The sequence below is a fragment of the Neovison vison genome, chromosome 7 (genome assembly GCF_020171115.1).
Source record: "Neovison vison isolate M4711 chromosome 7, ASM_NN_V1, whole genome shotgun sequence".
NCBI classification, from domain to species: Eukaryota; Metazoa; Chordata; class Mammalia; order Carnivora; family Mustelidae; genus Neogale; species Neogale vison.
This window is the reverse complement of record NC_058097.1, coordinates 25,623,164-25,905,769: the sequence shown is the minus strand read 5'-3', so window position 1 is coordinate 25,905,769 and position 282,606 is coordinate 25,623,164. Positions and strand designations below refer to the sequence as shown.

The 282,606-nt window shown below is 43.9% G+C and overlaps 4 protein-coding genes, 1 long non-coding RNA gene, 2 other non-coding genes and 1 pseudogene across 16 annotated transcripts; 3 read left to right on the top strand and 5 right to left on the bottom strand.

Annotated features, from left to right (window-relative positions):
• The first annotated feature begins 60,838 nt into the window (after positions 1-60,838).
• GINS3 (GINS complex subunit 3) lies at positions 60,839-71,908 on the top strand. The gene is made up of 3 exons (XM_044256043.1): positions 60,839-61,169; positions 68,157-68,390; positions 70,423-71,908. The coding sequence occupies exons 1-3, from the start codon at positions 60,984-60,986 to the stop codon at positions 70,651-70,653; spliced, it is 651 nt and encodes a 216-aa protein (XP_044111978.1). The 5' UTR covers positions 60,839-60,983; the 3' UTR covers positions 70,654-71,908.
• Positions 71,909-109,167: 37,259 nt separating this feature from the next.
• LOC122911396 lies at positions 109,168-111,385 on the bottom strand. Its single transcript, XR_006385460.1, has 3 exons — positions 111,359-111,385; positions 110,437-110,562; positions 109,168-109,212 (listed from the first exon to the last, which is right to left on the bottom strand). It is a non-coding gene; the product is annotated as an uncharacterized LOC122911396 (long non-coding RNA).
• Positions 111,386-112,449: 1,064 nt separating this feature from the next.
• Positions 112,450-153,110, top strand: NDRG4 (NDRG family member 4). Of its 5 annotated transcripts, none has more exons than XM_044256042.1 (17): positions 112,450-112,506; positions 131,751-131,845; positions 136,101-136,145; positions 143,166-143,271; positions 143,492-143,612; positions 143,702-143,764; positions 143,905-143,965; positions 145,509-145,595; positions 145,705-145,761; positions 146,130-146,233; positions 147,078-147,134; positions 147,219-147,270; positions 148,226-148,273; positions 148,464-148,499; positions 148,607-148,658; positions 150,046-150,084; positions 150,939-153,110. In XM_044256042.1, exons 2-17 carry the CDS (start codon positions 131,774-131,776, stop codon positions 151,091-151,093), a joined length of 1,155 nt encoding a protein of 384 aa, XP_044111977.1. In that variant the 5' UTR covers positions 112,450-112,506; positions 131,751-131,773; the 3' UTR covers positions 151,094-153,110. The 5 variants fall into 5 exon arrangements, with proteins under 5 accessions (XP_044111977.1, XP_044111972.1, XP_044111973.1 ...); XM_044256037.1 differs by lacking the exon at positions 112,450-112,506 and adding an exon at positions 112,992-113,097; XM_044256038.1 differs by lacking the exons at positions 112,450-112,506; positions 150,046-150,084 and adding an exon at positions 112,996-113,097.
• A 1,307-nt stretch (positions 153,111-154,417) lies between these two features.
• Positions 154,418-158,254, top strand: SETD6 (SET domain containing 6, protein lysine methyltransferase). The gene is made up of 9 exons (XM_044256036.1): positions 154,418-154,467; positions 154,663-154,776; positions 154,862-155,006; positions 155,084-155,225; positions 155,356-155,550; positions 155,676-155,796; positions 157,065-157,245; positions 157,409-157,551; positions 157,699-158,254. Exons 1-9 carry the CDS (start codon positions 154,441-154,443, stop codon positions 158,002-158,004), a joined length of 1,374 nt encoding a protein of 457 aa, XP_044111971.1. The 5' UTR covers positions 154,418-154,440; the 3' UTR covers positions 158,005-158,254.
• Positions 158,255-158,869: 615 nt separating this feature from the next.
• On the bottom strand, positions 158,870-270,539 carry CNOT1 (CCR4-NOT transcription complex subunit 1). 6 transcript variants are annotated; one of them, XM_044256030.1, is made up of 49 exons: positions 270,401-270,539; positions 242,705-242,980; positions 227,955-228,062; positions 227,274-227,372; positions 226,801-226,869; positions 226,660-226,714; positions 226,204-226,407; positions 224,420-224,588; positions 222,116-222,242; positions 221,857-221,967; positions 218,491-218,661; positions 217,766-217,893; positions 215,238-215,478; positions 212,931-213,050; positions 211,347-211,469; positions 210,998-211,149; positions 197,800-197,950; positions 196,406-196,607; positions 194,974-195,120; positions 193,513-193,637; positions 192,769-193,055; positions 191,591-191,669; positions 188,471-188,701; positions 188,001-188,141; positions 186,922-187,101; positions 185,361-185,477; positions 184,724-184,834; positions 183,868-183,945; positions 183,519-183,696; positions 182,592-182,722; positions 180,726-181,022; positions 179,912-180,052; positions 179,711-179,815; positions 178,536-178,655; positions 177,010-177,201; positions 176,242-176,384; positions 175,637-175,745; positions 175,364-175,533; positions 174,476-174,728; positions 171,850-172,098; positions 170,501-170,664; positions 170,193-170,310; positions 168,724-168,825; positions 165,762-165,935; positions 164,369-164,518; positions 163,196-163,376; positions 161,046-161,178; positions 160,087-160,221; positions 158,870-159,928 (listed from the first exon to the last, which is right to left on the bottom strand). In XM_044256030.1, exons 2-49 carry the CDS (start codon positions 242,804-242,806, stop codon positions 159,850-159,852), a joined length of 7,152 nt encoding a protein of 2,383 aa, XP_044111965.1. In that variant the 5' UTR covers positions 242,807-242,980; positions 270,401-270,539; the 3' UTR covers positions 158,870-159,849. The 6 variants fall into 6 exon arrangements, with proteins under 6 accessions (XP_044111965.1, XP_044111968.1, XP_044111967.1 ...); XM_044256033.1 differs by having other exon boundaries at positions 174,497-174,728; XM_044256032.1 differs by having other exon boundaries at positions 194,989-195,120.
• LOC122914877 lies at positions 186,222-186,359 on the bottom strand. Its single transcript, XR_006385941.1, has one exon. It is a non-coding gene; the product is annotated as a small nucleolar RNA SNORA46 (small nucleolar RNA).
• Positions 197,364-197,499, bottom strand: LOC122914878. Its single transcript, XR_006385942.1, has one exon. It is a non-coding gene; the product is annotated as a small nucleolar RNA SNORA50 (small nucleolar RNA).
• Positions 206,202-207,189, bottom strand: LOC122911393 (annotated as a pseudogene).
• Positions 270,540-282,606: the final 12,067 nt, after the last annotated feature.

Sequence of the window (282,606 nt, the reverse complement as noted above, 5' to 3'; positions counted from 1 at the left end):
GTACTGCTTTATTACTTTGGTCATTGTTTTCTAGTTTGTTATTCTCTGCCTTTGTATTTATTATCTTTTTCTTCTAGCTTTCTTTGAGTCTATCTTGTGTTCTTTTTCTAAAATTCAAGCTGGACATTTAGCTCGTTAATTTTTCCCCTTTTCTGAAATAAAACTTTAAAGTTATCTAATTCCTATTAAGTCCCACTTTCCTGGAATCTCTTAAGTATTGATACATCGCTCCTTCCTTATCATTCAGTTCTAAGTATTTTTGCATCTCATTATATGTGTTACTCTTGAACTATTTAGACATATGTTTTCAAATTTCTAAATGTGTGGCTAGCTTTATTTAACTTTATTTAACTTATTTAACTTTCAATATCCCCTTCTAACCCAACTAGTTGGAGAACATCTGTGTAATACTGATTTTTCAAATTCTCTGATAATTGCTTTGTGGCCTAGGATGTGATAAAAAACTGTTCCATGTTTGCTTCTGGAAAACGTGTAATGTCCATACTCATCAATTAGCCTTAGGTTTGTTAATGTTCTTTTCAAATCTTCTGTATCTTTCTTGATTTTTTTTTTGTCTGCTTAACCTAGCAATAGCAAAAGAAAGGTGTCTCCTGTTATGATGGTGAATTTAGCAATGTCTTTCTATAGTTATAGCAATTTTTGCTTTATATGTTTTGAGTTTTTTTTCCAATTTATTTATTTTCAGAAAAACATTATTCATTATTTTTTCACCACACCCAGTGCTCCATGCAAACCGTGCCCTCTATAATACCCACCACCTGGTACCCCAACCTCCCACACCCCCGCCACTTTAAACCCCTCAGACTGTTTTTTTTAAATATATACAAATTAAGAATTGCCATATCTTTGTGAATTGAACTACAATTGATTCTCATTTTTCTCTGTAACTATGCTCTGTAGAGTATGGCAAAAACAAAGTTAATGAATACTGAACCATTGCTCTTAGGGAAAATATAGTTAGGTTTCTATGAGTCTGTGGTCATAACATTTTCATTAGTCAGTCAATACATAACCTTGTTTTATGTGTGCTTCTGTTTAAAGGCATCTCATTTGTTGTGGTGGTTGTTTTAAGATTTTGTTTATTTATTTGATACAGAGAGAACAAGGTAGAGAGACAGAGAACATGCACAAGCAGGGGGAACGGCAAACAGGGGAGAAGCAGGCTCCCTGTGGAGCAGTGAGCTCTACGTGGGGCTTGATCCCTGGACCCTGGGATCATGACCCAAGCCGAAGGCAGCCTCTTAACCAACTGAGCCATCCAGGCACCCCTAAAGGCATCTCATTTAATGTGTGTTGTTGATTCATGAACATTGAACTCATGGCCAACAGCACGGTAACTCATGCCTGAATGAAGCTTATATAATGCATGTATGTATTTTCTCCATAAAGCATCTCACAGCCTTCTTGTGCGTGGTATCAATAGGCCCCTCTTCAGCAATATGCTTGGGGGACATTGTGAACTGCAAAATCACCAATGAAAAACACAAAAATGCCCAAAATGTGGCATCATATAGATGCAAAAAGGAAACTTGCTTGCAGGATGTGCTGCCACAAGAATGCAAAATGTCACCTTGTTCAACCTCGATTGTGAATGTGTGCATTGAGTGACTCAAATTTTTTGGCACTCTCTGCCTGTCTACAGATGACTGCAAAGCTCTGCAAGTATTGATTTTGGAGTTAAAATAAATTTTAATGAGTAGACAAATTTGCATTATGGAATCCATGAATAATATGGACCAACTATATTTATGATTTCTATCCCTTTTAAGACTTATTTACTTTATTTTTAAAGATTTTATTTATTTATTTGTCAGAGAGAGAGAAAGTGCACAAGTAAGGGAAGCAGCAGGCAGAGGGAGAAGCAGGCTCCCCCACTGAGCAAGGAGCCTGATGTAGGACTTGATCTCAGGACCCTGGGATCATGACCTGAACTTAAGGCAGATGCTGGTCCAACTGAGCCACAGGCATCCCTGATTTCTATCCTTAATAATACCTTTTTTCTTAAAGTTTATCTGATATGAAAATAACTATGCCTGCATTTTATTTGTTGCTATTTCTTTTCCCATGCTTTTACCTTTTTACTTTCAAACTTTCTGTATCCTTATGCTTCGGATAAATCTCTTATAAACAATACACAGGTAGATTTTTTTAAAAAAGAAGTTAAATTGACAATATGCTTTTTTAACTGGCAAATATACGATTATATTTTAGGGGAATTATTGATATATTTAGAATTGCTTTATTATCTTCCTTTTTTTCCCAATTTATTTATTTTCAGAAAAACATTATTCATTATTTTTTCACCACACCCAGTGCTCCATGCAAGCCGTGCCCTCTATAATACCCACAACCTGGTACCCCTACCTCCCACCCCCCCGCCACTTCAAACCCCTCAGACTGTTTTTCAGAGTCCATAGTCTCTCATGGTTCACCTCCCCTTCCAATTTACCCAAATTCCCTACTCCTCTCTAATGCCCCTTGTCCTCCATGCTATTTGTTATGCTCCACAAATAAGTGAAACCATATGATAATTGACTCTCTCTGCTTGACTTATTTCACTCAGCATAATCTCTTCCAGTCCCGTCCATGTTGCTACAAAAGTTGGGTATTCATCCTTTCTGATGGAGGCATAATACTCCATAGTGTATATGGACCACATCTTCCTTATCCATTCCCTTATTATCTTCCTTTAAAAAATTATTTGTTCTGCTTTTTCTGTACCGCCCTCCGTTCTTTCTTGCCTTTCTTGTTTTTGTTTTGTTTTGCTTATTCCAAATTTTCTTGCTACACATTTGGAATTCATACACTCTATTCCTATTCTTGTAGAGGGTATCATTGAAATTTTACCATGTACACATAATTTAATCACCCCTAACATCAATTACTGTCTTAACTCCTCCTTGATAAAACTACAACCTTGGTATGCTTTAACTCCAGTCTACCTGTCATGCTATTACATGCTGTTCTCATCCCATATTTTAGCTCTTTTTTTTTAACCCCATACATTATACTATTATTATTTTATTCAATGTTTGGTTTTAAATAGTATTTACATGCCATTTGTTTTGTTTTCTATTCCAGTTGTATTCTAGAGCTTGTATCTATGGCTTATATCTCTTCCCTAAAGAACACCCTTTAGAAGTGTCTTTAGTACAGATTTCTTGATGGTAAATGTTCTCAGTCTTTGCTAGCCTGTAAATGTCTTTTTCTGGTACCATTTTTCTTGAAAAGTTGCTTTGGTGGTACACAGTTCTAGGTTGGGAATTCTCTCCTCTCAGTTCTCTGAAGATGTTCTTTCCCTTCTTCTGGATTCCGTTGTTTTGAAAAACTCCACTCTCAGTCTAATTGTATTTTTTTATAAAAAAGATTCTTCCTCTCTCGGCCTTTTTAAGAACGTCTTGTTTCTGGCGTACTATGGTTTCATGAAAGTGAACTGGAGTATAAATTTATTTTTATTTATTCTGTTTAAGACAGGTTATGCTCCCTGGTTTTGTGTATTTATAGTTTCTTAAAGATTCTGGAACTCTCTCAGACATTATCTTTTCAAATGTTGCTGCTTCTTCAGGCTCTTTATTCTTTATCTTTGGGATTCCAAACAGATGTGTTAGACTTCCTCATTCTATCTTTCATATCTTATTATCACTTCAATTTTTTATCACTTCTATTGTTTTCATTACTTGAACATAGACTTTATTTATTTAAATAAATTAAATTACAGTTGACATACAATATTATATTAGTTTCAGTGTGCAACATAGTGATTCAACAATTCTGTGCATTACCTAGTGCTCATCACTCTAAGTGTACTCTTAATCCCCTTTACCTGTTTCACCTAAGTCTGTTTGGGGTTTTTTTGTTTTTGTTCATATATTTTGTTTTTAAGATTCTACATACAAGTGAAACCTTATAGTATTTGTCTTATCTGACTTATTTCACTTAGCATAATACCCTTTAAGTCCACTCATTTGTCACAAATGGCAAGATTTCATTCTTTTTTAAGGCTGAGTAATATTCCATTATATATATATATATATATATATATATATATATATATATATATATTCCTATATATACCATATCTTCTTTATCCACTCATCTACCAGTGTTTTAGGTTGCTTCTGTATATTGACTATTGTAAATGATGCTACAATGAACATAGGAGTGCATATACCTTCTTAAATTAATGTTTTTCAATTTCTTCAGGGAAATACTCACCAGTGGAATTACTGGATTGTATGGTATTTCTATTTTTAGTTAGTTGATCAGACTCTGAACTGTTTTCCACAGTGGCTGCACCACTTTACCATGTACCAACAATGCCCAGGTGTTCCCTTTTCTCCACATCCTCACCAACACCTGTCTTTTTTATTCTCGCCCTTCTGACTGGTGTGGGATGATATCTCAGTGATTTTGATTTGCATTTCCCTGATTATTAGTGATGTTGAGCATGTTTTCATGTGTCTTTTGGCCACCTGTATGTTTTCTTTGAAAAGATGCCCAGGTCCATTGCCCATTTTTAAATTGGATTAAGGTTTTTTGGTATTGAGTTGCATCAGTTCTTCATGTATCAGATACATAATTTGCAAACATCTCCCATTCATTTGTCTTTTCATTTGTTTGATGATCTCCTTTGGTTTTTTTTGAAGATTTTATTTATTTGACAGAGTGAGAGAGATCACAAGTAGGCAGAAAGGCAGGCAGAGAGAGAGGGGAAAGCAGGCTCCCTGCCAAGCAAAGAGCTCGATGTGGGGCTTGATCCCAGGACCCTGAGACCATGACCTGAGCTGAAGGCAGAGGCTCAACCCACTGAAGCACCCAGGTACCCCATGATCTCCTTTGTTTTGCAAATGCTTGAAAAGTTTGAAGTAGTCCCAGTTGTTCATTTTTCCTTCTGTTGCACTTGTCAGATGAGACAGAGCCAAAAAAATATTGCTGAGACCAATGCCCAAGATTTTTTTGCCTATCTTTTCTTCTAGGAGTTTTATTATTTCAGGTCTTACATTTTAGGTCTTTGGTTCATTCCGATTTTAGTTTCGTATATGGTATAAGAATGTAGTCCAGTTTCATGCTTTTGCATGCAGCTTTCCAGTTTTCCTACCACCATTTATTGAAGAGACTATCTTTTTCTCATTGTATACTTTTGCTTCCTTTGTTGTAGATTAATTGACCATATAAGCATGGGTTTATTTCTGGATTCTGTATTCTCTTCCGTCGATCCATGTGTCCATTTTTGTGCAAATACCATACTGTTTTGATTACTATAGCTTTGTAGTATAGTTTGAAATCTGGGATTGTGATACCTTCACCTTTGTTCTTATTTCTCAGGATTGCTTTGGCTTTTTGGAGCCTTTTGTAGTTCCATGCAAATTTTAGGATTATTTGTTCTTGTTCTGTGAAAAATACTATGGGTATTTTGATGGGAATTGCATTTAATCTGTAGCTTGCTTTGGATAATATGGACATTTTTTACAATATTAACTCTTCCAGTCCATGATTCTATCTTTCCATTTATCTGTATAATCTTCAATTTCCTTCATCAATGTCTTATAGTTTTTAAAGTACAAATCCTTCACCTCCTTGGTTAAGCTTATTCCAAGGTATTTTGTTCTTTTAGATGTAATTTTAAATGGGGCTATTTTGTTCCTTTCTTTCTGGTAGCTTGTCATTCATGTATAGAAATGCAACCAATTTCTGTGTATTAATTTTGTATCCTGTAACTTTACTTAATTCATTTATTAGTTCTAATAGTTTTTTTGGTGGAGTCTTTAGGGTTTTCTTTTTTTAAGATTTTATTTATTTACTTGTCAGTGAGAGAAAACACAAGCATGGGGAGTGGCAGGCAGAGAGAAGCAGGCTCCCCGCTGAGCAGGGAGTCCAATATGGGACTTGATCCCAGAACTCTGGGATCATGACTTCAGCTGAAGGCACATGCTTAACCAACTGAACCACCCAGGCATCCCAGGGCTTGCTTGCTTGCTTTTTTTTTTTTTTAAAAGATTTTGTTTGTTTGTTTGTTTGTTTTAGAAAGAGAGAGAGAGAGCATGAGCAAGGGGAGGAACAGTGGGAGAAAGAGGGAGAAAGAAAATCTTAAGCAGACTCTTCACTGAGCATGGAGCCTGATGCTGGGCTCAATCTCATGACCCTGAGATCATGGCCTGAGTTGAAACCAAGAGTCAGATGCTTTACTGACTGAGCCACGCAGGGGCCCCTGGAGTCTTTAGGGTTTTCTATATGTAATGTCATGTCATAAGCAAATAGTGATGGTTTTACTTCTTCCTTACTGATTGGGATGTCTTTATTTTTTTTTTCTTGTCTGATTGCTGTGGCCAGGAATTTCAGTTTGATGTTGAATAAAAGTGGCAAGACTGGACATCCTTGTCTTGTTCCTGATTTTAGAGTGAAAGTTCTCAACTTTTCACCGTTGAGTATGTTAGCTGTGGGTTTGTCATATATGACCTTTATTGTGTTGAGGCATGTTACCTCTATACTCACTTTGTTGAGAGTTTATATCATGAATGGATTTTGAACTTTGTCAAATGCTTCTCTGCATCTATTGAGATAATCATACGATTTTTATCCTTCATTTTATTGATTGATGTGTTGATCTTGAACTCTTGTATCCCTGGAATAAATCCCAGTTCATTATGGTTAGTGATCCTTTCAATGTATTGTTGGATTCAGTTTGATAATATTTTGTTGAGGATTTTTGCATCTATGTTCATTAGGGATATTTGCCTGTAATTTTTTTGTAGTATTTTGTTTGTTTTTGGTATTAAAGTAATGCTGGCCTCATAGAATGAATTTGGAACTATTCCTGCCTTTTTAAATGTTTAGAATAGCTTGAGAAGGATAGGTATTAACTCTTCTTTATTTTGGTTTATTTTTTATTTTATTTATTTATTTGAGAGACAACACAAGTAGGAGGGACAGAGGGAGAGGGAGAGAGAATCTCAAGCAGTCTTCATGCCCAGTACAGAGCCTAATGTGGGGCCTAATTTCAGAACCCTGAGATCATGACTTGATCTGAAACCAAGAGTTAAAATGCCTAACCAACTGAGCCAGCCAGGCATCCCAGGTATTAACTCTTTTTTTTTTTTAAGATTTATTTATTTATTTATTTGGCAGACAGAGACTACAAGTAGGCAGAGAGGCAGGCAGAGAGAGAGGAAGAAGCAGGCTTCCCGCTGAGCAGAGAGTCCTATGTGGGGCTCAATCCCAGGACCCTGGGATCGTGACCTGAGCTGAAGGCAGAGGCTTTAACCCACTGAGCCACCCAGGCTCCCCACCAGGTATTAACTCTTCTTTAAAAGTTTGGCAGAATTCACCAGTGAAACCATCTGGTCCTTGACTTTTGTTTGTTGGGAGTTTTTTATTACTGTGTCAATTTCATTGTATTTGATATGTTCACATTTTCTATTTCTTTCTGATTCAGTCTTAGAAGATTTTATGTTTCTAGGAATGTATCCATTTCTTCCAAGTTGTCCAGTCTGTTGGTGTATAATTTTTCATAGTAGTCCTTTATAATTTTTTGTATTTCTGTGATGTCAGTTGTAACTTCAGTTGCATATCTGATTTTGTTTGAGTCTTCTTTCTTTTTTTCTTGATGAGTTTGGCTAAAGATTTATCAATTTTTTTTATCTTTTCAAAGAACCAACTCTTAGTTTCATTGATCTTTTCTTTTGCTTTTTTAGTTTTTATTTCATCTATTTCCACTCTAATCTTCATTATTTCCTTCCTTCTATTAACCTTGGGTTTTGTTTGTTCTTTTTCTAGTTTCTTTAGGTATAAGGTTAATCACTTGTTTGAAGTTTTTCTTATTTCTTGATGTAGGCCTGTATTGCTATAATCTTTTTCTTATAACAATTTTTTCTGCATCCCAAAGATTTTGAGCCATTGTGTTTCCAACTTCATTTGTCCCAGGTATTTTTTTATTATGTTCAATTAGCCAACATATAGTACATTATTAGTTTTTTTTTTAAACATTTTATTTATTTATTTGACAGCGAGATCACAAGCAGGCAGAGAGGCAGGCAGAGAGAGAGAGGAGGAAGCAGGCTCCCTGCTGAGCAGAGAGGCCGATGCGGGCCTCGATCCCAGGACCCTGAGATCATGACCTGAGCCGAAGGCAGCGGCTTAACCCACTGAGCCACCCAGGCACCCACATCATTAGTTTTTGAGGTAGTGTTCAAAGATTCATTAGTTGCGTATAACATCCCCTCCCAGGTATTTTTCTATTTCTTCTTTGATTTCTTCATTGACCCATTCATTGTTGAGGAGCATGTGGTTTAGTCTCCATGTGTCTGTTTTTTTGTTTGTTTGTTTGTTTTTCTTATAATTGATTTCTAGTTTCACACTGTTGGTGTCAAAAAAGATGCTTGATATGATTTCAGTCTTCTCAGATTTACTGAGACTTGTTTTGTGGTCTAACATGTGACTTCTCCCTGATGATGTTCCATGTGCACTTGGAAAGAATATATATCTTGCTGGTTTTGGATGAAATGTTCTGTGTATGTCAGGGCTATCTGGTGTAATGTATCATTCCAAGCCACCATTTTCTTGCTGATTTTCTCTCTGGATGATCTATCTATTGATGTTAAGTTGTGTGTTAAAGTGTCCTGTTAACGTATTACTGTCAATTTCTCTCTTTATGTCATTTATATTTACTTTATATATTTAGATGCCCCTATGTTGGGTCACGTATATATTTATAATTGTTATAGCCTCTTATTGAACTGATTCCTCTTATTGAATTGATTCCTCTTGTTAATCTTTGCTTTAAAGTCTATTTTGTCTGATGTACGTATTGTTACCCCAACTTTCTTTCTGCTTCCATTTGCATGGGATATGTTTTTTCATCCCTTCACTTTCAGTCTATATGTGTCTTTTTAGGTGAAGTGAGTTTTTTGTAGGCAGCATACAGATGGATCTTGGTTTTTTTTAATCCATTCAGTCACGCTGTGTCTTTTGATTGGAGCGTTTAGTCTATTCACATTTAAAATAATTATTGATAGGTGTGTACTTATTGCCATTTTGTTCATTGGTTCGCCGCTCGTTTTCGTAGTTCTCCTATGTTCCTTTCTTTCTCTCTTTCTCTTTCTGGGATTCCTATAACACGAATGACGGTACACTTGATGTTATTCCAGAGGTCTCTCAACCTCTCCACTAGCTCAGAATTTAAACAGCTGTGCTACTGAAGCCCCTGCCCTAAGGCCACCCTTCCTTTCCCAGCCCTTAGCGCTCTGGCCTCAGCCCACTCTTCCCGGAATCTTCTCCTGTAGTTTATTACGAGCAAAGATAACTCAAAGGGTGTGTCTTCTGCCCTGTCTCTCAGCAAGAAGGCTCTTCAGACCACCTAGTCTGCAGCTCAAAGCCAAAAGGGACTGAGCTTTACAACAAACCACACATTTAGAGATCAGACAAATAGATTCCCAGTAGAGGAAAATATGATTTTCAGGTAGTCATTTGTTGTGCATCCTATTTCACCTTTGGATTTTTTTGTTGCTGTTGTTTGGTTACTTACTTGAACTCATCATTCACTCAGAATCATTTATCCCAGAATGAGTCAATCAGATTTGAGTCCTAGCCTCTCTCTGTCTGAGTTACAGCATTGATGCTCCTATTTTTAACCAGTATCTTTCTACTTCACGGAACCTCCTCACTATCCCCTCGTTTTGTGAATTGGAGCTATTAACACTGCACAGGCCTGCTATTCCTGCGGGCCCAGGGGTGGATCTGTAACCTCAGCCAGGCCCTGCAGGTCCTGGAATCTGAGTCTTGAGCCAAGGGACTGAGAAACCAAAACAGCTGGAGCCGCCAAGCTAGGCCAACAGCAGGTCATGCTGGCCCTTCCTTCCTGTCCACTAGCTCATATGCCTCCTGCAAGGCTCTCTACTGCCTAAGAGTCAGGCGCAGTTTCTGTTGCTTTCTGACCCAGGAAAACTTGACCACTCCATTGGCCGAGGTCTCAGACTTACCTTTTATGCCCGAGAATTGTCATCGCAGGTTTGATGAGTGACTATTGTCTAGTAAGGTCTCTTCAACAATAAGAACAACTGCACTTACTGAAAAGCAGTGATCTGTCCCCACAGAAATCCGTGGGGTAGCATGTGCTAGATCAGTTCTATGGCAATATCACTTACAGACTTTCAAAGACAAACCTTTCTGAAATTTTATTTTATTTTTTTAGATTTTATTTATTTATTTGAGAGAGAGAGAGAGAGAAAAAGCATGAGTGGGAGGAGGGTACAGGCAGAGGGAGAGGGAGAAACAGGCTCCCCGCTGAGAAGGGAGCCCCATGCAGAACTCAATCCCAGGACGCCAGGATCACGACCTGAGCCTAAGGCAGATGCTGAGCCACCCAGGCTTCCCTAAAATTTTAATCCTCTTTATTTTCATTAATTCTCCAGCACTCATCTTTTATAGATGCTCATCATAGTTCTTACTGTGATCTTTTTGATAATGAAGTCTTAAAGTATAGAGACACTTTATTTACTTATTAAAGATAAAGGGATATTCTTTACTCCCAGAAAGAAATGTGACCTCGTATTTCTTTTTTTTTTAATTTTTTAATTTTTTTATTTTTTATAAACATATAATATACTTTTATCCCCAGGGGTACAGAGACCTCGTATTTCTTATGAAATACACAACCTTGTCCTCTAATCTTCCATTCCCTAATTTTTGATAGAAACTTGGGTACAAAAATGACTTCATGCTCCTCTTACTACCCTGAGACAACAGCAAGACTGGTATGATGACAAAATGCCGCTGACGCTTGTCAGCATTGTAGGGGACGTGGATCCACAGCAGTAGGGTCTGGGGCAGGTGGGGAGCAGAGACCCTGTTTAAAGGAGGCATTAGGGAAAAGCACATCAAAACCACCCTGAGTTAGCACCTGGCGCCCATTTAGGAGGGCTGCTGTGAACAATAGCAACAACAATAAACAGAAACTCTCAAGTGTGGGCGAGGTTGTGGAGCAACAGTGCCTTGTGCACTGTTGAGAATGTGAAATGGAGCAGCTGCCATGGAAAACAGTATGCGTGCTCCTCAAAAAACTAAAAATGGAACTGCCATGTGATCCAGTAATCCCATTTCTGGGTATCCATCCAGAAGGAGTGAAAGCAAGGTCTTGAAGACGTATTTGCCCACCAATGTTCCTAGCAGCACTGTTCGTAACAGCCAAGAGGTAGAAGCAGCCCCAGATCCATCAAGAGATAAAGGCATAAAGGATATGTGGTGTATATATTAACAAGGGAATATTATTCAGCCTTAAAATCCAAGAAATTCTGACACATGCTACCACATGTATGGATCCTGAGTACAAGATGTTAAATGATATAAGCCAGACACAAAAAGGTAATTATAGTATGAGTCCATGTATATGAGGTGCTTAGAGTAGTCAAATCCATAGAAGTTAATGGAATGGCAGTGACGAGGGTGGGGTGGGGTGAGGTAGGGTGGGGAGGGGTGGGGAGTTATTGGCCAATGGGGAAATTGTAAATTTGTAAAATGAAAAAGTTCTGGGGATCTGTTGTTTCACGACCATGTGAGTATACTTATCACTACTGAACTATATGCTTAGAAATTGTTAAGAAGGGGGGCATCTGGGTGGCTCAGTCGGGTAAGCATCTGGCCCTTGGTTTTGGCTCAGGTCATGTTCTCACAGTCGTGGGATCAAGCCCCATGTCGGGCTCTGAGCTCAGTGCGGAGTCAGCTTCAGATTCTCTCTCCCTCTCCCACCCACTAGCTCTTTCAAATAAATAAAATATTTAAAAAGAGTCAGAGAAATGGCTAAGATGGTAAAGTTTGTTATGTGTTTCTTATAATAAAGTGGCGGGGGGGTGGGAGGTTGGGGTACCAGGTGGTGGGTATTATAGAGGGCACGGCTTGCATGGAGCACTGGGTGTGGTGAAAAAATAATGAATAATGTTTTTCTGAAAATAAATAAATTGGAAAAAAAAATTAACATCATAGGTGTGGGCAAAGTATGAGATGTGGTCCAGGCAGGCAATCCCTTTTGTATCTTCCTCCCCACGGTGAACACTATGACCTCTGGTCTTTTTTTTACATTTTTACTACAAATCACACATCTGTAAACAATATGCCATATTCTGTGGTTTTTTTAAATATTTTATTTATTTATTTGACAGAGAGAGAGGATCACAAGTAGACAGAGAAGCAGGCAGAGAGAGGGGGGAAGCAGGCTCCCTGCTGAGCAGAGATCATGACCCAAGACGAAGGCAGAGGATTAACCCACTGAGCCACCCAGGCGCCCCCATATTCTGTGTTTTTAAAACAGTCTTACACCATACCTGACAGTCTGCTGCTTGCCCTTTCACTCAACATGATTTCAAGATATAATCCATTCATTTTAATTGCTGTCAAGTGTTTTAGCCTATGAATATGCCTCAATTTATTTATTCATTCACTTGGTGATGGACGTTTGAATTGTGCCCAATTTTTAAAATACTAACAAACAACCCAGCAGGCACTGCTTTCATACAGGCCTCCATATGCAAGCATAAAGGATTAGAAAATCCTTTACATGTTTCATAGAACTAACCCATTACACTAAAGAAACATCGTTGCTTGACTGTGCTGAGTGAAAGCTACAATTTGTTTTCCTAGGAGGAACTTTTCCTCCACATCCAATAAATCAACTCATCATATTTCTTATGGTCAATGACCGAAGCCCCAGAGGAAGTGGAAAATGTGACCAAACATGCTTTGTTGGGATCCCCTACAGCAAGGCTCAGGTCCAGCAGCACAGCTCTATCTTGCCCCCGCCTTCTGCTTTCAGGCAGGTCCAATTCCGCCCAGGGCCCTCTTGCTGCCAGGGGACTATTTACAACTTCTATGAGTCTGAGACACATGGCATCCAGCCACAGGCTGGCGCTTTACAGAGGGCAAAAACCCTTTTTCCAAAGATCCCCTTGCAAATTGTATTAATGTCTTTGAGGTCTGCTTTTTCTAACATAGACGGCTGTGCTCAAGGCCACCTGTGCCTTTAACAACAAATTCTGCATGGACAGGACTCTTCAGCAAGTACATAGGAGAGGGTGCGACTCAATGCCAGGACCCTAAAAGGCCTGGCTGTCTATTGTTGAAGGAGAAAGGCAAGTTAAAACCAAGGTGTAGTATATGAGCTCATTTCTGGTTTTGGTGGTTTTTTTTAAGTGCATTAAAGAAAATGTCTGAAGGACCACATCCATACCCCTGAGGAGTAGATTAGGAAGCTGGAGGTAGTGGAGGGAAGATAAGAATCTTTTGCTTTGGGCCTCATTTAATTATGTACTTTCTCTTGAATAAGCACGAGTTACCTTTAGAGGGTAAGGGACATTTACCAAACACAGGCTGCAGTCCATCCAGTGGAGCTCAAAGGAGCAGAGTTGATTTTAAAAACATTCTATTATAAATAATTAACAAAGACGGTTGTACTTCAAAAACTACATCATATCTTTAACATTTATCAGCCAGTAAGCACTTACTGCATAAGAGTTAGAACAAGAAGATCTTTTTTCTTTGGAACAAAATGTGATGTATCTCAATCAGCCAATTAACTAATTAAGGAAGGACTCCAAATGTCCCTCACTATAAAGTAAAACAACTTAAAAGACTGTCAGACTGGCTCTTAAGATATTCTGCCTCTTTGCCAAAACTGACATCCTGGATTCATCCACATTACCTTACCGAAACAGGAGGGACAGGAAATTTGGGACAACCAGTACCTCCACAGACAGTTCATGCGATGGGACAAAAGAAGAGTGTTATAATCAAGGCCTAAGTCCTACGCATGCCCCTCAAGGTCCACCCCAGAGCAGCTTACCCCCAGCCTCCTAGTTTGCCCCCAGCCCCTCCACTCTCTCCCATGGGCCCTGCCCCTCACTGGGCTCCCTCCCTTCTCCGTCCATCCTGCACCATGCTGTCCATCATCTTACTCACTGCTTTGCCTCGCTCTCCCTTCTCTGCCCATAGATAAGAAGCCCCCAGCATGGTCACAAACTCCTTTGCCATTAAGCTCCTGCCAACTTCTCTAGCCTCATCACCTCACCAAATGTCAGCCGTGCCCCAGGCAATGTCCCACCCACCCTCCTCCAGGAAGGCCCCCTTATTCTGCAGCCACACTGGTGAATTCTGGATCTATTTCTAATATATAGTCCTTAAGACTCAAATTCCACCTTCACTTAACACATCTACATTAATAATATGTGAGACACGTCATTATATTATTATTAACTCATTTGATTCTCACAACCAGTCAGAACAGCAGATCCAATGGTTATTGCCATTTTAGAGTTGAAGAAACAGGCTCAAAAGGCTGAAGACCAAGGGTCTGAACTCCGGTCTCCGCCCCTCCGAGTCCTGGGCTCCTCTCCACTGAGCTGCGTGAGAAACCCTTGTGGAGGTGTGTGTGCTCTGCATGGAAACTGGAGATTCCAGAAGGGAGAGACTGTCTTGTTTGCCTTTCTCTTCCCAAGGTGGAACACAGGGCCTGATCCAAAAACACAAGGCAGGGAGGGAGAGAGGAGGAGAGGGAACACGTCTTTGGGGGACTGCGTTAGGCAGAACTGGGCACTGGCATCTCTGAGCGTTCACTCCCTCATGCATCCCACACATGTTAGTTGAGCAGCTGCTCTCTGCTGGACACAGCCATAGAAGCATGAACCAAATAAAGTCCCTACCTGCTGAGCTCGCCTTTTGGTAGTAAAAAATAAATAAATAAAACCACATACCAAAAAAATAGAATGTCATCGGTAAGTGCTAGGAAGAAAACACGAGGCAGGTACAACGGGGGTGCTGTTCTGGAGAGAGCAGTCAGGGAAGGAGGCTGTTGTGGGAGGGTGTCGGGGGTAGGGCTGCCCTAGCCACCCAGCATACCTCCAGCGTGGCAATTGCCTCGAGGTTGCTGCTGGGGCAACCTGAGGGGATTGGCCAAGGCTCAGAAAGGGGAGGGAAATGTGGGTTCAAGAGAGAGAAATGGTGGTATTGGAGATAGATTTCAAAGGCAACACAGTAAAAGAGATCTAAACACAAACCTGGCCTCATTCTCCACTGTCTCACACTCATAGCGGTGGGGGTGGAGGGGCACCATTTTCATTAATATCTTCGATGAAGCCATTTAAATTATTTTATTAAATCTTGGTCTTGGGGCACCTGGGTGGCTCAGTTGGTTAAGCAACTGTCTTAGGCTCGGTTCAGGATCCCGGAGTCCCGGGATTGAGTCCTGCATTGGACTCCCAGCTCATGGGGAGTCTGCTTCTCCCTCTGACTTTCTCACCTCTCATGCTCTCTCTCACTGTCTCTCTCTCAAATAAATAAATAAAAATCTTAAAAAAAAAAGACTATTAAAAAAATCTTCGCCTTGAAGTACATGGATTTTTAAAGACTGCATGCTGAACTATGAAGTAAGCATAAAACATTTTCTTCCGCAAACCAAAGGACAGTGGTTGTGTAGAGGAAAAGGACTCTAAACTGCCAGCCAATTAGCCCCTTTAATTCCTATGTAGCATCAGTTTCACTGGAAAGAATGATTTTCAAACTGGGATTATTCAGACGAGTATTTGACAGACATTTTCTTGAAAACGAATGAAGGGAGGCTGTCAAGTCGAGGAAAACACAGAAATATTTTGTGAACAATGATAAAATTTGAGCTTCCAGGTGAATTTATTTATTTATTTTTTTTAAAAGATTTTATTTATTTATTTGACAGACAGATCACAAGTAGGCAGAGAGGCAGACAGAGAGAGGGGGAAGCAGGCTCCCCGCTGAGCAGAGAGCCCGATGTGGGGCTCGATCCCAGGACCCTGGGATCATGACCTGAGCCGAAGGCAGAGGCTTTAACCCACTGAGCCACCCAGGTGCCCCTTCCAGGTGAATTTAACATTTGGAAAACTTGTATCGATTACTGTGAGGTAGACAGCCTTCCAGTACTTAAATGACATCGGCAGTGATGTTAACAAACATGATTTTTAAAATTTGTATAATGAAAACATTTGGAAAATCTGTACAACTTGATGAATGAGTATTTTCTAAATGACCCAAACATGATGTTACAAAATCATGCATGAGTAAAAGATCCATTCAAAGAGCAAGTTGGACCAGAAGATTTTAATATAACAGAGTAAAAAAAATTGTTGATATGGTTTCAGGTTCCATCCTGCAATTTACTTTTAAGGAAAAATTATCAGTTACTGAGTTTCAGTGTAATAACCTTTAGTGAAGGATAACTACAATTCCCTAAAAAGGCCATTAAAATATCCTTTTCCTAACTACCTATATGTGGGGTCCAATTGTTCTTCATACACTTCAATTAAAATAACAGTGCAACAGACTGAATGCAGATGCAGATATAAGAATTCAGTTTTCTATTGAGCTAGATAGTAAAGATATTTACCAAAAAATGTACAACAATGTCACTCTTTCCCCAACTATTTCTTGTTCTGGGAAAAATTTTTTTTTCAAATAATGTGCTATATCAATATGTAATTGGTTTATTATTTTTTAAATTAAAATTTAAAAGTTTTTGTATTTTGTTTTGATTTCTAATAGGTAGTTTATTTTTGGTAGGTATACTCTGTAAAAACAAAAGCTCTTTGGAGTCCTGAGTAATTGTCACAGAGTAAAAAGGTTCTGAGACCAAAAAGTTTGAAAACCACTTGTTTACAATAATAATTTGTGTTTAGATCTTTAATGGGAATACCTCCACTTAGAAGACTGACCTCAGGACCTTTGCACCTGCTGCCTTTGACTATGTCAATTATCACGTCGGTGTTGGTGAAAAAGAGATGTTTGGAGAAGCCTTCTCTCATCATCTCCCCTTCTCTGACATAAGCAATTAGCACTTTCTCTAACCTGAATACTGTCCTGAATCACATTTACAGAAAATCTGGATGGCCATTGTTCAGATCTTTGTTTAAATGTCACTTCTTTAGGGAGACTTTGCCTGAACTTACCCCTCCCCTACTCCATTCATTTCCGCATCCCCCATTCAAAGTGGCTCAAGGAGGCTAGTTACCTTATCTTTTTGTTCATGGCCAGATCCGGAATTTCTGGGGCATTTGTTCAAAGAATGAATAAATGAAAATGGGTATTCATCTATCTACGTGTGGACCAGCTAAAGCTAGGGGTTGTGGGCTTTTCAGCTGTACATAGGGGCATGCAGCGTGGAAGCGGTGAACCATGAGAGACTATGGACTCTGATACTTCCAAAAAAATAATAATGATGATCAGATCACAGCAAGCTTCATTATAGAATTTATTTTCCAGAGCATCTGTAGACAAGATATTGTGGTGTCGGATGCAAGAGACAGGAAGAGATGGGGTGTGCCTTAGATGATCTCACTTTCCCCTTCTTCCCTTCTTTTGCTCCTGACCAATGACCCCATTGAAGGGGAGAGTAGAAGGAAGAAATAAAGAACTAGGCCGCCTTCTTCGTGGATCTCCGTTCAGGCCCTCCTCTCCAGGGAGAAGGCTGAGTACAAACAAGGATTTTTGTCTTCTATGGATTAGGAAAATGTGCGATTCAGAGAGGCTTAGCGTGGATTCCATGGCAGACCCAGAAAATAAGTTTTAATAATGAGGAAAGAAGGAAATGATTGTCAAAATATGAATTCATTAAAGCATATTCCCTAGGGGCCTACTTTGGCAGCAAGGGTAATTAAGCTTAACTTTTAAAGGTCAGTTTTAACCAGCTCAGGAGGCAAATGGCAACAGTGACATCAGACATCATCCTGGTCCTCTGTATCTATGGCAACTGAATTTCTGAGCCATGATTAAACATAACACTTGAACTACTGCATGAGTCCCAGCACCAGCCCCAAATAAGTGTAGGAGCAAGAGGCAAACTTGACGCATCTCTTGAGATGTTCTGGGCATTGACTGGGAAAATAAGCAATAGAATCTGCTATTAAAACTGTCTACTAATGGAGCACCTGGGTGGCTTAGTCATGAAGCATCTGCCTGCAGCTCAGGTCATGATCCCAGGGTCCTGGGATCGAGCCTTGGACTCCCTGTTCAGCGGGAAGCCTGCTTCCCCCTCTCCCACTCCCACTTCCTCTGCTTGTGTTCCCTCTCTTGTTGTGTCTCTCTCTGTCAAATTCTTCAAAAACAAAACAAAACAAAACCTGCCTGCTAATGAAACAAGGTCATTGGTCCCTGCCCTCCTCTGAGACCTTTGATAAGAGGAAGATCACCCCCTAATCCATGGCTCTTCATTCATATATTTATCTTAAGTTGGGGAGTAAAGGTAGCACAGGAAGCTGATTACTTAGGCATTTTCATTATTTTTTTTTAAATAAAACTTTTTTTGGGGGTTCCTGGGTGGCTCAGTGGGTTAAAGCCTCTGCCTTCGGCTCAGGTCATGATCTCAGGGTCCTGAGATCTCAGGGGTCCTCAGAGTCCATGATCTCAGGGTCCTCAGGTCCTCCCTGCATCAGGCTCTCTGCCTGCCTCTCTGCCTACTTGTGATCTCTCTCTCTCTCTCTCTGCCAAATAAATAAAATAATCATATATATATATATATATATACCCTCTTTTTTCCTAAACATAAAAATGACTTAAAAGAAACCAATCCATATTTATTGTAGGAAATTTTTTTTAAGATTTTATTTATTTGACAGAGAGAGATCACAAGTAAGCAGAGAGGCAGGCTGGGGAGAGGGAAAGCCGAGATCCTGATGCAGGGCTTGATCCCAGGACCCTGAGATCATGATCTGAGCTGAAGGCCGAGGCTTAACCCATTGAGGCATCCAGACACCCCAATTGTAGGAAATTTCTAAGAGCCGCCTGAATGTTGAGAAGAAAAAGTATCTGGAATCTCAATTAGGGTATTTATTTCCTCTTTTCTGCATGTGCATTTATTTCATAAAATTAGAATTAATACGTTATGATCTTGTCCACATGTCCTTATTCACCAAAATATTTCAAATATGTTAATATTAACAGTGGTATAAAATTCTGTCACATAAAGCAACTATAAGTTATTTTTAAGCTTTGCCTCATTTTTTCCTAACTGTAAGATTAATTGAAGTGTAATTCTTATACTTTACATTTTTTACAGCCTCTTCTCATGTCCTGTGCAGGCAATCTTGCCCCTTGCTTAGGAGGGGGGTTCCTGGCATTTGCTGCATTGGCCTCACCCCACTCTGGGTCCTCAGAGGAAGCTGGAATGAGGCAGTCCCAGTTTAATCTCCTATGTCTTACATAACAACAAAGTGCAGGAATAACCAAGCAAAATGGACGGAAATACAACAGTGGGGGTAGATTTTCACCCACTTATGTCAGTCCTTGTTGGACTAGATCATGGGGAAAAGGTAAGAAAATTATAGATGATGATAATATAATTAATATGATTATTTAAATATCATATTTTATATCATAAAATTACATATACTATATATTAGTAATAATGTGTTTATTAATAATCTGAAAGAATAATGTAATGAGTAGCTAAATATTCCAAACTGCATCTCTTGAAAAGAGTAGATCTATTTTCGAGTATGAACAGAAAAATTTTATAAAAATGAACCCAAGGAAAACTTATGGTACATAATGAATTAGAAACAGGACAAATCACATTCTCTGATCATAACACCATAAACCTAGAAATAAGTTAAAAACTAGAAGCAAAGCATCAACCATTCAAGAATGTCAGGACTTTCTATCAAACTAGCATTGGACAAAAAGTAAAGTCATAGACTCTGGGAAATAATGCTGACGAAAGCATCACCTTCAAAACTCACGGATAGAGCTGCACTCTGAGGAAAATGGGTAGTCTTCCCCGCACTCCTTACTGAATAAGAAAGAAATCTAAAATACAGCAGGCAACCCCATTTGCCCAAGAAGCAGGGATGAGAAACGTGGTTTTTCTTTTGAGGGCTCCCTGAACAAGGTGCCCCTTTGATTAACCTCCCCAGAGTCAAAGCTCTAGTCCAGCAAAACACGCAAAGAGGCAAACCTACGAATATCACAACTCCGAGCTTATTCAGAGCTCAGTAAATTAGACATTAGTGTTCTGTTGGTTTTTTCTGAAGTATATTGAGATATAATTCATATTCCATCCAATTCACCCACCCAAAGTTTAAAATTCTGTGGCTTTTAGGATATTCATGGATTTGTGCACCCACCACCACAATCAATTTTAGAACATTTTCATTACCATTAAAAAAACCTGTACACTTCAGTAGTCACTCTCTGTTTCTCCCCAACAACCCCACCCGAGTGCCTGGAAGCCACTATGTCTCTGGGTTTGAGGATTCTGGACAGTTCGTATAAATAGAACCATTCAAAATGTGGGGAGAGAAGGAAGGGGGAGGGATCGCTTAATGAGTACAGGATGTTAAGAAAGCTCTGGAATGCAATAGGTGGTTGCATGATACTGTGAATCTACTGACTGCCACTGAGTCATACTTTTTTGTTTTTTAAGATTTTATTTATTATTAGACAGAGAGAGAGCATGAGCAGGGGGAGGGATGGGGAGAGAGACAAGCAGACGCCCCGCTGAGTGGGGAGTCCGGTGCAGGTCTTGAGATGGGGCTCCATCCCAGAACCCTGAAATCATGACCTGAGCTGAAGGCAGATGCTTAACAACTGAGCCACCCAGGTGCCCCCTGATTCCTACTTTAAAATGGTTAAAATGGTCAAGTTTATGTGTGCTTTACTCCAATCGTAATTTTAAAAATCCAAATTGGTATTTGTGAAGTCCTTGGACGGGATCATATCTATTCTAAGAACGAGTCATGAATATTTAAGTGAATTATTGTGGGTTTTTTTTGTCACATTGTATTAAGAGAAATAACAAAACACTACCAGCAAATTATCACCCGAAACGGCAAATATGGAAGCGTATTTAACTAAAACAAGTTTAGGCATTTTGTTTCTTCAACAGCAAGGTACAATAATTTTAACAAAACAAACATATGGAGTCAAAAACTGTTTTCACTGTAAACATGAAACGTGCTGCTGTTGTATTTCCATAGACGAAGCTATCTGAGTGATTGGGAAAGGCATGGAAGTCAGGGTAGGAGGCTGGCTTCCCCCTGCTCCTTCTTTTTATTTACAGATTAGGGAAGGAAGATTATCCTCCAGCTTCTTCAAGTCCTGGGAGAGTTCTCACTTCCAGAGCTGCTGCCCCATCTCTTCCCTCACCCCGGGACTGGGGGGGGGCTCAGCCAGGGCCCAGGGGGCAAGTCAACTCCCCCCAGAGTCCATCCCATCCTGCAGGTGACTGTAGAGCAAATTCGGGGCTTCTATCATGGTTGTGCCAAACGTCCTTCTGGTTCCAGGTGCGAGGACACGACCGTCAGTTTCTGAATGCTTTGGGATTTTAGGAATAAAATTATTCAAGAATACTGCAACCAAGTACGAGGGGTTTGTGGGGTTGGCTGCACATTAGAATCATCTGGGGGCTTCCCCAAACCTCCATGCCCTCCCTGGTCCCACTGCAGACCACCTGAGTCAGTGGCTTGGGGGGGGGTGCTTGGCTCCCCAGGTGGTCCCAATGTGCAGAGAAGACTGATGTAAGGGCCCGCCGGAGAAGCCCGACAAGAAGTGGCAAACACCTCCAGCTGCCAGCACTGAGGCCGCTAGACTTTGCAGGAAAAAACCTGTAGGAGGAACAGAAGACCCGCTCCCGAAGGAGCCCTTCAGCGGTGCGGCTGGGAAAATTCCAGGCGGGCTCAGTTGGTGGAGGAGACACAGGGGAGCCAGGCTTCCTCTCCCTCCCTCACCCGCTCAGCATTCATTTGCTCACTCATACAGGCACTCAACGTTTCTAAGTCCCCCCCACCCCGTGGGCTGGCCCTGGGGAAACCAAGTCAGAAAGAAGGCCTGGTGTCCCTCTCAGAAAGCTTGGAATGTGGCAACTGAGTACGAAAAGTGCTCTAGGAGAAGCGCTGGGCATCCTGGAGCACGTGGCGGGAGGAGCACGTCACCTGTGTCGCCGTCGCAGGGAGCAGCCCCGAAGACAGCTTTCTCAAGGAGGGGACACCGGACTGGGACCAGGTAGGAGCCAAGTGCTATACTTCAGAGACACAGCGGCAAACCCTCGTGAATGTGGTTCTCAGCCTGGGCTGCTTCCTGAACCCTCGGGGTGGGAGGGGGGCGTTGTTTCTAAGCACATTCATCTCTGGCCCCACCTCCAGAAGCTGTGGTTTCAGTAGTCTGCAGTGGGGGCTGGGCATTTGTGTATTTTATAAATGTCATCTATTTTTATTGAGGTGACAGTCACACACAAAATTAACCATTTCAAGGCGAACGATTCCGTGGCATTTAGGACATTCACGGTGCCCTGCAGCCACCACCTCTATTTGGTTCCAAGACATTTTCATTGCCCTAAAATAAAAGCCTGTATCCGTTAAACAGTCACTCCCCATTTCACCCTCCCCCCAGGCCCCGGCAACCATAAATCTGCTTTCCATTTTTATGGATTTTAACTATTCAGGATAGCTCCCATAAAAGGAATCCTACAAATGGGACATTTTATATCCGCCTTCTGTTACCTAGGTTCATCCATGTTGTAGCAGGTGTCAACACGTCATTCCTTTCTATGACTGAGTAATAGTCCATCTTACGGATATTCCAAAATTTGTTTATCCACTCACCCGTCCGTGGTCATGTGGCTTCCTGCCACCATGTGGCTATTGTGACCAGTGCTGCGGACATTGGGCACACGAATGTTTGACATCTCTTTGCAGTCCTTTTGGGTATATACTGGACATCTGTAGTTTTTAAAAGCTTGCCAAATATGCTAACATGGAGTCAAGGCTGCAAACGGCTGATTTGGGACAGTGGTCCCCAAACTGTTGTTTTGATTTAAAGATTTTATTTATGTACGTATTTATGTATGTATTTGAGAGAGAGGGTGCACAAGTGAGCAAGAGCCGAGGGGAGGAAGAGGAGCAGAGGGGGAGCGAGAGGGAGGGGGAAAGAACCTCCAGCAGATTCCTCACTGAGCCTAGAGCCCAACAAGGGGCTGGATCTTATGACCCTGAGATCATGACCTGAGCTGAAACCAAGAGTCAGATGCTTAGCTGACTGAGCGACCCAGGCGCCCCTGGTTCTGGTTTAATAGATTTCCGGGCCTTGCTCTGGACAGTATAATTTAGTGGCTCAAGGAATCTCCTTCCAGTTCCTTCTCCACCGTGGCATCTCCTTTCTCCGTGTTGACAGACCGGCATACCTATCAGCCTCAGGAGAGCTTCTGACAATGCACAGCTTATCAACTGCAGGAACAACCCCTTCCCCTCCAAGAGAGGACCCTCTCTTTCCCCAGCTCAGCGCCCCCAGTCTGGTGCTTCTGGGGCCCACTCCAGGTGAGGCAGAGATCTGCTCATCCTTCCTGCCCAGGCCAGCCCTTGCTCCTGATCTCCTGTGGGAGCTTCTTGGACACTCTCATCTCCCCGAGAACAAATGCTCACTTTCAGAGATGATGCAGTCAGGGTTGATCCTGATGCCCCAGAGCCCTCTGACTCTGTAAGGACAGACCTGGGCTATAGATGTTCCCACCAGTCACCTGTCTCATTCCTGGGATATCCTAGCCCCCAACATTGGTATTTTGGTCACAGATGACCACTCAGTTGTCACCAAGAATCTTTTACTTTTGTCACTAAAAGGCCCATCCTGGAGATTTTCTCTAAGCAAAGGAGGCTGCTCCAAAAGTGATCACAGCATTCTGAGACAGAAAACTGACCACTTTCAAAAACTACATCTCCAGCTTAAAAAACAACAACAACAACATTGAAGTCCATGAGTACTGGTTATTTAGATCAACCAAAATTTTAGAGGTTCTGGCATGAGTGTCCAATCCAAGGACATCATGGAGCCTCTGTGAGTCTTCACAGACATACCTGGTGTGACCTCTTGCAGGACAAGGCACCCCCTTTCCTCCTCTGAGAACTGAAAAACCAGGGAAGCCAACTTGTTTGCCTCAATATGGGGGTCAAAGCAGCTCTAAAGGGCTAGAGCATTAGAAGATAAAAGTTTGAAAATGCTCCCCTGTCAACCAAGTCCTATAAGTCACAGAGCAGAACCAGCTTAATATATCTAATCTACATGTCAAAATATTTATAACATTTATTTGTACCATGGGCCAAACTCTGCTCAGTGCATTAACACATATTATCTCATTTAATCCTCACAATTCCCATGTGAGGTGGAGTTTATTATCTACATTTTAAAGATGAGGCAATTAAGGCCCAGAGAAGTTAATCAACTTGCCCAAGGTCACACAGCTATTAAGGAATGGAGCTAGGATACAAACCCAGATCTGTCTGACTTCAAAGTATGTGCTCTAAATACAAATATTCTCTTTAAAAATGTATTTTGAGAAAAGAATGACCTACTGATCTGCACAGATGCTGCGCCCACTCAGAGCGGTAAAAAGGATCTAAAAAGGATATCTACTGGGCGTATTTAAAAAATAGAACATGATGTAAGCTAAGTGCTAGACTGTGCCGTCTGTGGGAGGCAAAGGACCCAAGGAACATCCCTCGTTGCCAGCACCTGGCCCCGCAGCAGGTGCGAGCTGTGCTGGGAGAGATCTGGTCACTGGTGACGTCCCACCTGATCTTTGATTGCTCTTTCAGATTTAATAGCTCATAAATCCATAAAGTGACCTCTCTTCAGAGATTCTATTCCACAGGGTGAGTTTGTAAAACGTTATTCATCTTGGACCACACCAGTTGTTCCAGAGACTAAGAGAATTCCCAGAGAGTGGCAGCAGAAATAGTGGGAAAGTTATGGGCTGTCATTCTTTCCCGAGGTGACCACATACCTATCATCACCCATCCCTGGTCCTAGCAGGTCCAGCCAGGGAACTTTCGTAGGTAAAGGTTTCCACCCGCAAGCTGCCAGGCCAACTGCAGGGCACCCTGGCACTTGCGTGCGGTGGTCACTTCAGCCAGCAGGCGGCGACCTTGCCCGCGACATTCCACCTTCCAGGTTTCTCCGAAGGGCAGCCAGGTGCAGCCTGAGGCAAGTGAACCAAAAAGGTTTCCGCCCGTGCACTCCTTGGCAGAGAAGCTGGTATTTCGATAGCAATAAGAGTGTCAGAAGCAGATGCACCTTCTCCGGTCTCCAATCACTGTTTTTAGAAGGAACTGCTTTTTAAAAAAGGAAACAGAATGGCTTGATTTGGTCGACGTATTGAAAATGTATTATTACATTCAACTAATTAAAACTTGAACTACAATTTCAGCGGGTTGGGGATTTTTTTCACTGATGTCAGGTAGTGGAATTTCCCTCATTTTCCAAGGTGACTTAGCATCTGGGTTTTTCTTTTAAATGAATTTCAAAGTAGAGACTGGACAGGCACACTGGTCTTGCAGGAAAATGAGTGTCTGCGGCTGTTACCCCTCACTGGGTGGCAACGTTTAGAACATTCTATCTGCTTCACTGAAGATGGGGTTCCAGCTGCTACTCATTTCCCCCCTCCCCACAATCTCACGGACAGCCTGTGAATCCAGGAGACTGAGGAGGGCGCCTGCCTTTGTAATGGAGATTGAAGGCAAGGCTCTATGGGATAGAAATTCTCTGTTGCTGTCAAAACAAGCAAAACACCTTTAAAAACTAGTAATGGCACAAAGACCCAGGGCATCGAGTGGCACAGAGAGGCTGGGGGGGAGGAGGGGATTACACTTCAAGATTGGCAAAGATGAAGCTCTTTACAAAAATGGTGTTTAGGGGCGCCTGGGTGGCTCAGTGGGTTAAGCCGCTGCCTTCGGCTCAGGTCATGATCTCAGGGTCCTGGGATCGAGTCCCACATCGGGCTCTCTGCTCAGCAGGGAGCCTGCTTCCTCCTCTCTCTCTCTGCCTGCCTCTCTGCCTACTTGTAATCTCTCTCTGTCAAATAAATAAATAAAATCTTTTAAAAAAAAAATGGTGTTTAAACCACATTGTGGTCAGTTTGAATATGTTGACAAGTTAGCCTTTGTAAGCTTGAATTGTAAATGAAAGCTCAAAAAACCCAAGCTTCAGAGGAGAAAATGGTCATCTAAATTATTTTTGAAAAGATGATCAACCCACAGGAAGAGATTCCTGGATGGAGCGAGCGTCTGCTTGTCTCACTCAGACCCTGATCCTGGGAGAGAATTCTGTCCTCCCCTAGCGGTCCTCCCCTCCCTGCTTCACTGCCCGCTGGGAGCCTTCTCTCTTGCCTTTGCCTTTCCCCTGAATCTGACTGAGCTCCATGTTTTCATCTCACAGAAAACCATAGTGGCTATCCTTTTGTTCTGGCCGTGACAAGAAGTAAAGAACCACCATGGATAATTTTGGAGTTGGGAAGGACAGGACTCAGATGGTCCAACTCCCTCGTTGACAGAAGCGGGGGCCAGTGACTTGCCTGGGTCACCCTGGGTCACACAGCTGGGCTAGACGCAGCAGATCTGATGTCTAGTTAGGAGTTTTTTCCATTGCGTCCCCAAGTGCCTAAGCCCAGCTCAGTGGGACTGTGCACATTGAAAATTGCCTTGGAATGAACATCTCATGACTAAGTTCCCCAGAGAGTTCTTTCTGGGCCACTGACCGAATTTAGTTCCCATTATGGGAAAACAAAAGAAATGGTGAAGTTGTAGAATATTTTGTGGGTTTTTTTTTCTCATGACCATAATCTAATGAATAAAAGAGATTTTTAGGAAATTATTCTTTGTACATATATATTGGCTCCTTTACAAGAGTGTAAAGCTCTTTGAGGGCAGAGAAAGCGTTATATTTATTCCTATAAATTCGATAATATCCTCCTGTTCTTAGTTGATGTCCAAGAAGTATTCGTTGTTTGAACTGAGATGGCTCTGAAATAAAGACTGGATTCAAAAATTGAAAACAATGGCAGGATCTTTCAGACTTCTCAATTTTAGGACTTCTTCTCCCTGTGACCAGGCCTCCTGCAGGTAGGTTCTCCTCTTCCGTCTTTCACTTTTTCTCTGTGACACCCAGTAGAAGTATTGTCACCTACAGCCACTTCCTACTGTTTCATGTACCACGTCTTCTTTCCCCACCAAGGTTGTCCTCGAAGGCTAGGCTAATGTTTCCCGTGTTCCAGCGTCCACGTCAGTGGTGGTGTGCTAGGCCCGTGGAGAAATTCTAAAGGCTACTGAGAAGAGCAGTCACAGAACTGGTAAGGATTGACGTGATGCTTTTAGATAGCATTTTACTTTGTAAGTTCTCTCTCAGATGATACTCCTTTTTCAATAACAGAACAAGTTTTTAATTTTCAAATTTTATTCCAAATAATATTTTTTAGTTTATACATTTTTAATGGTGGTGAAATTTTCAGAATCTAGAATTTACCATCTTAACCATGTTTAAATGTATAGTTCGGTGGTAGCGGTACACTCATATTGTCATACAACCATCTCCAGGACTTTTCTCATCCTCCAAACCTCGAACTCTGTAGGCATCACACAGTAACTCCCTCTTCTCTCCACCCCCCAGCTCCTCCCATGCTATTTTCTGTCAAATTCTGTAAATCTGATAACTCTAGTGCTTCATGTTGGTGGAATTGTACAGTATTTGTATTTTTTGTAACTGGCTCATTTCACCTCGTATTAATGTTCTCAAGTATCATTCATGTTGTAGCATGTGTCAGAATTTCTTTCTTTTTAAGGCTGAATAATATTCTATTGTGTATCTATATCTCACATTTTGTTTATCCATTCATCTGTCAAAGGACACGTAGGTTGCTTCCACCTCTTGGCTACTGTGATTAGTGCTGGTATGAATATGTGTGTGCAAATATCTGTTCTAGTCCCTGGATTTTTTTTTAGATTTTATATATTTATTTTACAGAGAGAGAGATCACAAGTATGCAGAGAGGCAGGCAGACAGAGAGGAAGAAGCAGCCTCTGGCTGAGTAGAGAGCCCGACATGGGGCTCAATCCCAGGACCCCGAGATCATGACCTGAGCCGAAAACAGAGGCTCAACTCACTAAGCCACCCAGGCGCCTCCTAGTCCCTGTTTTTAATTTATTTGGGTATATACCCAGAAATGTGATTGCTGGATTATTTGGCAATTCCATTTTTAATTTTTTGAGGAAACTCCATAGTAGCTATGCCAGTCCACACTTTTTAAAGATTTTATTTATTTATTTGACAGAGATTCCAAGTAGGCAGAGAGGCAGTCAGAGAGAGGAGGAAGCAGGCTCCCTGTTGAGCAGAGAGCTAGATGTGGGGCTTCATCCCAGGATCCTGGGATCATGACCTGAGTTGAAGGCAGAGGCTTTAACCCACTGAGCCACCCAGCGCCCCAACACTTGTGATTTTCTGCTGTTTTGTTTCTGTCTTGGTTTATGATGGTCATCCTAACAAGGTGAAGAGGTATTTCATTGTGGTTTTGCTTTGCATTTCCCTAATGATTAGTGATATTGAGCATCTTTTCATAAACTAAATGGCCATTTTCATCTTCTTTGGAGAAATGTCTGTTCATTCTTTGCCCACTTTAAAATCAAGTTATTGGGGTTTTTTTGTATTGAGTTATAGGAGTTGTTTAAATAATCTGGAAATGTATGATTTACAAATATTTTCTCCTATTTCATGGGTTGCCTTTTTACTTGTGATGGCATCCTCTGATGCAAAAAAAGTTTTTAATTTTGCTATTGTCCAATTTATCTATTTTTCTTTCACTATCTGTGCTTTTAATGTCTTATCCAAGAATAAGCTAACAGTTTGGTAGTACAGTGTAGTCCCCCAAAATGGTTTCTAGCCCTACAATATAAGAAATTTGACATCAATTTAAGAAGGGAATGTTATTTTGTTTTAACATTCATGGTATTTTATTTTGTCACTCATTTATGGTATCCATAATGTTGCCTACCCTAGGAGGGTGGGGGAAAGAGGCAAGGGGGAGAGAGAGAATCTCAAGCAGAATCCAATGCTGAGTGCAGAGCCCCATGCGGGGCTCTATCCCATGACCCTGAGATCACAACCTGAGCTGAAATCAAGGGCTGGACGCCCAACCAACTGAGCCACCCAGGTACTCCTCCACCAAAGGATTTTTAAGTTTCTCCTACATTTTCCCCAAATTTGAAAACAAGAACTTTTCTTTTTTGTGAACTCACATGAAAATACCAAGCTTACATGAATATGAGGACTTAAAATACAGACTCATTCTCAAGTCACCAAAAACATGAGAAGTGTGAAAAATACATTCTTAATTATATTCTGGTTTGAGATTTTCAAACGTTTAAAAATCATCATGAGTCTTTATATTAAAATGTGAGCTGACCTTTTTCAAACACTAGACTTACTCATATATAAAAGAGAGATTGTCATAAAGTAAAATGTATGTGAGTTGTATCTAGCAATTCATGTGAACAGAGACTTTTAGGAAAATAATAATAATGGCAGTGTGCCTGGGTGGTTCAGTCAGTTAAGCATGTGCCTTTGGTTCAGGTCATAGTCCCAGGGTCCTGGGATCGAGTCCCGTATTGGGCTCCCTGCTCAGCTGGGAGGCTGCTTTTCCCTCTCCTCCCAAGTTGAGCTCTCTCTCTGTCTCTCTTTCTCAAATAAATAAACAAAATCTTTTAAAAAAGAAAAAAAATAATAATGGCAGTAGCATTTTAGAGTTATTACTTATTAAGTTGGAAATGAAGATTATAATACATTTTTCCTGTCTCTTTGATGTTGTCACCTACCTGAGTCAAAGAAAAATGTAATATATTTTCCACATATAGGTGGCAATCTTTATACTATTAACATGGTCTTTATTAAAAGGCAGATGATTAGAAATAATTAGAAATCCTCTTTTTGCAAAAATTTTATAGAACTTTTTTATTATGAAAATGTCAGGCATACATAAAAGTATAGCAAGTACTATAATGAACTACCCTGTTCTCACCAGCCACTTCAAAACTTACAATGGCCAGTCTTATTTTATTGGGCCATAGCCCCTTCTCCAATATCTGAATTTTTTTAGAGTTTTTCTATTTATTTATGTATTTATGTATATATGTATGTGTGTATGTAATCTCTATGCGCAATGTGGGGCTAAACTCAGTACTCCGAGACCAAGAGTCCCATGCTCTTCTGACTAAACCAGCCAGGTGCCCACACCATCTGGGTTATTCTGTAGCAAATCTCAGATATCGCAAAATTAAAATAGAAAAATAAATTTATGGTCCCACCTTTAAAACACCTCCACGGAATTCCAGGGGCACACATGGTATCCTAATGGACACAAAAACAAACCAAAAACAACCTCCGTACTATGAAGATGAAGAAGCATTGAATGCCATACCCTATAAAACATGGGGTGGAAAAACCTCCATCTATGAAGTCATATGAGAATGTTCTTATTATATATATGAGTACGCAGGTGAAATACAGGTGATACTTTGGGTCTGAAGGAGAGAAATTTCTTTTTTTAAGCAGTGACTAAGTTACAGAAATACCAAGTGACAGGATATATGACATCCATATCCTTCCTTGGGGCTAAAAAAGTGATAAGACCAAGTTAGAAGTTTTTGCAAAATGAATGACGGGATATATAAAGGGGATACGAGTAAGCAAGGGGAATGGAAAATTACCAACTTGTTAGAACAAAGCAGTGACAGCTGCTAGCTCTAAAATTAGGAACAGAGAAGACGTTTTCAGAGCACCACCAAACAAAGGCGCAATCCATCCAGCACCTTTGCAGAGTTCAACCCCTTAAACAATAAAAGGCCAACAGCTACTGCAGAGATGACCACTTGGTGGCTGTTCTCTTGCCCAAATCTTGATGCTGTCTGGGACCAGGACCACCTGTCTACAGAGGGCTGCCCCTGAAGGACGGCTCACACGGAAACCAAGGGCAGGGAGCGAGCATCTCTTGAAAGACTTTAGCGCATCGATGATTTACTGAGACATTTAGGACTTCACAGACAATCTGAAAGTCAAATATATTTTGCTCACATCTTCATCACGCGCTCTGAGCTCTTCAAGCTCAGACTTGGGAAATAAAATGATTCCCAAAAGAACTCTAAGCATCTGGGTTGTAGACTCCTTTGTCTACCTGAAGTATAAACTTAGCCACTGCTACTGAAAAGGCTTTTTTTTTTTTTTTTTAAGATTTATTTATTTGAGAGAGAGAGAGAGAAGGAGAGAGGGAGAGCATGAGAGGGGAGAAGTCAGGGGGAGAAGCAGACTCCCCACTGAGCAGGGAGCCTGAAGCAGGACTCGATCCTGGGACTCCAGGATCATGACCTGAGCTGAAGGCAGTTGCTTAACCAGCTGAGCCACTCACGCTCCCCGAAAAGTTTTTTAACCACAAAAAATCCCACATGAAAATCTATAAACAGAGCACCTCCAAACGAATAGAAAGAAATATTAGGGTCGCCAGACCTGCTTTCTAGTCAGGCCACTGCCCTGAGGTGACCAAGGACATCACACAAGCCAGGTGGGGCTTGAGATCCCTCCCCCAGGAAGAGGGAGTAGCTGTGCTTGCTGTCACTGAGTCACGGGAATATTGCTGAGGACAACTAGGAAAACTGCCATAAATACACTTCAAAATTTTTGAAACACAGAAAAGTTAGGTGGCTCAAGGGTTTCTTTCGCTCTGTCTTATGATTTATTATAAATGTTTTTACACTAGTGGCCATTTGCTCTCTTGATGGCCGAGTATCATTACCTTCTCCTCTCCTGATAACAGTCAGCAAATTTGCCTCTAGGGCAGCCCTCAGCACTCTCTGTCCTGTGCTTGGGTACACTTGACCTCAGCCTCCGCCCCGGAGCAGGGGCCAGTCTGTCGGCGGGGTAGCTGGTGTCCAGTGAGGGCCTTGTGGCTTGGGGTGCAGTTATAGGGGAGTAATCAGAGTCCTTTCTTCTCTTTTCCTGCTGGACTTGAACCTGGAAGGATGGGAGGGTAGAGCCCTGCCGCCTTGCCTCAACCTGAAGCCTGGGAAGGAAGCCAACACCCAGAGAGAACAGAGCCAACAGACCAAGAGGTGGGGGCCTGAGCATATCACTTTAAGATCCGTAACTCAGCTGCCCCAGGACTGCTGGGTTATGTCAGTATATTCTCAGTTAGGGTTGGGTCTTCTAAAACTTGCAATAACAAGAATCCTAACTGACAATACAGTCCCTCCGTAACTTGCTACAAAGTACTCAGAGCATCATACGGTGAAGCTCACTTAATCACAAAGGATCTCACTCAGAAACAGAGATTCCTTTGACACTGACTATCCCGTGGTTTCTGGGGGTGACTCTTGATTACCTCCAAATTAGAACTCTTCAAAAAAGTCTGAAGTTTCACTTCCTTCTTTGCTCTCAAGAAATCAGGGAAATACCACTACTTGGAATGTTGAGGATTTCTATCCTGTGATGGTGGCCAACAGCTATTACCTGGGTCCTGTATATTTCAGATTAATTGCTACATGGTGCTGCTAATGTGGAGATATTTGCTGTAAACAAACAAATCTGTGGATTATATCTATTTTCCAGATCACCAGATGGTCAAAAACTTGAAAATGTTCTTGCTCAATAGCTAAAGGGAAGAATTCTGACCGTCACCTCCCCAAGAAGCTAGAATATTGGTACAACTTATGGTTTCCACAACAAAATGCCTACAAAGTAAGATGTCAGAAAAGGTTGTAAAAGCGTCGGGGAAGGTCAAGTTTTGGACCCATTAAATAGGAGAACTTTTTTTTTTTTAGATTTTATTTATTTATTTGACAGACAGAGATCATAAGTAGGCAAAGAGGCAGGCAGGGTGGCGGGGGGGGTGGCGTGGAGCAGGCTCCTTTAGGGAAAAAGAAGGCCCTTTTCAATTCCATTATGTTCGCTGTGAGTCCTTCCCTGAGAAGGTGTGGTCCATGTGGTGGAGGGAAATGCTGCCACTGTGCAGATCAGGATTTCTTAAGTCCAGTACTATGGACATTTGGGGCCAGATGATTTCTTGTCATGGATGGCTGACCTGTACACGGTAGCCTCTACCCACCAGACACCAGGAGCACCCCGCCCCAATTGTGACAACCAAAAATGTGTCCAGACATTGCCAAATGTCCCTTGAGGGAGAAAAGTACCCCTAGTGGAGGACCACTGGTGTATGATTTCAGCCACTGAAGCAGAACTGTCACCAAGTTGAAACCGAGCCCGTTACATACCCGCAAGGCTTGGGCTCCCATCTGGTGTGGTCATTACGAAGATTAATGAGGAAGCTGTCTACTGTGGCTCGCTTGGGAAATTCCAAAAAGTAAAATATGAGCTGATAATCTTAACAGTGGTTAAATAATCAGACTGTAATATATTTAGAGTGCTTATAAACTGTAAGAAATCTCATCTCAGTAAAGTTCCTTTTCTTTAAGTCGTTATTTTAGTGTGAACAACAACAACAAAACTGTAGCATTTGTGTGATTCCACACATCCGAGGTACCTAGAGTAGTCAAACACATTGAGACAGAGAGGACAAGGGTGGTTGCCAGGAGTGGAGGGAAAGGGGAAGTGGGAATTATTGTTGAATGGGCACAAGACTTTCCATTTTGCAAACTGGAAAGGGTTCTGGAGATGAGTTACACAGCAATGTGTGCATTTAAATCTACTGAACTGTACACTTAAGATGGGTAAGATGGTAAATTTTATATTATGTGTATTTTACCACAATAAATTATAGAGTTCACCTCATTTGTGGTGGAGAGAGAGTAAACCTTTTCCACACATTTAAACATCCCTCTTAGTTGATCTCAGACTGATAAACCCAGAGAAGGGCTCTGATTGGCAGGGCTTTGGAAATGCCCATGTGTGAGTCAATCAGAGGTGAACAGGATGGGGGCAGTATGATTTTCCCAGGCTTCAGGAGAGAAGGAAAGATCACATACCCATCCCTGACCCAATTAACTCTAGCCAAGGGTGGCGAATCTGTCATGGCCAGCTTTCATCCAAAACATATGGCTGGAGTGAGGGGAGACAGTTCCAGGAAAGAGAGGGAAAAGAGGTTCAGGGCAGACAAAGCAGTAACTGAATATTCCAATCTTCAACAACCATAATTATGATCTAGTGTTCTTTTTCCTAGTTCCCTCCTGTTATCACCATTACCAAATTGAAACTGAGCTGGTTACATACCCACGGAGCTTGGGACACCATCTGGTACAGTCATCATGAGGATTAATGAAGAGCTGCAGGTTTTTGCAAAGAGAAACATATGACTTATAAAAGCTAAGCCTGTGTTGAGTAAGAGTCTGCATTGCATAGCCTGGGAAGAGACTGGAGTTGACTCTGCTTTATTCATTGCCTTGTCAATGAAGGCATTAGACAATAGAATGCCTGGATAGAGCTGTGCCACCATGAACTTTGCAGTTAGGGAACCTGAGTTCATAGCCCAGATCCACCACTTTGGGGTAGGGGGTCCCTCTTGGACCCTCCATGTTCTGATAAAAATGAACCCAAGCGGCATCCCTACCAGACAGTCTGCAGAAGAACACGGCTGGAGGCAGGTAATGGGGCTTATCATGAAGGTCTCAGCCTCAGAGAGGATGGGACGCTCACCCAGGCACTGCCCCCTACAGGAGCTCACAGAAAGAGCCACTAACTGGCCTGATGGACACTGACATCCTTTGTGGTAGGGGGACTGCAGCCCAGATGGAGTTCCTATGAGAGAATCTCATAGCACAGCTAATTGCCCCCTACACTTGATTGGGTAGGGAATTTTCAGCTGGGCCCTTCATAGGGTGCTCTCCTCTCTGAGTGGACTGGTCTGAGCCAGCTTCTCCTCCCTGGGTTGGGTATCTATGGCACAGGAGTAGGGTTTCATGATGCAGAAAGTGGACACCTGTGGCTATTCCCTCTGAATGCCTAGGACAGAGTTGGTTTTTTTGTTTGTTTTTGTTTTTTAATATAGGAGGACTGAGGAGAATTGGTACTATCTTAACCTAGTTCAAAGCCCACATATACAGTAGGCACTCAACACGTCTGCTCTTACCCTTAGAACATCCATGTATTGTGTTCCAGTGACTGTGTTGGGCACCAAGGAGATGTGGACAGGATAGATTAAATCCCTGACTCCCTGAGCTCCCCTACTGAGTGAGGGAAGCATGTAGAAGTTTCATGTGGGTGATATAGATGTTGGGAGGAGATGTCCCGAGTGCCTGGCATAATGGCAGCATGGGCTAAAGTTCAGTGGAGAAGGGCAAGACCAAGGGGACCACTGAATGTCACAAGTATTCTCCTGTGTCCACTGGAGGGCTTTAAGGTGGAGAGCAATACTTTGGCATAACCAGAGCAGAATGTTCATGAAGGAATGTCCCCATTTCCCTTCCTGATTCCTTCATCCCATTCTGCCACTGATGCTCCAGTGGTGGGGTCTACAGGTGTGCGGTTTTCCTATGAAGACCAAAAGAGTAGAGGCAGAAGTAGAAAAGGGTGTGTATGTTGGGAGGGGGGTGGAGAACTATACAAATGGTACACAGGGATTTTTTTTTTCAATTCATTTTTTAGAACAGTTTTAGGTTTGGGGCACCTGGCTGCTGTAGTCAATTGAGCATCTGACTCCTGGTTTCAACTGGGGTCATGGTCTCAGGGTCATGGGATCAGCCCCACATCAGGTTCCATGCTCAGTGCAGAGTCTGCTGGGGATTGTCTCTCCCTCTGTCTCTGCCCCTCCTGCTTTTGTGCTTGCTCTCTCTCTCTTGCTCTCTCTCTCTCAAATAAATAAATCTTAAAAAAAAAAAACAGTTTTATGTTCATAGCAAAATCAAGTGGAAAGTACAGAATATTTCCCATACCACTTGTCCTGACACATGCACAGCCTCCCCAACTACCAAAGTTCCCCAGTAGAGTGGTACATTTATTACCACTGATGCACCTATGGTGACACATCGTTATCACCCAAAGCCTGTAGTTTACATTAGGATTCATTCTTGACGTGGGTTCATTCTTATGGGTTCAGACAAATGTATAATAATATGTATTAATTATTATAGTATCATACAGAGTAGTTTCACTGCCCTAAAAATCCTCTGTGCTCCACTTACTCATCCTCCCCTTCCTTGAACCCCTGGCACCCATGGTGGTTATTGTCTCCATAGTCTTGCCTTTTCTAGAATGCCATGCAGTCAGAATCATACAACCTTTCAGATTGGCTTCTGACACTTAGTAATGTGCATTTAAATTTCCTCGGTGTCTTTTTATGGCTTCGATAGCCCCCCCCCTTTTAGCACTGAATAATATTCCATTCTCTGGATGTACCGCAGTTTATCCATTCCCTACTGAAAGATGTGTTGGTTGCTACCATGCTTTTAGCAGTTATGAATAAAGCTGCTATAAAGACTTGTGTGCAGGTTTTTGTGTGGACACAAGTTTTTCAGCTCTTTTGGGTAAATACCATAGAGTGTGATGGCTGAATCATATGGTAAGAGTATTTTAAGTCCTGTAAGAAAATGCTGAACTGTTGTCCAAAGTAGCTGCACCATTTTGCATTCCCACCAGCGATGAATGAGAGTTCCTGTTGTTCCACATCTTTGCCAGCATTTGATGGTCTTTGTTTTTTTTTTTTTATTGTCATTCTAAGAGACGTGGCACCTCATTGTTATTTTGTTTTATTTTGCATTTTTTGATGTGGTGTGATGGGGAGCATCTTTTCATTTGCCTCTTTGCCATTTGTATATTTTTCTTTGGTGAGCTGTCAGGTCTTTGGCCCACGTTTAAGTTGGATAACTTGTTTTCTCACTGTTTAGTTTTAAGAGTTCTTTATGTATTTTGGATACCAGTCTTTGTCTTTTGAAAATATTTTCTCCCAGTCTGTGGCTTGTCTTCTAATTCTCATGTCTTTTACAGAGCAGAAGTTTGTTTTGTTTTTTTTTTTTCCCATTGAGTCCAATTTATCAATTCTTTCTTTCATGGAATGCCTTCATTGTTTGTTGTTGTATCCCAAAACATCATCACCATACCCAAGGTCATCTAGGTTTGCTTCTCTCCTATCTCCTAGGAGTTTTAAGGTTGTGCACTTACATTTAGGTCTATGATCCATTTTGAGTTAATTTTTATAAAGAATGTAAGGTCTGTGTCTCAAATCACATATTTTTGCATGTGCATGTCTGCTTGTTCCAGAACCGTTCATTGAAAAGACTGTCTTTGCCCCATGGTATTGTCTTTGCTCCTTTGTCAAAGATTAGTTGAATTATGTAGGCCTACTTCTGGGCTCCCTATTCTGTTCCACTGATCGGACTATTCTTTTGCCAATACCAAACTGGCCAAATTCTTTATGCCAAATCTGTAGCTTTATGGTAGGTCTTGAAATGAGGTAGCGTCAGTCCTCTGACTTTGTTCCTCTCCTTCAACATTGTGTTTGCCCATTCTGGGTCCTTGCCTCACTATAAAAACTTTAAAACCAATTTGTCAAAACGTAAAAAACATTTTTCTTGGATTTCTAATTAGGATTACATTACATCTGTAGGTCAGGTTGGGAAAAATTGGTATCTTGACAATATTGGGTCTTCTTATCCACAAATGTGGAATTTCTCTCCATTGATTTAGTTCTTCTATTCCTTTCATCAGAGTTGTGTAGTTTTTCTTATACTGATCTTGTACATATTTTGTTTGATTTACACCTAAATATTTAATTTTTGGAATTGGTCATGTAAATGGTATTGTGTTTTTAGTTTTGAATTCCATTTGTCCATTGCTCATATGAATGGAAAGCAACTTTTGTATATTAGCCCAGTATCCTGTAACCTTGTGATAATTGCTGATTAGTTCCAGGAGGATTTTTCTGGGGACTCTTTCAGATTTTCTACATAAACAATCATGTCATCTGCAAATGGAGACACTTTTATTTCTTTCTTCCTTTTTATTTATTTTTCTGGTCTTATTGCATTATCTAGGATATCCAATATAATACTGAGACGTGATGAGGGTAGACATCCTTCCCTTGTTCTGGATCTTAGTGGGAGAGCTTCTAGTCTCTCAGAGAATTAAAAAAATTATTAAACAACACAAAATAGTTTAAATGATCCATAATACATTGTGTGTGTGTGTGTGTATAAAACCCTCAAGTCTTCTATCTCCCTCCCTCCCTCTATCATCACCTTGCCCTAAAGTCACTACCTATTAATTGTTTTGTGAATTTCATGCTGAGCTGTCCCTATATATACTCACACAAACCTTTTGAAAACATAGATGGAAATGTAGTCTCCATTTTTGTTTGTAACTTGTGAGTTTTTTCTTTAATTTAAGAGTATGCTAATCATTTTAGCTTTCCAGGCTAGTGCATATCAATTTACCTTATTCTTTATTTACCTTATTCTTTAAATGTCTGCATAATAGGGAAAGAAGATTTGGGGAGGCAATGTTTGGGATTAAAAATAAGACCTCTTTTGATGTCCTCTAAGATTTAGAAGAGAACATTTGAAGGGTTTTTCATTTCCTTTGCTCACTGAGGTGTGTTTCTTTGAATGCCACACCAAGCTGAGATGGACAGTAGAGACCCCAAGTTTATTCAAGTTACCTTAGAAAGATTTCTAGGCCAGTGGGGTGGGGGTTATAATCCTAGAAGATGGTGGTTAGACTAGAAAGGAAAAGGAGAATAAGGACTATAGAAAGGCGACGGGTAGGGGATGAAGCCTCCGAGAGAGACTAAAAATTATCGCTAAAAGGCAAGAGCCATATCAAGGGAGCATACTATCTTGAAATGCAAGAGGAGAGAAAATGTCAAGAAGAGTGGGGTGGCAAATAGTATTCTGCAGAGAAGCCAAACCAGGTAAGATCTGAAAAGGTTCATTGGGTGTAGGAGATCTAGAATATAAGTTCAATGACATGGAGGGAACAAAAACCAGAGAGCCAGGCTGTGGAGCGTAGAGAAATGACTGGGTGGAATTTAAGAAACAAAATAGATGAAATAAGGGAAGGGAAGGAAAAATAAAATAAGATCAAAACAGAGAGGAAGGCAAACCATAGGAGACTCTTAAGTATGGGAAACAAACTGAGGGTTGCTGGAGGGGGTTTGGGTGACTGGGTATGTGATGGAATGAGCCCTGGGTGTTCTATTCAACCGATGAATCACTAAATTCTACCCCTGAAACTAATAATGCACTATATGTTAACTAAATTGAATTTAAATTAGAAAAATTTTAAGAAATATTTGAAAAACTAAAAAAAAAAAGTGACTGGGGAGCAAATGGTAGGCACAGCGAAGATGTGCTGCACTTTGAGAAGTTTCACTCAAGATGAAGGAGAGCAATTAAGCAATGACTAAACTGAAGTCACATGAGGCTACAGGGATAATTTTGAGTTCCTATTATTGTTATATATAAACATGAAAAAAAATCAAAGTTTGGACAGTCCCTTTCAATTTTATAAACTCAAACTCTGTTGAGTTAATGAGCTTACAGAAGTGAGTCAGACCCCATTAGAGCTTATGTCACTTGGCTGTTCTGGGTACCTGGCTGTGACTCAGAAACACAGACAAGCAGCCACGTGACACCGTGGATTACTAAGCATCGCCTATACATTGTCAAACAGTGATTTAAAAGTTCGCATAGTGGTATACGGCTGGCAGACCAGACCAGAACTATGGAAGCTCCATTTCCTTCTGTGGAAACTTTGGGAGCCTGTATTTGATTTAAAAATGCTTGCAATTATGAACCCCAATCCAGAGAGACACAAAAGTTGTATATTTCTTTATATCTAAGCCTCTGTAGGACAAAATGTCCCAGAAATATATTGGTTTAATCCCATAGAATATTTTTCCCCCCTGGCTTGAGTAATTACTCTTTCTAAATAACTAGATGGCAGTGTGGGGTACTGGTTAAGACCACAAGCAGTAGGACGCACCTGGCTTAGAGTTTAAATCCCAAGTCAACCTCTTATGAGCTGTGAGGTCTTGAGTAAATTCCCAACATGTGGAGTGAAAAGAGTAATAGTACCGATGCAGAAGGTTTTTATGCACATCAGATGAGGCCATGTATATGCAGAGCTTAGCCCTGAGAGTGGTACCAAGCAGGTTTTCAGAAAGTATGAGCTGAACATCCGGTTCACTGACCCGGCAGGTAAACACTGGTACAAAGGTCACAGCAGGCACGAAGGGCTGAAGACAGTAAAGACGGTGATGCAGCTGTGAGAGGAGATGAAATTGGGAGGAAGCCAACAGGAAATAAAATAGGTAGGGGTGGAATCAAAGTATATGGATCTTCTGTTGGGAAAAACAGTAAAGCAAGATTCCAAACAGTATCTATATTATATATAATTGTGTCTATACACACGCTCTTCTCTCTCTCTCTCTCTCTCTCTCCATATTACCATGAAAGTCTTCCCTATGCTTTGGTAAACCTATGACTGAGATGTTATCTGAGCCACGCTGTGTCTCCATATTAAGTGACAGAAACCCAACTTCCAGTAGCACAAGTCAAAATTGTAACGTACCAGCTCATGGCACTGAAAACTGCGGGGGAGGGGGCCTCTGGCAGAGCAAGATCTAATGCCTTCAAGAGATCCCAGCCTCACCTTATCGCTTGTCTCCGTGGGCTCCCAGGCTAGGCAGGCGCTCCCTTCCAGGTGGCCAAGAACTCAGTTACCTTCCCAGCAGGCCTCACTGGAGGATTATGCTCCTGGTGCCAGGATTGCTCTGGTTTAGTCACAAACCCATCCCTTTTGAAGATGGTGGTGGGAAGAAGGTATTGCTATTCTGATTGGCCAGCCCGAGACTCATGACCATTTGGGTGAACCTCACAGAATCCACATGGACTGAGTGTGGCAAGTGGGAACAGAAGGTGGGGAGGGGGTCCTGCAAGTGAATGGATCTTGAGCAACAAAGACAGCTCGTGTCCTCCATCACCTTCATCTTGGAGGTTGGAAATAGTTTTAAATTATTTAAATTTAGGAAATTAGGATCTGAATAAGTTCTTGTGCATCTTTTTTAAAGGTTCCAATCCTCCACAGCAGAGTTTTCAAACTCATCACTATTGACATTTTTAAAAAAGATTTATTTTTATTTATTTGACAGAGAGAGAAAGAGAGAGCAAGAACACAAATGAGGGAGTGGGAGAGGGAGAAGTAGGTTTCCCTACCAGCAGGGAGCTGAATGCGGGGCTCGATCGCAGGACCTGTGATCAAGACCTGACCCAAAGGCAGATGCTCAACAACTGAGCCACCCAAGCGCCCCGTTATCGACATTTTGAGACAGATAATTCCTTGCTTGGTTCACTGTCCTGTGCATTGTAGTATCTTCAGCAAATCCCCAGCCTGAGCCCACTAGAAGCCAGTAACACCTACCTACCTTCTCCCTTCTGTTCTGGCAACCAGAAATAACTTTCGAGATGAGCAAATATCCCCTGGGAAGCCAAATCACCCCCTGTTGAAAACCACTGCTCTAGGCTATGTGATTTTTCCCAGGCTTATTTTTATTGTAATTATGCAGCTAAAACCCAATTTTATCAAGTGATTCTAACTCCAGAAGGTTTCTCAGTGAGTACAACTGACTTTTGGGGAGTTGGGGGAAGAAATCCTGTCCAAGTAGCTCAAGTTACAGGAGGATATCATGAGAATAAGGACAAATCTTTTCAAGCCACACCATGAGTCATGCTCTGTTTGGACCAACGGTCAGCCCATCCAATCCGCTATATCCAGGGCTGGAGGGAACATGGGATCTGGTGCTTCAGAACCTGCCCTTTCGAACAACAGGGGCTGAGACCAGGGAATCCTCCACCTGTGGGCTAACGGTTTGCGTGAGCAGCAGGTGAATCAAAATACATTTACTGTATGATAGAGGTGCGGAGGGGGAAAAGAAAAAAGTACAAGACAGGGGTGGCCCACTGTCCCAGTTTGTCTAGCACTGGCTTGGTTTTCTTTTTTTAACTAAGAAAAATTTTATGATGGTAAAATATACATAAAAGAACTTACCATTTTAACCAGTTTAAGTGTACAGTGGCATTCAGTACATTCTGTATAGAATATGTATACTAAGTGACACATTGGAATTAAGTACATTCACATGGTTGTACTATCCCTACATCCATATCCAGAATGTTTCCATCATCCCTAACAGAAGCTCTGCACCCATTTAAGAACTCCTCAGTCCCCAAGCCCCTGAAAATCCCATTCTACTTTCCATCTCTAGAAATCTGACCCATGTAAGTACTGCACAAAAATGGATCATCCCATATATGTCCTTTTCTGTCTGGCTTCTCTCATTCAGCATCATGTCCTCAAGGTTCGTCCATGCTGTAACAGGTTTCAGAATTTCATTTCTTTTGAAGGCTAAATCATGGTCCATTTTATGGACATACTACATTTTGTTTATCCATGTATTTGGATGTATTCAGTGGATATTTGCATTGCTTCCCCCTTTTGGCTACTGTGAATGGGAATGTTTTTCAAAGAAACTCTAACATTTTAATCTTAAGACAGGGACTGAAGATTTCATAAAGCAGATTTCTGTATCAAAAGCATCAAGATTATACACATCGGCTGTAGGGCACTGACTGACCAAAGAGCTTACATAAAATTATATATCTTATCTCCTTTTTATAGCTTTTTTAAAAAGTTTCATTTAGTTAAATAATCTCTCAACCCCAGTGGGGCTCAAACTCATGACCCTGAGATCAAGAGTCACATGATTCTCTGACTGAGCCAGCCAGACGCCCCCTTCTTTATGGCCTTATTGAGGTATAATTGACATTTAAAAAAATCATATGTAGTTAATGTATACATTTTGGTGAATTGGGATATATGTATACATCTATGATATTGTTACTACCACAATCAAGAAAATAAGTGTATTTGTCACCTCCAAAATTTTCCTTGTGTCACTTTGCTTTTCTGTGTGTGTGTGTATGTGTTTGTGTGTATGTGTGATGTGTGAATAATATTCAACATGAGATCTATGCTCTAGACTTTGTAAGTGCATAACACCACGTTATTAACTATAGGCACTATGCTATAGTGTGTCTCTAGAACTTACTCATCTTGTATAACTGTAACATCATACCCCCTTGAACAACAACTTCTCGGAGCCCCATCCCCCATTCCCTGACAACCACCATTCTATTTTCTGCTTCTGTAAGTCTGACTATTTTATCGACTTATGTAAGTGGGAATCACTAAGTCTTCACTAAGTCTTCATCACTAAGTAAGTGATGACTTACTTCACGTAGCATAAGGTCTTCCAGGCCCATCCGTGTTGTTCCAAATCATAGGATTTTCTTCCTTTTTAAAGGCTGAATAATATTCCATTGCATGTATATACCTCACTTTCTTTGCACATTTATCTGTTGTTGAATATTTGGGTTGTTCCCACATCTTGGCTATTATGAATAAGGCTGCAATGTACATGGATTGCAGAGTCTTTCTTCAAGATCCTGATTTAAATTATTTTAGATATAGACCCAGAAATGGAATTGTTGGATCATCTGGTAGTCCTATTTTTAATTTTTTGAGGAACCTCCGTACCGTTCTCCATAGCAGCTGCACTATTTTGCACTCCAGCCAACAGTGTACGAGGTTCCAATTTTTCTGCATCCTTGCCAACATTTATTTCCTTTTTGGTGTTTTGGTAACAGCCATTCTAACAGGGGTGAGGTGATATCCCATTGCGGTCCTCATGTGGTTTGCAGATATTTTCTCCCATTCCACGGGTTGCCATTTCTTTCTTTGATTGTTTTCTTTGCTGTGCAGAAGCCTTTTAGTTTGATGTAGTCCCACTTGTCTATTTTTGCTTTTGTTGCCTGAGTTTTTGGTGTCCTATCATGAAATCATTGCCAAGACCATTGTCATGAAGCTTTCCCTCATGTTTTCTTCTAGGAGTTTTACAGTTTCCTGTCTTATGTTTAAGTCTTTAATCCTCAGTGCTTAGTTTTCCCATGGAAAGTCCTGTGTCCCAAGAAACCCCTCAGTCCCAGACAAACCGGGACAGGAACCCACCCTGGACAGGAACCCAGCTAACACACTGGAAGCTGGGACCTCAGCCCAAGCAGGTGAGTTGGAGCTCTGTCCACTCAGAGCACAATTTCTGGGTTCCAGGAAAGGTAGCCTCTCCCACACAGCTTCAGAAGACCGAGCAGGCTAAAGGGAGGTGACTCTCAGAGGCCTCCAATGGACTGTCCAGTTCTCAGTGACAGAATCCATGTCCAAAGGGGACACCAAGGTTGCCTGAGTGGCTTAGTTGGTTAACTTCTGCCTTCGGCTCAGGTCAGGATCCCAAGGCCCCGGGATCGGGTCCTGCATTGGGCTCTTGGCTTAGTGGGAGCCTCCTTCTTCCCCTGCCTCTCCTTCTGTCTGCTTGTGTGCTCCTCCCCCTCAAATAAATAAATAAATGAATAAATCTTTTAAACAAAACAACGGGAACACCAAAGAACGCTCTCACACATTCACGCCACAGGAGGCAGTTTTGCCTAAACTCGACCTTACTGACAAACACGGTGCATCAAAGACCTAACTCATGAAGCTAAGAGTGTTTTCCATTAATTAAAAACTTTATCACAATCATGCATTTTCAGTAAATCTGTGATCACTTTCTTCCTTTGTGTTTTTATGCATTATTTCTTAAACATGTAGCTGCCAAAGGTATCACTTTTCTATGCATGGTTTTCACCGTGGTTGTGTAGTCCAGAAACCGAATGCTCACTTTCTGGCAGTAAACATGTTCTTTGGTACGACTGTTAGCATACCCAACAGGGGCTTCTGTTTTTCATGGTCTGTAATGTGGCCTGTTGTGTGGTCGGAAGAGGAACAGTAGGATTTGGGGAAGTGTAACGTTCTATTCACATCATCCTCCCAACTGTTGGACACTGACAGATTTGAGCATCTTTCAGGTCTGAAATATTTTCAGTCTTTGATGGCACTGGAGATGGGGGGAGGGAAAGAAAAGTTCTAAAGAAATAAGTACTTTTGTTCTTTGAATCCCACATTTTAAATTTCAACCATGTGATACTGGCTTTTGTCTACTGGTAGTGTGGGATGCGGGAGGTTTTTTTAGTGTATTTTTATAGACTGCTCGGCTAATTTTTCTATTTTTGTTTAAACAAAAATCTTTACTCCTAAAAAAAGGCCTTACCAACAAATATTAGGTGAACATGATCAGGGTTAAAAAAATAAAAAGTCAAGATGATGTGGTATTGATCATTGTAAACTGAGTAAAAAGGTCTATTTCTAAAGCTCAAACAGCCCTAAGGAGCTTCACTATGAGGATCAGAGTCGTCAAGGTGGTGTTCCTGGTTCCCCCTGGGAGCGGGGGCCTTCCTCACCTTCAGCATACGTTCCAACTCAACATGTTAATACATAAGAACACCTACATAGCGGGGATGGATGATGGATTTTAAATGTTAAATTATGTGTAATGATATTTCGGAAGATGAAAGTTTCCCCTGGGACTGAACCAGGGGGGCTTAAACGTGGAGTCACGGGATTGTCTGTTCAGCCCGCAGCAGAATGTCTGCAATGTTCTTGTCAGTACAAGGAGTGCCGGGAAAGCCCTCCTGCCCGGAACTTACAAAGTAGGAGACACCAGTGGCCTTCCGGCAGGGGTGCGTGCTGCTGGAGCTTGCCCAGAAGTCCTTTCCCTTCCTCCCAATGAAAGTCCTGATTTCCCCTATTATGAGGGGCATAGGATCCTCGTGACGTGTAAAATGATGGCTCATAAGTGCTCATCTTTGCTTTCACTACAAAAATATATATTTGATATTCAAACTTACTTCATTTTAAAATTTCTTAGAGTTTTTAAAAAAGATATTGTATTTATTTGTTTGGCAGAGAGAGAAGAAGCAAGGGGAACAGCCGGGGGAGAGGGAGAAGCAGACTCATCACTGAGCTGGGAGCCTGATGCAGGGCTCGATCGCAGGACCCTGGGATCACGACCTGAGCAGAAGACAGATGCTTAACTGACTGAGCTACCCAGGCCCCTAGATTTCTTAGAGTTTTTAATGTAAAAGTTAAGTCATGCACAGTTTTAAAATATCAAACTGTGCAGATTATGCCATGAAAATTGAGTGTCCCTTCTCCCCTGACCCTCAGTCCCCATTTCTCCTTCCTAGAGGAGACCAGTTACCATTTTTAATGAATACCTTTCCAGAAATAGTCTATGCAAAGACAATCAGATCTGTAAATTGACAGCCCCCAGTTCAGCAAAAATGGTAGCATGCTATATACATTGTTCTGCATTTTGCTTTTTTTAAAAAGTGAGATTTTAAAAAGAACTGTAGGTGTACATGCAATTATAAGAAATAATGCAGAGAGATCCATGTACCCTCTACCGAGTTCTCTCCCATGGTAGCATCTTGCAAAACTGTTCGACACTATAGCAACTAGGATATGGACATCGATACCTTCCATCCACATGATTCAGATTTCCTCACTTTTCTTTATGCTTCTTTATGTGCTATCAGCCCTGCACATATATTCACCACCACAGTGAGGACAGAACAGCTCCATCACCACAAACATCTCTTTTGGGGATGCTTTTATAACCATACCTGACTCCCTCCCAGCCCCTTCTTCATCCTGAACCCCTGGCAAACACAAATCTCTATTTCTAAAATGTTGTCTTCTCTCTATATTTTAGTTTAAATTTTAATTTTTAAATCAATCTCTGCACCCCATGTGGGGCTTGAGCTCACAACCCCAAGATCAAGAGTCACACGCTCTACCAACTGATCCAGCCAGGCGCCAGGCAACCCCAGAATTTTGTCTTTTCAAAAATGTTACATAAGTGGAACCATATGGTAAGTAACCTTTGGTATTAGTTCTCTTTCTCTTGTCATAATTTCCTGGAGATTCATCTAAACTGTTGCATGTCTGAGCAGTTTATTCCTTTTTTTTTTTTTTTAAGATTTTCTTTCTTTCTTTGAAAAAGAGAAAGAGCACATGGGTGGGGGACAGGGGAGGGGCAGAGAGAGAAGGACAAGCAGACTCCTCACTGAGTGTTGAGCCCTATGTAAGACTTGACCTTCCGACCCTGATATCATGACCTGAGCAGAAATCTTAACCTGACTGAGCCACCCAGGTGCCCCAGTTTGTTCCTTTTTATTGCTGAGCAGCAATAAAATGTTGGAAGATGTTGCAATAAGCAATAAGATGTTGGAAGACATCTGGGTGGTTTTCAGCGTGGGGCTCTTATGAATCAAGCTGCTATGAACATTCACGCACAAGTTTTTGTGTCAACGTAAGTTTTCATTTCTTTTGGGTAAATGCCCGAGAGTATAATTGCTGGGCCATATGGTAATTTTATGTTTAATTTTATAAGAAATTGCCAAACTTCTATTTTAACCACTTTGCTTTTCCACCCGCAATCCAGTTTCTTTGCACCCTCGCAGGATTTGGTGTTTGTCATTACTTTTTCTGCATAAAAGGAGTTTTATTTCTTCCTTCCTAAGTTGTATGTCTTCTATGTCTTTTTCTTGCCTTCTCACAGTGTTATTGCTGTTGCTTTTGCTTCACTTAAGAACATAACTTTTATGGGGCATCTGGATGGCTCAGCCAGTTAAGCATCTGACCCTTGATTTCGGCTCAGGTCATGATCTCAGGGTCATGAGATTGAGACCCATGCTGGGCTCTACAGGAAGGAAGGGGGAGTCTGCTTGAGGATTCTCTCTCTCTCCTCCCTTCTGCCCCTATTCTTTTTCTCTCTCCTTCACTCTAAAATAAGTAAATAAATCTTTAAAAATTTGTTTAAAAAGAACATAGGGGGCCCCTGGGTGGCTCAGTGGGTTAAAGCCTCTGCCTTCGGCTCAGGTCATGATCCTGGGGTCCTGGGATAGAGCCCTGCTCACTGGGATCCTGCTTCCTCCTCTCTCTCTGCCTGCCTCTCTGCCTACTTTTGATCTCTGTCAAATAAATAATTAAAATCTTAAAAAAAAAAGAACATAAACTTTCAGTCATGAGATTTTTCAGCTGAGGATTTCCCTCCCTTTTTTTTTTTTAAATGGGGAAAGCTGGTGTCAAAATCAAGAGGGCCTGCAATTTGTCTAGCATCAGTGATCACTGTTTGATAAACATTCTCACTGGTTTTCTTCAAAGAAATTCTTAATTCCATTGAAGCTGTGAAGAGCATTATGCACACTGAATTTGATTCCTACATCATTTGGCTTATATCACTAATTATACTTAATCTCTCACCTAGAAGTAGTACTAAGTAAATAATATTTAAAGTTAATTGCTTCAGAAGTATACTTTTGGCTTGCATTCTTTATCAGTTAGTGTTATCTTTGTCCATAAAATCACCAATGGGTTTTTTTTTTGTTTGTTTTAAGATTTTATTTATTTACTTAAGAGAGAGAGAGAGAGAGCGCTTGAGTGGGGGAGAGCCAGAGGGAGAAGCAAACCTCCTTGCTGAGCAGGGAGTCTAATGCGAGACTCCAGGATCATGACCTGAGCCGAAGGCAGTCGCTTAACCAACTGAGCCACCCAGGTGCCTTCATCAATGGTTTTTTAAAAAGAATATAACTTGGATATCCTACCAATCACTAATAGGATCTGCCTTATTCTTTTTAATGGTTTTGTAGTATTCTATAGTAAAATTTCCTTAATTTATTTTACTAGTGTCCTATCAGTAGGCTTTTACTTGATTCTGATTTTTTGCTATTATTAGGAACAACGCTTCAATAAATGTCCTTGTACATATCTTTTCACACATGCACAGGAAACTATAGGAAAAAAATCCTAGACATAGAATTACTGCATTAAAAATATGTTCACTTTAGGGGCACGTGGGTGGTTCAGTCATTAAGCGCCTGCCTTTGGCTCAGGTCATGGGTCTGAGTCTCATCCCAGAGTCTTGGGATAAAGCCCCACATCAGGCTCCCTGCTCAGCGGGAAGCCTGCTTCTCCCTCTCCCACTCCCCCTCCTTGTGTTCCCTTTCTCACTGTGTCTCTCTCTGTCAAATAAATAAGTAAAATCTTTAAAAAATATATATGTTCACTTTATATCTTGATAGCGACTGAATTATCCTCCAAAGAGGTTGGACCAATTTATAGTCACATTCAGCAGTGTCTTCTCAAATTTTTAAAATCTTTGCCAAACTGATAGATAAAAAAAGGATTTTGTGGTCATAGTTGCTGAGTTTTAAGATGAGTTTAAAATTTGCTTGAAATGAAATCAAATTTAGGGGTGCCTGGTTGGCTCAGTTGGTTAGGCATCTGCCTTTGATTCAGGTCATGATCCCAAGGTCCTGGGATCAAGCCCCATGTGTCCTGTGGACACTCTCTCTATAGTAAAGATAAGAAAGAAAGAGAGAGAGAGAGAAAGGGAGAGAAAGAGAGAGAGAAAGAAAGAAAGAAAGAAAGAAAGAAAGAAAGAAAGAAAGAAAGAAAAGAAAAGAAGCTAAGTTGCACCTGGAGGTTAGAGAAGGCTTTGAGCTGAGTTGATCAGTACAGAAGGAATGAACGTTAGCTGGGTGCACCACGGAGGGAATGGCAATCTAAGCAGAGGGAACAGCATAGGCAAAGACACTGAGGCATGAGCAAACAAGCTTGGGGAATGAAAATACCAGAAATTTAGCATTTCTAGAGGGCCAGGCCAAGGATTAGGCCAAAATTCAAGCAGGAGCCCAGTTAGAAGCAAAGATTTAAGCTCTTCTACAGTCTGTAGGAACCACTGATGGCTGTAAGGAGAAAATGATCACATTTCCACTTCCGTTGCTTACTCTTTCCATGTTGCGCAAGCCTGGATATGCAGGTACTCAGGTGGTTATGCCTTTTTGGCGTGCCTAAAATATTTCATAGTGATAGAGGCCAAATGTTGTTATGCATTAACATTTTTCCTAACATTTTCCTTTTTGCCCTTTGTATTAATAACTGCTACAAACTTAGTGGCTTACAACTATGCCAAGTCTGTTATGTTTCAGTTCTGGATGTCACAAGTCTGAAATGGGTTCCATGGGGTTAAAGTCAAGATGTCGGCTGGGCCCTGTTCCTTCAGAAGGCTCTAAGGGAGAATCCTTGTGTTTCCTGTTTCTGCATCCCTTAGCTCATCACCCCTTCTCCTTCTTTAGAGCCAACAGAGCTACATCTTAAAATCCCTGGCTCCTTCTGTGGCCTCACTGCGTCCCTTACAAAGATCCGTATGTCTACACTGGGTTGGACTGAATCATCCAGCATAATCTCCCTATCTCAAGGTCAGTTGATTGACAACCTTAATTCCCCCTTGTCATGGAACATATTTCCAGTTTCCAGGTATTAGGTCTTGATGTGTTTGGGGTGGGGGGCAGTATTCTGTTTACTACACCAGTCATCCGACATTAAACCTTTTTACTCAAAATGTGGTAAATGAGACAGGACATAAAATTTAGCACTTTTCAACTCAGTGCCATTAAGTACGTTCACGTTGTACAACCATCGCCACCGTCCAGCTCCAGAACTCTTATCTTTCTAGACTGAGTCTCCATACCCATTAAACATTAGCTTCCCATTCTCCCCTCCTGGTAGCTCCTGGCCACCACCATTTGACTTGCTTTCTCTATGAATTTGACTATCCTAAGTACTTTATTTTTTATTTATTTTTGTTAAGATTTTCTCTATTTATTATTTAGACAGAGCGGGGGAGAACACAGAGGGAGAGTGAGAGGGAGAAGCAGACTCTCCACTGACCAGAGACCCTGATGGCAGGACTCGATCCCAGGACCCTGAGATCACGACCTGAGCCAAAGGCAGACGACCTCAGGCCAAAGGCCTGAGCCACCTGGCACCCCACCCTAAGTACTTTAAACAACATTTATTGAACACCTACCATGTATTCTGCCACATACTCTTATTCATAAGTTAATTTGCCCTGATAATTTTTTCTCAGCTTTTTATTATAAAATTTTCACGTGCAGAAAAGTTAAAAGAGCTGTATGATGAACAACCAACCATATACCTAGTACCTGGAATCCAGCAATTGTTAACCTTTTGCTGTATTTGCTTTGTGTGTATGTCTGATTATTTTGCTGATGCATTATATTGTAAATCACAATCATAATGACATTTTTTAAAAATTTTATTTATTTATTTGACAGACAGAGATCACAAGTAGGCAGAGAAGCTGGCAGAGAGAGAGGGGGGAGCAGGTTCCCCGCTGAGCAGAGAGCCTGATGCGGGGCTCCATCCCAGGACCCTGGGATCATGACCTGAGCCAAAGGCAGAGGCTTTAACCCACTGAGCCACCCAGGCGCCCCTCATAATGACATTTGATCCATAATTACTTCAGGAAGTATCTCTTAGAAATCGAGACATTTTTCTACATAACTGCAAAACCATGATTGTATCTAGAAAATAAACAATAATTTTTAAATGCTATCAAATAGTCCATGTTCAAGTCTCCCCCGTTTTTCCCAAAGTATTTGCAATTTAATTTTTGAACCAGTAGCCGATCAGGGCTGACTTACTGCATTTGGCTGCTGTAGTCCTTTAAACCGACCCATCTTTTCCCCCACATGACTTTGACTTTCTGAAGAGCCACATTCTGTTCTGGCTGTCTATAGAAAGAAATTTTAAAGTATTTTATAACTTTAGATGCTTAAAACAACTATTTTTTTATTTTAATTTTTTTAAGATTTATTTTTAAGTAATCTCTACATCCAACGTGGGGCTTGAATTCACAACCCTGAGATCAAGAATTACATGTTCTACTGACTGAGCCAGCCAGGTGTCCCTTAAAACAACTGTTTCTATCTCACAATTTTGTGAATCATGAATCCAGGCAGGGCCCCGTCATCTATTACCTATAACATTGATAGAAATTGCTGGCTGGTATTTGTTTGGAAGATGGACTGGGCCAGAGGGTCCAAGTTGGCTTTGTGTGTCTGTGGAGGACCTGGGTTGGGGTGGCTGGAAGGCTGAGCTCAGCTGGGAATGCCCACCAGAGCATATCCATGGAGTCTCTCTCTACCACAGTGGCCTCACTGTGGTCAGTGTTCTGATAGAATAGCTCTTCATCTGGGAACAATGTAATCAGGACAGAAGCTGCATTATTTTTATTATTATTATTATTATTTTAATTTATTAGCTTCAGAGTCACGTAGCATCACTTCCATCACACTGCATTGCTAGAACTAGTCACAGAACCCAAAAAGATTTGAAGAATTTGAAACTATGTCTTAAAAATTGCCACGAGATGGGTGCGTGGGTGGCTCAGTGGGTTAAAGCCTCTGCCTTCGGCTCAGGTCATGATCTCAGGGTCCTGGGATCGAGTCCTGCTTCCCTTCCTGTCTCTCTGCCTGTCTCTCTGCCTACTTGTGATCTCTGTCTATCAAATAAATAAATAAAATCTTTTTTTAAAAATTGCCATGAGACCATTGTGCTCTCCAGCCATAAATTATTTGCTTTTCTTTCACTTGCAAAAGACATACACCTTTTCCAAGGACTTCTGCAGAATCTTATCCCATTATGACAACAGGATCAGGTTCTTTGAGAGATGCTATTCCTTATCCTGGGCTCCCTGTGAAGATTCAGTTGGACCACATCCTTAGGAGAACAAGCATACCTCTGAGATATTACAGGTTCAATTCCGACTATCTCAACAGAGTGAGTCAAATGAATTTTTTGGTTTCCCAGTGCATACAACACTTATATTTACTCTACTATTTATTCAATGTGTAATAGCTATCTAAAGAATGTACTACTTTAATTAAAACACACTTCATTGCTAAAAGAAATATGATCACAGACACTGTAACAAATATAATAACAATGAAGCATTTTTAAATATTGTGATAATTACCAGTAGGTGACACAGAGACAGGAAGTGAACAAATGCTGTTGGGAACATGGCACCAACAGACTTGCTCAATACAGGGTTACCATAAATCTTCAATTTGAAAAAAAAAAGATTAGTAATAATATTAGTGACGCAGTCTCTGCAAAGCACAATAAAATGAAGCATACCTGTATTAGAAGCACAGCTATTGAGTTGAGAGTAGCTACAAAGCACACCCTTAAGACTCTCAGAGAGCTGCTTGTACCGTCCCACTGTTCGTGTGTTAGATTTGAGCACTTCATGTGGTAGTGACTAGCCAATTTCTCCACTGTAGAAATTCATTTCCCTCCCTGTGATTAGTGTGCAACCTGTGGGTCATACTATGAAGAATACGGGATGCTTCACAAAGTCACGTGGTCCTTGCAAGGGCCCATGCTAATCTTTCAGACCTCCTCCCAGTTTTGTTCTGTCTTCTGCAAGTAAGCCTAGGCCCTTAATGATAAATGAGGTCATAAAGGTGGGGCCCTAATCCAACAGTACTGGTGTCTGTATAAGAAGAGGAAGAGAGGGGTGTCTGTGTGGCCCAGCCAGTTAAGCATCCAACTCTTCATTTCGGCTCAGGTCATGATCTCAGAATTGTGAGCTCAAGCCCCATGTTGGGCTCTGTGCTGAGCATGGAGTCTGCTTGTCCCTCTCCCTCTCTTCTTCTTCTCTCTCTCTCAAGTAAATAAATAAAATTTTTTTAAAAAAAAAAAAGAAGAAGAAGAGGAAGAGTCAGCAAGGATGTGCATGTACAGAGGAAAGGCCATGTGAGGACACAGCAAGGTGGTGACCATCTGCAAACCAAGGAGAAGAGCCCCGGAAGAAACCAACCCTACTGACACCTTGAACTTGGGCTTGCAGCCTCTAGGCCTGTGAGAGAGATTGCTGTTGGTGAAGCCACCCAGGCTGCAGTATTTCGTGATGGTGGCCCTCACAAACTAATACACGGCTCTTAGAAGACACCTAAGACTTACTGAGGAGTTTTGAATGTACTCTGTAATCAGTAGGGGGTGATTTGGGTTGTAAGCTGGGAGTAACAGGATCAAATCTTTTGGACAGATCCCTGCCAGAGAAGTACAAAGGGACTTTGGAGGAAGGAGAGAGTAGAGACAGAGGAAAAAAAAACCAGTCAAGAGGGATTTTAAGAGTATGGGTAAGAAATAATGAGGACTCAAACAAGAGCAACTGGACAGACAAAAGAATGTAAGACAGTAGAACCAGTAGACTGTACTGACCAGCTGGATATGGGGAAGCGAGAAAGGAAGCGGTAGTGAATTCTACCAGGTTCCTGACTGGGTGGTGATTGTAGTGCACATTTATTTGTTTCCTACCCAGCTTCCCCCATCCGAAGAACACTCCAGAATTGACCCCAGATTTCCCTATTGTGTAGCCCCTGTGCTTTGGGGAAGCTCACCTTGTCCCAGCATTAATGGTGGGCTTTGGCTGACTTACACTAATTAGTATATTGCATTGGTCTGGCTATAGTTTTTGGTTCAGGAGTGAGCATGTGGTCTAAACATTGTCAGTGAAGGGGAATGTCAGAGCCCTTGACTGGAAGGCTAGGACTGAATGCTTTTCCCCACTGAACAAGATCAAGGAAGCTTGTAGGCCCAACTTAACTGGCAAACATTTGGTGACTCCAGGGAAAGGAGCCATAGACTAGAGCTGAACATAGGCAGAGCAAAGCAAAGATAGATCCCCAGGGACACGTTTGGATCAACTGACCATGAAGTCCTGGGCTCTCCAGTTATGGAGTCTAGAAATCTGCTGACGTTTAAGCCGGTTTGAATTGAGTTTTCCTGTGACTTGCCAGATAGATAACGCGTAATCAGGTGAATGGTGGAGCCATTAACTCACATATGCAAGGCAAGAGGAGGGGCTCCTTTGAAAGGAAAGAAGGTTCATCTTGAACTATCACAGTCCCACCCCTTTGCTCAGAATTGATCTTTGGGTCCGGAATGACCACCCCCCCACGTCTGTGGGTGTGCTACAAAAGTCCTCCTCACACCCAGAGGCCCCATTCTTATGCACCTTCCTTTGTAAAGCCTTCGTGAACCCCTCTTCTGCATAGGTCAGAATTCACCACTCTTTCTGAGCTTCCACAATATTTTGGACACGGTTCTATCATAGCTTTTATCACCTCATGTTACTAGCTTCTCCACTGGACACCAGTCTCCTGTACAGTCCAGAACACATTGTATCTTTTTCCATGTCCACATGAGGAGGACCTGTAGCCGCTGATCCTCTCGACAAATAAATGATGGCTATTCTTCCCCCATATTCTTCTCATACTAATGAATTTACTCGCCACTCCACCCACTTTGGACTGAGGGAAACTCTGGCTATCAGATCATGGTTTAAATTACATAAAGATTACCAAAAAAAAAGATGAAAATATAGGAACGCGAAGAAGGGGTATTTTTATGGAGCTGAGAATACAGAAAAAGAAAAGTTGGATCAAGTAAGCACCTTGATTATAACGATGTGATCGCTGCTCCTTTGCCAAGTTAGGAGGGTGACACACACACTGAGTCTCTCTGGATGTAAGAGACGGGTTTACAGTGTCTCCTCATACTGCTAAAGACTGTGGGAAGAATCCAAAATCGGCACTACCCACACATAAGGTCGCATCATGCCTATCAATTTATTTTGATCTCATTGAAGGCGTGTGGAGCAGTGCTCAAGAAATAGCTCAACCAAAAGAACATTTAGATTATGCAAAAATGAACTCCAGTGATTTAAATCCATTAACCTTACATAATAACATTTCAAACATAGTACTGTAATTGCAAAAAAATGAAAAAAAAACACCTTTAATAATTTGAACTCAGGAGAGATAAGTTCTATATGATCTCTGCAGGAAGAAGTTGAAGAATACTGATCTGTCCTCTTCAAGTCCTTTTGGAAATGTGAATTGACGGGGAGGCAAGCGTAGCCATGCCTAGATCAATGACAATAGGAATGAACGATGATAGCCTTGAGCCTCAGAGTGTGTGCTATGTGCCAGGTATCGTCTGAGGTGCGGAGGACATAGCACCTGAATAATGACAGTAAGAAGGACACTTACCAGCCCTTGCCATGTATGGGCCAGGCCCTGAGCTAAGTGCTCTGTGTATATTGGCTCATTCATTCCACTCCTACCATCATTGTCCTCATTTTACAGGTGCAAAAACCATGGTTCAGATGGGTAACTACTCCAAGGTCACAAAGCCAACAGAAGCGGACTCTATCCAGGCCTGTTGGATCCCAGAAGTCACACAGCAGTTGAGTATAAACAGCTGCTGTGTTCCGTGGGTAGGGGGTTAAACCATTTTAAATCCCGTTGACTCCTTTTGCTTACGCATTCATTATTTAGAGTTGGCGTGAAGGTGAAATTCAGTATAGTTCTACTAAAACTTCAACAACTTTGAATCAGGGAAGCTCAACTAATGAGTTTTCTTCAAGGCATTTAGCAGTGACTTAAGTCCACAAATCTAGAAGATTATGTAACTAATCTGTACCTTGGCAAACTATTTTTTTTTTAAGATTTTAAGATACTACTTTTTTAAAAAGTTTATTTATTTATTTATTTATTTCAGAGAGAAAGTGTATGTAAGTGAGGGGGGAGAGGGATGGAGGGAGAAGGAGAAAGAGGATCTCAAGCAGACTCCCCACTGAGCATGGAACCTAATGTGGGGCTCGATCTCACAACTCTGAGATCATGAGCTGAGCCAAAATTAAGAGTCAGATGCTTAGCTGACTGAGCCATCCAGGCACCTCACTTTTCTTGCCGCTTTAATTCAGTGCTCTCTGTGTTTCACTACTACGCTTTGGGACTGTGGTAATAGGTGCTCACCACTTGTACTATTATTTGCTTATAATTGATTCATTGTTTTTTGCCTAATGTTTTAGAGGAAAATATCACCCCTATAAATAAAGAACCACTAATTAATTCAATGAATATTTATGAAGTGCCTAATATGCATGAGGAAGTGGGGATATAGTAATGAAAAATACACCTCAAGAATCCTTGCCCTCATGGAGCTAATGTTCAAGTAGGGGTGACAGACAAGCAACAAGGAAAAGGGTAAAATATAGGGAGGCCTGGGGGCTCCGTCGGCTCAGCATCTGCCTTCAGCTCAGGTCATGATCCCAGGGTCCTGGAATGGAGTTCCGCATCAGGGTCCCTGCTCAGCGGCGAGTCTACTTCTCCCTCTCCCACTGCATACTGCTCCCCTGCTGTGCTCTCTCTCTTTCTCCCTCTCTTGGACAAACAAATAAAAATAATTTAAAAAGGAAAATATATAGTACATAAGAAAGCGATCGTCCTAAAGGAAAAAGAGCAAGAGAGAGAGAGACTCAGTAAGGGAAGGCTAAAATTTTAGATACAGTGATGAGGGAGGCCTCATTGACAGGATGACTTTGAATACAAAGACCTGAAAGGGACCACCCATGTGGAAATTCAATAGAGAAAAAAAAAGGCAATTCAGGGAGTAGGAACAGACAGAGCCAAGGCCAGAGAAATGAGCATGCTTGGAGCTTTCAACCATAAGGAGGTCATGGGCAAAAGCAAGACTAGACAGGTAGCTGTTGCAAAAATCCAAGCAAGAGATTATGTTGGTGTGGACCACAGTGATGAGAAATAACCGGATTCTAGAAATATTTTGAAGACAAAGCCAACATTTGCTGCTGGACCAGTTACAGAGTACAAGACAAGATGAATCAAGAAACACCCTAGAACTTTTGATCTAGGAAGCAAATGGAAGGATGGAGTCCAATATATTTCTTCTTCTTTTTTTTAATCCCTCCATAGATCCTCCCCCATCCCCTTGATCTGGATCTCTGTCACTTGCATCACAGCCTCCCCACTCAGTGGAAGAAATTTAGAAAGCACCAGCATTCAAAAGAACAGATTTAAAGCTGCTTGTGGTTTTGCTGATCTAGAGTCTGTGTGTGTCCCATGGTTCTAGGATTCTGCAGTCTTGAAATGACGACACTGAGAGAATTAGTGGGTTTTTTTCCCAGGGATCCAACAGACACCTTTGGAATACTGAAATTTTGTATATGGTAAATATATTGAACACACTCTGAATATCATAAATGTGTTGAAATTCTGTCTAGTGCAATTCTGGTACATAGATTGATTGGCTGGGTAGTAAGGAACACAAGCTTTCAGAGGGAAAAGGAACATTCCTGGCTCTTAAAATATAGGCTATAAACAGATCCATGCTTGATAAACTATGTACCGCTTGTGTCAAGTGAATTAATGTAACTATTTAGCATCCCAAGCTCAAACTTTAATTTCACTCTTTCTGACTTACTCAGTAGTTCAAAAAGAGGACAGATTAAATAGATAAAAAATACACAAGCAGTGAATGAGTTTCATTGTGAGCCAAGACATCACAGAAGAAAAACAAGATAATTAGATTTTATCTTAAACATTGGCCTGTTACTTTAATATTAAAATAGTGGTGGTATTTGAGTTTAGAGCCAATGGTCTCTGTACAAAAATAATGCCTTTCTTGGCACTGATAAATCATTAATCATCCATCTTAACAGTTTCAACATCAAAAATAGTTTACTGGCCTTATCTGTAAATAACCTGCATTGCCTTCAATTAGACAAATTAACGCACTCACTGTATCGGCCCTACAGTCACTTCATCAAATTATAAATTCTGACTATGAATTATGTTTACTTTTACATTGGACAGTGTAGCGAACTGAACATTTAAAATATGATCAAGTTCAAAGCTGTCCTGTAACTGCCTCTGAACAGAGGCCAAACTAAAGGTTCACTGCTGGTGAGTGAACACCACCACTCCGCAGAGCTGCAGACCTACCCTCTAGAGGTTCCTGGACTCCACTGTAAGTGCCATCCCAAACTCATCTGTGGTCCCACATTGCCCATATTCCTGTGCTCTGTATGTGTTAGTGACATCTCCATCCACCTGGTCAGCCAGGTTAAAAAATCGAATTACCTTTGACCCCTCTCTGCCCTTCTCTTCCTATATCCCATTAGTTGCAAGGTGCTGCCCCCTGAACTTCCAAACTGACTTCCCTGTATCAAATCACACTCTTCTTCACCCCACTGTCAGATTTATGTTGACACTTGATCAAAAATCTTACTGTTTTCTATTTCCTATGGAATAGCCTAAACGCCTTAGTGCTGAAGTCTTTCCACAGTTTGGCCCCGACTCCCCCACCACCTCTTGTTTCAGTTACACCAGGATTTAATTCATAAGGGGACTGAGTAATGACAGAGTGGTCAGTGCCATTGAAACAACTTTTATTGCTCACCATTCCCAAGGAAAGGGGCACATCGTGCCATTCAGAGCCACACAGGAAGTACCAGGGTCAGGAAGGAAGCAAAAGGAGTGAGAGGGAGAACATGATCCAGAGCCTCTATTGTGATTTTTGTAGGAAGAAATGGATGAGACAGAGTAGGCAAATTTGAGCAAGCTTAGTATGGGATACATTGAATAATGTCTGTGGACTCTGGGCTATAAAAGGTGTCTCTCATTGTCCAGTACTCAGCCCTGGAATGATTTTAGGACAGGGTAACTGTTGGCTTGGTGAGAGTTAAAGGAAGTGGTTGGGATTTAGGCTCTCAACCATTTGGTTAATGGAAGGTGTGTCCACAGGTAAATTGTTTGTTACTCTAGACATTAGCTCATCCAAAGAGGGAAAGCTCCTGGGGTGGAGGGGGTCAAAGGCCCCACGATGTCACGGCGCCTTAAAATGCAGCAAATTAAGAAACATGACTAATACATATCTTCCTTCCATGAGCCCCTTGCTCATAGCTCTCCTAACCCCAGAAAATGCCTTTCTGTATGAAGTTCTACAGTGCATTTCTCAACACTGCCACTGTCCACAGGGGCGACTGTGGTCAAGTCTGGTGGCATATAACTGTCAACCTTAAAAATAAAACTGCCAGTTATTTTACCAGCAAAAATAGGTTTATTCAGGAATAGCAGAGAATGCCCATCCAGGGCAAGCAAGCTATGGCAAAACCAAAGACAAGACCAGAGAACACATGAGAGTTGCCTCATTTGTGGAGGAGAGGGGCACTTGGGGAAGCTGTGATAAACAATAAATCCACTGGAATAAAATGGGAGTTCAAATACAGTGGCTTCTCATTGGCTGAGTTGGGACTGTTTTTCATTGCCTGGGCCTTTGGAGGAAAGCCTTTCTTTCTCTTGCTAAGGTAGTAAAATGGTATCCATGTGCAAGGTTCCTCTCTCCCTGTTGGATTTGCAATAGGCAAAGAGTGGTAGGGCAGGAGAGCTCCCCCTGCTGAATCTCCTGACTCCATTTTATTGAGGTTTCTCTTTAATTTTCACATAACTATGATCCCTTCCCTACCCCTTTCCCCCCAACAAGGGACTGCACCTGACACAGATACTCATCCAGTCTATAGGGTGGCTGGCAACATATGCCTCTTACGATCTTTTTCAAAAAGACAAACTGGGCCAATCAGCTTTCCTCTTTTAATGGTAAGGTGAACTGGGAGGCTCTGAAGTAAACTCAGTACCTTCGTGAGCCAGACATAGCCCAGTGCTTTCTCCCATCTCCTCCGACTCCATCCCTTACCCAAGCCCAAATATTACAAACAGTCCATGACTATCTGGGGCTAGTGCTGGAGGTTTTGTTTTATTTTTTTTATTTTTATTTTTGTTTTTTTAATGTTTCTTTGAAGTACGAAGATTAACAGATTCAGTAACAAAACTGTTGTAAATAGGTCTGACTTGATCAGACCTAGGAGAGGCCACAATGATGCCCACTTATAAGCCCCCAAACGTGTTGCTAAGTGTTTTTAACTTCATGTAAACATTTAAAGGACCACATAAAATCTAGTACAAATCATCCAGACACTTCAATGGGCATTTCCAGCTCCTTTTTAAAGTTTCCACACTGTGGAGCACCCGGGTACTTCCGTGCGTTCCGCCAGGCTTCTAGGATCAAGCCCCATATCAGGCTCCCCACTCAGCGGAAAGTCTGCTTCTCCCTCTGCCTACTGTTACTCCTGCGGTGCTCTCCCTCTTTCTGTCAAATAAAATCTTTCCAAAAAAAATAAATAAGTTCTCACACTGAGCTCACACTCTGCAGGGTACAACTCTTCCCCGGCGTTGGTAGGGACTGCGCCCCGCCCCTGATCACGTGGGACCAAGTCCGCAGGCTGTCGATTGTTTCTGCCTGGGCAGGCCCACCGGGATCGATTGCTCCAGTCTGGCCCGTCCGCAGAGCGGGAAAATTTTCAATCAGCCTGCCGGCCACAGCAAACTTCCACACTCTTCCCGACCTTGACCAGCATCCGCTTTTTCAGGCTTTTACATCTCGGACTCCCGGGTGGAAGCGAAGACGTTCAAGCTGCCGCCGCCGCCGCCGCCATGTCTGAGGCTTATTTCCGCGTGGAGTCGGGGGCGCTGGGGCCTGAGGAAAACTTTCTATCCTTGGACGACATCCTGATGTCGCACGAGAAGCTCCCGGTGCGCACCGAGACCCCCATGCCTCGCCTCGGCGCTTTCTTCCTGGAGCGGAGCGGAGGGCCCGAGACTGACCACGCGATCCCTCAGGTAAGCCTGCCCACGCGCGTTCCCCGGGAAAGACCACAGTTCCCGTTGGGCGTGGCCGCGGCGCGGAAACCGTGACACACACCCCCACCTTGGGATTTGTCGTTTTGGCTGGGGGAAGGCGGGTCGTATGCACAAACAAGCTGTAACCGCCGGTCTCGGCGCGCTGAAGCGCTTTCTTAGCGGTGGCCTCCTGTGTGAAACCGAATTTATCCTGGGTGGTCTGATACCGTTTTTGAAGCTGTCCAAATTGAGCAGTGCCCCCACTCGCCCCGTCTTGTGTCTAAGGCTTAAAGGACCGGCTGTTACTGACGACTTCAGGATCGGGGGTTCTGATCCCGTCTGTCTTAAAACAACAGCTTTGGGTTCTGTGAGAGGATGTGATACGTGTGGGAACCGCAAATTGCTAGATTCATTCCTGCGCAGCGACGACGGTATCCGCAACCGTCTACCGAGGGCTTCAGTGCCGGCGTGGATGGTGTGGGGGAGGGAATCTTCCCATCTGTGACTCCTTTAATCCTTCCCTGACCCTATAGTTGGATCTGGTTACACACCAGGAATCTGAAGCCCAAAAAGGTTGTGTAACTTGCTCAGGGTCCCACTGCCCGTGGTGAGCTTGGGATTGGAGCCTGGCGCTGTGGGACTTCACGAGCTAGTTCGCCCCAGGAACGGGCTCGAGATGATTATTTTGTTATTTCCTCTTTAACCTACATTTTGCTTGGAAGGGTGTGTGAGTTTGGCGTGTTTGTTTCCATTTTTATCAAAGTAATCCATATACAAAGGTCAAATGGGGACGACAAAATTTCTAACAAAAATTAGGGGACCCCTGCTTTGCTCCCCCCCCCCAGTTTTCCTTGCCAGGTCCACCCGGTCTGTCGACTTGTTAAAGAGTTTCTTCAGGATTTGCCTCTGTGTTTTTAAATAATAATCGTGAGCTTGTTTTTTTGATTTGTAGGAAAATTAAGACGTTATTTCTTAGCGTTGTGTTATAGTCAGAAGGATTGTGTTCTCGTACACACTTGTAAACAGAGATGTGCTGCCCATATGGTATTCATATTGCCTTTGTTTTACCAAATGGCCTTTTTTGTGTTCCAGGATTCCATCCAGGTCACCCCCGTTGCATTTAGTATCCCGCATCCTTGGGCTGCTCTTGGCTGTGATAGTTGATCAGATTTTCCTTGTTTTTAATGATCATGACAGTTTTGTGGCCAGCCGGTCAGGTAATTTGTGGAATGTTCCTCAGCTGGGATTTGTCTGATGATTCCCTCATGGTTAGACTGATTTGAGGAGGAAGATCACAGAGGTGAAGTGCTATTTTCATGGTGGCATATCAAGGGCATATAGTGGCAGTGTGGTTTATCACTGATAGGAACCTCCATCACCTGGCTAAGATACTGTTTGTCAGGATTCTTCACCATAAAGTTAACTTTTTCCAGGGCTCCTGGATGACTCAGCTGCTTAAGCATCCAACTCTTGATTTCGGCTCAGATCCTGATCTCAGAGTCATGGGATTGAGTCCCGAGTTAGGCTCTGTTCTGGGAGTGGAGCCTGCTTGGGATTCTCTCCCTCTCCCTCTGCCCCTCCCCACCTCTCTCCCTGTCTCTCTCTCTCACACACACTCTTTCTCCCTCCCTCTCTCTCTCTCCCCCACCCTCCCCACCAAAAAAAGTTAACTTTTTTCCACCTTTCCATACTGTTCTCTTTGGGAGGGAGTCATTATACACAGCCTCACGTAAGGAGTGGGGCATTGTGCTCTACCTTTTTGAGGGCAGTGTCTACATAAATTATTTGGAATTCTTCTGTTTGGGAGATTTGTGTAGGAAGGCTTTTAATGACATATTTAATTTCATTCATAGATACAGGACTATTTAGATTTTCTCTTTCTTCCTGTGTTTTTCTTGGTACATTGTTTTCTCCCCTAGGAATTTGGACAATTTCATACAGATTTCCAAATGTAGTGGTATAATCTTCAAAATATCCTTTTACTATCTTTCTGACATCTGTAGGATTATATTGGTGTCTTGGTTTTTATTATTTGGGTTTTTTTTTTTTTAAGATTTTATTTATTTAGGGGCACCTGGGTGGCTCAGTGGGTTAAGCCTCTGCCTTCAACTCAGGTCATGATCTCAGGGTCCTGGGATCAAGTCTCACATGGGACTCAGTGCTCAGCAGGGAGCCTGCTTCCCTCTCTCTCTCTGCCTTCCTCTCTGCTTACTTGTGATCTCTATCCATCAAATAAATAAAATCTTTTAAAACAAACAAATATAAGATTATATTTATTTATTTGACAGAGAGAGAGAGCGATATGAGAGAGAACACAAGCAGGGGTTGTGGGAGAGGGAGAGGCAGGCTTCCTGCTGAACAGGGAGCTGATGCAGGGCTCAATCCCAGTGTCCCTGGACCCTGGGATCATGACCTGAGCTGAAGGCAGATGCTTAATGACTGAGCCACACAGGTGCCCCAGTTTTTATTTTTGATATGGAGAAATTATGCTCCTCTTGTTAGTCTTCCTAGGAGTTTATCAATTGCATTAGTCTTTTATTTTCTTCAAATTTTTATTTAAATTCTTGTTAGTTAACATACAGTGCAATATTAGTTTCAGGAGTAGAATTAAGTGATTCATCACTTGCATACAATACCCAGTGTCATCACAAGTGCCCTCCTTAATGCCTATCACCCCTCTAGCCCATCCCCCACCTCCCTCCCTCCATCAACCCTGTTTATTCTCTATTGTTGAATCTCCTATGGTTTGTTACCTTCTCTCTTTCTCTCCCTCATTCTCCCCCCTCTCATGTGTTCATCTGTTTTATTAGTCTTTTAAAAGAACTAACTTATAACTCTCTCAGTTTTCTTCTTTGTACCCTTGTTTTTAGGTTATTAAGTTCTTAATTAGTTCTTTACTGCTACTTTCTTTGGATTTAATTTTCTTTTCTCCCATCCAAGTACTAACCAGGCCCGACCCTGCTTAGCTTCCGAGATCAGACGAGATCGGGCGCGTTCAGGGTGGTACGGCCGTAGACTAATTTTCTTTTCTTTTTTTTTTTTTTTTTAAGATTTTATTTATTTATTTGACAGACAGAGATTACGTAGGCAGAGAGGCAGTCAGAGAGAGGAGGAAGCAGGCTCCCTGCTGAGCAGAGAGCCCGATGTGGGGCTCGATCCCAGGACTCTGGGATCATGACCTGAGCTGAAGGCAGAGGCTTTAACCCACTGAGCCACCCAGGCGCCCCTGGATTTAATTTTCTGTTGTTTCCTACCCGCCACAACCCTGCCCATGCATTTTGAGATGGGTCCCCAGGTGATTGATTTTTCAGCTTTCCTTTATGCATTTTTTAGCTCTGCATTTCCTTTAATTGCATTCCACAAATTTTGATTTGTTGTATTTTATTTTCATATCAAAATACGAAAAAATAATTTCTAATTTCCATTGTGATTTCTTCATTTACTCATAGTTATTTAGAAGACCAGTGCTTAATTCCAAACATGTTGGGATTTTGCTTTTCATCTTTTCTGTTTTTGATTTCTAGTTTAATTCATTACACTGTGGCTAGAGAATGTAGTCTGAAAGATTTCAGTCTTTTGAAAGAAAGCTTGCTTTATACTGCAGCATAAAATCCACTTAAACATTCTATATGCACTTGAATAGATATATATTATGAAGTCATGATGTGTGATAAATAATGTAAGTCAGGTCAAGTTTACTATTTTGTTGAGAACTTCTCAATCCTTATTGGGGTTTTTGGCTATTACTTATCTAAAGATATATGCCAAAATCTCCCACTATAATTATGAATTTGTCTATTTCTCCTTTAACTTCTGTCAGTTTAGACAGATGCCTCTCTTTTTCTTGTGGATATGATGACCCTTTTATCATTGTATCTCTAGTCTTCTTTCTTTTTATTACTATCTACATGACATTTTTTTTTTCCAAATTTTCTGTGTCTTTTTAATTAAGATATATCTCTTTTGGGGCGCCCAGGTGGCTCAGTGGGTTAAAGCCTCTGCCTTCGGCTCAGGTCATGATCTCAGGGTCCTGGGATCAAGTCCCGCTTTGGGCTCTCTGCTCCACGGGGAGCCTGCTTCCCCCTCTCTCTCTGCCTGCCTCTCTGCCTACTTGTGATCTTCCTCTCTCTGTCAAATAAATAAATAAAATCTAAAAAAAAAAAAGGTACATCTCTTTTAAGCAGCATATAGTGGGGTTTTGTTTTTATTTGGTTAGACAATTTTCCAACTGGTGTATTTAACTTGTTTACATTTAATTTAATTACTGATATATTTGTGTTTATTTTTGCCTTCCTACTATTAACTGTCTGTCCTGTATTTCCATATTTATTTCTGGGGTCATTTGCATTCTTCAAGATTTACTTCTGTTGATAAATTCTTCATTTCTGTCTGTACAAGGGGGTCCCCAAGACCAATCTGCGGTTTGATGATTCACTAAGAGAACACAAAGGACTCCGTATACAGTCATTCTTTTGTTTACATTTTAATACAATAAAAGGATATAGAGTAAAACCAGCAAAAGGGAAAGGGTGTGGAGAATGAAGTTTGCAGAAAGCCGGATACAAGCTTTCAAGTCCCAGCAGAGTCACAGAGGATGCACTGAATTTCTCCAGTAATGCATTGTGACATGTGTGAAATATTTGTATACCAGGAAAGCTCATTAGAGACTCAGTACCCAAGGTCTAGAGGGCTAGTTACACAGGCACTCTACCTAACATATACAAAGATTCCAGGCTCCCAGAAGGAAAGCAGGTATTCAGCATAAACCACAATGTGCAAACTAAGAACAGTGAAGCACATGTATCCATTCTGAGAATAGTGGGAACCCTCCTGAAACCCAGATTCAAGGACACCCACCAAGGATCAACCTTGCAAGCAGTCCTTTCTAAGGAGGGCATTCTGAGGCTTGCTTTGTTAAATTTCTGCACACTTCCTGTGTGAAAATACCTTTGTTTTCCTATTATTTTTTAAAGGATATTTCCACCGGGTATAGAATTTTAGATTTGCCGTTATTTCAGGCCTTTTTAAAAGATGTCATTCCAGGGGCACCTGGTTGACTATTTCAGTTAAATTTCGGCCTTCGGTTCAGTTGATGATCATGGAGCCCTACATCAGGCTCCCTGCTAAGTGGGGAGCCTGCTTTTCCCTCTGGCCCTACCCCTTCTTGTGCTCTCTCTCTCAAATAAATAAAATCTTTTAAAAAAATAAATAAAAATAAAAGACATTCCATTTTCATTGTTTTGCGTCTTCATTTCCGTTGAGAGTTGGCTTTGACTCTTCTAGCCCCTTTTGTAAAAGATGTATTCTTACCCCCACCAGCAATGCCTTCTAAGATTTTCTCTAGGTCTTCCTTTTACAGCAATTTGAGTAAGATGTGCCAAGTTGTGGTTTTATTAATATTTATTCTACTTCGGGGGCACCTGGGTGGCTCAGTGGGTTAAGCCTCTGCCTTCAGCTCAGGTCATGATCTCAGGGTCCTAGGATCGAGCCCCACATTGGGCTCTCTGCTCAGTGGGGAGCCTGCTTCTCCCTCTCTCTCTCTGCGTGCCTCTCTGCCTACTTGTGATACCTGTCTGTCAAATAAATAAATAAAATCTTTAAAAAAAATTTATCCTGCTTCATAATGTTCCTAGAATCTGTGATTTGATATCTCTCTTAAATTTTGGAAATTCCACGACTATTTTCTTCTCAGATACTTCCTTTCCTTCAATCTATTCCTCTTCTCTTTCTCGGCTTCAAATTACATGCAGGTTAGACTTACTTCCTTTCTACCATGTTCTACATCTCTCATGCTGTTTCCTGTATTTTCTTTCTATGCTTCAGTTGGATATTTTCTATTCACCCTTTTTAAAATTCATGACCCTCTATCTGTGTCAAATCTGGAAGGTCAGTCAAATGTAATTTAATCTATTGAGTTGGAGTTTTTTTTTGTTTGTTTTTTAAGTGGGGAGGGGGAAAGGGAGAATCCCAATAGGGGGCTCAGTCTCGGGACCCTGAGATCATGACCTGAGCTGAAATCAAGAATCGGATGCTTACCCGACTGAGTCATCCAGGCGCTCCCCCCTGTTGAGTTCTTAAAGTTCAATTCTTGCATTTTTCAGATCTGGAATTTCTATTTGATTTTTTAAAATTTGTTTTAAAGCCATTGCCTAATTACTCTTGATATTTGGTACAGAAATTGGACTTCATTCTCTCTCTATCCTTTTCTTCTCAAATCTTGATCCCTTACGTTCTGGCTTCTTTGGAAGCCTTGAACTCAGCATTTGCCTCCCCGGCCCTGGGAGGTTGGCAAAAAGCTCTGCTCATACACACTGCAAAGCCTCTCCTGCCTTTCGCAGCAGTTCTGCTCCATGAGAGTTCTATGCTATTGTACCTCCTTCGACTTAGTTAGGTTTGACTTTTATATTTTGGATATTTATCTCAATTTCTGGTCTGTTGTAGCCCCTTCACTGTATTTTCCAATTCTGATAAGGCTTTAAAAATATAGATTTATCTTTTCTGTCATCTCTGAAACTATGAAGTGGGATACAGAGAGCCTGTGGTCTGAGGTCAGGCTGATACTGTTTTTCCATCTAGCCCTTGGCACCCAGGGTGTGCTTCTTAGCACATAGCAGCACCCCCCCCAGTCAGTGTATATGAGGAACAGATATGGAATATTCAGAGAAAGCAGAAATGTTTATTAAATTTCTGAAGTGTCTGCAATTGGGAGTTTTTATTTCTGAGTTAGAAAACTTTCCCTTAATACCATGGTTTTGTTCTGTACTTTGCTTTCGTTGAATGAATCCATTTCTTGCCGTTCCATCATGACCTTGAACTTGAGCACCTGCGGTTCAGTTTTTCAGGACAACCAGACTTCTGCACGTGGTAGCCCTGCCACCAAGGAGAACAGCCAACACTGATATTTGCCAATGGTGTATGTATTTCTTTTCTAGCACACATGCTTACTATGTGATTTGTTGTTAAAATCTGTGTTCTTGTCTGATGCAGGGCTCAAAGCTTGAACTCCCCTTGTGGCTGGCAAAGGGACTTTTTGACAACAAGCGGCGGATCATTTCCGTGGAACTTCCCAAGATCTACCAACAAGGTTGGAGGACAGTGTTCAGTGCCGATGCCAATGTGGTGGACCTCCACAAGCTGGGGCCACATTTCTATGGGTTTGGCTCCCAGCTCCTGCATTTCGACAGTCCCGAGAATGCAGATATTTCCCAGTCTCTCCTGCAGGCAAGTGATTGATGTGAAAACCTAAGGCACTGCATGGGCCCTGGGAGCTGGCGTGGTCACCAGCAGACTTCACTGATCCTCGGGGAAGTGTACTATTTACATGGTTCGTTCGTTATTCCATGTCAGCGGACAGTTAGACTGTGTTTGCCAATTATATACCTACTTCAAAATGATTGGTCTGCAGCTTTTCATATTTGCTTGTTAAGACTTGGGACCAACAGAAAGTCCTGGAAATAAGAAAGGGATGATGGTTGACCACAAGGGACAGGCTCCCAAATGTACCAGCCCAGCTCCGGGACTGGCCAGAGGGCGCCTGTCAGGAATGTACCTGTTACTTGTTCCCTTCCCTTGCTCTGGGGCTAAGATGTGGCTCTGCATCTGCACTGTGTCCTCACGGTGTGATCTGGTCAAGCTACTTGTTCTCTCTAGGCTTCTCAATTTTTTGCCTGTTAAGTGGAGGTACAATAATGCCAAAATTACCACATCACAGTGAGATTATATTGTGGTATTTAATAATGGTACCTATTATTGTTATGTTCCATGGACAAGACAATGTTATGCACATAGTACCATCCTTTAGGTATGACCTTATTTTAACTTTTTATTCTGCTAATATTAGAAGAAACCTCCTTTTCTACCTCTTGTTTTACTCCTTCATTTCTAGCTTTATAAGAACCGGTGGCTAAAGACACATTTCTTTTTTTTTTTTTTTAAAGATTTTATTTATTTATTTGACAGAGAGAAATCACAAGTAGGCAGAGAGGCAGGCAGAGAGAGAGAGAGAAGCAGGCTCCCTGCTGAACAGAGAGCCCGATGCGGGGCTCGATCCCAGGACTCTGAGATCATGACCTGAGCCGAAGGCAGCGGCTTAACCCACTGAGCCACCCAGCTGCCCCTAAAGACACATTTCTGCCTGGTGTTGGGCTAATGTGTCCTTGTGCAGTTTTTAAAGTGGATAGTAAAGAAACACTTCATTGCTCTCCCTTCAGATAAAGAAGCCAATACACAGACTGTAGACCATTGGAGCTTAGGAAACTCTTATGAGCAGGAAGCTAAAAGTGAGGAAAACTCATTTGTCTTACAGTGTCTCCAGGACATGTTCTTGAACTGGAACACTGCCTTTGGCTAGTGATTTCTTTGTTTTCTTTTCCCATTATTGCTTTGAAATCCTGTAAAGTTGCTGACTTATAAGGTGACATCGCCACAAGGCTGTGGAAGAAACTGAAGCCAGGGCTCGTGGCTTGGTCTCGGAGCCCTAGGGTGGAGTGACACTCCTAGATCACACATGTCTCTGTCCTGCTCTCAGACTGAAAAAAGTAGAAAATGCGTTCAGTTAGATCAGGAATCTTCTTTGGTTGAAATCTGTCTGCACGTGTCACTGTGCATTATTATGGCCTTTGTCCCTAGTAACAATAACAGGTAATGCTTTTTGAGGAGCTTCTTCTTCCCAGTCATTTGCGAGATGCTTTACAGATGTTCCTTCACTGGTTTTCATAACAACCCATTGGATTTTCCTAACAGTCTGTTTCGCAGATGGGGAAATTGAGATGTGGCAACGTGATACAACTTGAGTGGTAGTGGCCTCAGACCTCCTTCCGACTGAGTCCAAACTTTCCCTTCGTGACATTTAATGTTCAGGGATGGGCAACCTGGCAGCCTCCGTCAATGGACCGCGTGACTCTTGATCTCAGGGTTGTGAGATCAAGCCCTTCTTGAAAAGGGTGAAGAGATAACTTAGAAATAAAATCTTTAGGGGCGCCTGGGTGGCTCAGTGGGTTAAGCCGCTGCCTTCAGCTCAGGTCATGATCTCAGGGTCCTGGGATAGAGTCCCGCATCGGTCTCTCTGCTCAGCAGGGAGCCTGCTTCCTCCTCTCTCTCTCTGCCTGCCTCTCTGCCTGCTTGTAATCTCTCTCTGTCAAATAAATAAATAAATAAATCTTTAAAAAAAAAAAAAGAAAGAAATAAAATCTTTAAAACAAAAATGTATAAGGGTAAAAATGGATCTGATTTCTCTCATTCGCTTCTCCTTCAGACATTCATTGGACGTTTTCGCCGCATCATGGACTCCTCCCAGAACGCTTACAATGAAGACACTTCAGCATTGGTAGCCAGGCTGGACGAGATGGAGAGGGGCTTATTTCAAACAGGACAGAAAGGACTGAATGACTTCCAGTGCTGGGAGAAGGGGCAGGCTTCTCAGATCACAGCCTCCAGCCTCGTTCAGAACTATAAGAAGAGAAAACTGACTGACATGGACGACTGAAGGCCAGAAGAACACAGAAATGCTCCTGGTGGAGGGAACCACCCTGTGTGTCCTTGATAGGAGCCTTGCTGACCTTCTATAGGACGAGAACAGTGTCCTATGTCATGGCTTATTTCCTGCAGCAGTCCGTGTGGGAAAGGATGTGCTGTAGGAAGTCCTTGACCTATGAGGCATATGAGACTATCCCAACCTGCTGATCCACAGCCCAGGCATACTTAACCCATGAACCCCCAGCTGGAGAGAAACCAAAGTCCCTTATAAAGAAGGATGGTTAATACATGCATCGTGGTGCAGTTGGAACTGGGAACCCTTGTGCCTGGGAATGTAATAGTCTCCAATGTCCAGTTTCACTAGCTCCAAAGGACAGGTACAAATGGGCCGTCTTTGCCTGCTCACAAATGTTCACGTGAGCGTAACTGCTCCATCTTCCTCATGGGTGCTCAGAGGACAGCAGGCAGCCCTAGGATGTCGGCCTTCCTTGCGTCTCCTGCCTATGGGGAGTTACCCCAAGCCAAGAATAAAGAAGATAAAGGAACAGGCAGATGAATGGTGGGGCTTTTACTGAAGGGGCTTTTACACATTGCCTTCCTCCTCTGTAGCCAGGGCTTTGGGGTCTAGGTGCACAAAGCTCTGCAGGCAGCCTGGAGGGGAAATGGTTAACCCAAGCCTGGCTTTTGTCTTGAGATCTTCAGAGCCACCAGCACAGCAGTTCCTTCCCTCCACAGAGCAGCTGTCAGGGAGTCATTTGGAATCGCAAAGTAATTATTAAAGGGTGTGTACCAGCTTTTCTTATATTGAAAACCAGACTTTAGGGTGACTGGTTAGGAAGGTCCCCATTTGAGAAGCTTCACGGGGCAAATGTAAGTAGGCGGGAGACCTTGACAATGTTTTCCCCCTTCAGTAAATTCGGCAGCATCGTTACCTAGAGGATTCCTGACCATTTACCGAGGATCTGTTTCAGCAAGCACAGAGCTCTTCCCCGGAGTTCAAGGCAGAAACCTTGGCCTGAGTAAGAAGCTTTGTTCCCTGAAGGCCACCCCATTTGAAGGATAGTGGTCTCTACGCCGACTTCCCACGAGTGACAACTGTCTTTGTCATTAGAAATTATAGAGGGATTTGGGGATCCAAATTGTGCAGATGTCTCCCTGCAAACTTAGAATGCCAGAATGGCTTTTTAAATGCATGTTTCAAGATGGAAACAGTGTTTTTATAATTTGATTTTGGTGCTAAATAAATGATCCATTTTGCACATGAATACATTCTGTACAAGTACTATTTCTGTAACTCGAGTACTACAGATGATCAGACAAAGCAATCAGAGAATTTTGTCTTTGATCATATATGACAATAATGCCCAACTAAATCCATGCTTCCGTGGCTGCTCTTGTTTGCACCAGACTCGTGAATTTGAGGGACGTTCTCTGTAGCAACGATTTGTGTCCCAGAAAGGTGGGCCTTTCTTTGCTAGCACGGTGTTTGCATAGAGCCAGGGCCCAGAGACAAGGCATAGTCAGAGGGAGAAAAGTGTATTGTTTCATTTTTGGATTCACTGTTTTCACAGATAGCTTTGTATTTAAAGTCTGTCCTAAGGCAGACTCTCCTTTTTTCTCTTATTGGGAAAAAAAATTATGCTGGAGTCACATGCTGCAAGTAAGTGGGTATGCATGTGCAGAATTTATTCCCTGTTTTACATTTTGAACGGATTATTATAAGTAGCTTTTGAAACCTATTTCCAGTTACAAGATTGACTTCAAGCCTTTCAATTACTACCCCTCTCCCCTGCAGTCCTCCCCAAATCAGGCTTATAGATCACTATTTGTTCCCTTCAAAGAGGTGAGTTTTTCAAAATGAGTCCACAAATGACTCAAACAGCAAATTGCTCTTAAAATCAATAGTGGGAAAATGTGTGTCCCTTCCCCTTAAGGCTCTGTTCCCAGGTAACTGAGGCCTTAATTATATGCAAACACCTCACCACATTCAGGTTTTTCCCTGGGACCATCTGGGCTGCCAGGGGAGTGGGCCAAGTCTAGACTCCTGGGTTCGTCCCTCCTGCTCTCCTTGACCTCTGAACTTTGGATGGCCCCAGTCTCAGTCCTTGGGTCTCTCCTAGCCTAGCCGTTCTCCCTCGTGAGGGCATCTTATCCTATCTCAATCTTTTTAAATACCATCTATGTGCTACCCAAAATTTGATCTGCAGCTCAGACCCTCCCTCCAACTCCAGACTTGGGTCCCACCACCTACTTGACATTCTACTTCAACGTCTGACCTCACTTGGCTGAAATGGAACTAATCTGCCTCAGTCTGCGCCTCCTATAATTTCTGTCTTCTCTGTTTCAGACAACACAATCCTTCCCTTTTGCACAGGACAAAAACCTGGGTGCCTCCTTGGCCCTGCCCTTCCTCTCCATATCTTTTGGGTCTATCTTCAAATCACCTGTATGATCTGACACGTCTTCCTCCACTGCCAGTCTCGCACTAGATGGTTGTGGTCACCTCCCAATGGCCCCCTGCACCCACTCTCCACCCCACCTTGAGACTTCTCACCATAGCAGCCACAGTGGTCTTGTTCAAAAATAAGTCAGATCTTATTTATTCTCAGCTCAAAGCCCTTCCAAATCCAAGAAAAAGACCATTCCACCATCCCAGCCCCTTTTATTAAAAAAGTTCACTTAACCCCAGTGATTTGGCATAGAAATTTTTTTTAATCTGTTTTTTTTAAAAGATTTATCTATTTAAGGGTGCCTGGGTGGCTCAGTGGGTTAAGCTGCTGCCTTCGGCTCAGGTCATGATCTCAGGTCCTGGGATCGAGTCCCGCATCGGGCTCTCTGCTCAGCAGGGAGCCTGCTTCCCTCTCTCTCTCTCTCTCTCTCTCTCTGCCTGCCTCTCCGTCTACTTGTGATCTCTCTCTGTCAAATTTAAAAAAAAAAAAAAAACAAAGAAAAGGTTTATCTATTTAATTTAGAGAGAGAGTGAGTGAGCAGGAGGAGGGGCAGAGGGAGGGAATCTCCAGCAGACTTCCCACTGACCATGGAGCCTGCGGCGGGGCTCAATCTCAAAACCCTGAGATTATGACCTGAGCCAAAATCAAGAATCGGATACTTAACTGACTGAGCCACACAGGCACCCATGGTGTAAAATTTTTTAATGCTTCTGTAGCCGAATTAATTTGTTTCTTATTTTAAATATAAATTGCATGTTCTGCCTAAAAGAGTTCTCAGTATCTTACAGAGTTTCTCATTAATCTCTCAGCACCACTGGACCTGAGAAGTTTCCGGAACACTGCTTCTGAAGTAGTGCAGTCAGAATGCAGAAGTATTGAGTGACTTACTCAGGTCAGCCCCACTGTGAGTCTATCTGTTCTGTTCCCCCATCCTTCAAGAAACCCCAAAAGAGCTGTTCATCTTTATGCTTGAAATAGTTGTGCTTAAATGAAAATATTTTACACATCTTAGCAAAGGAAAATAACTGTGCAGAGGCCGTATGTGTGTTTCTGAAAGCAGATATCTTTGTGTTTAAAAGAAAAATCTATACTTGAAATAACTTGAACAAAATATAGGATAAATGCTTAACAATAAGAAACTTAATCTTACAATCCTTACCTCATATGGGTAGGCTGAAATTTTTTAATTCAAATACACACAAATAATTTCTAAAAGATAATTAAATACCCTAAAACCTAAAGAAATTGTCTGAATTTGGAATTCTGTTGCTCACTCTTGATATCACTATTTTGAGTGAGCAGTAAATTCCCCTCCTTAATGAATAGTGAATAAAATCACTAAAATAGTGAATCAAGGGGAATCCTGAGACCATGTATAACCACACTCTCCTACTGAGAGCAAATGATTAACAAAGGTGACAGGCCCAGCCTGCTTTTGTTTGAGCTCATTTTGTTGATTTTTCCAGGCCTGTGCATTTTTGTCTAGCACAGAGACACCGTAACCCAGCCCACTCGGCTGGCAGCCTTCCTTGGGACATAAACATTCTCGTTTCAGGGTACCCTCTCCCATTGCCTGTATGCTGTGGTTTAGGGGAAGGTACAAATGGGGCTACTCCCCAAAGCCAGAGGTCTCCTTTGTCTGCTCTTCAGAGATCAGAGTCAGGTCAACTGTTGGGGCACCATTCCACTGAAGACAGTACAGAGAGGCAGCTTATATCCTCCAGCCAGCGTTCCCCCTCATCTTATATAACCGTGTGCATTTATTGAACTCTGTTAACTAAGCCACGGTCTTTGTTCACATTTCACCAGTTTTTCCACTAATGTCCTTTTCCTATTCAGAATGCAATTTAAAATCCTCCGTTGGATTTAGGGGACAATCGGTTTTGAAAGCAAAAAAGAACATCGGACTCTTCTGAACTATGTTAATTTCAGGAGTTCAGCTTATTGGAAACATTTCATTGCATTGATCTAGGTCAGGGCGGCCAATTAGGGGCTTGTTGGGCCTTGCCCAGGAACGAGCTGCAGGTCAGCTCATCAAAAAGGGAGAATATTAGCTTTTCACCTGAAAATGTCACTCACTGATATTTGGATCTGTTGGGAAAAGGTCTCTTTAATTTTACTTAAAGCTTTCGCATTCTCTGACAGCAATAACTTGATTTTCTCCCCTTTCCCTTCTGGCACATACTAGCTAATTTTCTTTGTGTCTAAATGAGTTTAAAAAGAACACAGCTTTATACACCAATATTATTAACAAGTGTCAGGACAGCTCTGAAAATAGTCCTGGGAACTGCTAGTGTTTCAGAATCCATAAAGGGAGCACACAGAACCAGCTAATCCTTGCAAACATCTCCCACCTATGCCTAATTAAAAAAGAAAAAAAAAAAAAACTCAGAGTATTTAATCTTTATGTCATTCTCTGTTCTTGTATCACCCTTGAAAGTTTATTTGATTCCCACACAATTTCCATGTCTCCCTTTCTGCAATGAACATTCTTCCCTGTGAGGAGAGTTTCTTTTCTTTGAAAAGCAAATGAGTGACTAAGGAATATAGATTCAAGGGCAACCAATGAGACAGGTCAGAGAAAAGGAGTGTGATTTATTGAAGGGAATGTGTAGGAATGATGCATGTTGACGCTTGAAGACTGGGGACAGAAACCAGTAATAAGACTTGGCATTTGCCAGAACCATCGGTTGGGAGAGGTGACAACAGTTGTTCCCAGAGAGTGGCCTTATCTTAATGCGAACAAGAGGGCTTGGCACTCCGCTATCTTGTAGGCTCAGGAGCAAAACACTTAACAAAACTTTTCAAAAGCCACTGTCATTTTCTAATTTAGCATTTCACGTTCATGTCTTTATCCAAGATTTCCAGATAAATATTAAGTAATGTGCCTCTTTTCAAATCATTGGGAAGTCCAAGAGAGGTTTTCTCAGGTTTTGAGCCAGCTCAGGCCTTGATCTACATTCCAGAGGATTCTCCTGGCTAAATGTCCACATCATTTCAAAGATCTTTAGGGGGAGCTGTCCGCATAGCATGATACATCATGTTTATTGGCCAGCAGTGAAAATTAAGTTCCGCAATGTTTAAGGCATTTTTCAAAAGACATTAATAAAAACTAACAAACCTCACTCCATTTTGAAAGACTAGTTATCGGGCACCTGGGTGGCTCAGTGGGTTAAGCCGCTGCCTTCGGCTCAGGTCATGATCTCAGGGTCCTGGGATCCAGCTCCGCCATGGCGCTCCCCACTAAGCGGGGAGTCTGATTCTCCCTCTGCCTCTCCCCCTTCTCATTCTCTCTCCCCCCCCAAATAAAATAAAATCTTTTTAAAAATTTAAAAATTAATAAAATAGTCAAACTCTTAGAAAGTAGAATGGTGGTTGTCAGGGGCTCGGGGTGGTGGGGGCAGAAGGAATGGGGAGTTTGAGGCTATAGAATTTCAATTTTGCAAGATTAAAAAGTTCTGGAGATCAGTTGCACAACAAAGTGAATATACATACCACTACTGAACTTACACATTTAAAAGTGGTCAAGATGGTAAGTTTTATGCTACCTATTTTTTTTTTTAAAGATTTTATTTATTTATTGGACAGACAGAGATCACAAGTAGGCAGAAAGGCAGGCAGAGAGAGAGAGAGGAGGAAGCAGGCTCTCTGCTCTGCAGAGATGCGGGACTCAATCCCAGGACCCTGAGATCATGACCTGAGCCGAAGGCAGAGGCTTTAACCCACTGAGCCACCCAGGCGCCCCTATGCTACCTATTTTTTTTTTAATTTTATTTATTCATTTGACAGACAGAGATCACAAGTAGGCAGAGAGGCAGGCAGAGATGCGGGGCTCGATCCCAGGACCCTGGGATCATGACCTGAGCCGAAGGCAGAGGCTTTAACCCACTGAGCCACCCAGGCGCCCCTATGCTACCTATTTTTAACCACAATTTAAATTCTTTAAAATTTTGTAAATGCTATGGCTAATCATAGCTGTCATTTATTGAGCACTTACTCAGTGACACCAGCTTTCTATGCATTATCTCACTGACTCTTCACAACAGCCCTGAGGGATAAATAGTGATTTATTTTTATTCTTATTTTAATTTTCCCTCATTTTCCTGGAAAAGTGGCTCAGTGAGGTTAAGTCACTACTCAGTGTCACACGGACAAGCACCGAGCCCAGGACTGGAACCAGGTCCAGCTGCATCTGAAGGTTGAGCTCTTCACAACACTGCAGTGTTGTCCCGTGGGCAGGAGAGCCTGGCCAGGCGGCGCAGGAAGCCCTCTTCCCCGCATGCCACCAGATGTCTTGTTCATCAGCCGTGGTTTTTCCAACACAACTTCTGCAGGCATCTCCATGCCCCCCACCTCCGAAGGGTCTCCTCTGGGAGACCCAACATCGGCCCAACATCGACCCATGTCACCCCACCACTATCTGCGATTTAAATAGGACTCCTCTCTCAGTTTCACAACACTGCTCGTGTCTTTGACAATTCATGCTCATTCCTGAGATTGCAAGCTGCTATTTTTGAAAAGATATTTTGCATGGCGTCTTGCCCCTGGGGCTCTTGGTATCTCACTTGGCAGAACACAGTGCAGTCCTCTGGATGTGATTGTAGGTGTCTAATCTGCAACTTTGGCTGTTCCCAAAACTCCCTTCCCCTCCCCTCTGTTCCCGCCCCAATGCCTTGCTCAAAACAAAGTGCTGGGTGCTTGGCCTGATGGAAGGGAGGTTGGCAGAAAGAAGAGTCCCCGGGACAAGGCTGGCTGGTTTCTGGCCTCTTCCAGTGTGGGTTTCACTGAGAGCAGGAACCATGATATATTCATGGAAGGCCTCTCTGAGGAAGGAGCCTGCCACGTGAAGAGCTTTGAGAAGGTTACTGGCCAAGAATGTAGCAAGTGCCAAGGTCCTGGGGCAGGAAAGAGAGGTCTGTAGGTTGGCCTATTCTGAGGAAGGAAAGCAGGCATGGGTGGTAGGAGCCTAGAAGGCGAGTGGTAGGAAATAGTGACCAGATCCTTTCAGGGGTAAACACAACAAACTCCCACCCCATGCATGAAGCTGATAGGTGGGGGGGGGGGCATTACTAAATCATCACGATCAAGAGCCTGGGAGAGGCCATAAGATTGCCTAAGAACCTACAGCAGGAGCACCTTCCCCAGTCAGGTGTGTCTCAGGAAGGGTGACATTTAAGCAAAACCCTAAAGCAGCGGTTCCCAAAGTGTGGTTCTTGACCAAGAGGGTCAGCACCACCTGTGCATTCATGAGAAATGAAAATTCTCGGGTCCTGCCCCAGGCCCACCAAATCCCCCAAAACACCAAGCACAGAACCTTGCACGAAGTGTTCTGTTACGGAATGGTTGAATCGCAAGCCCTTTAATTCCAGAAGGTGCTCCCTTGTTAAGATACGGGGGTGTGGTGGGCCCCGCGCACCAGCAGACATGGGAGTGTAGCCGACTTGACTTCGAGGTGCAAAGGTAGAGAGAAATGCATCCCTCCAGCTCTCCTGGGTGAAACTTCACACTTGGCCTCCTGGGGCCCTGGGGGGGGGTGCTTCGATTTTTACAAGGTGTGAAAGGAATGAACAACTTTTGCTGCTGCAGGTTGGAAGCCTTTAAACCAGCTTCAAGTTACAAAAATCAGGCACCAAAAAAAAACCAAAAAAGCAGACAGGAAATGGCGTTATGCTCAACTTCCACTAACTCAAGACCAGCTGCAGAGGATTTTGCCAGATTACCTGCTAAGCAGACCCACCACGGGGCTAAGAACAAGCCTGAGACTACCTCTTCCCCCCAACCCCGGGTTCCTTAAAAAAGAAAATTCTCTGCTTGCAAACAGGACACTTCCCTTTAAAAGTGCACTAGTCCACAGCGATGCAGAGCCTGAGGCCCGGACAACTTAAGGGCTGGGATAGACACAGGTTAATGGGGCTTTAATAACAATAGAACCCAAATAGGTGTGGAGTCCCTTGTTCAGCAAGTAGAGGTGCTGCCAGGTGGGTTCCATGGGTGTTAGGGCTGGTCCCCCCTTGGCAGCTGGAGAGTCCCGGAAAGGGAGTGAGTCCGTGGATTCAGTACTGAGAGTCAACCAAGAGCAGAACCCCACGGCCTGATCTAGCCTAGATCCAGGCACACGCAGGTCAAACCATGTCCCTCAAACCCCTACAGGCAGTGAAAGCTTGGGGTGCCTGTCCTGTGAGCTGTGCACCCCACTTGCCACAACCTGCAGCCCTCCCTGCGGCTGCTCCTCCAGCCAGTTCAGATCTTCACAAGGTAGAGAAGGGGTCAGTTTTTGTTTCATTCGTGGTTGGGGCAGGGTCATTTAGTGGTGAAGGGCCCCAGCTCAGAGCTGAGGCTGCCTCGGTTCAGATCCCTGCTTTGCCAGCTTTTTGCAGCCTGACTTGGGTGCAACTCCTCACCTCTATGCCTCACTTTCTTCCTCTGTAAAATGGGCTTATAGTCCTGCTTACCTTGTAGGGTTTCAAGAAACATGAAATGGATTGTCTGAGGCACCCAGCACAGAGGAGGCCCTGGAATCATGCTGGCTGTGGGGAGATTGGGAACCAAAGGAGAATGAAGTCAGGTAAGCCTGGACCCAAGAAGGAGGAGATCAGCACAGGCTGCTAGGACTGAGCCCTGGGGTGAGTGAGGAGGGGTATGCCAGAGGGGCCCTCCCTTGGGGAGGGTCATGGGAAGCCGGGAAGCAGGGCGTGCGGGCCCCAGGGCAGCAGGAGCTCGGAAATGCTGCCGGGCTGGACGGGTGGTGGGCCAGAAGGGGTGAGAGGTGCTTGTAAATATGGGCAGGAGTGAGACCAGGTAAGGCTTTGGAGCCCAGGGCAAAGACATGATTCTAGAAGCAATGGAAACAGGGAAGTGGTCCTTGGCAGAGGCTGGAGGCCAAGCTGGCAGCTGGGGGTTGCAGAACACAGAGCACTCAGGAGGCACTCGGGTAGGAGAGCCCTGTGATAATGGAGTGAGAGGTGAAGGGGCCAGAGGCGGGACAAGAGGATCCCATTAGGTTCCCAAAGCCGCTGTGGCCCCTGTCCCTGGGCGTGCGCATGTCCCTCTGGCTGTGCCGTGTCCCACTTGACTTTTGTGGCTTAGTCTCCACGCAGCCCCACCTGCACCACCTTTTAAAGACCTCTTCAGCCCGTGCTGGCGACGGACCTGTTTCTAGTCCCAAAAGTAACCAAGATCCCAGCCCTTCCTGAGACTTACCGTCAGCTTGGAAATGGAACTCTTGAGTGGCCAATGGTGGGGCATTCGGGAGTTTGGAGGCTTTTTTATTTTAAAATGATTTCATAGTTTGACCGTGTGCTTTTTAACTGATTACATAAATACTATGTGTTCCTGCACATACAGACTCGTGAGAGAGTCAGATCATGCAGGACAAAACATAAGGTCCCCTCCTTCTCCGCCTCCCACACCCCGCGCCCAGCTCCCGGCCCCTCCCCTGAGATAAGCCCCGTCAACAAACACATGGCTTTCTGCCAGGCCTGGCAGCTCCCTTGACACCCTCCCGCGTGTCCTTGACGTATGTTGGACCTCATTATACAACCTGTTCTGCTCCTTCCCTTCTTGACCTAACAATATGTGTCGGAGATCTATCTATTTAGGCTTTTTTACCCCTCTTTAACAGCTGTGCAGTTTTTAAAAAAAAATATTTTATTGGGTGCCTGGGTGGCTCAGTGCATTAAGCCGCTGCCTTCAGCTCAGGTCATGATCTCAGGGTCCTGGGATCGAGTCCCGCATCGGGCTCTCTGCTCAGCAGGGGGCCTGCTTCCCTCTCTCTCTCTCTCTCTTTCTCTCTCTCTTCCTGCCTCTCTGCCTACTTGTGATCTCTCTCTGTCAAATAAATAAATAAAATCTTTAAAAAATATATTTTATTTATTTATCAAATAGAGAGTGAGAGTGAGCGAGCACAAGCAAGGGAGCAGCAGGAAGAGAGAGAAGCAGGCTCCCCGCCAAGCAGGGAGCCTGATGCAGGACTTGATCCCAGGACCCTGGGATCAAGACCAGAGCCAAAGGCAGATGCTTAACTGACTGAGCCACCCAGGCGTCCCAGCTATGCAGTTTTTAGAGTATGAAGATAATCATATCTTATTTAACCACTCACCTTCTCTGAAGGTTTTAGGCTTTTTAGAAATTTTCACAACGATGCAATATCATGGGACCTGAATTCAGATTCACATTGCAAAGATTTCTCTAGAGCACATTCCTGGAAATGGAATTACTCCTTCAAAAGGGAGTATATGCCTAAAATTTGGGTACCGACTATGCAATTATCTTCCCAAAAGTTGTCTTTTCCTCTAAAAAAAAGTCTCCTTAATTACACAAATAATTCAAGTTCTTATAAAAGCTCTAAAATAGACAAATAAGACCAGAAAATAAATTTCAAAACACTCATCATCCCATTACCCAGAAATGACAACTGTTCACCCATGATCTATTTGAGTCCTTTTATCATGCCCATATGGCTGCATGAATTGCTACGAAAATGGGGTCATAATGGACACCTTTTCTAGAAACATGTGTTTTGCAGTTAACTAGATATCACAAAGATCTTTCCAAGTCATTCAAGATTCTTCCTCAGTGACATTCTAGATTGCTAACATGGTTTAGGGGGCAAGAGAAGCAAAACTTATGTGGAAGGAGGGAAGCTAAAAAGAATTTTTTTGGAAAGCTGTGCTGAGAACAATATTAACAACCCATGTGTAGGATATATTCAGATGAATCTGTTTTTGTAGAAAAATTATTCTACAACCCTGGTTCTTGGGCACCTTGGAGAATCTGGTGAAGCTGTTTTCTTCCCTGCAATGTGTTTGAGCACATAATTTGTATGTAATTTCAGGGGTCTGTCCTCCCCTTACCAAAAAATTCCTAGTCTACACCATCATTTTCTTTTGTTTATATATATATTTTTAAAAATATATTTTATATGTAATTATATATAAATATATATGCAATGTAATTATATATAAATATATGAGACATATATTTATATATTATATATAAAATATATGAGACATATATTTATATATTATATATAATATATATTTATATTTGTATTTTAGAAAGAAAGGAAGAGAGAGAGGGAGCATGTGAGGGGGGAGAGGAGGAGGAGGAGGGAGATGGAGAGAAAGAACCTTAAGCAGGGGCCATATTCAGCTTGGAGCCTGACATATGGCTCGAGCTCATGACCCTGAGATCGTGACCTGAGCCAAACTTAAGAGTCAGACACCTAACCGACTCACCCAGGTGCCCCTACGCCATCACTTCAAATGCTTGCATTGAAAGCTTCAGTGTGGATGGAGCACAGATTATTTAACGCATAGAATAGTTAAGAATATGGGCTCTTGAGTCAGACAGCACGTCAAGTGCTGGCTCTATTTCATATTCCTCAGTCCCTCTGTCGGTCTGTGTCCTGGCTTGAAAAATCCAAACAATACCAGATGGGTTATAGGGTAGTGTGTGGTTTAAGGGTTCGTGTGCGTAAGATGTTTAGAACAGGGTCTGGCACATGGTAAGGACTAATTAAATGTCAGCTCTTATTATTTCCCATGTTTTGCTTTTGCAACATTTCTAACTATATCTTTGCACACATCTGTGATTACTTCCCAGGGATAAATTTCTAGATAGGGACTAGCTGGGTGGAATTAGCATATTTATAAGATTTGAGATATATAATGCAAAACTCCTCTATGAACATTCAGATTCAGTAGTGATCCTGTGACTGGGTTTACACTGGTAAGCAAACAGACCAAACTCCCTGCCATCATGGGGCTTGCATTAAAAGGTGGGTAGACAATAAACAAAATACAGAAATAACTTATTTGCAAGTGACAAATACTATGGAGAAAAAGTAAGCAGGGCTCGGGGTTGGGAAAGCTGGGACAGCATGGGGGTGGCCGTTCTAAAGAGGGTGGTCAGTGAAGCTCCCTGAAAAGATGACACTGGAGCAGAGACCTAAAGGCAGGACACAAACATGAGGACAGCTGGGAAGAAGTGTTAAGGCAGAGGGAAAAGCAAGTACAAAGGGCCTGGGGCAGGAAGGTGCCAGGGTTGCACTAGGGGAACCTGGAAGTAGAGAAGACAGGGCCGGAGGAGGGCAAGAACATGTTGCAGAGGGCTGGGAAGACTGAATCCAACTCGACTTTCGGAGCAGTTTTGCTTTTGTGCAACTAGAGGTCTAGGAAGGATGAGGTAGGTGTTCAAGGAGACATTTAGGACAAACTGGAATTGTGTTTTCCTTGTTGCAGTCTGTGCTGAAAGGAAGTGATAATTCTTACTGTTCCCCCTGAGAAAATCAGAGACTCCTTGTTGTCTGAGCCAAACAAGTGAATGTTTCAGATACTCAAATCCAGTCTCTTTTTCCTAGAACAGTGACAACCACAAGAAAAACGAAAAGACACAAGCGTGTTTTGTTTGTTCCTGGGCCGTGTTCCCGGACAGCCCATTTTTCAGGTGTGTGGCTTGGAGACAGTGGTCACCAGGGGAATTTGGGGTTGTGAGTCTGAGATGACATTGCCAGGGTTGAGGGTCCCTGGACCCCGGGCGTCCCCCCTCATCTTTTCCCTATACCCTATGAAGCACCAGTCCCAGAGACACGTGCGGAGGGTGGAGTGGCCGGCTCTGCAGAGGCTGCAGTTCAGGGCAAAGAAGTAGCAAACCGCAGGTTCATGCTGGGCACCACCACGGCTGAAATCGTGACCTTGAATTTCCACCCAATTCCTCGAACTGTAAAACCTCCGCTTGGGATAAATGAGAACATCCCAGGCGCTTGGGCAGGACCAGGCGCTGAGCTGAAATGGTTCTAAAGGAGGGGAGAAGGATCTCGGTGTGGAACAGGAGGTGCCTGTTGCCACGTGGAGTCAAGGCCAAGCCCCGGCAGAATGCTCGCTTGTGCTGCTCAGGCTTCATCTACACCTTGATGGGAGCTCCCTTTTGTAACTTGGCTTGTGGCCGATAAGTCACTGATTACCTACCACTGACAGGCACAGGGCGGCGTGCCATCAGCGGGCTATGAAGGACTGTGCCTTCGGGAGCTGCCAGCTCTTGCCCGGGGCGGGGGGGGGCGGTGCTCTTCTCCACGAGATGCTTGGCTCAGTGCCCGCGAGCCCTGCCTTCTCCAAGTGAACACCAAGCAGCTTGTTCTTTTTCCCCGCCTTTCCTTCCCTCCTTTCTCTTTTTTTCTCCCCCATTGTCTCTCTTTCTTCCCTCCCTCCTCCTCCTTTCTGTTTTGCAAACAGTATGATTTTATCATGATGAAATGGGATTAGACAGAAAAACTTGTCCTCTGAACTGTGTCTCAGTTTACTATTTCAGCAGAAGTAAAAAATGCTTGTTGAAAAAAGGAATACTATGGAAACATCCAAATACAAGGGCAAATCTTCATTGCATTCACTCCCTGCTTTTCCTTTCCCAAATTACTCTTAACAATTTAGTATTTACTTTCCAGACATTTTTTCCCCATGCACACACGTATTTTGGTACACCATTTTCATACAGAAAGGGACTACCTAGTCCTCCTGTTTAACTGACTGCTGTGTCCCCAGCTCCTGACACATGTGGACCCTGAAAACATCTGTGTAACAAATAAATTTTGAATTTCTGAAATTTGTCTCTCTCACTCAAAGGTACACCATGGACATCCATTCATGCCATCTAGCTCATTCTTTTTATGGCCACATCATATCCTACAGAACGTGTGAGCCCTTGTTGATCCAGACATCGGGCTGTCTGTGTGTTTTCAGTATTCAAAGCCTCAGCACTTGGGGGTCTGTTTCCTCAAGTGGCAAAGGCCTTGCAGGTGTGAGAGTTAAGCCTCCTAATGAGGCGCACCTCCTGGATTAGCAGGTGGGCCCTGTATAATCATAGAATTCTGGATTAGCAGGTGGGCCCTGTATAATCATAGAATTCTGGATTAGCAGGTGGGCCCTGTATAATCATAGGATTCTGTGTAAGAGGAGGTACAGCAGGTGACAGGAGAAGAAGCAGGGCTTGGAGGATTGGCCCTCCCAGAAGGAGGCCACAAGGCAGTAGAACACAGACAGATTCTAGAAGTCAGGAAACGCAGGGAAACGGCTTCTCCTCTAGAGCCTCCAGAAAGAATGCAGCCTTGCAAGCCTAGTTTAGACTTCTGACCTCCAGAACTGTAAGATAATCAGTTTGTGGATTTTTTTCCTGCAGTAAAATATGTGTAACCTAAAATTTATTATCTTAACTGTGTTTTAAGGATCCTGTTCAATGGCATTATAACATTCATAATATTGTTCAACCATCAACACCCTCCACCTCCAGAACTTTTTGGCTGGTAAAACAGAAACTCTAGACCTTCCTTCTTCCCCTTCTCCCCTCCCCCTTCCTCCCTACCCACTGCCAACCCACATTTTTCCATATCTCTGATTTTACTACTCTAAGAATCTCACATAGTAGAATCCTACAGTATTTGTCTTTTGGGGGCTGACTTTGTTCACTTAACATAATGTCCTCAAGGTTCATGCATGTCGTAGCAGGGGTCAGAGTTTCATTCCTTTTTAAGGCTGAATGATATTCCATGATGTGGTGGTGGATTTCCAGGGGAAACTGAGTCAGGCGTTCTTAGCTGAGACCACAAGAGGCGGCAGCTGCTTCTAAGCAGACAAACCAGCTGACAATGTAAAGATATCCAGGAAAAAAAAAAAAAATCAGTGACGATTTTATCTAACTTGTGATATTTAAATTTAACAAAAGGGTTTATTACAGTTTTTAGAAGAAGATCAAGTCTGTATTTAGTTCTGTTTTAAAAAAAAGAATACAAGTGGGTTAGAGCAAAGCTGACTTGATGTAAAATTCTAAAAAGAACACGTGGTAACTACTAGGGGGCTCTACCAGCCACTGGAGATGCAAACATACTTGAGAAATTCTGTACTCTGGGTGGGTCAAGAACTAGTGTGTAAAATTCTGGAGTGCTTTAAACGTTGAGAGAAAGCAGCTTCTTTCCACAGATGTTCTACAGATTTTGGTAGCTGCAGATTCTTTTCATTGCTGTGCCTTTTTTTTTTTTTTTTTAAAGATTTTATTTATTTGACACACAGAGATCACAAGTAGGCAGAGAGAGCCCGATGCTGGGCTTGATCCCAGAACCCTGAGATCATGACCTGAGCTGAAGGCAGAGGCTCAACCCACCAAGCCAGCCAGGCACCCTTCATTGTAGTTTTGATTAGCACCTCCCTAACCATGAGTAATGTTGCACATCTTTTCCTGTGCTCTTTGGCTGTGTGTTTACAAGTAGCCCCTGCTTTTCAAAAGTTCATATGATGCCACTTTTCTTTTATGAAACCCCTACATTAGCACCTGTTCTCAGTAACCAAAAGAAATATGAAGAGGCTTTTCATTTTTATGAGAAAAGGCAAAAAGCAGAAATAGCGTTGGGCACGTGTTTTGCAATGAGCCTTCATAAAGGCACCGTGCAGCCTGCATAGCTCACAGAGGCCCACCACGCTCTTTCTCAGGGAACCCCACTCAGCATCCAGCTGACATAGCTTTGAACTCTGTCTCTGAGCATCTGCACTTTACTTCCATTTATTCTGTGTATCTTCTGGCAAGATGTGTCCTAAGGTATCAGAAAAGCCTAAGAGCATTATATTTTGAGTCTAGGCATGCTCAAAAATTTTTCCGTATGAATTAATGGTAAGTGCTGCTTTGCTTTTCTCCACATCAGCTTCCGAAAGATTTCATAGGAAGGCTCTACTTCCAGGTCGTGGGGGAAAACCTGTATCATCTTTGGAGAAATGTCTCTTCCAGAGTCTTTTTGCCCATTTTTAAACCAAGGGTTTTTTGGGTTGTTTTCTCTATATATTCTGGATATTAAATCTTAATCATACATTTGATTTGCAAATGGTTTCTCCCATTTTTGTGGGTTGTCTTTCTATACTGTTGTTGGTGTTCTTGGATGCAAAAAATTTAACTTTCATGAAGTTCAGTTGATCTGTTTTTCCTTTTATTGACTCTACTTTCGGTGTCTTATCCAGGAAATCATTGCCAAATCCAATGTCATGAAGCTTTTGTCCTGTTTTTCTTCTAAGAGCCTTACAGTTTTTGATCTTACATTTAGGCCTTCGATCCCTTTTGAGTTAATTTTGGAATGTGATGTTAGGGAAGGATCCAACTTCATCATTTTGCATGGGGACATCCAGTTTTCCCAACACTGTTTTTTAGAAAAAATTGTCCTTATCCTATTGAATAATCTTGTTACTCTTGTCAAAAGTCTTTTGACTTTTGAGGTTTTATTTCTGGGATTCTAGCCTTTGGTTCTATATGTCTGTCTTTATGCCAGTGCCACACTGTTTTGATTACTGTGTCTTTGTAGTAAGTTTTGAAATCACAAAGTGTGATTTCAGGTCCTTCAAGTTTGATCTTCTTTTTCAATAATGTGTTGGCCAGTCCAGGTCCCTTGAGATTCCATATGAATCTTGGAATAAGACTTTCTTTCTCCGAGGAAACATCACTGGGATTTCAAAAGATTGCAATGAATCTGCAGATCACATGGAGTGGTAATGACCTCTTAGCAGTATTAGGTATTTTAATCCATGAACATGGGATGTGTTTACATTCATGTCTCCTTTAATTTTCTTTCAGCATCCTTTTGTAGTTTTCATTGTACAGATCTTTCATCTCCTTGGTTAGTTCCTAAGTATGGCATTCTTTCAGATGCTATCGTAAATGGAATTTTTATAATTAAAGATTGTTCATCGCTAATGTGCGGAAATGCAACTGACTTTAATCTGTTGACTTTATATCCTGCTGCTTTGCTGAGTTCACTTATTCTAACGGGTTTTCCTCCCTTGTGTAGTCTTTAGTGTTTCTCAAATACAAGGTCCTATCGTCTGTGAATGGAGGTGGTTTTACTTCCTTCCCAATTTGGATGCTCTTTATTTCTTGGCTAACACCTCTGGCTGGAACTCTCAGTACTGCATTGAATACAAGTAGTGAGGGCAAACATCTTTGTTCTTGTTCCTGATCTTAGAGGAAAAGCTTTCAGTCTTCCACCATTGAGTATGATGCTTGGCTGTGGGTTTTGCATACATGGTTTTTATTATGTTGAGGTAGTTTTCTTCTAGTCTTTAAGTGTTTTTATCATGAAAGAGTGTTGAATTTTGTCAAATGCTTCTTCAGCAGCAATGGAGATGATCATGTGGTTCCACCTCCCCAACCTACATTCTGTTAATGGGGTATATTAATTATTGATCAATTTTTGTATGTTGAACCATTCTTGGATTGGAAGAATAAATTCTGCTTGGTCATGTTGTATAATCCTTTTCCTATGCTGCTGAATTCAGCTTGCTAGTATTTCGTTCAGGACTTTCCCACTAATGTTCGTAAGGATAATTGGTCTATAGTTTTGTTTTTGGTTTTTATTTTTATTTTTTTTCTTGTAGTGCCTCTGGCTTCAGTATCAGGGCAAGGCCAGCCTCCTAGAATGGCTTAGGAAATAACCCTTCTCTTCAATTATTTTTTGAGAAGCTTGAGGAAGACTACTAGTTCTTTAAATGTTTGGTAGAACCCACAAGTGAAACCATTAGATCCAGGCTTTTCTTGGGAGAGATTTTTGATTACTGATTTAGTCTCCTTACTAGTTACAAGTCTGTTCAGATTTTCTATTTCTTCATAACTTAGTCTTGGTAGGTTTTGTATTTCTAGGAATTTAACAATTTCATCTAGGTTTTCCAATTTGTTGGCCTACAATTGTTCATAGTACTCTGAGTCCTCCTTATCTTTATAAAATCAGTAGTAATGTCCCCCTTCTTTCAGCTTTGATTTTCATTATTTGTCTTTTTTTCCCTTAGTCCATCTAGCTAAAGGTTTGTCAGTTTTGTTGCTCAAAGAATCAACTTTTGGGGCGCCTGGGTGGCTCAGTGTGTTAAGCCGCTGCCTTCAACTCAGGTCATGATCCCAGGGTCCTGGAATCGAGTCCCACATCAGGCTCTCTGCTCAGCAGGGAGCCTGCTTCCTCCTCTCTCTCTCTGCTTGCCTCTCTGCCTACATGTAATCTCTCTCTGTCAAATAAATAAATAAAATCTGTAAAAAAAAAAAAAAAAGAACCAACTTTTGGTTTTGTTGATTTTTTCCCCTCCCCTCTATTCTTCTATTTTCCTTTTTATTATTTTATTATTTTTTTTATTTTTATTTTATGTAATCTCTATACCCAGTGTGGGGCTCAAACTCAGAACCCTGAAATCAAGAGCCACATGCGCTACTGACTGAGCCAGCTGGGCTGCCTCTTTCTATTTTCTATTTTCCTTTGTTTCTTATAACCATTTTTTAAAATATTTTTTATTTATTTATTTTAGAGATAGAGAGCACAAGCAGGGAGGGGGCAGAGGGAGAAGGAGAGAGAGAGAATCCCAAGAAGACTGCATGCTGAGTGCAGAGCCCAATGCAGGGTTCAGTCTCAGGACCTTGAGATTGTGACCTGTGCCAGAATCAAGAGTCAGAGGCCTATCTGACTGAGCTACCCAGGCACCCCATCTTGTAACCATTTTTTATTTAAAGTTACTTTTGTCTGATATTAGTATAACCACTTTATTCTCTTTTATTATTTGTGTGGAATACCTTTTTACATTTTTAATCTATTTGTGTCATTGAGTCTAAAGTAGGTCTCATCTAGATAGCATATAGTTGGATCATGTCTATTTATCCCTTTTTGCCAACTCCGTCTTTTGACCATTTAAAAGTAACTAGTGGTAAGGAGGGACTTCAGTCATTTTTGTTTGTTTTCTATACAACTTAGAGCTTTTTTTGGTCATTCATTTGTCCATCCCACAGTTTTCCTTTGTGTTGACTTTTTTTTTTTTTGATTCCTTATTTTCCTTTTGTGTACAACTATTTCCTTTGTGGTTGCCATGGGGATGACACTTGATATCCTAAAGTTGTAACACTTCACTTTGAATTTATACCAGATTCTATAATATACAAAAACTCTGCTCCTTTACAGCTCCACCCTTATTGTTATCACAAAATTATACCTTAATACATTATCTACCCCAAAATGTAAACTAATAATTATTTTTAATGCATTGGTATATTTTTTAAAATTATTTACTTATTTATTTGACAGAGAGAGATCACAAGTAGGCAGAGAGGCAGGCAGAGAGAGAGGAGGAAGCAGGTTCCTTGCTGAGCAGAGAGCCTGATGCGGGGCTTGATCCCAGGAGCCTGGGATCATGACCTGAGCCGAAGGCAGAGGCTTTAACCCACTGAGCCACCCAGGTGCCCCCATCTGTTGTTTTCTGTCACCATTCTGTACCCGCCCTGTTTCTACCTCTATTGTCCTCTGGGAAACCACCACTGTGACTCCTGTGACTCCTGTGGTCCTAGACAAGCCTATTTTAAGCCCAGTTCCAGGGAGAGAGCACAGGATCCTCCTTGGCCCAGGCCAGTCCATGCCTTCCATTTCCCTGACCGTGACCGGAGCAGGGGCAGCACCGAGTCTGAGCTCTGGACACAGCCCTGGGTGTGTTCCTGCAGACCTGAGACCAGAGAATGGGTAGGGGCCCAAACGCCTGAGTCCATCTGGCCACAAAACAAAACCCAAAAGCGAAGTGAACAGAGGAGAAGCACAAGCCAGAGAGGAGGAGAAACCGAGACCTGATGGCTTTGGTGGCCCCGGGTTCGCCACCCCACCTCCCAGCAAAATGAGCAGATTAAGAGCTTCTCTAAATCATCTTTTAAATTTAATTTAATTTTTTAAAATTTATTTTATGGAGAATCTCAAGCAGACTCCCCACTGAGCACAGAGCCTGACGTAGGGCTTGATCTCACGACCCTGAGATCATGACCTGAGCTGAAATCCAGAGCCAGATGCTTACCCGACTAAGCCACCCAGGCACCCCTTAAATTATTTCTTAGAAGCCCGTTTGTTAGGTTTCTGTCACGTAGAGTGTTCTAACATATGTATCCAAATGAACTGCAGCTTTCTTAAAGATTTTATGTATTTATTTGACAGAGAGAAATCACAAGTAGATGGAGAGGCAGGCAGAGAGAGAAAGAGGGAAGCAGGCTCCCTGCTGAGCAGAGAGCCCGATGTGGGACTCGATCCCAGGACCCTGAGATCATGACCTGAGCTGAAGGCAGCGGCTTAATCCACTGAGCCACCCAGGCACCCCTTAAATTATTTCTTAGAAGCCCGTTTGTTAGGTTTCTGTCACGTACAAGTGTTCTAACATATGTATCCAAACGAACTGCAGATTTCTTAAATGGGAGCATAGATACGCCCAAGGTATTGCAGGTTATGCCTGACTCCTCGGAGTTGGCATGGACTATGGATAAGGGGCAGGTTTGGGATCAGCTTGGAGACTACCTGATGTCAGCAGAAAAGCTGCTCACCTAAGTGACTCTGTGGACACCCGCACAGCCTGACATTTTCCCCTCTGGTGAGTGGCCCCCCCAGGCAGACTGGTTACTCCACGCTATCTGCAGGCCCCCACCCCGATAGCCTGGGATGACCCCAGCTCCAGGCAGGCTCACTTGACCCCAGGATTAAGGCAGTCTACTCCTCCAGAAACAGGATTCTCAGATCAAGAGAGGGACCAGGAAAGGTACAAACGTTTTTAGATGGAAGTTGGCAAAACAGCCAAAGGCCTTCCATGTCCAGATGAGGAATGTTAGGAAGCTGCTTGATCTCTGTCAGCTAATGGGGCCGGCACCCATAGGTGCTCAGTAAACTGGTATTTTCAAAGACATGAATGAATGAATGAGCAGACCTCCCTGAAGAGCAGAGTGTGCAGGTGGTTATTATGCAGGGAATTTCCCAAGACCTCAGAAGACCTTGGGACGTCACCTCTGGTATAGTATGTCTCAAATCTGTCATTCAGATTTTTTTTTTTTTTTGCCACATTTCCATGCCACCAGTTTTATTGCAAATAACTGGCTTTTTTAAAAACTTAAATGTGTGGGATGCCTGGGTGGCTCAGTTGGTTAAGCGGCTGCCTTCGGCTCAGGTCATGATCCCAGCATCCTGGGATCGAGTCCCAGATCAGGCTCCTTGCTCAGCGGGGAGCCTGCTTCTCCCTCTGCCTCTGCTGCCACTCTGCCTGCCTGTGCTCTTCTCTCTCTCTCTCCCTCTGACAAATAAATAAAATCTTTTTAAAAAATTAATAAAAACTTAAATGTGCTACGGCATGTGCCTCTACAACACAGAGGCAATAATTCTAAGCCAGTCTCTCTCTGTTAAGAACAACTGATGAGAGGTTTTAAAGACCACCAGCACCAAGCAGAGACTCTCCCTTTGTATGATCAGCACTGGAAGGAGTAACTTCCCGTGAGATTTAGCGCCACTTAAAACCATCTTGTGCATCCTGTGCATCCTAAGAGGTGTGTGTCCTGGGTTGCGGGGACAGAACAGCACAGGAATAGAGGAGACAGCAAATCCATGGCTTGCAGACTCTAGGCTGGGACCTTCCCAGCTGTTCCAGTGACCTGTCCTGATGCCCCTCTGGGCTCCCCTTTGGGACCATCCCCTCCCTCTTTCTTTAGGTTGAAGTCCTGGTCCTGGATTCCGCTGCTTGATTTGCTGATGATGTGTGGGGTCCAGGCTGGGCTGCTCAGAGCCTTCCTGTCCAGCTCCCCATCTTGCTACAGGCTTATTAGCTGCCATCATTTCAAAGCAGCGCTGAACAAAGTATTTCAAATCATCTACAACAACCGTAGTGTGGCATGAAAAGGTCTGGTGGCCCTGGACGGGGTCCCTGGCACTGTTGACCCGGGGTTCATGCCTACAGTCCGTTGCACTTAGAGGTTCGTTGAAAGAAAGGTGTCATCTTTTTTGCTCATTGGCAAAAAAATCTACATAAAGTGTAGATTAGATTTTATTATTCAGGTAGAATAAAGACAAAAGATTAGGAGATGATTGTCCCCGGAGGGGTAGTGTGTTCCAGATTTCAAGGAGGGGGCGCCACACAGGGAGGCACTGGGGTCAGTCGGGAGGCAGAGGGAGCGGGAGAAAACCATACCCAAAAGCCTGTGTTGGGGTTTGGGTGGCAGGAGGCAGTGATGCAGGATAGACAGGCTTGCTTACAATCATCTCAGCGGCTCTGAGCTGTAGGGTTTCCAGTTGTCTGGTACCTGCCCAAGGGGAAATGAAGGTGGGGGAATAATGACCCCAAGAAAGAGGGGGTTGGTGTATGGTTTTCGATTTAGATGGGTTTTGATTGAGAGATGTACTCACAGGCCTGGCGTTTACCATCTCTAGGAATTAGCTAACACTAGGAGGGGCAGTCACTCCGGAGGCTTAGCAAGTCCCCAGATGTGAAAATATCAGGAATATCTCCCGAATACACCCATCCAAATCTGACCTGGGACTGTCAGATTGAGGATCCTATCTGAGAAACAACCCCCAAATGCAAAAGGCAGCATTAACATTTGAGAGTCAGAGATGCCAAATGCAGTGCCTTATGAGCCGTGTGAAGGACAGCCAGGGTGGGCTGTGGCACTCCTGCCCCACAAAGGCCAGTTGCTTTCAGCCCCAGCTGGTGGCTCCCCAGTATTGCCCAATCTTCTGAGCCTTCAGTAGACCGATACCTAGACTCTGTGTTGTGTTGTTGGGGGTGGGGGGGGAGACAGACAGACAGACAGAAGAAGGAGAGAGAATCCCTGATTTCTAAATGTTTACAATTATTTTTTTTAAGTGACCATTGCAGAAATAAATAAGCACATGTCTGAGCTGCAAGAGGCCTGGGGCCACCAGCCTTGGTTTGCCCCTGACCCAGTCTGTCTGCTCCCCCAGGGCCTTTCTCATTCATGGTGAAATCTCTCCTTTTGCTGTAAGAAACTGTGTCTCTGATTCTGGCTTGGTTTCTTTTGCCTATGGAGTCAAAACCTCAGATATTCTTCCAGGCTTGATTTGTCCATGGCATTTCTTGGAGCAAGGAGGGCCTGTGGTGTGATACAGCCCAGCGTTTTATAGAGAGTTTTCCCTTCGACACTTAGAAGTCCAGCTGCAGGTCTCTGACTGGGTTTCCTCACTGTTACAATGCAGCTGCGGACGACATCCCCACCCAGGCAGCAGTAGCTCCTCACGGTAGCAGTAAATGGGCCAAAACTGATGAGACCTGTGAGCCAGGGCTGTGAGCCCCCTCACCCCAACCTTCCAGGTTGGCTCTATGGTCAATTCTACTTCGCTCACAGGGAAGCAGGAAGACCATGGACCTGCCTGTGAGCATCGTGAGGCAAAGCCACCTGTGTGGCCCTGGGGACAGGGGCTGGGGGACAGGGGCTGGAAGGTGCCCACATGCCCCACCCAGAAACCTCCCCCCCAGACCTGGCACACACCAAGAGGGAGGTGGAAAGTGAACAAAGGGAGCCAAGACTTCGTCATAAATAAGAAGGACCATCAGCCAGCCCACACTTGCTTGAGGGGCGTCCTGATGCTGTTGCCAAGGTGAGCGCCCCAAGAACAGCATCTGCCAGGGTGGATAATGGCGGCCGAGGCCCCCACTCTCTGGTGAGGCTGTACCACGTCAGAGCTGCGGGAGGCAATGCCACAGACCCGGGGTCTCAGAGAAGAGATGTACTTTCTCAGCATGCTGGAGGCTGGAAGTCCCAGATCAAGGTGCCTGCAAGTTTGGTTTCTCCCTCTCTCCTTGGCTTGTAGACGGCTGCCTCCTCCCTGTGTCCTCATACCGTCTTCCTTCTGTCTGTGTCCATGTGTCCTCTTCGTTTTTTTTTTTTTTTCCTAAATTATTTATTTATTTATTTGACAGACAGAGATCACAAGTAGGCAGAGAGGCAGACAGAGAGAGAGAGGAGGAAGTAGGCTCCCTGCTGAGCGGAGAGCCCGATGTGGGGCTCGATCCCAGGACCCTGAGATCATGACCTGAGTTGAAGGCAGAGGCTTTAACCCACTGAGCCACCCAGGTGCCCCGATGTGTCCTCTTCTTATAAGGACCCCACTCTTATTGGATTACAGCCCACTCTAACCACCTCACTTTAACTTAGTCACTTCTTTATTTTATTTTTCTTTTAAAGATTTTATTTATTTATTTGACAGACAGAGATCACAGGTAGGCAGAGAGGCAGGCAGAGAGAGAGGAGGAAGCAGGCTCCCTGCTGAGCAGAGAGCCCGATGCGGGGCTCGATCCCAGGACCCTGGGATCATGACCTTAGACGAAGGCAGAGGCTTTAACCCACTGAGCCACCCAGGTGCCCCAACTTCTTTATTTTTTTAAAGATTTTCTTTCTGGGGCGCCTGGGTGGCTCAGCCATTAAACATCTGTCTTCAGCTTAAGTCATGGTCCCAGGGTCATGGGATCAAGCCCTGCATCAGGCTCCCTGCTTCACAGGAAGCCTGTTTCTCCCCCTGCTTGTGTTCCCTCTACCACTGTGTCTCTGTCAAATAAATAAAAAATCTTTAAAAAAATATTTTATTTCTTTATTTGACAGAGCACAAGCAAGGGGAGCAGCAGAGAGAGAGGAGGAAGCAGACTCTCCGCTGAGCAGGGAGCCAGATGATGGACTTGATCCCAGGACCCCAGGACCATGACCTGAGCCCAAAGCAGCCGCTTAATCACTTAACCGACTGAGCCACAGCCAGAGGCTGGTGTCCCTTAATCACATCTTTAAAGATACTCGCATTCTGAGGTCCTGGGGGTTAGGACTTTAACATAGGAATTTTGGGGAGGACATAATCCAGCCCAAGACAAAGGCACCAGGAAGTGACACAGGGGACTGCTCACGGGTCTCCAGGGAGGCACACAGTGTTGGGGGCAGAAAGAGGGATGGAGGTGAGGCAGAGCAAAACCTCTCCTGGCCCAGACTGCCTGGGGCTTCAACAGGATGCTATGAAGCCCTGAGGAAACCCACCAGCTCAGCTCGGTCCCAGGCCGGCTCACAGTGGCTCCTCTCTTCAGGCAGGCACGACATCACAGACAGTCCCATGTGAAATAGGCAAAGACTTGAACAGAGCCTTTGCAAAAGAAGATGGACAGATGGCCAACAGCGCGAGGGCTTAGCATTGCCACTCATCACGGCAATGCCCATTCTAACCACAGTGAAAAGCTAACCCGCAGCAGAAAGGCTGAAATAAAGAGGGACAGGACCAAACGTTGGCAAGGATGTGGTGCCAGCATGGCTCTGACAACTAGTTTGTGGGAATGTAAAATGGTTCAACCACTTAGGAAAACAGAATGACGGTGTCTTAAATACCTAATTATATACCTACTCTATGACTCAGCAATTCCTCTTAGCTATTTAGCCAAGAGAAATGAAGACATATGCTCGCTCAAAAAAATTGTACAAGAATGTTTATAGCAGCTTTCTTCATAATAACCCCAAACTGGAAATGGCCCAAGTGGCCATCAACAGGAGAATGGATAGAGCGTGGGGTAGCTAGACAGTGGGATACTGTTCTGCAGTAGAAGAGGCACAAACAGGGGCACGGGGGTGGCTCATTCAGTGAAGCGTCTGCCTTGGGCTCAGGTCATGATCCCAGGCTCCTGGGATCGAATCCCATACCCGGCTCCCTGCTCAGTGGGGAGACTGCTTCTCCCTCTGCCTGCTGCTTCCCTCTACTTGTGTTCTCTCTCTCTTTCTCTCTCTCTGACAAATAAGTAATTAAATTCTTTTTTTTTTTTTTTTTTAAAAAAAAGCACAGGGGCACCTGGGTGGCTCAGTGGGTTAAAGCCTCTGCCTTCAGCTCTGGTCATGGTCCCAGGGTCCTGGGATCAAGCCCTGAGTCTGGCTCTCTGCTCAGCGGGAAGTCTGCTTCCCTCTCTCTCTGCCTGCCTCTCTGCCTACTTATGATCTCTGTCAAATAAATAAAATCTTAAAAAAAAATTAAAAATAAAATTTAAAAGGCACAAACAATGATGCAGAGAACAACAGGATGAATCTCATAAACATTATGTTAAATGGAAGAAGCCAAATGAAAAAGAATTTATCCCAATGACATGAAGGTCTCGGAGAGGCTAGCCAAAGCTCAGGGCAGCCTCAAATATCGAAGAGTCATTTGAACCAAAATATTAGTAGCCCTGAGGTTGAGATCCCTCAACTGAACTAACTCATGGTGGGAAAAAATCAGAGCCGTGGTCGTCTCTGGGAGCTGGAGACAGGGATTGCCTGAGGCTGGGGAAGAAGGAATTTTCTAGGCTGATGTTAATGTCTCATATTTTGACAGCAATTTGGGTTACACAAATGCATGCATCTGTCAAAATTCAGCAAACATATGCTGAACATTTTTGCATTTCATTGTAAAGTTTACATGAAGAGAGAAACCAGGGAAAAAATTGAAGTTTAATTAACGGCATGCATGCTTCAGTGTGGGAGGGGGCGGTCTCATGGATGCCCAGTTTCCCTTGAAAGACAGTTAAGGGGACGCCTGGGTGGCTCAGTTGGTTAAGCAGCTGCCTTCGGCTCAGGTCATGATCCCAGCATCCTGGGATCGAGTCCCACTTCGGGCTCCTTGCTGGGCTGGGAGCCTGCTTCTCCCTCTGCCTCTGCCTGCCATTCTGTCTGCCTGTGCTTGCTCTCTCTCCCTCTCTCTCTCTGATAAATAAATAAATAAATAAATCTTTAAAAAAAAAAAAAAAAAGAAAGACAGTTAAGAAAGAAGACGGTTGGATGGATGGATGGATGGGTGGAAGGAAGGATGGACAGATAGATATACCTAGTTAATTCTTTTCTTAAATTCTTTCTATTCAAGTAACTGATGTGGTTTCTGTCTCAATGTGGACCTTCACATGCCCTGAGCAGCTATTCTAAAAAACATATGTGATCAGGCCACTTCACTGCATAAAACCTTTTAACTGCTCCCCATCTCCAGCCAGATAAACTTCTTAGCCTGTCATCTAAGGTTCTTCACCATCCAAACACTTACTACTACCCTAAATTGTCATCACAGTCAGCAACTGGCTATTTCATGAACACACTTCAAGCTTTCCTACCACCCCCTCATACACTCAGGCAACTATGCACACCTTCTCTTTACTTGGAATATCTTCCCACCTTCTCCTCCTGCTAAACTACTCTAAGTGTCAGTCAACTTCTCTTTGAAACCTTCCTTGATTTTCCGATGCAGAGAAAAAGGCGACCTCATTTGGGCTTCCCCAGTGCCCTCCCAGAACACTCATCCTACCAGCTGCTGTTGGCATAACTTGTTTCCCTCCCAGACTAGGACCTGCTCAGGGGTAGGGATCCATCCCCATTCCTTCCTGAATCCTATGAGCCTAGAACATTGCCTGGCACTGGGTGAAGTTCAATCCATATTTGTTGCATGAAAAACATATAGGAACAGATCCACTCTACAATGGCAAAGAAAAGTCGTATCTGAAGTTTAACAAACACTGTTAACATTTTAAAAACTTAAGTTCTAGGGTGCTTAGTGGCTCAGTTAGTTAAGCATCTGCCTTCGGCTCAGATCATGATGCCAGGGTCCTGGGATCGAGCCCCACGTTGGGCTCCCTGCTCAGCGGAGAGCCTGCTTCTCCCTCTCCCTCTGTGGCTCCCCCTGCTTGTGCTCTCTCTCTCTGTCAAATGAATAAATACAAATCTATTAAAAATAATAAAAATAAAAACTTGGTTCCATTTCATTTTTGAAAAATATAAAAATTATTTAGTGAACATAATAGTTAGTCTGGGTCTTGTTTCTCTTTTTAAGCAGAGTTGGGCTCACTTTCTGCCTTTCTAACTGGCTTTAACAAGTTCATAAAAGTTCATCTGACAAGTTTATAGAAGTTCATTTCACAAATTCACAAAAGCCAGACTTGCCTCGATGGTCTCTCCCTGAGGGTCTAATCAGATTCCTTCAGGATCTGACGCACATTATTTTTAATGATAGTAACTTTATTCTTGTTTTATTATTGAAATCATACATCCTTTTATGTAAAAACCATGGTAAGTAAAACAGACAAGAGACACATAAAGAAGAAACCCAAAATTCATTTAAACCCACCACTCAGAGGCAGCAGGGTGGCTCAGTCGGTTGAGCATCAGACTCTTGGTTTCTGCTCAGGTCATGATCTCAGGGTTGTGAGATCGAGCCCCACATAGGGCTCCATGCTCAGCACAGAGTCTGCTGGAGATTCTCTCCCTCTCCTCACTCTCCACCTCTCACTGCTCCCAGGGTCTCTCTAAAATAAATAAATAAAATCTGGGAAAAAAAAAAAAAAAAAACCTACCACCCCAAAATAACCACTGTTAGCATTTGGTAAACCAAATGTACCAGTAAGAACCCAAGCTGGTGTCTCGTTTAAAAATGATCCAATGCTTTTTATTTTTTTATGATTTCAGACTGTCCTGCCTGGTTGCTGAGCCTGGGCACACAGACAGAAGAGCCCTTGGTGAACAGACACCCCAGTCACAGGATGCAAGTCCCAGCTCTGAAATCCGCAGGGCTCCTATAAGCGTGAGTTCAAACGAAAAACAGCAACAGTGGGAAAATATCTGGAGGGTAGTAAAATGACAAACAGCCCAATGAACACATTTTAAAAGTACATTCACATTTGAAAAACAGAGTTATTAAATTAGCAAGAGGGAACACATTAGACAGGGCAGAGCTGAGTTTCCAAATGTCTTTCTGGAAATAATTAACTTCTGGCGGCAGGCGCTGAGTACGTTCCCTGCAAGTGGGAGGTGGCTCTGGGGCTAGAAACTGGAAGGTGGCCCTGGGGAAGGGCTGTGCGTGCTGAGGGTGTGGGGAGGAGCGGGCCCAGGAGAGCAGGCAGGGCTCCCAGCATTGCCAGGCATTTGGGCAGAACGGTAAGAGCACGGGCTGGGAGATCTGGGCCAGTATCTGCTCTCCCACCTACCGGCGGTTAGGGTTGCCAGCACGTTTCTTAACTTCCCCACGCCTTGGTTTTTCCATGCGGCAAACACAGATAATCTAGACTGCTACTTCATTGGATAGTGGTGACCAATATACAGAAGGTTGCAGAGGACTTAGCAGTCTGCGGTGAACACCCAAGGCTTACAGGGGAGTGCTGTGGTTGCTCCTATCATGAATGAGACAGAACAAGGGCAGGCAAGCGTCCAGGATGTTTGCAGCTGATGCTGGAGAAGGAAGGGACTGAGGACCACGCAGCTCACCAAAATGACTTGGAATCTTAGAACGAGGCTCTTGCTGATTCACTGTAGGCAAGAAATTATGCGGTGAGGTTCAAAGCCGCAAAGCTAGCTCAAGAGCCTCTGGGGAAATAGATCGATCCTGGTGAACTAGTCAGCGATTGCTGCAGTATTGCTGGATAACAACCATCCCCAAGTTCAGGGGCTTACAGCCAGTGAGGGTTTGTGTCTTGGGTTGGTTTGGTTTGCTTTGCTTAGGGGTCTGCAGATGGGCTGGTACAGCTCTGCGCTGGTCCCCAGGGCCTTGCCAGGCCTGCTCCCTGCATCTTATTCTGTTGGCCCTGGCCTGTGGGCAGTGGCTACCCAATATGTGTCCTTTTCAAGTCAACAGGCAGCAAGAGCCACCCTCCCCAACCTGAGAAGCACACAGGTGGCCTCTGCTGACATTGCATTGGCCAAAGCAAATCATATGGCCAAGCCTGGGGTCAGCAGGGAAAGGATGTTACACTGCCCTGGGGTGGGAGAGGACGGAGGAGGGAAGGAAGACTTGGTGAACAACACAGAAGTCAGTCTCTCCCAGCTGAAAGAAGCAGCCCCATGGACCAGGAGGTGTCTGGGTGTCTGGGTCCCTGGAGCTGGCACCAAGTGCCAACGCAATGATGATGCTGGCACGTGGGGCTCCCTGGATACTGAACACACAGACTCAGCTGTCTCGCTGCCGGCAGGCAGGCTCTTCAGCCCGTGCTCTCTTCCTTCTGAGGAACAGCATGTTGTGGATCTAGCTCCACTCACTCGCTCTCTTGTGCCTCCCGAGAGGGGCCTCTGCAAAGCAAATGTCAGTTGCCCTGGGTCCAGCACAGTTCTGGTGATGGGAAATTGATCAAGATACAGAATCCAGGGATGCTAAGTCAGAGGAAGGGGGACGTGGCAAGGTTTGGGGAAGCCCATCCCTTCCATCAGCAAGGTCTTAGGATGGAGGAAAAAGAGCCTGGAAGACAGGACTCTGGAAGTCTAGGGCTCGTTCTGGAGCCATCTGGCATGATCTCTGGCAGAGTGCTTGGCCTCGCATTTCTCTCCGTGGGCCACCTGCTTTGGAATCACTGGGGAAGCTGGTTAAAGACACAGGTTCTTTAGTAGCCCTAGCTGGTACTAACCAGGATCCCAGGGTCAGAGCAGGGACTGTGTGAGTCACGGCATCTCCAGAGGGGTTCTGAGAACCTCAGCCAGTCTCTCAGGACCCAGGAGTTTTGAGCTTAAACGCAGGGAAGAGAGGGGCCCCTGGCTGGCTCAGTCGGTGTAGCCTGTGACTCTTGATCTCGGGGTTGTGAGTTTGAGCCCCTCGTTGGGTGTACAGATTGCTTTTTAAAAAAAATCTTTGTAAAAGAAAACAAGCAGGGAGGAGAAACAGATGCTTGCTCTCTGGTTTTATGTGCTAATTCCTTTTCCAGCATTCCGTGGTGCTAGCCATGATGTTAAGCCCCCACTAAACTGAGCTACTACCCATTTTACAGACGTGGAAAAGGAGGGGAATGTGGCACGGCTGGCGCCTCGAGGCCAGCCAGCTGGTCCTGTGGAACCCTTGGCTTCTCCGTTCTTCTGGGAGCCCTTCCTCCCATGTGCTTCGATCCAAACCCATCCTTCCTGGCCCACAGGAGGCAGGATATAGGGAACTGTCAAGACATTTATCAGTGTTTACTGTCCCTTGAGTTCTTTGCTGACTGCATTATGCACATTGTCTCTTTTAGTCCTGTAAGGATCCAGTGAGATAGTTACTGAGGAGGAAAATAATGTGCAAAGAGATGGAGCGACTTGCTCAATGTCACACAGGTCCCAGCTGTGGGCTGCGGCAGCCTTGGAGCGTCTTGTCCCCAACCTTAACCCTATACCTGAGCGCCTCTCCTGGTCCCAGTGGCGAGAAGGGGGAGGAAGATGAACCTTCTCCATTGGGCTTTCTGCTCCAAGACCCAGAAGAGGCAACTCAGACGTGCCTCTTAGTGCTCTATCTCTTTCCCCACCATACATCACACACATACACACACGCGCGCGCATGCACACGTGCACACATACACTCACCGGCAACCCACACCAGCGCACACAGCAGCCGTGTTGGGTGGGGGACAGTGAGTTTGGGCTTTGCTGCTGCCACTGCTTTGCTCAGAAAGCTGGGAGCCTGCTGAAAGTGTCGGCTGGCTTGGCAAAGAGGAAACTACTCACAGGGTGGTTCTCGTGGGTGGGAAGAGGGGACAGGCTGTGCCAGACACCAGGATCCTGCTGAGACCCAAAGAAGCTGTGTGGGGGGAAGGGAGAGAAGAGAGGGAAGATGAGGGCAACGAGCTGCCCTTGGTCCCCTCCGGGGCACACAGCGAGGTTACAACTCTGGCAGGCAGCATCTGGGCGCCTGTGGGAGGTGAGTAATGGGTCATAAATAATGCATCAGGGTAAGGCAGGGGGCAGCTGAAGGAGGAGAGAGACTCTGGACTTGGAGCCAGGAGACAGGGGCGGGAAGCCCACCCTTGCCCCGAAAGGCTGGGTGCCTTCCTCTCGTGAGCTCTGCTTCCCACAGTGTAAGCCTGGGGCACTAATCCTGATGCCCACCCACTGGGAGGACAGGGAGACAGAATGTGTGCAAACAGAAAGGTCTGTTCCAAATGGGAGGCGGTATTCCTGCTATTACAGTTATTATGACTTCTAGAGAGGCAGGAGGTCACAGTGGGCTATAAAAAAGACTCTGAAGCCACACTGCCGTTGTTCAGTCCCAGTCACTGGCTGTGTGAGCAGGCACGTGACTTTGCCTGTCTAGGCCTCAGTTTCCCAATCTGTAAAATGGACATAATGATAGCACCCATCACATGGAGCTACGAAGAGGACTGAAGGGGTTAAGGATGCTTAGCACTTGGAACAGTGCCCAGTGCATTGACGTATCCCAGAGCTGCCTGTCCCGTCCTCTGGCCGACGGGCACCCTCGTGGTACTTCCGTGCTGGGACCTGTTAGGACTCATTGTGTGCCTGCTCCCTCCGCCATTCATATATTGAAATCCTAACCCACGGGGTAAATGTTGTAGGAGGTGGAGCCTTTGGGAGGTGATGAAGTCATGAGGGTAGAATCCTCCTAAGTGGGGTTAGTGCCCTCATAAAAGAGACCCCAGAGAGCTCTCTCTGCTCCCCACCAACGGGAGGCTGCTGCTGTCTATAATCCCAAAAGGCCCTCCCCGGACCCTGGTCTCACACCTCCAGCCTCCAGAGCTGCAGACAAGCCACCCAGTCTGTAGTAGTTGTCAGAGTGACCGGAGACGCCTAAGACGGGGCGGTTAAGCTGACGTGAGCGTGGGGGCGGTGGTGGGGTGCGCTCCGGACCCTGCCCGGCCCTGTGTGATGTCCCTAATGATTATGGAGGCAGCAGGTGAGGTGCCCAGAAACGGCATCCTTAGGACTGAGGCTGTGGGTGGTCCCTGATGCCGACTCTCCCTGCCCAGCTTCAGTGCTCACACACCAGCCAGAGGCTCTGTTCCCCTAGAAGGCCGCTCGTGTCTTCCCTGCGGCCCCAACCAACCCAGCTAATGGCTTTGTCTCAGGATCGAACTCTAACCCACCTTCAGACTTGCAACCTTCCAATTAAGTTAAGCCTCTGATGTAATAAACCCAAAATACAAAAAAAAAAAAAAAAAAAAAGCACTTTACGTGTCTTTTCAGATAGGAAGTGCGATGCTTACGGTCATAAACCAATTCAGTTCAACGGTCATAGAGTAAACGACCCCCAGGTGTGGTCCTCGGTGTCGGGAGGGACTAGGCCAGGTTTTGATTACTGCTGGGAACGCTGAGTGCATTCAGGGCTTAGGGCCACACAGATGTATTTCCTTACAGATCTCCAGGTCCAAAGTCTGAAATGGGTCTCACTGGGCCAAATTCAAGGTGTCCGCAGGGCTGCATTCTTTTTGGAGGCTTTAGGGGAGTATCCACTTCCTTGATTTTTCCAGCTTGTAGAGACTATCTGCTTCCCTTGGCTTGTGGCCTTCCTGCAGCGGCGCCTGCAGGCCACGTCCTTCTCCGACCACCATCTCTGCTCTCTCCTGCCTCTCCTCCACATTGAAGGACACTTGTAATCATATCTTGACCCCTCAGAAAATGAAGGATAATCTTTCTATGTTAAAATCAGGTGATCAGCAACTTCATCTCACCTGCTACCCTTTGTTCCCTTCTGCCAAGTAATGTGACCTATCCCCGGGCTCCCGGGATCAGGACGCGGATACATCGGGATGTGGGGGATCGGTCTGTCTACCGCAGATACTAGCATTTGTGGGTTGTCTATGGTAAGCCCAGCACCGGGTGGGTGGCTTACAAACATTCACTCCCTCTCTTATTTCTTCAACAATATTGGCATATGAGGCCCAATGCCGGAGGCTAAAGCTGAGCAGCCAGTGAGACACAGTCCCTGCCCTCAGGAAGCTCACAATATAGGGCAGAGAGGGACCCGTGCGTAGACACTCATGTACGGGCTTTAGGGAGGGTGTTTGAGTCATTTACTTCATGTGTCCACACCTGTTTCTTCCTGTGTAAAATCAGAAAATTAGTCTATGGCCATACCACCCTCAACATGCTGGATCTTGTCTGGTCTCAGAAAAATAGAGTGGCAACTCTCTCTCCAAATGTTGGGAGAATCAAACGAGATAGCATATGTACATACCCTCTTAGAAGTATGCCTCCCACACAGTAGGGGTTTAATGAATGGTAGACTATTAATATTGGTATATTATTATTAAGCATGTGGTATGATGGGCAACAAAGGAGGGGAGTCAGGGAATCATGGAGTCACATGAGATCCAAATTGACACCCCAGGGATAAGCAGGATTAGCGAGGGGAAATACAGGAAGTGAAAGAAAGGGTCCCCAGGGAGAGAGAGTGCATGTGCAAAGGCCCCGTGGTGAACAGGACCCTCAATCCTCATGAGACCCTTATACCACCCCAGGTCTCTTGCCGCTATGTATGTATGGGAGTTGTGCTCCCTCCACAAAGGTCCAGAAGCCATAGGGATCCCCTGGGTTCTTAGCATCTAGCTCCAAGGTGGCTGGATGATTCACTATACATACTTTACTCATCACAAGGATCCTCACTGTTGTCCCACTGTGTGGCCTGGAGCCACAAAATCTGGCATCCTAACAGCCACTAACCAGTGGGCCCCGACAAGGTGCCAGGTCCTGGACCAGGGCTTCTTCAGTTCACAACTTCTCTCCTCATGGCTTTATAGTTAGACGCATGTGCAAGAGGAGGAAACTTGCCTAACGTCATGCAGGGAATAGATGGGGGAACCCAAGGCTGTCTGACTCCCCATTAGGAGGGCCGCACAGGCCGGCAGCCTAGGCTTTGATGGCTCAGGCCCAGGCACGGAGGCTGGACAGAGGAAAATGGGCTGAAACAGAGACTTTTGAAAAATAGCTAGTTTACCCTAGATTCAACTTAGGGGGTGGCCAGAGCCTGGGGTGAAGGCCAGGGCAGAGGCCAGGGCATTTGTTAAAAAGAACACACTCCTCTCTTTCCCAGGATAAGTTGCAACAGCAGCAAGCCCCAAGATCAGAAAGGAGACCCTGGCTTGGACACTTAAGGGAGAGTCCCAGACTACCCTCCCACCCTCAGCAGAGCCTGGCCTTTCCCAAGGGCAGGGACATCTGATCTCAAGCTAGTGCAGGAGCCAGAGGGAGCCTCTCAGTTCTCTGTTCTTTACCTTGGGACAAAGCTGGATGGACTAAAGGGAAAAAATGCACGTGGAGGGTTCCTGGTACAGGGCAGTGGCTCCTGACCCCTCATCCTCAAAGCTAGCAAACTTGGGCCACCTGTTTTCTCTTCGGGACCCCTGACCTATATCACATCATGATATCCAGCCTACCTTCTTGGAGTTAAACTTCCCCTCTTTCATGAAATCGTGCTGATACGAGAAGGCAGTTTGTGTACAAATATAGCGGAATAAATGACTGGCATCTGTGCAGTTAGGGTTCAGCTCAGCAGGCCTGGGTTACTCAGATCCTGCACATTCTAAAGACAGTACTTGCCTTCCCTCCCGCTCCTGGGAGGTAAATAACCTCTGAGCCTCTGGAATGTTCTAATTGCAGCTTGGGTACATCTGGGGCCATGGGCCACACTGTATGGGTTTGCCCAGGTGGGTGACAGTAATATGACTTATGAGAATGCTGGTTTGGGATCGCCGAAGGCCCTGGGCCCTGCTGCATCGGTGGACCTCTTGGGGTCCAGAGAAGGATCGGCTAAGCTTAGTCACACTGGTGCTGCGTTCTTATGGGACCAATAAAACTCTGGACACCAAGGCTCAGGTGAGCCTGCCTGACTAGTCCTCTGCACACGTTCTTGCTCCTGGCACCTAAAGTAAGCCTGTCCCGTGTGACTCCACTGGCTGGGGGGTGGAGGGGGGCTGGGAGGTGCCCCTGGAAACTCACGCCTGCTGGCCCCGTATGCTGCTCCTGCACCTTTCCTCTCTACTGATGTGGCTCCATGTTGTTTTGTGAAAATAAGTGGTAATGGTGAGGGGTGATGGCTTTTCTGAGTTCTGGGAGTTCTCTGTGCAAATCGCTGAGCGCGAGGGTAGCCTTGGGAACCCTGGTTACTTCCTCAGTTTCTAGCCTCTGGTCATTATGGGGCAGAGGACTCTGCGGGGACACCATGGCCTGGAGAGGGGAGGCCACCCACCCCTCCCCACTGCGGGCGGTCCAGCCACAGGGCCAAGTCCTCCCCAGGTGTAGGAATGGCACCTGTCTCGTTTAACTCAAGCCTGGGTGGGGCTGGGACAATGACTCTGCAGAAAGGGGGCCACTTCTCCCCAGAACTTTGGGACAGAGGCTCTTCCAGCCATGTGGGTCCTCTTTGGAAAGAAAAATGACACTGTCTCCCCCAGAGAGAGCATCTCAGCTTTCGTCTGCTTCCTGCCAGACTCCGGTCTATCTGGAGCTCCCTGAATCCCGCAGGAAATCTGCTTCCTTCTGCCCCTTAGGGTTCCCCTGACCCCTAGAGCTGGATAGAGGACAGCCTGGAGGGCCACCCCACCAGCAGGGTTGCCTTTCCCTAGAACAATTCCTACCCTTGGGAGAAACTGAGGCAAGCTCAACTAGGCCAAACTCTGCTCTGGTCCTTGTGACAAACTAAAAACATTTGTCCTGAGACTGGGGCCAAATAGCTTACCCCCAGGCCTGCCTCGGTTTTTTCTTTTTTTTAAGTTGCTATTTGAAATGATTATAGATTTATAGGAAGTTGCAAAAAAGTACAGGAAGTTGCAAAAGGAAAGGTCCTGTGTACTCTTCACTCAGCATTCTGCAATGGTAATATTTTACAAGATCAAAACCTCTGGCTTTAAAATGATACTGGCACAATCAGGAAAGTGACGGCTGGCAACCCTCACTTCGTCGGTTTCACTGAATGCCTCCAAGAACTTGCACAGGTGTGAAGACAATGAGGGCTTTTAGGCATGCCTTGTCCCCCGTCTGAGGATGGATGGGCTGGCATTGGCAGAAGACGGAGACCAAGTAGCCAGGCAAAACAAGGCTGCAGAGTGACCTTAGGAGGTCATCCAAGAGATGTGGGCAAAGCTGTCTTTGGGAGGATTGGGATTGCTTGCAACAAGTTTTCAATAATGAAAACTTGGAAACATCCTGAATGCCTGGTGATTGAGACTGGCCAAGGAGATAATGACACTCCCACACAGTAAAGATAATATAGCTATTGTGATTATGTTGCAGAAGAATAAATTTTATCAGGGTAAATGTTCATGATAAATGTTCATGATATACTGGCAAGGGGAAAAAAGAGCAGCAAAAATAATACAGGCAGTATGATTCTTTGGGGGATAACACACACACACACAAAAACTGCTGAAGAATATCAACCCCCAAGATATTAACATGTTAACACTGGTTATCTTTAGACAATGGCATTATGAGAGATTTTAATTTTCCTTCTGCATCTTATAAGTTTTATTAGAATTTTTAATTAGAATTCTTAAATTCTATTAGGACTTTTAGAATTTTTAAATAATATTGCCAGATCCACCCTTTGTCTTGACGTAGCACAAACTCAGGCTCTGTGTGTCTGGTGAGACTTCCGGTGGGGGGTGGTGGGGAGGGGTCCTGCTGCCCTTTGGGATGGGGGAGGAGATGGTAGGGTGTCCAGAGTTACCTGGAGAGCAAGAACTGGTCCTTTGCATGCAGGGAAGGTCTTTGCATCCAGGGAAGAAAGGGGGCAGCAACATTGCCAGTGCGTGGTCCAGGGTGTCCCAGGAGCAGGGAGCAGGGAGCAGGTAATCTGGTGTCCACTGAAATAACAGATCCAGGCACTCACTCTCACCCACTTCCTGGTTCTTAAGCTTCTGCTCACACACACCCTGCATTCTCTACCTCCTTTCAGGAACTCCTGGCAGGGTTTAGCTCTGAGCCTCCCTGAGCTTTGTGGAAGGCCTGGCTGACCTAATGGATGAAGGATGGATGGTGTCTCCCCCATCATCCCTTTTCCCATCTCCATCCGCTGACTTTCCACCTCTCAGATGCCTCTTCCTCCAGGAAGCTCTTGCTGACTCCTGCAGGCCCCCACCATACTGCATGCTAACCTCAATCACGCATTTTAGCAGAGTTGGCTTAGTACCTAGATTATGGGACTCTAAGCTGGTTTCCTCCGTCAGTGCATAAACCTGATCTGCTCTGGTTCACCAGTGCACTCCACAGCACAGGTCTTGGCACCAAAGAGGCACTCAACCAACCCCATAAAAGAAGAGAAAGGATCCACTCTTCTCCCCCTGAGGCCCTTTGGCTCACAGTGAGTGGAGAGTGTGAGTGGGGGGTGGTTCCTGCCTCACCCTCCCTGCCGAGAGAGCAAGCTTCCGTGGCCCCAGGCTCTTCTGTGCCTCTGACCCCACCTGCTAGTTCTTTTACTTTACTTTCTACTTGCTCCAGTCATGGTCACGAGGGGACTGGAGAGGAATGGTGACTCAGCCCAATTCATCACCACAATGGAAAAACCCAGTCACCTGTCCTCCTGGCAACAGAACCGGAGCTGCCTCTGCGTCTGGAAGGGCAGCAAGCCATACTGCTTTCAAGGTCCTTTCGTCTTTCACCTGCTGAAAAATCAAAGACTTGAAATATGGAGGAGCACCACCGTGGTCACTGTAGACCTGCAGCACCGTGAATCTCAGCAACCTGAGCTGCTGTGTTCCCCACACGGTGGCCTCATCGCAGCTTCACATGTGCCCTGTGGTCGGAAGCGCACACTGTCAGGCTTTTGGCCACCAGCACCTGAGTTGCCCTTCCTACAAGGCAGAGCCCACCTCCTTCTAGAGGATCACAGAGCGTCTTTTCCCAGCCTCCCTTGCAGCTTTGGCAGACGACCTGCTCTGGGTGCCTCCGATCAGACACGCGCATGCTTGACCATGATTTAGAAATGAATGGCACAAGGAAGCCAAGGCCACATGGGAGACCATGCTGACGAGGACACAGAAGCAGCGGCAGCAGCACCTGAGGCTTCAGAGGCAGCCATGGTCCCGCTGGATGGAGTGCCTGGTGTCCTTGCCCATGGGCAGGGCCAACTGCAGCAGCTGTGCCCATGGATGGCAGTGGTGGCTTTGACACCAGACCAATGCTGCCGCGTTTGGCCAGAGCTGCCTGCCCTCCTTTTGGCAAAGGCTTTTCTGCTTCAACTAGCCATCGTCAGGTTCTATTTGCTGCAGCTGCCGAGACTGCTGCATTAGCTGGAATTTCCAGATCGGGAAATGAAGGCTCAGAGGCATCTTCAGAAAGGCTGTGTCTCGTCTCCAGAAGAGGTGCAGGCTGCTCTCCTGCCCATTTTACAGATGGCAGAGGGCAAGTCCAGCAAAGGCAGTGACTCAGGCAACACCTTTCAGGTCCTTAGAAGCAAGGCCAGGGGATGCGTCTTAGAGGCCCCAGTCCCAGCCACCAGCTTGGCCCTCTGCCGGGCTCTGCCCTCCTCTGTTCAAAGCCCTGCCATCTGGCCCATCCTCAAACAGCACTGCCTCCGGCACAGGGTGTTAAAGATGAAGGGAGCCCAAGAGCAGAAGGGACTGAGAGCTGGCCCTTCTGCTGACTCAGCAGGGACTCCTCCTTTCCTGGCATGACTACCATCCCATCCAGAAGGGGCCGGGGCCCCCTCTACCTGCTGGTTCCCCAAGCTAAGCACCTATGCTTGGTGCAACAGCCCCCCGCCCCAGGGGTGGGGAGTGGGGGTTCTTGCAATTATATTTCTTCACCATCGATTAAGTGTCCACTTTTAAGGGTTTCAAACCTGTAACCTACCCCACCTGAATGCTCACCTGGGGTTCATGAATTACCTGAGCCTCCTGGATCGTGTGTCCCAGTTCAAGGCCATGGCAAATGCCATTCTGCACACAGACAGACATGTCATAGTGTCAAAGCTTTTGTTAGGCAGCACTGAGACCCTCCTGGGCCTGTGTTCCCTTCAAGGAATTCAGAACAGGCCCCATGAATTATGTTACTAGAATATCCAGTTAGTTTTGTTTGATGACTAGGTGTGAATTTAATAAAAGGACATAAGTCAGGGAAGCCTGAATCTCTAATACAATCATAACAATTTAATCATCAATAAGAGGAACTATTCAGTGATCACTTAAACCACATGTCAGACCCCACACTAAGCATTTTCTTCATGAGCCATCATTTAACTCTTTTTTAAAGATTTTTTAAAATTTATTTGACACACAGAGAGAGCACAAGCAGGAGGAGTGGCAGGCAGAAGGAGAAGAAGTCCTCCCACTGAGCGGGGAGCTCAATGCGGGACTCCATCCCAGGACCCTGGGATCATGACCTGAGCCAAAGGTAGAAGCTTAACTGACTGAGCCACCCAGGCGCCCCCCCATTAATTAATTGTTACAAGAACCCTCTGAAAGTTCATCACCCCAATTTCAGAATATGGCACGAAAGCTCAGAGAGGGTGAGTAGTTTGCTGGACATCACACAGCCAGGAAATTAACCACCCAGCCTGTGCTCTTAAGGACTGGCTCCAGACTTGTATATATAGAACCACAGTCTCCTGGATGTTCTCGTCACACAGGGCCACTCTGTCACCACTGACATCAACCCTCCCCTTCACAAAAGTGGAAGGTGAGAGGCAGGGATTTCCCCAAGGTGAGCCCCAGGGCTATAAGGAGAACCCAAGTTTGCTGCCTTCCATGTGATTCTTATACTGTACCCCAAGCAGGAGCATGCACCCCATCTCAGGCAGCCAAGTCTTACCGGCTTCTTCCAGGCAGGAGAGTCAGTTCAATGCCCTGCCAGACTCCAACATAGCCTGGAGCTGAGGGAAAGCCATGCCCTTAGCCCAAGCCAGCCCAGACAAAGGGGAGGAAGTGCTGTAGGATCTTCTTGACCTCCCACCCAATGTCATCCTGGATCTCCCCGATGAATGGTCCAACTCACTGGCTCTGCAAAAAAATAGGCTGGAATCCCGGAGAAGGCAGATCCCTGAGCAAGGTCACCAGCAGGGCCTCAACAGAGCCACCTTGCCGTCTCCACAAGTACTGTTCTGGGCTGTCTTGACCAAGTAAATTCTTTCAGGTCATCAGATTTCCATTCTCCCTACAGTTGGACTCCATCTAGGGGCTTTGGCGCTGCCTCATTTGGGGTGACAGGTGAGAGCAACGTCACTGGGTCAGACCAGAGTCAGCCTGAGGAAGACAGGGCTGGGCCAGTTCCCCTCCCTGAGGAGAGCAGAGACGCTGACACTCTGAGTGGGACCCTGGGGGCCCAGAACACCTTTACCGGGAGACCATCACCCCCCACGAGTTCCCCCAAGGAAACCCTGGGGCTCTGAAAACTGGACAAGGCTCCAGGGCCCCTGAGCATCAGGTTCTTTCCGACCCCCCAGGGCTTTTCCCGATCAGCTCTCAGGAGGCGGCGGGTGGGGCCAAGCCGCCAGGGCTGACGGAGGCTGCTGTCCCCACCGACTGGCCAGGCTTCCCCTCGGGAATCTAAACAAAGACGGACACAAGGTCTCCCCCCTTCCCCGGAGCCCGACGCCGCGCGACCGCAGCGGGACAAGCGGGGTGCGCGGGCGGGGGCCTTCCACCGCACCCCGGGGGCCCCTTCCCCCCGGACGCCCGCTGGGCGCTCCCGCCACCGCAGGAGGTGGAAACTCAGCTCCCCGGACCGCCTGGGGCGCGGCCAGCCCGCGGGGCCCAGGCAGCCGGCGGAGCGCCCACGCCCGCCACACCCACGTGGGCACGCCCCCCGCGGCGCACCGCCCCCAGCCCGGCCCCCGCCCCTGGCAGCGGCAGCTCTGCGGAGGGGCTCCCGGCTGCCCGCACCTGCACCCGCGCGTTGGCGGCCCCGGCGCCGAGGCCCCGCTCCCCGCCTGCGCGTCTGTCTCGCTCATATCACCCTCGGTGAGTCGGCGGCGCCCTCGGCCCTTCTCCCCCACGGCGGCTGAAGCCAGTCCACCCACCCGGAGCCTCCTCCCCGCGGGCCCCGAGACTCGCCAGCCGCGCGCCCCTTCGCTCCCGCCACGTTTTGCTTACGAGGGTGGCGCCCCCTCCCTCCTTTCCCGCCAGGTTTGGGGACCCCCGGGTGTCGCGGTGGGGGAGGAGCGGGCGGCAAGTCTTCTTTGTTAGGGCTACCGGCGCCGGGGCCCCCCGCCCGCCGCCGCCGGCAGTGTCACCCGCACCCACCCCGCGCGCTCCCTCCGCCTCCCGGAGCTTACCCCGACCAGGTGGCGGCGCGCGCCTTTTAGGGGTGCGCGGTCGTGCAATTGGTGGATTTTTTTAACCCGTTTTGGAGGGAGGGGGAGCGCGGCGAGGAGGGGGGGGGGATCGGCGAGAGCGCTCCTGGCTCCCGGCAGCTCCGCCTGCCTCGCTCCTGGCTCTCCGGCTGCTCCACTCCTCGCCTCCCGCGCTCCTTTCCCGGCCCGGCAGAGCGCGCTCCCCGACGCCGCAGCGCGGAGATGAAGGTGCTGGGACACAAGATCGAACTGCTGACAGGTACCGCCGGCTCTGCCCGCGGCCGCCCCGGAGCGCGGCCCTCGCCGCCCGCTACTTTCCGAGTTGGAGCGGGAGCCCCGTGCGCCGGCCGGGGTTTGGGGCGGCTCGGGCTCAAGCCGGAGGAGGGGGTGCGGTTGCCAGCTGATTCCGAGCTTGTGCGCTGTCTGTTCCTGTGCGGAGCCCGGCGGCGGGAGAGGACATGGGGCTGTGCTCTGCCTGGCTGTGCTCCAGCCCATGAGGCCGGCGTTTCGCCGGCCGGAGCGTGGGCCAGGGGAGTGGCCCCTTGGAGTCTCCGACTAGCCGAGCACTAGTCAGGTCATCGAAAGGGAGCTCAGAGCCCCTGCCTTCCAATCAGTGTCCCCTGTAAAAAAAAAGCTCTCTGGGCTCTCACCAGGACCCCTGCCAAAGGCCTCTTATTTCCTGCTCCGCCGCGACGATCTGAGCGCCTCTCCCTAGCAAGAGAAGTTTCTTCCTGGGAGTAGAGGCCAAGTGGTCTGGGAAGTGGGAAGCGAGATGAGACCGAGCTGGCGGGGACCTTGGGCCTTGGGGCCCCGTGGAAACCACCTCCAGGTTGCTGTGGCTGGAGATCAACAGAGGACGCTGGGTATGCCCAGAAGTGGAGGCAGAACAGAGAGCAGGGACAAGGGAGCTGGCATCTGGAAGGTGGGAGAGCTCTCCCAGGCATGAGGTCATAGAGACTCAGGCAGGGGGAAGGGGGCTAGAAAGGGAAACATCCTGGACCCCCCTGCCCCAGCCCCAGGGCCTGGATGGTGGAGGTGCTCAGTCAGTGTGTACGGGGGGGGGGGGGGGGGGGGGGGGGGGGGGATCTGTGTCCTGTACCCGTCCTTTGGCACCTGGCAGGCTTTGGTTCCTGACCTCCAGGACTGAAACCGTCTGGTGCAAGAGAACAGAGCACAGGAACCCTGGTACAAGACAGGGAAGGGGGCAGCAGTGTGGGGGTGCTCTTAGGAAACAGGTTGGAGTCTGAGGTTGCTGGAGGGAAGCAGAGAGATTTGAGCGCATGGCAGTGTTTGAACTGGACCCTAAAAGACCATTTCTGTTACTGGAGGGAGAGGTGGCATTCCAGGCTGCAGATGGAGAGACCTGCTCATACACAGGCCCTGGGAATGATGCAGAAGGGCCGGCACAGGGGGAAGGAGGTCTGGTGCACTTTCCGGCTGTGAGTGAGAGCTAACTCACCTGCAGCTCACTACAGGCTCACAAGGGAAGCGCTGGAAAATCTGCCCAGGTGCTCAGCAGGGCCACCTCTGAGCCCAGTTAGCCACCGGAGCTGGCCCTCCCCTCCCTTACGAGCTTTTCCCTGTAGAGCTCACTTGAGGCGGGCCAGCCCACAGGACTTTAAAGGGAACCGCACAGGCCACTGCACTTGCTAATGCCCTTGAGAGAAGTTTTTACAAGCCCGTGGGTGTTGGAGCCCTACATGGAAGGCAGAACTTCTGGATCCTCCCCTTCCCGTCTTTGGCTTCAGAAGGGCCTGGAGGAAGAATGCTCTCAGGAGGCATGTGTGGGGGCTCCAGTGGGGGGTCCAGCTTTCCGGTCTCAGGGGCAGTGGCTGTTATCTCCTGAGTACTGGGGTCAGGGCCCCTCCCTCCCTCATCAGACAGGCTTGAGCGTTCTGGCAGACTCAGTAAGCTTCCTCCCCCGCCCTCCCTGCTGGCCAGCTGGAACAGGATCCCCTTAGGCACTGTCATACTGTTGTTGTGGGTCACAGGCCCCCACCCTTGCACCTCTCACCAGGGCCTGAAAACCAGTGCATCCCTTCGCTCACTGCCTCGTGGTCTTTGCAGCCATCCCCCCAACCCCTTCCTTCCTCTTCTTTGTCCCACAGACAAGTGTTCAAATCCCAACCCCACTGCTCCCCAGCTTAACCTCTCTGACTTAAGGTTTCTCCTCTTAGAGATGGAACTTCTGACCCCTTCCTCTGAGAGTCAGCATGAGGCTCTCTGAGGTAGCACAGGTGAGAGGCCTCGCCCCAGTGGGCATCTCTGGGGCTTCATCTTCCTTCTGGTTCCTTAATCTTTGCTGTTCCTGTAATGGAGAGCCCCCCCTTCCCCTGGCTGGTTGGCCCCTAGGAAGTTTGGTTCTGTCCCTACTCCACCTTACCCTGCTCACCTGCATCTGTGAGATTTTGACCCACCTCTTCCGTCGGATGATGAGCAGGTCAAGGTCTGGACAGTGCCCAGTTTATTGTGGAAGCATACAGCAAGTGTCCCATAATTGTCGGCGGAACCCGGGCACACCTAGCCTGTCCATCTGATATGTCTCCAGGATAATTTCTTGGAGACCTGTAACTCCCTGCCCCCACATCAGCATTAGCGAATGATTCATTAAACCTGTTGGCTGAATGCCTACTTCTCTAGCTTGTTTATAGTTTTCACATTCTCCCCGTTTGTTATTATGCCCATTTTCCCAGTGAGGTCAGTCCCTTCATACAGCTGGGAAGAGGGGGAGCTCAGCTGCGGCCCTGAGTCCTGAGTCATCCTGTGTGTTCAGACTGCCTGGCTTCAGGCCAGTCTCTGAGCTGCTCTACACTGCTCCCATCTGTAAAATGGGATCATCACAGTACCTACCTGCTTGTGTTCCTCAGCAGTGAGCTGTGAGAACAGGCATGAATGCTGAGGGCAGTGTCCGGCAGGCAGTCAGCAAATGGTAGTTGTAGGGCTGATGTCCCCAAGTTTTTTCCGTGTCCTGGGGTCTCGTCTTCTGCAATGTTCCAGTTCTTTCTCTGGGTTCTCCACACAATCCTGATTGCCCTGAGGTGTGCCCCTGGGGGACTCTGCTAAGATCTCAGGTTCCTGTCACATGGGACAAATTGGGGCACAGCATCTGGAGTGACATCACAGCTCTGACATCAGGTGCGGAAAGCAAGGTGCCCCTCCCCTGTGGGGTCAGGAAGGTGTCCGGAAGGTGTCACGCGCAGCCTGAGCATGTCTATTTGTTGCAGAGAGAAGTGGGTGGTAGGGGCCGTTCTAGGAATTCTCACGGAGGACCGATGCCCACGGTGACCAGCATTTTCCAGACGCCCTCTGTGTCTTGACGGGTGGGGAGGGCAGGGATTTGGCGACCAGAGAATGTAATGTCAGGGTCTCCTTTCTTTTTCTCAGCTCCTCAGAAAATTCTTAATTTCTCTGAGCCTCAGTCTCCTGGCCAGCAAAATGGGAATGGGGGCCGTCCCTCATGAGCACCATGAAAAGGAGCCCAGAACGCTGCCAGGCCCACGCACAAACTTGCTACCCTCCTCGAAGGCAGACTCTCGGTGCCTTTTGTGGTGGGGGCAAGCGGGCCATCAGTCTGCTTGCACAGAGGAAGGTGATGGCTCGTGTGCATTTGTTCGCAAACAGTATGCCTCCAGGGTGGCTTAGAGACCAGAGAGAGCTCTAACAGGGCGGATTTGGGACCCTGGTGTGGTCCCTTGGGAGCCTTGATATTGGATGCTGGAAGTGGCTTAAAAATGCCCAAATTTAATCACTTGATGTGTGATTAAAAAGCCAAACTTTTGCCTGTTCTGTCTGGAATTTCAGTGTCGTTTTAATGCATGGAATATGTAGTCCCACACAATTTCGTAGACGACCTTTAAATAGTGTTTGAGTCTTGGCAGGTGTGTTGACCCACATTTTACATGTGGGGGAAAATGAGAAGCATAGATTTATCCCAGGAGGCTGAAAATAGGATCCCCAAACCTCATCTCCCGTTCATCCATTTCAGCAAACGTCGCGGCTTCGCTGGGGGGGGGGGTGCAGGGGAACTGCAAGGGTGGGTGCGGGGGACACCCAGACAGGTAAGGAGGCTGATCTGCAGGCAGAAGAGAATTTAGAGTTGGCCCAGGGCCCCAGGTTGGGGGAGGGGCAACTTTTATGAAGGGCACTTGGCAGTGATGTATCAGAAGTTCAAACATATGTGTGATCTGTGACTCAGCAGTTGAATTTTTAGGAACAAATAAAGATGTGTGCCGAGGTGTTTGTTCAAGGATGATTATCCTGTAGTTGTTTAGAGAAGAAGAAAAAAAAACAAAAAACTGGAACAATGAAAGTGCCTAACAGCAGAGAGGATAAATGGATGCGAGTGCCGTCCTGCCAGGGAAGCCCAGCAGCTGCAAATCATGCTACCTAAGGTGATTGGGCCACCTGAGCAGACGTTCCCTTACAGTCCTAATGATAATGATAACAGTGATGACAGCTCACACCTGAACGGCACTTGGCACGTGCTGGGCCCAGCCCTGAGCACTTTCTGTATATTCTAACAACCCTTTCAGGCATGCGATATTATTTCCTCCTTTTTAGAGGTAAGGCCAGTGAGGCACAGAGAGGTTAAATAACTTGCCATAAGTCACACAGATGGCGAGTGGCTAGCTGGAATTTGAACCAGGATATCTGGCTCCAGAGTCCCAAAATAGGTTTCCAAACAGTGCGGGGGGGGGGGGGGGGGGTGTTTGTTTGTTTGTTTGTTTTTAGAAAAATCCCTCTTTGGCATGTTGATCAGCAGTGAAAAATGATGAAAGGGCATAAGGAAAAATGTCAACAGTGGTTTTCTCTGGCCAGTAGGGATTATATGTGCTTTTTACTTCTTCTTCTTTTTTTTTTTTTTTTTTGCTTTTCTGTGTCTCTGACTTTTCTCAGGGAATGTGTGTTACATGAAACTCGAGTTCTATTTTTAAAAACTAAAAATGAACAAACGCAGAGGGGAAAGTGCTAAATGCTGGGATTCTGATGAAATCAACCCAGTGGGAACTCAGAGGAAGAGCTGAAGTCCAGGGCTAGGGAGGGGGTGTTCTTGGAAAACTTGAGGGCAGAGCCATCCTTCAAGGTTTTCCGTAAGTGCAGGGAGGAGAAAGCCACCAAAGTCACCCGGGGCACAGTGAACAGTCAGACGCACACAAGGACGGCCAGACCACGGCGGGTGCGTTAGGTGAGTAACGGCTCCTAAAGATACTCAGATCCTAACCCCTAGATCCTAGAAATGTTACCTTATAGGACAAGAGACTTTGCAGGTGTGATTCAGTTAAGGCACCTGAGATGGGGTCATTCTCCTGGAATAGCCAGGTAGACCCTAAATGCAACCACATGCATCCTTACAGGGGAGGGGGGCGGAGGGGGATTTGACCGCAGAGTGTGGAAGAAGGTGACGGGGGCACCTGCACCCAGACTCCTCCCTTGCACGCTCCTGGCCTTGAAGGTGGAGGACAGGCCATCCATCAAGGAGCACAGGGAACAGGGTTCTAGAAGCTGGAAAAGGCAGGAAAGCAGATTCTCCCCTGGAACCTCCAGAGGAAGAACGGTCCTGCCAACACCTTGATTTCCGCCTAGTGTGATAGAGTTTGGATTTCTGACCACCAGAATGATACGACGATAAATAAGTCTTGTTTAAAGCCTCTGAGGTGGTGGTGATTGGCTAGAGCAGCCCAAGAACCCAGGTCCAGCGTGCAGAACCGACTCGGAGCCTCTGCGGAGTCTGGCGGCATGGGGGGTAGACAGAGTCATGGGGTTGGTTGGGGGAAGCTGGTTCTGATCAGCCCCGGCCCCGTGACCCCTAGTCGAGCCGGCAGGGTCAGCTGAGAGAACCCCGTGATGCTGTTCTGTAAGCAGAAGACCACCCCATGAGCATTGACGTGAACCTGTCTCTGCGTGGGGACGGAGAGCTCTGGTCTCAGTCATCAAGCGCTCGAAACCCCAAACCACAGATGAAAGGCACGCTCCAGCCAGAGCGACGGCACATCCTAAGCCCCACAACAAATGCCTTGGAGGATCTAAGTGCTTTTTCAGTTCACCTTTTGGGAGAGACGAGGCCAGGCAGGTGCTGTGTGCCTGGTGATGCACCCTGTCTCCGGCAGGTGCGATGGGGGGACCCTAGCCTCCCAGGGGACTCTTTCTGGCCTGTAGTCTAGTTAGCCTGGTGCGGGGGTTGGTGGGGGGGCAGTTCCCATAGCCAAGTCTGCAGTTTGCAGCCAGGATCTTGTTCTGTGCAGCCGCGAGCGTTTCCTGACACTCTCCTCCGGGGGCCGGGCTTGAGGGTGCCCGAAGTCTTCCCTGTGTTTGTGTTGAGGAGTAGAGATGGACGGCTGGGGCCCGGGGCCTGGGAGTGGAGCAGGGAGGCTAGCTGGATATCCACGAGGCTGCCTGGAGAATCGCGTCCACCCGCTGCCTGGAGAAACCCTGAGTCCTTGCCCGTGCTTTCCCTCGTGCCTACGGTGAGAGCTCTCAGCCCACCTCTCCCAAACGCCTAGCCGCTTCCAGAATATTTGCTGGTGTCCTGGGACAGGGTGGAGGGGGCTGTTATGGCCACCCAGAAGTCCCTTGCGATCTGAAGTGGTCATCTAGGAGGCCTGGAGGCCCCAAGATGTGCTGGGCTGAAAAAGCCCTGAGCAGCTGGAGTGGACCGTGCCGATGTCATTCGAGTGTGGAGATGCCTCCAAGCCTGCCTCCAAGCCTGTGAGCCTCCCTTCCCCCACCCGGGCCCCGCTGCCCCTGTGTGAGCACTGGACCATGTCGGGGAGAAGACCGTAGACGTTGTGTGAGGACTCTTCTTTGCAGAAACTGAACATAGAGTGACACCGAGGGGACTGGGGAGTGTCTGCGCAGCACAGTGGACCCAGGGCACACAGGGCCACCAGACTTTCACCCCTCCCCCCAACTCCTGCCTGTTCAGTCCTTTGGGCTGGTTAGGTTCTAAGTCAGGCCCTGCCTCAAGACGGCGAGATGACGGGGGCACCAGGGTGGCTCAATGGATTAAAGCCTCTGCCTTCAGCTGGGGTCATGATCCCAAAGGTCCTGGGGTGGAGCCCGTGTTGGGCTCTCTGCTCAGCAGGGAGCTTGCTTCCCTTTCTCTCTGCCTGCCTCCCTGCCTGCTTGTGATGACTGGCTGTCAAATAAATAAATAAAATCCTTAAAAAAAAAAAGATGGCAAGATGGCGGCAGGCTCGCAGACCATCCTTCTCATCACCTTTCTACCCCTAAGGAGGCCAGCAAGGGCCTGGTCCTGACTGGAGCTCGCAGCCCTCCCTGTCTGTCTCTGAGGCCAGGCCCTCTGTTGCATTCACACGGTTCCCAGCCCCCGTCTCCTGCCTCACGCCTGCTTTCCCCTCTTCTCCTTTCTCTGGGCTCAGTCACCCCCTAGCTGGCCCCATCCGGCCTCATGAGTTTGGGCCCCAACTCTGTGGTGATGTCAGCAGCCCAGACAGGTGCAGCTCTATCCACTCAAGGTTCTACCTGTCCCCAAGCTGTCCCCCAGCCTCTTGTTCCCAGCTGTCTTCCTCCAATAGCTCAGAGCAAAACCCAAGTCACTGTTGACTCCTGTCCCTCCCTCGTGCCCCACGTCCAGTGGCCCACAGCTCCCACCGGCCCTGCCTTGAGGACGCACCCAGAATCGGAGGACTTCTCCACCGCCACTGTCACTTTCGAGTCTCTTCTGGATCTTTGCAGCTGGTCTCCGTGTTCCCACCCCCATGTCCACACAGAGCAGGTGGAAGGAGTCTTTCAAGTTCCAGAACGCTCCAGGCCCCTCACTCAGAGAAACCAGAGTTCTTCCAACAACATTCAAGGCACAATATGGTCTGATGCTCCTGCCCTTACTGCTCTGTCCCCAGGTCCTTCCCCGCCACCGCCCCTCCAGCCATGCCGGGTTCCTCGCATGTACCTGCACTCATCAGGCAAACGGCTGCCTCAAGCCTCTGCCCTTCTCTCTGCCCTGAGGGCTTCTCCACGTCCACAGGGCCCTCTCCCTTACCTGCGTGTGCCCTTCAGACCACAGCCCCCCAGCCCCGCCATCTGGTCCCTTCTCTGACACCGCTTCCTCGGATAACTTGGCACATCTGACACACTGGGTATTCCTTTACTCAAACATGTTGATTACTGCTTCCACTAGAAAGTTCCCCAGAGGTAGGATGTCTTGTCTGTAATGGTCTCCAGTGCCTGGAACGGTGCCCAGCACATAGTAGGTGCTCAATCAGTATCTGGTGAATAAATGAATGCAAAAAAGACTTTGGTCTGAGCCACGTGTCTGGAGCTGTGGTTCTCCACACCTGAAGCCCACGGGTTGAGAATAGAGCAGGGAGGATGTCTCCCAAAGAGAAACCAGGTGCCATGACGAGAAGAAGGGACCTAGGTATTGAGTGGGTCTGTGCTCAAAGGCCCCTTCTGGAGACATTGTGTCTGGAGTGGAAAGATGCTGGGAGTCGCGTGGAGTGAGCCCTTCTCTGCTGGGGGAATGCTGTTCCTGGAAACACTAATGCATGATGGCATTGTGGGGGGATCGGGGCTTCCTGTGGGAAAATGCCCAGGAAGAAAGCTTCTTACTCTCTCTTTAATTCAGACTGTATTGCAGCCCCCTGAGCTGGACGAGGCTTGTTGCCTTAGCTTACCTCTTTAAATCTTGTACAAAGATCCAGGACAAGTATATCTTGGTTTCTGGGAAACTTGCCAAATGAGGCAGATACACAGCTGAACTCAAGCACTGGTGTTAAATCAGCTTGAGAATCTGTGGGGAAAAAAAAAAAAGCCAAACTGGGCTTTTCAGCTAATTAAGGTAGGTCATGGTTACCCATATCAGCACAGCTACTGTGAGCCTATGAGGGGTGAGGGAGAAGGAGCTGGCTCACTTGCTGAAGAGCGACAGAGAGGACTGCTTCATGGATTATGCTGCCCACAGGAAAGGGGAAGCTGCAAGTTCTGGCTGAGTTCTAGCATCCCCCTGATTTCCTTTGGGCAAGCCCTTTCCTTTCCCTTTGCTTCCTGCTCCTTCAGCATGTTAGGGTGGGCCTCCAAGAAAAATGTCCCATGTTTAGATAGTTTGAACAGAATGGGACAGAAAACCCAAGATAATGATAGACTGACAAGATAAAAGTGTATTTATTTTTAAACAGCATCTGAAGATAGGCCACCCAGAATGATGGCTTCATGACTCTCAGGTACCCAGACTCCTTAATATCCTGCCCCAGGGTCCAAAACAGCTGCTGAAGCTCCCACTGTCACATCTATATTCCAGTCAGCAGGAAGGAGGGTGGATTGAAGAATGGCATGTCTCCTCCCTTTAAATTTCGTGTTTTCATTTACATCTCATTGGCAGAATGTTGTCATATGGTCAAAAATAAGTTTTATTCCTGTGATCCACCTGCCCATCTGAAATGTAGGGATGTAGGGGTTCCTGGCTCAGTCAGTAGAGCATGCAGCTCTTGGATGTCAGGGTTGTGAGTTCAAGCCCCAGGATGGGTGTAGAGCATACTATAATTAAATGAATGAATGAGTGAGTGAATGAATGAATACCAAGTTTAAGAAAAAAGAAAGGAAACTTAAGGAAGACAGGAAGAGCTGATATTGGTCGACAATTAGTCTCTGCCACAGTGGGACTCTCTTATTGGTTCCCTACAGCAGCTGCCCACATGGAATGTGTTACTGGGATTCTAGTTCCATCTCTCCTTGGTCCTGGTCTGGGGTTGGAGGTTTAGTATGCCTGTGTTTTATCCCTGGAGCCATTGGTGTGCACCGAAACAGAGCTCCAGCAGAAGCCCAGCCTCAGCAGAAGGAAATTTTATGAAAGAGTTCTGTTATGTCAACTCTGAGACACTTATCTTTTCCGTACTTGAACATCTAAAATGCAGTCTGTGTCGGTGAGGCGGGCTCAGCAGCTGTCCTTGCTGCCTCCCGCACCTCCGAGTTCTCAGTGGGAGGAAAATCCTGGGGATGATAGGGAAGCCCTGATGTCAAATGCTGACGTCAGAGGAGCAGGGACTGCATGGAACAGCACGCGGCTGCAACAGCTCTGAGACAGAGTGACTCAGGGCCATCGGACCCTGAATGTAGAAAGGTTTTAGGAAGACCTTAAAGAACTTATTTCATGTGTACATTCCTTTTTAATTTACAAGAGTGATAGATGCTTTTAAAAATATGGGTCTGGGACACCTGGGTGACTCAGTCTGTTGAGCGTCTGACTCTTGATTTCGGCTCAGGTCGTGACTTAGGGTCCTGAGATCAAGCCTGGCGTCAGGCTCCAAGGAGCCTGCTTCAGATTCTCTCTCTCCCTCTCCGTCTGCTTCTCTCCACCTTTCTCCCCTTCTCAAACAAGGAAACAAAAAGTTTAAAAATCTGGGTATGCGTCTAAAAGAGTAAAGGACAAAAAACTAGATAAAGTACGTACAAAGATTTCTGAATAATAAGAACTCATTATCTGAGCAGCTCTTCTAAAATTACTTTGTGAGGATGCCCGGGTGACTATGTTGGTTAAGTGTCTGCCTTCAGCTCAGGTCATGATCCCAGGGTCCTGGGATGGAGCCCTGCACTAGGCTTCCTGCTCAGGGGGGACTCTGTTTCTCCGTCCTCCCCTGCCCTCCCCACTCATGCTCTCTCTTGCTCTTTCCCTGCCTGAAATAAATTATATCTTAAAAAAAATAAATACTTTGTGTGTATCCTAGGAGTAAACAAATAAGCAAAAATATTATGGAGGATGAGGGCCAGACTTCTTACCATGACAGAAAAAAATTACAAAAAAGGGGTAAGTTAGAAAAAAAAATTTTTTTGGGGGGGGGGGCATGCCGCTCTTAATCTCAGGGTCATGAGTTCAAACCCCATGTTGGGTATGGAGCCTACTTTAAAAAAAAAAATTAAAATGAAAAATTTCTTTAGAAAAAACTGGTGTTGAATTGGGAACTGAAGGTATCAGTATAAATTTCAGATTTGTGCACACACACTCTGATAGATACAGAAGTGTGTGTGTTAATTTACGGACATACATATCCTAACTCTGCCTGTTGAGACCCCCTAGAACAGTGGCACCCCAGTGGCGGTGAGCATCCCTAGTGCCTAAATCTTGGTTTCTAAACAGCACTCTGCAGTGCAAGGAGACTGGGCTCCCTGGAGAAGCGGTCGATTCCAGGATTCCGGCAGAGAAAATACGAAGTGAGTTTTGAACATCATAAGGGGCTAGAAAATAGAAGCTACTCAGAAAGTAATGGGGGTGAGTTAAAGAACCCAACTTGGAGAAGCCAACGTTTGGAGAAGCCAACATGGAGGGACCCCTGCCCACCCCCCGCCCCGCAATGGCCCAATCTGACACAGTTTAAACAATGAAATAATGATAGCAATGGATTACAACCCACTCCATAGAATAACTATCCCCAAGTCCATATGGATGTAAACAAGTCACTGAATGAAGAAGTGAATAGAAGAGAAAGGAGAGCTCTTTCTCACCGGAGGACTCCAATTAATAAATGGAGAAGGGATCCTCGAAACAGAAAAGTATCCTAAGAAAACATGACAGTAATAACTGTAGGCAAGAGGCGTCCATGGCTACTACGATTAGTGGAGGAAACTGTGACGGGAAACGGGAGGTTGCCTAATCTGAAAGTGTCTTCCTACAGGATACTGACTGATTACAGAGAGAAAGTAGTAACTTTAGAGAAACCTGCAGACACGACCTGAATCAAGGGGTCAAGGTCAGCATCCCCAGCAGTAAAACAGACTGACATCACCTGCTTACTAGTGGAATGCGAGGAGAAGGGCACATGGTGTCTGTTCTGTTCTTGCCAAAAATTCGTAACCTCTGCCTGAGCCTCAGGAAACGGCAGGCAGGCCCGAACGGAGGGGCGTCTTGCAGAGGTAACCAATCCGTGTTCATCACAAGTGTCAGCATCATGAAAGACAGAGACAGACTGAACGACTGTCCCCGAGTCCACAAGAGCTACCAGCAACGTGGATCGTGGATTGGGACATAATTGGGAAAACTGTTGAAATTGATGCAAAGTCTGTAGACGACTTCACAACATTGTGGCAGTGTTTCGTTTCCTGCCTTGTCTAGTTTCTCCTAGTTGTGTTTGTTAGAGTCTTGTAGCATGATGACATTAGGGGAAGCCGGGTGACGGGGGTGTGGGCAATTTCTGTGCTTTGATTTTCTTCACTTTCTCTAGAAAGTTGAAATTCTTTCAGGATAAAATGTTTAAAGTGGGGGATGGGTTATGTCTGAACTGGCAATGTTTTTTTCACTTCTGTCGATACATAAAATGTTAGTGTGAGTTAGAATCAGTGGTATCTTAAATTTGATCAAATCTGCCGCTCTACCTTCCAAACCATATCCTTCTCTGGAGACAAGCACTCTTACAGCTCCCCTGACAAAGGTGAGGACTTTTTTTTTTAAGATCTTATTTTTGGGGGTGCCTGGGTGGCTCAGTGGGTTAAGCCTCTGCCTTCGGCTCAGGTCATGATCTCAGGGTCCTGGGATGGAGCCCCGCATTGGGCTCCCTGCTTAGCAGGGAGCCTGCTTCCCCTTCTCTCTCTGCCTACTTGTGATATCTCTCTCTCTCTCTCTCTGTGTCAAATAAATAAATAAAACCTTAAAAAAAAAAGATCTTATTTGTTTATTTGAGGGAGAGAGAAAGAAACACAGGCAGGGAGGAGGGGCAGAGGGAGAGGGAGAAGCAGACTTTCCACTGAGCCGGGAGCCCAATGTGGGGCTTGATCCCCGGACCCTGGGATCATGACCAGAGATGAAGGCTGACGCTTAACCAACTGAGCCACCAGGCGCCCCTGACTTTTTTCTCTTTTTTTAATTTGCAAATATATGTATTGTGGTGCACATATGTTTTGCTCAAATGGGTTTGTTTATACTTAATATTCTGTGATATCCCTTTTTATCTTGACTGCGTATTTTAGAATGCTTTCCCCATTTCAGCGGAAATACAGAAATACCGCATATCTTAAATACCTTATGGTGCTCGGGGTGTAGATGTCCCATTCTCCTGACAGTCATTTGGGTTGTTTCCACCTATTTCTTTCTATTCCAAACAATGCATCCTTGCACACCCTGCCTCACAGTGTATCCTGTGATTAGGATAAATACCTAAAGACAGACTTGCAGAGTTGACAGATATTTGCATTTTTTATAAACTACCAAGTTCCACTCCAAATAAAGTTGAGCCCACTGCAGTGCAGCCAAGAGTATATAAATCGGACCTCAGAGTCTATAAAACCCTGTGCTGTTTCCCCACACCCTCACCCACACTAAATGCTATCTGTCTTTCGATACTTTGGAGTCTAAAGTGAAGAATCAGCCATTCACCTCATTCAACAAAAACATATCAGGTGCTCTCAGAAAAGATTCATGATTGGTTTTGGGGTCATGTAGGGAATGTGATGGGGAAAGGCCTTCCGGCTGGAGAGAACAACACAAGCAAAGGCATGTGCTTCCTGTGGGTAGCAATGTGCCCACTGGGTCTGCTGGGGACCTCAGTTGTGAGTGTCAGTATCCACATGCGGCTGCCTTAAGCCCAGTGGAATGTGCTGGAAGGATGAGGGTGTGTGTTGTTAGGGTGGCTGCAGTTATGGGGCAAAGGGAATTCATAGGCCCAAATCAAGGGGAAAATAGAGCTGGCCTAGTTCAGACTGGTATGAATCAAGGGACCATGGCCAGAGAAGCCTGGGCCAGCAGTAAATGCTCTCCCCCGTATCCTGCTGTCAGGCATCTCCCGAGGGAGGCAGAAGGTACATGGAGTGTGGGTTCAAGAGCACAGGCTCTGGGTTCCCTTCCTGGATCTGCCACAAGGGACCCACACCTGTCACTCCCGCCTTGCGCCTTCCTTTTTTCTCATCCGTGGAACAGGGATGCTGAAGGAAGGTCTCGTCCTATCCAGGCTCTGCCCCTGGTGCTGTCCCAGCCTTTTGAGGTCAGGATGGGGACAGGGAGAGGGCTGGAAGGGGCCAGCTATGGGTATGGTTCCAAATTCCCTAGATAGTGCGTTTGGAAGAAGAATTCCTCGTTTTCTGGGGTCCCCCCAGAAATTTCTTGTCCCCCCGTTTCTGGGGATTCTTTTCAAACTACTTTGCTGGCATGGGGAGAGTGGTAGAAAGGCGCTTGGGTGCACAGGCTTGGACATGAGTCACAAGCGCACCCTCTGCAATGTCATTGTCCATTGCCCAGATCTCTTCCCCCTGGTGGAACTAGCCAGGCCCCTTTCGACTCTGCTCCTGGTTGTGACTTACTTCATTTGCTTGTGACTTTTCCCGTAATAATCGGATCTTATAACTAGGACTTTCAGGAATGCAGTATCCACAGGGCACTTTGTACCGTGACCTTGACCATGACCTGCCAGAGGTCCCCTCACTCTTAGAGCTGAAAGAATACAAACCATTGCACACTCTTGCCCCTCCTCTTTCAGTCCAGTTTCTTCCTGCACCACAAGGTCTGGCTCACCTGGAGGGCTTCTCCTGCCTATGCTGACTTCATTCTCTGCCTTGCCATTCTGCGGCTTCAGTTCCTGTGTGGCTTAGTGGGACAGCGAGGGGTTTCCTGGAGTGGGGAGCGATTCTTCATCATGCAGCACTGTCCCCGCATGGCACCCTTGTCCTGTCTGGCTCCTGGACCCTAATACTTGAAGGGGTCCCCAGTTGCTGAGACAACAGAGCTCCCCACAGTATATTTCCAGACATGCCCTTCCACTGTCTGAGCAGTGTTTCCATTCCGAAATTGCTTTATTAGTTGATGTAGCTACCGCTGATCACTTTAATGGACACATTGAATAGTTTCAGGAATGACCATAGTAGTCACTTACATATATATACATATATATGTATATATATACATATATGTACACATATATGTGTGTATGTATATATATGTATGTGTGTGTGCATATATATATGTATATATATATGTATTTTGTTTTTGAGAGGTGGGAGGGACAGAGAGCGAGAGGGAATCTTTAGCAGACTCCGTGCCCAAGCCGGGGCTCAGGCTTACCACCCTGAGATCATGACCTGAGCCGAGATCAAGAATCAGGCACTTAACCGGCTGAGCCACCCAGGAGGGCACCCCCAATCACTTATATTTTTAACCCTAACTCATCTGAGGGTTTATAGGGCCCAAGCCTCAGCACAGAGTCACATTTAAAGAAGCACACACCAGGAACCAAAAGTAATTTAAAAGAAGTGCAACTCCTCTTAAAGAATCTCCCCCATTCGCGCTGCCCAGGAGCCCCTGTCACCACTCCTGATCTCCTCTGTGCCAACAGCTCTCTGTTACGCAAAGAGGCCATTTCCCTCTATAGCGAACATTAGTGTAGCCTCCCTGCCAGTAAGCAGGGATCCCTCCTCCAGCAGAAAACAGCAGGAAAAGAGCTCCAGGCTTGCCTTCAGTATGCAGGGGAAGTAAAGGAAGCTCCCAGTGCCCTATTCTCAATTCTTTTTGTCTCATCCAAATGGGTACCAAAATCTTCCTTTGAAAAAGCATTTTCTGTCTGTTGTCTCTCTGACGCACCTCTGAGGCAGGCAGAGGAATCAGGAACGCTTGGGTTCCCATTTTGCAGATAAGCATCCTTTCCGTGATTCGCCCAAAATAAAGCTAGGCAGCGAGTGAAGAAATATCGGCCAGTGTTCCGATGACTCCAGGCCTCAACACAGAGAGAGCAAGAAAGCAGGGGTGGGGGGGCTAGAATGGTCCCAGGCTTGTTTGGATCGAACACGCTGGGTTGCCTTTAGGGAATCAGGGATCCGAGGGGAGAAAAAAGGGTGGGGGTGAGAAGAACCATCACTGTTGCTTCCCAGACCCCTGGGGTCATCCCCCCACCTGCCCCCCAGCTCCGTGCACCACCCCCACCCCCGGCCACCTGAACCCCCCCCACCCAGCTTCCTCTGCAGGAGGTTGTAGGAATCTCTCTCCTATCCCCAGCTTAACTGAGATAGAATTGCTATTTAACATTATGTACATTTGAGGTGTACAATGTGTTGATTTCATAAGGAATTACATTTTCCTTTAACTTCGCATCTAGGTGCTTTTCTTTCTTTCTTTTTTTTTTTAACCATAACTTTCCCCGGGAAGAAACCTCTATGCCAGCCCAGTCGGAATGTCTCTGGTCTGCAGCCCCACATCACCACCTGCTGGGCCCTGGGCTGCCTGTGCTTTCCCGGGGCTGCCATGCATTCCCAGCTCCCTGAATTATCAGGTTTCTCTCCAGCCCCCTTCCCCACCGCCCCCTCGATCCTGGGCCATCTGTCCCTGTGCTGCCCACTCTCAGTCCTCTGAATAGCTCCATCCTTGGGGAGGAGGGTTTCGTAACCGGCCTGGGTGAGGGGAGGGACACCCCAGTGCTGCCAGGGTATTCAGTTGAGGTAGTTATTCCCGGAAACTGGCAGCTAAAAAAAGTCCTAATGGGGGAAGAGATTTCCAAGGAGGGGGCCTTTCTTTCAGCTCCCCGTGCCCCCTCCCCCACCTCCGCCGTGGATGGATGAGTGTGCACACATCAGAAAGGATGGGAGAGAAAGGGGGGAGGGGAGAGGATGCCTTTCTAAAAATACAGCCCATCTGCCCTGTGTTAGCTGGTTTCCCCGGAAACCACTGGGAAGAGAATGCACCACCGGAGGTGCGGGACCTGGGGCCTGAACGGGCAGGGACCTCCCTGTGCCAAGGACGGGGCTCTCCCAAAAGCTCTCTGCAGCTCTCCATTATGTCCGTGAGGCCTGGGTGACCGGCAGCTCCCAGCCCAACCTCAGCCTATTTGAACCCCAAACTACACTCCGGTGGGGACTCCCGTGTAATCTCGAGGCACTAGCTCCCTAATACTGATGCTTCCTGCTTCTAACAGGAGGGAAGGAAGCCCAGGGAAGGTCTGGAGCTGCACGCTGGTGTCCTGACCATCTGTCACAGAAATCGGTTCCCTCTGAGGCCCTGTGCCCTTGAGTCCCCGACACTCACCACGCCAACTCCGTGGTCACTGGGACTTGTACAGGGAGAAGGGACAGGCAGGGGGAGGCTGGGGTGCGCCTTCTGACCAACCAGCTGGTGGGACTGTCAGCCTTTCAGGGCAGAAGGGAAGGTTCAAGGGCTTCCCCCTTGAGAAGATGAAAATAGAATTGAAGCAGGACAGACAAACGGGAGGACCGCTAAGAACCCGTCCTTCCCGGTCAGGGGGCTGTGGCCCTAAGGAATGAGCTCCAGACCCAAGTAGGAATCCAAAGACCCCATTTCCAGGCCTGGCCCCATCTGGGCATGCCGTGGAACCTCTTGGTTTCCTTATCTCACTTTCCTGGAGGGTGAAGTTAAATAAATAGCACAAGGAAGTACTTCATGAGCCGTGAAATGTTTGCAAGAAGGAACTGACAGTGCTCTTCATATCATCTCTAAAAATTGCTGGTTTTTCTAGATTTCAGATTGTGGACCCCTGTTTTCAGTCCTCCACCCAGGAAGGATGCCCATAAACTTTACAATGTGCATCCTTCCAGGCTTGTCTGCGGGGCTGGTCCTATTTTGTAATCTCAATGATCTTGTATGTTTTATAACAACTTCTTCCATTTATTAGAATACAGTAATTTCCCCCATATTATTACATCATCTTCACAAGTGATTGACCCATAGTTTGTCTGGTGCCTTCTTCATGGACATTTAGCTTTTTCTAGTTTATTATTATTCGAGAAAGCACTGAGGTGACCATTTTTACAGATAAATCACGAGGTACCCCGTCTGGTTTCCTTAGGAAAAGCCTTCAGGGAGAGGACTGCTGAGTCCCAGACCATGAACCTTTTAAATCACTTTAATTCATTCTGCAAAACTGCCCTCCAGAAAGAGGTAGCCGTTTCTACACCCACAGGTGGGACGCGAGAAGCGCTGGCTTCCGTACATCATTATCAGCACTGCCGACACTGTGCCAAGTCCATGGGCAAAAAAGAAAAAAAGAAAGTATCTTGTTTTTGTTTTAATTTTAATTTTCTTGTCTTCTCATGAGCTTTATTTTCTCGTGTATTTATTGGTCAACTTTAATCATTTTACAGATTTCCAGTTCACCTCCTTGGCTAGTTTTTCTCCTAGTGCATTCTAATCTGTGCCCTCATAAGATCCAAGTGAGGATCACGGGTGTGGGGGGGGGTTGGGCATTGGGTGTGATCCTGCCAGGATGTTCCACAGATTGTCTCTGACTCCTCCTCCCTCACCACGGGCTCCTCCAAATGTACACGCCCAGCCAGGCATGCACACACACATGTGCACACATAACCATCTCCTGAGGTTCAGACTGAAGCCTTGGTCTCCCAGGGACACCCAGCCATTAGGGGTTGGGCTCGTATCTGGGGGCTCTAGGTTGAGGGGTCATCCCTCCCTGTGGCTGGAACATTTAGCTCAGCACCCCCTCTTTCAGCCTCACTGTATGCTCTGCCTGCCATGCTCCCAGGGCCATCCCCAGCCAGGCTTTCCCTAGGCTCCAAGGCAGCCCTTGATTCTGTTCCTCCCTTTGCCCTCCAGGACCCCACTGTCCACTTCCAACCACAGGGGGCTTCTGTCTGCTTCTGCTTCTGCATTCGGCTTCCCCACACCCATCCCTCTTCATCTCAATGAATGCAGAATTTTTCTTGACATTGTTTTAAGAAACATCCTGTGGTGCTTTTTCTCTTCTTTATTCTTTCTTTCTAAGCGTGTTTTAACTTTTAAGAGCAAATAATATAATGACGGCCTCTGAGCTAAACAGGCAGGTCTTGCAAACGCAGCCTCGATGCCCCTGCGAAGCCCCGCGCTGAGGCTGCACTTAGGAACGGGGAAGGGAGGGAGTCCGGGGGTTCCAGAAACGAAATGGTGGGTGTGGCCCCCTGTGCCCCCTGCACGGCGCTTGTGCTGTCCTCCTTTACACCGGGGAGATTCAGCAGCAGGGCCTGACCATCGTCCTCCCTCCCTAGGGCTCCTGCTCCACGACGTGACCATGGCCGGGCTGCAGGAGCTGCGATTCCCCGAGGAAAAGCCACTGCTCCGGGGCCAGGACGCTGCCGAGCTGGTGAGTGGCCTTCTGCGGTCCTGGGGTAGAGGGCGCCACCTCGTGGCCAAGAAGGAAACCGCGTGCCTTCCCTCCAGTCTTGCCGATGGCCTGGAGCCCAGGGACCCTCCTTGGGGAGCAGGCACCTGGAGTCCTCCCGCCACCCTGAGACCCAGACCACTGCGCTCTGGCTTCTGCTACCTCTGAGACAGGGAGGCTCTTTAGGAGAGTGAGTCCCATTTCAGTGATGTGAAAACCGAGGTACAGAAAGTTAACTGACTTGGCCAAGGTCACAGAGCTGTTGGGAAGGAGACCATGCTCAACCCTTGGTTCTGGAAGGTCATGGAGCCCCAAGAGGGTACCCGCTGGGCAGTGGCAGGGCCTTTCCTCCTCTGCGGACTTCTCTGTCCTTCCTCACAAGCTTCTGAGGACCGAGGGCAGCTATGACCAGCCATGTCATCCAGAGCAGTGGGATTAAGGCACTTGAGATTGTTTTGTCCCCAAGGGTCCCCTCCCGGGCACTGGGTGTTAGACTCCAGAGTTGTTTGTACCTCACATTTTCTTGTTGTGGTGATGCCTGGTGCAGCCTCCTTTTCCCTCCCTGCAAAGAAAAGCTGTGCATCCACTGCTCAGAGAATCCTTGAGCGTGGGGACCCCGGGTCTCTGCTGGTTGTGCCGCTCACCCCTCCGTTTACAGATGCGGAAGCCAGGAGCCCTGTCCCCAAAACCTCGGCACACTGGTCTCTGCCCTATCCTCTCATAGCCTCCAGCCAGGACCTGAGCACCAGAACCGCTGGGTGCCTTGTGTTGGGACAAAGTGGCTGGATGGAGCTCCAGGGGCCCAGCCACACCAGGCTGGGAGTCCCGCCCTTTATCTTCAAGACAGAATCTTGGGGTAATGAACAAGACCTGAATATGTGGGGGCAGCCCCCAGGAATGGTCAGGGAGCGGCTGATGAACTGCCACCTTCCTTCTAGCTGTCTTCCCGGCCTGTCCCAAGGCCCCCCATCTCCTGTCTCGGGGCTGCCAGGAGCCTCCCTCTTGCTCTCCTTACTCTACAGCCTTTTAAAATACACCATGTCACTTTCTGCTTAAAGCTGGCCAGTGCCTGCCACCTGGCTCGAGCTGCAACCGCGCCCTTCCCAGGCCCAGGAGGAGGCCTGCACCCCACCCCCCAGCCTCCTCTCTTGCCGAGGAGCCCGCTACTCTTCCTTGAACCAGCCACTCCTGTCCCCAGCTGCTGCTTTTCCCTGGGCTACCTTGCTCCAAACTTGTCCTCACTTTATTTAGGTTCTGTCCCAATGCCCCCTCCTCAGAGAGGTCTTCTCCAACTCCAGGTCCAATACTGACCCCCTAACAGGGATCCTGTCCGTTTTATTACTGGTCTCCCCAGGGCCTAGCGGAGCCTTGCACACCTAAGGCTCTCGGTGAAGAGAGTCGGGTCATCGCAGATTGTGATGTGTCTCAGAAGAAGGAAGTTTCCCAGAACTTCCTGAAAAAAGCCCCCCCATACCCACCCTCCCATTTCGAGTCAAGCAGAGCCTAGCCTGCTTGTGAGTCTAGGTGGGTAGACGGTGCCCTTGGGGACCCCTGCACCCTGCTGCAAGAGCTGAGGCGTGGGGGTTCTGGAGCCACTGCCCAGAGGCGCTGTCTACAGGTACCAAGTGTCTGTGGGCAGCACAGAGATCTGAGGGTACCCTGGCCTCGTGCATCCCAGCCTGGCTCTCCCACCCTCCACCTCTGCGGGACACCCCAAGAGATGCCCCCATACCCCTTCCCTGCCAGCCTGGCCCGGTCCTTACTGCCCCTCCCGCCCTGACTTGGTAAGCACGGCACCTTTGACCAGCCTGGCTCTGCCTTCTGTCTGCTGTATTTGGTGTCCCCCCTTCATCCCTTCTGGACCCGGACCTGAGTTTGCCACTGTGACGTGCCCTCCCTGCCAAAGGATCTGCATTTCAGCCCCGAGCCTCCCCACCGCTTCTCTCTTCCCTCGGCCTGGCACAAACCTCATGCTTTAGCCCTGGTCACATCGGCATCAACGGCCCCATCCCCAACCCCACCCACCCCCGCCCGGGGAACCCGTGTGCTCCCAGCCCGGCCACTGCAGATTCTCGTGACCTCACTCTTGGGCTTCCAGAGCCATTCTGGCCCTCTCTTTCCCAGCCGTTCCCCCGTTCTCTCTCCTAGCTGCAGCACAGGAAGGTGTCCCCTCGCTTCTTAAACCTTCTGCGGTCTGCTGGGCGCCAACTCTTTGCGTCCGGTGGGGAATGCAGAGTCCCACATCCTCACCCACCATCGAGCTCACCATTCCAGGCTTGCTTGCCTTGGAAGACCCGGACGCCAGGCGTGTCCAGGGCTCCACAGGGAATTTGTTGCTCCTTCTGCCCCTGCCGTGCCCCCATCCTCCGTCTCCCCCAAGCCGCTGCTGGGCCTCCTTCCAGCTGGGCCCTCTCGCCCACCTGTCTGCCTCAGACTGTTCCTGCTCTCCTTCCAGGACCTCCTGGGGCCCTGGGTTGGCGTGTATCATCCCTGCTCTTTCTTCGTTGGCTCCTGCCCCTCCAAGGCCTTCCCATCTCCATGGGACCCCCCAGCCCGCTGGAAGCGCACAGCACGCCCCACCATTATCTGCCTCATCCTTTGTGTTGATTTTGTTTTTCACAAAACTGCTTCCTCCTCTCCGCTTTTAGGGTCTTGAGTCTAGAAACCTCACCGATCTCCTTCCCTGCCCTCCGGCTCAGGCGTGACCTTCCAGTGAGAGGCTTCATCAGGCACCAGCCTCGTCCCCTCCCTCTGAGGTTCAGGAGTGGCCTGGCCACCTCCGCACTCTCCACCCCTCCCGCAGCCAGAACCCCCATGCCCTGGAGGAGCTGGGAGGTGAGGCCAGAGGACAGCCACTGTGTACGCCACAGTCCCAGCCACGGGAAATCTGGCTTTCCTCTTGGGGTGGGAGACCCTCTAGAGCCGGCTCACTCTGTCCACCGCCCCCACCACCTTAACTGCCAGAAAGCAGGAGGTTGAACTTATCCTTATGTTGAGAGTAAAACATCCGAATTGCTGGTTTTCATTCTTTTCCTTTTAACTCCCGTGATTTGGCGTCGTCTTCCGTCTTGTCCATTAGCGGAGCAGTCCTTGTCTCATCCTCCTCGGGTAACATCCTGGTCCTCATCTGACTGTTTCATTTATCCACGTATTCGTGGGTAGAGCCTCCTGGAGCTTGTGCAGCCCAGAAGGTCAAGTGCAGGAGAATAAAGGACAGAGTGACCGCGCTTCTCTTTAATCCTCGTGGACATGGAGGCCGTGAAGCGAGGTGGCCTGCCCCGTGTGTTACCGCCGAGGTTTCTAGACAGGCAAGGCAGAGGGCCAGGGTCTCTGCTTTTCTTGGACACGTGTCACTCCCCTCTTAACCCCACAAGGTTTCCTTCACTAGACCAGACCCACAGAGGACACACACGTGGGGTTCTAGCCCCCTCTTCCACTCCGCATCGCAAGCGGCTACCTTGCAAACAGTGGGTGCTTCCAAGCTGATTCCCCTCATTTGCAAAAGCAGACGCTCATCCAGCTCTGTCTGGGTTTGGGGAGCCCTTTCCAGCCCAGGCTTTGTGGGGAGAGCAGAGCCGGATGGGGTCCTGCCCTCATGGGACTTGCAGCCCAGCAGGAAGGATGGGCACCAGCGACTCCCACTGTACTGTGTCAATGAGCCTGAAAGCAGGGGACCTCTGTGCTTTGAGAGCCCAAAGCACGCAGGTCTGGAAAGGTGGGAGGAGCTGCAGACCCAGACAGAGCCTTTGTGCAGCTTGGAAAAGCCCCAAGCTCCTCCCTTGCTGGGCCTCAGCTTCCCCATCCCTAATGTGGGTGTGTTCGTCCTGCCTCTCTCTGCCCTCCTTCCCTGCCATCCTCTGCGGTGAGGCCCCCCGCGGTCTGACCTTTGGGGGGCAGCAGGGCAGAGGGACCCCGAGCAAGGATTTGGCTCAAGAGTTCTCACCACTTTCTGGCCAGGTGAGTCAGCCTCTCTAAGCCTCCCCCTTCCCACCTGTAAGATAGACATCTCCACATTTTCAATTAATAGGTAAAGTTGGTCTGAGTAGCTACTTGTAGGCTTATCCACAAGGCACTTAACTTGCCCGCTGCTTGGCAAGCCCTGGGTCGCCTTTGTTAACATTAACCTGGACCCGGGAACACAGCAAGTGAGTCTGCTCCAGGCTGAGCCGCCGGAGCCTCTGGAGCCCCTGGGCCAGGCAGGGCCTAACGTGCCGCCTCTCTCCTTGCCTTCCCTCAGGAGAACTCCGACACCTTCCTCTTGGCGGTGGACACAGACTGGAAGGTAGGTCTCGGCCCCACCTCCCCAGACAGGGGACTGCCAGCTGCCAGCCACTGACCTTGCCCAGCCTAGTCCCAGAGGAGGGTCCCCGCCCTTCTCACAGCCTCCAGGACCCCCCCCCCTTCACCCCAGCTTTCCCTGCTCCCTGCTCAGTAGAGACAGGCCTCCGCTCCCCTGCTGGGACCAGAGCAGGGGTGAGGCCTGGGGGAAGCGAGGATGGAGCTGGGATGTTGTCATCTGAGTCAGCACTTTCCTCCAGTGAGGCTGGTGCTCCGAAATAGCTCCCGTTTCCGTGGAAACCGTCGCCGGGACAACCGTGTCCTCTGGAGTTTGATGCCAGGTTCCCTGTGAAAATTGAAATTGTTCTTTGTGTTTATTCCTGTGCATGGTGCCATTCCTTCCCTCTGAGTCCCATCGTCGTCCTCTATTTCCGGGCCTCAGAAAACATCTGAAGGCAGACGCGGCGGGAACCTCCACAGGTTCCAAAGCGCTGCTGGCCATCAAAAGCTGCTGAACCAAATCAGACCCTTCTAGGATCTGGCTGGCCAGAACGGCCCCTCGCCTGAGCCTGCCTTCAGTTTGGTTTGGTCTCAGGAAGCCCGCCCCCTCCCCCATAGCCCCAGCCTCCAGGTCTGGACGCCAGGGTGACGCAAGGTGGGGAGGCCGGCAGGCTCCTCCCCCCAGCACCCTGTGCTGCAGGAGGGACCCGGATCCCAGGCCTGTGCGTCAGGCCCTGGGTCATGTGTCCCTTCAAGGACACCAGAGGAGCCTTGGAGCTGCCCACGTGCATGTGCTCCTGTCCCCTGGGAACACCGGTTCCAAACACGATGGGGTCTGGGAAACAAAAGGGAGCCCAGAAGCAGGGAGAGGAAGGATGTGGCCGGGAGGTGGCCCAGGCCCAGCTGGGGGTCTGTGCGGGTGCCTCAGGGGGTACTTCTTGTTCTCCCAGCTCGGAGGAGGACAGGACAGACAGCCCCTTTGCGCCAGAAGGGGGCTGGAGAAGTAAAATCCCCAAGAGGCCAGGCTACACCTGGCTGACAGCAGGTGGGACCCACCAGACCAGTAGTGTCCACCGCCAGCCCCCAAAACACAGCTGGGGAGTTAGAAAGGGGCCAGGAGAATCATGGGGTCCTTTGAACCTGTGCCCCATGGGCCAGGCCAAGCTGGATGGCCAGCTGTGTTCAGGCCCGTTTGCTCAGTAAAGGACAGCAGGTGTTAGAGGCTCCTGCCCTTCTACTCCTCTTACACCCCCAGAGGCTAACGCCTCTTTTTTTTTTCTTTTTTTCCCCTAGAAAAGCAGCTGAGAGGATGCATGGCCCTAATCTGGGCCAAGGCCTGGCAGGAATTTTATCCCCTTTTCATTCCTTGCCTCAATGGACCCAGCCAGTGGGGGAGGCAAGACAAACAAGAGCCCAACAGACCTGGGTCCAGGGCCTGTCCCTTCCACCTGTGGGCTGTGTGACCTCCAGAGCTTGTCACTACCTTATCTGCACAGTGAGGACAGAGAGCTCAAACCTCCCCGGGAAGTGATGCCCGAGGCCCAGCACTCAGATCCCGAGCTCCCAGTGACTGTGGCCTCCAGAGTGTGGAGTCAGAGGCAGGCAGCCTGGGTGGTCCCTGCTCCTGTGTGATGCTGGGCAGGTGACAGAACCTCTCTGTGCTTCATTTTCCTCATCTGTAAAGTGGATGTTAAGGAGATAAAATAAGATGACATGTGCAAGGCGTTTGGAAGAGGCTGGCAAGTGGGAGATGCTAATAAGCATTTGCTGCCCTTAACAATGTGACCCCAGGCCCTGAGTGCTAAGGTGCTGGAAAGCTCCGTATTTACTAGCTAAGTGGGACAGTAAACTTCTCTGTGCTTTCGTTTTTCCATCCTTTTCCATAGCTGCATGAGGACTATGTGTTATCCTTGCAGCTGTCTACGCAGACAGCACAGCTGTTCTCCCATTTACAGATGTGGAGGCCCAGAGAGGTTGACTGACTTGCCCAGGATCACACAGCAGAGAAGGGGCAGAGATACAGCTGGAGCCAAGGTTTAGCTGGCTAGGACCTGACCTTGCCTTATCTGACCACAGTCCAGGGAAAGGACCACAGTGTGGAAAGACACACGGATAGCCCTGTTTCTCCCCTTAGGGCCTGGGCAGGCACGAGGTCAGGTCTGGAACCCCTCATGGAGCTCTTGCTTGTTTTCACAGCAACTCTTCAGGAAGGCTGGATTCCTGTGTTACGGTTGAGCCTGAAGCACAGAGAAATTGTAAAGCCTTACCTGGGGTTACCCAGCTAGTGGGTGGGGGAGCCGGGACTTGAACTCAGGTCTGTGGTTTTGAAGCCAGCGAGCCGAGCAAAAATGGGGGCCTTGGCTGCGAGTGGGCAGTATCCAGGGTTAGCTTCTCACTGGGGACCAAGGGTGGCAGAGCCCCTCAGAGGTCAGAGGTTGGACTGGGCATAAGGTTGGATAGGGACCACAGAAGAGCAGTGGGAGGACAACCCTCGTCCCCTTTAAGGAGCAGGTAGGAGGAGCAGGTGAACAGGGCAGGGGCTGGGCTGTGCCAGAGTGGCCTCAGGGACTAGGGAGCATGGCCCGTCTCTAAGGGGCTGGGGAATACCCCATTCTGCACCCTCGCTGTGCTGGGAGAGCACAGAGTACAAGGTCCCCAGAGCCGGAGGTCACAGATGGGGCAGGGAAAGTTGTTGGTGCACCCAGGGCAGAGGACGTGGCTGGGACTAGCACCCGTGGCAGGTGTTGCCCAGGTCACCGGATGCCCAGAGATGGGGAGGCGACCTCCTCGCCCCAGGGCTGCCAGCCAGCGTGCAGGGCTGGCAGAGCAGGTTGGCCTGAGTGGCGCGTTCCCTCATGAAAGAGACGGAATGGGGGCACAGGCGCCCAGCACCCTCCTGAGTCGTTCCGGCTTCTCTCAGTCCTTGGGCTCCCTCCTGGGCTCCACTCCCTGACCCACTTCCTCTCCTCTCCTCTGCCTCCTCCTTCCCAGTTTACTCTATCCAAGGGTCTCTAGCCAGCTCCCCACACAAGTCCTTGCTGCTCAGGAGGACAGGGCAGGGCGCTGGCCGTGCGTCCTGCCCCCCCCCCTGCCCCCACCATGGGTTGGCCCCAGAACAGAGAGATGGGGCGTCTGCGCGGGCGGGGGGGGGGGGGAGCTGCTTGGGCAGGCTGACTCCTCTTCCTCTTCTCCCATGGTGGCCTCCAGCCCCTTGCTGTAGGATGCAGATGGGAGGGCAGAGCTGGTGTGTGCCCACCATGCCGCTGGTCCTGCCAATGGCCCTGTGGGCAGGCACGGGGCATACATGTGGGTAGAGTGGGGGCTGCCCTAAGGGAGACCCTGGGGAGGGGAGGAGGAGCAGGCCCTGGAACAGGGTCACCACAGAAGGTTGCCCCAGATAGCCAGTCACTCCCCCATCCTGCAAGGTTCAGTGATCCAGACCTACCTGAGGCGGAGGCTGGGCTCCCAGCCCTCTCAGGCCCTCCCTGCTCCCCAGGGAACGGGTCAAGGGCTGTGCCATCCAGGGCACGTCTGTGTGCCCTGCCGTATGTTGGGGTGCGTGTCCATGAGCGGCTCCTGAGTCCCTGACACAGGACACACCTGTATGGGTAGATTCTTGTCTCATCTTCCCGCATGCGGCTGGGGGTTGGGGTGGGAGGGTGCCTGTGTGCTGGGGGTGGGCAGGATGCAGGGCTTGGGGACCAGCAAGGATGCTGTGTTGCTGGGAAGTGGGGGGAGCAGGAGGAGGAGCAGGAGCTGGGGTGAGTGAGGACTTTGGAAGCCAATGAGAGCCCGGTTCGTCTCCTGCCCGCCAATCTGGAAGCAGGGGCTGGGGAGAGCGAGTGGCTGCTCAGAAACCCCGCAGGGAGGCGGGGCGGGCCATCGGCCGGGCTCTGCATATAAATGGCCCAGGGAGCGGCACCCCATCACAGCACCGCCATCTCCCCCTCGCTCTGCCCCCTCCCTCTGGACCCTGGTGACTCAGGCCTTTGTTTGCCCTGCCTGGTAGAGGCGGATCGCCTTCTCGCTCGGCAAGATGCCGGAGTGCTGGGACGGGGTGAGTGAGGGTTCTGGGGGCGGCCAGGTGGGTAGGGAGCAAGGGACAGCCCGGCGCCTCTGGTGGCGGAGCTGCTTTTGGTCGCCTCACCTTGGGCATCACCGAGGCAAGGCCGGCGGCAGGTTCTAGAGTCCCTGGTGCCCCTGGCCTGCAGCAGTGGCTAGGGGGTCAGCTGCTAGTCAGGGCCTGCGGGGAAGGGCCAAAAGCCGCAGAAAGCGGAATGAGGCGCACGCACCTCCCACTGACGGTGTGCCCTTGGCCTGGCAGGTGCCCGGCTGGCATCTGCCGCGGGCCTGTGACCACCTCAGCCCTGGGGGAGGCTCTCTTCCCTGCACGTGTCAGGGTGTCACTCTTCCTGACCCCGCAAGGGTTGTCCTGGTTGTTTGGGTGGTTGCACCGGAGTGAGAACGGAAGGACAGCCTCTTCCTTCCTTCCTCCGCTGCGGTCCCCAGGGAACGTCGGTGCCAGTCCGGCTGAGGCGGGGAGGTCTGGGCCGGCTGCTATCACAGCCTTCAGGCCGAGGTCCCTGCAAGAGAGGAGACGAGGAGGGGTTGCAGTATCTTATTTAGAAGGTAGGGAAAGGCAGCGCTGGAGCCATGATCCTGCTGGGGTAAGGGCCCCGGGCAGCAGTGCCCAGGGGTACTGTTCTTCCTCAAAGAGGGAGAAGCCGGGGCCCAAGTCCTCCTCCACCTCACGCCCAGCCTGCCCTGCCGGAGCACATCACCACTCCCCCTCCCCCACCTCCGCTGCCCCGCACCCATGCAGCACGTCAGCGCCTACCCCAAGTGGTCAGCCCAGTCGCTGATATGGTGGATGGACTGAATCGTACTAGCCGCCCCCCTCTAGCCCCTCTCCCCCACCCATACGTTGAAACCCAGCTGGGACCACCCACCACCCCAGCTCTCAAGGTCATGAGCTAGAGGAGACGGACCCACCAAGAGAGGACGTCAGAGCCCCCACCTCCAGGTGGGCGCCTGCCCTGCTGCAGCAAGGGAGGGGGCTCTGACGTCACCGGGAGCCAATGAGAGCGCTCGGTCCTGGGGGCTGGGGGCTCAGAGCGCATCCGGCTGCGGCCCTTGGGTCACCCCTCTGGTGCTGCACCCTGAGAGACGGGGACACTCGGCTCCTGTCTGGCTGAGCTGGGTCAGAGCTCCTGGGTCGGTGGCGGGGTGGGGGTGGGTGTTCAGCCAAGTCACTGGGCCGCACGGGACCAGCCTTTGCGGGAGGAGAGCACTGTGCCTAAGTCCCGAGGCCCAGGGTCTGCTGATGGTGACGCGCGGTCACACCAGGGCTGGAAGCGGGTAAACACCCGCCATGCACAGCGATGGGCGGCAGAGGTGTGCGGGTGGACAACTGCCGCCCTGGGCCCTGACTGGTACCCCGGGGCCAGCACTGACCCCCGCGGAGAACCGCCCTTCACGCTGCAGGAAGCGCATTGCAGCTCTTGTGTGCGTCGGCGCCCCTCCTGCCCCCCACCCCCTGCCCTCCAGAGCTGAGAGAGTAGTGTGGGGGCTGGGGGACCAGGCAGCACGGCCCCCCAGCAGGGACAGGCAGCCGTGGAGAGCTGCCTGCTTGGAAATCTCTGGAGCGGAGCCTTCAGGGCATTCTCCTGGCCTCGGAGGCTGGCACCTGGCAAGGCCCAGCTTACCCCTTCTGGGCTTGACCTTGAGCAAGTCATTTCTCCTTTCCCAACCTCAGTTTGCTCCTCCAGGACTTGGGTCCCTGTGAAAAGTAAATGAGGCACACGATGGTCAGCCATCAGTGAGCAGGAAGCGTTCCTTGTTTTGTTGGCCCTGGGGATAGGCCTTGGATGGGGGGAGCCTGTGGTGGCCCTGGGCCCACTTAGAGGACATCAGGTTTATTGAACAGGGCCTCACAGCAGAACTGTGGCTCCCAGGGTTTGGCCTTTGGCTGTGGGGTTGATGCCACTTTGTCATTCCTTGCTGAGACACAGGGGTCCTCTGAGCCCTGACCCAGGAAGATGGGACCCCAGGAAGCTGTCTCCTGTCTTGAGTTCCCCCTTTTCCATCAGGAGCAGGAATTTGGCTTCTCTCTGAACCTAAGTGTTCTCCACCTGCAGAAAGGGAAAACGCATGCATAACATGCTTGGCACTTGGCACACATTTGGGGGTCAGTCACTCCTGCCCTTGACCTTAGCCCCACCTCCCACTCACAGGGCCAACTCACACCGGTGGTGCAGGGCAAGGCTGTTAATTCAGCTCTGACAGACCCTCCTGGAGTCTGACCATCAAGCCACCAAAAGTGACTAGTTTGCAGAGACCAGCCCACAGGGCATCTCCCCGAGGCTCAAGGATGCCTGTGCACATCGGCCTCCTCCTACAGCATCCAGCGCCTGTTCTCAAAGGACTGGCAACCCCAAGCCACAAAATCAAGGGAGTGAACCAAGAGGATCCCAGAGTGGTCACTGCAGAAGGCCTTTGGGGTTGGGTTCTAACCATGCCCTGCCAGAAGCAAGGCCTTGGGGGTCACGGGGATGGGCATTCAAGGTGGAAGGAAAAAACGTAAGCAAGAGTCTGGACGTGGGAGCCAGGGACAATGTGGGTGCCGGAGGCTGGGCTTGGCTGGGCTGGGGGGGTGGGAGGAGTGACTGCAGATTTCAGGTGGGGCTGTCCAGGCCATTGACCTTCAGCAGCAGCCCTGAAGGATTCTGAGTGAAGGAACACGGCGAGGGCAGGACTCGGGCTGGAGTGGCTGTGCTGTCCTGGAGCAGGGGCTACAGTGACTTGGAGAGAATGAGGGTCACTGGACTCTGCAGGGCCGAGAGTGGCAGGGCCTGGGCAGTGGCAGGCCGCCCCACTGGTTAGCAGACCTCCCTGTGCATGCCAGCCATCCGGGAAGGGTGCTCCTCCTAGTCTATTCTCCTGGGGGGCTGCCCAGGGCAAGGGGTAGTGGTGGAAGGAGAATAAGCCAGGAGTAAGGGCTGCCCCTGTGCTGTTTTCTCTCCAGGAACATGACATTGAGACACCTTATGGCCTGCTGCACGTGGTGATCCGGGGCTCTCCCAAAGGGAACCGCCCGGCCATCCTCACCTACCATGACGTGGGCCTCAATCGTAAGTGCACCCCAGCCCCATCCTGCCTGCCTCGGCCTTCCCTCCTTCCCCACAGGGCCGCCGACATCCCCACTCACGCGCAGCTCTGTGACCTTCGCTGTCTGGGCCTCGGTGTCCCTGCTGGACCACGAGGCGGATCACCTCCACCTTCCCTCCCTCTCAGGCCCGCAGGCCTCCCCACCCCTTTGCTGAGCCACAGCTGCGACGTGTGTCTTTGCAGACAAGCTGTGCTTCAACACCTTCTTCAACTTCGAGGACATGCAGGAGATCACCAAGCACTTCGTGGTGTGCCACGTGGACGCCCCCGGGCAGCAGGTGGGGGCGTCGCAGTTTCCCCAGGGGTAGGTACCAGGGAGCACTCCCCACTCCAGAACGCCCCGGCTCCGTGGTCCAGGCCGCGCCCGGCCCTGACCACCCGCTCCACCCGTAGGTACCAGTTCCCCTCCATGGAGCAGCTGGCAGCCATGCTCCCCAGCGTGGTGCAGCACTTCGGGTGAGTCCCACCCGGACCCTTCCCTGGGCTGGGGGCCAGAGGGTGTCCCGTGCCGCCGCAGGGCCAGCAGGCACCAGCTGAGGGCAGTGGCAGGCAGCGCCTCCCCTGGCCCTGGAGTGACCAGCTGTGCTCTCCGCCAGGTTCAAGTACGTGATTGGCATCGGAGTGGGAGCTGGAGCTTACGTGCTGGCCAAGTTTGCCGTGAGTCTCCCTCCTCCCACCCCCTCCCAGGGCTGGCCTCTTCCTGCAACGCTTCAGCCACAGCCCCAGGAACATTGGCTCTTTCTTCCTGCTGCACCGCTCCCCCTACTTCCTCTTCACTTAGAAAATCCCCCCCTTTTTTTCCTTTTTCATCTCAGGAAATTTAAAAAAAGAAGTTATTTTTCCATACATTTCCTCAAAAGACTATAAATGGTAACTTGCATAGCATTAGCCCAAACCCAAATATCTGCGAGCCACAAACTCTGCAACGAATTGGTCTAGCCACTAAGCAAGGATTTTCCTAATGACTTACACACTAATTAGGGTAATTTTTATCCTTTTACATTTCTCTTTTTTTTTTTTTTTTTCAAAGATTTTTGGCAGAGATTACAAGTAGGCAGAGAGGCAGGCAGAGAGAGAGGGGGAAGCAGGCTCCCTGCGGAGCAGAGAGCCTGATGTGGGGCTTGATCCCAGGACCCTGGGATCATGACCTAAGCCAAAAGCAGAGGCTTAACCCACTGAGCCACCCAGGTGCCCCATAAATGGGAGTCATTTCTTAACCAAAAATTACACTTATGTTAAGTTTGGAAGAATTTTTTTTTTCAAAATGTCACATTCTAGTTGCCATTCTGATATTAAAGATTTTATTTATTTGTTGGAGATGCAAGCGCACAAGCACGGGGAGCAGCAGGCAGGGAGAGAAGCAGACTCTTGGCTGAGCAGGGACCCCATGCGGGGCTTGATCCCAACCCCAGGATCATGAACTGAGCTGAAGGCAGACGCTTAACCGACTGAGCCACCCAGGCACCCCAGTCTGGAAGGTTTAAAGGAAGTTGCATTTCAGAAACATCATGTTGAGTAGGAGCCCATTGGCTTTTCATATCTGAAAACAAAAACTTAATTTTCAGGGTTCAAAAATTTTTTCTGTTTAAATATTTCTTTTTCCAAAAGAAAAGGTCATGCATTTTGAACTCCAGTGTGGATTTCGGCACTTACCGCTTGTTAGCTGCCGACCGTTCCCCGTCCCCCCGGGAACACTGACAGGATAGCAGAATCATATGTACATCACTGCTTTCCACTGAAGAAATCACTCGAGTCTCTTTTACATTTGAACACAACACAGGCTTTGGAAAGGTCGGTTCCCTTCTTCACTAGGGTTTTTTCCCTCTGTGAAAGCAAAGAAACAAAATACTTCGTTGAAGATGTTTACTCCTCAGTTTTACATCAGCAACATAGTTAGAGACTTACTAAAAGGCGTGGAAAACAATGCTACAGACATAGATTCCAAATCAGTCAAAGAATTGTGAAAAGTTAGGGGAGGGGAAGAGGGCAGGAGGAGGATCAGCAGGGACCGTAGGCAGGGGAGCCCAGGCAGGGGAGCCCAGGCAGGGGTCCGGCTGGGCCCTGAGTCATCTGTGACTCTTCTCCTCGGAGCCCCCAGCCACCTGCGACATAGGCAGGGCAGGCACCTAGAGCCCGAGTGGGAAGACAGGCTCCCTCCACACCCTTCCGCCTCCCACACCCTGTCTCCCTCTCCCCGTAGCTCATCTTCCCCGACTTGGTGGAGGGGCTGGTGCTGATGAACATTGACCCCAACGGCAAAGGCTGGATCGACTGGGCGGCCACCAAGGTGAGCGTGGTCCTGGTAGACAGGGGTGCGGGTACTGACAGTGCCCTGCGGGTGGTGCGGGGGAGGGGCTGCACTCATGCGGCCTCCCCCCGTGCCCCCCCCACCCCAGCTCTCTGGCCTCACCAGCACTTTACCCGACACGGTGCTATCTCACCTCTTCAGCCAGGTAAGGGGGTGAGCCCCCGTGGGAGCTGCACTGGGGGCTGATCTGGGGTTCTTGGGAGCCTCTAGAGGGCCTGGTTCTGCCCACTCTCCAGGGTGCCCAGGGCTTGTACCCCCACACAGCCAGGCAAGAGGAGGAGGTCTGGGTGGGCGTTCTGGGGCATCTAACCTGCCTCCACTTGGCTGAGACAGATGGAGGGGGGCTCCTCTGACTGCCTGATGGAGCCCTCCCCTCACTCCACGAGGCACTGCCCCCATTCCCCCCATGGGAAGAAGGCTGTAGGCTGTGCTACCTGCGAGCCGCCTCTGAGACCCCATCCCCGTCTGTCCGCTCCCCTCCACGCACCTCCCCTATTTGTCCCCCGGGCCCAGGAGGAGCTGGTGAACAACACAGAGCTGGTGCAGAGCTACCGGCAGCAGATCGGGAACGTGGTGAACCAGGCCAACCTGCAGCTCTTCTGGAACATGTACAACAGGTGCGGGCGGTGTGGGGCTCAGCTCTGTGGCCCCAGGCACTGAGTGCTCGCTCTGCTGGGTCTCGGGGAAGGCGGCCGGACACGTGCGCTCCCCAGTCTGCAGGTGGGCAGCTGGGTGTAGCTCTGAGAAGAGTCACTGCTGGCTCTAGTCACCCCCCTTGAAGGGCAGACAGGGAGCAGGGCTGTGGATGGACTCGGGTGCTTGGGCTCTTCCACGCCCTCTCCCGTGGGGGGACACTGTGGTCCCGCCAGGGGCAGCGAGGGATGCCGGCAACATCCCTGACCCCCACGGCCCGAACCTCCGGGCTGACATCTGTAGGTGGGGAGGAGGCTGGATGAAGCCCATGGTTTTCAGGCTGTGCTCCTTGGAGCCCACTGGCCTTCCCTCGTTCCTTCCTCCTACTAACATTTATTAAGCTCCTGCTGTGTGCGTGGTGCTGGGGATACAGTGGAGAGCCAGAGGACCAGGCCCTGCCTGCCTCTCTGACCTTGGATCCACATGCATGGGCAGTGGTACATGTTGGGGCCATGCTTGGAGGGGGAGCAACAGCCAAATTGAGGGCCCACCTGGCCTGAATTGGGGGGGGTCCGAGAAGTCCCATATCAGGGCACACCTGAAGACCCCGTATTTGTGCAGGCCATGTCCCTGTCTCCCTGTCAGCTGGGATCTAGGAGGCCTTTTCCATAGCTGAGACAATTCAATAACCATAAGCCCCAATTCTGGGCCCAGACGTGGACGTCAGGCCCTATTGCCATTGTGGGATGCTGGGGTGGGGCCTGGTGTGCACGATCCCTGGCATCCCATCCTGAGCTGCCTGTCTCTACTCTGCCTCTCTCTCTTCAGCCGCAGAGACCTGGACATTAACCGGCCCGGAACAGTGCCCAATGCCAAGACGCTCCGGTGAGTGCCCTGCGCCCCCCAGGCTGCCCCTGCCCCCTCCTCCCCCGGCCCAGGCCATACAGCCCTTTTCCTCTGTGTCTGCAGCTGCCCAGTGATGCTGGTGGTGGGGGACAACGCACCCGCTGAGGATGGGGTGGTGAGTGAGGGACTGTGCCCTGGCTGGGGTGGGGGGGTGTGGGAGGCGGGAGTAAGGGCATCATTGGCCTCTGGCTGGCGGGACCAGGACCTGGAGGTTGACTTCTCAGCCCACCTCCCCACCATCTTGCCGTGCATCTCCACCAGGCAGGCCCACCCTTCAGGTGAGGGAGGCGTGTAGATGGAGGGAGCTGGGGCCGGACCACCTGCCAGTCACCCCCTCTGTCCGTCCCTCCCGGCAGGGTAGCTCCACCCCAGTCTCTGCTGACCTCAGGCCCAGAGACGGAGCTCTCTTCTCTGCAGCCTGGTTCATTCACTCTGCAGTAATCCCTGAGCACGTGCATCCTGGGTCTAGCCATGGCTCCCGTTGCCTTTGGGGATCATCACCTTCCCCATTGAAACTCTGGAAGCTGGCAGCCCAAAGCTTCATGTCCCTGTTAGCACAGAGCCCTCAGGGTCCAGGAGTACCTGGGGCTGCCCCCAGTGTGCCCAAAACAAGGACACCTTCCCTCTGCCTCAGGGCCTGGAGGAATAGGTGTAGGAATAGGGTCCAGACTGTCTGGACCCAGGCAGAGCACCCCCCCCCCCGCCTCCACCCCATCTCTTAACGATCCTTGACCCTCCCTCATCTCACCGCCTGACCCCTGTGGGCCCTGGAGCTCTCCCAGCCACGCCCATCGAGGTGGCCCCAGCTTCCTATAAAGACATGACCCACCCCCTGCCCCATTCCTGCCCTGCCAGCAGTTGTGAGTGGAGTCCAGGGGTGTCAAGTCCCTCGGGGTGGAGGTGGGGGACGGCTTCCTGATTGGAGGGGCTTGGACTTTCTGAAGGCAGCCTGCATGCCCTCCCTCACCAGTAGAGCTTCCCAGCTCTGGGACCAGAACCTGCCTTAGCAACTGGGGGTAGGGGACTCCCCCAGGGCCCGGGCTGCCTTACTCTGCTGACCTTGTCCTTAGGTGGAGTGCAACTCCAAGCTGGATCCGACCACCACGACCTTCCTGAAGGTGAGGCCTTCCTACCCGGATGGAGGCCAGCTCCCCAGCCAAGGGCCCACCCTCGGAGGGAGGTGCCTGGGGTCCCATCGGAGGCAGGAGCGGACAGTGTTTCTGCTCAGGGCAGCCTATTTAGGTATACAGGGCCTGGGCAAAGTGTGGGGTGACCCCTGCTCAGCTCACCCCCCTCTCTTCCCTGCAGATGGCCGATTCCGGGGGACTCCCCCAGGTCACACAGGTGAGACTCCTGGCCCTCCTTCCTTATCTAGGCCGGTGCGGGAGGCTTCCCTTCTCCCCAGTCTCAGGCAGCCAATCAAAGCATGTGACTTTCTCTCTGTCCCGCAGCCAGGGAAGCTGACTGAGGCCTTCAAATACTTCCTGCAAGGCATGGGCTACAGTAAGTCACCCTCCCCCGACCCCGCCCTGGAAGCGTGGGGCGGGGGCAGACAACAGAAGGGGGCTGGCACACCTTGTGGGGTGATGGCGAGCAGCCTGCTGGCGTGTGACTTCTGTGTTCTCCGGGCCCGGAGGCCGCGCGTCTCCCCACACGTTCTCACCATGACTGGGGACTCCAGGTAGTTTCCACCTGAGTTGTGAGGAGGTGATCCCAGGCTGTGTCGGGCTCTCCTGTGCCCTCTGGGAGGCTTTGGGACACTGTTCTCATGGCTCTTCTTCAGGCCTGGGGGACCAGAGCCCGGGGCTGGGTCCTGCCCACGAAGCCCACGTAAAGCTGAGTCCTGCACACCACCCGCTCCCCCGCCAGACCCACAGCACCTTAAAAGGGCTTTTGCCACAGGGTGGCCCATGGTATCGGGGGCATCAGAGGGGGCTTGGGGGCTGGGGCCTGAGGAAAACATGTGGGAGAGCTAAAGGCAGCTGAACCTGGGGGCGGCACAGGTGAAGCTCCCAAGGTAATAGGGGCTGTAGGGAGGCAATGGCCACCCTCCTCCCCTCTGCCGACTGCCCCTTAGCAGGGATGAGATGCCCAGACTGCTCAGGAGTGCGTCCAGCCCACACGCACACACACATACACACGAGCACGCACACACCTTCTCATCTCCTTGATTCCCCCCGCCCCCATATACCTGGCTCTCCTGCTGGAACTCCTCTCCTTGAATTTGTGTCTCCCCCCAGCCTTCAGCCTCTGGAGCTTGTGCCTCTGTGGAAAGACAGGGAAGGAAGACTGTCTTTCTGGCTGGGGGCCCAGCCAGAAGTGGGCCTGCCAGCCTCTCTGGGGAGAAAGAGGGCAAAGAGAGGCCCAAGCCGACAGAGGGACACAGCAGGAGCTCTGAGGCTAGGCCTGAGCTCCAGGAGCTCCCAGCAAACGTCTGTGGGATGGGTGGACGGGCCCTGCCTGGTAGGCTGGGACCTGTGCTCAGCGCCCTGTGAAAAATGTCGTCGGGCAGCCCAAGAGCCGGGCAGGATTTAGAAGGTGGTACAGGTCTCCCCCAATCTGGGCCTGGGAAGACTGAGGCCCAGAAGAAGGGGGAGAGTGCTGCCACTAGGGATATGAGCCCCAAAGCCCCTCTCGCCGTGAGGCCGCAGCCCAGACTAGAGAAGTGGGGGCAAGAGGGGTGTCCCCAGCGTGGCGTCTGGGCTCCCTCAGGGGCTGCTTCGGTGGGCGGGCAGGAGTGGGCTTCCTGAGGCTATGGTCCAGCCCGGCCTGCTCTGTGCCTGTCCTGTTGTCTCCTCTCCCTGGCCTTGTGGTGCCACGCTCTTCACCCGAGTTCTGTGTCTCCCCTACCCCCACCCCCCCACCCTCCTGGCTCTGTCTTCTCTCTTAGTTGCATACTTGAAGGACCGAAGGCTGAGTGGAGGAGCAGGTAGCCCCGTGCCCCCTCCTATGCATGGACCTCTGCCCCACAACCCCCTGCTCCTTCCTCTATGCGGTGCTGCAGCCGGGCCTCGTCTTGCTGGGCTTGGGAACTTTCTTGTGTCCTGCTTGCCTCCAGAGTCCCAAAGAGCCCTGCTTTGTCACAGATCCTGGACTCCAGTGGGTTGTGTCCTCTGTTCAGGCTCTGGAGTGGCTGGGGTTTAGAGCAGTCTGGCTTATGGGGTGCCGGCTTATGGGGTGCCGTGGGCCGTGTGGCTTTCAGAGCTCGGGCTGTTGGAACCAGAGCCTCACAGAGCGGAAGCCCAGGCCTGGCCCTGGGAGCAGGGGTGTCCGGCCATGCCCGAGCTGGATGGATGGCCAGTTGCATTCAGGAAGGTGGAATTCGCCCTGAGAGTCTTGTTTGTGCAACTCTGAGTACAGACAGAAACTGGATTTAAGGCAGTCTGTGGCCTCTGCACCTTGTCAGAAGTAGTCGTGCTCCCCTGTCCCGTCATCCTCTTGAGGGAGGCATCGTGGGAAATCCGTCCATCCCTGCACCAGCTCAGGGGGCCCCAGTCCAACCACGCTGCTCTAGCCGTAGCTCTGGCCAGCTGTCATGAGATGGGTCCTGCTGGCCTCTGCGGGGGCCCCCGGCCCCCCGCCTCTTGGGCTCAGTCACTGGTGCTGGTGCTGCATGCCTCCGGCTTGACAGGGTAGATGCCAGAGCCGCGGCTTGAGACGGGCCCCCGCGCCGTTGGAAGAACGGGTCTGGCTGGCCGCTTCGCTTGTGTCAACCCTTGTCCCACCCGCCGGCCCCTAGCCCTGCCCGCCCGCCCTCACGCCCGCTCCCATCTCTGTCCACAGTGCCCTCGGCCAGCATGACCCGCCTCGCCCGCTCTCGTACGGCATCTCTCACCAGTGCCAGCTCGGTGGATGGCAGCCGCCCGCAGGCCTGCACCCACTCGGAGAGCAGTGAGGGGCTGGGCCAGGTCAATCACACCATGGAGGTGTCCTGTTGAAGCCCTTGGCCCGGCAGAGACACCCACCTGCCCCCGCCCGCCTCAACGTCCCACTGCCATCCTCGCGCCGGCTCGTTTTCCTTTTAGTTTATTTTTGTGAAGGCCAAGGGGAGGAAATGGGTTTACTTCTCTTTTGTTAAAAAGATGAGGGGATCCATCCTAGATGCTGCAGAACAGTCTCCGGTTGGTTTTGAGAGACTCACTCCTCCCCGCCCCCAGCTCACTCACCTTGTCACCTTGGCTGACTTAGACCCCCTCTTCCAACTCCCCACAGTCAGGGCGGGGTACAGGGAGGAAGGGGATTTGCTGAGGAGAGAGTTCGAGTGCTTCTCTGGGCAGGATCCAGGATAATATCCTAGACTGAAGAAAGCACGGGATGGCCCCCTCGGGCGGGCAGTTGGAGACGGCACGTGGTTTTGAGGTGGTGTGCTGGGACAGCAGGAGCCACAGGGTCCAGCTCAGGTACTGAGGGGACAACCAGGAGGAGGCACTGGGGGGCATTGGGAGGCAGGAATCCTGGAGCTCTGCAGGCCCCTTTCTCCCCATCTCCTCCACCAAGCACATCTGTTTCTGTCTTTTTGCACTTATGACAATCATCTGAACCGTAGCCACAAGGGGGCGCTCCTACCAGGCAGCAGTTTTCCTGGTGCTCTCTGGGCTGGCCTGGTGATGTAGGGCCAGGCAGGTAGGGTCCAAACAGGGTTTCTCTGCCCAAGGAAGACAGAACACAGGGGACCTAAAAGGCAAGAACCCCATAGACTGTCTTAGCCCAAACACTCCACCACCTCCTGGCCTTGGCCCATGTCTGAGCCAAGGCCCAGAGGTAGAAAGTTGCCTGATCCTCTGTCTCCATTGGGACCTGATTTGGGGACTGAGCTTAAATGCTGGGATAGCCCATGAGGGTTGGATGCACCCAAGAACTTCATGGTGTCTGCCTTCGGGAGCCAGTAGGTGGCTGGATACAGTGGTGGCTGAGAGTCCCAGTTCCATGGAGGACAAGGTTTTTGCCCACAGGTTCCGTGGAGGACAACTCAGTCAGCAGCAGTGTGTCCAGAACCACCAGAAACATGGTATTATCTCTGGTCCTGGTCAAGCTATGCCAGTATTTTCTGTGGACATCACTAAGAAAGAAGAGAGTTTATTTGGAGAGAAATGGTCTAAGGTAGTGAGACTTCTGCAGGCCCCCACTGCCATCTCAGGACGTCTGGAGTGGCTTGGGCTGGGGCTTACTGGGTCCTGGGGTGGGAAGTGAAGGTTGCTGAAGTGAACAAGGGCCAGGCAGAGGAGAAAAGCTCTCCACACACCCTGGTCTCCTCCTTTCACCTGAAGCCCAGGACTGTGCCATACACATCCCACCCACCCACACTATCAGGGAGAATCTCCTGACCCAGAACCCAGAGCCACTGGTCTTGGAGCCTAAATCAGTTGCCACACAACCTGAAACGAGGGGAGAGAGCAATGCGAACTGCAGGGCTGTGGAGGGGACAGTTGCGTGTGGGGTGCTGAGGCTGAGCGGACACCTGCATCCACCTTTCCTTTGGCACATATCACCCCCTTCTAGAATCTTAAGCCATTACTAGACTGCTCTAGAGCCTGGTGGAGTGTTAGTCTGTCCCCAGTTCTATTCACTCACGTGCTTCCTTTGAATATCAAATGTGACTGTTTGAAAAGCTGGTAGAATTAATCTCTCTTATTGTAGATAGCGCTGCAAACCTTGGATTTTTTTTTTCCTGTGTTCTTTCAGATGAGATATCTATAAATATCTATACATTATATATATATATATGTATATTGGGTCTTCCTGCGTGTGGTTTTCCATCGGAGGTTGTCTCTTTGGTCAAAGTGAACTTTTAATGGAGTTATTTTCCTCTCTGTACAAAGTGAAGAACCTAATTTTGTGTATTCCAGTGGCTGATGTCATGAAACTTTGAGATGACAAAATGTAAAACAAATAAAACCCTTGTCAAAGTAGAAAGTTAACTGTGCTGGCAAACTAATAAAGAAATGAAGAATTCGAGTATGGTGACGTCAGGCGCATCACAGGAAGCTTTTGAAAAGGCAGCCTTGAGGTTGGTGCTTTTTGGGCTTAGGTGGGACTGAAAACGCAGGAGTTCCCATCCATGTTTCTATTTCCAGTTTTGTTGGGGTTTTGTTTGTTTGTTTTCCTAAAACTCTACCCCCACCTTGGGGCTTGAACTCAGGACCACCGGGTGATCAAGAGTCACCTGCTCTACCAAATGAACCAGCCAGGTGCCCCACTTATTTCCAGGTCTCCTCACATTATCTTACTAATTCTTACTTTTTTTTTTTTTTTTTTGGAGAGAGACCATGAGCGGGGAAGCGGGGAGGCCGAGGGAGAAGCAGGAGCCGGGCGGGGTGGCGGGAAAAGCGGGGCTGGGCGATCCCAGGACCTTGAGAACCCGACCTCCAGCTGAAGACAGATGCTTAACGAAGCTACCCAGGTGTCGCCTCCAATCCTTACATTAATTCCACTGGATATATATAATCATAGTTTCACAGGTGAAGAAACGGAGCCTCAGGATAAGGGATTTGCCCTAAGAAGCAGCCGAGCTAGGAGCTGGCTTTAGCATTGCAGGACTTCAAAACCCTGCTTCATTTTCTAAACTTAACAGCGTGCTACTTTCCTATGTTTAACCACCACTTCTGACTCATTAACTCAATAAACATAGCGTTCCTGCTACGTGTCAATAAAGCACGTAAATAAAAATAAAACCCACCATATGCGTATGACGAAAACCAGAGGGATACACCAGCGAGTGCGTGCAGAGGTGGTTTATTCCCGTTCTGAGAACCCTTCCCAGGCCCCTCGGAAGCGCACACAAGCTGCCGCGCGGCGCCCGGACACGCAGGCGCGCGCACCTCAGCTCTGCGCAAAGAACAGCTTCGATTACCCTGGCTGACGACCAGCCCAGATGAGGAAGGCAGGCCGGCCGCCCACCTGGGTGCGCCCACAGCCGGTCACCCGGGAGGCCGTCGCGCTGGTATCCAGAAACTGAATTTTGTTCTCCGAAATGTCTCAGCTCTTGGAGACAAAGGGGAGAGAGTTGGGCCTGGCTCGGAACCAGGCTCGAGGCGATTCAGGGCGACGTCCGACCGCCCGCTTCCTAAACCCAACTGCGCACTCCCGAGCTGCAGAAGAACGTTCCCGGGGGAGTGATTTGACCAGGTGCAACTCCCTACTCCTAGTCGGAGGCACCGGCGAACGTCACGTGGCGTCGGGGCGGGGACATAGGCCCCGCCCCCAAAAGGGCTTTTTGTGGGACTCCAGAGACGCCGGAAACGCCGGCAACGCCGGCGCAGAGCTCCTGACGCGCGCGGCCTCGGCAATGGCGACTGAGGCGAAGCGCCGGCGGGTAAGTCGCAGGAGACGGGAGCGGGTCGCGCCCCTTTCCGCCGCTCCCCTGCTCCGCTCGCTTGCGGGGGTCCCTGGCTGCCCTCCGCGCCCCCTCCCCCTACCGAGAACCCTCCCTCCTCTCGCGCCTCCGTCTGCTCCCGCGTCCCGCGCGTTCTCCCGGGCGGGCCCTCTCCACGGCGCTGGTTCGTTCCAGGTGGCGGGGCCTGTGGGCGGCAGTGCCGTGGACGCGGACCCGGACCCGGACCCGGACCCGGTGGCCGGTTTCCTGAGCTGGTGCCGGCAGGTTGGGCTGGAGTTGAGTCCCAAGGTGAAGAGGCGGGGGCTGCGGGCTGGCGTACGCGGCGGTGGGGGCGGGGCGCACGCCTTCTCTGACCCGCGGCTGCCCGGTCCAGGTGGCGGTGAGCCGGCAGGGAACGGTGGCCGGTTACGGCATGGTGGCCCGGGAGAGCGTGCGGCCCGGGGAGCTGCTGTTCGCCGTGCCGCGGGCCGCCCTCCTTTCGCAGCACACCTGCTCCATTGGCGGCCTGCTGGAGCGAGGTGGGTGCGCCGGCGGGGACGCGACGGGGAGGCGGGCCGCGCAGCGGCGCGGGTTTTCACCTCCGTGTCTCCCTCAGAGCGAGGCGCGCTGCAGAGCCAGTCGGGCTGGGTGCCGCTGCTGCTGGCGCTGCTGCACGAGCTGCAGGCCCCGGCCTCGCCCTGGAGCCCCTACTTTGCGCTCTGGCCGGAGCTGGGCCGATTGGAGCACCCCATGTTCTGGTGAGCGCCGTAGGGGGTGGGGAGCACCAGCACCGGAGCCTGGCTCGAACCGGCCTGGCCGGGGACCGGGTCCCCAGGCACTAGTCCCGGTGGGGTGTGTGAAGGGAACTCGGGTGGGGTGTCACTGCAGGCCTGAGGAGGAGCGCAGGCGACTGCTGCAGGGCACAGGTGTACCGGAGGCCGTGGAGAAGGACTTGGCCAACATCCGCAGCGAGTACTATTCCATCGTGTTGCCCTTCATGGAAACCCACCCGGATCTTTTCAGCCCCAGGGTTCGCTCCCTGGAACTCTACCGCCAGCTCGTGGCTCTTGTGATGGCCTACAGGTCAGTGAGCAGACCTTGAAGGACTTTCTTCCTTTAGAATTGAGGAATAAGAGGGGAAAGAACGGCGAACCGCACCCCAGTCTCTCACCCTACCCTGGGCTTTAGCAGAGTTCTCTCTGTGGCAGCTTTCAGGAACCACTGGAGGAAGAGGAGGATGAAAAGGAGCCAAACTCCCCTTTGATGGTGCCTGCTGCAGACATACTAAACCACTTAGCCAATCATAATGCCAATCTAGAATACTCTCCAGTGAGTGCATTCCTCTGTTACTGTTCTTATGTGCACTGATGATCAGGCATTGGATTCAAACCAGTGCTTGTCATTTGTGCTGGTCTGAGAGGCTAAGTGGGCCCCGTTCTCCTCATGGTAAAAACAGAGATGAAGTTAGCTTTTGTGATGTAGGTTGTTTGCATATTCCGAACAGTGGGAACACAAAACCTCAATACCCGCAAAGAAAGTTGTGGTTATTTTTCTAAGCTACTGCCATCATTTCCTTCGTGTCAGAGGTTGGCTATACTGTCAGTACTTCGTTGGGAGAAGCAGGGAGGGGAAGCGGATGGGCATACATCAGGTCAAAGATAATACCAGGGTTGTATCAATTCCATTTACTAAGTGGAATGTTGTAAGAAAAGATCAAGTTTATGGAATTAGGGAATGGCTACTTTTTAATCCTGGCCTCTATCTGCCATTTTCACTTGGGATTTAATTGTTCCTTTCTAAAAACAAGCAGCTTTTTTCTAAGTACTGCAGATGACTGAGCAGAGATTCACCTAATAAAGCAGTGAGGCTGAACTTGGGCTTTTGTAAGTCTCACCTCTTTGATTCTACTGTATAGGCATATTTCACCTCAGATACTGTGCTTTTTACAAATTGAAGGTTTGTGGAAACCCTGTGTTGAGCAAGTCTATCGGTGCCATTTTTTTTTCTTTTTCTCCCCCCCCCCCCCCCTTTGGGAGCAGCAGGCTTCCTGCTAAACAGGGAGCCTGATGTAAGGCTCGATCCCAGGACCCTGGGATCATGAGCTGAAACGAAGGCAGAATCTTAACGGCTGAACCACCCAGGTACCCTCTTGCTTCAGGACTGTGTGTCCTATTTTGGGAAGAATTAAAATTGTAAGAATTGCAATATTTCAAACGTTTCCATTATTACTATATTTGTTTTGGTGATCTGATCAGTAAATACAACTCCCAGAAAGCTCAGGTGGTGGTTAGCACTGTTTAGCAAAAAAGCTGTTTTTTGAAATACATTTTATATGCACTGGGATACAAAAGAGTTCATTTGACTCATTTTTTTTTTTAAACAGTATTTGCTTTTTTGTGGTGGTGTGGAACCGATCCTATACAATCTGAGGTATGCCTATACAGGACTTTAATAGGAACTAAAAGTAAAATGTGGGTAGGCGTATCATCAATTCCAGTGTTAGCTGTACCCACTGGGAAGATCTTCCGAAGAGGGAATTAATCTTCATGGGGCTGGCCAGGGAAGGGCCTAGTCCCAGCTTCTCCCTTCCACCCCAGAATTGTCTTCGGATGGTGGCCACTCAGCCCATTCCTGAAGGCCATGAAATTTTCAACACTTACGGGCAAATGGCTAATTGGCAGCTGATTCATATGTATGGTTTTGTTGAACCATATCCTGACAACACGGATGACACAGCTGACATTCAGATGGTGACAGTTCGTGAAGCAGCATTACAGGGTGAGTGTCTGGTTGATGCAATCCTGCGACACCAGTGGATAGGTCTCTGCCCACCCCGGGTGCTCTTAAATAGCAGCTGCCCCATTCTTTGGAAACTGGGTAGTAGATAAGAAGAAAGGAACTGCTGGATATATGGAGACATTAACGCTATTACCGTCTACAGGAACAAAAACTGAAGCTGAAAGGCTCCTACTATATGAACGCTGGGATTTCTTATGTAAACTGGAGATGGTTGGGGAAGAGGGAGCCTTTGTGATTGGGCGTGAGGAGATACTCACTGAAGAGGAACTGACCACTACACTCAAGGTAAAGGGCTGAGAATAGCCAAAAAATATTTAGAGCTTAGATGAGAAAGGAAACATGGAATGGAGGGAGAACACACTTAAATGCTGTCGAGATAGGCTTCTCCAAATTTAGAAATACACAATTAAAGGGCCCAACGATTGCTTCTAGGTACTGTGCATGTCTCCTGAGGAGTTCAGAGAGTTTAAAGACCAGGATGGATGGGAAGATAATAAAAGGGAAGAGGACAGCCTGACAATCACAAATATCCCGAAACTCAGAGCATCATGGAGACAGCTTCTTCGGGACAGTGTTTTGTTGACCCTGCAAAACTATGCCACAGACTTAAAATCTGAACAAGATTTACTAGGTAACAAGGAGGTGTACACCAAACTGAGCTGGAGGGAACAGCAGGCCTTGCAGGTTCGCTATGGTCAGAAGATGATCTTACACCAGTTGTTGGAACTGACAAGTTAGCAGGTTTTGTGTTGCCTGAAGAAATATCGACAAGAAGTTTATTCTAAGCTAATATTCACTGATGCTTGAAAAAAAAGAAAATTTGGATCTTCTGCTTCACTTTTCCTTTCATTAAGTGCCAAAAGGAAAAGCAGCAAAGGTGGTATGTTAGGGTTAACTCTGAGGTAAGGCTAACCATTTGAAGATTGGGCAGTCTTTAAAATTGGAAACCGCTGATGGTTACTAAGACCAATAAATCGTTTAACTGCTTTGTTCTCAGTCTGAACTAGAGTTAGCAGAAATGTGACAGTAGTAAGGTCTTGGTCTTTAGTAAGTAGTTAAGGTCATGGACTTCAAAGTAGACCTGGGTCTACTTCGAGCAAGCTTCTTCCCTCCAAGACTGTTTCCTGTTTGAGGGTTTGATGAGCTGTATGGCGCTGGCACTCAGCACCTGTTTTACTTCCTCAGCAATCTGAAGTTTGCTATAGATGGCACAGCTCAACCTTAAGGGAAGGAACCCTAAGATAAGACACCAATGACATTCAGCCTTACTTGTTAAAATTTCTATTTAATCTTGAACTTTTTTGTCCTCTGTGGCCATAGAACTTGACAATCAAAGGTAAGGTATTTTTTAGGTGGCACAAATTTTAAATATATCAAAATCCCACGAGGAGAAAGGGTATGAAAAATCTTTTTTAATTCTTTTGTCACAGAAACCTGCTCCAGTGATTTTCTACTGTTGAAACATGCCAGGTTAGTGGGAAAGATCTCATCGTTCAGCAAGAAGTGATGTTTCCTCCTGGCCCCTGGCTCTGTGAGAAGGGGCCGTCCACTTTCCTCCTCACCACCAGCACTGGCTGCTGCTACTGAGAAAGGCACAGTGGACTCACACGTATGTCATGACTTTAATGTTTTGACTACAGTATGCATACACATACAAGTAAGGGAGCTAGAGCCCAGGAACTAGAAAGGCTACAAAATACAACACATGGACCAATACATTTACAAAACATTCAAAATCTTTACAAAAGGGGCTGTATTGGTCCTTTTGACTTTTTTGTTCAACATAGCCTGTATGGCTATTCACTGGGAAGGAGGAAGGGCAATTCATATGCTTTAGTCAGTCCCCTTCCCCACAATTTACAAGTAAGAAGAGAGAGCTAGGGGCACTTGTAGGCGTGATGTGGTTTCCCTTTATAAAAAGAGCTGACTGTATCTTGGGGCCTAAAGGGATAAGTTCTCCAGCTGAAATGAGAAAATGATGCTCTCCCAGCAGTCAACTTCAGATTTGGGGAAGAAACAAAACAAAAATCCATGGGATCTCAATTGTGAGCTCTTCCCATGTTCCCTAAGCATATCAAATAGTAGCACATACACATTTTTAACTGTGATTTTCAGGGTCCCCTGTTCACATTAAAAAAATAAGTTACACGATATTTAAACTGGCTTTTTTTTGCTATTCTTTGGGACACCAGGAATGTCAGAGACATGGAGCTATGTTATATCCCCAGACAAGTGCATGGCATCAACAGCCTAGGCAGGTACCAAGTTTACCTACTAGCCTTGGACACATTTTGCACAAACCCAAGAAGTTCCAGACAAAGGTTTTATCTTTCATATATTTACACAGTTCAAAATGATATTCACAGCATCTTCTAAATTTTGGCCAAGAGTCAATAAAAAGCATTTAAACTTTGGAACGTGCCCACATAGGAAGCTGACCCAAACAGTAATTGGGGCAGGTACCCGGAAACCAAAGGGCTGGGAAAGTCAGGAAGAGCTGAAAGGGTTCTTCAGCCAGTTTATAAACCTGGTGCAGTGGGACCTCCAGGCTGTGACACATTTACAGCAGAGATGCAGATCCATCTAACTGGCACCTGTCCCTTCCATTACTTGCTGAGCCTGCTTCTGTCCCATGCAGCACTGTGCAACCGACTGGAATAACCTGAAAACAGACAGTTACAAGTTTGTGAGAAAAACTTCAGACCTGGCAGTATCCTGGGTCACATGAGCTTTAGCTATCATTAACCTTCTTAATCACCCACCCCAGCTAGAGCCATCATCTGTTTCTCATTCTTAAATAAAAAATGACTTTGAACTCACTTTTCAATTTCTGGGGCACAGTGTACAAACTCGTGGTTCCAGAACTTAAACGCTGGATTTTTAATCAGCTCAATGAAGGTAATAAGAAGACCCCAAGGATGTGGCCTATTTACAATCAACCGTTCCAAGAGAACCCTGAAGGGGAAAAAAAAGGTTAGTTACTGCACAGAGAAACCTACAAATTTATGACCATTTCTCCTTTACCCGTTTTCCTAACCTTTCTCCTTGATTATGAAACTACGTGTAAAAGTTAGCTTTACTAATGACAAGCGGAGTAATGTCTATATATATAGTATGGTTAATCAGGTGGATTCTGAAATTAGAAAACCTGGGTTTGTATCCTGCCCCTCTTCCCATTAGTTAGCCTAGAAGACTGAGTTAAGGTAAAAATAACCGCATCAGATAATAGTCTGTACCACTTTTTACAATGTGTTTATCTCTTTCACCAGAATCTACCCACTGCCCAATCTCCAATGCTATGCGGACTGAGCAGTCTGCACAGATTCCTAAACTACCATTACATCAAAAAAGGGGGAAAGAAAAACATGTATGATTTGGTTATTTCTCTTTCAAACTTCTCCTAGACTAGACGATAAAGAAAAGCCCAAGTTCTTTAGATGGCTTTTAACAGGACTGTGGATTCAGGACTCTGGACAAAAAAATATCACCACCACTACCACCACCTGAGAGAAACTGCTGACTTTCAATCAAAATGCCAGTACCTTTTGTTAAAAACCTTTTATTTTAGCAATGATTAGAATTTGTAATTCTCTACTTGTCATTTTGTGTCTATCAGACTAGTCAACTGCTAGGGCAGACACCATGTCCATTTTGCTCACAACCGTATCTCCTATTTAACAGGTAAAAGATACTCAATACTGACTACATGGGGGGAAAAAATCTTCGTAACAAAGGGGAAGAGGCACCACATAGAATTATCTGAAAAACATCTCCCTTACCTTGTAATCTGTTCTTGGATAGCTTCAGTGTTGGCTTCTGCAAAAAGGTACAGCATGGTACAGCTGAAGTAGTGAGTGTGGCTATTTGGGTACCGCAGCTGATTTGCAATGGCATTCAGGAAGAGATACCGACCTAGAAATTCAGAAAACTCATTTTATTGCAGACCTGTCTCACATGAAAAGCCAACATAAAAAAACAAATCATTCTGAGGGGCTAAGGTTTGGATTTCTGCACTCAAATGCTCTGCCACTGAGCTATAACTCCTAAGGTTTGGATTTCTGATACAGGTTTTCACAGTATCCTTTAGTTTCAACCAGTAGTTCTTGAGTCCCCAGTGTTTCCATTTCTGGGATGGCAGGTTGTTACTTTGTATCTTCATTTTTTAAAATATTTAAAAACAGACCCACTGCATATAAGCATTTAAAAAAATTAGGGAAGGGGCACGTGGGTGGCTCAATGGGTTAAGCTTCTGCCTTCAGCTCAGGTCATGATCTCAGAGTCCTGGGACTGAGTCCCGCATCGGGCTCTCTGTTCAGCAGGGAGCCTGCTTCCTCCTCCTCTCTCTCTCTCTGCCTGCCTCTCACCCGACTTATGATCTCTGTCAAATAAATAAAAAAAAAAAAAAGGGGAAGAATAGCAATTTCACAGATTTCTTTAATGTCGCTTAACAGACAGCTGGATTCTTCTGCCCCATGTTCAGTGTGTTCCAATGTTGTGTTTTATGTCGCCCCCTGGAGAACTCCACTGGATACTCATGACAACCTGAGTACACACACATCATTACTGTGAAAGTAGTTTTGGCCTCAATAGCTCTTACGTGAAAGGGTCTTGGGGACGTCTACCCCTTAGGGCTTCCACTCCACACTTTTGAGAACTGCTAGTTTAGACTGTATTGGAATAAATACATATTAACTGGATTTGGTTGTCTGCCTCTGCTTATTACTCATGTTTATAAGGCTATCCAAGTGAGCTTTAACACTAAAGGCTTATGCCCCCCCTTTTTTTTTGCTGGGTATGGACATAATGGTGTTCAGTCTTTTTAAATCTTGATTTTCTACTCTTTCAGATCCCTTCACAAACAGACAAGCAAGTGCTTGTGTATCAAGATTAACTATCTCCTCCAGAACTGGTAACAGTGAAGTTAAAAGTAGGCATCCTTTTTAAAGTATATGTATGTTATGGGTGCCTGAGTGGCTCAGTTGGTTAAGCATCATCCAGCTGTTGATTGCTGGGTCACCTGAATTCAAACCCCTGTGGGGATTGAGCCTACTTTAAAAAAAAAATTTTTTTTTAATAAAGTACTTTTGTGTTAAAATAAGCAAGTCTATGTAGTTGATTAATAGAGACCCCAGTAGGTACTAAAGAATGAATATAGAAAGACCAAAAGAAATGTGATTCGACCAGGCAAGATGCAACCTTTGGGAAGAATTATATACTGTCAACTTTCCAAAAAGCAGGTTAAGGAAAATCCTATGTTAATTTTTATATACCTAATATTTAACAAGTTGCCTAACAGACACTAATAAATGCTGGGGAGAAACGTAGGCTAACAAAACAATCTAAGATGAGCTTATTTTTAAAGAGAGGCTAGTAAAAAGAAAATGATCATTTTCACACTAAAAAAAAAAAAAAATAGTGTAATCATACAAACTGAAATACTAAGTAATGTGGTAGGGATTCTGGATATTTCTTTCCATTTCTCCAATTTTTTTGCATTAAGCAGATAGTATATAACTAAAGATAAAAGAGCCAGCAGAGAAAGACAAATACCGTATGATTTTACTCATGGGAAATTTAAGAAACAAGCAAAAGAAAATAATGAGAAAGAGTCAAAGCAAGAATCAGACTTAATTTTAGAGAACAATCTGGAGGTTACTAAAGGGGAGTGGGTGTAGAGATGGATTAAACAGGTGATGAAAATTAAGGACTGCACTTGTGATGACCACTGGGTGATGTATGGAACTACTAAATTACTATCCTGTACACTTGAGATTGATGGAACACTGATAACTGGGATTAAAATTTTAAAAATACAGCCATAAACATACTGGTAAAATAACTGTCCGTTGTGGCTTAAAATATTTTTATGATCAGACTATGGCAAAAGGTACAGAGAACTTAACTCTCAGAATTGGCTGGCCTCACTCACCTTCAGTGTCCAAGTCCACAGCTAGGTTCTGGAAGATGTCCATGTGAGCCGAGTGGGTGATCGTGCTCATTGATGGCGTACTACCCTTGTTGTGGATGTGTGCAATGGCCTGAGTCCCTACGTAGAGCACCAGTGCATTTATGAGCTGGAGGTTATAACGATTGCCAGGCTCATTGGATACCTAAACGAACAAAACAAAGCTACTTATTTTCACACAGGATTCAGTATTTCTAGCCCTTTTTATGCCTTCATAGAAGAGCTGAACTGCTCTCAACATTTGTGATTTATATTTTAGAAATTTGCATGACTTTGTGAGGTTGCTGAACAAATACATAGTTGCCTAAGGATGGCTGGGTCAGTACCAAAAACGATTTCCCTTTGGAAGCCAAATCTTGAAAAGGTATCAGCAAACAAGTAAAGTTTGTAAATCAGACTATGCATTATCTCAACTACATTAAAATATCTGGAGGGGCGTCTGGCTGGTTCAGCAGGTCGTGTGAGACTCTTGATAACCGGGCTGTGAGTCTGAGCCCCACATTCATTTTGGAAATTAATGAAATCTTAGAGAAAATATTTGGAGGGGAAAAAGCAGTTTTCTGGTATGGAAACACTGGAAAGATTACACAATTTCAAGTCCTCTTCTGTATACCCAACAACAGGAATCCAATTAGAACAATCTTGGGAGGACTGACAGGGAATGATTATCAGCAGTATTATTCTTAAAGAAAACAAGCCTATTCCCTGGTTGCCTCTTCCAAGGCAATAGCTTTTTGTCAGTGATAAAATGAAGTAGGTAAAATGCATAATCCAGGTAATCTCATATAATCTCATCCAACCAGTAGAAATAACATTTATGTTTTAAAAATTTTAAATCCAGTTGAAAACACTAACTCCCAGGTGTACCTAAGTAGCTCAGTCAAGCATCTGTCTTCAGCTCTGGTCATGATCCCAGGGGTCCTGGGATTGAGTCCTGCATCAGGCTCCCTGCTCAGCTAGGAGTCTGCTTCTCCCTCTCCCTATGCCCTTCCCCCTGCTCGTGCTCCTCCTCACTCTCAAATAAAATTTTAAAAAAACAGAACAAACACTCGTTCCCAAATAGGCCATCCACAGGACTATGCCTACAAAATGCTTTCTATGAAAGACAGCTAAAAGTTTTAAATCAAACCAGTTAACCTGTAGGTTGCTTCGCAAATCAGACAGAAAAGTGACCGGTGATCGAGTTTTAAGATAGGAATCCAAATCCTTTTTGAACTGAGGTGGCATCACTCCAGTAAAATTGGTAAGAATCCGGGGTGCAATGTTAATTTCACTCAACATATCCACCTGCAGCAGACAAATAAAATAATCAAAACCAGAAGTGTATGTAGAGTTAACAGTAAATTCTTTGTCTCTGCCTTAAAAAGTGGTAGGATTGTTTTGCCAAAACTGCACATTATAAATGTCCTGATGAGAGCTGCCACTTTTTATTAATCTTTAATTAAAAGAATATCTCCAACATGATACAAATCTCTCGTTCTGTAATAAATTTTCTTACATATATCTTTCTAAATTAAGGCAGGGTACCTTCCTAAATTAAGGCTGGATAAGGTAACTTTTGCAACGAGGTTTAACGTATACCACTAAAAGTTTGTTTCCTGGACTTGGATTTCAAAAAAGAATAGAGGAGATTCCTCACCCTAACAGTTCTAGTTTTTAAAAAGATGCCCCAGGGGAGCCTGGGTGAGTCAGTGGGTTAAGCCTCTGCCTTCGTCTCAGGTCATCATCTCAGGGTCCTGGGATGAGTCCCGCATCGGGCTCTCTGCTCAGCAGGGATCCTGCTTCCCCACCCCCCACCCCACCCCCCACCCCCCGCCTGCCTCTCTGCCTACTTGTGATCAAATAAAGAAATAAAATCTTTTTTTAAAGGGGAGGAGGGAGCGGTGCCTGGGTGGCTCAGTGGGTTGAGCCTCTGCCTTCGGTTCGGGTTGTGATCCCAGGGTCCTGGAATCGAGCCCTGCATCCGACTCTCTGTTCACCAGGGAGCCTGCTTCCCTCTCTCTCTGCCTGCCTCTCTGCCTACTTGTGCTCTCTCTTTCTCTCTGTCAAATAAATAAAATCTTTAAAAAAAAAAAGCCCCAGCAGAACAGATCATATTTGCTACTTACAAGTAAATAAATAAGTAATGCATGTGAAAGAAAAGAGTGCAAATACATAAAAATTACAGTAGCCACATCAGGGCTACACATACAAAAAACATCTTTGAAATATGAGCATTACAAAGTTCTGTTCTACAATTCTGTGCCACCAGGGCCACCTAGCAAATAACTGGTTCAACACCTCTATTAAGGTTCTATAAAAATGAATTTACTATCAAAATTAATTTAAAATAGCAGCTAGGCAAATACTGTGAACTAACATTCAGCAAGCTTAATAACGTGATCTCCCCTCACCACCCAACAGCATTCTCACCTAACAACTTGTGTGTGTATATACCTGAGAAGAGAGGGGTTAAACAGGTCTACCACTAGAGAAAGGGCTCAAATTCTAAGATATAACTTACTTCTCCTTGCACTGTTTGGAACTTTACCTTCAGATTAGGAGTGAATGGGTCTGGGAGCCTCATGTTTCTTGGGAAGGCACTCAGGATGAGATTTCTTAGCTGAATACAATTAGGTGGGATCACATCACAGAATCCATAATGGTAATCACAAAGGAACTCAGGGAAATCATGCAAAAGAACCAGAAGCACTCTCAAAGTACCCTATTTAAAAAAAAAACAAAAAACAAGAAAAACATTGGCTGTTTTCCGCATTAAGTTAGGAAATGAGAGTAACATTTATACTACCGTAAGTAAAAAAGACAAAAGTATATACTACAAATTACAGGCTTTTTACCAAAATATTTACATCTGGAAATCACCAAAAACCAGCTTTGGGGAGTTTACACCTTGTATGTGTATGCTTTAAGAGGCGGGCAAAAATAAATTAACTAATTAATTAAAAGGCAAAAAATTCGGTCTTCAGAAGCTGGAAAAAACAACAAATGAAAACCAAGAAAGTAAAAGAGGAAAATTAATTACATGTTCTAAAAAGTACTGAAGGAGGGCGAAACAAAGCTGGTATCTTTGAAAAGATGAAAATCCAGGCTTAAATGGCTTTACCAGCAAAATCTTCATTATAAGCACTTAAGGAAAAATGAATACAATTTTCCCAATCTCAGTTTTTTCCAATTCTTTTAATGAGATTTGCATACTCTTGATACCAAAGCTTGATGTGAAAAATCACACAAAAATCTTAAATATTAGAAACAGAAATCACAGTGATTTATCATGATGAAATGGTCCCAAATGCAATGGCAGCTTAAGCATTTGATGGAGTTATTAATAAAAAAAATTTTCATTTTTAAAAAAGCATTCAATGTAACTCAATACCCATTTAATGAAATTTTAAAACTCAACAAATTATAAATAGAAGGGCATTTCCTTATTCAGATAATGGCATCTGCAAGACAAAACTGTAGATTTATAAAAATATAATGGTGAATTACTGAAAGCTTTCTTTACGATCATTAAGGAGACAAACACGACATTATCTCCATCTTCTACTCAACACAGTTGTGGACTTACTGGCCACGGACAATAAGGCAGGTAAAAGTAAAGCAAAAATCCCTGCTGTATGTAGATGAATTGACTGTGTATATAGAACACACTTCCTGGGATGCCTTAGAAGCTCAGTCAGTTAAGCCTCTGCCTTCGGCTCAGGTCATGACCCACATCCATGTCTACTCTGGGTTCCTTGCTCAGCAGAGAGCCAGCCTGCTGCTCCCCCTGCTTGTGCATGTGAGCAGGCTAATAAATGAATAATCTTTAAAAAAAAAAAAAAGAAAGAAAGAAAGAGAATACACTTCTCCCCACAAAAGACACAGATAAACTTTCAGAAAAAGTAAATTTTGTTAGGTAGCTAGGTACATAGCTACAAGGTAGCTGGGCAATATATATATATATATATATATATATCAGTTTTGTTTCTATATGCTGCCAACAAACAAAAAATTTTAAAGGTATTTTACAATTTTATAAAAAACATCAAATAACTAAGGATAATTCTAAAGAAAGAGGCTGAAAACCTCTATGCTAGAAAACTACAAAGCATTACAGAGTAAAATTAAAGACCTAACTAAATTGGAACATACATGTTCAAGATTGAAAGGCTCAGTATTAAGAGGTCTCTATTCTCTCCAAAGTGATCTATAGATCCACTGCAGTCTCAATCTAAATCCCAGCCATCTTTCAGAAGTTGAGCTGACTATATAGTTCTTTATGCAATGGCAAATGACATTAAATAGCCAAAATAATCTTTTAAAAAAGAGCAAAGTGAGGACGATTTACTCTGCTCATTACTCTGGCTTTTAATAAGTCTTACAAATCGAGACAGTTTGGTACTGGCCTAGGAACAGATAAACAGATCAACTACAGAGACACGCATACACAAATGGTCAATTATTTTGATAAAGGTGCCCAATCAATTCAATGGGGAATTAAAAATGGTACTCAAAAGCCTTATATTACTTACTGTGGGGTGGCAGTACTAGGAAGGATGAGGAAATGAACCTCACCCATACACAATATTAAAATTGAGACAGATCATATTACGGTAACACAAAAGCCAGAATAATGTAGGTTCTTGGGCAATGAACAGAGTACAAGCAGAATAGATGGCAATTTGGGACTGGCAAAGCCAACATGAGATACAAAAGCCAACATTTAACAAAAGCAAAAACTTGGATCATTTTTACTACATTAAATTAAAAGTCTCCATTCCTCAAAAGACACCTATTTTTAAGGGAATAAAAAGGTAAGCCACAAGAGTGATTTGGAAATATCTGATTATGTATTAAACAAAGGGCTCATATCCAGAATATATGAAGAATTCCTATTTAAAAATAAGAAAAACATAATCTGGTGAAAAGATGAGCAAAAAACTATAAAAGGAACATCACCAAATGATACCCAAATGGCCACTGTGCTCATTAAAAAAATCAAGGATATGCAAAATTCATTCACAGTGAGATCCTAACTGCACAACTGCCAAAATGGCTAAAACAAAAAACAGACAATACCAGGGATATGCTGGTATAAGAGTTAATGGACACATATACTTTGTAAAACTAGCAGCATCTACTGAAGTTGAACCTATGAATACACTTTTTGGGGACTGGTTATGAAGTACACTTGATTTTTGTGTTTTCCTGAGGATCTGTTATTCTTTAAAAACTTAATAGGAAAATTGGGGAACTTGGGTGACTCAATCGGTTAAGTGTCTGACTTCAGCTCAGGTCATGATTTCAGGGTCCTGGGATCAAGCCCTGGATAGAGTTCCCTCTCCCTTTCCCTTTGCCCCCTCCCCCAATGCCCTCTCTCAAATAAATAAATACAGGTTTTTTTTTTAAAGCATTAATTAATTTAAAAAAATTAGGCCTCATATTCCCAGATGACAGTGTTCAAAATTTTAAGATTAAAGTATTTTAATGTGTAACTGCAAATTAATTACCTTATAGAGGATTTGCATAGGTTTGGTGAGTTCCACATTTCTAAGGAAAGGTGCTAAATATTTGAATAAATCAATCAGTAGCTGCGCATACATAGGCCATCCCTGAAAGAAAGAAATGTACATGAGCCGTAATTATACTCAGCTGCTCTTCTATCACCAAAAAGATGCCCAGGCAGCTACACTGTGACTTACTATCATCTTCATACTAATGTAACTAGAGAATACAGACATTAAATACTGCAAAGACTGGCATGAAAAGGGACTAAGCGTAATTATGGCAACAGTGAGAAATAATATTTACAACAAAATGGCTCCAGGGGTGCCTCAGTGTCTCAGCTGGCTGAGCACCGGACTCTTGATTTTGGCTCAGGTTGTGATCTCGGGGTCAGGAGACGGAGCTCCCTGTCCAGCTCCCCCATCATGCAGAGTCTGCTTGAGCTTCTTTCCCTCTGCCCCTACCCCCGCCATGTATGCATTGCTCACACTCTCTCTTTAAAGAGAAATAAATCTTTTAAAAAGGGGGGGGGTGCCTCCAGAAATTCCAGGATATATAGAGGTCCTTGTTCCTATAGCAAAATTTAAAGAGGACAAGGAAACTCAGAAAACTCAGAAAATTTCAGACACAAAACAAAACAGTCAATTAAGAAACTGACAGAGGTCTGTTTTCTTAACTCCTTCTTTTAATTAAGTCCTAGGTCTCACCCATTTCCTTTCCCACTTCCAACTCCTGTCCAGTAACTTGCAGTTTATAAAAAGTTCACAACACAAATCTTCTCAGCCAAACGTGGCCTGTCATCAACTCCCAACTATACAAATTATGTTCTTTTGGACAAGTTTATGTTATTGTGTTCCTCCTCCTGGAATACCAAATAAAACCCACTCCATTTAAGGATTATCTCACTCTCTTTTTTGCCAACCACGTAAGTAGTCACATTTTCTTCTTAAGGGCTAATCAGGGATGCTTTCTATTCATATGCCATTAAATTGCAAGATGGGAGAGAAACCTCTCATGTTAACTGTGTTTATCTGTAATTACACTTTAAAAACTCTTTACTAGAACTTGATACTAATTTCTTCAAATATAGACCAGTGGTATTCATCACTCTTGAGAGTGAACGCTTTAGCATTTAGAGTGAGAACCTGTAAAACTGGCAGGTTTTAGAGCTCCATTATCCAAGTTTTATTTAAAGCTACTCCAAGGTTTTGACTTTTTTTTTAAAAAGTTCTTAAGCAAGATTAACACATTGCTCACAACAGACCTGGAGGAGCACTACCCTAATCACTGAGGAATGACTTCTAGGCACAGGCAGTCAAGTATTGGTTAAACCTTCTCCATAACTTTACTCCACATTAAATAATTCCTGACTAAGCCTGGAAGGAGTACAATTATTACTAAGTGACTAAGAGTGCTAATAATAAGCTCCAAGTAGTTACAGTCTTCATCTGTAGAAGATAAACTGCAGCCACACCTTCTGCTGTGGCGTATGTGCCAGCATTCTTGCAATAAATATCCGATGAGAGATCAGTTCAAGCCAGGCGTACACAAAGCCAGGAGCTTTGGTAGGCCTCAAGATATGGAATGTATTGCTGAAAGACAAAAACCTTAGTCAGAAGCAAGGTCCAACTTCAATACAAACACATCAGTGTAATTAGAAAACATACAAGCTAGTTTTCAAATCAACATGCCTCAAATCCACAAGAGTACTACTTCTCAAATTTTACCACTAAGAACAGCAATCCTTAACAAGAAATCTCTACTAAATTCAGTAATACTCACCAGAAAGCTGTAAGTGTCTGGAAATTAATGGTTTCCAATACATGCTCAGGTGCATTGAGTTCCAAGAGCAACATGATAAAAATTCGATGGTAGGGAAGCTGCTGAAATTCACTTTGCCGAACATCATGGTCCTGCAGGAGAACTCCCACTACTATACCAAGGACCTACAGAACATACAGATTAGAGCCTGTAAATCATGAAGATAATTCACTTTTATCACTCCCTAGACATGTATTTTTTTCATACTCTTGTGCCCCACATTAAAGAAAAAGAGACATGCCATCTGAATAGACATTATATGCTGGCAGCCAAAGGGGCCATATACTGGTTTGATGTGGCCTGCAGAATTTTGTATTTTCTTTGAATTTCAATAATCTTCAACCAGAACTGTATACTCTCCACAAACTCACTGGTTTTTCAACAGCTCTAAAAATAGGCATGGTATATCATATTCCATTATATTAATACAATCTAAAAAACCTAATTTTTCTGGTCTGATGTGAAACTGATGAGGCAAAATGGTTTATACTTTTGACATTTAGGAGATGGAGGGGCCAGGGACGATTTTTGGATTGCAGAAATGTCTCATACAAAGAGCCATCCTGCATTCCACTTAATCTTCCCACCGAAGAGTAAGAGACAGGATAACCGGTGTGGTAATTACCCACCAACCCTAAGTTTGTTTTTGTAGTTTTAATAGTCAAATTTCCAAGAACTCCACTGTGTATGTCAAAAGAAAACTATTTTGGGGCGCCTGGGTGGCTCAGTGGGTTAAGCCGCTGCCTTCGGCTCAGGTCATGATCTCAGGGTCCTGGGATCGAGTTCCGCATCGGGCTCTCTGCTCAGCTGGGATCCTGCTTCCTCCTCTCTCTCTGCCTGCCTCTCTGCCTACTTGTGATCTCTCTCTGTCAAATGAATAAATAAAATCTTTAAAAAAAAAAAAAAAGAAAAGAAAAGAAAACTATTTTGTTCCTTTTCAGAAAAATCAAGACAACTGCAACATTACTTCTGGTGTTTGAGTTGCTAATCTATTATCAGTGTATTATCAGTATTCCATTCACAGTGATTCTGTATACAAGTGAAAATTTTATACTATCTAAGTATCTTCCGATGTAGTCATTACCAAACATTAACATACTGAAATACACTGTTCCCCCCACCACCTGTGGTCTTAAGTTAAAGTACCATACTCTTCTAAAATTTAGTGATTATGTTTATACTACTATCTACAAATTTAATTTCAGGACTGAAGGGATCTTACAAAATGTTCTGGGGAATAGGCTGGACCCTGAGAACCACTGACGCAGATTTCAAGTATACCAAGACTAAGGCAAAGAAGAAGTTCAGACCTTGTTCAGCAGATTAATCTTTGTGACAGTGTTGGTGGCCTCCCCTGAGTGCTTTACTAGCAGAGCAATGAGTCGGACAAAGGCATCCAGGTTATGATAGCACTTGGCTCGGATCATGGTGGGATTAGCAGCAGGATTGTGCTGCTGCTCTGCCTGAGCACGGTAACTGATTTCAACACACATTTCAGTACACAGACGAAAGAACCTCGTTATGAGGTCATCAGTCTTCAGGATTCCTTGTTGGTGCATCTACCAAGGGAACAACAACGAGAATATGTAAGATAGATAAAAACAAAAAAAAAGAGATAATACACATCAATTTTTAATCTTCATGCTTAAGAGGTATTCTCTTATTCACTCCTTGTCACATTTCTAATTCTTACTTTAAAAAAGGTGTCATGAAAATGACTTCTCCATTAAGGATCAATGACAGAATTCCTCAGTTTTAAGTTTAATGGAGAACAACAAAGATGGAACAGAAGAGATAGTAACATGGCAATTGTGAACAGCGTACAGCCAAATAATGTGGAAATTTAAGTAGACAAATAAACCAACTTTCAGGAGCCCACTAAAATCATATAAAGACATTCTAGCCAATTCATACTTCCCCCATGTAGGAAATTAAATGCCATATATTTCATATTTTATTTTCCCACAGAATTTAACTTCTTCCAACTGACTCAACCAATAACAAAATTTTTGAAACTCCAGCCAGTTGCAACGGGAAAATCAAGTAATAACTTGTATGATAAATGGGTACCCCAAAAAATAGCCACAGATCTAATCTGGCTATTTTAAGGAAAACTGAAGTCTATTTTAAAGTAAATTCAGTTTAAAATAAAATGTTCTTTTAAAGTATAGAAGTACAAATTTTATGATATATGATTTGGAAGTGAAGCAGAGCAGAGAAGTTATTTAGCTAGTATGAAACAAGACAGTACAAAAAGAGTTAAGGGTGCAGAGAGAGAGAGGGAGGTCAGTGCTTACTTAGAGAAACCAAGCCCAGAGAGAAAACTTGACCGTTATCTTGGAAATTTTAAAACAAATCACTGTCCCTTGATAAGCAATAAAATAACTGAACTGACATTAATGTACTCTAGGCAAGAGAGAAGTTCAGCAAAGGGACTTCTGGTACACTGAAATCTGAAAAACTAACAGGGGGTTAAGGTAATAAAGACAAACGGCTGTGATCAAGAGGGAACACAAGGAGGAAAGAATTCTCAAAAGGATACAAAAGAGAACAGAAAAGTATAAATTATACTTTCTTAAGCAGAGAGAAGAAACAAGAGCAAATAAGCCAGCAGGAAGAACGGAGACAGGTGCCACATCCATACCCATGAAATATTGATGATCGCAAAAACCAAGTGATTCAGAGTTGTTCTATCCAAATCAGAAATCAAACTATAAACATTCAATAACACCCATGCAATAAAGTATATTTCAGAATTTTGTTGGGTACAGAGCTACTGTACTGTATGATTTATTCAACTAAGTTAAAATTCATCTTAAAAAGTAAATCCAATTTCTAACTTCTAAAATTTAAATCAGCTCTTACACACTATCATTTATCTGATAATAGAACTAATTTGCAATCTTTCTTTGGTAGTACTCCTAAACTTTCATCTCAGTTTAAAGAAATACAATGGTCAATCTGCAGAAATTAGCAGATAAACAAATATCGCTCCCTGAATAAACATTACAATAGTCCTACTAAAGGAATTCTAAGGGCAGTCAGCCCAAGTACCATTCTTGCCATTAAATCCCTCCAGTGGTTGAAAACAGACAGTAATGATCAAAAACAGAATGCTAAATGGTACTGCAGCTCTCTTTCTACATTTTTGTCTGTTCCTCCTGTTCACAAACATTCTTTCCAAACCTAATTATTCTAGGAACTTGCCTCCTACTTTAATTCAAAGTTCAATTTAGATCAAATAAAATGAAAACAAATACAGTAAGCCATTTTCCAAAAGAACATGTTAGTCAGTTTTAGGTAAATAAGCTACTTAATTTAGAAAATATAAGAAAAGATTCCACCCATTTAAGTTTTTAGTGTCCTCTTTTTTTTAAAAAAAAAAAAAACATGAGCTAGGGGCGCCAGGGTGGCTCAGTGGGTTAAGGCCACTGCTTTCGGCTCAGGTCATGATCCCAGGGTCCTGGGATTGAGCCCCACATCAGGCTCTCTGCTCAGCAGGGAGCCTGCTTCCCCTCCTTTCTTTCTGCCTGCCTCTCTGCCTACCTGTGATCTCTGTCAAATAAATAAATAAAACCTTTAAAAAAAAAAAAAAAAGGAGCTATTGTGAGAATTTGGTTAGCCCATAAGGCCCTAGTTATAAAGCTAGTAAAATTATGACATACATCTGGCAATTTCATTATTATCTGATCCCATACTTTGTAACTATGACAAATGAAATGGGATAAGTAGAACTAAAGGGAACATGAAATGTTGAATTTACTGGTTAGCACCCAAAGATGAGGAAAAGAAATAGGCTTTATCAATTTAACAGAGTAATGATGGTGACAATTTTTGGTTTACATGAGTATGGAGGTAACTGTCTGACCACAGGTACGTAATACTGAGCTTAAATATTGGAGGCATCACACCCTACTTATGTTGAATAAAAAGCACCTTTCTTTCCAAAAGCTCTACCTGTCCAACAAACGCAGAGAAAGCTTTGGTACTGTCACGGCCAGCTGCTGCTGAATGGTAGAGATTCACCCATTCCCTCAGAAGATACTCTGCCTTCTCCCTCAGGCCTGGAGGATCATCATACTCTGAGGCTTGAGAGATTCCAGAATGCATCATAAAGTTAGGGCCTCCATGAGCACGATCAATCATTGCTTCATAGTTGGATCGCACTACTTCCATCAGCTGGGGCAATCTAGTACAATAAATCCAGAGTGAAAATCAGTCTACTCATGGTCGTGATTTCACAGACAGACACAGCTGGACAATTTGCTTATTTAACAGAAACCACAACAGTGACTTCCATATTTAAACAAAACTATCTTCGGTCTCTGTTTACTCATAACCATATAATACACAAATAACTGACCTTGGTTAAGCCACTTCTTAACCCCCCCAAAAATAGTGCCTGTTGAAATGGAGCTGATCGATGTTCACAGTCAACAAATATTCACTGTGTGCCTACCATGTGCCATGGTTGGTTATGTATCTTAATTTCAACAATTCTCTGAGATATTTCTATTTTATTCAAGAAAAGGTAAATCAACGTATCAAAACTCCAATTTTAAAGTGGCAGAGGCAGGGCTTAAACACAGGGCTCTTGACACTAAGTCTAGTACTGTACATAATGCTTGCTCTAGAGCAAGAAGGCTGGGCAGTTAGTTAAGGCTTCATACTTCAAGAGACAATATTAGGTCAAACTAAAGCCTCCCACATACTATACGTACAGCAAGTTTTTACAGGTAATATTACTTATTAAGTCTGCACATTCATTTTTAAAGCTCCTTCATAGACTGAATACACAAAGATCCCCAAACACTTCATCCTCACCCTTCTGGAGCATTGCCTCTGGAGTGAGCATTAATCCTCATGAGAGTTTCAATGGTGTGGAATAGATCTGCCTCAGTAACATGAGCAACACTCCTTTCATCCACCAACAGGATTTTTACCAATTGCATAGCAAATGCCACAGCCATGTAGTTTAAACCATTCTCCATTGACTGGCAACACAAAAAGCACAATGTAAGATAGACAACACTTACAGCAAACACACATCCCAACTAACCAGAGTACCTTTCCTGTTTAAGAAAATTTCCTCCATACCTGAGCTAGGTGAAGATCATACTGCTGCATATTAACCAAATGATTACGAATGAGCAACTCCACTGCTTCCACATTGTATTTATATTCATCCCGACATTCAATTAGGCACCTAGAAGAAGTATTTCTTTAAAGGCCTAAATATACTGTTATCAAATAAACAACTTTATTCAATGGTAATTTATTCCAAATTAAGGATGCTTTGAGAACGAACAGCAAATTAGTATCTAAGATTCAAAACAGCCAATAATAAAATAGAAAAAAGACAACCCAGTGTTAAAACTCAAGCTTTGCTCTCAAAGTCTAGAAAGCAAAGGATTCCATTTAAGACAATGAAATATTTATATACGAACACCACTGCTATGAAATCACTAAAACCTTTAAAAACCAATGATACACAATTTATCCCCCAAAGCAAGGTACTGGTTTTCCACATTCATCATAGGCACCAAAGTGGAAAGGGCCAAGCAATCAACAATTCTCACTACTCAGGACTGGAACAAATGTCTCGCTTAACTTCTAGAAAAAGGAAATGTCTGGACATAAACAGGGCATGTATGTTAGAAACAGTCCAATAAACAGTGCTCTTCTCTAAGATGGTTACCGACCTTGTGATCTGTTTGTTACACCACGGAGACCCGTATGCCCGGCCATCTTGAAGAGCTTTTAAGACCAAAAGGTGGCACTCCCTGTAGCGCAGCAACAGGTCAGCATCAGCACCACTTGTGGCATCTAGTAAACCCTCTACAGCCTATGGAAGAAAAACAGTATTCACAAACATGGATAATATAGTACTTGACCCAACTATCAAAGACAAAACACAAACCTTAACAAAAACTACAACACACCCTCTAAAGCCTCCAGTGAACAATGTCTGCGCTCACCAAAATGCTTTTCACTTACCCTAACACACACACATACACACACACACACACTCTCTCTCTCTCTCCCTCTCTCTCTAAATTCTATCTAGTTTATGTTCACTGTGTTCTTCACATGACAGGCCCACTGTCCCTATACAGTCAAAGTCTAATGCTCCCTGCCAAACTTCCCACATTACCCAAGTACTTGGTATCAACCTATTCCTCCAAATCTAAACTGCTATCTTTTAAAGTTTCTTAACTGTATTTTCAAAAAGATCTTAATAGGAGAAAAAAAAAAAAAACTTTCCCATTTCACCGTCAGTAACTGCCACAACTACATTCTAGAGAAAATTACCTGCTTATTACTAAAAACAACTTGTTTTACCTTAATTTTAAAATCTTAAGATAACCTAAGGAGATGATGGCATGGGTCACTATTATTTACAAACCTAGTCTCTTCCTGCACTTGCTTCAAACCTCATCTCTTCTTAAAAGTAGCATTTAAGAACTAACCTTCTGGAGCAGTCCAAGAGCAGCTATGGCATCCCGAGAGTTTCGAGATAATACTACAACCTCCAAAAGACTTCTAAGAGCCTGAGCTTGAGGATTCATGGCCAAAGTTGGCGGGATGGCATGTAGGTGCTGCTCCAATTCTGTAATGCACTTATCATAAATTTGAGCTACATCATCTGTTGCCCAAGCTTGCTGTTTTAGAAAAGGAAACAACCAAGAAAGTCAAAAGCAATAATTTTTAAGGTTTTTTTTTCACCGGCTTATACATCAATTAAAAAGTCTTTTAGTATGTTTATATCCCTGAATTTTTTTGTTTTTAAAAAACAACTCTCCTCCCCACCGAAGATTTTATTTATTTGAGAGACAGCAATAGCTAGTGAGTACAGCAGCTGAGAGGAGAGGGTTCAGAAGTAGGCTCCTCACCAAGAAGGAAGCCCAACGCAAGGCTCGATCCCAGGACACTGGGACCATAACCTAAGCTGAAGGGAGACACTCAACCAACTGAGCCACCCAGGAGCGCCCCTCACCCATCAAAACATAGAGGGGCTCTTCCAGTCCCCTTCCTGAACTATTCGATCTTAATAACATTAGGTGGGGCAGTGCAAGCAAGGATGAGGGGAGGGGTATTTAATTTGATTGAAGAAAACCCACCAGACATCAACACAATCAAATAATCAAAGCAAGCAAAATAAATAATGGGGTAGAACACAGCCTAGGAAATCAGGTAATCTGAACAATGGAAAAATATAGTACTCAGTTCAAGTGTCAAAGCATGACAGAATAATAACACAGCATCATTTCTGTGATAAATATATCAAAGATGCTGGATCTGAATCTATTCCTGACAACATATTGGAAAAATGCAAATCAGGCCATTCTAAAAAATAACTGGCCTATAATCTGCATAAATGTTGAGGTCATGAAAGAGGAGGAAAAAGTGAGGTGCTATATCAGACTAACCTGGGGTAAATTTTAAAAATAAAACTAACTGAAATGTATGATTCTGAAATAGGTCCTTTTACTATAAAAAGGTGATACTGGGACATTTCATAAAACCTGAATGAGGTCTAAGGATTAGGTATTACTGTATCTGTAGTAACTTCCTGATTTCAACAGCTATACTACAGAATGTCTTTTTAGGTAACACACACCAAAGTTTTCAAGAGTGACTGGGGTATCAGGGTATCTTGCATTCAAATGGTTTAGGGGGAAAATGTTTTCCCATCCCTACATCTTCAACTTTTCTATATATATTTCAAACCCTTAGAAAATGTTTTTACAAAATACAGGCAAAGCCGTGGGGGTCACCATGTAAATTCCTCTAGTTAGTCCAAACATGAAAATGAACCTCATGCATTTTTTTTAACCACCCCCCATATGAACACAGCACATATGCTATGCTCAGTAACTGTGGGTACATTTTCCCCCTATAACTTAAGCTCACAGGAAGCAAGTGACAGATTAACACCTAAAAACATTCAAATTAAAATGTTAAACATTCGACTTAAACCCAGGCAACAATTTACCTTCATGGGTTGAGCTAAAAATCCTGTGGGCTGACTTAAATCATTTGTGGGCAGGAAGCCAGGCACATTGCGTGCAAACTCTTCGTAAACAGCCAGCTGCTTTGGGTCCACACCACCAACCTGTGAAGAAGAAAACCTATTTTGACAGGATCCTCTTCACAAACTAAAGGCAAGTTTTTTCAAAGTGGAAAGTCTGCATGGGAGTAAGCATAGGGGTTATTCTGAGAATGGATACAGGAGTCACTACAACATATTGATGTTGGATGCATGACTCAGTATGCACGCATCTGCACACAATTCACAGTGTTTCCCATTTCCCTGAATCATGTAAAAAGTGCCCGTCATTTATAAATTCATATGAGTTTTTCCACTGGAAAATGCCTCAAATAAAACCATACCAAGTGCAATTCTCCAAAAAAACTCGTAAAAATGATCAGATTTCTCACCTCATCTTCTCACCAACAGGTAGCAATAAAAACTTAAGTACCAGAAGGGAAGACCAAGTTGTGAAACACAAAAACTAACATGGACATGAACTCTTTATGGGAGCACTTCAACAACTGGGAGGTGTATACATCTAAGTTTATCTGTATTAATACACACATACACACATACACACATACACACACACACACACACACACACACCCTTTAAAGATTTTATCTTTAAGTAATCTCTCAAAGTAATTTTATCTTGGGGCACCTGGGTGGCTCAGTTAGTTAAGCGTCTGCCTTTGGCTAAGGTAATGATCCCAGGTCCTGGGATCGAGCTCCCTGCTCAGCCAGGGAGGCTGCTTTTTCCTCTCCCTTTGCCTGCCACTCACCCTGCTTGTGCTGTCAAATAAATAAATAAAATCTTTAAAAAAGAAGAAATAATCAAGTATCCCCCCCCAAAAAAAGAGAGAGAGAAGGTAATTTTAATTTAATTTTAATCCCTCATGTGAGGCTTGAACTCCATCCCTAAGATCAAGAGTCACACACTTTACCAACTGAGCCAGCCAGACACCCCTAAGGTACCTTCATGTGTTCTCCACAGATGGCCTTCAAATGATAGGCTGAGGTGGGATCTGTCTCAGAAACATCTAACATTTAACCCTACTGTCTTAAGAGTTTAAGCAACTAGAGCAGAAAGAAAACAAAGATGGGCAAGAGAGAGACAAAGCCCCCGGTTCTCACTTTTAGCCTGATTTGCTCTGGCATCCGCTCAGCTTGGTATGTTAACACAACAGGATCACAGTACCTGCGCCCTTCTTGCCTAGCATGTTTTCTCAGTTCAAATTCCTGCAAATAAAAAAAAGTCACTGAGGTTCTTGTTATGAGGCATTTTCTTAAATAGGAAAAAAAAAAATACTTAAATGGCAAATGCTAAACACTTACAGTTGCTAATCTCTTATCCATCTCGGGGCCTGCTTTTTCTACTGCAGTCTTCTGAATAAAACAGCAAGCTAATTCACAATTGTCCTGAGCTAACTGAGCAGCTGCCTGATCCATCATTTCCCTTTGTTGTGGGGATGCGGTCTATTGGAAGGGGAAAAGACAGAATGAAAACAATTTAAAAAGTTTTCTGTGGATGGACAAGACAGGTAAAAAAACAGGAAATGCAGTGCCTAGACAAATTTTACATGTTCTGACTTATGACTCATTAGCTATGACCATGAAATAGCCTAATCATCATCTTCATCTGTATATAAGATGAAAACAGTACTCACCCAAAACATTTTACTTATCAGGCAATTATGAAAATGGTGAAGAAATACATGAACAGTAAAGCAGTTTTTAATAAAAGTCATTATTAATCATGACATGTAAGACCCAAAATTAGTAACTGAGTTACTTGAAGAAAGTGTGCATGTTTGTGTTTATGTGTACACATACAAAGTCACTTTCCATTGTTTTGTATTGTCCTATTTCCAAGTGTTTTAATCTAAATTCTTAATGATAAACAAAAACAAGATTATTAACTTAAGCATTTTTAAAAATTCTTCATTTCTTTAAACAATATCTGGATATCTACTACCTGAAAAACACTATGTTGAGGGATATAATAGTAAGCAAAAACAAACATGATGCTTCACCTCACAGAATTTACAATCTAAGACAAAGAAAGACATCAAATTTGGTGATATGTAAAGAAAAAGAACGTCTTTCAGGCAAGCAGTAAGATACTATACCAAAAACATAACCAACATACACGAAGGGCTGATGCAAAGCTGTTTTTCAGGTTGGTAGATATGCTCATTAGCAGAGGTTCCCTGCAGGTAATCATAGCCATTCCAGCTGTTAAATTACGCATCATGTGATGAGCTGCTATTCGCATTCGAGATTCCTCAGAATCCAGGGCAAAATCCTTCCTGACTATTTGCTCACAAGTAGTCATAGCAATCTTAATCGATCGATCCACCACAGGATGGACCAGCTCCTGAACAGCCCGTTCAATTGCCTGGCGCACACACTGCTTCAACTGTGGATGGGCCTGAAACAAGGGAATCTAGGTGGGGAAAAAACAAGTTAAGTCAACAGCTTATTTAAGTAAGACAACCCAACTTTCATCAGTAATCACACCCATGATTTTGGAAGTTACTTCAGTATTAACCATTAACTACCAATTTCTACTTAAACCAATGAAGAACACAAGAAATAGAAGCTAAGCTACAAAGAGAGCAGTATTCCCATACCTTATGATATATGATAAGAGATAGAGTCTTCGGTTTTTAAAAAGTCTTATGGGCAAATTTTTTATTACTGGATGATTACCTGCTTCCTTAGTTAAAATGTGTGCCTTAAGTACTCTTTTGTTAAAGATTTTTATTTATTTATTTGAGAGACAGAAAGAGAGAGCACATGAGCACAAGAGCCAGGGCAGAAGGAGAAGCAGACTCCCGGCTAAGCAGGGAGCCCAACACGGGGCTGGATCCCAGGACTCTGAAATCATGACCTGAGCCAAAGGCAAATACTTAACAAACAGAGTCACCCAGGTGCCCCATGTGGGCACTTAAAGTGACTTCTTTAGCTGCTTGGAGTAACGCAAATGAATCAAAGATTTCTAAGAGAAAAAGAGATTTCTAAAAAAGCACTACCACAAATAATTCCTCAGAATACCAAACATTTTACACTACCATACGTTGAAGCCAATTCGCTTCACTTGGAAAACTATTTCCAATCTTTTATCTCTAAAACAAACTATGCCCTAATACTCAGTTGGTCTCTTTAACTCAATGTCCTTGCAAGAAATTTTTTAAATACTCATGAGGGATATATTAAGTATTCAGATTACTGACAGTATTATAAAGGGAACCACAATTTGTAGATCTAGCCCTAACCCCAACAAAAAATAGGATGAGGGTTAAAATAGCTCTTTCAAAATCCTTTTATGTTCTTTAAATAAAAAGGGGCTCACTGTATTCACGTTACTCCTATATGTGTGAACATTTTCAGTTTCTAAAAAACAAAGACCATGAATACTCCAAGTACCTGATTCTGAACAAGTGTTAAGCAGAATAAAAGATAATCATCACTCTGAACATACAGAGTAACATACTACCTTTCAAATGTAGGAATTTTATAGACCAAATCAAACTTCCTCCTAGAACTAGGCTACAGAAATACAACTAAAAGTGTTAAGTCCCACTTCTAGACCCTGGCCTGGAGATTTCACATACACACACGGGAATCAGCTCAGTTCAAACTACCTGCCAGGAGAGGTCATAATGCAAGGCTAAGGGTGACATGATAATGAAAATAAAGAGCAAAAAGCTATAAACACACTAAAGATCTTTTGACCTGTGGAAGGAATTCCTGGCGATTGTGATTAAACTGCCAGCTACTTACTATCTCAGGATTTGGATATGAGGAACAACTATAGACGATGTCTAGTCACAATAACTATTTTTAGAGTAGGAAAAAAGCCAAGCTGTACTACAGAGCAGTTCCCAGTTCCTGCTCTCCGCACAAAAGTCTACACACTAAGAATCCAGAAGAAATGGCGAGAAGAAAAAGAAGGTGACCAGTTTATCTTGTCACAAAGTAGGAAATGGGGTATGGAGCAGTGTTTACATACCGTTGGATTTAGGGTAATGTGTGGTGCCAGGCCTGCAAGGGAATAGACATTGATGTCGTGGTAGCTGTACTGTGGTTGTGGTGGAACCGTGGCTGTACAAGTGGTACTGGTAGCTGGTGTTGTAGAAGTTGCTAAATGTTAAGAGATAAAATAAAAGCTAATAAAAAGCATACTTCTTGATTTTATTGTAACATTAGCAGGCTCTCAAAGAGATTAGTCTCTTGGAGGACTTGGGGGAATGGCACAAGTCACATTTTTTCCACCCTAAATTATAAGAAAACTTCTCTTGTTTTAAACAGACATTTGAACAAAGTATGTAAAACTAGGTCAGTGACAATGCCCCAGGGCAAATCAACAACTGGGAGGACATGCTTCATTAAGAAGCCCAAGCCTTGTTGAATTACTCTTTCTTATAGGTATCTATTTCCAGTCTAGGCTATTCCCTGGTTTTACTTGGAGATTCTCAGCCATTGAGGACTGAGAGAGAATGAAAGCTGGTTTATCCTAACACACTTCCCAATCTTTTTTCCCCAACACTTCTACAGCTCCCACACTTCCAATCTATGTGATCCAAGTATAATAATTCACCCCCCACCCCTGGCAGATCTAACTGGTTGTCTGGCCAGCCCAAAATTTGAGGAATAACAGAGACCATCATACCATTCAGTTTCTTCTGAGACCTCAAACAATGTAAAAGATAACCTTAGTTGGGTTATGATTAATGATGCTTAATTAAGAATACCATATGAATTCTAATACCTAAGACAATGCCTATACATAACTAACTTTTACTTAATTTAGGTGGCTCACCTAAGTATATAAAATTTTAGCACCACATTACGTGGAAAATCACAACTTTCTATATGCATGAAGACGTACCATTTAAGAAAACCTTCTGGTAAGGAAAGGGCTAATTATGACACTTACTTGTGGTTGTGATGGGAGGGAGTTCTTCTGGCTGCTTGACATCTTTCTTTGGAGCAGAGAGTTGCTCATCTAAGTTCTTTAGGCGATCTTTATCCTTTAGGAGGTTTCCAGGTTTTAGTTCATTGATGTCTAGTGCAAGGTTCTTACAGAGGACCTCAATCTCAAACTTCAAGTTTAACTGCATAATTCAAATATTCAAAAAGAATTTTTTTTAATGTAGATTTATTCACAATATATACTACTCTTACCCAAACGTTAGGGTTACCCCAACTATCCTCTACTTCTCCTGTAAATTTTAATAATGTGACGACACAGAATGTTCTAAAGGATAAAGCAGCAATAAATTTACCTTTAAGTCATGTTCTTGATGTAGCTCTGCTAACACATTCATAATTGCCATTGTCCAGGGGTTGGGTGGCCTAAAAACCTAAAGAAAAGCTATTATGTTAAGGGGGCCACCAAAATCATCTTTTAATTTGTATTACATAAAACAGCTATAGAGAGGGCGCCTGGGTGGCTCAGTGGGTTAAGCCTCTGCCTTCGGCTCAGGTCATGATCCCAGGGTCCTGGGATCGAGCCCCGCATCAGGCTCTCTGCTCAGCAGGGAGCCTGCTTCCCCTCCTTTCTCTCTCTGCCTGCCTCTCTGCCTACTTGTGATCTCTGTCAAATAAATAAATAAAATATTCAAAAAAACAAAAACAGCTGTAAGGGGCACTGGGTCCTAATTCCTTAAGCATCTGCCTTCGGCTGGGGTCATGATCCCAGGGTCTTGGGACTGAGCCCCACATTGGGCTCCCCGCTCAGCGGGAAGTCTGCTCCTCCCTCTCCCACTCTCCCCATTTGTGTTCCCTCTTTTACTGTGTGTCTCTCTTCATCACATGAAAAAAAAAAAAAAAAAAAACAACTTAGGATAAGTAATAAAATTTTAAGAATTAAAAAAAATAAAAGTTAAGCACTTATACCCATATGGCCATAACAAAACCCTTGGGTTTCCCATCTATATATTTTAGGAAAACACCAAAACCTAAAGCCATCCTTTAAAATCATGCTACTTTAGCCTCTCATACTCGAAATCCGAGTTTCCCTGAGGAAGCCTGACTAAACTTGCTCTGTGTTCACAGAAACTAAAATAATCTCTTGCACTTTTGCTGAAACAAACTAACTCTTAAAAATCAACCACCAATAAAATATTAAAATATACTCACCACACTACGAATGCTAGATTCTAAGACTTTGGCAACAAAGGGAACTACGTAGAGCAACTCTTGCTGTCCTTTAACATAAGCCTCAAGCAGCAAAGACTTTACATCCAAGTCCTAAAATAAGAAAAATATATTTTTTTTAAAAGCTAGGAATGTATTTCAAAACTCCTCACGAAGTACCAAAAAAAAAAATATCTTGCCAAACTCATTTCCAAATTAGGAATCAATATAATATGACTCTTGCCTTACAGAAAGGGATGACAGACCTTACTGGCTTTTGCTTATCCCGCTTAGCAATGCAGGATCATGAGCATGCAAGTGGATTCAAAACATGGGCCAAACTCTTACGAACACCCAATCATCTTTAAAATAGCCCGAAATAGGGGCACCTGCGTGGCTCAGTGGATTAAGCCTCTGCCTTTGGCCCAGGTCATGATCCCAGGGTCCTGGGATCGAGCCCCGCGTCCGGCTCTCTGCTCAGCAGGGAGCCTGCTTCCCTTCCTCTCTACCTGCCTCTCTGCCTACTTGTGATCTCTGTCAAATAAATAAATAAATAAATAGCCCCAAATAAAGTCAAGATTTTTAAACAAAATACACTGTATGAACATTCTCAAGTTTTACATGGACCCCTGAAACTCACAGTGTGTAAGATGGGTTTATTTTTAGCTAGTGTTATCATTCCTAGCCAATGTCCCAAATTCTTCAGCAAAGAACGATCTGAAAAATTCGCTGCAGCTTTATCAGAAGTCAGGAGCACCTGAAATGGTACAGGATTAAGAAAGATAAAAAATGAGCTTAAGAAAAAAAATTCTCAACTGAATGTTTGGAACTCCTCCTTATCCTATGTTAAAAATGAGCCCTCAATTCTGAGAACATGCCCCCACATTAGATCTATTCCATATTATCAGAGTATAAATACACAAGGTTAAGGGGTCATGTATAGTCCTACAGAAAAGTATTTGAAAATTGAAGGTTTTCGTGAGTTTTGAAGCAGACACCCAATTGCAATTCTAGTTTTGAAGAGCCAAATTCAATTCAAATGATAATAAACCTATGCTTCCAAGTCATTCAAGACAACAAGCATATGGAGAAATGTAACCAGTATCACAGTACTGAGTGCAATCTTTAGCATTATCTAGGTCACTATGTATCTCTACAGAGAACTAAAATAGCTTTTTGAAATACAGTATAATAATGCTTAAATGCTTCTTTTAAATTTTCTAGAATACCTATTTATTTCATTAATCGCTTCTTTTAAAATTTCTAAAATACCTGTTTCATTAATTCTCTAGTTACTTTCCTAAAGGGGATATAACCACCACATGAGTTTGTTTGGGGGCACGTACACACATCCATGTGCAACATGTTACACCTTAAAATTTATGGCTATCAAGTTGTAATTTCAATTTGTTTAAAAGAATCTTGAAATTGTGCTCCACAATATGTGCATACGTTCATATCCCAATCACAATTTTAATCAGATAAAAAAGGGTGAATATAGTTATGTTCCTTAACCCTATCCAGCAACAGCAGAATGGCACAAAGTCAGCTGTGCAACAGAAAGAGCCAGGAATTCTTTTGCACTACAGCGTAACCAAGAATGGGGAAAATTCCCATCCACAGGTTTAAATATAGTGCTAGTTCCTAAACCACTACCCCAAGTTATTCATGAAAGAATGATGACAGCTGTATGCTGGTTTTCTTGAAACATTATTCTTCCTGAGAAATAAAATACCTATTTTTATGGGACAAGTGTTAGCACATTAGGAAAACTCGGGACTCTGAACTGCTGAGAATCCTTTACAATAGCTATAATTGAGGTTACGGTACAGAGCTACATGGCACTTAATAAGAAATCAAAGGCTCAATGCAGCACTGTCTTTATAATACATAAAGCTATTAACAATCTAAATATTCATCAGCAATAAATATACAGACAATGGATTTCTGTAAGACAATTAAAAAGAACCTGAGGGACTAGAGTTCAGAGCATATTACAAATATGAAGAGGAGACATTAACAGGGCTAAGATTTAAAACATGCACGGAATGAGGAAAACAAAATCAGAATAGGAGAATTACTTTCCAAGTAAACAGTAAATGTCTATGTAACTAAATTCTTCATGAATCTACTTGTACAATCAAGTATTTCCAAATTCAAAACAGTAATGAAAAAAAAAAAACAGAAGAACTAAATCTTACTTTGATGTTTCTGTAGGTCTCATTCAGAACCATCTTATTAAATTCAGGGTTCTTCAGCGTGTCAAGGAAGTTTGAATAGAGGCTGTGAAAGTTTGGCTCAATACTGACTCTCTTCATAACCAGGTACTGTGAAACCCAAGGCATAAATTCTTCCTTCACAGTTTCCTTTAGTTCTTCAACCTAGCCAACCAATGCAACACAGAAGTACACAATTAAAAGATAATACAGTTTTGTGGGTTTTTGTTGTGAACACTACAATATGTAGCATGTGGCTCCTTGCAAAATCAGATGCTCAAGCGCCACCCTTTATCCCCCCCGCCATCAGACACATGCTATGAAGTACTGTATATTCAATTCCATGTTAGTATACAGTCATCTCTCAAACTGTGCATTGATTAGGACTAAAAATCTATAGCTCCTTTCAGCTTTAAAATTATAAAACATGAAGTCCCTCACCCCCACCATTCCCAACTCTTCATTTGACCAAAATTGCATAAATTATTAATGTACAACCTGCTATTAAGAGACCTAACACCGGAACCATGTTTTCCTAAATTTCCAACTCCAGGAAACTTCTCTTCCAAAAGGACACTCCCCCAATCAATTCTGGAGGGATTTTGAAAGATGGTGTATGTGTAATATCTCAAAAATTACTTGTTCAGGCTAATATTACCAGCTAACATAGGCACTTCCAATACCTTACATATAATCTTGAAAAGCAATGGTCATTTTTTGTGCTTTGTACAAAGTTACCTCAGGTATTAGACATCTAATAAAAGCTCTGAATGGTCTCTGGGAAAACATGACTTGCAACGTGGTACAAATGAAACCCTCCACCATGACGAGACCACTGAGTTTATTTCAAAAGCCTGTAAAACTTGTTGCAAAACTAATGCTACTTAATGTCTGCAAAAACCACAGCCACTAGTTGTATATCCTCATTCCCTTCGTTTTGATTCTATTACTTCCACCTTTAAAGTATTACAAAGGGTGCAGAATATCAAGTATAAATCACCCAACTCATTACGGTAAGAACAGACAGCATTCACAATGTATATAAACTATTATATCATGCTCACCTTTTGGGTCATATTCGATTGTGAGAGATTATTGAAGATAAAAGCAATTTTCTCTTGGATATTTTCTGGGGGCTCTACAATTCTTTCAGTTTGATCTGTGGCCACAAGCAACGTGTCTATATTTGTAGTATTAATAGAAGGCTAAAAAACAAAAACAAAAACAAAAAACATAAACATAAACTGAAATGCCCGCTTAACAAATCCCAGGGAAAGATGCATACCAATTCTTTTAAAAAAAAAAAAAACATACACATGATATATACAGCTATGTACTCTAAGCGTTGGCCAGAATATGTATTGATATAGTGCCTGTCTTTGAGAAATCTGGGGAGGGAAGATACAGAGGGAGAAATGCTGGTCTTTATACTTTCAGCAGGCATGTGTTACTTATAATAAAATTAAAATACATGCTCACTACTGGAGACATTACAACACTAACAGACCTGAGGAAAGAAGAGAGATTTACTTACTGGCACATCTTTCTTAAAGCTGACTCCGGTTGGCCTGGTGACTGTAACCGTTTTAGCAACAGTGGTGGTTGTTGAGGTGGTTACCATCGTGCTAACCTGACCAGCAAGGGGAGCTTTTGCTGGAACCTGGGCCTGAGCCTGGGCCTGAGCCAGTGCAATACTTCCAGGGGTTGTGATAGAGCCCTGCATTTTCACAGGAGGATCTCTAGACTGTTGTCCATATTCAATATACTAGGAGAAGGGAGAGAATAAGATATTAAAAAGACTTCTTAATCAAAACTGAAAGTGCTTAATTATACTCCTCTAACTTCTGAGAGGGGATATCCCTTACTCCCTGCCCCATTCTGGTCCATATTCCTATACATAATATACATAAGTAGATACCACAGGGCTCTTTGGAAAGTAAAATAATTATGTCTTACAATATTACAAGGGAACTAGACAAGCAAAACAACTTTCAAAACAGCCACCACCAATGCCTGCATTTACTTTCATAAATCCCTTAATATATGTAAACTTTAACATCTTTAAATTTCTATACTTAATTTTTTAAAAGATTTTATTTATTTATTTGACAGAGAGCAGGAGAGCACAGGCATGGGGAGCAGGAGAGGGAGAAGCAGGCTTCCCTCTGAGCAGAGCGCCCAATGCAGGACCTGATCCCAGGACTCAGACCATGACCTGAGCTGAAGGAAGCTGCTTAACTGAGTCGCCCAGGCACCCCTAAATTTCTATACTACATTGATCTCTTTTACTGGATGCTAATAAGAAACCTAAGGACCAAAAATGAGTTATTTCTCAATAACTATATTACTATGAAACAAAGAAACACACTGTTGAAAGCCAAGTCAGCTAGACCCAAAGAAGCAGGAAGGCAGACTTCTTTCCATTTCATAGACCACTCAACCTCCTTTCCACAACGAATTAGAAAACTGATAAAGAGCTCCTAATCCTATTCCCAGCAGTCCATGCCTGAACAAAACAAAAACTACTACCCAGCCGCACCGAGGTGGCTCAGTCAGTTAAGCATCTGGCTCTTCATTTCAGTTCAGGTATCATCTCAGGGTTGTGAGATCAAGCCCCAAATCAGGCTCTCCCCTGGGTGAAGAGCCTGCTTAAGATCCTCTCCCCCCCCTGCCCCTCCCCAGCTCTAAACAAACAAACAAACAAATGACTACTATCTAGATATATAACTTTATTTAAGAAGGACATTCTCAAGGCTTCTAAGTGGCACAGTCACTTAAGCACCCTACTTTTGGTTTTGGCTCAGGTCATGATCTCAGGGTCCTAAAATTGAGCCAGGTGTTGGGCTCCATGTTCATCAGGAGCTTAAGACTCTCTGTCCTCTAACCCTTTCCCTTGCTTTTGATAAAAAATAAATCTTCAAAAAAAAGATAAATAAAGGGTATTTTCAAGTAGGAAAGACAATCTCTGAATAAAGCACAGCACTTTAAATTGGCTAAAGGGTGCCTGAATGGCTCATTAAGCATCTGCCTTCAGCTCAGGTCATGATCCCAGGGTCCTGGGATAGTCCCACATCAGGCTCTGTGCTCAGTGGGGAGCCTGCTTCTCCCTTTCCGACGCCCCCTGCTTATGTTCCCTCTCTCTCTGCCTCTCTGTCAAATAAATAAAAATCTTTTAAAAAATAAACAAATAAATAAAATAAATTGACTAAGTACAGAAATACAAATAACCTTTCTCTGACCCTCTAACTATCTTGTTATAGGAGGTACTAAGAATCACTGCTTTGTGTGATCATTTCCAGGCCACCTCTAGTCTCCACACTCTCTAGGTCTATATTCCCTAATTCCAAACACATTTCTCATCTTAGCCTTACAAAACTCTGCTTTCCTGTACTGTACTACAGTAATGGTATATTCCCCCAAACCCCTCACGTGAATGAGTAACACTTGTGGCTTCCCTCCATAGATCTTTTAGGTTAACCCATCACAAAAACTCTGCCCTCCTACAAACAAACCCAGCTGCACTAGGTGAAAACACTGGACTAAATTCTAATAAAAATTAAAAGTAGATTCATAATCTGATCTTTTTGATTTGTGTAAATATGACATTATAAAGCCTTTTCTCTGATTTATAATAAATCTTAATAAAGATTAACTTTCTTGTTCTCTATAAGCAAGGTTTTGACCAAAGATAAGACAAAGGTATGAATACTAACCAATTAATCTAAAATCAATCACTAGAACAAAACTTACAAATTTCATGAATAATCACATAAAGTGGCTTATAACATATAACATCTAGGGACACCTAGGTGGCTCAGTTGGTTGAGCACCTGACTCTTGATTTTTTTTTTTCCCCCCTTTTTTTCTGACTCTTGATTCTGGTTCAGGTCATACCTCAGGGTTGTGGCACTGAGCCCCACATCAGGCTCCATGCTCAGTGCAGAGTCCACTTGACCCTCTCCTTCTGCTTCTCACCCGACCCCACTCACATGAGCACTCACACTTTCTCTTTCATAAATTTAAAAAAAAAAAAAATCTTTAAGAAAATGTACACTATCCCAAGTTTATTTCCTCAGGGACTGCCTCCTTTTTAACAAGTACATCAAAGGAATCTAAGCAGGTGGTAAAAAGACTATATATTTTTTTAAGTTATCTCTATACCCAACATGAAGCTTGAATTCGCAAATCAGGCAGAATTTTTTTTTATATAGGACTTTACTTATCTGAGAGAGAGCATGTGAGCGAGGAGGGTAAAAGAATCCAAAGCAGACTCTACAATGAGCACAGAGCTCAGTCCTGAGATAATGACCTGAGCTGAAACCAAGACTCTGATGGTTCAACTGACTGGGCCACCCAGGTATCCCATGCAATAATTCTTATTAACAGCAGATGATGTCTATACTTTAATAGCAGTATCAGGCTAAAATAACTGATAAAAGCCTTTATTAAATGAAGCAAAACCACTGCTTAGAAAGTATCATCCAAAAAAAAATTTTTTCATGACCTATTATTAAGCTGCAAAATGAGCAACAAATAGTATGTATGCTTATATAATGCCAATCATTAAGAAATCTTAATGCCAGTCCCAGAAAATCCACAATCAATCAAAGTAAGCTCTCCTACTAAAGAGATTTTAGGTATTAAAGACACTTACCTCCTGTAAATGATGTGGAAATTGCATAAAGTGACTGATAGAAGCCAAGTGCTGACAATACTGGGGATAGTCCTTCAATCTGCCAACAAAAACATTCATTCATTCATTCATCACCTCATGTACAAACGGAAGCAGCAAAATTAACAGATTTTCGTTCAACTGCTAGTCTAGGCCACTTGCCCCATTCTACCTAAGAAACACCTACTTGAAGAGATTGCCAATTAAGAGCATGGAAGTAAGGGAGAGAAATATCTATGAACTTCTTTTTACATCAGAAAACAGTATCCTTTGTTTTTTAAAGGTCCTATTTCAGTTAAAACTTGACTACAACAAGCCATTAAAATCACTATCTGGGAACAATTTCAAATGTTCATTAACAGCTAAATGGAAAAACAATTCACAGTTAATCCATACAGTAACACGGTTAACCAATACATACATAATCAATACAATAAAAAGGAACTACTGAAACATACAGTAAAACAGATTAATTTCAAAAGCATCAGCCTAACTGTAAGAAGTCAGACTCATACATACTCTCCATGGTTCTGCTTATAGAACACTAGGAAAACTAGAAAGAAATCAGATACAGGATTGCCAGGGGTCAAAGAACTACAAAGGGGAAATAAGAGAACTGCTTAGGAGTAACACATTTTCAAGATCCTGATTGTAATAGTGGTTCTAAATTCTGCAAAACTCAAAGTACTGTAATCTAAAATGGTGCCTTTCACTAAAGCATACTTAAATAAACAACAAAAACACTATGTCAATTTACACTTTTCGTACCACTTATCTGATAATTGTAAAAAAACTGTTTTCACTTCCTCCCCTTCTACTTCATACAGATGTTAAGATACATATAATGATGGGGCACGGCAAGAATTAGTTAGTGAGTTATTATTTCTTTTTGTATTAAATAAAGATGCTTCCAGGGTGCCTGGGTAGCAGTCAGTTAAGCATCAGAACCCTGGTTTCAGCTCAGGTCATGAACTCAAGGTGGTGAGATCAAGCCTCATGTGGGGCTCTGTTCCGCGCAGGGCTTGGTGTGGAGTCAGCTTAAGATTCTCTCCCTCCCTCTCTCTACTCCCCTCCCGTTCTCACATGCCCTCTCTCTCAGATAAATAAATAAATCTTTAAAAAAGGGAGATCGATGCTTCATAGGAAACCTATTCACTCACCTATTTTTAAACCTATCTAGTGCAGCAATCCCAAAATAATACATTTTAGAACCAAAAGGCTTGCGTAAGGCTTCAAGAACATATCGCAGGGCCAGACCTAGTGCCATGTAAGTGACCAGTCCTTTTTCAATTATCCCACCAAATAGGCAGGCTGTTATATGTAACTCTTTATCAGGGTACTGGGGGAAAAACCGATATTCTTCAAACAAGTTCCTCAGCATACAGTTAAAGACTTCTCGTTCCCTCTTTATGGTAGAATCTTTAAACCTCTGTAACATTTCTAATACCTAGAAAAGGCAAGACAAAAACAAAACACGCATAAAGGAAACTATGATGAAAGCATTCCTTAAATATTCTTCAAAGAACTGTTAAAAAGAATATATTTTTAAAAATAAAATCTTTAAGGTCGGGGGAAACTGGCTGGCTCAGTTGGAAAAGCATGCATCTCTTGATCTTGGGGTTGTGCATTCGAGCTCCACATAGGGGGTAGAGTTCCACACTGGGTGTAGAGATTACTGATAAGAATAGATATACCTTAAAAATAGATATATGATATATAGATAATCTTTAAAAAAGGATTCTTAATCAAGATATTTAACAATATACTGAGCCTGAGATGAATATTAAATCTCAAAGGGTATACATACACATACCAAAATACTCTGAGCTGAATTTCTAAAAACTTTGAAAGGGGATTTAAGATTTATATAAACCATCAAGTATTAGAACATCCTAGACACTTACCTCATCAACAGACATAGTTGGATGTGGTGGGTGATTATATATTCTCTGAAAATAGCTGTTTGCTTCATCATCTATTTCTTTACTAAAGTGCTGATTTGCCTCTGGCCACACCTGAGACAGGTCCGCTGTTAGAAACAGAAAGGCAACCAGTGGGCATTTAAGCCTTTTCCCCAATGGCCCACTTTTATACAGAGAGAAAAAGAGAAAAATACCCTTTTAATCTTAAGGGGAAAAAAAAATAAAAGAAAATGAAGAAATTATTAAGTGGTCAAAGATCAATATTCAAGTATTTTGCATACATATAAAAGATTTTAACAAGTGCCTTACAAATGTAGTTCTACCTTAGTATTTTACCAAACCATGAAAGTTCACTACATTCAAATCCACACTGCACTTGTCCTTAACACAACCTCACTTGCCATTAACAAGTCTTTACTACTTTATAATAAAAATGACATCTAACATATAAGAATTATCAATGCATGTGCATTAAGACACTGATGTAAACACAAAGCATGCTACAAAACATATCATTCAGACAAGCCTTTCACACTAACGTTTTCAAGTCAACTGGTATACTTTCAAATCCTATATAATGAATATCTGGTCCCAACAAGGGGATTTATAGGTAAACGATACCTACATCTTTACAAAGAGGACTTTTGACTTTGAGAATTAACTTACTAAGGAGGTGGAACTTTAAAAGCTGTCTTCCAAGTTACATCAGATGTGTCATGCGATGATTATTACATGTAAGGCTCTATATACCATAAAGCTTTAACCTTAAAATAAACTGCCTTATATAAAACTGTCAGGCTGAAACAAAAATTTGAAATTCTCATAGCTGCTCCTGAATTGTTTACAACAAAAGAACACCACCGGGGCGCCTGGGTGGCTCAGTGGGTTGAGCCGCTGCCTTTGGCTCGGGTCATGATCTCAGAGTCCTGGGATCGAGTCCCGCATCAGGCTCTCTGCTCAGCAGGGAGCCTGCTTCCCTCTCTCTCTCTCTCTGCCTGCCTCTCTGTCTACTTGTGATTTCTCTCTGTCAAATAAATAAATAAAATCTTTAAAAATAAATAAATAAATAAAAGAACACCACCAACACATTTTTAGAATAAGTGAAAGATTTATATACATACATTTAAATGCTGAAAACGGCTTTTTACTGTATTTCTTACTTTTAGAGTAACAGCCCTAAAAGATGCTACCTCTTATTAACCATCATACTGTTCTAACAATCCACATCAATGGTGGGGAGATAACTCAATTTTTTACTTCAGTAACTCAAGTTAGTCAATTAATTCCCACTGACCTACAAGGCACATCAAACAATCACCCCTACTAACAATATGTTAAGTCAATTTTTTTGTCCACATAACTGTAGGGGCAACAAACTGGAAATCTAAAAAGCTTTATGTACATCAGTCACACTTCACAATCACAGACAACACTACCACTTACAAGGTTTCATCTTACTCTGCTGGAATGTAGGCTGGTTCAGTCCAGAGGTGCCCAGTTTCCTCTGTACAAAAGGATCGTTATTCACTGCAGGGAGTCCAAGAGCCCCAGTTCCTATACCAGTCAGGCTGCCTGTGCCAAGACCACCTACTAGAAAGAAGGAACGCAGCCAGAAGTCTTATCATTACTCATATTCTTTACTTACATCAAAGATCTAGGTTTTTATTTAGAAAGACAGTGTGTTTGTAAATTCACTTATAACAATATTTAATTTTATACAGATCGAAACTAATAAAAGTAGATAAAAATGGCCAAGGTGGGGCATTGGGGTGGCTCAGTTGGTTAAACACCTGCCTTCAGCCTAGCACATGATCTTGGGGTGTGATCCAGCCCTGTGTCAGACTCCCTCACAGGGAGTCTGCTTCTCCCTCTCCCTCTGCCCCCACCCGTTTGTGCACACACACATGCTCTCGCTCTCAAATAATCTTTTTTAAAAAAAGGAAAACACAAAAATGTCTTCAGCATATAGAATTATTCATTTATTTATATTCTTAATAAGACTAATATAGAAATCTTTAACTGTACATTCTCATAGGTGATATGCTATATAAGACAGTCAAACTAAGAGGAACTGGTTTGCTTTTAACGCTGATTGAAAACTAAAGAATTTCATAGTATCTTCCAGTTAGCATGAGCCAGGACCTGCTTATTCCACTCAACTATAGCCAACAGAATTTATAAGAAGGCTTTATTAAGGAAATTAATTTTGACTTAAATAAATCAACAATCAGGGCTAGAACCATACAAAAGAACTACTAATCAGGTTACAGAGTCATCACATTTTCAGTCCTATTTTTAGTATATGTGCTGCCGAAGCGAGCACCCATTTTCAGTCCTTAAATTTTGGTACACTGAAACTTATACCCTGAAGATAAAAGATGCAGATAGCTTAGGAGGAAACAAATGGGTACAGGAGAGGGAAAAAACTTAACCTTTACTTCAATATAAAGTTCAAAGCCAAAACATTTGAAATAACTAAAAAAGTTTTAGGGATTAACTATCATTTTCAAGGTAGGTGAGGTATAACGAAGCAGAACATATACCTGAATCTCCTATGTGAAATATTTTCTACCTTTATTATTTACTGAATGATTCATAAAGCTATGAATTCTTTATCTGAACCTCCATCTTTCAGAATGTCAATAACACACTTGTTAAGGTCTATATTATCACTTGGTAAAACAGAATCCTTATAATCTGAATTAATTAATATTATAATAGTATAGTGTTCTCTTCCCAGCTTTGAAGAATGAAACCACCTCACAATTTAAACAGCTTTCATTACAACAGTGACTCTGAACACCTTACCCTACACTAAAGCACAATGATATTTACAAATAAATCTGCACTCTCATCCACCACTGCTCCCCCTTACCTGGAAGCTGTGATGAAAGTCCTCCAATACCACTGAAAGCAGTTGTCTGATTTGGGGTTGAAAGGGGTGGAAATGCTTTTGCTGGTGATTGAGGGGTACTGAAGGCAGAACCCAAATTTGGAGGAAAACCCTGCATACTCTGGGTATGAGGGGCAGCTGAACCACCTATACTAAGAGATGCCATTCCACCAAGAGGGTCAATCTAAAGAAAAACATTATAAAAATGAATTAAACATACTTTAAGAACATACAGACATATGATACAGGTAAAGAAATCTTTAGCTCTTCATATGCTTAATCAGTAAACTGCAAAACCCCAAGCAATCGTAAGACCTAAATCCTCAAATCAAGTCAACTGTGCTAGTCTTTTTTCTTACTATATCAGAGTAGGTTTCAAGAGTTAGCCTCTAACAAAGCATCAGAGCCGTAATGAGGGATACAAAACTTCAAGAATAACATTTAAGATGAACTGCCCTGCAGCCAGCACTCAGCAGTGACACAAGGACAGTTGTTAGGTCTTCAAAATTTCCAATAAGCCTCTTTATACAGAAAGAATCTCTCAAACTACATTATTTAACTTTCAACACAAAAAACTTAGCAATCAGAAATAAATCTTTCAGTCAAAACAAATAAATCTACTCAAAATATGAAGATCTTGAGGGCTGGACGAGATCAGCTCTAATTTAGAACAAACAAATAAAAAACAAGGTAAGCTATTCACCAAAAAATCTTTTAAAATATCTGTAACTGCATTTTCAAGCTTCTTTGTTTGTGTCATTATTTCAGACGTTCATGACATAGTAAATGATACACAAAATGCCTTTTATAAAGTGGCCCCTGAAGAATCACTAAACATTCTTTTCTTAAACCCCAATCTGCCAATCAATGCAGATAAAAAGAGAAGTGGAATATGTTGCTCCCAGAGAGAAGGGGGGTGGTTGGCGTCAGGGAGTAACTTATATGTACCTTGTTTTTAAAAGAGCAGTTCAGTTGAGAGCTGAAGAGCCCCAGTTATAACAAGTCCTTATGCTCTAGCACTGTTGCTTGGCCCGTGAAGCTACAGACAAGACACATCAGGTTCAAAGGCAGTGCTTATTTCTCAAGTCTAAGTTACTCTTATTTTAAAAAGAAGCCCTTATCATTTACCTAAATGAATTGTTTTGTACCTTTCCTCTCAGAGTCACGTTCCATTTAATGATTAAAGTCTATCCTCAACTATAATGCCTATTTATGGATCTCCTTTAAAATGTAGTAGTGGATGCTAAACATGCAGGTATCTATAAGGTAATAAATTTAGACAAATTTTCATTTGAAAAATTACAAATGAGGTAGAAGTTTATTCTATTCCAAGTCTATTAACACACACAGATGTACCAGTTGTAGCATTCATTTACCTGAACGGGAGAAATGGCATCTAAGCTGCTAGCACTAGGAGGGCGTCCTTTTGGCATAACTCCAGGTGGAGGCTGTCTGGCTTTGTTCATAACATTACTGCAATTGGCCACCATGGTAAGGATGGTTTCTGATAACTCCTGAGAAACACTCCTAACGAGAGAAGAGAAACAAAAAATATCACTTAGTCAGAACACCTAAAGAAACAAACCTGATTTTCTTTTTAAGTAGGCTCCATGCCCAGTGTGGAGCCCAATGTGGGGCTTAAACTCACAACCCTGAAATCAAAACCTGAGCTGAGATCAAGAGTTGGATGCTTAACCAAGTGGGCTACCCACCCCATACCTAATTTTCTAATAAAGAATACCTGACAGAACATGTGCCTAAATTTCCACCATACCCCATTCTTTGAATCCATCATTAAACAAGGGTTTTCTGAGCAATGGCTCTCTCGTGGAGATACCTAATTTATACCCTTGAAACTAAACCTTTTGTATGGTACAACAAATGTATTTTAAAAAACACTCCAAGAAACATTACATATACTCACCCATTTTGCCAAAAATTATGCCCAAACCTGAATATAGCAAAGCCAACAGGTAAGAAAACTCAATACTAGTTTCTCATAAATACAAAACATTTATTTAAGTATAGATAAAAATACCATATACATGTAGTCACTACACCTGTCAAGCACATAAAGAACTGATTCCTAAAATGTCAAGTAGGATAAATGTTTAATGAAAAACCCACCTTCTCATCTTAAGGTATCACTGCCTCATAAAACTGTAGAAAACCCTTATATTTCTAAACTCTACACAAACTTGATTCTGTCTTTAATCTTTCCTCCTAAATTCAGAATATTACTACTGCCATCAAGAAGTAAAAGAAGTCAGGGCGCCTGGGTGGCTCAGTGGGTTAAGCCGCTGCCTTCGGCTCAGGTCATGATCTCAGGGTCCTGGGATCGAGTCCCGCATCGGGCTCTCTGCTCAGCAGGGAGCCTGCTTCCCTCTCTCTCTCTCTCTGCCTGCCTCTCCATCTACTTGTGATTTCTCTCTGTCAAATAAATAAATAAAATCTTAAAAAAAAAAAAAGAAGTAAAAGAAGTCAGTCAGAGAAGACCATTATTTCATGTTTGGGAAATGAAATATAAAACTGGACATCAAATCACTACAGTACAATCTACAAAATTCTTGCTTGAACCAATATGAAAGGCACAGTGGCTCCAACATGGATTATGAATTTAAATGAACAATGAGTTGGGGTTTTTTCCATCTATTAAAGCAGGAAAGAAAAATATTAACAGATCATGGAAAAGAAGAGGGAGATGTCAAGTACTACAAGTGTGAGTTTACTTATTTACTTTAGTACTGTTAATTTCCAAAAGATGCTGCAAACAAAGACATTTAAAACAGAAAAAAACACGACTAGCTCTCTCTAGCCTCTATATATCTAAGTTCAAATGCCTACTCCCATGTAATTAAAACTTCATGGACATACCAGTGTGATCTCTTAGATTACCAAATACTCCACTAGCAAGGCTATGAGGAAATAGACATTTTCACTGCTGGTGGTTACATAGAATGAAAAACTTCCTAGGGAGGGAAAATTTCCAGTAACTAATAAAACTATACATGCATTTCCATTTATTCCAATAGGCTCTGCTTCTAACGGTCCCAAATACACACTAGCAAAGACAATGGCTGCAAACACTATTTACTGCAACACTACTTATGATATATAGCAAAAATAATCAGAATGTCCACCCATCAGAAACTGGTTTAATAAAGCACAAACATCTACTCAATGAAGTACTATGCAGCAACTACAAGTAATAAGAAAGCTCTTTGATTCTATGGAGTAAACTGTAGGATACCTGATCAAATGAAAGCATGTTGTAATAGAGTATACAATACTCTCCCTTCGCTGTAGTAAAGAGGAAAATACACAAATACTTTTTTTAAATGCAAAGATAACCCCCAAATATAAATGAAAATGGCTGGGGCGCCTGGGTGGCTCAGTGGGTTAAAGCCTCTGCCTTCGGCTCGGGTCATGATCCCAGGGTCCTGGGATTGAGCCCCACATCGGGCTCTCTGCTCCGCAGGAAGCCTGCTTCCTCCCCTCTCTCTCTCTGCCTGCCTCTCTGCCTACTTGTGATTTCTCTCTGTCAAATAAATAAAATCTTTAAAAAAAAAAAAAAAAAGAAAATGGCTACCAAACAAGAACAAGGTGGGGGTAAGAGCCACAAAGATCCCTCTTAGTTAAAAAAAGAAACCATAACTAACTAACTAAATAAATCATTCCAAAGACATCTACGCCATGGGTTAATGGCTTATTTGTGGAGTATAAGGAATAACAAGGGGGACATGGGGAGATGGAGAGGAGAAGGGAGTTGGGGGAAATTAGAGGGGGAGACAAACTATGAGAGACTGTGGACTGTGAAAAACAATCTGAGTGTTTTGGAGGGGCGGAGGGTGGGAGGTTGGGTGAGCCTGGTGGTGAGTATTATGGAGGGCACGTATTACATGGAGCACTGCATAAACAATGAATGTGCATAAACAATGAATTCTGGAACACTGAAAAGAAATTTTAGAAATAAATATTCAAATAAATAAATAAGAAACCATTCCAAAGACATGTATGCGATCGGTTAATGGTCTCCAACAGTAAATAATGATCACTATGTTGCAATAAATACAAAATGCCTTCAATTTTAAGACACAATATTTTATGTATTACACAAAAAGGAAATAAACTAATTTCAACTGTTAAGGCATCACTAATGATATGAATCATTTCAGATATTAAAATATTAAACAGTGGGTATCTCAGATTGACAAGCTATGGTTAATTAAAATATTCCTTATTATTTGGAAAAACTTTCTTATATTTGACATGATTTCAAACTTAAAGAGACCAGAATATTATTAGGGATTCCCGTAAATGCTTTACTCACCAATTAGTTACATTTTGCCCAATTTGTTTAGCCAGTCTTTCTATACTCTCCTCCAAGTGTATGTGATGACGTTATCTTTTGTCCCTAAATACTTCACTACGTTTATCCTAAGAACAAGGACATTTTCTTATAGAACTACACAGAATAATATATATCAGGAAGTTTAACACAAATAAATCATATTCAAATTACATCATTTCCACAAGATACTTCACTGCTATTATTCCCCTGCATCATGATCCAATCCACTGCACTGCTGTCACCACTTATTTGAACTAGAGAAATTCATCAGCTGTTACATGTCTTCCTCCAACTTGATTTTTTTAAAAAGTTATTTTATTCAATATCCTTTGACTTGAGTTTGTCTGATATCTTGTATTTTAGATGCGCTTGTTGCAGGACTACCACATAAGTTACATTATATTCTTCTCCGTGCATTTTATTTTTTGTTTGTATTATTGTTTTAAGTAATCTCGATATCCAATGTGGGGCTTAAACTCAAAACAAGAGTCAGATGTCCCTTCGGTGCATTTAATTAGGAGACATATGATATAGAAAACTGGCGATCACTTTGATCTATAAATTAATGTGGCATATGCCAGGCTTCTCCACTGAAATGTTACTTCTTTCCCCCTTTGTTATTATAAGGTAATTTGTGGAGAGACACTCAAATTAGGTGATTGTCCTGCTCCTCAAACATTCTTTCACGACTTTTAGCAGCCACTGAAGTTTATAACTCCATCATAATTATTTCTGTATTTATTAACTAAAAAGAACTTCCCTTCTTTGGCATTTACATGCATCATTAAATTCTTCAACAAGATAGGTTCTTCTAATACAGCAACAAAAGAAATTAAAACCTGGAGTTGGGTAAACCACCTCCTTACAAATAAATACAAAACATTTTATCCAGTTTCAATATGCCCTTATTATTTCCAGTATTTAATTCCAGTTTACTTACTTCCAGGTGGATTACAATGTTCAAATGTGAAAGGCAACATTCTAAAACTAAATTTTAGAACATTTAGAACTTACAGAGCAGGGTTTCTCAACTGTTGCACCATCAGCACTATGGAATGGATAATTCTTTGTTGTTGGGAGGCTCTACTGTGGACTGTAAAATGTTTAACAGCAACCCTGGCCTTTACCTACTAGATGGCCTTAACACATTTCTCTCTGCTTGTAACAATCTATAACAATATCAAATAACTCTGAGGAAGGAAAATACTCCCTGGCTGAGAACACCCAGTTAGGGATATATGTGTGCAAATTTCTCAAGAAGCATAGAAAAGCAAAATAAAATTCAAGATCTATATGGGATAGCTTAAGAAAACAGGACTGGAGAGGAAGACAAAGTTAGCTCCAAAAATGTTACCAGTTAAGCTGCACAGTAGACTCACAGGTGTTTATTATGCTTCAGAAATTACAAAATATACACAGTACATAAGCAAATGGTGAAATGAAAAGATCTCCAAATATTCTCTACTCTATAAAAGCAACTAGAAAAGTGGCAAAAATTATCAGAATCAACTATATTAGAACTCTTACATATATGATACATAATATATATATGCTACATGAACTCTTGATATAGAACAATCCGGAAATTTTTATTCCAGAAAGACTGAATCTTGGTAATAAAAGCTTTCCGGTATCTCAATTTGCTTTACTTCCATGCTGTCCCCTCCGGCTGGACAGCAACCTTGAAAACCTATCATTACAGACAAAAACCAGCAGCCTGACAGTCACAGGACAGGGCTCAGAACTGGACTGAGGCATCTCCAAAGCCTCATCCTCAGAGAACCCTGTGAGACAACAATGGCAAGATTATCTCTATCTGACCTAAGAGTTGGCCAAGCACAGCCTTTTCCCTCACGAGATATTTGTTGATACATTTAAAGGGAACTGTTTTAATTTTCTGGCTGCCTAGGGTGGAAGATAACAGTTTGAGCAATTAAGAGGTTAACCAAAAAACTTAAAAGGAAAATCTGGGGAATAAGATTCTCATGGATGAAATGGAGAACTCTAATTTTCCCAGAGAATCAAGAAGTCCTTGGACATGTATTGAGCAACGCCAATATGTCAATCTGTGATATTACCACAAAAAGACCTAAAATGGACCAAGCTCTTACCTCAAGTTCATGTTCAGGCTCTAAGAAGGAAAGGAAATAAAGGCTAACAAGGACTTGTCAAGTGATTAGTGTTAAGATGTGCCCCAATATGCACACACACACACAAAAAAAACCCACAGGAAAAGGAGTAACTTGCTCATTCTGGCATTTAAGAAAATCACCCAATCATGATCTCAGGGTACTGGGATCCAGCCCCGCATTAGGCTCTCTGCTCAGAAGGGAGTTTGCTTCTCCCTCTCTCTCTGCTTGCCTCTCTGCCTATTTGTGATCTCTCTGTCAAGTAAATAAATAAAATCTTTTTTTTTTTTTTAAAGAAAAGAAAAAAAAAATCACCCAAGTCTTAGCTGATCACCAGCCTACCCAATGTCAATGGTCTAAGGTGACAAAAAAGAATATGAACATGACACAAACAGTTCCAAAAAATCTCTAAATGAAAGAAAAAAAAGCAACAAAACAAAAAACAGAGGTGGGGGCGGGTGCCTGATTTCAAGAACTCAAACATTATTTTGACTTACCAGTTTCCAACCACAAATTACAAGACATGCAAAACAAAAACAAAAACAAAAACACAGTAAAGCATGGCCTGCACATAGCAATAAAATGCTATCATCAAAAACTGTCCTGGGAGGGGCTCCTGGGTGGCTCAGTGGGTTAAAGCCTCTGCCATCAGCTCAGGTCATGATCCCAGGGTCCTGGGAAAGAGCCCCACATCGGGCTCTCTGCTCAGCAGGGAGCCTGCTTTCTCCTCTCTCTGTCTGTCTCTCTGCCTACTTGTGATTTCTATCTGTCAAATAAATAAATAAAATCTTAAAAAAAAATCAGAATTTATTAAGAAATTCTGGTGGGGTGGGGGGTGGGGGGTGGGGAGAGACTACCTGTCCTGAGAAAAAGACATGCTGGCCTTAGTAGACAAAGACTTTAAATCACTTATTTCGGGGCGCCTGGGTGGCTCAGTGGGTTAAGCCGCTGCCTTCGGCTCAGGTCATGATCTCAGGGTCCTGGGATCGAGTCCCGCATCGGGCTCTCTGCTCAGCAGGGAGCCTGCTTCCCTCTCTCTCTCTGCCTGCCTCTCTGCCTACTTGTGATTTCTCTCTGTCAAATAAATAAATAAAATCTTAAAAAAAAAAATTTTTTTAATAAATAAATAAATAAATAAATCACTTATTTCAATATGTTTCAAGAACTGAAGTAGGGGCACCTAGGTGGCTCAGTGGGTTAAAACCTCTGCCTTCAGCTCAGGTCATGATCCCAGGGTCCTGCAATCGAGCCCCACAAAGGGCTCTCTGCTCAGCAGGGAGCCTGCCTCCCTCTCTCTGCCTACTTGCGATCTCTGTCAAATAAATAAAATCTTTTATTTCAAATAAATAAAATCTTTTATTTTTTTTAAGATTTTATTTATTTGACAGACAGAGATCGCAAGTAGGCAGAGAGAGAGAGGAGGAAGCAGGTCCCCCACCAAGCAGAGAGCCCCAGGACCCCGGGATCACGACCTGAGCCGAAGGCATAGGCTTTAACCCACTGAGCCACCCAGGCGCCCCTAAATAAAATCTTAAAAAAAAAAAAAAGAACTGAAGTAAAGCATGTTGAAAAGAACTACAAGAAAAACTTTAAAAAGGTGCCCTTCAAGGGCTGGCTGGCTGGCTGAGTTGGTGGAATATACAAAGTCCTGATCTCAGGGTTTTGAGTTTTAGCCCCATGATGGGTGTAGAGATTGCTTAAAAATTAAAATCCTATGAGGGGAGAGGGGAAGCCCAGATGGCTCTGTCAGTTGGGAATCTTACTCTTGGTTTTGGCTCAGGTCCTGATCTCGGGTTGTGGGAATGAGCCCTACATGGGGCTCAACACAGAACCTGCCTGGATTCTCTCTCCCTATCCCTCTGCCCCTCCCCCAACTTGAGCATGCTCTCTTTCACTCTCTGAATTAAAAAAAAAAAAAAAAAAAGATGTTCCTCAAGATAGAGCATCTAGAAATTATTATTTCTTGGGGCACCTAGCTGGCTTAGTTGGTGTGCGTGCAACTCTTGATCTTGGGGTCATGGGTTTCAGCCTCACACTAGGTGTAGTAACTTCTTTAAGTAAGTAAGTAAAATTTTTAAAAAAGAATTCTTTTAGAGTTGAAAAATCCAATAACTGGGGGGCCTGGGTAGCTCAGCCAGTTAAATGTCTCCCTTTGCCTCAGGTCATGATCCCAGAGTCCTGGAATCAAGACCTGAAATGGGCTGCCTGCTCAACAGCAGATCTCCCTCTCTCTCTCTGCTGCGCATGCGCTCGCTCGCTCTCTCTCTCTCAAATTTAAAAAAAAAAAAAACCTTCAAAAAGAAAAAATGAGAGAAAAGAGGAGGAAAGAAGAAAAGAGAAAAGAAAAATGTAGTAACGGCCAACTTCACTACAGGTTTGCAAGAACAGATTCATGCAGGCAAGAGAATCCAAGAATCTGAAGATAACTAAGATTATCCAGCCTGAAAACGTGAAAAAAAAGTGGAAAAAAATAAACTCAGAGACAGGTGGAACACTACCAAACGTATCAAGACACATATAATGGGAGTTCCAGAAGGAGAGGAGATGGAAAAGGGGCAAAGAGTATTTGTCGAAATAACAGCTAAAAAATCTCCTGAATTTGATGAAAACCATTAATCTAGATTCCCAAGAAGCTCAACAAACTCCAAGTAATATAAACATACAAGGTCTAAACCTAGAAACATAAACTGGTGAAAGAAAAAAAGACAATGTAAGCAGATTAATGGCAAGGAGAAGCAATGTAGTGCATACAAGGGAGCCTCAAAAAAAATAACAGCTGATGTCCCCTCAGAAACTATGGAAGCCAGGAAGCCCTGGGATGGCATATTCAAAGAACTGAAGGAAAAGGAGTAGCAATCAAGAATCCTGTATTATAAAACTACCCTCGAAATACAAAGGAGAAATTAAAACTTCCCCCACTTAAACCAAAACTGAGAAAATTTGTTCTTAAATAATCTACCCTAACAAGAAATAAAGGGAATCCTTTATGCCGAAATGAAAGGACACTGCACAGTACCCTGAGTTCACATGAAACAAGTAAGACCACCATCACAGTGACCTAGATAAATATAAAACACAGTGTGTGTTTTTTATTTTTTTATTTTTATTTTTTTTAAAGATTTTATTTATTTATTTGACAGGCAGAGATCACAAGTAGGCAGAGAGGCAGGCAGAGAGAGAGAGGAGGAAGCAGGCTCCCTGCCCAGCAGAGAGCCCGATGCGGGACTCGATCCCAGGACCCTGAGATCATGACCTGAGCCGAAGGCAGCGGCTTAACCCACTGAGCCACCCAGGCGCCCCCAGTGTGTGTTTTTTAATTTATATATTTTTAATCTCTTACTTGATCTTTCTTTTTCTGGCTTGGTAAGTTTATTATTGTCTTTACCTTAAAAATCTTCATAGAAATTAAGGTTTGGTTTATTAGCTCTCAGTGGCCTGCTCCTAAGCTCTGTGAAAGTTTGAGTTCTTCTGTGCTACCGCATCTTTCTTCAGGGCCAAGAGAATTTGGGACAGTTCCACCTATTCTAACTTCTTTCTTAGGCTCCTTCTCAGAGACTGGATTCTCTCACATCTCCACCATGTTTAGAATTACTTTGTTCTTTATATATTGACAAAAGTGTCTTTTCTTTTCTTTTTTCTTAAAGTAATCTCCATACCCAGTGTAGGGCTCAAACTTACAACCCCAAGATCAAGAGTCAAATAAATGCTCCACTGACTGAGCCAAGCAGGTGCCCTGAGAATTGTTTCATGTCAGCATCTTCATTATCTTCTATTTGGTAATGCATATAATCTACAATGTTCTGACCCATATGCTTCCGATGTACTTCTGCACTGAATTCCTTGCTTTCCAAACCAGGGAATCATTTGGTACCATGAGGGACAGCAAGCCTCCATCCGCAGGTCCCTTGAGGGCCACAAAAACTTTATTTCCAGTAGCAGTTGCGGCCAGCCCTGCATCCAAAAAGCAGGTGAAGACACCAGGTTGATCGTCAATGCTTTCCACATTGTATTCATCTCCAATCACCTCCACCTGGCCTTCACAGATCTTGTCTATGCCAAACCTACCTAAGGCCAGTAGCAGACCAGTACAATATGCTGTAGCGTAATTTGTCAAGCCAGCCTTCACACTGTACTTTGGAAGTTCATGAGCATAAGCTGCAAAAACAATCATATCTCCTTCTATACTGGCATAAGCAATCTGACAAATGATCCTTCTGTTAGCTACTTGAACTATCATTCTATATCTGGATGTGTTGTACTTAATTTTATCCTAAATTACCAAGTGTTTCTGAGCATAATAATCAATTATACCCTCTCATCTTCTAACATCTATTTGGTATCTCTTAAAGCAAGACTTTCTCTTGACAGTTTTAACAAACTCCACCCTGCAGAACAGAGAACAGCGTCCACAGCTTGCCAGAGACCTACTTCTGCTTGATTTAATTACCGCACAAGGTAATAATTATTCCTTTTTTGATGATACCACTCTGTAGAGAGGTGTAATCTAACAATAGCAGCCCAATGAAGGAGAAAGAGGACAGAGCTATATGAGTAAATTTTTGCATTCTATTGAAATTCAGTTGGTATTAATCAGAACTAGGGTGTTTTAAGTTAAGATGTTAATTTTAACAGGTTAACTACAAAGGGAAAACATAACTCAAAAGCATATATTCAAGGAAACAACAAGGGAATTAAGATGATATACTACAAGATATCTGTTTTAACAGCGAAGGCGGCAGTAATGGAGAAATAAAAGAAAAAAAAGACATAAAATATACAGGAAAATAGAAATGACATGAATAAATTACCTTATCAGTAACCACATTAAATATAATCACATCAAATACTCCAATTAAGAGATAATCACATGGATTAAAAAAATAGTAATAATCCAACTATATGTTTTCCAGAACTGACTCACACTTTAGATTAAGACATCTATAACTTGAAGATAAAAGATGAAAAAAGATACCATGCAAACATTAACAGAAAAAGAACTACAGTAGCTCCACTAATGAGAGACAACATGTAGCCATAAAGTAAAAAATTAAAAGGAAATAAGAAAGGATTTTATAATAATAAAAAGGCCAATCCTTCTTACAGGAAGACATATAATAATCATAAGCATACATACCTTTAAAAACAGAGCCCCCAAATACATGAAGGGAAAACTGAAGGGAGAAATAAACAACTCAAAAATAGTTGGAGGCTTCTATACTCTATTATCAATAACTGATAGTCAGCAATACTGTATTATATACTTAAGTTGCTGAGAGACAAGATCTTAATTGTACCCATCACAAAAAAAAAAAAAAGAAATGATAATTATGTGGTGTGACAGGTTAGCTAACACTATTTTAACTGTATACTGCAAAATATAAATGTATCAAATCAACACATACACAAAGGACACAATGTCAATTATACCTCACTTAAAAAAAAAATAACAACGGAAAGAACCACAGAGCAGTTAAACAAGGAACACAGACTTCAACAACACTATTAAACCAACTAATCCTAACAAACATACAGAACACCCTACCCAACAGCAGACTTTACACATCCTTCTCAAGGGCACATGGAAAATTCTCCAGGATAGACCCTGTTAGGCCACATGATAAAACTCAGTAATTTCAAGAGACTATAAAATCATGTAAAGCATATTCTCCACTCACAACTGAATAAAACTAAAAATTAGTTAAGAGAAACTAGGTATTCCCAAATATATGAAAATTAAATATAACAAACTTTCATGGGTCAAAGAAAATTACAAAATACTTTCAGATGACTTAATACTAAACTTAAAGCATTTCATAGGTGGAAATTCAAAGCCATAAACACCCCAAATTAAACAAGAACAATCTCAAACAGAAAATCAAACTGTTCATCTTAGTAAATTTTAAGAAGTTCAAACTAAACACAAAATAAGAAGCTGAAATAAATGGAAAAAAAAACAACAGATTAAAACGAAACCAAAAGTTGCTTCTTTGAAAAAGGTTAACAAGACTGACATACATTTAGCCACAATGACAAGAAAAGGGTGGTGAGGGAGGAAGGAAATAAAGAAGAGATTCAAATTATTAAAACCAGGAACTGAAAAACGGGATTTTACCACCAACCTGAAAGAAATGAGAAAGAGTATAAGGAGACGGTATAAAGGAACAAGATGGGCAAACTCCTAGAGAAGTCAAAAATAACCAAAACTGATTCAAAAGAGGAAAAAAAAAAAAATGAAAATTTCCCTAGGGGCACCTGGCTAGCTCGGTCAATAGATCCATGTGAGGGCGCCTGGGTGGCTCAGTGGGTTAAGCCGCTGCCTTCAGCTCAGGTCATGATCTCAGGGTCCTGGGATCGAGTCCCGCATCGGGCTCTCTGCTCAGCAGGGAGCCTGCTTCCCCCCTCTCTCTCTGCCTGCCTCTCTGCCTACTTGTGATTTCTCTCTGTCAAATAAATAAATAAATCTTTGAAGAAAAAAAAAAAAATAGATCCATGTGACTCATGGTCTCAGAGTTGTAAGTTCAAGGCACCACTGAGTGTACAGATCACTTAAAAATAAAAATCTTAAAAAAAAAAAAAATCTGTTTACATCTGTAACAAGATACAGAAGCTCAGGACCAGACGGCTTCACTGCTTAATTCTACGGAACATTTAAAGAATTGACACCAATTTTTCTTACAACAATTTAAAGAGGAAAGGGAAAGAACATGTATCAATTCACTGCATGAGGCTATTATTGCCCTGATAATCAAAACCAGACAAAACAGAAAACCCCAGAACAATATCCCTTAGGGACACAGACACAAAAACCCTCACTGAATACTAGCAAACTGAATTCAGCAACATATTAAAAAGTAGTATACACAAAGACCAAGTGAATGCAAGATTTTTTAACATCCAAATCTCACTTAATATGCATAACAAAATAAAAAAACAAAAACCACACAATCACCTCATGAGATACAGACAAAAGCATCTAATAAAATATCTTCATGATAAAACATGCAACTAACTAGAATTAAAGGTAAGGAAACCTCAACCTGAAGGGTATCTAAACCCACAGCCAACATTACACTTAATGGTTAAACACCTTCTAAATTCAAGTACAAGACAAGAATGTCTGCTCTGGCTATTTCTATTCAACATCAGACTGCAGGTTCACTGTAGAAAAAAAAAAAAAGATGGGAAGGAGAAAGAACTATTCATGCCATTACCTGACTCATACAAAAGAAACTATACATACAACAGAGGAAGATTAGGACTTATACACTGAAAATGACAAAACATCACTGAAAAAAATTGAAGACCTAAATAAAATTCATGAATCACAAAACTTAGTATTATAAGATGGCAATACTTCCCCAAATGATATAAAATTCAATGTAATTCCAGTGATGACCTTCACAACTTTACAAGAACTCATATGGGAGGGGTGCCTGGGTGCTCAGTGGGTTAAAGCCTCTGCCTTCGGCTCAGGTAATGATCTCAGGGTTCTAGGATCGAGCCCTATATCTGGCTCTCTGCTCAGCAGGGAGCCTGCCCCCCCACCGCCTGCCTCTGCCTACTTGTGATCTTAGTCTGTCAAATAAATAAGTAAAATCTTTAAAAAAAAAAAAATTCATATGGGAATATAAGGGACCCAGAATAGCCAAAACAATCTTGAAAAGGAACAAAGTTAAAAGGATTCACACTCCCCAATTTCAAAACTCACTGAAAAGCTATAGCATCAAGATGGCGTGGTCCTGGTTTAAGGATCAACATGTACAGATCAACAGAACTGAGAATCCAGAAATAAAACCCCCACATTTCAGGCAACTTTTCAGAACACAATTCGAAAGAGAGTAAACAAATGTGTTGAGACAACTGAACATCCATATGCAAAGCAATGAATCTGAATCTCACCTTACATTCATATACAAAAAAATCAACTCAAATGGATCTAATACGTATTTTTAGTATAGCACTTTGGATTTAAAAATGACTGGATTATCTAAGCTGCTGTCACTTTTAATCATTCAACCCCTCTTTCCCCAAACAATTTACTCATATAATCCAATTCCAATACTAAACAGTCCTATGTAAACATACTCTTCTTACCCTGCACAAGCTTGTAAACAGGCCAACATTGTCGCCAGAGTTTCTGGAGGAAGTTGAGCACTTTTGGGCTGATCTTTCTCTGGAGCAAGTCCACCCAAAATAGAAGGGCACCGTCTCTTTAAAAAAGTCATACATGCCTGGATAAAAGGCTCCTAGGAAAAAAAAAATCTTTGAGTTTATGTGAAACTGATCTTAACTGCTTTGAGACTTAAGATAAATTGTTTTCAGATTAAAGACTATTAAAAGACAGTAGGACTAAAATCCACAAAATAATATCTTCATTGCCACTGTTTAACTAATTAAGCCATCAAAATTTTAAAGCAGTAATAAATGGACAAATCCTGCTTACTCCATGCTCTCGAATTTTATCTGTGAGCCACTTATCAAGTTTGAGGTATTCACGACGTGAAGCAAGTGCAGCAAGGTCAATAACAAAGGCAAATGGAGTACCATTTAGCAGCATTGACAAGGCCTAAAACAAAAGAATATCAGAAACTTTAAGTCAGAATGCCTGGATGGCTCAGACAGTTAAGCATTACAACTCTTGACTTTGGCTCAGATCATGATGTCAAAGCAGTGAGAGATCAAGCCCCACAGCAAGCTTTCCATTCATTAGGGAGTCTACTTGTGATTTCTGTATATCCCTCTCCCTCTGCCCCCTCCTCCCCCTTCCCCAACATGCACACATCCTCTCCCTCCAATAATCTTTTTTTTAATTAATAAATCTTAAAGAAAAAAAGCCTGTTAAGATAAGCAATTAAGTATCTTTCTCTCATTCTGTTCTAGTCTCTGTTCCCTGCTTTTACTTTCACAAACAAGTCTAAATAAAACATACTGCTAATATTTTCTTGGTCATCATTTTTTAAGCAGCTTAGTATAATTAATTGGGGATATCAGTTTTTACTAAAAATAAGATCACATTTCAAAGGTGGACAAACACATGACTTTACCCTGTGCTTCTGAAAATAACTCAACCTAAGTCAGAGCAAGACACAATGCATAAAAAACAATCAATACTCCATTTTTAAAAATTTAAACTCAGACTTATTCCAACCTAAGCACAACTTCAACACCAGTACTATGCACCTACTGGTCAAAGACATCAAGTGTCAGACTACTTGTCAAAAGATACCATGAATGCTAATAAAACTTCCAAAAGGGTGAAACCCAACCAGTTTCCCCACAAATTATATCTAGCATACTACATGAAGTCAATTATCACTTGCTTTAAAATAGCCTTGCAACTATCACAGAAGACAAAACAAAACTCAATCAAATGTACTAAGAACTGAAAACATTTTTTTCACTTTTTTACAAAGATTTTACTTATTTATTTAAGAGAGAGCAAGAAGTAGGGATGGGGGCAGGGAGACAGAGGGAGAAGCAGACTCCCCATTCAGCAAGTAGCCCAACCCAGGACCCAATCTCAAGACCATGACCTGAGCCAACAGCAGATGCTTAACTGACTGAGTCACCAAGGCACCCTCATTTCTTACCTTTCTAAAACCATTTTCCTTCCAAACCCTTTGTACTTACCAAGGCAAACTGTAAATATCAACCTAATCTAGCTAAATACTAGTTAAATTTGAATTATTCCTAAGGCATCTATGTTACATGAAAAATGTTTTCTGGGGTGCCTGGGTGGTGCAGTCAGTTAAGCACCCAACTTGATTTTGGCTCAGGTCATGATCTCAAGGTCATAAAACCAGCCCCATGTCAGCCTCTACACTCAGCAAGAAGTCAACCTGATTTTTCTCTCTCCCTTTGCCACTCCCCACTTGCCCTGCCCCACCCTTGCTCATACTCCTCCTCTCTCTCCAAAACAAATGAATCTTTATTTAAAGAGCTTTCTTTCCTCAAAAAAAAAAAAAAAAAAAAAGGCTTTCTTTTCTCATTAATAAATAAAAGTGTTAGCCTGTCCCTCCAAGCTCACCTTCAAGTCCTGGGCCACATCAAGTATTCGAGACAATTTGGCCTGATCATACTGCTCCCCTCGCATGTACCATTCTGCCATCGCGTGCATAATAAGTTGGCGGATTGAGGGAGACTGTCCCTAAAAAAAGAAAAATGGGGGTTACATATCAGTACTGCTAAACATTTTCATAGGCACTACTGCAAACACCCGGCTAATCTAATTTGCTATGTATATGTAAAATTGAGGTGTATCAGTGCAGACTTTAAGTTCAATCCTCAAGCAGTGATTGCAGAGACATTCTCTGTAGGAAAATCAAGTTATTTCCAGATCTTCCAAATGAAAGCCTGTCCCTAAACCTTGGGTCATACAGTCATTCAGTAAAAACTTATCCTATAAAACATCTGCCAATACATTTTCAAACAGAATAGAATACAATGTGAACATGAGGATACATCAAATCTGTATAAATTCCTTATTATTAAATTATAGAATTACTCGTCTATAAGCTTTTAAAATTGGTTTAAGGTCATCATTTCTCATGTTGCACAGTGTAGTATTCCAGGAATGGTACTCGTACATTTTACAACATCTAGCTATTTTCACAAATGAGAATGTTCGTTTTTCTGTAATTATCCAATTTTCTTTATTTCCAGAAAACAGCCTGGCTTTGAGGACTGATCTAAAGACTTGCAGCTGAATTAAAGAAATTAAGTTGGAATTTAGTGACTAGTTCTCAGAGAAGGAATGGCAAGGCAACTGCTATCACTATACCTAAATCACTTTCCAGTTACAGTCCTAGAGCGACAGAAGATCCAAATCAAACAAGGTGTGAGGAGATGCAGCTCCTTTTGGTCTGCCCTTTCCACCTTATACCTGTGGTGATAAAGACCTAAAAATACCTGGCCTGCAAAGCTTTTGGATAAATGCTTGTTAAACATTCTGTAAACTCTAAGTTTACCATATAATTTGAATCTAAAAATGGAGGGTTGACTGAATAACATAGAACTAAACTTAACATTTTCAATATAAATGGTTCATTAACAAATTTTCTTTTTAATTTTTTAAAGATTTTATTTATTTATTTGACAGAGAGAGATCACAAGTAGGCAGAGAGGCAGGCAGAGAGAGAGAGGAGGAAGCAGGCTCCCTGCTGAGCAGAGAGCCCTATGCGGGACTCGATCCCAGGACCCTGAGATCATGACCTGAGCTGAAGGCAGCGGCTTAACCCACTGAGACACCCAGGCGCCCTAAAGTCTATATTCTTTCTGTGTGTGAGTACTGAAGAAAAAAATAGCCAAAAAAAAAAGGCACTAGAGCGGAGCCCTGGTGACTCAGTTGGTTAAGCGTCTGACTCTTGGTTTCAGCTCAGGTCATGATCTCGGGGTCAGGAGACTGAGCCCTGTGTTGGGCTCCACAATCAATGGGGAGTCTGCTTGGAGACTGTCTCCCTCTGCTCTTTCCCCTATCTCTGTCTCTCTCTCTCAAATAAATATTAAATAAATCTTTAAAAAGGGGGGCACTTGGGATGCCTGGGTGGCTCAATTGGTTGGACGACTGCTTTCGGCCCAGGTCATGATCCCAGAGTCCCGGGATGGAGTCCACATCGGGCTCCCAGCTCCATGGGGAGTCTGCTTCTCCCTCTGATCTTCTCCTCGCTCATGCTCTCTCTCACTGTCTCTCTCTCAAATAAATAAATAAAAATCTTTTAAAAAATTAAAAAATTTAAAAAAATAAAATGAAAAAATAAAAAGGGGAGCACTTGATATAAATAACTGCTTTTTCTACAGATTCTGAATTTGTCATTATTAAAAATATAATAGGGCATTAGGGGAAAAAAATTCAATGAACAAAACATATTTACAGATTAAATCAATTCTACAGACTTAGGGAGGGAAAGCACAGGGCTTAAAGGGCATTTCAGCAGAATCTAAAATAAAATGTAGATGCTAAATATGGATAAAAGACAAAATAATGTCGAGTAAATTGATTTATAATCTTCTTCTGTTTACTGTTAAAAAGTGACAAGAGCACCTTCTGGCTCCATAATAAATTAAGCTCCTTACTATTATCAAAAGCATACTGGTGCCCTTGTTGTACAGAGCTTTCGTGGTACCGAATTATTTATTTGTTTGTTTGTTTGTTTATTGCTTCTTCCCTCTCGTTCTTTGAAGTTTTAAACTTTAACATTCATATGATGCTAAAAGATAAAGTAAGCTTTGTGGAAGTGCCACTTTTTGAAAGTGTCATAACTGAAGATTGACAATTTAGTTGAACATGCTCCAAAGAATGTCAGTTATTAAGAGGAAAAAAATGTCTATTTCTTACCTGCCCATGCCATGCATAGTGCAAAATAATAGCAGAGTTAGGATGGTTTCCGAGGAAAATTGGCATCAGAGTAGAAATGAGCTCATGGCGCAAGGTGTGCCAAGAGGTGTTGATTTGTAGTAAGGCCAATACCAGCATGTCTGGACAGTGTTTAATAGGGAAGCTGAAGAGCTGTTTGACTTGCTCATATTGCCCCACCTCTGCAAGCCTCAGCAGAGATTCAATCAAATCCAAGCTCTTCCTAAGAAGAATGGAAGTAAGATACTGTCAATGAAAACCTAAGCAAACAAAAATGTATTTTCCAAATAAGTGTTACCAGCTATCACAATAAAACTGAGTTGTTGTCAACTCGAAAAGTGTTTAAATTGGTGGTGTTCATATTAAAATCATATGCTGATATACTTTCATACTAATTTCAAAGGCGGTCCAAGTTGACAATAAGTGGTTTAGGAGAGGGGACACCACAGACCACTTATACAATCATGGATCATTCTTACCAAGGAGATACCATCAAAGATTTTTGTGATTGGTATAAAAAATAGAAACAACATCACAGAGTTTATTTAGGAATAGTCATAAACCCAAAATGTAAACCCAGACCTAATTTATACACACAAAAAATTCTACACAAAAATAGAGCCTGAAAACTTACTTTGGTAATGCCAAGGTCTAACTTAAGTGCCTTCTGATGTCAAGAAAATTCAGAAGTCCACAGCATCCCCTATGCATTATTCTTGCCCCAAGAAGCTGAATGTGGTTGACTTTAATCAAATCTCAGTATCTTACTCTAACCTTAGTCCAGGAAAACTATGGGGACAGAGATCAAATTAAATGCCATGAGGAAACATATACCCCATACCATGGGATAGTTTAAAGGATAAAAAATCCTATTACTCATCAAATCAATGGCAAAATTGTATTTCAAAAAAGAGAATGAGAAAAGGTAGATTTATAGAATGAAAGAAACCATATAAACCCTGTCTGGACTCTTTATCATACAAACTGTGTAGACATTTTTGAGACAAACCTGTTAAGGAATTGTTAAATGCGCTATGACATTTAAGTTTTATAAAAGAAATACTGCTACATACTTGGACTTGATGGGGAAAAAATATCAATTAAGCCTGCATATCCAATGTTGCTAGCACCTGAGAAAAGGACAAACTAGAACCAACTACTGATTGGGAGTCAATCTTTCAGAACAGGGATCAGCAAACTACATCCACAAGACCGATCGTACCTACTGCCTGTTTCAGTAAATGTTTTGTTGAAAGAACTACACCCATATTTATACTGTGCTGCAATAGTCAAGCAGTGCTACAGAGACCATCTCGCCAGAAAAGCCAGGTATTAACTAACCTGTTACAGTAAGTTTATCATCTCTCACTTAAGAAATTCTGGCAATAACTAAAGGGCTTTAAAGTGCCCTAAAAATCCCACCCAGAGCCCCCAAAATTCAATCATTTGTTCCGTGTTGCGAAAGGGTCTCAGAAAACTGTTTAGAAAAAAAGTAAGAAACAAAGCAGTTACCTTTGGGGAGCAATCCAGCCCATGTCCCCCCCCCACCGTGTGTGTGTGTGTGTGTGTGTGTGTGTGTGTGTGTGTGTGTGTGTGTGTGTGTGTGTGTGTGTGTGTGTGTGTGTGTGTGTGTGTGTGTGTGTGTGTGTGTGTGTGTGTGTGTGTGTGTGTGTGTGTGTGTGTGTGTGTGTGTGTGTGTGTGTGTGTGTGTGTGTGTGTGTGTGTGTGTGTGTGTGTGTGTGTGTGTGTGTGTGTGTGTGTGTGTGTGTGTGTGTGTGTGTGTGTGTGTGTGTGTGTGTGTGTGTGTGTGTGTGTGTGTGTGTGTGTGTGTGTGTGTGTGTGTGTGTGTGTGTGTGTGTGTGTGTGTGTGTGTGTGTGTGTGTGTGTGTGTGTGTGTGTGTGTGTGTGTGTGTGTGTGTGTGTGTGTGTGTGTGTGTGTGTGTGTGTGTGTGTGTGTGTGTGTGTGTGTGTGTGTGTGTGTGTGTGTGTGTGTGTGTGTGTGTGTGTGTTTGTTTGTTTTTCAATAGTAATGCAAGTACTTTCACCATCCTTACCTCACATTCCTAGAGAGGAGTGACTTGAGTTCCAGGAGAAACGTACTGGGCCAGAGTCAGATTCTCCCTCAGAAATTAGGAATTGGAACTCAAATAAACTAGGTAATTTAGCTGAAAGGATTAGAATTGATGGGTTGGCCATCTTGACTACTTACAAAGAAAAGAAAGCAAGCATATCTGTAGACAGAAGAAAGGGGTCTAAACTAAGGGAGAAGTACAAACTTCCTTCCAATATTTGACAGTTTCAGAGAATACCCACTGGCAGACCTTACAGAGGAAAAACATAACTATCTAGTGATAAGGAAACTAAAAATACACTTTTATCCATCAACAACCCTCTATAAAATTTAAAGTTTAAACAGGCTCACTAAAAATACTGTTCCAGTAAAATTTTTAACTACATAATTATTCCTTATTAATTCTGTATTGCAAGAAAAGCTAGAGGTGAGTCTTTACCATGTGGCAATTTCTCGATTGTCATCCTCTGGTGGTGCTTTCAGAATATCAGTGGCAACCGTATGACAGGGATAGTCAGCAAAGCAGAAGATCTCTGGATTTATAAGGGAATGCTGAATGAAGGAGAGCTGGAACAAGAGAAAAAAGCTCTTACTACCATAAATGAATGCAAATGCTATGAAAATGTGAAGTATTTTCATAGGCTAATCTTAATTTATTAAAATGACAATTTATTTAAGGTTTTATTTATTTATTTGAGAGAGACAGCCAGTGAGAGGGAACATAAGCAGGGGGAGTGGGAGAGGGAGAAGCAGGCCTCCTACTGAAAAGGGAGACTGACGCAGAGCCCGATATCAGGACCCCACCATCATGACCCGAGTCGAAGGCAGATGCCCAACGACTGAGCCACCCAGGCGCTCTGACAATTTTTGTTTTAAATCTTAATTACCTGCTCTTCAAAACCACAGACAATTCAAACACATGAAAGACAGGAGAAAAAATGGTCTTGGACAGAAATAGTTGGAAAAATGGTTTGCTACACTTTAAGTCTGACTAGTACTCAACTATGATGATCTCCTTTTCAAAATACTGATGTCTCTACTATTCTGTACTGCACAAGACAAATTCTACGTTAAAATATCATTTTAACCAATGTACAGAAGACACTACGTAAGAAGGAAGTCATTATTTGCCTCCCCTTCTACAATTGAACACCAATCACTTACCTGGCCTTCTGCATGTTTCCAAGGTCTATATATGAGGTCTACTGGGAACACTTCCATACCTAGACCCCGCTGAATGCCATAAACCACATTATGAAGTCCTTTACTGTCACGAATTTGAAATCCAGGATGGTCCAGTTCATAAGTTACTTCCTTGAAATTCAAACTCGGGTTCTAAAACAAAAACATTTCGAAACCTAATGAACAAAAAGTATACACATTTCTATGCTTTACCCAAAAAGCCAAACTGAATCAGAAATTAAAATGTTCTAATTATAAACTCAAAATAATCATAACCTGGAATTTATAAAGACGTAGAAAAACAATTCTTAATATTTAAAATAAATTGGTTCTACTAGCAAGGCACTCCAACCTTTTAGTTCATGACATACTTACAGCCAATGGGAGTGGGTAACTTAGTCCAACAAACAATCCTATCCCAGTTTGGTAAAATTCCTCAATTAATGCCTCTCTGTTTTTACACCCCAGATTCCACTACCTTGGAACAAAGTTGCAAAGATAAGTCAATTATCCCAAATACCATTTTTTTAAAAAGATCTGACTTACTGAGAGAGATAGAGAACACATGCACTCAAGTGTAGGGTAAGGGCAGAGGGAAAGGGAGACAGAGAATCTCAAGCAGACTCCACACTGAGCATAGAGCCTGACACAGGGCTCAATCTCACAAGCCCGAGATCACGACCTAAGTCAAAATCAAATCCATCCTTAACAGACTGAACCACCCAGGCACCTCCCAAATACCATTCTTAATTAACTGAAGATCTCCCCTACAAAGTATACCAAGTATGCATCAGGAAAAGTGGTCTAAATTCTTTATGTCAAAATGACTGAAAATGCCATTTAAAAAAATGTTCTATGAAAAGGTATTCAAAAAAGCAGTATAAGACTCCTTAAGAAAACAGAAAGCAGGGCACCGGGGTGAAATCAATTGGTTGAACGACTGCCTTCAGCTCAGGTCAGTATCCTGGAGTCCCAGGATCAAGTCCTGCATTGGGTTCCCTGCTCAGCAAGAGGTCTGCTTCGCCCTCTGACCTTCCCCCTCTCATGCTCGCTCTCTCTCATTCTCTTTTCCTCTCAAATAAATAAAAATCTTAAGGGGGGGGGGAAGCAAAGGAAGCAAGTTTACAGAAGATAATTTACCAAACACTCTGCACAAAGTACTAAGTTTATTTTATGCTTGAAAAGAAAAAGGCTGTGCACACTCTATTCTTAAAAATCCTCGAAGCACCATGGACAGTTTAGTTTTGCTCTAAGGCGACTCCTTGCAAGCCATGAAGACATCAATGCTTGCTTTACAAAGCAAGGGTACAAAGAACAAACTTCAAAAGAAGTATTCACTCTAAGGTAACAACAACATTCAGAAAATAAGATTTTCTCTTCTTTCTAACATTTGTTTCAAGTACTGACTATAACAGAACAGAACCAATAATGTGTTATTACACAGCATTATCATAGAGACAATTTAGTAAAAAGTTTGGTAAGATGTTAAGAATCCCCTTGGTTTCTTCCTCTCATCTTTGCTGGGCAATGGAGAAATCAAATTGCTGACCCAAAATGAAATTGTCCTCTGCTCCCTGCCACAAAAAGTATGTAAAAAACTCTAATATAAGAAGAAAAAGAAGGAAGAAAAGAGATTACTAATTCAACAGTTCAAACCCACAGTGCAGGCTCTCAATTTTACAGCCTTTTGCACTCTCTGAAAACAGTAAACAGGAATGGTAACGTGAAATACTGTCCTTATCTGCAATTTTAAAAAGAGATTTTCAGTAAGGCAATATAGTACAATGATGGAACTACTGAGTGAAAAGGGCATTTTTTACTTATGCATGACCACAAGATAAAATCAAAACAGTAAGTTGGGGGCGGCGCCTGGGTGGCTCAGTAGTTAAGCGTCTGCCTTCTGCCGAGATCATGATCCCAGGGTCCTGAGACGGAGCCCCGAATCGGGTTCCCTGCTAAGTGGGGAGTCTGCTTCTCCCTCCAGCCCTTGCCCTGCTTGTGCTCTCTCACTGTGGCTAGGTGTTCTCCCTTAAATAAATAAATTCTTTAAAAATAAAAAAGTGGTATCCATACGTAATAAAACTGGCAATTTTTTTTCATTTCCAAATTTTCTGCCATGATCAAGTATTATTTTTTCCTACTACTAAAGGAGAATAAATCTGAATACTATAAATCTACCTATCAAGAAAAATTTTAAAAGCCATGGAAGTCATCTGTAACCCAATTATATCTATAAATCACTAACATAGAAAACTAAAAATGAGAATTAGGATCAATGTCCTGAGACCTTACAAGGAATATTATGTTGTAAATATATATATAGATATAGATATAGATATAGAGATCTCTTTATATCTATATCCAGATATAGATATAGATATAGAGATATCTATATCTCTAGTCTTCAACGTTGTATCTTGTTCCTAGACATTTTATGGATGAGAATGAAGATATTACATACATCCTGACTCCTTTATTCCCCCACTGATTACACTTTACCATCCCCAATTCTCAAGGTTTCATTCCTACATGTTTTACTTAAGCATTTTTACATTTTAAGAAAGATACTTTATTTGGGGGCAAATTATTTAGTTTATGGATATTCTGTAAGTTAAAGTAGTTAAGAGAAATATGAATTTTATTATCCTTATCCACCATGAACAAGACAGCAGAATTTTTGTTGCACTTTCCACAAAACATTCAGAAGGCCTCCTTTCTCAGTAATTCCTTATATAATCACTACTCTGCATTAAATTTGTTTCTTCAAAATAACCACACACCAGGACTCCACCAAACTCCTCAGCAATGTCACTCAGAAATGAACAGCAACAACTCCTAATGAACAAAACAGGTATGTGATTATGAACTATCTCCAGAAGATAATCACTTTGTAAAGTTCATTACTTTGGAGCCAATGAAGTTGGGAAACCCCAAAACATTGCTGCTCTCATTCAGCTAAGCATTTTATTTATTAAAATTTGCTTTCTTGGGGCGCCAGGGTGACTCAGTGAGTTAAAGACCCTGCCTTCAGCTCAGGTCATGATCCCAGGGTCCTGGGACCAAGTTCTGCATCAGGCTCTCTACTCTGCAGGAGCCTGTTTCCCTTCCTCTCTCTCTGCCTGCCTCTCTACTTGTGATCTCTGTCAAATAAATAAATAAAATCTTTAAAAAATAAAATGATAAAATAAAATCTGCTTTCTTTGGGCTCTATCATATTAACATAATGCAAATAAAATCATGATTACATGTACCCAGTTCTTTGAGAACAAATAATAAAATAAAATCTGCTTTCTTTGGGCTCTATCATATTAACATCATGCATATAAAATCATGATTACATGTACTCACCAGTTCTTTGAGAACATCAATCAAGACTTCTACATTCCATGTGTGTGCCTGTGCTCCATCACTTTTATCTTTTCCATCACTCCAGATCCCACTGCCAGGAGCAGAGATACTCTGTACAAGTAAAATATGAATTAAACAAACCCAACTACTTAATGTGTTCAGCTCTGGTTGGCAGATCAATCATACTGTAATTTAATAAAGAAAGTAAAGAGGACAGGATATTAATTCACACTATAGAACAGCTGATTTCTATATTTACCTGTAACGGAATTCCATCTGTCAATCCTGAATGAGTTCGAGCCATCATCCCCAAAACCCTGGCAACCTGGGCAGCTGTGACCTCCCGAACACCAAACTGCATGATTATATTGCGACATTCTTCAATACTGAAACAGAAATTAAACCTCAGGAAAATGCTTCCGCCTTCAATACAAAGATTAAGAAATGTTAATATACAAAAGCCCTGAGTGAAATCCTTGGACTTTTCCTAGTATGACTTTATCCCATGCTATTTTATACAGCTAGAAATATAAAAAGTACCTACTTAACTAAGAAAATGGGAAAACTTTTCCTTTTCACTGTATCTATAGGAGAAGATAAGAACTAGCTCAATCTACTGTGGTAATCATTTTCCAATATATGTAAATCAAAACATATATGTAAATCACACCATCGTGCTATATGCTTGAACTTGTACAGTGATGTATATCTGTATCAATTATTTCTCAATAAAACTGAAAGAAAATAGGAAAATGGAAAAGGTTTAAAAGATCAATGGAAGAAAATACAAGCCAGGAGTAATGATTATCCTTCACAAAAGCAAAATTAATTTCCTCCATCTTCAATAGAATTAAGTTTATAATACTGATATTTAGGGCACACCTAGCTGGCTCAGTTGGTTAACTATAGACTCCTGATTTCAGCTCACAATATGATCTTAGGGTCATGACATAGAGCCCAGTGTGGAAATCAATCTTCGAGGTGAGTTTGATTACTTTGATATGCACAAACCCTTGAAAATGTATCCTAACTCTTCTACTTTGCTCCTTGAAGTTTAACTAAATAAAAGTTTTATGCCAGGCACACAGTCACACCCCACAAATATATTTTCAAAAATAAATGGAAATTTGGTTTCTGTGAAGTTTGAAAAACATTAAAAAGTCAAAGTCAAAACAGAACATAGTAATACCCTTAATTAACTCTCAAGAAAATACTGAGTCTGGCGCCTGGGTGGCTCAGTTGGTTAGGCAACTGCCTTTAGCTCAGGTCATGATCCCAGACTCCCAGGATCAAGTCCCACATCAAGCTCCCAGCTTGATGGGGGGAGGGGGGAGCAGAGGAGTCTGCTTCTCCCTCAGACCTTCTTCCCTCTCATGCTCTCACTTACTTACTTTCTCTCTCTCTAGCTCGCTCGCTCTCTCTCTCCAAAAAAAAAAAAAAAGGAAGAAGTCGTCGTCTACAAGAAAATACTGACAATCCACTTTATCACAATAGTAGTAGTAGTAGTAAAGGGGTGAAAGTATTTCCTTTGGTGTCCCTAGCAAGAGACAAAAACACTGAAGCAGCAACTCTGTTAAACAAGAAAAGGAAACTGGAGAAAATGAAGGTACAGTAGGGATTTGAAAGTACAGCGAGTGAAGAGAAAAGAGAAACACATCAAGCAGGATAAAATTTCCATGAAGCCTTGCCTCAATGCTCTCTCTCCCATAAAAGCTATAACTGTCTATCTGCAACTAGAGTAGGAACCTCTGATTTCTAAATTTGAGAAACTAGGGGAGGGGAGGGGAGGGGAGAGGGAGGGAGGGAGGGAGAGAGAGAGAGAGCGAGAGAGAGAGAGATTATATATATATATATATATATATCTCCTCCCCTAGTTTCTCAAATATATATATACACACACACACACACACACACATATATGTGTGTATATATATATATAAATTAATACAGGCATACCTGGGAGATTTTGTAGGTTTAGCTCTACACAACCATTAACAGATCAAGTCAAACAAACTTATTCACTTCCGGGTGTAAGTTATGTTTACACTATACTGCAGGTCCACTGCATGTGCAATTGCATTACGTCTAAACAAAATGTACATACCTGATTTTAAAAATACTCTTTTGATAAAAATTGCTAGCTATCATGTGAGCTTTCAACGAGTTGTAATCACTGATGACAAACCACCATTATACAGTAATATTACTATATTACTATACAAATATAGTAATGAAAAAGTTTGAAATACTGTGAGAAATGTCAGAATGTGACACAAAGACACAAACTAATAAGCAAATGTTATTGGGGAAAATGGTGGCAACAGACCTGCTGTATACAGGTTGCCACAAACTTCAGTTTGGAGAAAAAGTGCAGTATCTGTGAAACACAACAAAGTGAAGCATACAAAATGAAGTATGCCTGTGTGTGGAAGATTAAATTCAGAAGCAAAACCCAGAGGCAAAGATGAGGGCACATTAACTAATCTTAGGAACTTGCCTTAAAGAATTACTACATCATATCTGGCACAAGAGTAATCAGAAGTTCAGTATGTTTTATACCAACCTTGCACAAAAGCCATAGCCTACTTCCTGCATAAAATCAGCCAAGGAGCTCTCCATCATGGTTTTAGCTACCCCTCCAGAATCAGGCAGGATCCTGTCCATTAGAATGTCCCGTTTTTCAGGGTATAAAAGTGGTGCAAGCACCACGGGACAGCGTTCCTGGGGAAAATCTGAAGGACAAAAGATTACAACTGCTATACTGATTAAAAACAAACTATCCTCATTTACTCTTTCTAGAAGCCCCCAAACCTGTATCTTCCACACATTCATTTTCAAAGTTTTTTTCCAATCCAGCTCATCCAAGTTAGGACCTTAACACCAATTCCAAAATATGGATGTTTTTGCTTGGGTATATATTTTTAAGTTTTGTATTAAGATCCTAATACAACACCTGGTGACAAAGTCACATCCTAAATATTACTTCAAATTTTCACAGTAGGACTATCAGTTTCATACAAAGAAGACATCAGAGATAACTAGAATATCACTGTCAATTGCAGGAAGAAAATTTCTCATCACTGAGAAGTTAATGCAGTTTAAAATTAAACTGATGCCTGGGTGGCTGTCAGTTAAGTGGCTACCTTCAGCTCAGGTCATGATCCCAGGATCCTGGGATCCAGTCCTGCATCCGGCTCCTTGCTCAGCGGGGGAGCCTGCTTCTCCCCCTGCCTCTACTCTCTCTGACAAATAAATAAATAAAATCTTTTTTTAAAAAAAAAAGTAGCTGTTAAAAAAAATTTTTTAATTAAATTCAACTATATAGGGGGCACCTGTCTAGTTCAGTTGATGCAGCATGGAATTCTTGATCTCAGGTTTTGAGTTCAAGCCTCTCATGAGGTGCAGAGACTACTTAAATAGATAAGCGTACTTTAAAAATATTTTAAATTAGGGTGCCTGGGTGGCTCAGTGGGTTAAGCCGCTGCCTTCAGCTCAGGTCATGATCTCAGGGTCCTGGGATCGAGTCCCGCATCGGGCTCTCTGCTCGGCAGGGAGCCTGCTTCCTCCTCTCTCTCTCTGCCTGCCTCTCTGCCTACTTGTGATCTCTCTCTGTCAAATAAATAAATAAAATCTTAAAAAAAAAAAAAATTTTAAATTAAGGGGCACTTTGGTAGCTCAGTCAGTTAAGTATACAACTCTTACTTTTACGTCAGGTCATGGCCTCAGTCCTGGGACTGAGCTGGGCACTCAGTGGGGAGTCTGCTTCTTTTCTCCCTCTCCCTCTGCCCTTTCCCCCAGCTGGTGTGCATTTTCTCTTTCTCTCTCAAATAAATAAATCTATCTTTTAAAAGATTTTTTTTAAAAAGTAAGAGTGAAAATAAATAGTGGTTAGTGTATAATCAAAGATTTGTTTTAAAAAGACTACTCAGCTCCACAAAACAAAAATCAGAGAAAATAACATCAACAACAGGACCAGGAATTATCTTAGCATAGCAATTCAAATAGTCCAAGAACTAAAGTGGGCATATCAATAATGACCAATTTTTTCTAAGTAAAGAGTATGTCCCAACAATGTAGTCTCCATCACCTTAAAGGAGAAAAAAAGACTATATGAAACATACCAAGTCTTAACCGAGATTGTTATCTATAGGACAAGATTATTGAAGTTACATTCATTTTACACCTTTCCTATGGGGCTTTAATCACTTTCATATGTGAAATTACAAAATTCTCTCTTAAAAAATGAAAAGTAAATCATCATCTTCATGTGTATTCTAAAATCCTTCTGTCATGTATTTGTGTTCATCCTAAGAAATCACCTTTTGTAAGCAATAGATACTCTTTTACCTCTGCGCAGCGTCTTAAGAAAAGCGTCTATTTGTTCCTGTCCAACTCCAAAGGCTCCCTTCTGCCCAAAGAGGAGATGGGAGAGGAGGAGATGTAGGACCTCTATTGCTATATCTTGGAAGCCACCTTCTTGATTTCCACTGACGTCTGCGTCAATGTAAGAACGCAGAAGATCAGGAAGCTTCTGTTTGATAAACTGGGCAGCTAGAAGTCAGGTAAATCAAAAACCACAAGTTACTTTTGCACCAGAACAGGTAAAAACTCACATCAGAACACAGCTGACCATCATCTTCATTTACCAACTCACCCCTCACCCGCTCGTGTTTAAGACAAACTAAAAGAAAATAATCTTAGATTATTTTACTAAGTCTAAACTATGAAGCCTCCAGATTCAAAAACTCATGGATTTTAAAGAAATAATTTCACTACAGGATCTTTAAGAAAAAAATAACTTACCAAAACCTCTGAGATCTGAGCTGGAAGAATTCAAGAGGGCAAGGCCAAAAATTACCTGAAACAATAGGGATTAGGTTGTTCAAAGAGTCAAGTAACTGTTTTAATTCCAATTTTGCCTATCTCTCTTCTTAAGTCACTTACCTCTTGTACTTTGCTTAACTTGAGAACTTTACTCAGCTGGGCAAATAAGTGGGGTGCAGGCTTTAAACTCTGAAACAAACCAAACTTTATTTTAAAACAAGAAGAACTTAAAAAGAAAAAAGAATGTAATGATTTTCAAGAAGTTTTATAAAAACATCTATTCACTCAATCATGGTACTACACAGGAGTGAAAGAATTCTGTAGTCTTGTCAGAAACTACACCCCATATCCTAGAACTGTGAAATGACAATCTTAAGACTTCACATGATCTGGTTTTAGTAAGTCTCTACTTATTATCAAACTGTCTTGATTTTGCTAGAACATTAAAAAACCCCAAACTACTGAAATTTTATAAATTAAGATAGATCACTATGAGATCAAGGTTTAAAGCCTTTTTAGAAAGTCACATTCTTTAAAAAAAAAAAAAAGGAAAGTCATATTCTTAAGACTACTAAGATAAAAGTAATACCAACCTTCTGATAGTGCAATGGATTATCAATGGCATAGGACAGCGTCGAAATAAAATTTGGCTTTGTAATCAGCGACGCACACTCCTGAATCAGAAACTGAGTCTTTAAAAATAAAAAGTGAATCTTCATTAGCACTAACATTCATCTCTTCACAGACGCAGAGGTACTCAGAACATTAAAGCGTAATCCAATACTGTATATTGTTTCCATACCTTATCAAAATTAGCTCTTTAAAAATCCCATTTAAACTACTTAGAGTCTACTAGCAGCAAGTTAAACATCAACACCTTTACAAAATAATTTCCCTTGACAGATAACTGTAAGGAACAATATAATGACAAACCATTACGAGATTGAAAATCAAACCAAAGAAATTCTATCTAGAACAAGAGATCTCCTCTCTGCCTTACTTACTTGTCAAGCAGGACTTCCCCCATTCCTGTTTCCCACAGGCAGGTCTGATCCCCAGCAATCTAAGCCGGACCTAGGTAGCTATTAATGGTCTGCAGCCAGGCAGGAGAGGGGGAAGGACAAAAAAAGGACAAGTCCCAATACCTTTCATTCATTCAGTCAGCTAAGATGATCTCTGCATGACTTGTAGGTGTTGTTTGCTACACAATGCCCAAGATGCAATTCACTGTACAAATAAATCTAAGTAAACATAAATTCTGTAAGCCCCAATACCTGATGAAAATCTTTGCCACTGCTTTTACCATCGCCACTGAAATCCACATGTGAAAATAGGCAGCGTAATAAATGCCTGTCTGCCTCAGGACCGTGCCGATTCACAATCTATAAAGACCAAAAATATAAATTTATAGTCACTATTAAGGAGAATTTAAACAAAAAAAAAGTCTCTATGCAAAATCCCAAAATACATTAATTGTTCATTTTGATTAAGAGTTATAGGAATTAATAAAATGGAGGTGCCAATATTTTATAATTGTTTTTTAAATGTTTCCTACAGTCACAAACAGGAAAAATAGAAGAAATTAATTAGTCCATATAAATAACTGTGTGCACTTTGGTCAGTATCTAAACCAAAACACAAAGTAGCAAAAATGACATGTAATAAGAATAGAGAATGTTTTTTTCTTTTTCTTTTTTTTAAGTTGTAAGGCAACAATTCTGTAACAAACTGTATTTATTAGAGTTTCACTTCTTCTATGCATTATAAATCACTCTAACACAACTGTAACTCCTTAAAATAGACATGGCAACGACTTAAATAAACCAGTCTGGGGACACCGGGTGGGCTCACTGGGTCAAGCATGCCGCCCCTGATCTCAGCTCAGGTCTCCATCTCAGGGTTTTGGGTTCAAGCCTCACACTGGGCTCCACACTGGGCATAGAGCTTACTTAAAAAAATAAATACAAAAAAATAAAGTCTGACTTCAGTACTTTAGATCTTTAGATGCTGCCCCCAAGCTCCATTAGTTTCTTGCTGTTTCTCAAATTTACCAATGTTGGTACTTGCTATTCTAATTTAAAGTTTTAGGCATCTACATATGGGCTGTTCTCTCAGTTCCTTTCATAGCTACATGACCAGCCCCACCATCACCCCTTTATCCTGCTTTACTTTTCCCTGTAGAGCTTATGGCCACCTGATAATTTCTGTTTATTTTCTATGTCTCTCACTAGACTAAGTTGCACAAGAGCACAGAATTTGTGCTGACAGTAAGTACAGAATAATCATTTATCAAATGCTTTTTAAAGATATTACAAATAATATTTTCTTACATTTTAGGCTAAGTATGGTACTGAGATTCCTTGGTTTTATCTTCAACAATTCTGTCAAAATTTACTGCAATTTTATAGATGAAGAGACGAACACTTGCATCAGATTATATGAGCCTTAAATCCCACAGTGGATGAGCTGAGAAATCAGAATTCATAGTCCAACTCCAGAGCCTATATGCTTTCTTTTTTTTTTTTTTTTTTTTAAGATTTTATTTATTTATTTGACAGAGAGAGACCACAAGTAGGCAGAGAGGCAGGCAGAGAGAGAGAGAGAGAGGAGGAAGCAGGCTCCCTGCCGAGCAGAGAGCCCGATGTGGGACTCGATCCCAGGACCCTGAGATCATGACCTGAGCCGAAGGCAGCGGCTTAACCCACTGAGCCACCCAGGCGCCCCGAGCCTATATGCTTTCCACTGAATCACAATTATGTGGTACCTGGTTAAATTAACTTATTTCAGTTTCAGTTTTTCCCACCCCGAAAACTCAGAAAGTTAAACATAAGACACCAATTTTTACACTGTCCAACAGACATTTAAAATTAAAAATCAGTAAAATCAAACAATAAGAACCTCTGCATCTCAAAAAATTACTGTGAACCTATTCACAATGTATTGATTCTCTGGGCTCTTACAGTTCCTTAAGTCCTATAAAAGCAGAGATTATTTTTTCCCCTATCCCCTAGAGTGCTAAAAACATCTTAAAGCAGCAATTCAAATTAGTCAGGAAAAAAGTTACTTATGCTCCAACCACCAAATGGACCTCTCCCTAAAATGAACAAGAATACTTGGCTTTGGGGCGCCTGGGTGGCTCAGTCTATTAAGCCTCTGCCTTTGGCTCAGATCATAATCCCAGGGTCCTGGGATCGAGCCCATATAGGGGGGTCTATGCTCAGCAGGGATCCTGCTTCTCCCTCTCCCTGGCGCTCTGTTTGCAGGCATGTGCTTGCTTTCTCTCTGTCAAACAAATAAATGAAACCTTTATGAAGAAAAAAAGAGATTATCTGGCTTAACAAGTATTTGACCACATACTAGATATACTATGCAAGGTACAGCAAATGTAGCAGTAGGAGAGACCAATGGGCTTTATAGCTCTCATGAAGTATGGTCTCACAGGGGAAAAAAGTATGAAGAATTTCTGATAATACTATCATAGGAAAAAACAAAACAGGGTTATGTGACATGGACAGGAGTGGGGAGTGGTGCCTCAGAAAGGCCTTCCCTAAAGATCTAACATATAAGCTGAGATTTAAAATACTGAGGTTAACAACAACCACAGAAAGAGCTTGAGGAAAGATAATTTCAGGCAAAAAGTAAATAGTATGCAGGGGCGCCTGGGTGGTTCAGTAGGTTAAAGCCTCTGCCTTCAGCTCAGGTCATGATCCCAGGGTACTGAGATCAAGTCCTGCACTGGGCTCTCTGCTCAGCGGCAAGCCTGCTTCCCCCTCTCCATCTGCCTGCCTCTCTACTTGTGATCTCTGTCAAATAAATAAAATCTTAAAAGAAAAAAAAGTAAATAGTATGCAAATGCATTTAATAACAAAAAAAGTCAAAGGGAGTCAAGTTCAAGAGTCTAGATCATGGTTAAGGAACCTACCAACTTATCTGCTATTACACCAATCTAAAAATGGAAGAGATATTCTGCTTGACTGTTAAAAGCCAAAGAACAAAACACACAAAACAGGGGCGCCTGGCTAGCTCAGTCAGTTAAGCCTCAGGCTCTTGGTTTCAGCTTGAGTTATGATCGCAAGGTTGTGGGAAGTCTGTTCAGATTCTTTCTCCCTCCTCTACCCCTCCTGGCTCATACTCTCACTTTCTCAAATAAATAAATAAATAAAATCTTTAAAAAACAAAAAATGTTTAAGTTTTTAACTAGAATAAACAATCTTATGACTGTCTCTTCTCATCCTTCCATTGACTTCTACAATATTATATAATTTTACGATTGCTTTTACAGTCACTCAATCTTACCAACAACCCTAGGAAGGACAGACAAACAATACCACATTAATACAGATAAAGATTCTCTTTAGAAAATCAAGGTTGCAATGACTAACAAATGTCACACATAAGTTGCAGGATAGTGGTATGATCTGAAGATGTGTTTCTTAACTGCTAGGTAAACAGAATGTTCATTCAGTGATACCACGCTGCCCCTTCATTAGAAGAAAACTTTTCCTGTTTTGTTTTCCCACTAAAGTGCTATTTTAAAAGCATGGTCTTGGACTGCAAGGATGTTGAAATAAGATATCACTGCTCCCACAAGATCAAGTCCTACGCATTTTCACTTAAAATTTAAACCATTCCACCCACTGAACAGGGGAGACCAGTAAAATAATTCAAAGTTTTAGATTAAGTACATTACAATCTGGTAATTGAATCTTTAGGCTACACTGAAAATAAATTAACTGTATCAAAAGCAAACTACAATACTTCTATAATGACCTGATCTGTAGTTAGAGTAACAAATTTTCATCTAGAATCACATATTAAGAGGAACATTAACAAACAGTGCATTTACAGTGGTAGAGATTCAGAAAACCATGTGAAATGGTTAGAAAAAGGGGACACTATTTGCCCTAGAGAACACATGAGAAAGAATTAAAGACTTAATTGTGTGAAGGGTAATTACATGAAATAATTAATCTTATACAGAGAAAGAGCCTCAAACATTTATTTTAGCTCATTATAAGAAAATTCCTAATAATGTCCACAAAAGGTAATGATTAATCTTACGAGGTAATCAACTAACTTCCATAGTAAGAAATAACAAAAATTCCTCTCTATTAATACTTGTTACACCCTTCTTTGGGTAGAATGTTGATAAATCAGCAGTTACCGGATGATTTATGCCTGCAACGTAGCTCCAAAAAGCAGATTTTATGTGTGTGTGTGTGTGTGTGTGTGTGTGTATAGATTTTCACACAAAAGCTCTAAAAGACTTATAAAAAGAAAAATACAAAACCTAACAGATTATCTCAAAGGTATTAAAAAAAAAATTCTACACAACTACGAAGTACCAATTTTGGGGCACCTGTGGCTCAGTCAGTTAAGCTCAAGTCATCATCACAGGGTCATGAGAACCCCTCCCCCACTTCAAAAATAAGTATCAGATTTTTGAAATTTAAATTGAAGGCAGTAACTCTACCTTACAATAATCACAGTTTTAGACTGTAATACGCTCTACAGAGGTAATGAAGCATCTTCATATTTATCATACTTGTTAAACAATTTTAACTTTTAAAAAATACTGATTTTGGTTTTTATTATCCTATCTGTATGAATAACTTTGGGTTTCTATGAAATATTTTGGGTTTACTTGAATCCATTTCAATATAATAATATATTTCCAGTAATGGGTGCCTGATTGGCTCAGTTGGTGGAGCACACTATTCTTGATCTCAGTTAGTTGAGTTCAAGCCCCACAATGGGTGGGCATGGAGCCCACCTTAAAAATAAAGAATGAAACAACCAAAAACCACATTTCTAGGAAGACTAAATCACTTTTTTTTTAATTTTTTAATTTTTTTATAAACATATATTTTTATCCCCAGGGGTAAATCGCTTTTTGAATAAAAGTTTTACAGATAACTTTAAGAACAAAAATTTTACATAATTATCAAACAAAACTAAATTATTAAAAATGTATTATCTAAATATTTAAAGTAACATATAAACAATGAAGCCAACACTATATCCACCTGGTGGTATAACTATGCCGAGAACTACTCTAAATAACTTTAATATAGTAATCTGATGGTACCTCTCTAGTGAGATACTAGCCACATCTCATTTCATTGCACTTTGCAGATAATGTTTTTTGTTTATCAAATTGAAGATTTATGGCAACTGTTTACAGTGCCATTTCTACAGAAGCATTTGCTCACCTCTTGTCTGTCACATTTTGGTAATTCTCACAATATTTCAAATTTTCCCATTATATTTCTTATGGTCATCTGTGATCAGTGATCTTGGATGTTACTATTAGAATTGTTTCAAGGCACCATGAACTATGCCCATATACAAGGGCAAACGTATTAAATACCTTGTGTGTTCAGTCTACTCCACCAACTGGCTGTTCCCCAAACTTCCATCTTTTACCTGAGACACAGCAATACTGAAATTAGACCAATTAATTACCCTACAATGGCCTCCTAAGTGTTGAAGAGTCAAACACATCTCACTTGAAATCAAAAGATAGAAATGCTAGGGTCAGTTGAAGATGGCATGTTTAAAGTCGAAACAGGCCAAAAGCTAGTCCTCTTGTGCCTATGTTAGCTAAGGTATAAATGCAAAGAAAAAAATTCTTAAAGGAAATTAAGTGGTACTCCAAAGAACATACAAACTGATAAGAAAGAAGAGTCTTACTGCTGGTACAGAGAAAGTTTTGGGGGTCTACACAGATCAAACCAGCCACAGCATTCCCTTAAGCCAAAGCCCTAACCTCTCTCCAACTGTATAAAGCCTGACATAGATGAGGAAGCTGCAGAAGAAAAATATGAAGCTAGCAGAGGTTGGCTCATGGGGTTTAAGGAAAGAAGCCATCTCCATAAAAGCACAAGGTAAAGCAAAGGCTGATAAAGAAGCTACAGCAAGTTGTCCGGAAGATCTGGCCAAATAATGAAGGCTGCTACACTAAACAATAAATTTTCAATGAAGATGGAAACAGACTTCTATTAGAATGAGATGCCATTTAGGACTTTCACAGCTAGAGAGAAGTCAGTGCCTACTTCAAAGGACAGGCTGACTCTCTTGTTAGGGATTAGTGCACCAGGATCAAAGGACAGGCTGACTCTCTTGTTAGGGACTAGTGCACCAGGAGTCTGTATGTTGAAGCCAACGTTGACTTAACCATTCTGAAAATCCTTGGGCCCTTACAAATTATGCTAAAGTGACCCTGCCTGTGCACTATATAAATCAAACAAAACCTGGAGGACAGCACATCTGTTTACAACATGGTTTACTGAATATTTACTGTTGAGACCTACTGTTCAGAAAGAGATTTCTTTCAAAATATTACTGATCCCTGACAATGTACCAAGTCACCCAAAAGCTCTGATGAAGATGTGTAACAAGATTAATATTGTTTTCTAGTCTGCTAACACAACATCCATTCTGCAGCCTGTATGGATCAAGTAGTCATCTCAACTTTCCAGTCTTACTATTTAAGAAATATCTTAATATTTAAGAAATACATTTCTTAAAGCTAGAGCCACTACAGATAGCAATATTTTCAATGGATCTGAGCAAAGTAAAGTGAACCTTCTAGAAGGATTTGCCATACTAGATGTCATCCAAGAAGAACATTCAGGATTCATGGGAAGAGGTCAAAATATCAACACTAACAGGAGTTAATGGAAGAAGTTGATTCCAACCCTCAAGGATGACTTCAGGGGATGAAGACTTCAGTGGAAGAAGTAACTACAGATGTGGCCGAGATAGCAAGAGAACCAGAACTGATGATTTAACTTAACTGCTGCAATCTCATGATAAAACTTTAACAGATGAAGAGTTGATTCTTTTGAATGAGCAAACAAAGTTTCTTGAGATGGAATTTACTCCTGGTGAAGATGTGGAATGACAAGAAAGGTTAGAATATTACATAAATTTTGCTAATAAAGCAGAAGGTTTGAGAGGACTCAAATATTTTTTTTAAAGATTTTATTTATTGGGACACCTGGGTGGCTCAGTTGGTTAAGCGGCTGCCTTCGGCTCAGGTCATGGTCCCAGTGTCCTGGGATCGAGTCCAACATCGGGCTCCTTGCTCGGCGGGGAGCCTGCTTCTCCCTCTGCCTCTGCCTGCCACTCTGTCTGCCTGTGCTCACGCTCACATGCTCTAACAAATAAATAAATAAAATCATTTTTTAAAAAAAAGATTTTATTTATTTATTTGAGAGAGAATGAGAGAGAGAGAGAGCAAGCATTAGAAGAGGGAGGGTCAGAGGGAGAAGCAGACTCCCCTCAGAGCTGGGAGCCTAATGTGGGACTCAATCCCAGGACTCTGGGATCATGACCTGAGCTGAAGGCAGTCACTTAACCAACTGAGCCACCGAGGCATTCGGACTCAAATTTTTTTTTAGGATTTTACTTATGTATGTATTTGAGAGAGAAAGCATGCACAAGCAGGAGGAGGGATCAGAGGAAAAGGAACAGCAGACTCCACCCTGAGCAGAGAGTACAATGTGGGGCTACATCTTAGGACCCTGAGAGTTTATGAATGAGCCAAAATGAGGACTCAGGCACTCAACCAACTGCGCCACCCAGGAGCCCAGGACTGACTCCAATTCTGAAGTAAGTTGTACTGTGGGCAAAACGCCGTCAAAGAACATCATACACTACAGAGAAATCATTCATAAAAGGAGAATCAATCAATGTGGCAAACTTCACTGTTGTCTTATGTTAAGAAACTGCCACAGCCACTCCAACCTTCAGCAACCACCACCCTGACCAGTCAGCAGCCATCAACAAAAGGTAAAACCCTCCACCAGCAAAAAGATGAACTCTGCTCAAAGGTTATATGATAACATGCTTTAGCAATAAAGTATTTTTTAACAAAAGTATGTATACTTTTTAGACATAATGATATTACATACTTAATAGGCTATACTACAGTATAAACAGAACTCTTAAAATTCACTTGACTCACTTTATTGCAATGACCTGGAACCAAACTCACATGATCTCTGAGATATGCTTAGGAATACCTCTGGGATAGCCTAAGGGCTCCCCTCCCTTCCCCCCCTACCTCCTAAAAAAGTAAACTATTTTCCATAACCATAGTGCTATTAACAACGTCAGGACTCTTAGTCTGAACTCTTGATTGTACAGTGTGGAACAGGGTAAATGGCTTTTTATATCACTGAAAATGGAATTTTGTGCATGGGGAACAAAGAGAGAGAGAGAGATTTCAGATCATGAACTGAAGGTAAAGATAAGGGGCGCCTGGGTGGCTCAGTCGTTAAGCAACTGCCTTCCGCTCGGGTCATGATCCCAGGGTCTTGGGATTGAGCCCAGCATCAGGCTCCCTGCTCAGTGGGAACCTGCTTCTCCCTCTCCCACTCCCCTGCTTGTGTTCCCTCTCTCACTGTCTGTCTCTCTCTGTCAAGTAAATAAATGGAATCTTAAAACAAAAAAATTTTTAAAGTAAAGATAAATTGGAAGTATCAGTAGTATCAGTATGAACTCTTGGTATATTTGCTCTTTAACTTTGTCCATCGAAAAGCCTAGTACTGAACAACTGATCATCAGTGAGCAAACACAAGCGCTGAAATAACTTCCTAAGCCCAAAATGGTGCCATTACTACCCAGGGTGCTGTGTCAGCAAATCAAAACTTAGGTAACTTTCAAATCTCTATAAATGCTCCACTCAAACAGAAATGCAATATATTTATATCAATGTATCAGTTAACCAATACCCAAAGGTCAAGCCAACTCTGGGCCTTCTCACCTTAAATAAGGTTGACTATGGGGCCCCAACCAACCAGAGGTTTTCCATATGTCTCTTCCTTGTTTTTTATTTATTATCCTATAAAAATAGCTTCTTTCCTTCTGCCCCATTTTGTAGTCCTCCTAAAGAGGATTGTCCACTTAATGAAGTACTAAATAAAGTTTTTTCACATGACCTAAGTTATCTCTCTTAATCACTTCTTAACTCAAGAGACAATCTCCATATCCCATTTCCCACTAAAGAAAACCAAGGCCTCTTGGAGAAACTGCTAATTCCAGGTCCAAAGCAAAAAATACACAAGATGACTCTAGAATATTTTAGTTTCCAGTGATTCTGAAATGATATTAAGGACTATAAATATTACAAAATAGGAGGACAGGGGACTCCAAAGCCAACAAGAATAAGCATTCACTGGCCAATGAGTTTCATCAGTAATACTTTTCAATAAACTCAAATATATCAAATATGTTAAAAGTACATGAGTTCCTGGGTCATCTGGGTGGCTCAGTAAGTTGAGTGAATGACTCTTGATTCCAGCTCAGATCATCTCAGGATTGTGGGATCGAGCCCAACATCGGACTCTGCACTGAGGGGAGTCTGCTTGGGATTCTCTCTCTCCACCCCTACTCCCATCCACACACGTGCATGCATGCATGTTTGCTCTCTAAAAAGATAAACCTTAAAAAAAAATACATGAGTTCCTAAGAATACTAAAAAACTCATTTATCGGTCATGTTTGGAAGATGCTCGGAAAGAAGTTACTTTGATAACTGGCAAATAAATAGAGAATCAAGCACTGATCTTGCCCTTCCATATATATACAATGTACCTCAGGTAGCCATATAGTTCTGTAAAGGGAAACTTGCCCTTACCAACTATTTCAAGAATGCTTAACAATAAGAGTACTAACATTTCGCAATCCCTAACAAATTAATGAATCCAGTCAATGAACAAGGCCCGCTAAAAATCACAGAAGTAGAGGCAACCAGACACTGCAAAGCTCCTGATGGAAGTACACACCATCATCAACTACAAACCGTCCTAAAAGGCAAAAACTCTTAATCTGACTGCACTTCTAAATTTACTAACTTACAGAAAATAGAAACTGCACCCAATAAAAGAACATGTTAAACACCACTACAGCAAATTTCACACTCTGGATAATTACAAGACAAACAATCTGATTTAACAAAGTAAGTACTACAAGAAAAAAAGAGTGAGGGAAAACCAAAGATTTTAAAAGAGATCTGATAAGAGCCAATGCAACATACATATTATTTGGATCCTAATTCAAACCCAAGTGTGATAAAAATTTTTTAGATGAAACAAAACAAGAAATTTGAGTATTAACTAGATAGTACATGTTTTAAAAATACTGTTTTGTTTTGTTTTTTTGTTTTTAAGAGAGAGCATAAATATGAGTCCATGAAAGCTGGGAAGGGGCAAAGTGGGAGAAAGAGAATGCCAAACAGGATCCACACCCAGTGCAGAGCCCCAAGTAGTGCTGTTCCTTCTAATCCACCCATAGATCATGACCTGAGCAGAATGTTTAACCAACAGAGCCACCCAGGAACCCCATAACATTTTTTTTTTTGTTTTGATTTGTTTTTTAAAGATTTTATTTATTTATTTGACAGAGAGAGATCACAAGTAGGCAGAGAGGCAGGCAGAGGGAGAGAGAGGAGGAAGCAGGCTCTCCGCTGAGCAGAGAGCCCAATGCGGGACTCGATCCCAGGACCCTGAGATCATGACCTGAGCTAAAGGCAGCGGCTTAACCCACTGAGCCACCCAGGCGCCCCCCCATAACATGTTTTAAATTAAAATGTGAGAGAGGAAAAATAAATAAAATAAAATGTGAGAGAGGGGCGCCTAGGTGGCTCAGTCAGTTAAGCATCCAACTCTTGATTTCTGCTCAGGTCATGATCTCAAAGTTCTAAGATCAAGCTCTGCATTAGGGTTCATGTTCAGCATGGAGTCTGCATGACTCTCTCCTTCCCTCTTTGCTTTTCCTCCAGCTCATGCACATGCTGGCTGTCTCAAATAAATAAAACCTTAAAAAAAACGTGACTAAAAAACTAACATGTGGTACATAGCAGATGATTAAATAGTAGCTGCATAAAATTGTCAGGGCACATTCTGACCAACACAGCTTTCAGAATTTATCCTAAGGAATTAATCTGAATAAAGGAAAAACGGTTGGTGAGTCTTCAATGATGAGGTATTACTGGATTTGTTTCTTCAAAGATGAAATTCCAGGATTTAGAATGACTTAAAGGACCCTGAAATTCAGACTGAGGAGGTTAGATCTTGTTCTCTACTAAAAAGACCCCTGAAGGTATTAGAACAATGAACTTAAGCACTGTAATTCATCAAAGCATTAATTGCAATAAACCCTATAAGCATAAAAAGCTGATTATTACAATATACTACATACACTGAAATACTACATGAAAAGAAAAAAAATCAAATAGGAAATGAGTAATTCCAAGAATTCAGCTCTTCCATTGGAAAGGAAAGGAGAAGAGTAGCCCAAGAATCAATTTCTAAGAATTTATCCTACATAACACATACATGCAAAAAAAAAGTTTTAATGCACTGTCAACAGCAAAAGCAAAAAACAAAGTATATAATCTAAATGTCCATAAATAGTGAAATAAATGTTTCATCCATATGATGGTTTCCTATACAGCCTTAAAAGAACAAACTTTTTATGTACAGGATAATGAATAATTTTTTTTTTTAAGGAAGGCTCCACGCCCAACTGGACTCAAACTCAAAACCCCAAGAGATCAAGAGTCAGATGCTCTACTGACTGAGCCAGCCAGGCACCCCAAGAATAATTTCTACAATAGACTGGTAAGTTAAAAAGGAAACAGGGACACTTAAGTGGCTCAGTCGGTTAATGCTCTGCCTTTGACTCAAATCAAGATTCTAGTGTCTTGGGATCAAGTCCCACATCAGGCTCCTTTGCTCAGTGGGAAGCCTGCTTCTCCCTCTGTCCTTCTCCCACTTGTGCTCCAACAAATAAATAAAATCTTTAAAATAAATAAATAAAATTAAAAAGAAACAACCAAGATACAGAAAACTGTCATATGCCAATATGTGAAAAAAGAATGGAAAGTATTTTACGAAGTTTTTTCTTTTAACTTTTTAAAAATAGTTTTATTTAACCTGATTTAGCTTTATAAAAATAATATTTTACTATTTTCTATGTGCGAGCATCTTTGGAAGAACATTTAAAAAGCAGCAAACATCAGTTGCCTGTGGGCAGAGAAAGAGTGGGTAGCTGGGGTAATCAGGTTAGTATATTACCTATTTTAAAACCTGAGTGGCTCAGTCAGTTAAGCATCTGCCTTCAGCTCAGGCCATGATCTTGGAATCCCAGGACTGAGTCCCTGCTCAGCAGGGAGTCTGCTTCTCCCTCTGCTCCTCACCCTGCTAGTGCTCTCTCAGGTAAGTAAATAAAATCCTTTAAAAAAAAAAAAAGTGGGGGGGTGCCTGGGTGGCTCAAACTGTTAAGTGTCTGCCTTTGGCTCAGGTCATCTCTCGGTTCTGGGATCAAGCCCCCACATCAGGCTCTCAGCTCAGAAGGGAGTCGGCTTCTTCTTCGCCCTCTGCCTCTCCCCCCAACTCGTGCTCTCTATCCCTCCCTCCCCCAAATGAATAAATAAAATCTTTAAGAATGAAAAAACAGGGGCGCCTGGGTGGCTCAGTGGGTTAAGCCTCTGCCTTCAGCTCAGGTCATGACCTCAGGGTCCTGGGATCAAGCTCTGCATCAGGCTCTCTGCTCAGCAGGTAGCCTACTTCCTCCTCTCTGCCTACTTGTGATCTGTCTCTCTCTCTCCCTCTCAAATAAATAAATAAAATCTTTAAAAAAAAAAAAAAGGAATAAAAAAATAAAAATTAAATTACCTCCAAACACACACCCCGAAAACAAGGAAAGGAGAAAAAACTCCCAAACAATTAATTCTTAGATTTAGCTCAAATAATCAGGCACCTATTTCATTTACAACTTGTATGTATGTACTACCTACCTTATGTAACAACTGTTAATTTATAATGTAGAAAAAGGAGAATTTCCTTTTTTTTAAATAATGCTCAGGACAAGAACTGTACTAGGTGCTCTTCTTAACTTCATTTAATCCTAAGAAGGATGTCAGACAAATTTTATACTTAGCCTTATTTTGCAAATGAAAAAAATAAGGTTCAGAGAAGATAACCTACTGTCAACAACTAGTGAATTTATTTTAAGTATAATACTCCATTTATTAATGAGAAGGGGGTACCATCACTACAACTAAAATATAGTATACTATTTAACTTTCATAAAGACTGAATGAAATGCTCTATAAAACAAACTTGTACTTGAGAACAGTTTAATTTTTAAAAATTGGAGGATCAGGACACCTGGGTGGCTCAGTCCACTATGCATCTGTCTTCAGCTCAAATCATTATCTCAGGGTCCTGGAATCAAGCCCCACAGAGGCCCACATCAGGCTCCCCGCTCATCAGGGAGTCTGCTTTCCACTCTCCCACTGCCCCTCCCCCACTCATGAGCACATTCACTCTAATGAATAAAATAAATCTTCTTTTAAAAATAGTAAATATTGGAAGGGGTCAATGGCAAAAAAACTGGGGGGCAAAGGATGAGAACTGATATTTTCTCCAAAGATACACAAAATGCCCATGAAAAGATGTTCAACATCATTAGCTACATAAGCAAAATAATGAGGTACCTGTTCACATCCACTAGAATGAGTATAAACAAAGACAAAAAATAACAAGTGTTAGTGAGAATGAGGAAAAATTGGAACCCTCATTCACTACTTGTGGAAATGAAAAGATGAGGTACCCTGGATAAAGTCTGGCAATTCTTCAGAAAGTGAGAGTTATCCTATAACCCAGCAATTCCATTCTTTCACATATACCCAAAAAATTAAAACCAAATATCCATCCAAAAACTCATAAACAAATGCTGAAAGCCACACTACTCACAACAGCCACAAAATGGAAACAAATTAAATATCAATTTTACAGATAAACTGGAGAATATTCAAAGAACTATTATTATTATAAATAATATTCACATCGTATTATTACTCATAAAAAGGAACGAAGTATGGCCATAGACTCCAACATAGATGAATCTTTTTCTTAAAGGGGGGAAATGAGGGAGAGAATCTTAAGCAGGCTCCACACCCAGCACAGAGCCCGAGGAGTAGCTCAATCTCGCCACCCTGAGATCCTGACCTGAGCCAAAATCAAGAATCGGACATTTAATGACTGAGCCACCCAGGTGCCCCAACAAGATGTATGAATGTTAAAAGCATTGCGCTAAGTCAAAGAAGACAGGCACAAAAAGTCACATCTGTTATGACTCCATCTATATGAAATATCCAGAAAAGTAAATCCGTAAAAGCGGAAAGATTAGTGGTTGCCAGGAGCTGGAGAGGGGAGGGAGAGCAACTGCTAATGGATTCAAGTATTTCTTTCTGAGGCGATGAAAACATTCTAGATTTAGATGGTGATGATTAAGTAACTTTGTGAATCCACTAGAAACTACTGAATTGCACATTTTATAAGGGGGAGCTTTACAGTTTGTGAAATATATATGTATCTCTCAATTTTAAAATGTAGATAAGAAAAAAATGAGACTAAACCAAGTCAGGTATTTCATAATTTTTACAGAACAATTTATATCTGTGACTCCTTAAAAAATAAAAAATAAAGATTGGGATAAAGGGGCGCCTGGGTGGCTCAGTGGGTTAAGCCGCTGCCTTCGGCTCAGGTCACGATCTCAGGGTCCTGGGATCGAGTCCCGCATCGGGCTCTCTGCTCAGCAGGGAGCCTGCTTCTCTCTCTCTCTGCCTGCCTCTCCATCTACTTGTGATTTCTCTCTGTCAAATAAATAAATAAAATCTTAAAGTTTTTTTTTTTTTTTAAAGATTTTTTTCTATTTATTTATCAGAGAGAGAGAGGGAGAGCGAGCACAGGCAGACAGAATGGCAGGCAGAGGCAGAGGGAGAAGCAGGCTCCCTGCCGAGCAAGGAGCCCGATGTGGGACTCGATCCCAGGACGCTGGGATCATGACCTGAGCCGAAGGCAGCTGCTTAACCAACTGAATAAAATCTTAAAAAAAAAAAAAAAAAAAAGATTGGGATAAAATCTCTTTCATATATTAAAGCTGAGGAGAACATTCTTTCAACTCTACACTCATTCCTTTAATGGTACTTGTTTTCTATGTTTACTTACATGTTGTATTTCCTGCTGGCTGGCTCGGTAGTTTTTCTTGGTTAAATTGTCCACCAGGTAGCTGATTTGAGACAAGGCCAGCGAGAGCGAGTCAAGATTCATTGCTGGTTGGGGCGGAAGCAGGCGGCCGAGCCCGGCGCAAAATCACCATTATTCCCCTTTAGTCACCTCAGAGGCAGGTTAATGCTTTCCTTGTAATTAGCCTATATCTGATGTCTGTACAGTGTCTTCAGTTCTTCTTTACCAGGGGTATTACTCTGTTCTGAAACATGGCACCTGTTTTAAAAAAAAAAAAAAAAAAGGATAAAAATCAGATTTTTTATTTAGTTTTTTACTAGGGGAAAAAGAGTTAAAACATTATCATCTCTCCATCTTAGTATCTGAAATCCCACTAAAGACTCAGGGAAAAAAAATTAGTATGTCTCAACCACCAATTACAGAAGATGCCAAGTCTGAAAAGTAGGCAGGGCCAGTATAAAAAGAAGTATCCCCCCTTAAAAAGCTGGAGTTTAGCAAGACAACCTGTATTACCTGGATGTCTATTTATAAACCTACTTCAAAATGATTCTTTATACTATACCCTTTAGAAACAGGAAAGTACTTAGAATTAGGGTTCATGGAAAGAAACATTCATCTGACATTTTCCATTTTCTGTTCCTCTTCCCAGAGCATCTACAGCCTATTTACAAGATCCCATTTATTAACTTTTACTCCTCATGCACTGTTTTGGAATCAGTTTGGTCCTACAGCTGTACCTTAGGGTATGCGTTTTAGGTATTTGAATCACTGTCTCAAAGGCAAGTAAGGACTTCAGAACCCAAATTCCTTCCCACACTGATGAGAATTTTACTAGGAAGATTTAGAAAGGGAAGCCCAAAGCAGAAAATGACAGGATGCTTATCAGTTTAATTCCAACCATGGGCTGAGTCAAAGTAACTATACTGTATTACAAAAAAAGTGGGGGGGGACCACAAATTTTTCTTATGAATTCATCAAGTATTGCTGCTGAAACACAAAAATCTGAAAACAGATGAACTTACATACAACTTCATGCTGTGAAATCAGCTCATAATTTCATTACAATCAGAAAATTCACAAAGATTAAAAGACCCTCTTAAGGGCATTTAAAACCTTTACCTTTAACAATTTCTAAACGAATTAGAAACACTACATTGTTTTGTTCTGTTTCATGTTATACACAGCAAAATCAACGGTATCCCTACATGTGCTCCTCAAAAAAGAATAGGAGAGGCCTGAAAATGTGCCAAGATGATTTTTGTTCATTCTAAATAACATGTGAGAAGTTAAGACAAACTGCATTACTATCTATCCATTACATGCAACTAAACTTGCCTACTGTAAATCTTAGAGAAGCTTTCTTCATGTTCTAGTCATAGCATATTTTCTGTATCAGACCAATAAAATTATCCAAGTTCGAGAACATACTAATAAGAAGACAGGCAAAAAGAGGACTCATCAGATTATTAACAACTGTATTGTATACATTTCTTGAAATTTAAATTGGCAACACTACAAAAAGTGTTTATTGGGCTATCCTTAAACCTTTAATTCCACTATTAGGAATGTATCCCCGCCCCCCCAAAAAAGTCTCTCTCCATACCTAGGAGTTCTTTTTGCCTGAAGAACTCAAAGGACACATATTTTCAGGTAAGTCTATCTCAGTAAAAAGAAAAAGTGAAGTAAAACAGTAAAAAGTAACTCTTCGGGAGCACCCAGGTGGCTCAGTCAGTTAGGTGTCAGACTCGATTTCAGCTCAGGTCATGATCTCCAGGTCCAGCAACAGGCTCCAACACTCAGCCGAGAGTTGGCTTGGCTTCAGATTCTCTCCCTCTGCCCCTCCTTTGGCTCAATGCACTCCCAAATAAATAAATCTTAAAAAAAAAAAAAAAGTCTTAGTTGAATCTAAAGAAAGCCCTTGACTATACAGTGAAACTACAAAACTCTGTTGAAATCAAAGATGACACAAACAGGGCGCCTGGGTGGCTCAGTGGGTTAAGCTGCTGCCTTCGGCTCGGGTCATGATCTCAGGGTCCTGGGATCGAGTCCCGCATCGGGCTCTCTGCTCAGCAGGGGCCTGCTTCCCTTCCCCTCTCTCTGCCTGCCTCTCTGCCTACTGTGATCTCTCTCTGTCAAATAAATAAATAAAATCTTAAAAAAAAAAAAAAAGATGACACAAACAAATGGATACAAATGTTAATAGATTAGAAGAGTTAATACTCTTAAATGTCCACACCACCCACTCAGCAGGTTAAGCATCTGAAATTTGATTTCAGCTCAGGTCATGATCTCAGAGTTGTGAGACAGAGCACCATATCAGACTCAGCAGTAAGCACGGTGCCTGCTTAAGATCCTCTCTCTCTCCCTCCCACCCACACTAAAAAAACTAATAAAAATAAAATAAAATTTTTTTTAATTTAAAAATTGAAAATGGTTCCTTGGTGGCTCAGTGGTTTAAGCCTCTTCCTTTTGCCCAGGTCATGATCTCAGGGTCTTGGAATTGAGCTCCAAATCGGGCTCTCTGCTCAGCAGGGAGCCTGCTTCCCCGTCTTTCTCTGCCTGCTGCTCTGCCTACTTGTGTTCCCCGTCTTTCTCTCCCTGCCACTCTGCCCACTTGTGATCTGTCAAATAAATATAATCTTTTAAAATTCTTTGGAAAAAAAAAAAATGTCCATTCCAAGGTTGCCTGGGTGGCTCAGTGGGTTAAGCATCTGCCTTTCGCTCAGTCATGATTCTGAGATCCTGGGGCCAAGCCATGCATCAGGCTCCTTCTCCCTCTAATCTTCCTCCCCCACCCCCACCCTCCTTGGTGCTCATGTGCACTCTGTGAAATAAATAAAATCTTTTAAAATTTTTAATTAATAAATAAATAAATAAAATGTCCATGCCACTCAAAGCCATGTAGATTCAACACAAACCCTATGAAAATTCCAATGGCATTTTTCACATAAATAGGAAAAAAATTCTAAATTGGTATGGAACCACAAAAGATACTCAAAAGCCCAAGCAATCATGAGAAAGAGAACAAAACCAGGGGCTCCTGGGTGGCTCAGACTGTTTAAGCATCTGCCTTCGGCTCAGGTCATGATCCCAAAGTTCTGGGACTGAGCCCTGCATCAGGGTCCCTGGCTCAGCAGAGAAACGGCTTCTCCTTCTTTTGCTGTTCCCCCTGCCTGTGCTCTCTGGCTCTCACTTGCTCTCTGTCAAATAAATAAATGAAGTCTTAACAATAAAAGAACAAAACAGGAGGCATCACACTTCTTGAACTCCAACTGTACTACAAAGCTACAGCAATTAAAACCGTTTGGTACCAGCATAAGAACAGACCCACAGACCAAAACAACAGAACAGAAAGCACATACAGTCAAACAGTACTTGGTAAGGGAGACAAAACAACCAATGGAGAAAGGATAGTCTCTTCAATAAACAGTACTAGGAAAACTGGGTAACTACATGCAGAAAAATCAAAGTGGACTTCTATCTTACACCACTCACAAAAATTAACTCAAAATGGATCAAAGATTAGTAATATACTAACCCTAACCTGATACCAAACAAATTCCTAGACAAAAACATACAAAGGAGGGCACCTGGGTGGCTCTGTGGATTAAAGCCTCTGCCTTCGGCTAGGATCATGGTCCCAGGGTCCTGGGATGGAGGCCCACATCCAGCTCTCTGCTCAGCAGGGAGCCTGCTTCCCCCTCTCTCTCTGCCTGCCTCTCTGCCTACTTGTGATCTCTGTCAAATAAATAAATTAAAATCTTTAAACAAACAAACACACAAAGGAAACTTTCAGGGCAAGTCTTGGCAATGATTTCTTTTTTTAACATGATACCAAAAGCATAGCAAACGAAAAAAATAACAAATGCGACATCAAAATTAAAAGTTTCTTCACTACCAAAGAAAAAACAAAATGGAAAGGCAACCTACAGAATGAGAGAAATCTGCAAAACACGTACCAGATAAGAGATTAATGTACTAAATATATTTAATTCATTTGAGAGACAGACAAAGAGTACAAGAGGAAAGCCAGAGGGAGAGAGAAGCAGACTCCCTGCTGAGCTCAAAGCCAGACATGCGGCTTGATCCCAGGACCTGGAGATCATGACCTGAACCAAAGGCAGACACCCAACCATCTAAGCCACCCAGGCACCTCTATACTAAACTTATTTAAAAAAATAAAAATAAAAATAAAAAAACCTCCTACAGGGGCACCTGGGTGGCTCAGTGGGTTAAGCCGCTGCCTTCGGCCCGGGTCATGATCTCAGGGTGCTGGGATCAAGTCCCGCATCGGGCTCTCTCCTCAGCAGGGAGCCTGCTTCCCTCTCTCTCTCTCTGCCTGCCTCTCCATCTACTTGTGATTAAAAAAAAAAAAAAACAAAAACAAAAACAAAAACACCTCCTACAACTCAGTAACAAAAAAATCAAAATCCAATTAAAAAATGGGCAGAGAACCTAAATAGACATTTTCCCAAAGACAACATCAAAGTAGCAAACAGGTATCTGCAAAGGTGTTCATCACTAATCATCAAGGGAAATACATATCAAAATCAGGATCAAGTATCATCTTACACCTGTAAGACGGGCTAGCAACAAAAAGACAAGCGATAACTGTTGTAGAGGATATAGAGAAAAAGGAAACTTTGGGCACTGCTGGCTGGACTGTAAAGTGGTTCTACAACTATGAAGAACTAGTATAACAATAGAACAGTGCTGAAGAGCCTCAAAAAATTAAAAATAGGGGTGCCTTGCTGGCTCATCAGTAAAGCATGTGACTCTGGATCTCAGGATTTTGAGTTCAAGACCCACTCTGGGCACGGAGCCCACTTTAAAAACTAATTTTTTTTTTTTTTTAATTAAAAATAAAACTACTGAGCGACTGGGTGGTTCAGTGGGTTAAGCCTCTGCCTTCAGTTCAGGTCATGATCTCAGGGTTCTGGGATCGAGCCCTGCATCAGGCCCTCTGCTCAGCAGGGAGCCTGCTTCTCCCCCCCATCTCTACCTACCTACTTGTAATTTGTAATCGCTCTCTCTGTGCCAAATAAATAAATAAAATCTTTAAAAATAAAAATTAAATTACCATACATTCCAGCAATCCCACTTCTGGGTATATATCCAAAGGTAATGAAAAGATGTCACTGAAGAGATATATGCACTCTGATGTTTACTGCACCAATATTCTAATAATCAAGATATGAAAACAACCAGGATGCATGGATGGCTCAGTTGGAACGTGTGACTCTTGATCTCAAGGTTGTGAGTTCAAGCCCCACACTGGGTATAGAAATTACTTAAAAATAAAATGTTTAGGGGTGTCTGCCTTTGGCTCTGGTCATGATCCCAGGGTTCAAGGACTGAGCCTTCCAATTTTAGTATATGTGCTGCTGAAGCGAGCACAAGGACTGAGCCTTGAATCGGGCTTCCTGCTTGGCGGGAAGCCTGCTTCTCCCTCTCTCACCATGTGAGAGATAGATGCCGATGTACTGGTATATCTGGTTGTGTTCCCTCTCTCACCATGTCTCTCCCTGTCAAATCAATAAATAAAATCTTTTGAAAAAATAAAATTAAATAACATTTAAAAATAAACTCTTTAAAAAAATTTATGGAAACAACCTAAGTGTCTGTCAATAGATGAATGGAAAAAGATACACACACACACAGAGGAATACTTTTCAGTCATGGAGGGAAAAAAAAATACTGCCATTTGTGACAATATGGAAGGCCTTGAGAACATAATGCTGAGATAAATAAGACTGAGTAAGACAGATACTATATAATATCCATTATTATGGGATCTTAAAAACAATTCAGAAACAGAATATTGTGGTTGGGGGGAAGTGAAAGAGGGTAATGGTGGTAGTGGTGATTATGATGAAGGTGGTCAACAGGTAACTTTCAGTTATAATGATTAAGTCCTAAGGATGTAACATAGGCCATGGTAATTATAGAGTAAATCTTAAAAGTTCTCATCACAAGGGAAAAATAATTTTTTTCCTATGGGAGGTAGTAGATTTGTTCTTCTTTTTAAGCAGGCTCCAAGCCCAGGGTGGAGCCCAGCACAGAGCCCAACACAGGACCTGAACTCAAGAACCTTGGATCTAAGACCTGAGGTGAGAGCAAGAGCTAGACACTCAACAAACTGCACCTGGATAGTGCTAGATGTTAACTATATTCATCAGAGTGATCATTTCACAATATACAGAAATACTGAATCATTCTTTATGTTGTATACCTGACACTATTATAATACTCTATGTAGACTGTATCTCAATCTAAATAAATAAATAATTTAAAAACCAAACTAAAGGGGTACCTGGGTGACTCAGTTGTTAAGCATCTGCCTTCAGCCCAGGTCATGATCTCAGCGTCCTAGGATCAAGCTCTGTATCAGGCTCCCTCCTCAGTGGGAGCCTGCTTCTCCCTCTCCAGCAACCCTGTACTTGTGTTCCCTCTCTCTGTCATAAATAAATAAAATCTTTAAAAAAAAAAAAAAAAACAAAACTCAAAAAAACCAGAGTGAAGTAGTAATCAGTGGGTGGAGAAATGAGTGTTTAAAGGTAAAAACTTGCAATAAGTAAGTCCTAGAGCTCTAATACACAATACAGTGATTATACACAACAAAACTGTATCACAGGGGTGCCTGGGTAGCTCAGTCAGTTAAGTGTCTGATTCTCAGTTTGGGTTCAGGTCATGATCTCATGGGTGTGGGATCAGGCCCCAAGTCAGGTTCTACACTCAGCAGGGAGTCTGCTTGAGGTTCTCCGTCCTCTCCCTCTGCCCCTCGCCCCACTTACACACTGCATGCTCTTTCTCTCTCCCTCTCTCAAATAAACAAATCTTTAAATTAAAAAAGTTGATTCATGGGGTACCTGGGTGGCTCAGTTGGTTAAGCGACTGCCTTCAGCTCAGGTCATGATCCCAGAGTCCTGGGATCAAGTCCCACATCAGGCTCCCAGCTCTGTGGGGAGACTGCTTCTCCCTCTGACTTTCTCCCCTCTCATGCTGTGTCTCTCTCTCAAATAAATAAATAAACCTTAAAAAAAAAATTTTAAAAGTTGATTCAGGCAAGAATCACCAATACCCTAAAAACCTCAGGTGAAAGGTTGCTGGCACAGCTGCATACTACTACCCAACAAATTACCAACTAATTGCAAAAGAAAAAAATGTCCCTTTATAATACAGCTATGGCAGTCACTACCTTAACTAAAAAAGTACTTTATTACTAATGGTAAATCTGCCCAACATATGTGTCTACTGATGTGTTGCAATATGAAGTTATCACTTTGGCACATGAACATAAACCACATTAATATATGGCTAATACCTCTGTATCTATCAATTCCCAGGAAATAAAAGGTTAAAGGGAAAGGTTTAAACTACACAGGAGATCTTATCAGATAAATGCAAGTACTGGTTCATTCTACCAGGCCACTGGCCTGCTCTTTTCTTTCTTTTTTCTTTTTCTTTTTTTTGGCCTGCACTTTTCAGAAGGTCAGTAGAGAGAGAAAAAATGGGGTTTGTTCTGATTATGAAACTACAATACAAAAGCAAAATGTGAACCTTAATGAAATCGTGACTCAAAAAAGTTATTAAAAACAGGGTGGCACAGTCGGCTGAGTGTCAAACTCTTGGATTTGCCTTGGGTTGTGACCTCTGCACTCAGTGGAGAGTCTGTTTGGGACTCTCCTGCCTTCAAATAAATAAATAAATCTTAAAAGTTGTAAAAGATATTCTTTAGGCAACTGGAGTTTTTATAAGAGTATTTAATATTCTTAGCTGTAGTGTGTCTATGCAAGAATGTCTTTTTTTTAAAAAAGGATGCCTCGGGCACCTGGTCGGCTCAGTTGGCTAAGCGGCTACCTTCAGCTTAGGTCATGATTTCAGGGTCCTGGGAAAGAGCCCACATCCAGCATCCTGCTCAGCAGTGAGTCTGCTTCTCTCACTCTCCTTCTGTGCTCTCTCTCTCTCAAATAAATAAATAAAATATTTTTTAAAAAGGGGGGGGGCGCCTGGGTGGCTCAGTGGGTTAAGCCGCTGCCTTCAGCTCAGGTCATGATCTCAGGGTCCTGGGATCAAGTCCCACATCGGGCTCTGTGCTCAGCAGGGAGCCTGCTTCCTCCTCTCTCTCTCTCTGCCTGCCTCTCTGCCTGCTTGTGATCTCTCTCTGTCGAATAAATAAATAAAATCTTTAAAAAAAAAAAAAAAAAAGAGGGACATCTGGGTGGCTCAGTGGCTTAAGCCTCTGCCTTCAGCTCAGGTCATGATCCTAGGATCATGTCCTAGGATCGAGCCCCATCAAGGTCTCTGCTCAGCGGGGAGCCTGCTTCCCCCACGCTCTCTGCCTGCCTCTCTGCCTACTTGTGATCTCTCTGTCAAATAAATAAATAAATCTTAAAAAAAAAAAGAAAAAGGATGTCTTAATTTGCAGGAGATATATGCAAGTGTATGTATCTTCAAACCAGTAAAAATACATAAATAGGGATGGGCAAAATGGTGAAGGGGAGCAGGAGGTACAGAGTTCCAGAATGAGTAATGAAGGAATGAAAGGTAAAGCATATAGAATATAATCAATACTACAGTAATAATGTTGTATGTTGACAGACAGTAGCATCACTTGTGGTAAACGTAACATGGAACTGTCACATCACTATGTTGTACACCTGAAATTAACACTGTCCAATATACTTCAATAAAAAATACACGAATATCAGGGATGCCTGGGTGGCTCAGTCGGTTAAGCCACTGCATTCAGCTCAGGTCATGATCCCAGGGTCCTGGGATGGAGTCCTGCATCCGACTCCTTGCTCATCAGGGAGCCTGTTTCCTCTCTCCCCTTGCTTGTGCGCGTGCTCTCTGACAAATAAATAAATAAAATCTTTTTAAAAAAGAGAGAGAGGGGCGCCTGGGTGGCTCAGTGGATTAAGCCGCTGCCTTCGGCTCAGGTCATGATCTCGGGGTCCTGGGATCGAGTCCCGCATCGGGCTCTCTGCTCAGCAGGGAGCCTGCTTCCTCCTCTCTCTCTCTCTCTCTGCCTACTTGTGATCTCTCTGTCAAATAAATAAATAAAATCTTTAAAAAATAAATAAATAAATAAAAAAGAGAGAGAAAAATATACGAATAACAGAAAAAGTTATTATGGTAAGATGTTAATTGTTGAATCTAGGAAGCAAGTATGTTGCTCTACACTGTACTATTTTCATCTTTCTGCACATGTGAAATTTTTCTGAATAAAACTAGGGATAGGACACCTGGCCTGGGTGGCTCAGGCGGTTGAGTGGCTGTCTTTAGCTCAGGTCATGATCCGGCTCCCTGCTCAGCGGGGAGCCTACCTCTCCCTCTTCTGCCTGCCACTCTGCCTACTTGTACTCTCTCTCTGTCAAATAAATAAATAAAATCTTTAAAAAAAAAAAAAAAAAACTAGGGATGAGGGACATGTATTACTTTTATAACTTAAAACAAAGATTACAACCATGTAATGTGATTTCCAAAAACTGGCTTTCTTTAAAGATTTTATTTTAGAGAGAGCAAGAGAGAGGGAGGGACAAAGAAAGAACCTCAAGCAGAATCCCTGCACCACACTCAGGGCTCAATCCCACAACCATGAATCACGGCCTGAGCTGAAAACAGGTACCAGAAGCTCAACCAGACTGAGCCACTCAGGTGTCCCCCCAAAGCTGACTTTATACTCAACAGTATTTTAGCTTTTAGGACTATAAAGTAGTTTCTATAAAACGAAAGTTTAAGTAGTAGCAATTTTTTTAAATCCAAAATTTAAACCCACAGGACAAGCAACTACACATAACAAAAGGCTAGATCAAAAGTGATTGAACCTCTATACTGTCCCCTCCCATTTGTAAAAATAAGGCCTCATCTAAAGCAGAGCTTTCCCAAAATGGTAGATCTTTAAGGGCTAAGAGGTAGAGCAGAGAGGTAAGAATCTTCTACAGCCTCAAGACAGTCTCCTAGAGACTGCTCTGGAGAGCAGCTCAAACCAGTCTACCCTCTGATAACATCAGCTGGTTAACAGAAGGAAGTATGCAGGACAAGCAAAGTGGATGAGATAGATGCTCTATCATCTAACATCTGCTGTAAGAGTTTGCTGAAAAGCAAGTAGCTGTCAATCTCCCACAGAACTGTTGGAGAAGTTTACATATGCCACAGAGTACAGCCAGGCCAGCCAAGATATGACTAACTGGTCCAGCATGATGATATGGAAAGGCTGAGTAGCAGGTTCTTGAGAGAAGGAACTAAAACTCCTATATTTCTTGTCTTCTCTGTTTTGGTGACATGTGAGACAGCTATAATGTCTTACAATGTGCAATGTACACAAATTCTCATATTAAATGTTTATCATTACTTTTACCTAATTATTTTTACTGCTGGGCTCAAATACATTCAAAAATGTTTAAAAATCAATTATCATATTTTGTCCAAAAACAAGATAAAGGGCCATCACCTTTAAATATTTCAATGTTGGGCTGCCTGGGTAGCACAGTGTACTGAGCGTCCAGCTCTTGGTTTTGGCTCAGGTCATGACCTCACAGGTCCTGGGATTGAGCCCTGTGTTGCCTCCACACTCAGCAGAGAGTCTACTTGAAGATTTTCTCCCTCTGCCTCTCCCAGCTGCTAACACATATGGGGGTGCTCTCTCAAATAAGTAAAATCCTTAATAAAAAAAAAAACTCCCTCTGCCCCTTCCCCAGCTTGTATTCTATCTCTCAAATAAACATTAAATATTCCAATTTTAAGTCTTTGAATGGATCTAAAGATATCTTAAATATACCACATTTATGCAAATGAAATTTCTCTCTGATGATGACTGTCAATAATCTGGAGATCATTAAAACGTATAGAGACTTTTCAAACCATAAAACCGACATAAACCTGACTGCAGAAACAAGCTCAAATTCATTAAACTATGAAAATATTTTTAATTAGAAAAATTTACTATTACACTATTCCTTATTTCATCAGGATTGTATAAAATAGCCCAAATGATCTCCTTCCATTTCATTCCAGGACACTCTATAAAAAAGCTTCATTTGCTAACAATGGCACTCCTATTAATTCAAATACTTGAGCCAAACTCCATTCCATATGAATACCTTAGATGCTACAGAAAAAAGTAAACACTATCTCAAGGGGCTTAAAAGAATAAATACAGATTTTATTGTTCTGCTATACAACGAAGGCAACTGTGTTTAAGAACTGGGAGATGGGTGGGTGCCTGGATGGCTCAGTCAGAAGAACACGATTTTTATCTCAGGGTTTTGAGTTTGAGGCCCATGCTGGGTATAGGAATTGCTTAAATAAATTTAAAAGAAAAAAAGATCTGGGAGATGGGAGAGAGACCTATTTAAAATGCTGACTCCTGGGGCACCTGGGCGGCTCAGCGGGTTAAAGCCTCTCTCTGCCTTTGGCTCAGCTCATGATCCTTCGAGCCCTGCACTGGGCCCTCTGCTCAGCCAGGAGCCTGCTTCCTCCTCTCTCTTCTGCCTGCCTCTCTGCCTACGTGTAATCTCTGTTTGTCAAATACATACATACATACATACATGCATAAAATGCTGACTCCTAAGCACAACCCTACACCAACAGAATCAAAATCCTTGAGGAAAGAAGACAGAACACTGTATTTTTTTTTTAAAGATTTTATTTATTTATTTGAGAGAGAGGCAGTTAGAGACAGCATGAGCGAGGAGGTCAGAGGGAGAAGCAGACTCCCCATGGAGCTGGGAGCCCAATGCGGGACTCGATCCCGGAACTCCGGGATCATGACCTGAGTCGAAAGCAGTCGTCCCACCAACTGAGCCACCCAGGCGTCCCCAGAACACTGTATTTTAAGCATACTTTGCAGGTTACTCTTACTCATTTTAAAGGTTGAGAACCACTAACCTTACTAATAGCTCTGGAAAATGTTTTTGTTTGGTTTTTTTGTTTGTTTGTTTTTTAAAGATGAAAGGAGCTAGGAAGGGAACTGTAATTTTTTTCCCCTACTGAAATAGAAAAGTAATTTAAGTAAAATATCAGGTCAACAAAGTTTTGCGTATTCCAAGATTATACAAAATCCCTTTCCATGGAGACCATTCACCTCATTCAATGAGTAGAAAACAGTTAACACAGAATGCCTGAGACTGCTATCCTTAGACTAACAGGTTGGCCTTTGGCTGCTGTCATAACTTGATTTGGGAAAAACTAATCCCCACTCCCAGAACTAATTAAGAGTGGCTCCCTGTGCCTAAACTCTATCCAAAAATGTGATTTATGCTGAACACCTGGCCTTCCTTCTGAGAACCTCGAATTTTAGTATGTCATAGCCAAAAGGTGTTCACATGACAAGTCCCCAGTAACAATCCTAGGCATTGATTCTCTAACACGCTTCCCCTGCTGGGCAACATTTCACACACATGTGTTGTCACAATTCCTTGCTGGAGGAATTAAGTATGCCCCATATGACTCCACTGGGAAAGGCACTGGGAGAGGTTCAGCTTGAAAGCATGAGTCTAGTTTCCTCAGACTTCACCTTACAGGACTTTTCCCTTTTATTTTGCTCTGTATCCTTTTGCTGTAATAAATCACAGCCTTAAGTACAATCCCCACACACTAACCCTGCCACCGGCCAAAATGAAATGTCTTCTGGAGTTAACTGACACCCAATTTGTGGCTTTCCTTTCTCATACGTATAGAACCCATTTCAGACTTCGGGATTCTGTCATAAAGATGATCCTGGGGGGCACCTGGGTGACGCAGTCAGTTGAGTGAGTGCCTTTGGCGCAGGTCATGATCCCAGGGTTCTGGGATGGAGTCCCACCCACATCAGGCCGCCTGCTCAGCAGGGAATCTACTTCTCCCTCCTACCCCTCCCCCCAGCTTGTGAACTCTCTCAAATAAATAAATAAAATCTTAAAAAAAAAAAAAAAAAGACAATCCTAGAAGCTACAGGGATTGTTTTGAATATATTTTAGGGAATAAGGGAATAGGAGAAACTAGTTACATGTTCACCCAATCTCTTCCCTCTACCTGGCTAAATTGCTAGATTACATTTCTCAGCCTCTCTTGCATAGGTGTGGCCAAGAAACCCCGAGTTCTAGCCAACGAAATGCAAGCCAAAAATGATACCAGCCACTTCCAGACCTCGCCCATAAAACCTACTCTGGACCCTCCCTCTAGAGAAAAGCAGTGCCGGAAGATAGAAGGAGCCTGGGTTCCTGAATTACCACAAGAAAGGTAACCTAATGAACATTCTCAATGAAAGTTATCTGAATAGAAATATCTACTCTGTTAAACCACTGATACCTTGAGGTTGTTTGATACAACAGTAACCCGCTTTGCCTACTAACAAAGGACAGGATCAGGTAAAAAAAATTTTAGAAGCTAGACACCTGGATAGCTTAGCCAGTTAAGCCTCTGACTCTTGATTTCAGCTCATGTCATGATCTCAGAGTCCTGAGATCAAGCTCCATGCTGGGCTTCCCCACTGAGCGTGGAACCTGCTTAAGATTCTCTCTCTTCCTCTCCCTTTGCCCCAACCCCTGCTCGGGCTCTCTTTCAAATAAATAAAATATTTAAAAATATACATATTAGAAGGGAAGAGAAGTGAATGCATTCAGGAGGAAATTGGAAGGATTCTGAAACTGACTAAGCAAGAAAGGTGAACCAAAAGAAGAGTCAAAAACATTTCCACTAAGAATCTGGGTTCCACTTACTTCTGACATAAAACTGAGAAGAGAAAGTTTACATGGCAAGAAAGAAAATGAGGAATTCTATTTCAGACATATCTGGAGTGACACATACAAATGAAACCCACCAGTTGGTTGAGAATTTCAGCCTGCAGCACAGCAAGGGTGAGCTGCAAATAAAAGATCTGGGAGTTATCAACATTTAAAAGAGACATCTGAGCCTGCACAGCTCAGATGGTTGGGTGTCTGCCTTCGGCTCAGGTCATGATCTTTAGTCCTGGGATCAAGCCCCATGTCAGGCTCTCAGCTCAGTCGGGAGTCTGCTTCTTCCTCTCTCTCTGCCTCTCCCCCTGCTTGTGCTCTCCTCTCGGTCTCTGTCTCTCTCCCAAATAAGTAAAAAAATAAAATAAAAAAGAAACAGCAAAGGATAGAAAGAAAATAAGGGTTTTAGAATCCTAAAAAAGCTTAGCATTTTAAAGGTGGCTGGAAAAGAGGAACTCGGGATGCCTGAGTGGCTCAGTCAATTAAGTGTCTGCCTTTGGCTCAAGTGATGATTTCAGGGTCCTGGGATTGAGTCTTGCAACAGGCTCCCTGGAACCTGCGTCTCCCCTCTGCCTCTGCCTGTCTGTCTCTCATGAATAAATAAGTAAATAAAATTTTTTTAAAAAGAAAAGAAAAAAGATAAACTCAAGAAGGGAAATGAAGAGTAGCTAGACAGGCAGAAGAAACTTGGACTGCATATTATCAGAAGCCAAGCAGAGTCCTCCTCTCCTTAGTGGCAATAAGTAAAACCTATGAACAGATAACATTCCCTAAAAAGAGTTCCAAGGACGAATATTTGGCAAATGTCCACTGTGGAAGGCAGCCTCTAAAATAACCCCAACAATCCCTGCCTAACAGGTCTATCCTTATGTAATCCCCTTCCCTTACAAGTGGGATGGACCTTAATTAAGAGTGGCTTCAAAAGAAGAAAATAGTCCTTTCAAAGATTCAACTACAAAAAGACTGACTTCTATACCTCTCTGAGCCCATGCTCCAAGAAAAGCAAGTTGCCATCCTGTGAGTAACCCTATGGAGAAGGCACATGTGACAAGCAACAGATGTCTGCCAACCAAGAGCCAGGAAGGATTTGAAGCCTGCCAAGTGCCAGGTGAGTGAGTTTATAAGAACTCTCCACCCTTCAGCCTTGGGCTGACTACTGCCTGTGGATACCTGCACTGCAACTTTGTGAAAGACACTGAGTCAAAAGCAATCAGCCAAGTGTGTCTGTGAAATAAAGAACAAGTTTTAAATGGCTGAATTTGGGGGTACTTTGCTATGCCACAACCAATAATTAATACATCCATATGCTATGAAAACCATGGGGGAGAGATTTTACAAAGGTATAGTTGTCAGAGGCACCTGAGTGGCTCAGTTAGTTACACATCTGACTCTTGATTTTACCTCAGGTCATGATCTCAAGTCCTGTGATGAGCTTTCCACTAAGCAGGGAGTTGGGTTTTTTTTTAACTTTATTTTAAAATTTTGTTTACATTTTCACTTTTTTTTTTTTAAAGATTTTATTTATTTATTTGACAGGGAGAGATCACAAGTAGGCAGAGAGACAGGCAGAGAGAGAGAGGAGGAAGCAGGCTCCCTGCCGAGCAGAGAGCCCGATGCGGGACTCGATCCCAGGATCCTGAGATCATGACCTGAGCCGAAGGCAGCGGCCCAACCCACTGAGCCACCCAGGCACTTCTGTTTTCTTAACAAGTCTACTGTTTAATCTCTCAGGATAAAAAAAAAAATTATTAAGATTCTAAAGAATTAAACAACAAAGGGATGTCAAGGTGAATAAGCAGGGAGTCTTTTTGAGATTCTCTCTCACCCCTTCCTGCAGCCTCTCCCCGCTCAACCCGCATGCACATCTGTGTTTGCTCTCTCTCAAAAATAAAAATATTTTTAAAATAAAGGTATAGGGGCACCCGGGTGGCTCAATCGTTAAGCATCTGCCTTCAGCTCAGGTCATGATCCCAGGGTCCTAGGATGGAGCCCCGCGAAGGCTCTCTGCTCAGCGAGAAGCCTGCTTCTCCCTCTCCCACTCCCCCTTCTTGTGTTCCCTCTCTCGTTGTGTCTCTCTCTGTCAAATAAATAAATAAAATCTTTAAAAATAAATAAATAAAGGTATAGTTGGCAGTGTACAAAAAGTATATGGGAATTATAAATTACTGGAATTAGCAACTAAGTGATCATTAATAACTTTCAAGAGAGGGAAGTTAGTGGTTACCAGGAGTCAGGCTAAGAATCCTCCATAAGTGGACAATGCATGAGGTAATAAGACCAGGGCCTAGCTCAAGCCCTAGGCCCTCCAAAATCTCCCAAACCACTTCAGATCATCTACAGGATAATCTACTAATCTATCACTCTTCCTCTTTAGTATGTATGATGCACTATAAAATTTAATCACACTCTCACTATTGTTTCATGCGTATTATCCCTTACATTTGGCTCCCAGAGACATATATGCCTTGGGTTTATTCCACAGCTCTTCCTCACCATCACTGCCAACCGGCTTTGAGAGCACTGAAAACATTCCAGAACCCTGATAAATCCATTATTGTATCAATTTCTAGTTCCCTAAAATACAATTTGACTAGATATAACAGCAAGCAAAATGTAGCCAAAGTTTGGGAAACTTCTTTCATCTTCATCACCCATGAAATAGAGATAATTTTCCATAATCTCATTTCAGGTTAGTCTTTGTCTTGTTTTTGTTTTAAGCAGGCTCTGTGCCCGTGCCCATTCCCATACCCAGCATGGAGCCCAACACAGAGCTTGAGCTCACAACCTGGAGAGATCAAGACCTGAGCGGAGATCAAGAACTGGATGCTTAACCAACTGGGCCACCCAGGCGCCCCAAGACTGATTAGTCTTTAACTACAGAAGCATCTCTACTTATGTGTCACTAAGAAAGTTTACTTGGTAATACTTTTCTTTTTTTTTTTCTTTTTTTTTTTTTTTTAAAGATTTTATTTATTTATTTGACAGAGAGAAATCACAAGTAGGCAGAGAGGCAGGCAGAGAGAGAGAGAGGGAAGCAGGCTCCCTGCTGAGCAGAGAGCCCGATGCGGGGCTCTATCCCAGGACTCTGAGATCATGACCCGAGCCGAAGGCAGCGGCCTAACCCACTGAGCCACCCAGGCGCCCCGGTAATACTTTTCTAACATGAAACACTGGGGTGCCCAAATATGGGTGGGTATATTATGTGACTGCCTTCAGCTCAGGTCCTGATGGTCCTGGGATTGAGCCCCGCGTCAGGCTCCTTGTTCAGCAGGGAGCCTGCTTCTCCCTCTCCCTGCTACTCCACCTGCTTGTGCTCTCTGTCAAATAAATAAATAAAAATTAAAAAAAAAAAAAGATTATGATACATCCAATTTCAGAGTCATTAAAATGTTGATGTTTTAGAATCAGTGAAATACACTATTCCTTCTCTTCATGTAGTCTTCTCATTTGGGACACTGCAAAATTCAATTTTAAGAAATTTGTAATTTACACCAAAAATAATTGACTCTAAAGTAAATAAAAGAACGATGAAAAGAAATCTTCCAGAAGAGGTTATTTACTGGAATAAACTAGAAGGCAATGTAATCTCCAAAATCATTCCGAAATTTGTAGGAGTGGGAGAGACACTGGCACTTAATGAGAATTAGAGATGAAATAACCAAAGATGGACACCGCCACAAACAAAGAACTATCCCGCCCAAACACCAATATTGCCCTTGCTAAGAAAATGGCTTTGCATCTATTTTCTGTAGGGTAAGCCCCAGATGTGAGCACTTCAAGTCTGGCTCTCCACAAAGTTAACACAAAGCCAAGCACAACTTAAATTCATCAGACAGTAAGAAATAGTATACGACTTATATTAAGTGGCTACCACAACTTATCACAGAAAACAGTTTATGTAACTTTATTATATGTTATTAACCCAGTCAAATATTTATTGAGTACTTACATGTGTCAGGTATTTGAAACATATGGGTGAACAGACATTCATAAATTACTGCATTTCCACTGGAGGTGAGAAATAATAGTCTTAAGAAATAACGAAAGGGGGGAACCTGGCTGGCTCAGTCAGTAGAGCATGTCTTCTGATCTCAGGATTGTGAGTTCGACCCCGAAATGGGAGGAGAAATTACTTTAAAAAATGAAAAGAGCTGCCTAGGTGGCTTAATTGGTTGAGCATCTGCCTTAGGCTTGGGTCGTGGTCCCAGGGTCCTGGGATCAGCCCTGAATCAGGCTCCCTGCTCAGAGGGGAGTACGCTCTCCCTCTCCTTCTGCTGATCCCCCTACTTCTGCTCTCTCTCAAATAAATAAGTAAAATATTTTTTAAAAATGAAATATTAAAAAGTACATATGAGGGGCACCTGGGTGGCTCAGTCGTTAAGCATCTGCCTTTGGCTTGGGTCATGATCCCAGGATTCCGGGGTCGAGCCCCACATCAGGCTCCCTGCTCAGCGGGAGGCCTGCTTCTCCCTTTCCCACTCCCCTGCTTGTGCTCCCTCTCTTGCTCTGTCAAACAAATAAATAAAATCTTTAAAATATATATATGAGGGGCACCTGGGTGGCTCAGTGGGTTAAGCCTCTGCCTTCGGCTCAGGTCATGATCTCGGGGTCCTGGGATCGGGCCCCACAGCGATCTCTCTGCTCAGAGGGAAGCCTGCTTCCCCTGCTCTCTCTGCTTTCCTCTCTGCCTACGTGTGACCTCTCTCTCTCTCTAATATAAATAAATTTTTAAAAAATAAATAAATAAATATATATATATATATATATATATATATATATATATATATATATGAGAAACACGTTAGGAGATGCTAAGTACTACAGACAAGAAAACAGCAAGGTAAAGGGAACCAAAGAGGGAGACTGAGGGCTGCAATTAATGTGGTGGCCAGAGAGGGCCTTACTGAAAAAGAAGTCTTTTTTTTTTTTTTTTTTTTTAAGATTTTATTTATTTAGGGGCGCCTGGGTAGCTCAGTCATTCATTACACATCTGCCTTCAGCTCAGGTCATGATCCAAGGGTACTGGGATAGAGCCACGCATCGGGATCCCCACTGTGTGGGAAGCCTGCTTCCTCCTCTGCCACTGCTTGTGTTCCCTCTCTGTCTTTCTCTGCCAAATAAATAAATAAATAAATAAAATCTTTAAAAAAAAGAAAAGAAAAGATTTTCTTTATTCATCTGACAGAGAGCAAGCCGGAGAGCACAAGCACAGAACACAGCAGAGGGAGAAGCAGGTTCCCCGATGACCAGGGGGGTTTAGCCATGCACACATATCAGAGAAAAATGGTCTAGGGAGAAGGATTGGTCAGTTGGTGCAAAGGCTTCCTAAGATGCGTGGCATGTGTAAGGCAAAAAGCAAGGAGGCCAAGGGTACTTGAAGGAAACCAAGGGGTGGAGGGACAGGAGGCAGAGAGAGTAAGTTGGGGAGAAGGCAGAATATGTGAGGAGGTATAGGGCAGAGTTAAATCCTGTAAGTAATGAAGGACTCTGGCTTTTACTAAAGACAAATGGAGAATCAACAGGTGGTTTTCAACAGGATGACAAGATAGGATTTTCAAAACGGAAGAATCACTTTAGATGATGAACTGGAAACAAACTATAGGGGACCAAGGGTAGAAGCAAGGTAGATAATAATAGCACATTATGAGAGAATTAGTCACTGAAACCCACACACAGAAGACCTCTACAAAGTTTTATACAAATATTCCACAACTAAGTTAGTATATTAAGGTATCATACCAATGTTTTGTGGTTGCCCTAAGGCTTAGTGACTGGGCATGACTAAATATTTTCATATAATTTCTACATTTTACATTTGGACAGATAACCTCAATGCCTACAATCTCTGCATATTTGTCTGTTTGAAAAGGGAAGAGGAATATTTAAGATTTTATTTTCATTATTATTTATTTAGAGAAAGAGGCAGAGGTGTGGGGGAAGGGAGAGAGGGAATCTTAAGCAGACTCCATCAAAGCTCAGAGCCTGGATGCTGGGCTTGATCTCACAAACCTGACGTGAAATCATCAAGAGTGGGTCACTTAACTGACTTAACCACCCAAGCTCCCCATTTTTTTTTTTTAAGATTTTATTTATTTATTCGACAGAGAGAGAGAGAGAGAGAGAGAGAGAGACTGAAAGAGGGAACACAAGCAGGGGGAGTGGAAGAGGGAAAAGGAGGCCTCCCACTATGCAGGGAGCCCAATGTGGGGATTGGTCATGACCAAGACAGATGCCCAACCCACCAAGCCACTCAAGTGTCCCCCCAAGACTTTATTTTTAACCAATCTCTATACCCAACATGGGGCTCAAACCTACAACCCCAAGATCAAGATTTGCAAGGTCGGGGTGCCTGGGTGGCTCAGTCAGCTAATCATCTGCCTTATGCTTGGGTCATGGTCCCAGGATAGAGCCCTGCATCTAGCTCCCTCCTCAGCGGGGAGTCTGCTTCTCCCTCTCCTTCTAGCTCCTGCTCCATCTCTCTCAAATAAAAAAAAACATTTTTTTAAGAAAATCTGAAACCTCTACCAACTAAGCCAGCAAGGTGTCTCCCTTTTTTTTTTTAAACACTATTTGTTTCCTTTTTTAATATATATATTTTTAAGTAATCTCTACACCCAATGTGGGGCTCAAACTCATGACCCCAAGATCAAGAACCACAGACTCTACCAACTGAACCAGCCAGTCACCCAAGGGAAGGGGAATAGTCTTGAGATATTCATGCCGTGGGGCGCGTGGTTGGCTCAGTGGGTTAAAGCCTCTGCCATGTTTGGCTCAGGTCATGATCCCAGAGTTCTGGGATCGAGCCCCACATCGGGCTCTCTGCTCTGCAGGGAGCCTGCTTTCTGCTCTCTCTGCCTGCCTCTCTGCCTACTTGTGCTCTCTGTCTGCCAAATAAATAAATAAAATCTTTTTAAAAAGAAAAATATATTCATGCCATAACTGTGGGTATACACATGGTAGACTTAACCATTACCCAAACTAAAGAACACAAACAAGTGGGAATAATCCAATCATGAACATCCCAGTATTATGTATTACTGAGCTTAGAAAAGCCGAGTATAAAACATTTTTTTTGGAACCCACCTGACAAGAGTTAAGGAAATATTCAAAGGTATAATGGTCAACAAGTAGTAAACAGGTTTGAAATGAGGTAATAACAAATGGAGCAAGAGCTGAACTGCTTCCTAACCATGCCACTTTGAATAAGCAGTTTTACCAGACTCAATAGAATCTTAATAGTAACCCTTAAAGTACATTTAATAGTCTTTTATAGATACTTTCCAGAATTTTACAAGACTTGATCCAATCCATACACCAGCACAGTATGACATAGTTAGCAAATAAATCCCTATCTTTTTCATTTGTTTTTTTAAGTAAGCTCTATAGCCAAGCGTGGGGCTTGAACTCATGACCCAGAGACCTAGAGACCCATGGCTCTACAGACTGAGCCTATCGAAAACCCCAATAAACCCCTATTTTTTAAAAACTGAGAAAGTGAACCAGGAAGTATGTCTACTCCAAAATCAGGAAACAATCAAGTTCCTGCTGTGGAATCAACTGAATATTCAGAAGCATCTGTAATTACAAAATTATAGTAATATTTTGTAATAGTAATTACAAAATTATAAAGCTACGTAAGTCAATATACTTGACTACTAAAAGTACCCTTCTTTAAGCTATCTTTTTTTTTTAAGATTTTATTCATTTATTTGGCAGAGATCACAAGTAGGCAGAAAGGCAGGCAGAGAGAGAGGGGGAAGCAGGCTCCCTGCTGAGCAGAGAGCCCAATGCAAGGCTCCATCCCAGAACCCTGAGATCATGACCTGAGCCGAAGGCAGAGGCTCAACCCACTGAGCCACCAGGTGCCCCGACTTTGAGCTACTTTTAAAATATCACTACACCAAGGTGCCTGGGTAGCTCAGTTGGTTCGGTATCCAACTGCTTGTTTTGGCTCAGGTTATGGTCTCATGGATGGTGGGATTGGGCTGGAGCTGGGCTCTCTGCTCAGGAGTCCATGTGGGATTGTTTCTCTCCCTCTGTCCCCCTCCTTACACACTTACACATACTCTCACTCTCTCAAATAAATAAATCTTAAGAATATAGACAGGTGGGTGCCTGGGTGGCTCAGTGGGTTAAGCCGCTGCTTTCGGCTCAGGTCATGATCTCGGGGTCCTGGGATCGAGTCCCGCATCGGGCTCTCTGCTCAGCAGGGAGCCTGCTTCCTCCTCTCTCTCTATGCCTGCCTCTCTGTCTACTTGTGATCTCTCTCTGTCAAATAAATAAATAAAATCTTTAAAAAAAATAAAAATAAAATAAAAAATAATTTACACTGAGTTAAATATGACCACTCACAGTAACTGTAACAGGAAAGACCACCTTTGTGTCAGTTATGAGTTTTACATTTTCACACTGAAGAGAAGAAACATTCAAATCTTTTGTCTTGTCCTACAAAAAAACTGCTGAGGAAAAAAAAAAATCTGTATTTGCTTTGGTCACAACTAAGAAAATCTCTTCCAAAAAAAAGAAAATCTCATCCAAATAAATATTGGCAGTATCTCACAATATATCTAGGTCAAGCTGTTACACTATGCATATGAAACTTATACAGTGCTGTGTGTCAATTATGTCAATAAAACGGGGGGAAACACAGATTAGGAGCAAAGAAAAAAAAAATCTCCCTAGGTAATTACCTAAGAAACAGTTTAATTCTGTAGAATTATTAATAGAGATAGTCATGATGTGCTAAAGACTCCAGAGATTTTAATTATACAATGACACTCTCAAAAAACAAATGGTTAACCACGAAGACTATGCTCTTTTTTTTTTTTTTTTTTTGAGGAGAGCTTGAATTCACAACTCTGAGAGATCAAGACCTGAGCTGAGGTCAAGAGTCAGCCGCCTGGAGCACCTGGGTGGCTCAGTTGGTTTAACATCCAACTCCTGATTTCGGCTCAGGTCATCATCTCAGGGTCATGAGATCAAGCCCCTCACTGAGCTGTGCACTTAGCAAAGTCGGCTTCCCCTTCCCTTGCTCTGACAAGTTCTCTCAAATAAATAAATCTTTAAAAAAAAAAAAAAGAAAGAAAGAATTGGACACTTAACCGGCCTTGCCACCCAGGTGACCTTATGCTCTTTTTTGATGAATTCATACATCATTCTTTCTCTTGTACTGAACTCAAGCAGAATGTGGAAAGACAGAATGAACATTAGGGTAGAGCAGGAAAACCTAGTCTGCCTGACCTTAAACTAAGAAAGTCACCTTACCTTCCTTGGCTTAACTTTCCTAAAGGATGATACCATAATTCTATATGGCTAGCTTTTAAAGTTTAACCATCAAAAAGATATCAACAGAATTAGAAGTATACAGTCCCAAGAAAAACACTATAAATCTACCCAAGTGTAAAAATGAAGCATCACTCAATTACAATTCAGGGCAGTAACGTGTTTGGCAGGGGGGATTACCCACTATGAGGCAGAAAACTTATGAGGCAAAACAGTATATGCTATAGGTAAGTGAAACTGCCCAAGAGGTATAGGAAAATCAGGGCAGAGATGTATATAGACACATACAAGTTTGAATGACAGATATTTTGGTAAACACAATGACATTACATATAGAAGAGGCAAAGATGTATTAGGAACCACGAACAGTCTTGTGACTATAGCGTAAGACAGTAATATGATAGGCGCCTGGGTGGCTCAGTTGGTTGAGCAACTGCCTTCGGCTCAGGTCATGATCCCGGACTTCCAGGATCAAGTCCCGAATCGGGCTCCCAGCTCCTTGGGGAGTCTGCTTCTCCCTCTGACCTTCTCCTCTCTCATGCTCTCTCTCACTCATTTTCCCGCAAATAAATAAATAAAATCTTTAAAAAAAAAAAAAAAAAGACTAAAATGATGCCACAGGTAGGGAGGGATCAACACTTACACAGCACCCAGCATGAGATGTGAAGGACTTCTGAGCAGAGGATCACTGTTTTCAAACCAGCGATTTAGGAGGCAATTCGGCAGTAAAGAGTTAACTATATTCCTAGAATTATTTACATTTGGAATGCATTTACATACTATGCATGTAATTTTAAAAAACAAGCAAATCATGAGGGAAAGATACTGAAGATTAGTAAGCTACTGCAAAGGGGTGCTGACTGGGTGGCTCAGTCAGTTGAGTGCCAACTCTTGATTTCAGTTCAGGACAGGTCACGACCTCTGGGTCTGGGATTAAACCCCAAGTGTGCTTGGGATTCTCTCTCTCTCTGTGCCCCCGTCCCCTGCTCACTCATGCACTCTCTCTAAAATAAATAAGCTCTTTCAAAAGAAAAAAAGCAAGAAAAGAAATATAGCTACCGCAAAAAAAGGCAAGCTGGGGGGGTGGGCAGGTTGGCTCAGTAAATAGAGCACAAGGCTCTTGATCTTGGCATCATGAGTTCAAGCCCAAGTTGAGGATAGATAAAGGAAAGAAAGGGTCTGAAAACGAAGGGTTAACTGTTCTTATGATTAGTCTAAAAATTTAAAACTAACATTGCATTTCAAAACTGAGTTATAAATCCAAGGTGACAAACTTTAAAACTATCTGAAATGGAAAATGCTGAGCTCTTGATGAGGATTAAGAACAGTAAGATGAGGTTTTCAAAATACGCCTTCACTCCCTTTTATATTTTATATAATTAGCACAACACACACACACACACTTCTCCTGCAGACAGTTTAACATCTCAGTCAACATTTTACGAACTTCCTCCTAACAACTGTTAACAAAATTAACCGAAACATTTTATCCTGGAGATTTATGCTGAGCTTTCCAACATTAAACACAGAAATGCATTTCTTAAACCTACACTTCCAAAAACGCTGCATTTCCTTCAAATCTCAACACAGGGTTTCAGATTAAGTCTACACCTCTAATTACTGACTTCTTAAAGGTGCTTCCCCCCCCCAGATTTTATTTGTCAGAGGGGGAGAGGGAGAAAAAGGGAGAGCAAACAAGCAGGAAGAATGGCGGGCAGAGGGAAAAGCAGGGTCCCCGCTGAGCAAGGAGCCTGATATGGGACTTGATGACCTGAATGGAAGGCAGACACTGACCAACTGAGCCACCCAGGGGTCCCTTAAACGTGCTTTTCTTTTTTCTTTTTTTTTTTTTTTTTTAAAGATTATTTATTTATTTATTTGTCATAGAGAGAGAAGCGAGAGCAAGCACAGGCAGACAGAGTGGCAGGCAGAGGCAGAGGGAGAAGCAGGCTCCCCGCCAAGCAAGGAGCCCGATGTGGGACTCGATCCCAGGACGCTGGGATCATGACCTGAGCCGAAGGCAGCCGCTTAACGAACTGAGCCACCCAGGCGTCCCTAAACGTGCTTTTCAATAAACATTTTATTTGCTTTGCTACATTCTTACAAATGTAAGAGTGAAAAGTACATTAAACTATTGCATAAAGGTTTTGAGCCCATTTTAGCTTTGAAACACGCCTCTTAAAATTGTGAGCAAACAGAAAAGAAACTGTAGGATTTTTCTATATGTAAGGTCTTAAAATAAGACTCAGTGGGATGCCATTTTGAAAGGTCCCAGCAGGAAGTTCAGTTTGGTCACAGAGCCATTTAAGAAGTCCCTCAGCTAATATTTTTAAATGACTTGAAAGTTAGTTTTGTACTTTAATAAAGGATACTAAGTTCATAAAATACAGCATTTCAAAATGGCAGGCTATTATTTTCGGTCATTCCAGAAATATAAACAACATCTTACCAAAAATTAGTATCTTAAAGAACATGTGAGCATTCAATTAGAATTACTATGGATAAATTCCCTACCATGGCACTGAATGCCAAAAAGATTTGCTACCTCGTAGAATAAAATAAAAATTCAAGTTCATCACCTTAGGCTGGTTAAAAAGAAAGCTTTTCATGACTGCTTATCAGAATCTAACCAAAAACATGCTTAGAAAAAGCAACATGCAAGAGTAATATGTGATTAGTCTTCAAGAAATGTCTTGAAGAGATAGTGAGCATTTCCTCTCCTGCCTTCACACAGTAGTTTGTTTTTAAATGTCATAACCCCAAGTTAGAAGAATGTCACAGTACTTAGCCTGACAAGATTCCACGTTGAAGAGACCGGGATTTAAACAAGCCCAGCAGAAACTCAGAGACTAGAGAGAGAGAGATTTTAAAAAAGAAAGAAAAAGAAAAAAGAACAAAACCTAAGCCAAAAACTAATCCATCTGAGTGTTTAGAGACCAAGTGCATTTCAGTTCAGTTCCACCACATGCCACAAAACTCTGCCTTCTAAGGTTACATACAATCTTAGGCAAGAAAGGGAAATGTTTTCAGTTATTAATGGTCAAGTCTTTGTGCCTTGATTCTAGAGTTAAGTTTCCAATGAAGGACTTGGGACCCACACTTGTTGAAAAGGGACCAACCCTCTCAACAGGTTTTATCAACATGCTACCATTTCAAAGTACAACTAGAGGCCTAAAACTTTATGTATCATCAGCTCATTTTCTCCTTAGACAAGGTAACAATCTGCAGTGTCCTAAAACAAGACAATTTAAACTGTTACCATATATCTTATTAATAGCTAAAATACTATTCTGCCCAGCTTTAGAAGGGTGAGAATGTCAACCTGAGCCACAGATTACTAACATATTATACCCAAATACCTCAACATAAACAGGTTTGCTCATGTGTTTGCCCTGCTTTCTAATTTTCTACCCGTCCTCCCTTTTTTTTTTTGGGGGGGGGGGGGAGTCCTACGTATTCCTATCAAACGGATTGTCATGAAAGCAATGGCCAGAATTCCCCGCCCCCCACCCCGGCAAAATACTCAAGTGTATTTACTCAAATTATTCGCTGTTAAAATAAATCTCCCAAGGCAATAGAATTATATAGAAATAAGGAGAAAAATTAAGTATCATTACTCAGCTTACAGGAAGAACGCAGACCTTTTATTAGAGTCCTAAGAAATGTGGCGTTTGATTGCGTGGCTTCAGGGTAAAAGTTTACTTCTCAAAGTTTATTTTAAACACACCATTTCCAAACTCACAGGTTATCAGGCATCTTTTTTTATTTTTAACTGCAAATCGTACTCCTAACGGGGGTAGTTATCTGTGTGAGGCTAGTTGGGTGAATTCTGCAAGAGGGGCTGGTATGGAATAAGAGTGTTCCGTTTGGCCTTAAGCAACCTCCCTACACGACCTGTAGGAAGGAAATCCCTCCCCAGCATCGAGGCCTACAAAAGTTCGGCTCTCTAAGGGGACACTTCCCGTGGGAGAGCAAAACCGCCACTACATCTGAGACACCGGCCCAAGTGAGGGAGGGCCGACTTCGGAGAAAAGTCTGAGCGCCCCGGCGCGCGAGTGGAACAAAACCTGTGGCAAGAAGTAATGAGGAAGTACTGGCTCCCGCCCGCCCCTCCCACCGGCGGATACTCGAAACACCGGGGGTTTGACAACGTGCTGGGGGCAGAGGGAGGGGGACTGCCAGCTCCAGGTCGACCAGAAAGAACCAGGAGCCTGCAACTACTCCAAACACGGACCCTCGCCTCTGGAACTAGGCCTCGGGGGCCGAAGCCAACTGCACCCATCCGGAAGTCCAGAGAGAAAGGGGCAGTTGAAGAGCTCGTGGGCTGAGGAGGGTGCAGCCCGCGCGAAGCGAGGCCCAGCCGCCCGAACTGCCGCCACCGCCGCCCTCAGAGCCTCCAGGCCCCGGGCCGGGGGACCACCCCGCGCTCTGCCCTCAGCTCCGTGAAGCCTTCGTCCCGGCCTCTGCTCTTCAGAGCCCAAAGACTCTGCGAGCCGTGGGAAGAGTCCGCCCTCTCCCGCCTCGCCACTTCCCCGTCCCGACTGCCCCTCACTCCGCAGAGCTCCGGGAAACGCTCCCAATGGCCCCTGGACCACCCCCGTTCCTTCGCCCACCGGCGCTCGCGTTCCGTAGCTGACACCGCCAGCCGGCCTCTGCCACCGACCCTGGCCCACCTCACCTCAGGCGGTTCCGGCAGCGCTGGACACAGGAAACTCCTGAGTCCCCGACTCCGGCTCTCCTCGACCCCCTCTTCGGTTAACTCCGCTTGTTTCTCTACAAAATGGCGCCGGAGGTCGCGCGCTCACGTCGCGGCCTTTCCCCTCCCCGTTCCCATTTCATCATTCGCTGCCCGCCCGAGGAGGGATGGCCCGAGCATCAGCCAATGATCGTACCCAGCCCGTGACTCCCGCCCAATCACCCTCAGGTGCCCGCGGATTTAAACCAATCACACACTTTCACTAGCAGAAGTCAAGGAAGAAACCAGGCTCCTGCTAGCAACTACCAATCCGGACTCCTACTTCGCGGGCTTTGGCCAATTGCCGCTCACCCGTCCCCGGGGACTGAAGACGGAGCCCTCGCGCCTGCGCTCGACGGGAAGACCAATGGGGAGACGCAGATAACTTCGATTTGGGGCTTCACAGACTTCCCACCTGCCCTCGAGGTCTTCGACCAATAGGGGCCTGGCATTGCCTCTGAGAAACAATAAATAAGGGAGGGGCCCATAAACCCTCGCCAACGTGCGCGGGAACTACTTTGAGTGGGCTTGAGGCACTTTCCCCGCCTCTCCTTGCTCTTTGGCAGTGTCAAGTCCCGTACACAGCGGGGCTGCATTCCCGCCCCCGCGCCCCTTTAGCCGCGAACGCCAGTGACCCAAAAGCAAGCCGGACTGTAACTAGAGTGGGGGCGCTTTGCGTTCTGGGATGTGTAGTTGTCCCTCATTCCGCGCCCCATTCCTGGCGCTAAAGTATCGCGTCTTCTTCCGTCATTGCGTCCTAAGAGAGCAGCGCATGCTGGGGAATGTAGTCTCCTACTTGGTCCCAGTTTGCCTGACTTTATCAGAACTTTCTCCTTATCCAGTTCTGCCTATTGAAGAAGCGACCGCTTACAGAAACATAGGAAGCTAAGATTCTCTTTTTGGCTTATGCCCTATAAGCGGTATCAGAACGGATACCTATCAGGTTATCAGAGAGGCTCTCAGAAGAAAAAGCATAGAAACATAACTTTGCTACGATTTATCTATAGCAGAACGTAAGATTGTAGGGTCACCTGTTCCCAGACAAAGGTGGGAGAACCGGGAACGAAGTGTGGACTGGTTGGGTTTTTTCTGTGTTTTGGAAAAAAACTACCCTCCTCACCACCCCATCCTAGGCTAGACTCAGCTTGTCTCCCAACCATCTGTCTCACTACCTCTTGTGTCTAAAAATACTTATTTTTTTTAATGGTGGCCAAACACTTAACATAAAATTTACCTTAACTATATTAAATGTGCTGTACAGTAAGGTTAACTATATGCATATTGCACAACTGATCTCTAGAACTTTTTCATTTTGTAAAACAGAAATTCTTATACCCATTGAACAACTACCAGTTCCCTCCATCCAGTCCCTGACAAGTGCCATTCTACTTTCTATTTCTAAGAGTTTGACTACTTCAGATACCTCATATAGGTGGAATCGTGCCGTATTTGTCTTTTTGTAACCGGCTTATTTCACTTCGCATAATGTCCTAAAAATACTTTTTGACATCTGCCTTTCCTTGGTTGGAGGCCAGCTCTTTCAGCAAACATTTACTCAGTGTCTTCTGTTTTCAAGCAACTGTATGAGACCCAGAGACCCCACATACAGCAAGGGCAAGGATTGCTTTGGTCTAATTTATAGCTATATTCTCAGCACCTAACACAGCACCTACCGTGTGGTAGACACACAAACGAATGTTGAAATTTGAGGAAACAGAGAAGAAGACTTACTTTATAATGTTAATAGTGAAAGGCCCCTTAAACCGACCAAGGCTAAAGAATACACCTTTGTATTCCATGTTGCCATATAAAATTGCCAAAACTGGGGCGCCTGGGTGGCTCAGTGGGTTAAGTCGCTGCCTTCGGCTGGGGTCATGATCTCGGGGTCCTGGGATTGAGTCCTGCATCGGGCTCTCTGCTCAGCGGGGAGCCTGCTTCCTCCTCCTTCTCTCTCTACCTGCCTCTCTGCCTACTTGTAATCTCTCTCTGTCAAATAAATAAATAAATAATCTTAAAAAAATAAAATAAAATAAAATTGCCAAAACCTCTGTGGATAGCAGCATTTGGGCCAAGTTTCTCAAAACTGAATGATCAGTAATTCCACGTCTAGGACTTATTCCACAGGTGAATATTGAAAATTTGTACAGATAGGAATGTATAGAAATTCACTGACACATCATGTAGGGGGCCTCCCAAAATTGGAAACAATAGGGAACCGGTTAAATCAATGCATGCTACATTCATATAATGGAATACTATGAAGTTTTTAAAAAGAATGAGGCAAATAGGGGCACCTGGGTGGCTCAGTGGGTTAAGCCTCTGCCTTCAGCTCAGGTCATGATCCCAGTGTCCTGGGATAGAGCCCGGCATAGAGCTCTCTGCTCAGCAGGGAGTCTGCTTCCCCTTCTCTCTGCCTCCCTTCCTGCCTACTTGTGATCTCTCTCTCTGCATCAAATAAATAAATAAAAACCTTTTTTAAAAAATGAGGCAAATCTATATGTACTGATATGGCATGATTCCAAGATTTATTGTTAAGTGAAAAAAAGGTGCACAGTAGAAAAAAATAGCATAATCAGTACATTACCATTTGTGTAGGAAAAAATAACTTTGTCCCTATTTACATATTACTGAATGCTTAAAAAAATTAGAAAGGAGCACCTGGCTGGTTCCGTCAGTAGAGCATAGGACTGTTGATCTTGGGGTTGTGAGTTTGAGCCCCACATTAGATATAGAGATGACTTAAAAATAGAATCTTAAAAAAAGAAGAAGAAGAAAGGCTTGGGAAGATACACATCCCAATTAAACTGACACCAGTGGTTATCTGGTTATCCCTGGGGAGGGCAGTGGAATGGGGAAAGGCAAAGGGAACTTTTGTTTTTTATTCTATATATGACCACACTGTTTGAACTGTTTACAAAGAGGATGTATTCGTGTTTTGTTTGTGTAATTTATGATTTTTCTTAAAAAAAAAAAAAAGACTAAGTGAGACCCACAAAGGTCAACTATCTAAGGTCAACTTGATAATTCTACAACTAGTTCAGCCCTCAAACAGAGATCTCCTAAAATAAGTTGAAATAAAACTGAGTTGCCTTTCCCCACTTTGGTCTGTTTTTGCTAGGAAAATGGTTTGCTACTTTATACTGGGGCTATTCCAGGACATTCTTAAACCCACTGCCAGTCCCTCCCTTGAAATTACATGAATAACACTCCTAGAATTTGACCTGTCATGAGGACTTAGCCAGGTACCTGCAGGATTCATGCAACAGAAGATCAAAGTCCTTCAACTGTGTGTTGTCAAGAATTCTGGGTGGCTTCTGTCCCTACTAGAAAGCAAGGAGACTGGTAGAATGTTCACAAACTGTAAGAGGTGATGGAGATCATCTGGTGTACCTTTTTCATTTTACTGAAAGACATAGTAGGAAATCACGCCCAGACAAACTATTTTACTAGAGACCTTCACAAAGGATTCACTGAATCACCTTATGTAACTCATCAATTATGTATCCGGGGGTTCAAACGTATTTAGAAACAGGATATTTCAGCCAGCTGTTAATTACTCACCTGGCCTCCTTCCACAGCCTTCTTTCAGTCCTTCACCCTCCAATTAATTGTGCATCCCGGGCTCTGGAAGAACTTTACAAACTCTTTAAATTGTTTCCTAAAATAGCCTGGAGGAGGAAACCTACCTGTTAGGAAACAAAACCCTTATGACACCTTATTGAATTGGGTTGCAGGTGGTGGAGGTAAATTTACCCAGAAGACAAAGGACTTTGAGACTTTAAGATCTTTGTGAACTCTATTAATTTTGAGGTGCTTGGAAGAAGGGTAAGCAGAAATATAAGCCTTATTATTTCATGCTCCTGTTTTTCAGTCCCATTTTATCAGGCGATTCAGTAAATTCAATTCACAATAGTTTGGACTACCTTGTGATTCTCCGTCCTATCCGAGGCAACTCCCTGACACCCTAACCCTAAATTCTGATCTCCTTCCAGCCCACCACCACTGCCTAGCAACAAAGCTGTAACTCCCCAGGTACACAGGCTTTGGTATTACTTTAGTGGCTCTCTCCTGAGGGGAGGATGTCCAGGGAAGCACACTGCAAAAAGCTCACGGAGAAATTCTGAAACCCAAGTCCTAAACCAGGCCGTCCCCCTAACTTTCTGTGTAACGTTGGGAAGGTCACTTCCCCTCCCTGGACCATTTTCCCCCTCTTCTTCTATGCTCTGAGGGTATTGGACAAGCATTACATGGCTCCCATGAGTTGTTGTGAGCTGTTGACTCGTAGGAAGCCAAGGACTTACTGTGGGGTGCTGGAATTCTTATGCATATGTAGATTTCTTCAATTAACCCATATGTTCTTTTTTTAAAATATTATTTATTTATTTATTTATTTGACAGAGATCACAAGTAAGCAGAGAGGCAGTCAGAGAGAGAGAGAGAGAGAGAGGAGGAAGCAGACTCCCTGCTGAGCAGAGAGCCTGATGCAGGGCTCGATCCCAGGACCCTGATATCATGACCTGAGCTGAAGGCAGACGCTTTAACTCACTGAGCCACCCAGGCACCCCCCCATATGTTCTAACAGTATAATTTTACATGATTTGTCTCATCCGCATATAAGGACCCTGTGAGGTAGGGACTGAATTATTTACCCCATTTACAGATCATAAAACAGAGGCTTAGATAGGTTGAGTCCCTTACTTGAAGACAAATACCTAGTCAGTGGCAGAACTAAAGTTGGGACCCAAACCATCAGGCTTTAGGGCTCACAGGCTCAGGCACCATACTCTCAGCTGTAGTTCAGAAAAACCCCTGCCCAGGTCGCCTCCTAGCCATAGCATTCAATGGCCCATTAGCAACCAGATATTCTCCAAACCAAAAAAAAAAAAAAAAAAAAAAAATATGCAACATGTCATCCGACAAGGTGTTATGAGTTACTGATACGGGTTTTAGTTTTTTTTTTTTTTTTTAAGATTATTTATTTATTTATTTGACAGAGAGATCACAAGTAGACAGAGAGGCAGTCAAAGAGAGAGAGGGAAGCAGGCTCCCTGCTGAGCAGAGAGCCCATTGCAGTACTCGATCCCAGGACCCTGAAATCATGACCTGAGCCGAAGACAGCAGCTTAACCCACTGAGACACCCAGGCGCCCAAGTGATACAGGTTTTGAAAATACTGCTGTGTGTTTGATGTTTTCCAGTTGAGTTTACATTTAAATCATTAGATTCTCTCCTTAACAGGAAATTTGTCCCAGGACTGTATAGGAGTTTCTGATTTAATTTAAGTTTATTTATCCCCCTGTCTCTTTTCATGAGAAAACAAGGAAGAAGCTAGGAAGTAAAAGGAAAGGCCACATATCAGCTCCTCTGGTTCACAGATTCTTTAGAATTATCTAACTGGATGCTTGCAAACAAATTGGGGCAAGTCTAAGAAGCCTGCCTGGGCTCTAGGCAGATGAGTACAACTTAGGACACCGACAGAATTCTGAGCTGGACAGAATCTGTGGCTCTGCTCTAATTTTCTGTGTCGTCCCTGATTAGAGACGTGCTGTTTGAAGTGATTGCTTGGAAGCTGAACCATGAGCCCAAACTCTTCATCCTTTGCCCATCTGGACCCCTCCTTTGGCAGTTAGTTCATTTATTATTAAGACTTCTCAGGGAACTATCTCAGCCCCAACTTAGACGTAACATTTTTTTCTTTTTTTGCTCCCTTCCCTGGACTTAACATTTTTAACCTAACATTCATCTCTACTGTCATCTTAGGGAACTTAGAGACCTAAACTCACATCATATCCTGAATGGGAGACGGGAGGAGAGCCGTAAGTCGGGAATAGTTCTCCAAACTCCTCTTCAGCACTCCATATTTCCCTCATTAAGGTGTAAGTCCATCAAACATTTAATCTCTGCCAAATACAGCATAGAGTTTTAGGAATCTGAGGGAAAAAAAAGCTCCCTGCCTTTTACAGTCGTTTGTAGTCGCTCTTTGGAGGAGCAAAGACAAACCAGGTAAAAAGCAGTGAGCAAATGAAGGCTGTATGTTACCTCTAGAACAAATGGGTCAAACATCTCAATGCTGGGGGGCACCTGGGTGGCTTGGTCTGTTAAGCATCTGACTCCTCATTTTGGCTCAGGTCATGATCTCAGGGCTGTGGGATCAAGCCCTTCGTTGGGCTCTCTGCTCAGTGGGGAGTCTGCTTCTCTCTCTCTCTCTTTCTCTGTCTCCCTGCCTGTCCCTCTAGCTCCCACCCCCCTCCATCTCCCTTTCTCTCTCTAAAATATACAAGTAAAATCTTTAAAAAATTTTTCGGGGCAACCTGAGTGGCTCAGTTGGTTGAGCGTCTGCCTTTGGCTCAGGTCGTGATCCCAGGGTGCCAGGGAAAAAGTCTTGCATCAGGCTCCTTCCTCAGTGGGGAGCTTATTTCTCTTTCTCTCCCTCTGTAGCTCCCCCTGCTTGTGCTCTCTGGCTCTCTCTGTCAAATAAATAAATAAAATCTTTTGAAAACAAATCTCAACACTGGAAAATGGCCCAGGAGAAATACTTTTGCTAAAACTCTTCCAGGATACATACATTAAACTAATCACCCATCCCTGCTCCCAAAAAAGGTGGACTAAACAGCCAAACCCACTGACCCGAAAAGACTATTCATGACCAGAAATCCTTAAACTCAAATATACTACTGCGGTCCTATGAACAGCTTTCAGTATTTTAAAATGCATATCCTTCCCCACTCTTTTACTAAATTCATTAATTTCTGGTAGGTAAAAATTTCCAAATTCAGAACCTGCAGGGAAAATAATAACAAAAGATCTCTAGAATAAAACATTGGCCTCTCTATTTTGAGGCCCATTCCAGCTCTAAAATCTGAACTTAGGTAGCCTCATTCACTCCCCTAAAAATAGGTATATGCCCATATTTGTCTTTGTTGCCCTGTGGTGCTTGGTTTGTTTTAGAGTAGTGAAAGATGAAACAATATCCAGATTCAAATTTTTAAAAAAGTGTCTTGAGAAGGATCTTAGTCCATTCAAGCCATTATAACCAAATACCAAAACCAAGCGACTTCTGAACAACAGAAATGTATTTCTGACAATTCTGAAAGCTGGGAAGTTCAAGATCAAGGTACCAGCAAGTTTGGTGTCTGGTAGAAGATGGCCATCTTCTTTTTTTTTTTTTTAAGATTTTATTTTTAGGTGCGCCTGTGTAGCTCAGTCAGTTGAGCTTCTGCCTTCTGTCTTCAGTTGAGGTCATGATCTTGGGGTCCTGCAATCGGCCCTGCATGGGACTCCCTGCACAGCGGAGAGCCTGCTTCTCCCTTTCCCTCTGCTGCTACACCCTGCTTGGGTGCTCTCTCTCTCGCTCTCGCTCTATCTCCTAAATAAGTAAATAAATAAAATCTTTTTTTAAAAAAAGATTTTTTTTTAGGTAAACTCTACACCCAACATGGACCTCAAACTCACAACCCTGAGATCAAGACTCACATGCTCCACCCACTGAGCCAGCCAGGCCATCTTTCTGATGTAACCTTCCATGGTGGGCAAGGGAGCTCTCTGGGGTCTCCTTCATAAGGGCACGAATCTCATTCACAAGTGCTCCATCCTCATGACCTGATCATTTCCCAAAGACCCCACCTCCTACTATCACCACATTGGGGGTTAGGATTAACCTACAAATTTTGGCAGACACAGACGTTCGAGTCTATAGCAATAAGTTTACTTGTATTTTGGGCTGTTTAATTTTTAGCCATCAGCCAAATGGTAATTGACTCATACTAGGTGTTCTAAAATATGCAATAAATAAATGAATAAATGAATGACTCTTGAAGAGAATCAACTCCAGAGAATCATTTCTTGTTTTTTTTTCTTAAAGATATTATTTATTTATTTGAGAGAGAGAAAGAAAGAACAAAGGAAGAGGAAGAAGCAGACTCTCTGCTGAGCAGAAACCCTGACATGGGGCTTGATCCCAGGATCCTGAGATCATGACCTGAGCTGAAGTCAGATGCTCAATCCACTGAGCCACCCAGGTTCCCACATTTCTTTCTTTATTTTTTTTTAAGATTTTATTTATTTGGGGGGCACCTGGGTGGCTCAGTGGGTTGAGCCGCTGCCTTCAGCTCGGGTCATGATCTCAGGGTCCTGGGATCAAGTCCCGTATCAGGCTCTCTGCTCGGCGGGGAGCCTGCTTCCTCCTCTCTCTCTCTCTGCCTGCCCCTCTGCCTACTTGTGATCTCTCTCTGTCAAATAAATAAATAAAATCTTAAAAAAAAAAAAGATTTTATTTATTTGGGGCCCCAGGGTGGCTCAATTGGTTAACTGTCTGCCTTCGGCTCAGGTCGTGATCCCAGGGTCCTGGGAATGGGCCCCCACATTGGGCTCCCTCCTCAGTGGGGAACCTGCTTCTCCTTCTCCCTCTGCTACTTCTCCTGCTTGTGTTCTCTTGTTCACTTTCTCTGACCAATAAATAAACTATTTTTAAAATAATAATAATAAATAAATAAAAATTTTAAAATATTTTATTTATTTATTTGAGAGACTGAGAGAGTGCACATGACTAGGGGGAAAGGCAGAGAGAGAGGAAGAGGGAACCAGACTCCCCACTAAGCACAGAGCCCAACCTGGGCTAGATTGTGCAGGGCTCCATCACAGGACGCCGTGAGCAAGATCGTTACCCAAGCCAAAGTCAGATGCTTAATCAACTGAGCCACCCAGGTGCCCCAAATCATTTCTTTTTTAATAGGCCGTTGATCATATGCAATATGTAGTCCTGTCATCTTGATGCAGACAATAGACAAAAAGCAGCAACATCTGTTCAAAAAAGAGTGGATGGGTAAAGGTATGGGGAAGTAGCTTTCAAAGTTAACTTTATGTGAGAAAGCCTCTTAAAGTGAGACCTGTGTTAAGGTTTACTCTTTCCAAAGTGATGTCAAGGATCAGATCCCTCCCATCAACTCTGGGAGGCAAGATAGAGCCAGAGAAGGTTTCCCGTCCCTCTGCATATTGGAAAATAGAGACTCAGAAAAGGTTAGTGACTCTATTAAGATCCCATAGCAAATGGGGGGCAGGACCTTGCCTGGAATCCAGCAGTTTCTGGAGACATCCGGACACATCTGTCTATTCTCGTCACACAGACCTTTTTTGTCTTCCCTTTTCCCTCTTCCCAGATTTCACTTTATTGATGAGAGCAGCATGGAGCTTTGGAGAAGAGGAGTGAAAGTGCATGGAAGGGGATACACCCCCAAAAGAAGCAGACTTCTGGGCACCTGGGTGGCTCAATGGGTTAAGCCTCTGCCTTCGGCTCAGGTCATGGTCTCAGGGTCCTGGATTGCTCAGCAGGGAGCCTGCTTCCCTCACTCCTCACCGTCTCTCTGCCTACTTGTGATCTCTTTCTGTCAAATAAATAAATAAAATCTTAAAAAAAAAAAAAAAAGGAGCAGACTTCTGCTTCTGCACAGGAAGGAAGACTCCAGCCTCTGGGGAAACTTACCCCAGCTGAGGAAGATCACAAGAAAGGGGTGTTCTTCAGGAAGCACCTGAATGTCTGCAGAGCCTGAACAGGTTGATATTGGAGGACTATGACACCTGAGCCCTATTCAGAAGAAAGGCGAAATAGTACCAATTATCTGGCTAGTATATGTTTCTGTAGAGCAGTGTTTCTCAGAGTGTGGTTCACTACTCAGCACCAGCAACACCATCCGGGAACTTGTCAGAAATGCACATTCCTTTCTGCTCCAGCTCAGACCTACCAAACCCTGTAGGTGGAGCCCAGGGACCCACCACCCTCCTAGTGATGCTGATATGTTTTAAACTTTGAAAATCACTATTCTAGAGTTCACATTTTATAGAAACTTTTTTTTAAAGCAGAAAAGGCAGTAAACTTTTTTTTTCTTATTCTACAGTGGCCTGGATAGAGAGAGAGGGGAGAACACGGAGAAGTCTGGGGCTTGTTGGAGAAGGTGGTATTTGAATAGGGACTTTATGACCCTCACTTTGGTCTTCCTAATTGTATTCTCCAAGCAATGGGGACTCTAACTGCATCTACTTTCCTCAGTTCCCCAAACTGCCACTGTCTTTAGGTCCAGAACACCAGTCCTGATGGGATCTCAAGCCAGGACTCCAGTTCTTTCTAGCTGGGTCCTATTTGGCACCTTTCACTCACTGAAGGGTGAAGATCTTCCCACCCTATGCCCAGGAGGATCTAGCCCAGACTGAGTCCTGAGTCATTTATCCTGAGCAAGTGCTGGTGAAGCAATGGTTAGGAGTTGGGTGGCCCTATCTTGGTCATGAGGAATGAGATCTTCCCCTGTTCTTTAAAGAAGCCAGCAGCCTGTTTGTTCTAGAACCAGGGATCCACTCTGTCCTAGAATGTAGCTCAGAAGAGAACAGGCCCTTTAGAGCCTGCTTGCTGCCGCTCACAGACTAGCAGAGAAGGCAACTGTCAAATAACGAATTGCCAGTGTGACAAAGATTAATAAATGGGGAAGCACAGGGGCACTGGGAGGCTCAGTCGGTTAAGCATCTGCCATCGACTCAGGTCATGATCCCAGGGTTCCAGGATAGAGCCCGGTATCAGGCTCCCTGCTTGGTGGGAAGCCTGCTTCTCCCTCTGCCCTCAGACTGTCCTCCTTGTGCTCTCTCTGACAAATAGATAAATAAAATCTTTAATGAATTAAATCAATCAATAAATAAATAGATGGGGAATCACAGTGAGCTTTGGGGAGTCTACAACCCAGTCCAGGGATTCAAGAACTGTCTAAGAAGATGGAAGGAGTAGTTCTCTGGATAGAGTGACAGAGAGAGGATGCATCCCAGCAAAGGGCTGAGCCTTACAGGGATGATGCTGGCATCTCGGAGCATCTCTGAGGAATTGCAAGGCCAGGAGAGATGGAGCTAGAGAGGTAGCAGGCTCCAGGCCTGCCAGAGCAGCCTCAGTCAGCCTTCTGTTGAAGGCTTGGGGAGGGCGCCTAACTGGCTCATCATGTGACTCTCGATCTCAGGGTTGGAGCCCCACATTGGTTGTAGAGATGACTAAAAATAAATCAAGAAATAAACAAAGAAACAAACTGAGGACTCTCCGAAGCCTTTGAAGGGTGGGATATAACAGGTGACATACTAACACTGTCATTGTTTTAAGGTCACATTGGCTGTGCCCTGGGAAGAGGGTGGATGCCCAAACTGAGAAGTGCCTGGGAGACTAACCAGGAAGCTGCTGCCAGAGGCCAGAAGTGGGGGTGGTGGTGATGACAGAGGGACATGAGGTCACCAGAGATGTGGGAGGTAAAAGTGTGGGGCTTTGGCAACTGATGGGGTGTGAAAGATGAGTGGGGAAAAAAGCAAAGGATTATCTTTTTTTTTTTTTTTAAAGATTTTATTTATTTATTTGACAGAAAGAGGGATCACAAGTAGGCAGAGAGAGAGGAGGAAGCAGGCTCCCTGCCGAGCAGAGAGCCCAACGCGGGACTCGATCCCAGGACCCTGAGATCATGACCTGAGCTGAAGGCAGCGGCTCAACCCAGGACCCTGAGATCATGACCTGAGCCGAAGGCAGCGGCTCAACCCACTGAGCCACCCAGGCGCCCAGCAAAGGATTATCTACCCCAGGTGACATACCCCCCCCACCCGAAGCAGGGAGACCAGGAGTGAGTTTGGGGGCAGTGACGGTGCGTTCAGAAGTTACCTGTGATTCGCCCATGTGGAGAGATTGATTGGCCCCTGGGCTAAAGTGGTTGGAGACAGAGCTGAGGGTGGGACTTCTGTCGGGGACTAAAGTGACCAAGAGGAGGGCTGTGCTGGGGGGGAGGGAGCTTCAAAGAGCAGAGGCCCCAGGGCCCTGAGAAGAGCTGCCTTGCTCACAGTTAAGGAGGGAAGTGCCCCAGGGCTCCTGGCTGCCTCAGTTGGAAGGGCATAGAACACTCGATCTTGGGGTTGTGAGTCTGAGTCCCACGGTGTGTGTAGAGCTTACTTGAAAAAAATAAAAATCTTTGGGGGGTCTGGGTAGCCCTGTCGGTTAACCCTCCAACTCTTGTTTCAGCTCAGGTGTTGATCTCAGGGTCGCGCGTTAAGGCACATGTTAGGCTCCAGGCTGGGCACTGAATCTATTATAAATAATTTAACCTAGTAATGAGAAAGAGAAAATAGGGATGCCTGGGTGGCTCAGTC

Bases quoted from the DNA above. Each gene is read 5' to 3' on its own strand.
- GINS3 (XM_044256043.1), top strand. From the start codon at position 60,984: ATGTCTGAGGCTTATTTCCGCGTGGAGTCGGGGGCGCTGGGGCCTGAG. The intron at 61,170-68,156 runs GTAAGCCTGCCC...TGTCTGATGCAG, and splicing joins CTGACCACGCGATCCCTCAG to GGCTCAAAGCTTGAACTCCC. The intron at 68,391-70,422 runs GCAAGTGATTGA...CTTCTCCTTCAG, and splicing joins TTTCCCAGTCTCTCCTGCAG to ACATTCATTGGACGTTTTCG.
- SETD6 (XM_044256036.1), top strand. From the start codon at position 154,441: ATGGCGACTGAGGCGAAGCGCCGGCGG. The intron at 155,007-155,083 runs GTGGGTGCGCCG...TGTCTCCCTCAG, and splicing joins TGGCGGCCTGCTGGAGCGAG to AGCGAGGCGCGCTGCAGAGC. The intron at 155,551-155,675 runs GTCAGTGAGCAG...TCTCTGTGGCAG, and splicing joins GCTCTTGTGATGGCCTACAG to CTTTCAGGAACCACTGGAGG.
- NDRG4 (XM_044256037.1), top strand. From the start codon at position 113,061: ATGAAGGTGCTGGGACACAAGATCGAACTGCTGACAG. The intron at 147,271-148,225 runs GTGAGTGAGGGA...CCTTGTCCTTAG, and splicing joins CACCCGCTGAGGATGGGGTG to GTGGAGTGCAACTCCAAGCT. The intron at 150,085-150,938 runs GTAGCCCCGTGC...CTCTGTCCACAG, and splicing joins AAGGCTGAGTGGAGGAGCAG to TGCCCTCGGCCAGCATGACC.
- CNOT1 (XM_044256030.1), bottom strand. From the start codon at position 242,806: ATGAATCTTGACTCGCTCTCGCTGGCCTTGTCTCAAATCAGCTACCTG. The intron at 221,968-222,115 runs GTAAATATAGAA...TTACTTGTACAG, and splicing joins CAGATGGAATTCCGTTACAG to AGTATCTCTGCTCCTGGCAG. The intron at 182,723-183,518 runs GTAAGTGTCATA...CTTAACATTTAG, and splicing joins CCCTCCCATCACAACCACAA to CAACTTCTACAACACCAGCT.